We start from the raw sequence: 247,323 nt of genomic DNA, 5'->3' as shown, positions 1-247,323 counted from the left end.
GACATTTCACTGCCTCCCATAAGGACCTATAAAATGCATGCAACTTCTGTGGGATAGTTGCTTGTTTGGGAAGTTTATGGTGCCAAGTACTACAGGATCCTGATTCGTGTTTCTGGATTCCATGGTTATGAGAAAAAAACATGTAGGTTCAGCTTTTGACACAGTCTTTTGTTTCAATGCCCTCTTCAGACTAAATAAAACATTTACAAAGATAAATCTGAGACAGAGAAGAGACAGAACTAATCTAAAAAGCCACCTAAGTACAACGGTGATAGGGTGCAATATGAAAATTTGCAATAAAATTAAATTGTCTAAGTAATGTTGTTTATCTGCAACACTAGTATTGCATATTTTCCTACAGTTTGATAATGCAAACTTCTACTGCTAATTCACAGGCTTTGATTTGCTCCTTTAAGGTCTTTTTGCCACCTACTTCTAGGTTTAATGACACCTTCTGCCTGAAAAATTCCAAATTAGTGTCAGGTTTAAATAGATAAAGATTTTTTCAAAGAAACTTTTTTTTTTTAACATTCTTCGTAATATGCTAAATTATTGAAGCAGGAGCCTTTCTAAAAGGTAATTCACACCTCCTTAACCACCTTATCTCTTGAGGGGGTTTTGTTCTGTCTGTTCTCTGTTAATGAAAAGAGATTCATCAGTACCACTGTTCCCTGCAGCCTTTTTCAAACTAAATCTATTCTTTGGCTTTCAGAGCAGCAGACAGAATTGCAAACATAGCAGTGAAAGCTTACAATTTTATTTAAAGATCTCCCAGTAGATAATGGGCCATGGTTATGACTAATACGGTCATGTGGACACGACCTAAAGAAGGAAGGATAACAGCCCATGCAACACTGAAATGAGACTCAGATCCCCTCTCACATCTGACACAGATCCTGGACAAGTCAATAAATGCTGCTGTGCTTCTCTTTCCATATTCATAAAAGGGAATAATAATTTTTCACTTCATCAAGAGATCAAGTAGGAGACATTGCCAACTACAGGGTATTTAGAGACACACCAGTGATGCTTCAGAACATGAGAATTTCTAAGTCTCTTTCATGTAACAAAGGCAGAGGCTGTCCCAAAGTCCTGTTAAACATACGTTTTCCGCCCCCAAAATGGAAATAATCACATTTCTGTGGGGCACAAATGAACAAGCTCTTTTTCTGTTGACTTTCCAGTTATTTCATTGGTTCATGATACTACTATTGATACAGAAGGTTTTCTTAAGGGAAAAAGGTGCCACAGAGTGCAGTAGAATTATGACAGCCTCTCCTGTTAGCATTTTGCCTCCAAGAGCTACAGCTATGAGTCAGTGAGCTGATAGGAAGATTTTACATAGCTTTCAGAATTAGTCTTGGAGGATACACGAAATTACAATTCTTTCCTGTCTGTGCTGTGTTGGTCACTAAAATAAAAATAACTTCAAATTAACAATGGTTAACAATTTGGAGCTGAGAATACAGCCTTAGATGAATGTTTTTGTAGCATGAGAACTCTCTTCATCTGGAGTTAAAAAAGCGACTGTTTAAGAATGATGCAATTTTTAAGGGAAACAGAAAGCCATGCTGCTGCCTGATAAAAAGCTGTGTTGCAAGAACTGCTTATATGATCTGCTCTTCCCTTAATGACCCCCAGCACTTTTCCAGAAGATTTCTCCCAAAGCAGTTTCTTAAAAAGTTATTGTCCCCTTTGCAAAATACAATGTTTTTGGGAGCATTTCCGCTTTCTCCCATCTTGTGGTCTGTGGGTCGCACCAATAACACCTTCTTCTCATGCTCTGTGAATTCAGTGTCTGTTCAGAGCTACTGAGGGAGTTTCTTCACCCTCCGTTTCTGCCTTAGGAATATCCTGCTGTGCTGTGGCTTCCTCCTTTAGCTGTTATGCACTGGGAAAGAGGCATGGCAATGGACAGACCTCTCATGATTTCTTATGGACACTCATCCTAACAGCAATATGCACATCAGACATCCTGGGATAAGAAAGTTTAGAATTATACTGTGACAGGGAGTTATAAATTAGTTAGCCAGGAGTTTTGTGACTCTTTAAAAATTTTGTAGTCAACTATGTTTAATTAGTTAAAGAAAGTTTGACCATGATTTGATCTGGTTTTGATTTAAGTCTGTGTTGGCTGAGTGTCAGAAAACCTGGAGAAATTACCTCACTGCACCTGCAGAAAGGAATTCCATAGATTCATAGCCCTTAGTGAACTTAATCAATACCTGAATAACAAAATTCAATAAAGAATTGTTTAATGGTTATCATATAACTAGACATGAATTAGATGTCATTGAACAAGAAAGATACCTTGAGAAAGTTCAGGAGTCAAAGGCCTATACACCCCAGAAAACTTGATTAATACATTGCAGGTGCAATAAGGGATCCACTTCATAGGCTTGTACACCTTAGAAAACTCAATCAATGGCAATGGTCCAACCAGGACAGCAAATTTAATAAAGCATTGTTAGCTAGATAAAACTTGGGTTATTCATTAAACAAAGATACATGAGATATTCTGGCAGTTAAAAGAAATTAAACACATATACCGTAATGCAATAAATTGGGCAGACTTTTGGGAATGTCTATTAAAATATCTTGGGTTTTACAGTGTATATAGATGCCTGAAAATTGTTATTTCTTTGAACATGTCTATGGTGAATTCCCAATATGTTCCAAATTCTGACTCAAAATTGTTATTATGAATTTTTTGTTTGCTGTTAGATTTAAAACTTTTTGTTTCAACAGACAGATGAAGCAGTTTGGGTTAGTTGAGTTTGCCTCTTCTGCATATCCAAAAGGAAGTATAAAACCTAATGGAAGAACAGGTCCTGAAACACATATGCATTCATCAACCACATGATTTCATTCAACATTTTTGACAAGGACTATCCCAACTTCCTTCACTAGGTCTTGCCATGCAGGCCACAAGGACCATACAGGTCATCCAATATACATAACTGAGTCTCAAGGACATGTATTGGTGTGAGGAGAAATGGACACTTTGATTTATGGACTCCAAACCTCAGACTAGTTTGGCACACAACTTCCTGTAAACAAAGAGACGTTCCTACAAACTGTCAGTTTCATGGGACATCCACTTTAACACAAAACCCACCTCCAGAAGTTCCTGTTTGCCCTTGTCTACAAACTGGAAGCTGATTTGGGAAAGAAAAAAAGAAAAAAAGAAAAAAAGAAAAAAAGAAAAAAAGAAAAAAAGAAAAAAAGAAAAAAAGAAAAAAAGAAAAAAAGAAAAAAAGAAAAAAAGAAAAAAGAAAAAAAGAAAAAAGAAAAAAAGAAAAAAATAAAAAGAAAAAGAAAAAAAAAGTGCATTTTTATTGGATCATTTCACTTAAGGTATTCCACTTACACAACAGGAAATTATCTCACAGGAATTAAGGGGTGTTGCCCTGGGAAGGTGACACAGCTGGCAGCCCAGCTGAGGTGCCTTTACACCGGTACACACAGCCTGGGCAACCAAAAGGAGGAGGTGGAAGCCCGTGTGGTGTTAAAAAACTATGACCTTGTTGCATTACCGAAACTTGGTGGGACAAATCCCATGACTGGAGTGCAACTAAGGATGGCTACAGACTGTTCAGAATGGACAGGGCAGGAAAGAGAGGCAGGAGGGTTGCCCTCTGCATCAAGAGGTGGATTGAGCGTGAAGAGCTGTCTTTGAAGAACAGTCATGAGCAAGTTGAAAGCCTGTGGGTAAGAATCAGGGACCAAGGAAACAAAGGGAACCTTGTGGTTGGTACTTACTACAGGCCCTGATCAAGGGAAGCCTGTTGCCAAAGCCTTTTTGCTCCAGGTACAGGAGGCATCTTACTTGTAGGCTTTAGTCATGCTGGGGGACTTCAACCTCCCCAGCATCTGCTGGGAAAGTCGCACAGGGAGCTGTAGGCAATCCAGGAAATTCCTGGAATGAACGATAATTTCTTGAGCCAGGTAATAGACAGCCCTACCAGAGGGGATGTTATACTGGATATGTTGGTCTCCAATGCAAAAAAAGATAATTGGATACATCAAGACTGGAGGCAGCCTGGGCCACAGTGGCCATGCATTGATGGAGTTTTAGTCCTGAGGGATGTGGTTAGGTGAAAATGGCCGAGGGGTCTGTGTTCCTACCCGGAATGCTGCGATCTTCCCAGAGAGAGAGGTCTCCCTAGACACAGCCTTCCGCGGGTCTCAGGCAGTCTCTGGTGGCCGGGCAGCCTCAGCAAGGCACAGCCCGTGGCTGCAAGGGATCAGCTCTCAGCAGGGCTCTCAGCTCTCCTTGCCAGGTGATCCCTGGGACAGGGACGGGAGAGGCGCGTGGCAGCTCCACATGGTGGCCTTCATTGTCCAGCACTCTGCGAGGGGTGGACAGGGACAACAGCTCCCTGCAGAACAGGGGTACAGCTGGGGTGTTTGTGGGGGAAGGCAGGGGTGGTACCAAAGGGGAAGAACCAATGGGTTAGAAATAATCTACATAGGTATATCAGAGCATTGTGGGTACTCGCTGTGACCAGACAACAGCCTCATCTAAGGGTTACCTCTCCCAGGGAGGTTGAGATGAGCTTATCACATTCCATTCAAGGATCATTCCTCCAGGGCAGAGGTCTGGCAGGCCCTCCACAGCTACCTAAGGAGTAAAGTTAGGCTCCTGAACTTTAGGAAATCAGAGTTCCAGGTTTCCAGGGAGATCCCCTGGGACACTGCCCACACAGACAAGGGATTGGAACAGAGCTGTCAGAGCTTTAAGGACATCTCCCATAAAGCACAAGAGCTAGCAATTGCCAGGAGCATGAAGTCAGGCAAGGAAGGCAAGAGACCAGCATGGCTGAGTAGAGAACTGCAGGTCACATGAAAGGGAAACCAAAGGCACAGGCAGTAGAAGCAAGGGCAGTGAGCTGGTAAGAGTATGGAGACAAAGTACAGTTTTGCACCTATGGGGTAAGGAAGGCCAAGGCAAGGCTGGATCTGAACATGGCAAGACATACATAGAAAAGCAGGAAGGCTTCTACAGGTATGTTAACCAGAAAAGGAAGGTCAAAGAAGGTGCAACCCCCATGATGTCCCATGTCCTCCCTTGACCTAGACAAGCTTGAAGGTTGTGTCCATGGGAACATCATAAGGTTTAATAAAACCAAGTCCAAGGCCCTGCAGCAGGGTCAGGGTAATCCCCAGGATCAGCCCAGGCTGGGCATGAACAGACCCAGAGCAGCCCTGCCCAGAAGGACTTGGGGGTGCTGCTGGGTGAGGGGCTGGACATGCCCCGGCCATGGCACTCACAGCCCAGAGAGCCAAACGTGTCCTGGGCTGCATCCAGAGCCCCGTGGGCAGCAGGGGAGGGAGGGGATTCTGCTCCTCTGCTCTGCTCTGCTGAGACCCAGCTGGAGCTCTGCATCCAGAGCTGGGGTCCCAGCATGGGAAGGACAGAGACCTGCTGGAGAGAGCCCAGAGGAGGCCACCAAGATGATCAGAGGGATGGAGCACCTTTGCTGTGAAGGCAGGGCCAGAGAGTGGGGGTTGTTCAGCCTGGAAAAAAGGCTTCAGGGTGACCTAATTGTGGCCTTCCACTACCTGAAGGGAGCCTACAAGGAAGATGGAGAGACTTTCTGTGGGGCATACAGTAACAAGAGGAACAAGGGAGAAAGAAAGTAGGCTTATATTAGATATTAGAAGAAATTCTTTACTGGGAGGGTGGTGAGGCACTGGTGCAGGTTGTGCAGAGATGCTGTGGATGCCCATCCCTGGAAGTGTCCCAGACTAGGCTGGATGGGGCTCCGAGCAACCTAATCTAGTTTAAGGTGTTCCTGCCTTAAACGCAGGAGAATTGGAACAGGATGATCTTTAAGATCTCTTTCAACGCAAACCATTCTATGAATCTATGATCTGACTCACTGGCATTAAAGCAATGTCTGCACAATGTAGTGACAACTGGTGAGCTCTGGCCATGCCTGCTTGAAATTATTGCCAGACAAATCAGATACAAAGGCTTTCAGATTTTCTTTTTTTTTTTTTTTTTTTTTTTTTTTTTTTTTTTTTTTGAATACATCTTTTCAGCCACTGAGTTCAAAACAGGGTCTCACAAAGGCTTGCACTGTCACAATCCACATCAGATAAACTGTGGTGCTGAGGTTAGGCAGAGGTTAACTTCTTAAACCAGCATTATGACTGAAACCAATGTGTCATGGTAGTGTGTCTTCACATGTCAGAAATAAAAGCAATGGAAATCTCCCAGTGGTGCGTACAACATGGGCCAGAGAGTGGACGCTACTGAAATAAGGGAAGAACAAAATATCTGCTGGTGAATATTCAGCCTAACCATTTACTGAGAACGATATTCTATGAAGAATATTTGCAATAAGGCAGCATTAACTTGCCTTCAAAGACATGACTTAAATCTCTGGAGGGAACTCCCATGTATATTCAGGACAGCTACCCAAACTCACTTGCAGAATTTAGAAGTCTCCTACTGAGAAATATGCCAGCAGATGCTTCCTGACATTTAATGCTAAACATGTTATAATGGGGCTATAAACAGCCTTTCACTCTGAAACATATGAAGGAATAGCAGAAGACCCCAGGGAGGGACAGCTCTGTAGAAATGGGTTAGTTGTTCCTGATTAGGATTCAGACAGCTCTCCCTGGTGTTGTTAGTATTGGTCTGATTTTTTCTAAGGCATGTCGGATGTTTGTTGCACAAACAGACTCCCTGATGTGTTCATCATGATGGAAAATTAAAAATAAGAGGTGTTAAGTAAAGAACCAGTACCACAGTCTGAGTCTAAAAGCAGCACATGGTCATGTAGTCACTACAACCCACTGCTGTCATGAGAACTTCTGACCAAGGTTTCCATTTTAACTTTTGCTGTAGTGTGGTTGTCACCTTCCTGTGAATTTCGAGAAGATTCATGTTCCTACTTCCCTTTGGCTGATGTGAAAAATCTTCATTTCCCAGCAGTTTGTGAGAGTATCAGTGACATAACCTTCAAAGCAACAATTTCTAAGGCTTCTGGGAAAACTGAGATTTTTCAGTCATGGCTGAATAGAAAAGAGAAACCTTTTGGATCTCTGATCAGCAGTTAAATGTAGAGAATATTACAAGAAAAGTCACGATAGGCATCAGGATAAAATAGCAGCTAGAGAACAGTAACAGAATAAAATCTGGCCCAAATAAAGGTGAAACTCAAGCTCAGATAGGGGTCAATGGCCTGTTCAGAGCTGATTTTGTTAGAGGTAAGTCAAGTGTTGTACAAGATTTCTGCTCAGGTTCATCTCACTTTTTCTTTGATTGAAATTAACATCATTAACATCATCAATGTGGTTCATAGGTAACATCATTAATGTGACAGGACTTTGAATTTACAACAGGATCATAAATTAGAATTTGACCCCATATGCCTAACAGTGCAAACAAGCAAAAGATCACAACACCTGTTAAGCTTGAAATTGTTTAACACACATGAAGTTCTACAATGAAAACATTTAAAATATTATTGCAAGTGATGGCTGACATATGTCTGCCTGGCATCATCCACCCTGAATTGGTCAGGAAACTCTAAAACATCACAAAATACTTTTATTTAACACATCCAATATGCAATCACAACAGTGTTCATAAAGAAAACATAGCCCATACAATTTTAATCCCCGACAAAAGCAGACTCAGAAATACCAATACCTATTATGGCAGAGCAGAAATTTTGGGGAAGAACTTCTAGAAGCTTAATGGCTAACATGTTTATAATAAAACATAAGTTAAAGTGCTCCCTCAGCATGACAGCAAAGTACATGAGATTCAATTTCCCTTTGTGGAACGAGTTACTAAGGGCCATTTTCTGTCCCAGCTTAGGCCAGAAATGAAGCTAACATACTATGTGCTAACTGAGGACTGGCCAAAGGCTTTGTATTTTTCAGGCCAGTTGACTGTTTCAAATCTTCAGTATTAGGCAGTCAGTGCCAAGGGCCCTCAATGAAACTGACCTGCAGCATCCACCATATGAGAATACATCCCACTGCTCAAATTTCCCAGATTTGCTTTACTGAAAACCTGATGTAGATTTTGGCTTTTCATTATTTGATGTGTCCCAAGAGGTGCTTGAAGATGCCAAGACTCTGGAATAGGTATGGGGAGGAAAAACTAGGCAGGGATTGTATTTTTCTAAGACTTTCCACATATTCCCATGTTCTGAGCAGGTGAAGAACTTTCCATCTCCTCGCAGGACAATTTGAGTTAAGGCAGTATCATAGACATACCTAAAAGCTTCTGTTTAACCCAGCAATATTATTTAGGCCTTTGAAAAATGTCATCTGACAAATGAAAACATGAGAAATAATTGCAACATTGATAAACCCAAGTAGAGTTTAAACTGTCAGGCGAGTAAGTTAAACAATGATGTTACCTTTTTACCATCATTTCCCCTTTCCCTACATGTTTTTGAAGTGCCTGAGTATGTTCCTTGCATGCTGGGAGTGTTAAATGTTGAGAGATGCAAATTCAAAACTGCTGTGAAGATGTCTCTGATATCCCCTAGCTACAGAAATAATCTTTTGGTTTAGGTTTGCAAAATCATCAAACTTCCTGCTCTCTCCCATCTCCTCTCAAGAAAAGATAAATGCTCGTTATAATAGGTGCCCTACTTACCTAAGGCTTTGATCTCTCTCAACTCTCTGCTTGCAGATTTGTGGAGGAGCCCTGGTGTACGTGAATTTACAATGCAGCGAGCTGCTGTGCTTTCCAAGAGAGCTGGTTTCAGCACCGTGTCTGCAAGACTTCAAAGGAGAGGGGAAAGTTATTTTTCCACTTACTGCTCCAATTTCCCTCTCCACTGCCTCTGGACACTGTCAGTCCTAGGAGATCATAGAATGGCTTGGGTTGGATGTGACGTTTTTCAGGATAGGCTCTCTGATGAACTTCAATGAGGCATATCCAAGGAGAAATACACACATGAGATGCTTTGGGGTATTTTTTGTTTCCTTGCAGGGTCAGAGTGTGACATACTACCACTAGATATACTGCCCTTTGCTTCAGACACACAAACAGACATTTATATATTATCTTTCACTTTGAAACAGCTACCTGAACCAGTAGGCAAGCCTGTGACTAAGCCAGCACTCTGCTGCAATCTCATGGGAAAGTTTAAACCTTGGCAAAGTATGGACAGTATTTTGAGGGCTTGGATTCCTGCCCCTTTATTAACTGCTGTGACCAGTTCACAAAGATTATGTCAGTTGGTCACCTGGGAGCCTTTCCAGGTCTCCAGGCATAAATCACGGCTGCATACCAGCTCCTGCACTCCTGGGTATTGCCCTTACCTGTAATCTCTCACCACCCTGAGAAACTGTGAATAGTTCATCCTTGGAAATGTTCAAGGCTATGTTGGATGGGGCTCTGAGCAACCTGGTCTAGTGTCCCTGGAAGGTGTCCCTGGCCATGGCAGGGCCCTGGAACAAGATGGTCTTTAAAGCCTCTTCCAAACCAAACCATGCTAAGATTCTCTGATGACAGAGCTGTCCTTCCAGTTATTCCTTCAGTTTTGGTGGCTGATTTCATGCCCAGCACTAAACACAGAAATACATGCCTTGATTGCACAGCCTTTGGCACCACTACAGGCTGTCATGGTGAGCCAGAAAGGTCAGCTTGCCTGACAGCATGAAAATTACCCAAAGTTTGTGTTATTCTTCCATTAAAATAGCCCTTAATGCTATTTTAACAATTATTATTTTACCAATTTTTAGATATATGTAGCAACACTCTATCATTTTATTTTTCCCAGACAATCATGATTTCTCATGATTTTCGTCATGTCTCACAAGCCTTTGTTCCAAGTTCTTTATTAATTAACTCATTGTGGTGTACTGGAGCAATACCCCTGCCAGACCTAGGTCCCAAGAAAAGCAGTACAATTAACATGGCAGAGAGAAGCCTGTGGCTGGAGTGGCAGTGGGCCAGCAAAACCACAGCATTTACAGGATTTCACCCCTGCAGAGCCCTGGATTGTGCAGTATCAGCCTGCCCAGGGTAGCATCCCAAGAGAGGAGGACCTTACCTAGTAATGAAGGATGTGTTAGTCCTGGCTGAAGTCCCACCAGCAGGCCAGGACTCAGGCATGCTGGAGTAGCAGGTATGTGGGAATTCTACTTATGCTGTCACACCGTAGAGAAAACAAGGTTTGCTCTAATGACACTGGACAAAAAAAAAAATTATCCTCACCAAATACCCAGCGTCAGTGTTTCTAGTTCTGCAGAGTGGTCCATTACATAATTGCAAAACACCTGCTCCATGGAAATTACAAACCTGGGAGGCTATGGGAACCCCAAAGGCTTCCCAGAGACCTGTGTTGTGTGGGTGAGAAATCCACCCAAATCAAATCCATTCTCCAAAAGTAACAAGAATGGAAGAAATGAAAGCAAAATTTCTGTCGTAGGAAGTTTTGCTTCCCAGATTTGTAGACCAGTAACCCTTTTTTTTTGTTGTTTCTGTTTGGGAACACTTGAATAAAAGGGGAAATGAAAGAATTTCTGCCTGGGTTTCCTATTCTGCAGAACTCTCTAGTCAGATCAGAGGCTCTGAGGAACAGGCTGGGTGTAGAACCCAAACCACTAATTGACAAAAATACCTCAGTTCTTAGAGGGCTGACCTGATCATTACAGGCAGCAGGAATGAGAGGCCTCCCACAGTCAAGGCTTTGTCATGAGAAAAGGGACAGGGTTGTCAAAGGAGCTTGGAATTTTACTTGAAGACAAGCGGGGTGGAAACCCCCTGCATCTCCAGTCAACATGACCAGAAAGAATATTTCTGCTTGATCAAAATCCATTTACCAGTATGATCCTGGGAATTTGAGTGAGATGCCCGGGCCTGGCTCCAGCCAGCATCAGAGGGAGGGAGCATGGCCAAGACATTGTGGAATTCAATACCTCCTCATGTCATTGCAAGGGGCGGGGGAAAGGGACACTCACTTCCAGGAAAAAGGATGTTCCTCTCCAGTAGGGAGGAAGCCTTGGGTGGTGGGGAAGACATGGTCAGGAATTTGCCATAGGCCTTCCACGTAAATTGTTTATTTTTCTCATACCTTTTGTTATTATTGTCACTGTTACTGTTAATTTTATCTCATTGCTGTTTCCAGTAAATTGTTCTCTCTCTGTGTTTTGTGTTTTCAGCTGGACAGAGAGTGGAAGTGAGCGGTAGTGGGCTTTTTGTTGTGTGAGGGGTTTTTTGGGTGTCTTTGTTGTTAGGTTTTTTTGTTGTTGTTGGTTTTGGTTTGGTTTGTTTTTTGCTTCGTTTGGCTTTTTTTGGTTGTGCTTTTTGTTGCTTTTTTGGGGGTTTTGTTTGTTTGCTTTTTGGGGGAGTTTTGTGGTTATGTTTGTTTGTATGTATGTATGTATCTATGCATGTATGTATGTATGTATGTTTGAGCAGGACTACTAAATTGTGGAATACCGTTCCTAAACCATGACAGGCAGCAACCAAATGTTTCAGAAAAGGGAAGCTTTGAGGTGCCTATAAACCATGGAGGAGTGCATAAGATCAGCTCTGGTACTTCACAGGAAAGGTAGGAGAAGGAAACCTGCATTTAGTTTAGCGTTTTTCTAACCAGCAGTTTAGTGAGATGGAGAAGGGTGGGATACTTCCTGATCCTTCCAGGAGGCCTCTGAAATACCAAAATACATGACCTGGTAATGGTGTGTTATCTCATGGCATTTCTTTCTATGTTCTGCACCAATTGGGTCCATTAGGGTTCATTTCAGCAACTAATGCTGCTCTGGTAAACTTGCAGATAGACAATACCAGTTAAACTCCCCCACTTATTTGTTCTGAACAGCTGATCTGTCATGGATATATAATAAAGAAGTGTCTCAAAGTCTCAAACTAACTAAATGAGTATTAGAAAACTAAAAACTCCCAAACCATTAACCAACAGGGCAAAACACCAAGAGCTGATCTCCATTTCTTAGGAGTTTTACAGAATCATATCACCATTACATTGGACCATCAGGTCCAACCCAACCCTAACCTCAGCTAAACCATGCCACCGAGTGCCACAGCCAGTCTTTTCTTAAACACATCCAGAGATGGTGAATCCACCACCTCCCCAGGTAGACCATTCCAATACTTTATCACCCTTTCTGTAAAAGACTTTTTCCTAATATCCAGCCTGTATTTCCCTTGGCTCAGCTTCAGACTGTGTCCTCTCATTCTGTCAGTTCCTGGCTGGAGAAAGAGACCAACCCCCACCTGAGCACAGCCACCTTTCAGGGAGTTGTAGAGAGTGATGAGGTCACCTCTGAGTCTTCTCCTCTCCAGGCTTAACAACCCCAGCTCCCTCAGTTATTCCTTGAGCTCCAAGCCCCTCACCACCCTCACTGCCCTCCTGGACGTCTCAAGTGTCTCAACGTCCTTCCCAAACTGAGGGGCCCAGAACTGGACACAGCTCTCAAGGTGTGGCCTCAGCAGTGCCGAGTACGAGGGAAGAATGACCTCCCTGCTCCTGCTGGCCACACCATTCCTGACCCAGGCCAGGATGCCTTGGCCTTCTTGGCCACCAGGGCACACTGCTGGCTCCTGTTCAGTCAGTTATCGACCAGAACACCCAGGTCCCTTTCTGCCTGGGCACTGTCCAGCCACACCATCCCCAGCCTATAGCACTGCAGGGGTTATTGTGGCCAAAATGCAGGACTCAGTACTTGGACTCATTAAAATTCATCCTATTGGACTCTGACCATCCATCCAACCATTCCAGGTCTCTCTGCAGCGCCCTTCTACCTTCCAACAGGTTGACACACACTCCTGGCTTAGTGTCATCTGTAAATTTACTACTTTTAGCAGCAAGATAAAGAATATTTTTCTGGTAGAACTGACAAATGGATCCAAAGCCACTGAGCTCAATACAGAGCTCACTGGTGATGCCCTATGGCCTGGGCAGTGCAGTAGATGAGGTGAAATGACCTGCTGGTCTTTCCCTTGCTCTAATTTATGGGTGTTGTACACAGAATCATAGAATCACAGAATGGTTTGGGTTGGGAGAGACCTTAAAGATCATCTCGTTCAAATTCCCCTGCTGTGGACAGGGATGTCACACACAAGGCCAGGCCCTAAACATCTCCAGGGATGGGACATCCTGCAGTTATCCTGCTTTGGTGAATATAAGGAAAGTCTGCAGTGAGTTGGGCAGATGGTGGCACGGTAAATGATGAGAGAAGTGGTGGGCTCTTCTCTCACAGAAGTTGATTGCCTTTATTAAAACTGATGCTAGCAACACTTTCTGCAAAGTCTCACTTCTCTGTCAGTGTTCTCAAACCCATAGCATGGGCAAAATTGGCTGCAGCATCATTAACTCTTGATTTACTGGTGCTTGTAAAGGTGGTGCTCTGCAGTGCAGATGTGAGCTCTCACCAAGGGTGAGCTGTTACTGCTTTGGCACCAGGGTGGCAGCGGACACTGGAGACTGAGATGTATCAATGCCAAGAAGTAAACCACCTTTCTTTATATCCCATTTCACCATCCCACACCATGCAGGGAAAAGTAAAGGTGGATATCCTCAAGTCACATTACCTTCTCACACCTATTTCCTCTTAGTTCAAATCTCATATGTATTAGATTAAAAGTTTGAAATTTCAGCAAAATGACTGATTGTTACTGTTAGTCTAGATGGCACAGAATAATCCTGATGACTTTTTTGATGTTAAAATCAAAAGATTGAACACAGGTTCAATTCACCTTGGCAATCTGGTGATATTTGGCTATCTTGCATTTTCTACAAGAAAAAAATGTTGTGACGTACAAATAAAGCCAGTAAATGACTAGTCAAGGGCAGAGAGGAAGAAGACTTCCAAAGAAAAATCTATCACTCTTTATATTGTTTATTGCTATTTTTAGTGGAAAGGCATTTGTTGGCATCACTGTAATTATGAAATTTAAGGGTTGTATATTGCTTAAAGAGGTATCTTTTTATTGGGATAGAGACCAAATCAAACCAGGGAAGGGTGATCACCAAGTGCCATCATGCCAATTATCAGATGGCTGCTGGGAAGTGTGGCTTGTACCTGCTGGCTTATGGGAATCTGTGCTTTTACTAGCACAGAAATTTAGGAACCATTTAAAGCCATTTAGGAACCATATGAGGTTGTGAGCTGACCCAGTGGGAGGGGATTGGTTTGTTATGCTGGGGTTGACACACTCATGTTTTTCCTTTTCAAGAGCACTCCTCCCCCAAAAAAGCCATTGGAGCTACAAATCTGTGAAACAAAACTTCCTCTGACAGAGATTTTGCTTTGATTTCTTTCATAACTTGTCTCTTTCAGATCTGATAGTGTGCAGCACTCTGCTGGTGACTGAAGCCTTCACAACCTCCTTCAGTTGGGGAATAATGGCAGTTTAGTTCATTTCGGCTCCAGTTGAAAGAACAAGATATTATTTTTCCTGCTCCCAGTGTCAAGGCTGGAGTACAAACTCCCCTCTGCAGAAAAATGTGCAAAGGCTCTGCAGTGCTAGTTGTTAGGAAAGGGTGGCATGCAGGAATCAGCTGTAATACACTAGTGCTTCATATCCAGCACTGGCCACAGTCTTCCACTTCTGCTCCTGGCTTTTTTGCTACTTCCAGTGAGGAGAAGAAAGGCGAGGAAGAAAATGCTCCCAAAACTTCACATCTGTAGCATCTGGGAATTGAGGGTATTTGTAAAAGGCTGCATGGGTTTGTTGGAAAATGTTTCAAAAGTGAGCAAGGAACTTTCCTGAAACACAGAGGATATTTATGTCTTCAAACCACACACACACACACACAGGGCAGTAAGCTATTGCTGCTGTCAAGCTTTGAGACAAAACCCTGGTTTCTATTGTTTTTTTATTGTATCTGTGATGGTCATCCTCAGAAACTTCCTCCTTTGATGAAACTGTTGACCTAGGCTTGACTCTGGGCACACGAAAATAATTCCAAATAAGGACCTGCAGCCTGACAAGCTGCTGTGTTCCAGAGAAGGATAAACTGACCAGGTTTATCAGGAACTTAAATTAAAGGAGGCTTTTTGACTTCATCACCCCTTCCAGCTGCCAAAGACATACACCTCTATGCACCTCTAACTGTGATTAGGAAGGTGGGAAATCACTGTAAATTGTATTTTCTGCTTCTGGAGATACTGAGAGACAAGGCTTATGTTCCTTAATTTGCTGAACACCAGTGGGTCATGAGGGAGCCTTGAGAAAGAGTATCTGAAGGGTGGAGGGCAGGAGCAGGAAGAGAAAAAAGATTCCCACGAGGCAGTAAGAGCTCTTCTTTCTTTGCAGAATTCAGTTAATTCAGATGCACCTCCCCCATAGGTTCATTCACAGGGTTGGTGTTCTCACATTATCAGAATTATGGAAAATAGATGAAAATCTTTTTGGCTGACAGTTGTCATTACACGAAAACAACATCTCAGCAATTGGTGAATAGCTTCTATTAATCATGGCACTACCAGCTGTGACAGCTGACAGGTTTTGTCACTACACAGTCACAGAGATGATAAAAGGAGGTGTTATTCTGCATTTAATTCCAATAAGAAGCAAAAATGCTAGAAAGAGTAACTTATAAAAGCATTATTGTCCAGTGAAGAGTTATCTGTAGTTGATACATAAGGATAAGTAAAGGGTTTTTGATTTCTGAAACAACAAAAGACTTCACAAAGCAAAATAAAGTAACGATAAATAAGAACAAATTAAAGTCCATCTGAGTTAATTTTGCCAAGGAAACAGAGGAAAATGTAAAGGTTCTTTGAGGTGCATTGATTGAGAGTAGTGAGTATTATGTACTTTGTCATGGCAGAACTTGGAGCTAATGCCTTTGTTTCAAAGTGAAATGATTACTGGACTGGAAGAAATTTGTGATGAGTACTGCAGGCCTGTGGACATTCTGAGTGCTTGGAGGTCCAAATTTTATGTGATATTCATTGAACTTTCGATATGCTTATAATGTATGTCATGTAATAGTTTATATTGTACTGAAATAATCAACGTTACACTTCCAGATTTCTCCTTGCCTCCTGCTGGCTGCCAAAAAGCATTGCTCTTCTTTCCCAGAGCACAACTGCTCTGATTCTCAATGTCTTTTACAATACACAAAATGTGCAAAGGAATCAGCTCAAGCACCTCACAAACTTGCTGTTGCTCAGGGTTGTGCAGGATTGTGGTAATAGGGGTCCCCAGGTGAGACTGACAGATGTCACCAGAGTCTGGATTAGAGAGACACAGTTCACCTGCCTGCTCTTCTACCCTCTCTGACTTGGACACATTTAGGAGAGAGGAATTTGCAAAGATGGTTGCAGTGCTGTGGTTCTGGTTTCCTCTCTCCTCATAAGTCATCACGGTTTTTTGAGATTTTGAGGTTGCTAGTGTGGTGCTGGAGGCTTTCCTTGGTGTTCTGGTGTGAGGCAGTTCCTGGGGACTCTGCTGAGTCTAAAGCCTGTTTCGTGGTCAAGGTGACTGAGGCACAGGTTTCAAAGGGAACCTGGTGTCCTTTCTGTCACATGCTCTTGGTCAGCAAGAAGGTGGGCAAGGACAGGCAGATGAAAGAAGTCTTACAAAAGGACTTGGCCTCAGACATCACTCACAGAGAAGGAAACGGCCTGGAAATAGAATATACTATGCTATTGTCACTAGCAGTTTAGAGGGCTCAAATTCCCCTGATCCACAGGAAAAGATCACTTCCATGCTACACTTCTGATAATATTGACACATGGAACTGAAGGCAGAGACGGTCTATTCATCTGTGAAGGTGGAGCACTTGTTCAAAATATTTGCCATATCCAAGTCACTTCTGACTCTTGCAGCTGACTTGAGCAGAATTCAAGGCTTTAGATGTCTTCAAGAACAGTAAAACGAAGGATGGAAAGAGAAAGGAGATGCAACATGGATTTAACAGAGCTAGAATGTGCAGAACCAACTTAATCCTGGCTCTGATCAGTGATTTCTCAACTGTAATGTGTTCAAAGTGTACATTTCTGAAAATTGCCTCCGTATTTCTGAGATGATGTGGGAGCAGAGGCTGCTTGCAGGAATAAATACATGATAATAAGAGGCATTCAGTGTCATTGGTGAGCCAGGTGAATCTTCCTATACATTGTGGGTGAGCAAACCTAATTTCTAGGTACGTATCTGAAAGCTCAAATGTAGATGCACTCAAAAAACTCCATTGAATACCACGTGAGATGGGAATTCCTGATGAAAGGACTGCAGTGTGACAAAACAGAAATGGGCACAGAAATACTAGAAGTCCACAAAGGAAGTGACTGATAATGCAAAGCACTTCTTAAAGCTAGGGGAAGGTGATGCTAGAGAGGCTGTACATTAGAGAAACAAAAAGAAGTTAGGCACATGGGACTGGAAATGGAGAGGACTACTTATGAGCAAAAACCTAGCTCTTGTCTGGTGTAGCAGAACAAAGTTTAGTGAAAATGACAATGTTATGCAAGCATCAGGAGACTTTACTGTGATAAAAAACACCGGTGCAAGAACTCATATTTCTACTTTGGACATAATCTCAGGCAACAAGTGAAAAGGTAAAATACCAGAGAAATGAGATCCTGAAAAAAATCCTCCAGCATCCACACTCCTAGTTCAAAAGAGGAGTCTGAGGGATTATATACCACCACCCCCAGGAAGGGCTCAGACCCACAGTGAATGCTCCAGCAAGCTCCAGGGAATACTGCTAGCCTTGTTAGGCTATTCCAAATGTTCACAGAGCCACGTCCAGAGATTTCTCTAGAAGGGAGGAAATGACTGCATAAGAGCAGAAAAGGAGGAAGATGACATGTCTGAAGGAAATCCCACAAACAGCCTGACCTATCCACTGCCACTCCATTGCCTACTCACTCCCTGGTGCCATCCAGAAACTGAATCCCACATTTCAAGTGCCGTCTGCCTTCTCAGTGTCTGTGCTAGTCACTCCAGCCTTCTTATCGCCATCAATCATCTTGCTAATCTCTTCCAGGAAAGCTGACACACCACCCTTCCCACTCCTGCCCTTGGGTCTCTGCTCTCATCCATCACACACCCAGAAACACAACATCCTTTCCCATATGGACCTTTTATCCTCACCATGTGCACACAGGCACACATCATCCCTTTGAGTCCAGTTATCTCACTCCTCCAGCAAAGTTTTCTGATTATGTCACAGATCCAAGTTAGCCACAGCTTTGAAGATGATTTCCCAAAGATCAAAAAGTCTCTGAAATCCAAAAAACAGGCTTATTTTCTTTCTCTCTACTCCTACAAGATTATTTAATATTTTAAAATATTGGAAGTCTAGAAGTGAAAGGACTGTCAAAAGATTTCAACCAATTCTCATCAGGGTGACTTCTTTCTCTCTCAGGCTGACTTCCCAAGTTGCACCAACCTCATGAACTTCCTATTTCAAGATCCTACAAAAAGTCTCTGTGTCACTGGGAAGGTCAGGCACCATCTCTGCTCCTCCCAGCAACCTGACAGCATCCTCTGATGAAAAACAGAAGTGTTTTTTGAACTACTGACCATTGCTCTTAAGATCTGGAACAAACTCTTATCCTCAAAAGGCTTCCTGCTGGAAGCTGGACCACATTTTGCATGCTGGGTGCAGTTCTGGTCCTCATATTCCTGATCCTCACAGCTCAAAAACAATCCATTTAAATGGGAAAGGTTCGGAGAAGGACAAAGACTGTCAAAAGTTTGGGGAAAAAGAAACCAGGACACTGCCACCCCAAAGAGCAATGACTAGGGTGGGATAAGACAGAGATCGACAATGTCTCCATTGCCAGAAGGATAAGCACTTTAGCATCTCTTAAAAACATAATGGAGGATGTCAAATTGATTAGCTGGAATCACATGCACAAAAAAAGAAGATAAGTCATGTTCTAGAAGAACTTGCAAATCCATGGAACTCCACAAAGAGGGATAGGAAACAGATTTTAGCCTTTATAAGAGAGGAATGATGGAGTCAGGAACAGCCCTCTTGTTAAAGATCACTAGCAGCACAAAGAGCATCAGAAGGAAACATCATTAAGTTTACCTTGTTCTTACTCTTCTCTCAACAACTGCTCTGGACAGTAACCCATCTTGGAGGCAAGGTTCGTGGTCTGAAACCACTCACAGGCCTCACAGAAAGTTCCTGGGCAAGAACTGTGAGAACATCAGCAGAATTCACCCACCTGCTCCCAGCATGCGTCTCCCACCTCCCTCCTGTGCTATAAGCTGGTGTCACTGCATTCTGCAAATGATTCCTGGATGGGACAGCGGGCCACTTACCACTCCCTGTCATCTTTGTTACACTGTTCTTGGAACAGTCTTTTCCAACTCAAGGCAGCCATTTCCACCCCAGGTACACCAGCATATTCATAAAATAAGTACTCTGTTCATTTATTATTACATATATGATATTTACAGTGTATGTCCTATATCCAGCTGTTATTTTGAGGAAAGCTCACAGTAGACATTCATGTGCACACCACAGCATTGTTGCCATAGGTAGCAGCAGAAGCCTGAGTGTTTGTAGCTTGGATCTATAAGATTTTTCAGGCAGAAAAGAAAATTTCAAAGCATCACAGTTACTGTAAACACAAGAAATGAAGCAAGATGGCCTAACAATTTTAGGCAAACATGTTACAAAGCATCACCTGTGGAAACTGATGCTATGGTTAAAAATCTCTCTAAAAATCTTGCTTGGATGGCAAGAGAAGTGCTAAACTAGCAATTTCTTCAGCAGACTTGGGTCCTGGGCTCTGTTGTAAAAGCCAGATCTCTTGCCCTGTTCAGGCCTCTTCTCCATGGTTACAGGCAGCACTTTTTTCCTTTGAATTGCTCTGTATCATTCTCTCTCCACTGCAGCAATTGTTGAAGCGATGACAAGCAGGAATTCTGATGAGTGAAAAACCTGTGAACCACCTGACCAGTTATTGAATTGGGGCTTTAAAGTCATGCTTTAAACTACACACCTTCCAGGATATGCCATCAACTTCAGCAACTTACCCAAGACAAAGCCAGGACTTTGAGGTGTACTTGAGTTAGCTGAGTTACTCACATAAGAATTGTAGAAGCATAGAATCATTTAACTTGGAAAATACCTCTAAGATCATCATGTCCAACCATTAACCCAGCTTTGCCAACTCCAATATTAAACCACATCTTGAAAGGCCAAATCTACACATCTTTTAAATATCTTCAGGAATGTTCACTCCACCATGTCCCTGGACAGCCTGTTCCAGTGCTTGACATCCCTTTCCATAAATTTTTTCTTAATATCAAACCTAAACCTTCCCTGGGGCAATTTGACGCCATTCCCTTGTTACTTGTTACCTGGGAGAAGAGACTGATCCCCACCTGTCTACACCCTCCTTTGCAGAGAGGGTCATTGTAGGTCATGGTAGAGAGGCATAAGGTACAATGACTTTGTAGATCATTGTAGAGAGGCATTATGTCCTCCCCAAGCCTCCTTTTCTCCAGGCTAAACACCCTCAGCTCCCTCAGCCACATCTCACAGGACCTGTACTCTAGATCCTTCCCCAGCTCCACTGCCCTTCTCTGGACTCACTCCAGTACCTCAGTGTCTTTCCTGTAATAAGTGGCCCAAAACTGAACCCAGGATTTGAGGTGTGGCCTCACCAGTGCCCAGTACAGAGGGGCACTCACTGCCCTGGTCCTGGGCCACACCATTGCTGATACATTCAGGATGTCCTTGGCCTTCTTGGCCACCTGGGCACACTCCAGCTGTTGTTCAGCCACTGTTGACCAGCACGCCCACGTCCTTGTCCACTCAGCAGCTTTCCAGCCATTCTGTCCCAGCCTGGAGCTGAGGGGTTGTTGTCACCCTGGGATGGGACCCAGAACTTGGCCTTGTTGAACCTCACAAAACTGGCCTCAGCCCATGGATCCAGCCCGTCCAGATCCCTCTGTGGATCTCCTGCCCTCAGCAGATCAACACCTCCCACCCAGCTTGGTGCCATCTGGGAACTGGCTGAGGGTGCTCTCGATTCCCTCATCCATATTATCAATAAAAGCACTGGGCCCGACACTGACCTGTGGGGGACACCTCTGGCCACCAGCTGGATGCAGCACCATTCACCACCACTCCCTGGGCTTGGCCATCAGCCGGTTTTCACCCAGTGAACAGTGCACCCATGAGCAGCCAGTTTTTTGCAGGAGATGCTGTGGGAAATGGTGTCAAAGGCTTTGCTGAAGTCCAAGCAGCCGCATTCCCAACCCTTCCCTCACCCCCGTGGGTCACCTTGTCACAGAAGGACGCCCGGTGGGTCAAGCAGGACCTGCCTTTCACACCCCCGTGCTGGCTGATCCTGGGTCCCTGTCTGTCCGTGGTGGCACTCAGGATGATCGGCTCCGCCTCCTCAGCGCTGAGGCCCAGCTGCCAGGGCTGCAGTTCCTGGCTCTTCTTTGGGCCCTGCCTGGTAGATGGGCACTGTTTCTGCCAGCCTCCAGTCAGCTGGTGAGGTGGCCTGCAGCCGGCCTGGAGGCCTCACAATTATAAATAATTCCAACTCCATAACTGAAATGGGATTGATTATGTAATTACCTTGATGATGTAACTCGGCCTTAGAGAGCAGGCCCAGGCTGTCGGGGACTCAGGCTGTGATTGGCTGGTTGGCCGGGTGGCAACTAGCTCGACCAATGAGGATTGACTGCACGTGCCCTCTGACCTATAAAAGGAGCGGTGTCTCGGGTGTGGGTGTCACTGCCCTGCCTCCCACACGTCCTGGCCACAAGCTGGAGCCTCCCTGGTGAGCACCGCCACCGGCTCCCTCAGTGCCCTTGCGTGGATCCCACCTGGCCCACAGCCCTGCGGGCAGCAGGTCACTGACCACTGCCCTTTGGGTCACGGGGGCTCCATTCTGCTCCCATCCCTCTCTTCCAGCTCACTGTGTACCCCGAGAACAACCGGTGTTACTATTACAGACTGAGGCAAAGAAGGCATAAAGCACCTCAGCCTTTCTTACCCTTTGTTGCTGTTTCCCACCACACCCAATATAGGATGGAGCTTGTCCTTAGCCCTCCTTTTGTTGTTGCTGTATTTACAGAAATTGTTTTTTCTGGCCGTAGCCAGATTAAATTCTAGTTGGGCTCTGGCCCCTTTCAATGTTCTCCCTGCATAATCCCACAATTACAAGTCCTTGTCATTCCAAGTTGCCCCTTCTTCCAGAGGTCAGAAACTTCCCTTTCTTCTCCAAGTTCCAGCTCAAGCTCTGTTCAGGCAGGCTGAGTCTTCTTCCCTGCAGGCTCATCTTCGGGCGCATGGAGATGCCCTACTCCTGCACCTTGTGCCTAAAGATTTACTTCTTGAAGAATATTCAATGTTCCCCAATTCCTTTGCTCTTCAGGACTGCCTCCCAAGTGACTGTTACTAAGCATATGCTAACCAAGGAAAAAATGGCATTTCAGATCACAGAAATTCAGACACCCATGTTATCGTGAAATATGAGTCTCTAAGTTATCTGACCTTGTCTGCTGGAAATTGGCAGAACCCCCAAAAAATGAGGAGGGGGAGTAGCTCACTTGTCATCAAGAAGGCTTATTCTTTCATCTCTTGTGCATACCATCTACAGAGTATTAATGTTCATAAGAGCCTGAAAGTTATGAATCAAGTTTGGTATATAATTATTTTTCTTCATCTGTTATCTGCAAAATATCCAACTGCCTTGTCTGAGTCTTTCCATTCAGCACCTTCAGGAGACTACCCTGAGCACAAAGGAAATGTGACTTAAAGGCCAGATGGGAGAAAAAAAAGTAAGTAAGCTATTTTTTATGCTTTTCCGTGATGTCTCAGAGTATTATCAGAAGCCAAGGACTTCAAGAAAAGATGTCCCAGACAGAGGCACCATGGAGGAGGAGCAAACTGTCTGACTCATACTCCTTTCTAGGCATCTAAAGCACTAAAGAAATCTAAGTACTAAACCTGATTAATTTCCAAAGATGCAGCAGTGGTTCTGCCCTCCGTGGTTTAGGAAACCCAATCACAGTTATACTCCAACAGGCAAGTCCAAATGCTGCTAAAAGAGTTTATTAAAGACCATACTAACAGTTCTCATAACAATGGCACATACAATGATTCAAAATCATGACAAATAGCGTGGGGTTTTGAAGAGCGTTATAACACACCATGGACAAGAAAAAAGCAGATGTGCTGTCTCAGAACTCTACAAGCAGGCCCATGAAATACAGGAGTCACATCATACAGCTACACAAGTGTCAAAGAAAATAGGAAAAAAAAAAGTCATTCAATATGCAGTCCTTGAATTTATTGACAGTATTACAGTACTTTATGGGCAAGGACTGGCTTGTTCCAGCTGCACTTTCCAGAGCACAAGGGCAGCTGGAAAAGCAAAAATATCCCCAATAAAAACCCTCCAACAAACATGCCTCAGTTGCAATCACCACTCCAGACCTTTCTGCTTAGGAATTTTCAGTCAGAAATTCTGACCTCCCTGCAATTACTTTGCTCAGGACACTGTTTTGTTTTTTAAGAAAACAAAAGCAGGATGCTTCTTTAAGACAGTGCAAAAATATTTCAATGGTATTGTCAATGGTATTGTAAGATTATTGACAATCAGCATGGATCAACCACAGCACGGCCAACAGCATCTCCAACATCAGAAGCAAATGCACGTGCTGCCCCTTGACCAGCACTCCAGACTGAGGGCTTGCAGAGGGGAGGTATGTTCCTCTCTCCCAGGCAAGCCATCATTTCTGGGTTCATAGTGAGGAATGGTCTTAGCTACTCCAGGGTAATAAAATGCTACAGAAAGCCTGCAATAATTAGTTATCCAATCCTCTGTCAAACACTAACAAAAGAATATGGAAGTGGAAAAAGCACATAGCAGCCATGTGATTTGTAATGGCTCTAACTCTACGATTCTAACGCTGATCCCTTGCCAATCGTGTCAGTCACAGCAGCCCGAGCGTGCTGTACGGAGCTGAGCAGCTTACAGCACCCCCACGGCTATCAGGGACTCCCAGCAGCATGTGGGGATTTGTATTCTCCGAGACACACCAGCTAATTACAACTGCAGCCTGCTCCTGGTGCGCTGCCTTTGCAGCTTTTGGCTATGAGATCTCAGGCCCCTCTCCAGGCTTGTGGCCCTGGACTCGTCCGTGATCACAGCAGCACATCCGTGGACATACATTCATTCGGTGTGCATCTTCAGAGCCATCTGCAACCTCTTCTTTAAGCAGATGTTGAGGTGTCTGTATATCACGTTGGCATAATCTGTGTCAGAAGATCCCCAGGCAGCTCCACAGTATGTGAATTCAATGAGAGATAACTGTGCTTTGTCAACCCCCCCTAAATCATCTCCTCCCAATTTCCACACAGTTGTTTGCATCGTAGTGTGATTACGCAGAACCTTTTTAATGCCTGCCAAATTCAGAGGATAAAATCACAGTGCTGCATATCAACAAAACCCAGCAATTCCAGCCTCCAATATAAAATAATTTATATACACAAAGCAGAATTTACATGTTAAATAAGAAGAGATTGTCTCATTCTCTATGGTGTCTTACCCAACTACTAAAAAATAAATAATTCACATCAGATTGATGGATTTGTTTCCTATACAGCACAGGTGCGCTATTGGAGCTGACAAAGACAACATGAAAAAAACCTTTTGCAATTAATAAAAGAATTGTTGAACACTTGCACATATTGGCACAAGGCAGAAGAGGAGAGGGAACATTACATAGCTCAGCTCAGGTGCCTTCCTCCGTGGAGCGGGACTCAGATTTCAGCTTCACAAATTCCTTGGCAACTTCATCATTGGTTCTCTGAGAGAGAATCCTCAGGATTGTGAGTCCGGTCTCATCCATGTGAATCCTGCGCCCGAGGGGGCACCAGCAAGCACAGCTTCCTTTGTCTGCTATGTCTCTGAGCTGCATCACTGCTATCCCCAGAACCCGGTCCTCCCGGGCAAAGCAGTAATCCTTCACACAAACTTGGAGCTCGTAGGCATCAGGGCCATCTTCATTCCCCAGGATGCTGAAAAACACAGACAAGTTCATTTACAGTGTCTGGACTGCAAAAACAAAGGTACCAGCAGCTAACTGGAGGACTCTGATAAGTCACAGAAAACGCCTTTCTACAGAAAACCCTGGTCAGAAAGTGAGAAGTAAAACCTGCAACATGTGAGCATTTTTGCTGATTTATACCAGATAAAGAAAACCTGGTTACTGAAGGAAAAAAACCCAAGCAACCCGTTTCAAGCTGCCTTTGCAACTTATGTGTGTGTTAAACTGTGAAATGAGAGGAACGGGAAACATTAAAGCCATGCTAATAGATTTTCAACTCAGATGACTTCAAACATTTCTGCTTCTGCTAAGGGTGGCTTCATTTTAGAATTACTATTTTAATTAGATGAAGTCTTTATTAAAGATTCAGGATCTTCCATTAATGTGAAAGCTAATAAAAATAAATCTCCAACCCTTGTGATGTTTCTAAAATTAAAAGAATAAAAGGAATAAAATCTCTTCACTTAGAGGAAGCCTGCCTTTCCTCAGAGAACAGAACAATTATATGAACGCTCCCTTCTCTCTGAGATGTTTACAGCCTTTTGTTGGTCAGTCCTCCTCATCTCATTTTTATATGTACAGCTGAGGGGGCTCAAGCCTGCAGGTCCCTCTGTTAAGCCTCCCAAGAAGGAATATATCCTTGTAATAATGAAAGAAAATGAAATAAGAAGAGATCAATACTTGATCTGAGAAACACAGCAATTTCAGCAGTGCAACTTGCTACCTATTCCAAGGGCTGTATCCTTGGAAACGAGTTCCGAACGCAGGTCCCACAGGTCAAGTTGGGATAAAAACACACATTAAGATTAAGGAATAAATAAAAATGAACTTCTAGCCTCAACTCTACCAATAAAAAAACTAAGTTCATTAAAATGACAGAGCACAGTGAGATGTGTTCATAGGACACACAGAGCATTTCAGAAGGTAGCCAAAGGACACTGCTGGTATAGGACAAACCTCCATGTCCCACATGCAGCAAAAACTTCCATAATCCAGCTTTTCTGCCAAGACACCAAAGACAGGACCAAGCTACTGGTTCATGTACTCCTCTTGGCCCCCAGCAGGCTGTCTGGGGACACCAGAATCTGGGGACACACCCTCTGCATTTGCACTTGCCACGCCAGATCCTCAGGATATTTTTCACACTTACAAATGAAAGGTTTCATTGTATTTTGGAGCCCAGTTGTTGCTCTTTGACTTGGTTGTGAACTTCCTCTTCTTGTCACTCTGGTGGGGCCCAATCATGGTGATTTCAACAAATGGACGGAACATGCCAGATGTCTGCCACTTCAGGTCATTGGCTGCCACAACTGGAAAAGAGAGTCACAACCTGGTTTACAGCAAATACTCATTTGTACTCATTGCTCTGGACATCCTTCAGCTCTGCCCTGCTTTCAGTTTCTCATTTCTAACTCAAAACACAACAGTATCACAACACACTTGGGCAGGACTTCTTTGAAATTCAAGGATATGCTTTTTTGATTTAAGTTCTGTGAAAGGAATTTCATATTTGAAACAGAAGTATGTAACTTCTGCTGTACAGACTGTCAAGAAATAAGCCCAAGAAAACAGGCATTCCTGCAGCTCTGGGCAGGCTGCCCTGACAGTTCCATGCTTACATCACCATTATGTGTGGGATAAGAAAAAAAAGGGGCCTTTTGGAGGCCAAATATTAAGGTCTCTGTTGAAATGGAAAATGGGACTGCAGGTAAGATAAACCCCATGAGCTGCAGGTGGTTCCAGGATCTAGAATTATTAGCTTTTAATTCTCAGGTCACTGCAGGGAACAGACTGAAGCAGAGGAAGTAGCTCTGAAAATCAGCTTTTGCACTTCAGTGTAGATTTAACCAGAAGAGAGGCCTGAAGAACAGTTTATATAAATCTTCAGAGGAAATTGAAGTAGTTAAGTATGCTGTATTCAAGCAAAGGGGATGAAGGAGAAAAAGGAACCCTGGGATGAATCACTGCTTTGGTTATTTCCAGAGTGGCTGTTCAGGGACCTGCATGGCCTCCCGGATGGGGGAGAGGAGCCCCTGAACTCTGACTGGCTCTGTGATCTCTGAGTGTACACTGAGCAGTTTCGCAAGATCAGCCTGCCCCGCTCTCTGCAGCACAGACTAAACTGTGGCGCCTGGCGAGAGCCATCATCTGATTTTTGTTTACTTGCGTACGACGCTGCCAATAAACAACCTGTGACATGGCTGTGCACTGCCATGTCACTGGCTGGACAAGCTCATTTGCTGTTTCTCTGTGTGTTCCTGATGTGAAACAGAGAAAATAACTCTGGCCTGAGATCCCACAAGCTAACACAGAAATATCCTGACTGCCAGCTGGAGATTTGTCCCGGCGAGCCTGAGCAGCAGCACGTGCTTTGCCATACCTTTCACCGTGACCTTGTGCTCCCCGGTTCCTGGGTGGGTGTACAGGTCAATCTGGATGGACACTTCTCCCACGGGATCATCCACACCAGAGCCTGTTGGAAGAAAATGGATACGTGGATTACTGGTCATTGGCACAAGTCTTTATGGCCTCAGGAAGAACATGTGGTGTTTTCACAGCACACCTCCCAGAGCCAGTTGGTGTTCAGTCAGCACCAAGAATGTCACAGTAGTGCAAAATAACATCAGGCTCACATGCCCAACACACAAACACCACTAACTCTTCCCCTTCACCAAAGATTGCATTCTATTGAGAACACCAGGAAGATTTTTAAAGAATTTAAAAGATCTAGTGCTCAACAGTGGACCTTCACAGGGAGCAAGGATTTTTCAGAGGTTCCTGCCAAGCTACTGTGTATACATGCAGGCATTCCAGCGGTGCGTATTAGCATTCCTGTCTACTCAGGGAAGAAGGGAGGACAAAAAAACTCAACAACAGAAGAAAAAGAAGGAGAGGACATTGCACAACAGAGGAAATACAGGCAAAAAATTAGATATTAGTGATTTGCACAGAGCCATAGTGCAGTCTCACCCTCCAAGAATCTTTCTGCGTGTTGTACATCACCTAAATGTTTCATCCTGACTGTTTATCTGCTTCCCTTTGGAGGATGATGAGAACTCCTTCTTTGTTGTGCATCAAAAATGATGAGAGAGAAGTACTCACAATTTGCATACTTACTTCTCTTTATCAATTAGCCAGAGGAAAAACAAGATGTAGCTTCAGAAGGAAAAGATAACATGTTCATAAAAGAGGGAGGACTCATGAACCTTACAATGAATATATTATGATTTGTTCAGCTTTTTAACTTTTAATCATAATTATCATCATGTAATATGTGGAAATGACATTTTTCTGGGTAATAAAATTAAGATGTCATGTAAATTACAGAAAATGACTGCTTTGCAAAATGAAAATCAAGATTCAATAAGAGAGTGAGATTGATTTGACTTTCTCTTTGATAACTGCCTGACCTCAGTTTGACAATTAGCAATGCTGTTGTAATCGAGATACCTAGAGGGTAATTGAGTACCTATGAATAGCTGTTATTTTGTCAAATTTGAGGGTAAGATATATTACTAAGTGAAAAACTGGTCTGTTTGAAATTCTCGATAAGGAGACTGAAGGAAATCATTACATAAACATTATGGTTAGACGGATCTAACAAGTTAACTTTCACAAGAATGGTCTGCAAGCAGCAAAAACATTCATTTAAAAACCAAAAGGTTGAGCACCAACCTGTGCAATTCCCTGAGGAAAATTACGTGCCACAGAACAGTAGGCAGTGAAAGTCACATTAATATACCAGTAAAAGTATCTGAGCAACCAAAACAGTACCTCAAATTATTACCTCAGGGTAGGTTCTCATTTTGACCTGAGTACATTAAACCATCTTTAGGCTGTAAGAAATATGGTCTTGAATGTACAGTGTACTGTTTCCTTCCCGCTAAGAAGGGCAATACTGGTTTTTTTTCTGTATATAAGCACAGAGCTTTAAAATTGGTAGGCTTAATTACTGACTTGATCTATCTGATGGTGTGGGTCTGTCACTTACACTGTTGGCATTTTCCACAGGAACAGGCTGAATTACCAAGAGAATGTAATGGCCACATCCACAGAAACATCAGCCACCAAACATTCAAATCTTTATTATCTTTAGTGTAACTAGTACATTATAAAGGAGATGCTGATGCCTCAGAAGAATGAGAGCAGAATCATCCCATTGCCTTTGAAGAAGACAAAACTCCTATTACAATTTTTTTCTACCTTCATTCTGGTCTTTTCATATAAAAACCTTGTTCTATGAACTGAAATTTTCAGAGACAAAATACTGCTCTGAAGATGGCCAACAAAAATATTCTGAGCATGTACAACTGTGTGCATACACATACATTTAGTGACAAGCAGATCTAATTCTTGACATGAAAGCCTCATTAGTATTGCAGTGCTGAAAGGTGAAACTGCAGAACTGAGCTTGTGCAATGGGTTATAGATGTGTTTCACCTCAGATAATAAAAAGACTTTGGACAGCAAAAAATAGATTAGGAGATGAAACACTGCAAGACTTAGTATTTAGGGGTCTCCTGGGCATCCAGACCTCTGGATAACCCCCCATCAAGCCAGATGGTTCAAGCTTGGCCATAACCATGAGTGCATATCCAACATTCCCATGTATTACAGTAGCCCTTCTCAGCAGATCACACGCATGCAAGCCCAAGACTTCAAACACACACCCCACGGAAAAGGGTAGGGGAACAAGTCTGCAGCATCCTCCAAAAATCAGTCCATTTTCAAGACAGCTTTCACATCCCATGAATAAATCTCAAGCTTGGGAACAGGCTTTCAGGCAAGGTACAGACTTCTAAACCACACAATCTGTGGCTCAGTCTGTGGGATGCAAGCATTCAGTGGAAGTTCACTTCTACAAGGGAACTACAGGGAACAGGACTCTGGAAAAGGTTTCTGAGCATGGGAAGGATGAATTCAAAAGCAAGGCAGTTGGGTAATGTTGTTATGGTAACAACATTAATCTTGAACATACCCTTATCAGGAAGAATGTCCTCATTAGCGGTAAACCTTATACCTTTCCCATCATGCACTGAGACATGAATTCAAAAGGCAAGAAAGCAAGCAGGATAAAGAGAGAAGAGTATGAATTACAACACAATTAGCAATGTCACTTAAACATAAGGCAAATATTCTAGCTCTCAACAGAGAAAATATCCTCCTAGATCTTCTGCACCAGGATTTGGAGAGCCAGGCTGTCTGCAAGTAAGGCATAGTCTGGGTTAAAACAGAACAGAATATGTGCTGGCATAAACCTTGATCCAAATCTGCAGAACAAACATTTAGCAGCATAGTGTCATAGAAGCCTACTAATGAAATGAAAGCAGTAGGTACCTCACAAACTGGAAGGTGCAACCACTGAGCAGAGAAGTAAGAGAAGCAAACAGCATTTAAATGATACTGCATGAGGCCATGTCCTCCCATGAGCTCGTGGCACTTAGCAAAGGGAAACCTCAGTCATGGAGCTCTGGTAAGCAGATGTCAGCTGTAAACAGTGGTGCTGTCCCTTCTGTCCTCCAACCTGAGTGCAGCTCTCTAAACCCATCTACCAGCCACGGTTAATGAGAAGAATAAGCAAGCAATATCCTTCTTTAGCCCAATCCTGGCAAGGAGTCACAGAATCACAGAATATGCAGAGCTTGAAGTGACCCACAAGCAATTGTTGTGACCCCCAAAGGGTCATTGAGTCCAGCTCCTGGCCCTGCACAGGACCATCCTAAGAGTCACACCTTCTACCTGAGAGCATTGTCCAAACATTTCTTGGCCTCTGTCAGGCTGGTGCTGTGACCATTTCCCTGAGGACCCTGTTCCAGTGCCCAACCACCCTCTGGGTAAGAACCTTTTCCTGATACCAAACCTAAACATCTCCTGACACAACTTCAGGCCATTCTCTCAAGTCCTGTCACTGGTCAGCACAGAGAAGAGATCAGAGTCATGACTTTCTCAGAATCCCAGCAGTGATTCTGCAGATATTAGGTGGCATAATTCAAATCTTTTATTCCCCAAACAGGGCCCAAAATTCTCAAGCCTACTAATGTACAAGATACAGATTTGGACCAGTGCCCTAGCATGCCCAGCACTTGTTCCCTACAGTGGCTTAGACTAAATCACAAAGAAATGTCATCAGTCAGCTTTGAGATTTAATTCATGACCTTGTAATGTGTGCATATGATGCCCCAAAGCCAGAGCTTCACTCTTTCTAAGCGTCTTAAAAAATATATAATTACCCATGTACCTACTTCTGTGACAGCCCTGTATATTCCTGCTTCTGAGAGGTAATGATAATATTCCATTATCTTTGTGTTTCTGCCAAATACCTGCCCCCCAGTGAAGTTTTACAGTCAAATCATCCATTGCATGAAGCCTCTTTCTCATATCAGCTTTGAATTTGTCAATTTTGTGACTTCAATGGAGCACTTTTCTTCCTCTTATTTTAAGTACTCTTGACTATAGTATAGACTGCTGCACACTTTCTTATATCTTAGCTCAGCATGACAGCTTAAGAGTATCCACATAAAAAACCTGCTTCAATTAATTCATAGTTTGGATATATAATGGGAAATACGTGCACAGAACAGCGAAGATTGTAAGCACTCAAGTGTGCACTCAAGTTTCCCATTAAAACATGGTCTGTGTAAGTAAGTCATGGCAACAGCCAGGTTCCTGGAGTCCCCAGTGGAGGGAGCAGTCTTTGACCTGTGCGGCCACTGGATGTCATCGTTGCTCTGCTGGGACACAGCTATAGGACCATATTTTCACAGGTACTGATTTTTAAATTTCATTTCAGTGTTTTAATGCAGTATGTTTCAACATAAGGAAGGCTAGATTGTTCTGCTATAGGCAGGGATGACAGAATCACAGAATCATCAGCAAGAGACCTGCAAGGTCATCTAGTCCAACTGTTAATCCAGCATCAGCAAAATCATCCCTAAACTATGTTCCCAAATGCCACATTCAGACACCTCTTGTACACTCCTAGAGATTGTAAACTTCTCCACCACCACCGTGGGCAACTTACTACAATGTCTAGCCACCTTTTCAATGAAAAAATAAATTCTAATATCTAACCTGAACATCCCCTGGTATAACTTCAGGCCATTTCCTCTCATCCTTTCACTTGAGACATGGAAAAAAGACCAACTTGCACCTCACAATCTCCTTTCAGGTAGTTTCAGGTCCTCACTGAACCTCCTCTTCTGATGATTCAACCCACCAAAATGAAACCAAACTTTCCTCTTTAGAAATAAACCCTGTTTTACTCACAGAATCTCTGAACTCTCTACATTGCTAGGGAATGCCAGTATCAAGCAGCCTCATTTGCACACAAGGGAAAGTACATGAGGTAGGGATCCTGGGGCTCGATGGATGACATGCTGGAGTTAGTACAGTCTGTGGGGTTGCCAGCTCTCTTAGGCTTGGAAGGATTGAAAGAAAAAGGATCCCATGCAAAAAGATTGCAGAAGGACATGCCATGGAGTAGTATGACTTTGCTGTTGGGATGAAGGAGCTTAATGCAAGGCTTTTAATTAAACAGCCTGAAAACACAAAAATACCAGGTTTTGTTTAGACCCAACCTTTAGTAGCATCTGTCTCCTCTTACTGAGAATAGTGATATTCACAGTCGTGTGTGAAGGTCCTTGACTAGAGACCAAATTATTCTGTACAATAATATGGAAATGTTCACATGAAAGCAATGAAATTAACTGTTTATCCCTCCAAATTCAATGGAACAGCACCACTAAGCCATAAGGCTTCTCAGAGAGTCATCAAACAGTTTGGTGACCCATCCCAGCAGCTTAATAATATGTTGTGGTGATCTGTAATTATCTAGCTCCCACATACCCTGTACTGGCTGCAGACAAAACAGTGCATTTGTTGCTCTCCTGAGAGACTTCTCCCTTTACAGGCAGCCTGTAGCTCTGTGACTCAGCACACTGCTGTCACTCAGCCTTAGTCAGGGCCACACGGGCGCTGTGCCAGCAGCTGGCCTGAGACACAGGCCCTGACTGGTTTCTGCAGTGGTGTCTTGCTGAAATGGTGCCTCACACCACCGCACAAGCCTCAGTACACTAACTTCAAATTTCGCTTAAGCCACCCACCCACATTAATTCATGAAACGTGACTGTTAAGTGAGGATTGCAGAGAAAAAACAGACCACAAACACTCCAGGCCTTATGTTTCACATATTTCTGCTCTCTCCAAATGTAGTCATAGAGTGACAAATAACCCCCTTTCCCTCTTTCCCAGTTTCAAAAGCTCTGAACTGTCTCACTTTTAGAAATGTTATCGACAAAAGCATTCTACAAACTGGTAGTACAAGGGAGAGAAATTATGAGCAGAGCCAAGAGCTCCATTGAACTCTGCCAACAAAAGAGTCTTACCCTGAGCTGTCTGAGACTGGACAAACGTTTTGATTAGAGTGTCCGTGGTCTGAGTGTAGAGGGAGAGAGCATATCGAAGTGACTGTAGGTCTGGACTCTTCTCCAAGAAGGTTTTCTTCAGACCATTCCCACCAGCATGGAAATATTGCTAGGAGTAAAAAGAAACGGGAAAGGTACTGAGCAAGAATTGCAACCAGCAACCAATATGTATGTGCAGTTGTGCGTATGGATAGGAAACAGCCAAAAAAATTCACAATACAGCTTCTGTACCAGAAACCCAGCTCTTAGACCAGCTGATACCAACTGCTCATGGCATTCCTCTTCCAAAGCTTACAAACATAACAAACTTAAATATGAATATGCTGAGTCCCAGCATGCCAGTTCGCTGAACCTTTTCAGGGGCACACAAACATGGCAGTATTCACTTTATCACTGTGATAGCAAGGACAAACTCCTGCCATCTTCTGAACCAGGGCAAGCACTGTCCTCCCAGAGAGGATTTGGAGATGGAGTTAGGGAACAGCAAAGACAGAAATGGAACCACTTACTTTGATTGTATCCAGTGCCAAGTCCAGAACAGCACATTGCTTTGGAGTGAGGCTCCTGGTTTCTTCTCTCACCATATGATCCTGCAAACAACCATTGCATTTCACATGAGTGTGCTGTTGGAGGCTAAACGAAAAGGAGTCCCTACTATCACCACTTTGTCTGGATTCATGCTGTATCTATGTGGCAGCAGCATCAATTCAGCTGTTCAAGGAATGTTTGGTGGAGTCTCTCAGAACTCCTTGAAAATACTTAACTTGGAAATAAGCTAATTTTCTCTCTTTTTTGCAGGCACAGAAGACATAAATCAGTAAAGAACTGGACAAAGGTAAGTGACAATTTAAAATCACAATTTGTCTTTCAAGAAAACCCAAACAGAAGTCTGCCTGCCACCACTGTCATTCTAGAAAAGCCATAACAAAACTCTCCAAACACCACATAAATCAAGGAATTCTGGGAACCAGGCAGTAGTAAAAGTTGTCATATCTGTAGTTTGTGGATTTTTTTAACTCTTCCAACTACAAAGGTCACTAATTCATTCCATCATTTGGGTATAAGAAGAAAAACAGAAGAAAATAGGTTTGCTAAAAGAAGACATTGTTCCCATTAAGACCCACCGACTCTAACAGCAAAAAGCCAGTAGTCACTTGGGAAAGAATTCCCTTTTCTGCAGTGGAAGCACATTCCTGTTAGACTCCTGGCTCACTACAAGGATGTGCCATCCTTTGGCATTTCAGTAAAGTGTTTCTCTCTGATACTTAGTCTAGGTCTTAGGGGAAAACAGCATATTTTAGGAAGTCAAAGCTTTGCACAAACCCATATTCTAACTGAGTAGCTGGAGGGTCAGGCCAGTTGACTTCAGGTTGGGTTCCAAAGCATTCATAAAAAAGATGCATACAAATCAGGTAAAGGCTCTTTATCCCTACTTTAAAGATGTCATAGACCCCCTAGACACTTTCCTGGAGACACATCTGCAAAACTGCCTCTGTTTAAAGCACACCTAGTGTGTGGCATCATGTGTGTGTTTCACAGGGAAAGACTTGCTGGCTATCTTGCAGCTTGCTGATTCTCCACACTGCCTAGTGCTATCTCCATTCATTACCCACTGCAATCCATCTCCTGCCTGATGGAGACAGGGCTCTCTGCAGTCTAGGGGCAGCCACAAGGCATTTGCCACACTTCTCACAGACTTCTAGCTATCAACTTTACTCAGTTAAGCCTGGAACTGCAGAGAAGATGCCTCTCAAGTTGTCAGTTTCTCAGACAAGTTCACAACCTGCTTTCTTGAGTAGCAGATGTGCCTCAATGTGCCTTTTCCCCCACATAGGATGTCCCTGGTCTGGGGACTGTTTGCAGGGGCACAGTACTTGGTGAGCTGCATGTTCTGTTGTGATATGCTGTCCTGAGGGGAGCAATAGCTCTCCTCCTTCATGAATTGGGGGTAATTCAATTGAAGATGATGTGGCTTCACACTTCAGTACACAGAGACTTCAGTACACAGAGGGTAAAGCGTTCTTTTCTCTGTCTGACAGTCAGATTAAATGCAGAATCAGCCAGAGCCCAAGGCAACATTCATGGAAGAGGTCAGTTTAGTCAGGGTAGCTGTGTTCCCAAGGCAGAACTACTTTCACGTCTCCTGAAATGACTTTCTAGGCCTGCCTGCCAGATTGCCCCGACTGCCACAGAAACCAGGTGGTCAAGACTTTTCTCTCAAACACCTAGCTTATTCAGCCCCACTGAGAGGCCACTCCACCCGTGCCAATGCTGTCAATGCACAGCAACACATCACTGCTGCTTTCTCTGAGTTTCCCAGTGTCATTTTCTTCAACACATTATGTAAAAATAACCCAGAGACTGGACTGGTAATATTTGCACCTACTCAGAGAAGAGCCCACGACTGTCATTCCTGCACATACCTGCCCTCTGCAAATCCCACACTGTTCCTATAAAGAACTGTGCACAGTGCTACCTTGCATTTCCCAGACTGCCAGTCAGGAGCAAGAAACAAATATTTACATCAAATAATTATGCAAGTTGAAGCATAAGAAGTAAAAAAAACCCAACAAACTTTTCTTGATCTCTTGGACTCATCCTTGTATTCTCCACAGGTATTTGCAGAAGAAACTCTGCAGTCAGAGCCTGGCTGCTTACACTGGGCACAGCACAAGGGAGAGGAGGCAGCTGCTCCCTGCTCCAGTTGCTGGCTATTAAGCAAACTGAGCAGAAAGAGTTTGATAATAAGTGGGAAGCAGATATGTGGCACCCAGGAGCCAGGTTTATGGTTGGCTTTCTGAGCATTTTAAAACACACTGTGAAATTGATTTGTCAACAGGACAAGAGCCTGTGCTTGTCAGGTCTGTCAATCTCATTTTTCAGCTGAGTTATGTGATTCACTAGGGCTCTGTTCTCCCTGTTCTATTTAAGACCAATAAAGCTTAAAATCCATCCCATAATTTTCCCAGGCTTTTAGTGGAATTGAAAAATGAAGAAGAGAGGGGGTCTGAAGAACCATGCCTTCCCTGTTAGCTTGTATGTGCCTGCAAAAACAAAAGGACAAAAGATATAACATCCAAGAGCCTTATATGGACTGAAACAATCTTTACTCTTATAGCACTCCTATTCTACTGGAAATTCCTGGACACAATGTCCTTTCCCTTATGGTCTCCAAAATTCAGGTGCTTTCACACTTGAGCATGACTCTCTTGCCACATTTGGAGTCCTGTGTACCTGTACTGCTGCAGTTCTATATGCAGATATACAAATAAAGGCTTGAACACACATCAGGGCTTGCCTGATTTGCATGATTACATGCATTTCTAAAAATGCAATCCAGAGTCACTAAATTAGATGAACTGAAGACAGGCTGCTGCTGAGGGACAGCCTTCACCTGTCCACTGCAAATGGAAACCAGCAAAGCTTCCAAACCATTCTTGGCAAAAGGCACCCTGTGTGTGCTTAGAAATTCTAGTATTGACAAAATACAGAACAAGTAAAAGATAACAGCGAATTTCAGTGGCCATGCCCAACAATGCAAGCAAACCACAGGAACTCACAGACTGTCCTTGTGACCTGGGGAAGAAACAGCAAATTAGGAACTCTGCCCTCAGACACCAGGAGTACATGTAAAAGGCAGGGATGGTTTCTTTGCCTCCATGTGATGAGTCCCTGCTGATGCTTTTGCAAGAGAAAGGGGAAACTCACAGGAAACAGGAGTCACACTTGGATGCTGTTGTTCAGCTGCTACTCTCCCAGGCTGGCTACAAAGCTCCTTTCTCCCCATTTTTCCCACGGAAGCAACACATAGCATTGCAAGCACAGAAAGCAGGGAAGGAAACACAATCTTCACCAGCCACCATGTCACCAGGGACAACAGCCTGACCGTGGGAGTGCACAAGGCCATTACTCAGCACAAGTGACAGCTATTCCCCTGGGGAGCCACACTTGGAGGTTTATGCTAGGTGACTATAAGTGCTGTGTAGCAGCCTCACAATGTAGCTGGAGAACAGGTGCACTTCTTATGACACACCTGCATGCCCTGATCACTTTCTAGGACCACTCATAAGCACTGCCTTAAATGAGCTGTGTACTGGCCACATAAACGTGTATGGAAAATGTATCTGATAGGCAAGGGACATAGGTGTATAAAGACAGCTGTGTTAATGTACAAGACAAATGCCTTTTGAAACTGCAATAATCACTTAGGAGAATGTCCTTTGCACTGGGAAGATTTCCCTAATCATGCTCTGACAGAGTTCAGGTCTAGCTCCATCTCCCTCGCAGCAGACTGTGCACTGTGATGCTTTAGATTTAGACTTCTTCCTCTTGCACAATACTGGTATTGTAGCACAACTGCAACCACAGCACAGTGCAAGCCGAGCGCTGTAAGGTGTCACTATTTTCATACCATTCCTGTCGTGATCAGTGAATTAGTGCTTGATTCGCTTATGATGAGGTGGCGTGCACTTCATAATGCTCATGTCATGCACTCTCACGTCATGCACTGTCAAAACACATCAACAGAGCCTTCATGCTAAATGCCAGCTTGCCTGTGAAGGGAGCCCACACAGAAGGAATTTACAGACACAGGCTCTCTTCCATAAGCAACAGTTATTTTTGTAACAGTCCATGTAATTCATCTACAGCTAACACTAGTATCTTATTAGGAACTCCCTTTTATAAATGGGGATATGGAAGAGCTGGCCAGATACTGAGAAATCTACTTTTTTTTTCATTTTATATCAATGCACCAGACTTATCACCGTGTATACAGAAGAGAAAAACTACTTTTATGATTAAATGCACATTAAGATTTAATGTTAAGGACTATGCCAATGTTAGTAGAATGAATTTAAAAGCACATTTAATGCATTTAAAGGCATTTCTCTACAACTGCATTCAGTGACAAACCACTGGAAGCACAAGACATGCTATGCACTACCACACTTCCACACTTCCACACAGGGACATTAACACAAGCCATGCAGGACAATACCTTCAACTTTGACAAGTGTCCCAGTTCCTTAGCAGCACTGAAAATCAACTGTGTGCCCTATGGTTGCAAAAGTTAGAAAAGAAAGGAGGGGAAAAAAGGGTTATAAACAAGCTTCGCATATTTTTCCTTTGGGCAAATCAGGTAAGTTCACAGTAACTTTACATAACAACCCCAAGGCCAGGCGCAACAATTGGACTCCCTGCCAGTTTATTAGCTAGTGAAAACCCTGGAATTACTGCAGATACCACATCAAGAGCTATTTCAGAGCACAATGCCTTGCTAACCAGCTCACTTTTGCTTACAGCAGCAACTCACTTCTACATGATGAACCTTCAAATGGATTGCACAGGGTTGGGGTGAAGGCCATCTCCAAACACTCCTTTAGATTTCACATCTAAATACACATAAAGGCCACAAAGACTGGCCACAGCAAAAGATCACACAACCCCAAGATGATGAGAATCCATCTACTGATGTAAGGCCCAGTCATCACGGTGGAGGCAAACACAGATCAGATCATAAACAAAACTGGACCTCAGCTGTTCAGGGGTGAGAGAGATTGCTGAAGTCCAGTGAATACCACAGCATCACCTTCAAATGTCCCAGAGCTTGGACAATGGCTCTTCTTCCCCCTCTATACCTTACTGAAGCTATATAACCAATGAAGAAACATAAAGGGAAGATGAACCCCAGGGATAGGAAATCTTGTTTCAAGGCACTTAACCACTCTTACTGTAAAAAATGTCTTCCTCTTATCTAGCCTAAATCTACCCTCTTCTAGTTTAAAAGCATGCTAGCTACATCATACCTATGTACCAACTGGTTATTTAGGCATTTGGAAAATAAATGTTAACACATAAAATGTGTTTCAACTAGGTCAGATTGCTCAGAGCCCCATCTAACCTGGCCTTGAATGTTTCTATGGAATGTTTGTATGAGGACTACTGGTTGCACAAACTAAATGTTTCCAGTATATCCAATTCTTCTTCCCTCTGCATTGCTTTCTTAACAGTTTTTAACCCTCCCACTTAACTACGACAGCCTTGACCACACCCCACCCCAAAATATCTCAAACTGTAATTAAGCAAGATGTAAAGTGAGAATTATTATACTGAATTTTGTGCCTGCCAATGTCACTCAGCTTTGCTTTGCTGCTTTCCCTGGTATTTGTTCATCGCCCTTTAGGTCAGTACTCTATGGAACAAGAACTATCTCACACATGGATTTGCAGAGAAGACCTGGGAAGTGGCTATTACTGCAAAGATCACTGCTGTTTTTTGGGGTTTTTTTAAGTTCATTAAAATGAACATCAGCCCCTCTAAGAATTTCCCCTCAGCAAAAAGTCTCTATACCTGTTGACTGGGGTAGTGGTAGAAAATCAGCCAGCTTATAGATATAACACTGGAAAAGCCAAGACTTGCTCTAGGGGAACTGGACACCCTCTGCCCATTAAAACAGCAGCCCAGAACTGAATTTTTAAGGTGAAGAGGCCTTTTCTTTCATTTTTGTGGCTTTGGAAATTCCTTCAAGCTGAAAGACTCTATGACGTGATACCCCAGATCACCTCTTGATTTGCTCTACTTGTAACCACCAGCTAACCCTCACTGTTCCTCAGCCTTTTATATTTGTCGAATACAAACTGACGCAGAATGAACATTATTGATTTTGTAGCTAAACAGAAGCTCTTGATAAATGATTAAATTCACAACTTTTGGCAGGGGTGGAGGGGAAAGTGCAAGCAAGCACAATGAATCTACAAAGGAAAGCTCCTGGAATGAGACCGAGAGCTTGTCTTGCTGTCAGTATCCAATGGGTAGTGTTGAAGAGTACAGCTTTCTAATCTGAAAGAGCACGAATTTCCATGTATTTCCAGCAAGGAGGGTTGAACATGACTGCACTCCAGCAGCAACAGAGAGATTTCACTGTGGGCTGTGCCAAAAAACTGACCAGAATATAGGGTTTCACCAGCCTCTGCTACCCTACCGATGTGCCTGCTGTTCTGTACGATTTGCCATGAAATTCTGTTGACTTATGGGTCTTAAAATTTTAATGGATTTTTGAGTCCATTGATGAAGCAGAAAACAAAAACCAAAACATTTTTATATCTGGAATTTTGAAAAAGGGAGTAGTCTCAAAACACAGTAACATCAACTTTTCTTAATTCAGTGTTTTCAGCATTCACGGTACACTTTTTTTTATATACATTTGAATATTAACCAGCCCAGGCACGTAGTCTTGCTGCCTCAGGCTTCTGAGGAGGGCAGGTCAGTAACACTGAGCCAATAGCCAGTGACTGGATACACTTCATGGAACAAAGCTGCTCAGATAACTCCCAGTTCTTGCACGCTAAGAAAATCCTCGTCAATCAGTGACAATCTCTGTCAATGCGTCTGCAAGGAGAAATTACTTTGCTGTTACACTGAGTTTGTCACCAATGCTGGTAACATCTAATGAAAATCTGGACAGCTCCTTCCTCTGCCAAATGGCATTCTTGTAAACAAGATGCCATACTCCTCAGAAAAGTTATTTATATATGGAAAACCTATCAGAAAGCTCTACAGATAGCACTTATTCCAGTTGTGCCGGAGAGTGAGAACAACTGAACTTAAATTACCAGGTAGTTTGAAGACAAGCTGCCCACAATGGAATTTGTTAAAATGTCAAGGACAGAATATGAAAACAAGTTAAAACCTTGTATTATGAATCATGCCTAGCTCTGCAGCAGTCACAGCTGGAAAGGAGGTGGGCCTTCATGCTGATTTTTCTGGCTCTTCCTTAATGTTAGTTGAACTTTCCTAAACGCTTCAGAAACAGGAAACACACCCATAGTCCACAACAGAGAGATTTTAAATTCCTTGTTAATGGTCTGATGCCTTTTTGTCCCTTCAGTGAAAGCATGTAGAGAAGGATCATAAGCTGACTCAAGTCTAATTGTTGGAAGCCAACAGAACTGCACTGATTTATACTTCAAGTGACTCAAATCCTTAAAGCTTAACTGTCCTACTGCTCAGCTGACAAAGTTAGAAAACAAAAGCCTACTGCAAGTTTTTCGGATTCCAATCCATTTTTTGGAAACCGTATTATATGCGATGCTTATTTTTCTGAGACATAAGAGTGAAAGGAAGTTTCATCATGTATTGTACATTTATTTTCCAAATTTTTAAATTCCTATGTTCAACATCAGTGAGATCTGATAATTCAACAGCATTTAAGTTCATTTAAAAAACTCTATTGTATCTGGCAATGTTTGTTAGCACATTAAGATAAAACTATTTTTTAGCTGTTGTAGTGTATTAAATGACAAAAATCGACAAAATAAGCTTAAAGGTGGGGATGAAGAGAGGAAAATAATTAACTGTCAATACAGAGAATTAGGCACATATGCAGTTCACAGATCACAATTTTATTCAAGGCTAAGAAAGCTTTTTCTCCTCATCAAAGTGGCAGCCTTGAATCTTTCTGCTCCAAGCTAGCACAAGGGAGAGGATTCATTTAAACTAACAGAAGTTAAGAAAGGTTTCAGAAAATCTCTTAAAGCCACACTCTCCTCCACCACAGAATAGCTCTGGAGCGGCTCAGGAGATGAGCCTGAAAAACAGACAGTCTGGAAGTCAAATGCAAATTCTGTCCTCAGCTTAAAGAAAATTTAGTTCTTATCCTGGACCATGTTCTCATTTAGTGAAGAGAAGTCTGACAAGTAGAAAAAAGCACAGCAGAAACAAGCACAAACAGAGCCTCACGTGAATGGCTGCAGTGCACTGTGTGAAATAAATAAAGGAGAGGCTCCAGAGGAATCACCTGGGTATAAACTAAGTGCTTCTTTTCTTACCTGACTAGTCACTGATGGCATGGTACAGTTTCATCCTACGCAAATGAGAAAGAAACGTCTAACTAATCCGTTAATATCACCAAACAATGTGCACTGAACCCCAAAATACAGATTCACAGAGTATATATCCACTCAACCAAGACAGAAGGTGTTTAATTACATGCTGGATCTTAAAACTAGTGAGGTGTGAATTACTTGGTGAGTTACTGGGGATCATATTGCTGCTAATCTCACAAGCCACAGGCAGACAGTGCTCAGAGAAATTGAAGTCACCCATCTGTAAGTCATGAAGGAGCCACAGATCATGTCATCAGAGTGGGAGGTTGTAAAACTGCCCTGTCCCTGTTGGATTCCTCACAGTACTAACACTTTCTCACCTGAGCTCCACACAGCAAAATCTTCCTAAAGCTAATTTAAGTGGAATTTTTAAGTCTGGAGAGAGGTATTTAAGCACTGTGCAGTGGCAGGATCACGCAAGTGACAGGCAAGGCAAATTGCAGGGTGACAGGAACCTTTTACCTGAGCGTGCTTTGAATGATCTCCATCAAAAAGACCTCTGCACCTCCAGCAGAGGTCTTTTTCAGAAAGAAGAGAAAATATTCCATAAAAGAGATTATTTTCTACCATGAATATCTCCTACTTCTTAAGGGCTGCACATCAGTTTTAGGATGGAAATCCCCATCAGTGGTCCTTCAAACACAGAGGCAACACTAGGGCATTCTGTTGCTGAGGGCTGGGAGGAAAGTGTGTTACAGTGCCCAAGGCTATTTGTGTCTGATGTACTTTCAAAAGAAGAAGAAAAAAAACCATGAAAAAATGCAAGGCAAATTAGATAAGAGTGGTTTGGCACAGAAGTAGAATAGCAAAGAGAAAGTACTGCTTCTGCCCATGCTGGCAGCCCCAAATTTTGCCTTGCCTGGCCCTGCTAGCCTTGACTGCTGGGAATGATGAAAATCTGGGTGGTAACAGAATAAATTGCTATGCCCCAGAGAAGAGTGGAAGCAGCTCTTTGTCCTTGTAGCTCATCCAGCCTCACCACCAGTTCCCTGCTCAAGGACTGCAGACAAGGCTATTTTAATCATTGCATTGTTCATAACTGTCCTTCTGGAAGAGCAACTCATTTCCAGTTTAGACTACTTCAGCCTCCTTTCTAACATACAACTAATTAGACACCAAAAAATCAGCTTGAGCATTTTGCATTATCTCAGACAAGAGTGTATATGCTTCAATTTACTTCTCATTTTGAAACTGAAATGATGGCAACAAGCAGCTATGAAAAAACTTTAAGTGTCTTATAGCAACAACCTGCAGGTTGGAAGAATTGGCTGATCACAGTTGCTTCCTTCATGATACAAATACTGAACCACTCTCCTACTCTGCCTTTGAAATCCAAAACTAGCAAGTATAAAGCGCAAGCAGCTCCTCCCTAGTTCTCTCTGAGGCCCTTGATCTCACTGATTCCATTCCAGATGGATCATGTTAATGCTGCTCCTACATGATGATTTTAGTACCTGTGCCAAAGACTTCTTTTTAAAAGCAATTTGACCACGACAAAGAAATTTCATCTACCTAAATTTATTTTCATTATTACAGATCATAAAGGCAAGCAGAAATGATTACTCCAAATCTGAGCTCAGAGGAAGCAGTCTTGAGCAAATTACACCTCATGCCAATTTCACGATTGTAGGTATGGCAGTGCACTTCATCCCAACAGTTTTATTTAAAATCGTCATCATCAAGGCCAGGGACAAAGACCTTCCCTCTCAGAGCAAGAAACATCTATAGCAAAAGGCAGGTTTGCATCACTTCCCTGGATACTGCAACCCAAGAAGTCCAGGCTAAATATGTGAGGGAACTGCTGAATAGTGAAAACCAATATTGTTCTACCCACCATTGAGAAAAAAAGTAACGGATGCATAACTGAGCTACAGACTGCAAGTTCACTCTAACAGCAAAATGAAAGGAAGTTCTGGATCATCTGTAAATAATGAGGTTATAGCCCAAACTTCACACTGCCTCCAACTGAGTGTCAACCCCCAGAGCAGCTGGGCATGCATGACTGACATTTAATCAGTTTCTCTGGCTTCTCAGAACTGGGGAAGAGTTAATCTTCCATTGTTAAAAGCATCACTACATTCACGACACACATTCATCCAGCATGTCCACACAGCTGAACAATTATTCAAAAGACTGCCTTTGAAGAAAAATTATCTGGACTGGCTTCCAGCTCCCCAGCATCACAGAGAAATCCTGCCAGCCAGTGATGGCCTTCTGTGGGGGGTAAAAAGGGGGATGGGTGATGAAAAATCAAGCTCATATCAACCACACGTATATAGAGAGACACTCTGGCTAGTAGATGATAGGGCAAAAGTGGCTACAGGTCATGACCTAAGGCCACGAAGACTAACGGTTCCATAATTCCCACATACACAGACAGCTCTCCTTAGAGGATTGCAAAACACTAATCGGTGCAACTGATATACTGGACAGAAACTCCTTTTGGATCATGGATTTTGAATTGTGTTTTTTTTCTAGAGCGTGCTCTGTATCTTGCAACCCTACCATAAATAGAGACACTCTCTTTCTTTACCAAGTTACAGACATGTTTTTCCATCCTCAGGCAGGCTACATGAAGACAAATTTACCTGGATGGATGACTCACTAGGTCAGGGGGATGAGTTACACAGGCAATGGCAACACTTTCTAGTATGAGTCAGGAAGGATAAAATGCTTTACCGTATGGTCTGTAAGAGGAGGCAGCACAATCAGCTTCTCCATGGTGTTCATTACCACCCTCCAGAGCTCTTTCAGCACCCGTTTCAACACTGTCTTTTCACACACAGTCGCAAACAGTGTTAGGCTGTAGGGAGAGAGCAAGAACTGAGTAAGTTCAAAGAGCACAATATGCAATGAAAAAGGAGCTGCATATGGAAGATTCAGTGCCCTATCCAAAGCAGTTTGTCATAACAATTGCTTTAAGGGTAAAAACCTTCCCTTTTCTATGCATAGCCTATGCTCACCCCTGAAGTTCTAGCACTAAAAACATTGGCCAAAATGGATGATTCACATTTCTGATCTCAGTAATTTCTGTTTATTGACCCGGGGATTACAGAAAGTGTCCATTGGTGATACACAGTTTGGAATAATACATATAATCCAAATAAGAGCTGGTACCATTGAACAGGATCTCTTTAAGAAGATGTATTTGGTTTACAGAGTATATAGAAAAAATTATAAATATAGGATAATAGGTTTTAAGCTTCAAGGGGTTACTATAATGGATTTTGATGAATATGTAAATTAATACTTCCCAGAGTGTTGTGCAGAAATTCCTGCACAGCTTCTGAAAGCTGCTGAAGTACCTAAATCTTCTCAGACAACTCCGTATTTTGTCTTGATTGCATTCACCAATCACCTGCCATGTGTTTATCTGCTCTAACAAAAGGAGTTTTATTTCCCTAGTTTTCTTCCTTTATTATTGTACAGGCTATAAGAAAGGCCAAGAAGTGCTAGAATCTTCTTTGAAACATTTGTTGAACTTCAGCCTGTACTAATCACACTGCGAGAGCTACAGAACAGGAACTCTGTGGCCAGTGGCACTCAGAGAGCTGACTCTTCTTCATTGTGTAACATCTTCTCCCAACTTCCCTTCTTACCACAGCTGGCTAGACAGTAAATGAACAAAACCAAACAGGACTAGGACTGACGTGGGTGGGATGCAGGAGGCATTAAAAAATACTCTCCTTCTCTAAAGGAGGGAAGATAATAATCCAAGCATGGATTATCATAATCAAAGTTACTTGCTCCACGGCTGGATGGCAAGCATACATTCCCGATGTAAAAAGGAGTATGGCTTTTCAGGATTCATGAACGCATGCATGGAAAACAATCATATGAGAAGGCTCCTAGACATAATGACTGCTGCAGAAAGTCACTTAGTACACAGTGACCCAAAAGAAAGATGGGATAACCAACAGTAAGAGCAACCAAGCCCCTATATTTTAAGCTTGTAAAGTTTAACATCTCTTGCAGTATTTATTATGAAAATTGCTGACCATCCCTTACTAAATGCAGAACTGATGTACATCAGCCTTAAGTATAACTTTAAAAAGATTAAAAAATTAAAAACTATTTCTCTTTGCAGTTCAAGACTTAGCTTGAACATTTAACTGTCCTTGTCCAACTGAATAATGCTGCATGTTATTAATGCAAAGTTAATTAATGCAATGGATCAGCCATGTGCACATCCTACGGTTCAGAAGCTTATTTGCTAGTCAGAACAGCAGCACGTAGGACTAAAACACACATTTGACAGGACTGTGATACTGTGTAGAATATGTATCAAGTACATAAGCACTGTTTGCAATATACTTGCTAATTGACTACAGTAAATCTCTATAGGAAAAACCCCAAAGCTAGAAAATTTAGAATTTCAGTCTTTTTCACTACTTGATCAGCAGTGTGTTTTGCTGATTCCTATAATTGCCAGAGGTAGAAAGAAGAACTGAGAGTGTGCTTTCGCACTGAATGAAGGCTGAAGAGCCCACATGGCTTGTGAGAGGCAGATATGGGAAGAAAAGCAATTAATTCTCCTTGAAAATTAGAGAGTGGAAATGTCAGTAACAATCCAAGAACATGGAGCTCTTTTCCTCTCTGCCTCAGTCTTGTTCTAATCCAATGAACTCTGTGTGTAGCATATATTTGAACACTCCCTTACTTTCCATCCAGGAAGTCCATCAGTGGCCTCAGGACATTATCTGCATCTTGTGCAACTGTGTTTCTGGCATTAGCAGCAGAATTTGCCGTCCCTTTCACTTGACAGAGGATATCAGACATTTGCTTGACACACTCATCAATCCGAGTCTGAAAGCTGCACAGATAGGGGAGAGGCAAAAACAATATTATCAATGGCAGAAATACAAGGCAAAAAATTTCAAGTTCACTCTGTTTCACACTTTTCTTTCACAAGACTTGCTGCTCTTTTCCTTGCTGTATTTGCTACCAAGGGGCATGCTCTTCAGTTCCTTATGCCCACCACCCACACACAGCTGACCACATCTGAACATGAGACACGAGCGTATTGAGAGGAGTTTGGTCATTCATCTTGCAGCAAGAAATGATCCTTTCCTGACTTCAAGAAACACTCTTTTTCTTAAGCCAAAGCACCCTGCTGTACCCTTTGTTTTCTCCACCACAGAGACTGGGATATTACACGGAGCAATGACACAGTGTATGCCCCACTCTGAGCACCCAGGAATCCATCAGCAGAAATCCAGTTATGACCCATCATAGCTTAAATCTTTAAAATAACAGAGACAGCCTGAAGGCAGGCACCAGCTTAAATCAGTCCACTGCCATACAGTCCTTGCCCAGTGTCAAACTGGGATACGAGGCTCAGCTGTGCAAAGTGCAGTCTCCCTGCAATGAAGTGACACACAAGGCATTAAAGCACAATTACTTTTCCACCTCTTCCTACTGAGATTCAAAATTAAATAATGCAGTGATTAAAAATTATGAATAGATCAGCAGAGCTGACAACTAATCAATCCAGCAAATAAGGGAAAATGCTTTGACATTTAAAAGAACAGTTAGTAACAACAGGAACTACAAGTGACATTTAACTATCCATTAATGGCACAGAAGTTTGAAACCAGGAAGACAAGTCAGTGTTAGTAGCTAGGGTAAAGATTTAAGAGGAGGTACAAAAGTTTGGAAGCCAGCTTTACATCTGCATAAACGACCTGAACTTCTATCTGTGAGCCACTGGGCCACCTGGGGGTTGGGTGTGAGTGTCTTATGGCTCTCACCTTCCTTCTCCACCTTTCCTGCTCTGCCACCTCTAGGCTCATGGTCCTTGCTCAATTTTAGCCTGCCTCTCACTGGAAAAATTCCAGACCTGCCCTACTTCTAGCAGAAAGAGTCCTGCAAGCACTCAGTTGTGGCTGCAATGTCAGCTTAACCAGAGACCTAAGCCACACCAAATAACGGAGCATAAAAAAGTTCCTGTGCCATTAACAGTCCCTGTTCTGTCACAGGGCAATCCCATCCCATCCCACAGTTCTCCCATCACTTCATCAGTTGCAGGACCTTGCTTCAACATGCTTTAAACCCCCTAGGTCAAGATGGAAAATAACAATGCCTTCAGGGAAAAAAGTAATATGAGTCAAAATAGTTGCCAATTTTATGAAAAATAATAGATCAGTTACTGTGGCAACAAGTTCACCTGAAAGTGAAGCTTGTGTAGATGTACAGCTTAACAGGAGGCCTTGGCAGTAGCAAACTAAAAAACAACTTCACCTATGCTGTCAGACAGGGCCTGCTGTTCCCTAATTCCTCCAGGAATTCCTTCCTTCACTCCTACAGCCTCCATGAACAAAACAGCAGCTAGTCTTGCATGAAGGATCAACCATTCCAAGATTTATCTTCTCTCAAACTAGAATACGCTTCCGTGTCCAGACAAAATCCTCCTTCAGCATAAGGGTAGTGAGGCTCGCTGGACATGTGCTGCCATCTCTTCAAATACAGTTAATCTCACACACATGAAGAAGAGTTAAGACCTGCAGTGTCAGCTATGCACAGAAGTGAAAGAGTAACTATTTACAGACTCTCCACAGAATATTGTGGATATCTGCCTTATCTCCTAAGTTTATATTCTTTACGAGATCATGCTTATATAGTAAACTGCAGCTCTGCTTTTCACTCTCTAAGACTGTTAAGAAATAAATGAAGCACCTGAGACATCTGACTGGCTGGATTTCTGGCTGGTCATCTCTCTAAAGACTCCTCAGTATGTATGCTGATACTGGTTAATCTCTTTAAATCATATTATCATATGTCAAGATTGTCCCCTAATTGTTTTGTAGCAATGACACCATGGAGACAACATACAGATAAAAAAATTCACCTCTCTAATCGTTATTTCTTAGTCACTCTCCGTCTAATTATGAACTTTACTGATTCCATTCAGTTACAGCCTGAGTCATTCAATTTCTTGCTGTAGCATCCATTACTGGCCATGGTACCTGCTCACTTATCTCCCTGGTTAGCTTTGTGTGCTGAAATCCAAACAGTCTTTGATAAATCCCACTGATTTTTTAGCCGTAAGAATTGCAAACCTGGGAGGCCAAGTTGGTACAATTTGCTCTGCATTGCCCCTGTTCAAGCAACACTACAGCTCATGCCTGCATTAATCCTCTCATGCAGCACAACACAAAATGAATGGAGTATGTAATGAGAAGTGGTTGTTTTCAAAGATCAGTCAGGAGTTCTGTATTTTTAGATTTCACTTAATTGACATGCTCTGTAGTTCACTACAAAAGTCTCATAAAGTTGAGCGCATTTTTATCCCCACGTAGATGATAACATGATTTGCAATAAAACCTAATTGCCATCAATTACTCTGGCAATACTTTAAAGAGCTCCTTGAAACACTAGATAACATTTGCAGCAGCTTTAGAGCAAGTCAGTCTCAAATTCTAAACTTGTTTCCTTCTTATTCCAGTATTCATTTAACAATCAGAAATCAGTCAGCTGTTTCATACTTTTAGAGCAGAATGTTTAAACAAGAATGTTGCTTCATAAACGCTAAATTGGAAATTGCTTTTGGAGCAGTAAAGGAGCAGGCAATTCTGTTACTGACAAGCACTACTAACTGAAGAAAAAAAAAAAAACCCAGTACGTGTAATTCAAACACATTTCACAGTTGAGAGATCTCCATGTTACATTTCCAAGCAGAGAAATACAGAAGAGAAAGACTTTAAAAATGTTTCTTACTTCTTTAGATGGTCTCTGTATTTGAAAGACCATGAATTTAGGACAAAAAGAAAAATATAATGCAGTTCACAGGAATTTCTTTTCTTTCACAACCTGACTAAATGAGATGAGACAAAAGAAAGGAATGCTTCAAGGACAAGGACCTTGTAGTACTGACCTGTTACCAAACACTGCACTGAGCTCATCCAAAACATTGTTGAGCTTCACCTGGAGCTCTTTGAGATGGTCACTTGCTTCTGCATCCAACTGTGGATTAAAAAGAGAGCATTTAGTTTGAACCCAGAGGGCAGTCCACTGTCCTTTACAGTGCTTCTCTTCACTGTCGAGGCTACACTTAATAAGCAGGTGAACTATCCCCGCTGGACTCTGCCAGGTAGGATGCTGTCATCCACTGCCTGCTGCTGCTGATACACAGACTGTGAAGTCATCAGCAGATACTTGCCTAAAAAGCAGCAAGTAATTTCCCCAGGCTCCTACACCTTTCAATATCCTTCCTGATGTTTGTAAAGTTGAGGAAGAAGGAGAATGTGAACTCCCTGTGGGCCAAGAGTGTATTTAGGCTGAGAACACATCAAGTACTCTGCTTTACCCTGGGCTCACAGGTCATTTCACCCCTCTGAGTCCAGAAGGACACAGGGCTTTTCAGACTGGTTGTTACTACTCGTGCATTTCTTCATGCATGATCTTGAAAGAAGCTATTTCACCTTCCACCCTGCTGTCAAGTATTTCAACTGAAGTTTGACCCAGTCACTGCTCTCAGAAGGTTGGGGCCCAGCTGGAGCTGTTGTGCACTTTTGTTGATCATTTTTGGAAAGTAAAATCTCAGCTACTGGTATTGAGCAAACGTAGCTCTACTCTCACATGGAACCAGACAGCTTTTTGTATACAAGTGCTCAGAGGAAAATAAAAAACAAGTTCCCCAAGCAGTACATGAATGTTTTTGACACCTTGGCAGGTTCTGTAAGGAAGTGCTTCCTCCATTCTTACCAGTCCAAAGCCACCTGTTTTAAATTAAACATAATTTACAGTATCTTGTGTTCCAGCTGCCGTCATCCCTTCAGCCTCAAAAGAGCTACTTCTGAGCAACATATCTGTGTGTACACATAGCCACACATGATGAATGCTTTGGGATAATTTGCTCATAAAAAGTAACTTGTAAAACAGATTTGCCTGTGTATGCAGACAGGTAAGACGTTTGTAAAACTTCCTCTAAGGCAGAGCACCTCTTTAGGAATGTAATGAGCCAGGTATCAGTACTGTGGTAAAAAATCAGTTTAGATTTTTATGGTATATCCATCTATACAGGATTTGAACACAACAGGAGTTCCCACCTCTAAAACCAGTGCTGAAGCCCTCTTCATATTGCTTCAGCATCTGTCAGAGAACACCAAGCCTTAGGGGATTTGGAATCTGATCAACTCATTTTTGTGTTGTAAGCTGGCATGGAAAATTGACTCTATTACGCATTTGAACCTGTGCTAATGAAACTTCTGGATCAGAATTTTAAAAGTAATTAAAGTAAGAACCAACAACCAAGCAAATGATGATTACCTAGGCCTTGTAACTTTAGGCATTGCTGCCTCCGATTATTTTCCCTTATTAAAGTAAATTTCTTTTCCTATTATCTTTGTAACACTCTTGCTCTGTGACGGCAGAAGGAAGCTAATGTCATGCCAGTCAACATTCATTCTAGCCAAGCTTGTGGGTAACAAAATAAAAACAGCATTTGGTGGTGGTGGTTTCTCTTGCCCCTACATTAATCCTTCCCTCCTACTGAGTAAAGGCACAATGAGTCACAAGCTGCCTGATTTGCTCTCTACTATTAATGGCACTAAATTGCCCTCTGATTTCAGCCATTTCTGACAGATTTGAGGTAGGACCAGTTCATGATTCATCAAAACATTTCAACCAACTGCTTTTCTAGACAGGAAAAAAAGAAACCAGAAGAATTTGGCACAAGACAATTATTCTTCACCATTTACTTCTACTTCATGATAAGCTATCAGATGCACAGCTTAGAGGATGTTTGAGGTCAGGATCAATGACTTGTTGCCCTGGTTCATGAACTGTGCAATCCATGATTTATTTTATTGTGAGACGGCCCGGAGAGCTCACTGGCTACGTCTAAGCTTTTCCTCACTGTTGTATTTTACTGCAAACTGATGTTCCTCATAGCAGATGCATTCCTGTCCCAGTACTGCAAGAAGAGACAGCTGACACAAGGCTTTGCCAAGGGGATGAGCTCCATTATCTGTGGTAAAGAACTCTCACTCCGTCAGAACATCAGCTCACATCTCTCTGGGTACAACTAGCAAGACAGATTTAACTCTGAGATGCCCAGCCTCATCCTCAGGAGGCCAAACCCTGGTGGTAAGCATTCTGGTTCAGCATCCACGAACTCCCCTCTCCTGGTAGAAGACCTTTTGTTTTCCGACCAACTGCTACTAGGGAACAAGGACTCCACATAAAACATTACTGATGGTTAATGCTTAGGCATTGGCCTGGTTTGGCTCAAAAGGAAAGTTTGGGGAATTATCTGAGTGTAATATAAGTTCAATAGGAAGGTGCTGGTAGGTGTGTGCTGCTGTTTCCCACACATAAATCACATGTCAGTTACAGAGTACTGCAGCATGTGGTATTAACTGCAAACTTGGCCAATGTGGTGAAGCACTGATAAGAGTGCTCTAATGAACCCACAATGGTGTTGCTGTTGCTGCTCAGTCAATGAATTTTAAGCACATCAGCTATCACTGATAGCAGGAAATGCTACTTGAAACTGCATGATGAATCTGGCTGGTATAGCAGAAAACAGGATTAGGCAGCTGGGTCACTGCCACATGTCACATCCACACCATTTCCCTCAGCAGGTTTATGATCTCCATTTGCTGGGTGTATGAGAGATAATTCAGAGGAAGAATGAAAAGTTCTCTGTGCAAAACACGGGACAGTAGCGACAGTGGCCTCTGATGTCTGAGCAAATGTTTCAATTCCAGTGGAAATAATGTCTAGAACAGCCGCAGTTCTGTGCCTGAGGCTAAATGTGTGATGCTGAAAACTGAGGTGCAAAGAGGGAAAAGTTAACCCTGTATTTAAATTTCAAGGGAGAAATCAAGTCTCTGTTAATTTTCTGAAAATATTCGGGACTTGGCTTTTGAGAGAATCTGGGCCTCAAAGTCTCATCTGAACCTCAGGGCTGGAACTTCAAGTCCTCTGCTAATCTGAATGGTGGTGTTTATACCGAAGTGCTATCAACTTGAATTTAGGATGATCTTCTCCTCCTTTCCTCATGCATGAAACAGAACCTCTGAGCCTAAGAATTGCAGTGACTGGGTTCCAAGTTTTCTAGGAGACGTAATTAGCTCTTCTTTGGTTTCCATACACACTGGTGAAGCGTGAGTGGCCAGAACTGGAAGGCTCCTCTGTAGGTGGTGTAGGTGGGGAGACATGACTCTTGCTTCCTAGAAAGCTGAAGATATTAATCAATTCTATAAAAGGCAGAGACTCTATGAAATCATCAGATTTCATCAACTGATTTGGCTTATGAGTCGCTAAAGAGTTATGCTCTGCTAACATATTTTAGCTTTAGCAAGTTATGGAGTTCATCTGACTCTCGCTTGAAGCTGCTGATTTTTGTTCTGCCTCCCTCCACCAGCCCCCGGGAGCTCTCAAGATCCAGCACCCCTTTAGGGATGTGCACTGAATTTTCAGGTATCTCCCGACTTTCCTATAGGGTTCAAGAGTAGGAAACATGGAGCCCTGAATCCAAACAATAGCTGCCAACTTCTCAAATACTAGGGTGGCCTTAGCTGTGGCATTTGGGATGCTAAAGAGGAGCAAACACTAGATATCACAAATCCTTTGAGAATATTCCTATTTAAGTCTTGGCTGTTTCTAGGCTGTCTTGAAATTTGTTATTCAGGTGGCCAACTTAGGATTTAAAATGTGGGCTAACCCTGGCTAAGCATTAAGAGGAGAGTTTCCCAAAGCTTTAATTGTGAAGATTAGCTTGAAACCAAAGGCATGAAAATGGTGTGATGACAATATGCTGCTACTCAGTAGCTAATTCCTTGGGATCCCTAGGCAGTGCTTGTCTCTGATAATCACCTCACAAGCTTCCCTTTTTGGGGGAAAAAAAGGTGTAGAAATGCTTTAAACTAGTCTGTCACACTATATCTAGACTCCAGCAGTTCGCAATGCAGTATAGCACCTTAATTTCATTGCCATGAGTTCACTACTCATGGAAAGCTAAGCAAAATAATGGACTGGAGGCTGAAGTCTGCTGGAAAACAACAGAGGTAGGTAGAAAATGCAAGTCACGTTAGGTTTTATTAGGGAAAATATGAATAATTAAATAAACGGGGCCAAGTTCAGACAAACACTAGCACTAAATGTGTGTAGCCCATTCCAGCAGAGAGCTAAATTATAATCTCTGCTCTGCTGGTGTATTGGAGATGATTCAGAGGAATCAAAGGTTTCAAAAGGTATTCACACACCCAGTTTTTATCCAGGACTCACCCCCCAATTTCACTGTTCATTATGCTTTTAATGCCATCTGCCACTTCATAAACACCACCTTCCCAAAACATGCTTTAAGGATGTCTGAGAATGCTCCTGATCGTGATGAAGCTGTTTTGATCACATGAGATCAATACAGCTCAGAAAGGAAATTATAATTCCCAGAATTTATTTAAGGTACTTCTCTCTGTGTATGCACGTGTGTTTATGTATTTGTGTGTGTGTGTTTATGCATATATATGTGTATATATATATATTTGCCTCAACCCAAGGGAATCCCTACAAACAGAGCTCTCTAAAGCTGTGCTGCTGTCCTTATTGTTTCTGACTGGTAATGTTCACAGACCACACAATGTTGACACATTAAACCCAGAGATGCTGGGCAATTTTTGCCCTGTTTGGAGTAATACAGTTCAGAAAAGAATAAGAAAAGTGAGGGGAAAAGGTACCATAACTCACTGGGGGCAGTGGGTGGAGGAGAGAATAACGAAAGACACTATATCCAGGAGCCAAATCTCAATAAATAGTATTGGGCAAGCAGTTCTGTTCCTTATCATGCCACTACACTGCAGAGTGACCACAGGTGAGCTCTGTCTCATCATTTCCCTTGCTGCAAAAGGGAGTAAGTGACCTAAATTTCCCTAGGGGATGTCTTCTGGCAAAGAACACCATGTAGCAGCAGTATTTCAGAACTTTCCACAATTGTGCAGTGCTACAGCTACAGCTGCAGATGGAGATGGATCTGGAATCAGAAGCAAATGAAGCCACAAGCACACCATAACTGAAACGAGCCCCCAGGGTCTGCCTGCACATATGGCACAAGTAATACACCTGCCACAGGAACAATGGAATATTTGGTACCTGGATCTCAAGAACACCTTTGAGAACACAAGTTTAACAGTTCAGGACCAGGGCATACCACTAGTTTCTTACTCAAGAAAGTTCTTTTTTGAATAGACTAGTCAGGATAATGCTTACTTTTTTGCAAGGTAATGTGTCACAGACAGATGACCATAGAATAAATCTGCCACAGAAAGTAAGAACTGTCCTTCCTGAAGGAGGACAGAACCCACAGATGCATTTCCAGTAAGTTCTGTTGTCTCACCTATTGCTACCCAATTGTCTTGTTCAATCTGCAGCCAAGAAACTATTCAAACTAGGACGAGACCTTGTTTACTCTAGCATAACAGAGAACCTGGCAGTTGTCGAGTCAAGAAGCAGTGAACTACACAGTCACCAAGCGGGAAACCCCTGGGGACAGCAGATAATGCAGGCACCTAACACAACACGATTTATTTCTGGTGATCAGTGGCAGCCCTATGAAGTGCAATAAGCAGAACTTGAAAAGAAAATGGAAAAAAAAATCACTTCCAAAACCAGCTTCCTAATGTGTTTGCCACATTTCTTCCTGTTTTACTCCTCACTGATTGGGCTTCCCTCCCCTTCCAGTCTTTTGATTCCACAGTACAGTGGAAATAGTGGGTTCGTTACCCCATTTTTACCTTACACTTCATGTGGAAGGTTTTAAAGGGCAGAATGCAGAGAAGAGATTTAGTCTAGTGAAGGTAGCCAAAAACCTCAAGAAACACCTTTTTTCTCCATATATTTAATAGAGTATCAGGGGATAATTTTAAATATAGGGAAACCCTATTTAATGGCTACCACTATGGGAAATAGCAGTGAACTGATTCCTTAAGGGAAATTAAATGCACAGGCAGTAAACTTTTATAGGCCACTTCACAAACATTTCATCACAAGTTTATTTTCTCCCAAAAATGAGTATTTAGCTACTGCTGCAGGAAGCATGGAATGCTAGTTCTTGATGCAGGATTTAGAAATTAGGATTATTGAGGTGACATGTGAAAGAATGACAGCAGTTTTCCTTGCCTCATGGGACAAATCTATTTGTTGAGATTTTTGCCACTTCATAGAATTCTGCCACTGAGCACATGCAAGATTTAGAAAAGCAATACAGGAAAAAACTGAGCTGTCCATCAGCAAAGCTGACTTTCCTCTTGGCATACAGGTCATAGCACAGATTCTATCACAACACAACCAAAGAAAATGCACTTGAAAATAATTTTTCCTAACATCAGCATCAGCAGGCTTTTCTTCATCTTCCTGAATCTTGAAAAGCAATGAAAAAAGAAGAGAAAAAAAAGATACATATATTACATCAGAACAAAAGCAGTGACCTGGAGGAGTAAAATATTATTTCTGTAAAAACTACCATCTTGTAACAAATGGACACATCTGGATATCCCTCAAAACACAATTAGAGAACTCATTTGCATATCTGTAATGTATTAGATATTGGACATTTCATGCTAAAGGCACTATCCCCCATTTATATGGCATATAGAATGATTCGATGTCCACAGTACTGAGCCCTCCACTAGCCACGCCCATGGGAGCACAATAGCCAATCTTTTCTTTCCTTTTCTGTGCTACTCTGTGCTTCAAAACATTTGCTCCTGCATTTGATGATAGATTCATTTGGGAAGCCTTCAGTCGTGGCTGTCTCCCCACACTTAAGAGTTCTAGGTGTCACAAGGCTCTCCTCACGACTGCAGTCTCAAGAAACAATACGATGCAAACAACACAGCAACAGCAGTGCAGGAGGAATGAGGAGTAACACCCAGTCCCTAAGCTCTCTTACCTCTTTACCACCCATGGCTTCAAACATCTTCTCCAGCTGCACTCGCAGTTGTTGGATGTTGTTCATTAGGATGCAGGGCTGAAGGGACAAAAGCAGGTGACTGTTACTGCTCAGCATGTCAATACACTGTCACCAGTGGGAGACCTTGTGCCTCAGCAACTTTCCCCAAGTACCATCAGATCTGAGGGTTACACAGGAGGCCGGGCATGCACAGATTTCAGCACTCAAATATGGTCAATCCCCAGCTGCAGAATACCCAGATGAACAGAGCTCTCTAAGTACCAGACCTACAGAACAATCTGGGCCCACTTTTATTTTTTCAAATCACATAACACAGGCAGTGTGGAAGTTAATTTCAAGGGGACCTGACAGCCTCCAAATCCTGCATATGATCTTCAGGACCTGTTTTTATTTTTGGTCCAAGCCAGAATTCAAACTTCAAAAGCATCCAAATGATGACAAAACCAACACTGAAAATATTTACCTCATTACCATAGTCAGGTGCAATGTGAGACTGGTTTCATCAGGACAATTACATGATTCTTTGGGAAAAAGAGAAGCTCAGCATAACTCACCAGTTTCTCCTTGGAACAGTAGGACTCAAAGCTCTTGGAGAGTATGTCAGCATACTGCATCAGCACTTTCCCAATAGTCTGTGAAGACAAGATGTGAGCACTGTTACTTGTCCTCTATCACTGCTGAAGAAGTCCAGGAAGCAGAACAAAAAAATCATACTGTCTTACACCCCATTAAAAAAATATAAACATCTAGATGCTGAGGGTATTACCTTAGCAAACCTCCGATTGTAGTGGGCAACAATGACAGGGTCTGGGCACTCCAACTTCTTAATAATCTCAAAACTCTGGTTGAGCTGGGTGAACACATCCACCACTGAGCAAGAGAATAGAGCGTGCTCGGATGTTTGCTGGAACTAAAACAGAAGTACAAATACTCATTGTCAAATGGAAATATACCCACCCATGGATGTTTCCATCATCTGTTGCATTGAAGGCAGGGTTACTTTACCAAAACCTACATCTTCCACAGAATTAGTCAAAAACTCTTCAAAAGGCCTAGAGGAGATAAATAGCCTTTTTTGGTTGGATTATAAATTTACTGTCCTTCACAAACTATGATCATGACAAGCACCAGGGAAATGGTGTACTCAACACTACCATGATGTTGAGATCCTTAGTGCAATGCATGGTTTGCCTATCAGTAAATGAGGAAAGAAGGAGAGAGTAAAGAGCTATTTTATTTTTTTTTTTAAGATATAGCTATTGAACAGAACGTTGTATGAGTGTCACAGACTACAGTGCCAACAGTCACTGAATAACAAGAAAGCTCTTCTCTCCACTGGCAATACTCAGCAAATTCAGAGTAAGATTGGTCTGTCGGTGGATTAAGGTCACATTCTCACTGCATGACTAAGTACATGCAAAGTGCCTCAATTTTCAATTTCAATTACTTCTTCCAAATGGAGAGTGCTGAGAGAGCACCAAGCCACTGGCTGACAGATTAACAGCAGCAGAACAGACAAAAATGAATGATATGCACCTTGCTATTAAAAAGTTTTCTGTGACCTAAAAAATACTAAAATAAATGAGTTTCCCAGTTGTTTAGCAAGCAAAAAGGACCACATCCTCCATTTATAAGACAGATGAATTTATAGTGTTTGGTTCTGTGCACTGAATAATGTAACACCAAGTCATGCACTCAGAGTGACTTACATACCCCATCTTTTTTATCTCTCTCCAGAGCACCATGCAGGAAATCTAAGGAAACATCTTCATTTTCATCCAGCCACTGCATCACAAACTGCTCAAACCACCTACAGGAGAGCAAAGACAGCAAGTTACAGCAGGAAGAAGAGAACGCCAACCCCAGCAAGCTTTGTGAAACCTGTCAGATGTCTGAATGCTGCTGTCCATGTGTGCAGTCCAAGTTCCCAAATACACCTGCACCTCTACAGAAGCTGGGGCTGTACCATCACTCGGGCTGGTCCGAGCTGTTTTTGTCCTTCCTGTCTTTTTTCTTCTTGGTACCTTCCCCTTTATCCCCCCTTGAGAGCCACCTTTAACTTTGCGTCACCTCAAAGCACTTTGTAAATTTTTCCCCTTCCATCTGTGTGCCAGAGAGCACAAGTAAGATCTCCACACCCACAGGCACCTGCCCTGCTGCCCACTTGGGTGTACCAAATAAGCAATGTGAAAACAGGCACACTGAGAAGCAGCTTCAGTGATGGGATCTGACAGCTGGTCCCTCTGTCCTCTGCTCAGAGGGACACACACAGTACAAAAGGGGGGTTGTGTATTTTTGTTGCCTGTGTTTAAGCAGTGACATAGCATTTACAGCCTTATTTAAATGTCTGTCTATAGTTTGTTGCATGCAAGTGCCAACACAGCACAGCTGAAGCAAATCTTAATTTCAAATATTACTAAACAGCATTCACAAACAAAAGAAAGAAATGTCCACGTGTAATTTAGTCCATACAAAAGATTATTATATGAGCTTTACAGAGTACAGCCTTCTCTACACAGGCAGCTGTGTTCATAGAGATTGTGCTAATTGTGGGCTGAGTTTGCAAAGAACATGAAAGCATGTGCCAGACATGAGAGGGAGATCAAGAGCAAATTCACAGGCAGAGCACACTAGATAGCCTTAAATAATCTCTACACTTTGAAATAGAAAGCACATCAATGCTAATATTGGAAATTGTAACTGACACAGTGTTAAAATGCCAACAGCAACCTGTCTATGCACCCTATTTATTATAGACAGCAACAGTGGAACACTGTCACAGACATATGGACTTCCTGTATTCTGGAAGAATTCCTTTTGAATGGCACTTCAGGCTCCTAAAAGTCAGCATATGTTGAAGTCTGCTGCAAGTTTCTCAAGCTTTCAACATTTTCTTTTAAACTGTAATAGTGTATTTTAAACAGCTCAAGCCTTAGAAAGGAACTCAGGCAGTTTACAAGGAAGCAACTATACATCTTCCACCTGTTTCACAGTTCCCAGGCTGTGAGTTGCTGACTGTTTCACATGTCACAGGTCAATGTGCAGGGAAGATTACTTGTTTGTGCCAGAAGCCACGGTTTTCACTCTGAGAAGGAGCACAACTTCCTGATTATCATTCATCCTTAGAGTTATTGCACCACAATCACAAGAAAGGGCCATTTGCTGTTGAGAACACTGCCCATTTTTATGGATACCATATGTTGCTACACAAAATCAAGTGCCTAGGTATACCTAACTGTCTTGCCAAATTGTCTAAGCAAAGGTGGCAGAGAAAACAGTACTGCTGGGTCGGTGTATTTGCTCCTCCTCTCATAAAAAAAAGCATTACCTTCAGGAGGAGGTTTACTATGAATGTTGAATGAACCACTTAGACCAGGAAATTCTGCAAGTACATCTGCAAAGCCAGCCTCAATTTTCTCCTTTGGCTGACAAAAAATCCTGAGAGATGCAAGTAGTTTATAAATACTTCCAGTCCTTGTGTACATTCAGGGCCAAACTATGCTTTGAGCTGTAACACAAACCTAGAACTATCTTAGGCCAAATAACTCTTATAATATTTTACTATTAGGTCTTGGGCTGCTGAGCAAGTCAGGGGGACTCCAAGGACTATGAAGGCAACATATCCGGAACAACATGCAAAAGTATCTAGCACAGAAATGAATGAAAACAATCTGATTTTGTGCACAAATAAGTTCAAAATGTTGTTATATGGCAAATGTCTTCTCTCTTATCTGCTTCAATTATTGATTGGTCAGGAAGCAAAATCTGTAATGACTCATACACCAGCGGCTCATGGTGCTGTTTCAGAGACATTCTGTGCTCACTGGGGTCAGCACAGCCTGGCTCCAGATAGCGCAGCCAAACTCTCCAAGCAGGGTCTGCACAGAATACACTTCAGTCCTGCCTGCTGGCAAAGGCAGCTGTGCTTCAGAACTAAATATAAGTTCACCTCTATTGGCTGCACAACAGTGAAGTAACACAAAAGGCTACCGTTTCAGCTTGGCCATGAGCCTGGCTCCCTCAGGGTCACACTGCAGGTAAATTAATCTTGCTCATTTGCTGTGGTTATCTAAGGAACAATCTCTGTGCCTTGGCAAAAGCTGAGGCAAGAAGGTAGGAAGGGTCCCAATGAGTAAAAGAATAAATATTGTGTTTGATGAAGAGAGCCAGAATAAGTTGACACAATCTCAAAGGAAGAAGTATCTTCCCCCACCAGAGAGAAGGTAGGCTCCAGTACAGCTACAATGCTACCTGCATGCTAAGATCAGTACTTAAACAAAGCATAGAAGACATATTTACACACCTAAAATGCTGGGGTTTTTCAGGAACTGACACTTCACAGCTTTTAGCTGGCAGGGAGGAAGTTTTGAAGATTCACTCCCAGTTACACAGCTACTTCCATTTCTGAAAATGCTTCTGAGTTTCAGAAACTAAAGGGAGTATAAAAACTTCAATACTCTGGACCCTGCACTTTGTTTAATCATATCTCAAGGCTACCAGGAACATGGTTTCTCAGAGTTTATAAACTGGAAAAGTGAATTTCTGCCTTTTGTCTGACAAGTAGACAGCCCAACCATTCTCTGGACAGCGGCACTTTAGTTTCATCTGAGGAGTTTACCAATGTGCACACCTGATGTGTTGACTCCTTTTTTAAGTAAGTTTTGGGGCTAAAAATACTTGTGATAAAACAAATCAAAGGACAATTTATATCAAGGAGATATTTTGTGACAGGTGAAGGTTACGGTTAAGATAAACATCACCCATGTCTGACAATGTGGCTAATGTACTGAAATACAAGGATGAAGTAATAAAGCCAGTGGCTGCAAATGCACATGAGCACTGAAGCTCTATCGTGAAGGCCAGCAGAGCATAACAGACTGCAGAACAAAAAAGAGCATCATTATCCTGATTACACAGGAGAAAAAGAGAGATTAAGAATATCTGATGGCCTGCATGAGACTGCCCTAACTCAGAGGCACAGCAAAGAAAATGGGGCTTCTGAGACTGTGACTCTAGCACCCTGCTCACTGAGTTTATGCCTCTTCCTGACCTGATTTCTTAATCAGGCCCATAGCCCACACTGAGCAATTACACCCAACTGTCTCATGTCTGATTAGTATGCAGCTAGCACCAGGCTTGAGGGACAGCATGCACAATAGCATGGCAAGACAATTCCAACTGCCAAACTAGAAACACAGTCCAGGAAAAATGTGCTTGTCAACAGGGGCAAAGTGCTGCATTTAGACAGCACGTTACAGTCATGTACAGGGTAGGAACAGCGGTGTGGTGGGACACAATGCCTGCACTGGCCCACTGGGAGCATCATCAGTCAGCAATATCTCTGAATAAAAGAAAAAAAAAAGCTTGCTGTCAATACAGCACATGGGAGCAGCAGTACTGCCTGCAAGGCAATGCATGGCAAGGTCTACATAAAACATCAATATTTAAGGCCAAGTGTTACGTTCAGACACAAATTGTCTGGAAAGAGGTGAGTAAACCTCACTTAGAAGGAAAGCGAGGAACAAACAAGAATCAGCAGAAGGCCATAAAGAAGCATGAGCAAAACATTTTACTCTCATAAAGCAGGAACAATTTATTCTCTGTGTGGAGCCTATAACAAGCTCAAACTGAAGCAAGAAAGATTTGGAGGGAGTGAAAAGAAGAGTGTGTGTTAAATCCCCAAAACCCAGTGGAGGAGTAACAGTGAAGCACAGGATAAAAGGAATTGTCGAGCAAACATCACTGAAAGTTTGTCAAAACCCTTTAAAGCACTGCTAAGACCCAGGATACCTGCTGTTGCATGAGGCAAGGGTGGGACTCTAGCTACAGCATTATTTCCAGGTTGCTCAGACAATCTTATGATCTCATACACCTTCTCACAATCTTTTGGAATCATACACCTTCTCCAGGTCTAAAACCTATTGTTGCTCTTTTTAAGTTAGAAGTTTCAAACAACTGCTTAGAGCTCAAGAGCAACAGCTTATCTGATGCTTCCAATAAGCCATCCAGTCTTACTACGAAAGAGAAAACATTATCTTTACTTACAAATTCTGTTGTGTGTGTGTACCTGTGACATCCATGTACATTATATATGCATAAAACATATCTGTAGGCACACATCTTCTGTTCAAGAAAACTGCCCACGCTGCAGGCACAGAGTAGCCTAGAGTCTCTCTACGCCATTGCTAAGCTTTGGAAATATTGGGAAATATTGTACAATAATGGACTGAGTTGGGTGAGGGGCAGTGGCACAGAAGACCACAGGGCACAAACATGCACGTAAGAAATGATGTATCTTGAAGGCAGCCACAGGGGAACCAAATGGCCATCCTACTGTCAAGGTAACAAAAGGAAGCTGGTAGTGGGGATTTATTGCAGGAGACATAAAACACTCACGCTGGATATTCAGGCACTTTTCCCTTGAAGGCAGGCAGATCACGAACGTATTCGTTGTACAGCCACTTCACTTTGAAGTGTAAATTCATATAGTCTGCACTTTTACACAGTCTGTGTTTCTCATGCTCTGTAAGGAAGGGAAAAAAAAGCAGTTAGATCTGAATTCACCATTGTCACCACACCAGGCATGGGAAGGACTTATGAGGCACATATGCAGAATGCAAGGGTGTTAAGGATGAAGTGTCTATAGAGCCACAAAATCTACACAACATAGGATTTTGGCAGCAGGCAGGAGTTCTTGGAGGTTGAGACCATTTGGGCTCTGGAGTTTTTTTCTGTAGCTCTAATTAATACTTCCATTTGTTGAACTTTCTTTGTTGTCAAAGCAATAAAAACAGAGCGATCTCTTATGGCTTTTTCATTTAACATATCACAGTGGAGACTCCATCTTTGCAGGGGAAAAATTATGGTGAGCAAATCTGTTCGTTCTTGGATATAAACAAAGGCAATATCAATATGTTACATTACATCCCCTATGAGAAAGGAGTAGAAAGCACCAAGAGTTTGACAGTGTGACTCAAGCAAGATCAAACGGGCTACACAGGAACTGGAGCCTTTTCTGCTCCCATCTGGAGAAGTTAGTATTTCTCTTCCACAAAGCAGGGTCTGCTGCTGAGCCTCTTCCTTCCTGCCAGGTTTCCTTATGTTTTTGTACCCAGGCAATGCTGGGAAAATGCAGTTTGTCCCTGTATAATGCTCATACCTCCACAACACAACCCTTCCCACACACCTACACCACTAAAGCACTGGCCATAATCAGAGCGACGTTTCTGCAGAGATCTCTGCAGACCACTCCTCCCCTTCCTTATCAGGAGAAATGTACAGTCCATGCCTTCACTTGCAAGGCCCTTCACAGCCTACCTCCACAGTACCATCTTTCAGCAATTGACTCCCACCCCTGATCAGCCCACAATTATGTATTTTAAATACTTGCTAAATTCTCTCAAAAGCAGCTCAACGCTTTCTCCCAAGCCACCCCTCATGTGCTTACACAGGCAGATCCTTCTACTGCACTGTATTTCTTCAAAATCTTCCTTGAAGAGATTAAAATTAATTCCTTTTTCGTGATATGAGGGCTCATCAGCTGGCTTTTGCCTGCACTGTTACCCTGCATCATCAGGTGATCAATTCTGCACTGCTGCTCCCCAGTGCCTCCTGTCTGTGTCCATCTCTCCTCTGCCAAGCTTCACAGCAGGAATACACTCTGTGCCAAGCTTCTTTGTTCACTCTAGCACCACAGCAAGGTGCTAGTCCATGACTACAATGTGAGATATTATACTAAAACTTACATGATTTTGGCTTAGACTCAGGTTTTTATCCCAGTATTTGACTTTAGACTCTTCTTTCTACCTTTAACGTGAAAACCTCATCACTGCTATAACCTTCCAAGGGCATCCTTGCTCATGTGCAGACAGGTTTCAGCTATGTTAAAAAGTAGGAGTATTTTTCTCAGCTTTGAATGGCTTATTAAGTGATAGGCATGCTTATCTTAAAACATTATCTATTTTCATGTAAATGTGAATTCTTGCAACTAATTCAAAACATTGAGAAACTTCCACATCTCTCCTGAACCTTCATCAACATGCACAAGAATAAAGTCCAAATCTAGTGTGAATTATCTAACTGAAAACAAATGCCAGAGTAATGTTCATGCAAAATTTTTCCATAAACCTTGTCAACTGTCAAGCAGTTGAATGTTCCAATGATTTGTTTGCAAGCTTTTGTAACAGTGTAATACACATTTCCTTCCAGTTCGCATCCCAGACCCACACAGATAAAATCTAAAAAAAAAAAAAAAAAAAAAAAAAAAGAGAGAAAAAGAATAAGAGAAAGAGAAACCAAATCTTTTTTAAAGAGATTAAAATACCCAATATCTGAGAGAAATAATCCTCAGAGGTGATGGTTCAATGGACAAATTACATATACTATGGTCCATTTCACTCCACAGGGAACTGTGTAAAGTCCATTCCTGTTTTACATTAATAACCTCATATCTTTCTCGAGCACTAAGAAAGCAGGAGTATACTCAGTGTCTGAACTGCTGACCCTCTGCTATCCCTCAAGCAATGGTAGAAGAAAATGAGAACTCCCTCTGCAGATCTAAAACTGGAAACAAACAGAGCAATAACTGTGCCTGCTCTGTTCCCTGTGAGTGAGGAAACCAATGGACAGTTATAACTTCATTAACTCGGATGTGAGTTGCTGCCAGCTGCTGCTCCTGCACATGGGAAGTGCTGTTCCTGCTGAGGAAAGGTCTGACTTGGATGTAAAAAGGACTTAAATCAGATTTAGTTCCTCAAAATTAAACAGTGCACAAAAAGCAAGCAATTCAAGCCTTTTCCTGTTTTCTAGGACATCTAAAATGCTTCTACATTGCTGAAGAAGAAGATGCAAAGCAGTCACAGAAGCATAAATCCAAGTACAGCTACTAGGACTACCTGGCCATCTAGGCACTAAGTGAGACACTTGACACTAAGGGATAAATCACAGGAAACTAAAAGTAACTAAACTTACCACCATAAAAAAGAACTTTACGTATTCGAAAGAAAGGAGGGGCTTGTGACAGAGAAAGACAAGAATGAACAGCTCAAACGTTCTGGAGAACAAAGAAAGCGAACAAAGACCCAAATCCCCTCATCCCCAGCTTGCATCATCTGCCCTTGCCCCTTCAGTGGACCCCACGCAGTTTTGATCAGTTGCTTTCTTTTTAAGTGGAAATGTTTAAAACCACCTGAAGTTAACATAAAAACACATCAGTCAGAGGCATACATTTAAAACCCATTTTAGAAAAAGTAAAATTAAGATCCTGGCAACCATCAGTCTTAGAACATTTCTGTTCTGCTTTATAACCTGCTGGCTTTTAAAGAGCTTAGCAGCAGCAGCAGAACAGCACACAGATACTGTGCAGCAACTGCTGTATTTTATCCTGAAAAGCCCATGGAGTTCTCTAAGTCTCCCACATTTCCTCACCAGATTTCAGCTGCAAACAGCCTCCTACTGAGAAAAGCTTTTGGAGTCACCAAGGCATTAATGGAGAACTGATGCCTAGCAGCACACTTTGTAGTATTATGTCCAGTTCGCCTTTTCAGGCAGAGAACAGGACCACACTCTTCAATCGCAGATTTTTTTTTTTTCTTGATTGTAAGCCCATTTTTCACAAGTTAACTTCCAACAAATAATGCCAAATTTCTGTAAAGAATCTTTACTAGGTACCAGGGCTGTTGAAGTGTCAACACTAGATAGCTGGCATCTGTGTGTGCCTCTGATCCCCTTTTCCTTATTAGAAGTGAGAAAATGGCAGAATGACTTATTTCAATCCTGCCTGCCAAGTCTACTCAGTCTCTTTGTCTATCAGAGATGTTTCCAATTTGCAGCTCTCCTAATACTGATGTGTCCAAACGAAGATGAAATGTTGTTGTCAAGGATAATGTTGATTTCTATTACTGTCTTTTAAGGTGTTCCTAGCAAAGGAAGAGCAGAAGCCTCTTTGCTCAGGGTGTTTGTGCTTTCTGGGCAACAAAGGTTTCAGGGAGGACAGTGAGAAAACTCACTGCAGTTAATGTGCTTAAAAGAGAGGCTATCCAGCTGCTTGAGCACCAGGCAGTGTCCCAGGGTGCAGCCAACCCAGGTGCAGAAGTATGGTTTGGAAAATCATCCTCTACCCTACAGTGACTCCAGGGTATATGAGCCTGCTGACCAAATCTGGGACATGTGTATCTGACCTGTTTTCCTCTTGGGCTGATGGAGAACAAGGGACTCTTCTCAAAGACCCAGCAAAAAAGGAAATGCTGGCTCTGCTGTGTATGATGCTTTTGAATAGTCACTGCTTTGGGGGAGACAGAAAACAAGTGGGGTAGATCCTGGAGCTTCTGCTGTGTCGCAGACACTGCATCTCAGACACTGGGTCTCCTTTGGACAGCCAAAGCTGTAAGATCCAACAAACACACTGCTGGCGTGACTACTGCCACCAGCTGCTGATTTGACTACTGCTACCTGCTGCACAGAGAATAGGTGTTTCATTTTTATGATTCAACATCGCACACAATAGCAATCTAGTTCTTCAGAAGGTGCCCAAAGGACACACTGCTGTGGCATCCAAAGGCTGGCACAAATTCTGGATCCAAAGCCCTTAACATTCTAGATATAAACTAGGATTTATGCATTGCACTGCACAAGCTGCATGGTGCTTATGGGGGTAAACTCCAGCTGGGAGAGGCACAAATGGGGAAAAAGAAAAACAACTCAGGCAGGCAGGCACTGCTTTCCAGCTCAGAGAAGCCATCTCCCACTTAAGCCTCCCAAGTCTCAGCTTGGGAGAGCAGTGTGGAAGCATCAGGCTGGAGGGTGGGAGGGAGCAGTTTCAAGCAGCCAGGTCTGAACTCTTTCTAGTCCAAAAGTCTCCTTACAACACATGCCCTCCATTTCTACAGCAGCACTTTGGTCTTTCAAGTCCTCTTTGCAGGTCTGTTTATTGCTGGCATAAAAACCGTAGAACACTAAAGCTAGTGTTAAACACTACAACCAAAGTGCTAAAACTATGGGTAACAGATGGAAGTCTTTGTCTACTCACAGCTATGAGCTCCATCAAGAAGCATGAACTTACCACTTGGTGAGGTGAATGAGCTCATGTTATCCAGAACTTAGGAAAAGAACATAGGGGAAAACACCAGGAAGAAAATTAGGAGCAAGTATTATACTCCGTGCTCAGGTGCACATATCTCCAAAAAATAGATCAGCTTTTGTTGCAGAGAACTCCTTATCTCAGAGCAGATAAGAAACATATGCAGAGCTTATGCCGCAAACTGAGAAAAGGAATATGAAACTCTTGGTGCAGGTTAACTGTAGGAAAACCAGCAACTGAACCTGAGAAATGACAGAGCCAAGAGCTGAGGCTGGCAAATCTAATTATCATCCTACTCATCATTTAATCAGTTTCTTTTAATCCCTTTTTCTCTAGTTTAAAAAAAAATGCAGTGAGCTAATGCAATCATCTGTATCTAAAACATATATGTAGTAAGGTCTGTAATTGAATTATTGTAGAGCTCGTTCTAAAGGTTATCTTCACAAGTTTCTGGAGAGCAAAGCACTGTGAGGAATCACACTTGCCTCAAATAGAATTCTGCACCCTAAGCATTTCTTGAACATATATTTGGAAGAGACACATCCTAACAGAGACTTTATCACTGGTCAACCCTTCTGCAGAACTTGAACAATTAGACTACAAATAAATTACCATGCAGTTTTAAAATTTTTGTTGAAAATGCAAAATCTCTGTCCACCAGCTACATTTGTATCAACTTTCGTCACCAATAAATATTTTCAAGAGGGATGCTCTTTTCAGTAAGTATTTACTATGCACTGAGCAACTCATGGGTCATACCAATGCTTGTCTTAAGAAGCTCACAAGTGACTAGAAGGATGCTAGGAAAAGGTAAAATAAGCTCAGAGTCATCAGTGGGGACATGGAATGAGACATGAACAGAGAAAACCTGGGAGACCAAACTAATCTGGGCACTGGCAACCAAATTAAAAAAAGAAAAGAAAAAAAATTTTAAAAATTCATGTCCCCTGTGACAGTCACGCAATCTGTAACCTTTTTACAGCTGCATTTTGGATGCAAAAGGGAAAGGGAGTCTTAGGAAGGTGAGCAACTAGACCTGGAGATGTGCAATTCTCACTGCTGCAGATAAAGGAGGAAGATAGGGTGCTTTTACAATATAGGAAAGAAAATTGGAGAGCACACAAGAGCAGAAAGAACCATCTTTGGCTTGGGTTGGAAGGGACTGTAAAGATCATCTCATTTCAACCCCCCTGCCACGGGCAGGGACACCTTCCACTAGACCAGGTTTCTGCAAGCCTCATGCAACCTGGCCTTGAACACTGCCAGGGATGGGGAAAAACCATCCTGTCTGGGCAACCTGTGCCAGTGCCTCACCACCCTCACAGGGAAGAATTTTTTCCTAGTATCTAATTTCAAACTATTCTCTTTCAGATTGAAGTCACTTCCCCTTGTCCTGTCACTATACACTCTTGTAAAAAGCCCCTTTCCATTGTTCCTGTAGGCTCCCTTCAGGTACCCCAGTTAGGTTACCCTGAAGGCTGAACAAACACAATTCTCTCAGTCTTTCTTCACAGGAGGTGCTCCATCCCTCCTACATAAATAAGGACAAAATTGAAAGGGGAGCTAAAATGGTTTGCAGGAGCAAACAGTTAATTTCCAGGGAAAGAATACATGAAATTATCACCACTGCCTTATTTCTAATACACGAGCAAGCAGTGACAGTCAATAGAAGAGACTCTTCAACATAGTTAGTAGGTCATAGTCCTTCTTCCCAGTGTCTGTTCTTACATGAGGCTGACCTCGTAAGACAAAGGCACTGTGGGGTACAAGCATATATAAAAAGCTCCTAACACAGAATTGAGAACATTTCATCCAGCACTGCAGCCTGTCAGATTCAAGCATATACCTGGCAAAGAGCCACCCCACAGCACACTCTCTACATCTGTTGCACTGACAGAGATTAATAAAATAAATGGAGTCAATCTTTTTCATCTACAGAGCAACCCCACAGATTATTTCCAAAGAAAATAAAATGCAGGCAGCTCTCTTACTGGCAACATTTTGTTTCTAGCAATCTGAAGAGTCTAACTGGCTGTCACTCCTGTAAGTGAGTTCAGATAAAAGTGAAGACAAGTGGACTGAGCAAAATTTTGTGAGTGGCTAAACGCAGTAGCTTGACTTGGGTTTGGAATATAAATACAGCTAGCATGCCACAGACAGCACTAGCATTTCTGTTTTATCACAGTCTCACCTTATGAATTACCATAAAGCCCAACCCTGCAGAGACTGTGGGAGCTGGATGCCCTCTAAAACTTGTGAAAAGTTGGTGAGATTGTGAAAATCAATAGAACTAAAATCAAGATCAGAAACCAACCATCAGAAAAATACTGCAGGCAGAAGAATTTCTTTCTGGACGTTTGCTGCGTTTTGCGTGTCTAACTCATTTTCAGAAACAGTAAAATTTCTTCCTTACTAGGAGGTGGAATTATGCAAAGACTAATTCAAAATGAAGATGTCTGCAACAGGAATTGTTCTAACAGCATCTTTCTGCAAACGGCTTAGACAACCTATGCTGTATTATCCAGGGAACTAGAGTCATGGCACAACCCAGAGACCACCAACTTTTCCAACCCTTTCTACCACAGTACAATGGAAGATGAAGCTGCTGCTAGCTGCTGATCCAAATCATTGTAACTTCTAGGCCAAAGGGAGCTTCTGATTTCAAACCAGCTGGGATATCAATAAACAGCTTGCAACACAGCCTGACATAGAGGTCTACAGCTCACGCAGATCTCAGCCTCAGTTCTGACCCATAAACCAGCTGTGCACAAACAAATGAACCACTAGAAACCCCTGCTCCAATCAGTGGTGCTCCTCAGGAGCTTAAGCCTCATTTTCACCAAATGGATGGAAAACAAAAGACCAGCAACAAGTCAGCTAACAGCAGTAAGACATTCTCTTACCTTCCATGGCATATTTCATATCCTGGGCAAAAAGACTCCACATCACCTCTGCGCTGATCTTCCCAACTGCAAGCTCCTGAGGAAACCTGAGGGGACATTTGGAAAAGGCTTTGGCATGTGTCAAAGCAAAGGGCTCTTCTTTATTTAGCTCTGAGCTATGCTACAAACTGAAAAGCTCAACATTACAGATGCTTCCTTCACCCTACATAGAGGACCAGGAGAAAATTAGAGATCATGGACTGGACTCTGTGGCACAGATTAAGTGAACCAAAAAAATTATTTTAATTCAAAAAGACAGGTTCTGCAGGTCTTTCCTAGAAGAGGTGCACAGAGTCATTCTGGGAATGTGATCTCATTGCCCTTGCACCTTTTCCCACTTCCTTGTCCATATTTTTTCTTTCTGCTTTTTGAGAGTTACTAGGCTGACAGGTGACTGCTAATCATGTTAGATCAATGATGATTAGAGCATAATACAGGTCTTTGTGTGTAATGCATTATAGGACCTCTGTCTCTTTCTGCCCTGTGGGACTGCAGGAGGGGTATCCACCAGCCAAACAGACCCATTTCAGGGTCCTTTCCATTTCTATGCAAACTCTACCCAATGCAATCTCCCAGTGCTGCACTGAACACCATGTTCCTAAACCACAGTGTAAGGCACCACAGTACTACTGTGTGCATTAATGTGCACCCCTGAACAGCTCAACATCAGAAAAAACCAAAAGAACTCTCACCCCAGTTTCAGGTGCCTCCCTGAGTTCAGGATTGTAATAATCAGGGTGTTTGTGCTCGAACGCCATCGTAACTGAACCTTTTGAAACTCTTCCATCCCAATCAAAAAGTTATTTATATAGACAGAGACAGATAAGACAGAAAGACAGACAGACAAGATAAGTACTTCTATAAATGCACAAGTGACAGAAGAGATAGAAAGCAGTTTAACAAATAAAGCAGAGCACACACAGACTAGCATTAGCCATACATGACACGGAGGATTCTTACTGATTCAGGACTGGGGTATAAGAATTCTTGTCCTCTTCTATGATGGAAACTATCAAAGTGATGAGCTTGGGCCAGAAATCAAGGTTTCTGATACTGGGGCCCTGTTCCTCGACAGGAAGGTCCTGAGTTTTGTTCTGAGAAGGAAACCATTGGAAAACCAGCATAAAATGTAAGGGCAAAGAAAAAGCTGGCAAATGCAGATCACCATGCAAACTCTAAGCACAGCTGTGGACCCTTTCTTCCAAAGAGCTTAAAATTATTAATGACTGCTGGCAACTTGTCTCATCTAATGCAAAACACAGTAACATGTCAAACCATGCTGCCAACTGGTGGCCTCAAACCCAACTAATCCCTGTTTTGTCACCTACCACAGCAGGAGCAGGCCAGGCTCCAGAAGACCTGCTGAGACATTACTTGCCCTAAGCCAATTCCAAATACTTTCTCTTTAGGCACCTGGTTGGTGATTATACCCGTTGACATGTTGTGTGTCAACTACAGAGAGGCCAGTGGAGCTCTCACGCATTTGAGAAGAGTTTGTGTCTAGAGTCACCTCCTAAACCCAGTGCAGGATACTGGGTGCCTGGAAACAAGGCAAAATCTCACTGCTTGAGGTTTACATATGCTAATAAAAGTTTCCTTCATCAGCCTACATTTGCTGTAATTGGCTTTTGCTCACTCAAAGCTACATGAAACCTTCCCTTCACAAATAACTGCTGAGGCTGGCAAAACACATCACAATTAGTTAGTGTAAAACAATTACCATACATCCCTTACTAATTAGTGCTCATTAATTGATTACAAATTTTGTGCATTTGGAAGATAACAAGTCACGCAATTTTGTTTGTGCTGGCTTTTTGTATCAATTAGTATTCTTGTTTTTATCTTAAGAAAATCAGAAAACTTGGATTTCTGCCTGCTTATCAGCTACTCACAGGATCTGTCTGGTACTCCCGACTGTACAGCTCATGACAGTTGTTGAAAATGTACTCATAGGTGGAGTTGAGGCAAGCTTTTACACAGTCTTTCACCACCTGGCTGGCTCGGGGTGGACTCTGCAGCTCTTGGACCTGGCAAGGGCAACAAAGGCAGTCAAACAGAGCATGGTTCATAAATCAGAGAAAGGACGCATCACCGTTTTGGAAAACACTCAGGGCTTGGTGGATCTGCTTTCAGCAACTTGTGACCTGAAACCACAAATGGGGCAGTCTCCCCTGGCATAAAAAAGCAGTGACAACATGTATCTCCCCACAGGACCATTTGAAGCTTAAAAGAGATTCTGATGTGCCTAGGAAGATTCCCCAGAACAGACAGATCATGTGGCTTGATATGTGTATAATCTGAGCCAAACACACAATTTCTTCTAATGCTGAATTTATAGGAATTTATTTTTGTTACAAAGCCTGCAGGCAATCTTCCCCAGCACTGGAAGAATGTGTAACAGACCAGCAGAGCAGTTTACATCTGATCTGGAAAGTCTTACTGAAGACCACTCCTCTGCCTTTAAATACAAAAGTATTTAAGTACACCTTTCATCACAAGTTTTATTGAACTTTAAAGCAACCAGAACCCTTAGGGGCATGCCAACCGATAGGCCTTCTCCTCTTGCAACAGCAGCTGTTTTCATTATTTCATTGTTACATTATTTTAGAAAAATGCTGCGGGAGGGTACTTTACACTAAACAGACAGGCAATCATCACCCTGCAAACGAAACTATAACCTGACAATTTTTATATTTTCAGTATCTCTAAACTTATTGGAATATTTCTATAAATCAAGCTTCCAACACAGACAGACTGGTTGAATGAATACTCTTAAATAAATCATCATTTACACTACGGTTTAGGAATAAAATTTTAAGCACTTCCTGAAGTAGCTCAAATTAAACTTGCTTTGTTTTTGGTAAGATAGAAATTTTTAAGTGACATACACTAACCAAAAATATTAGGTTGTAATCTTTTAAAAAAGTTTAGAAGCCTAAAATCAAGAATATAAAATAATCTCATTACACATTGCTAGGACAATAAACTTAACTACAAAACCAGCACATTAGTATTCGTAACAACTCTCCTGGATCTCTGCTGAGAGATATTATCCCATTTTAGTATCTCATCCTCCACAAGAGAAACTCTAAAATATTTACTAGATAGTGAAAAACCTTCCTAATGTTATTAAAAAAGCAAATTATCTTCCTAAAACTAGACAATTTCCTTTATTCTTCCTCCTCCTCTTTTTTCTTTTGTGGTTTTTTTTTGTGGGTTTTTTGTTTGTTTGTTTTTGTTTTTTGTTTATGGCTTTTTGGGTTTTTTTTTTTTGCAAGAGGGTGGGAGAGGGTTGTGCCATCTTTATGACTGAAGATGACTGAAGAATAATAGGGGAAAAGCAATTTATATCTTCATAATGCAAAATACAGGGAAATAAAGACAAAATATGGATGTTTATAAATGGTCAGCAGATGATTTCCATTTCCATTAAGGTCTAAAGCATAACAACATGAAATAATGGTTTGAAAATGGGAAATCAACTTCTGAGGGAAAAAAAACTCCAGAGATGCCATTTCCATCTTCACCCATATCCCTACCTTCATCCTGAAAAACGTGATGCTGGTCAGCAAATCCACTGTAGACTTCAGGTCCTGCAGCCGTTCACGGCTGCTGGCTGGAAAGTTATTCTGTTGACAGAAAAGGGAAATCCTGTTGGAAAGCACAGTCAGATCCATGCAAGGCTTCAAGCATGTGCTAAATAAGGAAACTGTCTTGGAAACATTTCCTGCTCAAGAAGCTTGTACCAGTCAAAACAATGCTCAATAAATAAGGCCTTTTTGCTGCAGAAGCTTATCTGTTTGCTTAATTAAATAGCTTCTCATATAAATGTGAAGTCTGTGGATGCCAGGAGACTGACAGCCCTCAGTGGCAGGAACCGTCTCCTTGGCTGGGAACAGCCTCACCACTGGCAGCCCTGGCCTTTTGCCTGAGGTTATGTGAGCTCTTTCCTTTCTGCACTCAATGCTCAGTTATTTTGGCTTCTCTTCTGAGATGCCAAGAGGTGTGGTGTATTCAACACCACTCCAGAGAAATAAACAAGACCAAGAAGGAAAAATTAGCACTGTTCCCATAAGATGGTACTGGAACAAGCCAGAGCCCTGTGAGATGCCATATGTAAATATATATGCTGAATGCAGCTAGCTTTGCTTTTTGCACAAAAGTCTTCCCTTTCTGACCTCAGGCCCTTTCCTACATTCCCACTGTCTGCTGTGGACTTGTGTCCTTTAACAGCATTCATGTTCCTCAGCATGTTCTTACATTCAAGCTGATGTGATTGGTTTTGCTGCAACTAAAACAGCAGGGGAAACCTTCTCTTCACATACTCTCTTCACATCTGCATGTTCTAAAATTATTAGATATGAAGGTGGAAAGGTCAGAGGGGAACAGTTTTCACTTTTTACTGAGGACTTGCAGAAAAATATGCTGTCTCTTGACAGTAGTAATTGAGTATTACTGCAGTTCAGGTAACCCCTGCAGGCAATTTGATGCTCTTTGCACTCCTTTGTACATGGTCCTTCTGTGATTACTCTCTTTTTAGAGTTAAGCTGTCCACACATGGACTCTGTGGAACTCAGGGTATTTATCAAAATCAAAGACTTCTATGGGTCAAGATCTAAATACAAACCATTTGATGAATATTAACTGCCATCTCCTGTCTCGATAGCTGCAAACTAACACCTTTTCTTTCAGACGTTAACCTGCCCTTCAGGGGTCTTAAAATAATTACTAAAAGCTCCCATAATGCTTCAGCCATTTCTCTAACTATAATGGCAATTAGATTACACCTAAATTATTTAAACTATACAAATCTTTCCTGGTCCTTTATGTAAGATTTTACTTGTTTGTGCACATTTCAGTTACACTAGCCACCAAAAAGCAGTTTTTACTGAACAGCAAGCAAACAAAAAAGGCAGCACTGCTACAGATTCCTATTGTCATGAGGTCATAATTTTCCCTCTGCTCCTCTGTGGATCAGTTTGCTCTATTTAGATCTTCTCTTTCTAATAATGTAGCTTTAGAATAGCTCTTCAAACAATATTCCTTTTATCTTCTTTTACACCTCACCCCTTTTCCTTTTTGTTTTATCTTCCTAATGCACTTCTCTTAATCTCCTCATGTTTTTCTCTTCTATATGTTTTCCTATGTTTCAAGTAAATGCTAAAATCAGAAGTGGATAACTAAACAAAATCAAAGCTCACATTTTGCCACCATTTTCAAAATTTCGATGAATTAGTCACTGATATATAGCATTATATTATATTATATTATTCATTAGTCACTGAATATAGCAAGGAATTTAAGGGAAAGAAATTAGCCAAGTCACATGATAAGACAATATTGACTAAGGAGTAGCAAAGAAAGAAAGTGGAGGGTTTATGAAGCCTTTTGGACTAATGCCAACAACTGAAACTCATCTCTTCACAATCTGCTGAAGTGGGGAATATCCAACCTGACCATACATCATGATTTGTTTGTCAAACCTAAAATAAGTGACAACATGGTGCTCTAAAATATTTCTGTCATAGTAGGGGAGAACAAGTCTATTCTCCCTTTTATATGATATCTGATAAGTAGCTGATAAGAGTAATTAAAATTATTTAATCCAATCCGATTTGGATTGGAAACTTCTGGGAAAGTATCAGAGATGAGCACAGTTCACAATGCTCAAATTATTTCAGAACTCTTGAGGAAAGTGAAATGCAAGAAAAAAACAAGGTCTAAGTTCTATCCATGAGGAAAAAAACAGAACAGTACAGTACATTTGAGCAACAAGCTTGTCATGACAATTCCTTAAGACGCAAACTATGCAAGAAGTTAGAAATGTAAGATAAATCGAAATAGTGTGTGTCCCCTCTGCTCACCAGAATACCTGAAAGGATTCTGTTTATTTCCACTCACCCTGTACATTGAGAGATCAATCCGAAGCGAATTATGAAGCTGATCCAGAAGTTTCACAAACCGTTCTTTCTGTTGAGCACAAAACACCAATAAACATTCATATATCAGCACTGTCCAAGCCATGTTCAGAGTAAGCAGCAAGGTATCAGCTAATCAGTATTAGATCTCATGAGAGCAGGAGAAGGTAGTATGGATACATGGCATTCTGCAAACACTATTTTCTTTCAATTCTCGGATTTACTTTTAAACTGCAATTGTTTCTGAAGTCTGTGAAACATCAGAATCACAAGAAAAAACACTCCATTATCACTCTGAAGTAGAAGCAGAAGAGAAACCATTCTGACTTTCTATCTGCAATTTACACCAAACATGTATTTGAGAGAAAATACTTACTCAGAGGTGAATAAATTACAGGCAGAAAAGGGTCTAATTCAGAGCAATGATACAGCTCTGTGATCTTATCTAGATGAGGAACAAATACTACAGGGTTCTTGTGACATAACTTCTTGAGGTCAGGTCTCTCCACTGAATTCTGATTCGGCATTGTGAACACTTGCTCCATCTATTAATGAATTCTCAATCTGATAGGAAGCATGAGCTTTTCCAAATACTTTTCCAGCATGCTCAACTCCACCACAAGCTATATACAAACATTTTCACCATTAAGGGGATAGACTTCTTTTGTGGTGGTGCTTTTTTTTCTTAAAGCAGTTGCTGCTTTTAAAAACGAGGTTCTGAAATTACCAGATCACACAGTATATTTCACCAAAAGCACTAACATGCAGGGTTAGTATTGTTTGCTCATTCCATACCATCTGTGCTCCACTGCAATGTGAACACAAAGAATAAACATCATGATGCATGACATTGATTGATATCTGAAATGTGTGATGATGAAGGCAATAAACCCATGCTCTTTGGTGTAAAAGAGTTCCCCTGCTTCCAACTCCTCATAAATTTAATGTTCCTTAAACAGAACAAGTTACTTACTGAAGGGTGGAAGCACTGCAGGCAAATTAAAGAAGTCCAATTGCAACATGACCAAACACACAAACCTACCCCAAAATTGGAGGCTGCAAAGCGGTCCGAAGCAGATACATTTGTGGAGGCAGTGGTGTGTGCATAATAAGCATTGATATTGGCAAGTAAGGTGCTCATCACAGCTGGCACGCCTGGGCACATGTATTTAGAGGAGAGACATGCAAAATGCCTGCAAAAGGACAGTGATGTAAGTCATTCTGGTCTCTTTTGTGCAGCAGGACTTGACTTTATCCCTTTAACAGACCCCTTCTGCTGGCGGGCACCATGAACAGATGGAAGTTACATTTCATCTCTTTACAGAACTCCAGCATCTCAGAGTTTTTATTCAGAAAGATGCCATCTAGACAACAGCTGAAAACAAAGAGAAATCCCTTCACTGCAGCCATTTCCAGACCATAAAACAGCTTCTCAACCATTTATCGCCAACAGTACGTGACTTAGTGATACCCTGGGTCCTGATGCCAGTTCCTAGAACCAAGCCTGACACAAGGAAATGGACACAATTTGCTGCTGTTTGAGGCAGACACAGCTTCTGAGGTGTCATGAGGCGGCAGCAGCTGGAAAGCATTAATGTCCAGAGAGAGTACACACTAGGTACTTCTGTGCTGCACTGATATGTGATTCCTTATGGCTAACCCATTCAGCTTTCAAGAAGTGTACACACTCATTTGCATCTTCTCATTCTCTCATTAAATGCAAGGAACCCTTCTCCAGGAAATCTCAAAACTATGCTAGGAGCATCCAGGCTTGTGAAATTATTAAAAAAAAATTTAAAATCTCTTGGATCTAAAAAAAGTAAAAATCAGCACTTAAGAGGTCTTGTATCATGGGAGATGGCAAGTAAAGTTCATTCAAGAGGTAGAAGACATGGGTCATTTTTACACAGAAATACTCCCTGAGTTCCAGATTAGATCTGGGAACTACTTTCCAAATGTAACTTTTTCCCTGAGAGACTCATAGAATCACAAAATAGTTTGGATTGGAGGGGAACTTCGAAGGTTGTCTAGTCCAGCCTCTGTGGTGATCAGGGATCCCTTCAACCATACCAGGTTGCTCAAAATTCCATTCAACACGACCTTGAACACTTCCAGGGACAGGACAGCTACCACCTCTCTGGGATGCCTAGCCTGGCCAGCAGCCACTGTTTCACCACTCTCACTGTGAAAGATTTCACCCTTTTATCTGTCCCAAAGCTAACCTCTTCAAGTTTAAAACCATGCTTGTTACATGACACTTATGTACCAATTGGTCATTTAGGCACTGGGTAAATGTAAGCACATGAAATGACTTTGTTTAGCTTTAAGAAGAGAAGTTGTGAGGAGTAGGGATCTAATCAGAGAGGCCGTAGACCTTCATCCTTGGAAATTTTTCACATCCCTGAGCAGCTGAGTGCAACTTTTAAGTTAGCTCTGCTATAAGCTATAAGACTCCAGAGAAACCTGGCAATTCTTTTACATTTTGGCTTAAATCAATAAAAAGCTGCTTGGAAGGTGACATAAGTACAGCTCATAACTCATCTAAGGACCCATAACCCAAAACTTTCAGCTCCTAATGTAAGAAAGTTTGCTTTTGTCTGCTACATTTTATATTACATGTGAAATAAGGAATGAGCTAAGCATAGCAATACTAGTCTTTAAGAGGAAGAATAACTAATCCCAAATCCAAATAAAGTATAGTGACAAAGAAATGGTTTTTTGAAGATACAGAACTGCATTAGCCTAGCGCCAAAGAGGACAAATCAGTGGCCCATTACTCAAACTTTCTCTAAGTGCTTTCAGCAGCACCTGGGAAATTAGTCACTTCAAAGGACTGTAACACTTGGCCAGAACAGACATATAGGACAAACGCTTCCACAAAACCTCATCCCTTCTCATATTATCAGAAATCTTCATTGGGAACCTTGAGCAACACCTTTTTAACAAAAGAGCTCTTAAACAGAGATTCAAGAGTCTCAAAACAGAAATGGCAGACAATAATTTCTAGACTTTGAGGACACCACTGATTCAAAGACAGGAAATCTCTTCACGTTCACAGTAAACCCATAAGGAGCAGCTGCCACTGTCAAGCTTTCCATTACCAATACACTTCATCTGTTATACAGTGAGAGTTACATCAATTAGTTACACCAATTAGCTGCACTAAGGAACACAGGAAATGCATCTTACGTCATGGCCTGGTATATTGACTCAATGCCATAACGCATTGCAAACTCATCCACGATCTCTTGGGCTGTTTCATCAAAATACACTTTCCATGCATCATCTCCTTTGGCATCAGGGATCTTCACCACCCCATTCCCTTGTACATCTGTGAGATGGTGAAAGAGGTTCTGAAAAAAAAAAAACAGGAACAAGTTTGTACGTGAGGCTGCTTGAAGCTGCTAAGTAAGATTCATGAAGAGCATGGAACAGCTGAGGTAGTGGCACTAACATAAATTGCTTTGTTCTCCTCCTTTTTCCTCCTGCCCACTCTGTATTTTCTGCTTTTACCTTCTCTTCTTCAAAAAATCTCATAGCTGAACTCTTCATAGGCATACCTACAACTTTACCCAGCAGACAATGTGAATGATGTAGAAGAGTGCTTCAGCGCACTGAAACCATACACTAATTAGTTTTCCTGAAACCCACACAATTTCTGTCCTCAGAATGAAAATGCCTTCATATGGACAAGCTATTTAAACTAGCTGACATTATAGTTCTGTATCAGCATTGTAATTATTATTATACACAAAAGTCCAAACAGATTTCTTTTTCTGAAAAGGATACCTTTAAGATCACCCCTAACAACTAGACACTTGCATTATTATTCAACATAACGTTTCACTTTATCTAGCCCTGCAAAAGTTTTCAGCTATCATTGCTATGCAGAAATTGCACATTCAGCTCAGTGGGTTTCTCAGTAATCCTAAAATTCATGTCACTTACAGATTCATCAGCCTTTCAGACAGCTGGTTCCCTACATAAGCAATGCAAAAGTCTAATGATCTCATTAGTAGTTAGAGGACTCTGCTCTACAGTACTACTTTTCTTGATTATATTATTCTTGCTGCAAATCATCTTCATTTTAGAATACACAAAAGAAAAAAGGTGATAGTTAAAAGATATCTATTTGCAAAAAAAAGAGTAGCAAATGATCACGCATGTTCAAAGGACAAAACCAAAACAGATTACTGAATAGTAGCCATCACTGAAATAAAAACAATAAACATGTACTGAAGGACACAACACAGCCTACTAAAAGAAGCCTATTTTCTGAGCTTCATATTTATCTTGGAGAGATCTCCTTGGTAAGGCCAGAAGACACCAGAGAGTTCATTCAGCTCAGTGTCTAGGCAAACATGCCGTTCCTGCAGATGAACACTCCTTTCTGTGATACAACTGTCCTTCTCTGTGTAAGATGAATTTGCTTAACTGTCACCGACCTCAGGATATTCTTGTATACAGGACTCTGACTACTCTTCCTTATTCAGGCACTTTTGAGACTGACTCTGCTGCCTGCCTTTTCTTTGACACAGATAGACCGGGCATCTCTCCAAGACAGAGTTTTCCCTTTAGTACTTCTCATAAATCATCTTTGGATTTCTCCCAACTTCTACAGCACTGCCTGTCCAGCTCAGTACATCCTGAGACAGGTCAGTATCCAGAAACCTCAGCTTCATCTTCTCTTCCCCAGCAGTTGTTCATTACTGTTACCACTGCAGCAGCATAACAGAATTTATACCACCAATACCTGCATTACTCAACAGTCCAAGACAGAGACTCCCTCCTCAATCAGAATTTACTCATAATGCATTTTAGTATGCTTCCTCTAAGGAAAGACAAAGGTACAGTTCACTTTGCGAATATCAGTCAAGGAAATTCAGAGGTTTTTCCACCTTAAACTCATCATCGGCTCTGAGTGCAACCAAAGCCTGATCTCTGCTTGACAGCTGCAGCAGTGGGACAGACTGAGCCAGCCAGTCCCCAGTGTGGGGGAGACAGCTTAAAGCTGCCATTGCCTCCTTGACGAATGTGGGTTTGATGATTCAGTGTGTTACCAGCCCTGCACGGCAGGGAAAAGAAAGCTCACCTAGGGCAGGGAGGGAAATTTCAAGGAAATAAAGGTCAAAAAATTGCTTTTCCAACAGTGAGAATGAACAGATATTCCCACGTCTTACCTCATGAAGGCAAGTGTACTGAACATGATATGGAGCCACTTTCTCCTCGCCTTTGATCTCCACACTGATTTGCAGGCGAATAGCCCCGGACACTGCAGACTTATCTGTTCGCTTCTCTAGAAGGCAAAACCGTCAGTAGTTATATGCATTGTTCATGTTCAGAGCAGGGCTATCTCAGGGTGACAACACTGGCAAAAGAAACTGCTGGAAGCTCGGGCTGAGTCACCACAGAGAAAACTTTCTCTTTTCTTTCAAAACATTGAATAGTATTAAGCAGACATCAGCAAAACAACTGCCATGATACACCCTCAATATGACACATCTTATTAGAACTATGTACATTTTTAGACATAAGACAGCCTTTCTGCCAGCAAATGTGCTAGAGGGTCTTGGATTCAGTCATCTGAACTAGAACCACCAAGGACAGATTTCTTTTCTGAGAACAGGGCTGACTGATGTGGAATTTGTCCCTAACTTCACCATAGCCCTGAACTCCTAGGAACTGCAGGAAAAAGATTTTGGCTCTCCTAGGAGATAAAAGGTCCACAGTGCCTGTCAACTCAGCACCATCTAAGGTATACCAGAAGTTCGTACCTTCTACAACAGTCACTGAAAAAGGTCTCAACAACTTGCCAGCCCAGTGCAGTGCACCTGATGTTCTTACAGACAGGTAAAATGCTTGTGTTGATATCAAAAGAAAGAAAACAGGACCGCATGTCTCCAGCAGAGGTGGAATAGAGTCTTGCTCCAAGCATTTCTCCCATTGTACTGTTCACTGGCTGACAGACAAAACATCAACCTTCTGACATGTTACACCCCATTTTAACTGGGATCAGCTTTGCAGCTGCTCTGTGGCAGCATCATATGCCCTTGAAACCATGTAAACCTTTTCTCCCTTTCTTGCAAATTGTCTACATGCATCCAAGTGCTCTCAAACATTCCCAAACCAACACGTCACACATTTCCAGTCCCAAGGCCCTGCTCACCAAGGTTGTACCACACATCCATTTCTCCGCTCAGAGTGCGAACTTCAATGATTGTTTGCCCCAGGAAATCATCTGACTCGCGTTTCAGCCTCTGCTTGACACGAGACTTGATGTCATCATCTTCATCCCACACTCGCACCTTGATCCGGTCAGAGGAATTATGGCACTCACTGCAAACAAGAGAAAATGTAATATTAAGAGTGTGCAATGCAGCCAACATTTATTTGCTACATGTTCTGTAGTCCTCCTGACCTGCTACTCCAACATCAGAAAGATGTATTAGCAAAGTGTCAACAATGTGCATTTATTCAAAAGCGGAGTGTCTGATACGAACCACAAAACAACTTGTTGGTGCACTCTAAATGCTCCTGTGACATGGCAGATACTGCACTCTAAAGGCATGCTTAACAACCACCCTACCCCAGCCTCAGCCACCAACTTCTGACTTCCCAGAAGGCTCTGACTCTGCTGCTTGTCCTCACTCTCAGCAGCAGCTCACAGAACCTGAGAATTCTCTTCACAGCTGTCGGTTTTGCTGTGAATCCCACAGAAACCTGAGGATAGCTAGGCTGGTTAATGCCAGCATACACCCCGCCAAAAATGACAATCAGCATCTAACTAGTTTCAACAGCTCTCTCCATCAATGACCTCCTGTTCAGCTGTAGGCTGTAAGGGCTACCTGTCTTTATGCAGTTTCTAGGTTAGCACAGTGAAGACCTGTGATGAACACCCTTTGTGCTGGTTTCTAACAAAGGATAAATAGCTCTGGTGGATCTCTTACCTCAAGCCAGTCACAAAGCAGTAGTGTATCAATGCATAAGACTTTACAATCAGATAATACACCACACTGCCTGAGGGGAATGGGTGTGATACAGTAGTCACAGCACTGGTATTTAATTACTAGAATTGATTCTGCCTATTATTCACAGCTTAGACTGATACTTTGTGCTCTGGGCAGATCAATAAAGACATTTCCATCAAAAGAAGCAGTTTACTGTTTGATGAATTAGCACCCTCCAGTTTAATGCACAGACAGGATTTACAGGATCTCCCTCTTTTTCAGGTGTTTCAGACACCTTTTGTACATCCAAACAGGCTCTTGGATGCCAGAAGTGGGTATCACAACAGCTCTGCTCATTTACAGGGCATGCAATAAAGCAATTTGAATGCTCATATGAGACCATGACAAGGGTGATTACTCACCATAACCACTACAAATGTCTACCCTCAAGCAAATAAAACCTATGAAAACAGGCAACTGCTGCTGAAGGCCTGCTTTCCAGCCTTTTTAACATTAACATGCTGCATCTGTTGCTAAGCAACAGGGAGAAAGAAGAAATGGGTCAGAAGAGCTCTGCTAAGCCTGGTCAATAGGATGTGGCAGTGGCTGGTTATGAGCATGCTCTTTGCCAAGAAACCATTTGGGCACTTACTGCCACCATTGTGATTTAGGACATTCAACAGACATCCATGTAGCTCCTACTGATTTTTCCAGTAGAGAGGGATAGCTGGGAATTATATGGACAAGGTTAGAGGCAATTCCATGCAGCTCAGATCACAGGCAGAGCACATCATTGCTCCCTGCCTTTGCTGTGCAATCCAATCTGTATTTAGAGTTCAGAATGAAAGAGGTTCAATGTTTGTCTCCCATCTTCACTCTCCTCTTCCTCTTCCTTTACTTCAAGAATGTCTTCCCAACAAAACCATGCAGACAAGTATTCACAAGCAGGGAATGGTTGGAATTGCTGCTCTTTGTAGCTCTCAAATTTATCCGAGTGCTTTGCCATGTCTGCCAGCAATATGGCCTAAGCAGAAGAAATCCTCTTGTTCCTGACACGGTGCACTAGTGTACAGCGTGGCAGTATTGTAGAGGCTCAAATGTTCAGAAATGCACAAGGGCCTGAAAACACAACTGGCACACAGACATTTACCAAGCATGAGTAAGTTAACTCCTGACTTCTGCAGACATCACCTTCTGGCTGACAGCTCTTTGGCTAGGACCATTTTTGGTCTTCTTTCTTTGCTTCCAGTGGTCTTTCCTTAAGGAAAACATTCACTGTCCAAACCTAAATCTAACTGAAGCAGTCCCACCCGCATCATCCCCCACTCCTGAGGTGGCTGGCTATCATCCTTCACTCAAAGGCAGCAGCATAACTCACTGCAACATTCTACAGGAAACCTTCCAATAGCATTTACTGAGCTACTAAAGCTTCAATTTACCACACCTTTCTTTGTTGTCTTTAAGAGACTGCTCAACTTGCTTTCTTTGTGATGGTCCCATGCCAGAGAGTGAGCTTTATCACTTGCTCACTTAAACTGAAAGCCTTGAGCTGGTGGCTTACCATCAAATATCTAAGTGTGTAGAACCACAGCCCTCAATTTGGTGAAGCAACACGGTTGTGTCAAACCCAACTCACTTTTGTGAGCACCCCAAAACAGAATCATGAACCCTGGAAGACTTGGGCTTGCTGATGGGTAAGAATTTTCTAACTAACAAGAAACAGCTTCCAATTTGTGACAGTGGCACGACTCTACAAGACTGTGGCTAACAAGCTCTGCTGCTAGAGGCTCTCCCGCTTATTAATACAGGAGCTGGCACATTTCTCAAGGTGCCTGCCCCACTTCTTGCTATGTTTTTATGAAGCTTGATTTCACTGTGTGCACACATATGTCTGTCCACCCTCCTACAGCTGAGCTCTCACAGCTGCTCCCAAGACGATGCAGAGAAAAGAAACACTCTGTGATCCCACCAAAAGGAAGAAATTACCAAATACTTTCAGGTCAGTTTCAGAGAGCAGGAGACAGGAAACCAGGTTTGCTATGTACATGGCTCAAATCTTTTTTATCCATATTGTCTCAGTGTTTGGAGTGGTGCCATTTTTATAAAAGAACTTACTTTTACACTTCAAGCTACCAAATGAAGTAAAATTTTCCAAAAACAGCATACAAAATCTAAAAGAAAAATTAAGATCAGATTTTTTTTTCCATTAAGATTTTCTGCCTGAAGCCAGTCGTTGCTGCACTGGAAGCAGCTAAGCCTGCTTCTGCTGACTTGCTTGTTATCCCACTCTCTACCTCCATCTATTTTGCCACGTTCCCCTTTAGTCTTACACAGCACCAAAGCCCCAGCACCCACATACGTCCCCTGCACTGTCAATATTTGGGTCTCTTCCCATGCCCAGCTGAGGGGAAGCACGAGAGCACACGAAGCTGTGGTTAATTCTGGTCTGCTCACACAGTGACATGCCCACACACACACAGTAATTAGTACACTGGTGGCTAAACAGAACAAGCAACTGTTGAATTTACACTGTAGTTCCTCCCACAATGAAGTTAGCAATTTGTATCCTTCTAATCTAGCTCTAACTACTGAAAAAAATTGTAGGAAGTGATTCTTAGTTCTGAGATCTTTGCCCATCTGTAAAGGCTGGGCCAGATGGGCTTGGATGATGCCAGGGGTCTGGGACAGGTCCTGTGCCTCATCTCCTTCAAAATGTGGACAGAAAGAAAAAGAAGTGGTGTCCAAAAATGGCCAGAACAATACTTCTGAACCAGTGACTCATTCTTCAAAACAAAAACCCCAACAACATTTGTGCTGAATTTGCTAATTTTACCCTGACAGGCTAATAAAGACAAAACACAACACATAGATTTAAGCAAGAACAGACAAGAAAAAGTAAAGGACCAGAGAAAGCAACAATTTGCAAATTTTAACATAGGCCAGTCAAGCCCAGAACTGAGTGGTTTTATTGTAATTTTTGTATTGAAACAAAAATATTTATCATTCAAAGAGTCTAGTGAACGCCCGTGTGTCCATATTCTGTGAGCAGTTTCCTTTCTGCTGACCTTTCTCAAGAAGGGCCTGTAAAATTCCACAGTCCAGCACAGGGGACATTTCATACAATGGCAGAGAAAATGAGAGAGAGAGAGAGAAAGGAAGAAAGAGAGAGGGAAGGAGGGAGGGAGGGAGGAAGGAAGGCGTGGAAGGAAGGAAGGCGTGGAAGGAAGGAAGGCGCAGAAGGCAGGAAGGCAGGAAGGCAGGAAGGCAGGAAGGCAGGAAGGCAGGAAGGAAGGCAGGCAGGAAGGCAGGCAGGAAGGCAGGCAGGAAGGCAGGAAGGAAGGCAGGAAGGAAGGAAGGCAGGAAGGAAGGAAGGCAGGAAGGAAGGCAGGCAGGAAGGAAGGCAGGAAGGAAGGCAGGAAGGCAGGAAGGCAGGAAGGCAGGAAGGCAGGAAGGAAGGCAGGCAGGAAGGCAGGAAGGCAGGAAGGAAGGAAGGAAGGAAGGAAGGAAGGAAGGAAGGAAGGAAGGAAGGAAGGAAGGAAGGAAGGAAGGAAGGAAGGAAGGAAGGCAGGAAGGCAGGAAGGAAGGCAGGAAGGCATGCAGGAAGAAAGGCAGGAAGGCAGGAAGGCAGGCAGGAAGGAAGGAAGGAAGGCAGGAAGGAAGGAAGGCAGGAAGGAAGGAAGGCAGGCAGGAAGGAAGGCAGGCAGGAAGGCAGGCAGGAAGGCAGGCAGGAAGGCAGGAAGGCAGGAAGGCAGGCAGGAAGGCAGGCAGGAAGGCAGGAAGGAAGGAAGGCAGGAAGGAAGGCAGGAAGGCAGGAAGGCAGGAAGGCAGGAAGGCAGGAAGGAAGGCAGGAAGGCAGGAAGGAAGGCAGGAAGGAAGGCAGGAAGGAAGGCAGGAAGGCAGGAAGGCAGGAAGGCAGGAAGGCAGGCAGGAAGGAAGGCAGGAAGGCAGGAAGGCAGGAAGGCAGGAAGGCAGGAAGGCAGGAAGGCAGGAAGGAAGGCAGGAAGGAAGGAAGGAAGGAAGGAAGGAAGGAAGGAAGGAAGGAAGGAAGGAAGGCAGGAAGGAAGGCAGGAAGGAAGGCAGGAAGGAAGGAAGGAAGGCAGGAAGGAAGGCAGGCAGGAAGGAAGGAAGGAAGGCAGGCAGGAAGGCAGGCAGGAAGGCAGGCAGGAAGGCAGGCAGGAAGGAAGGCAGGCAGGAAGGCAGGAAGGAAGGAAGGCAGGAAGGAAGGCAGGAAGGCAGGAAGGCAGGAAGGCAGGAAGGCAGGAAGGAAGGCAGGAAGGCAGGAAGGAAGGCAGGAAGGAAGGCAGGAAGGAAGGCAGGAAGGCAGGAAGGCAGGAAGGCAGGAAGGCAGGCAGGAAGGAAGGCAGGAAGGCAGGAAGGCAGGAAGGCAGGAAGGCAGGAAGGCAGGAAGGCAGGAAGGAAGGCAGGAAGGAAGGAAGGAAGGAAGGAAGGAAGGAAGGAAGGAAGGAAGGAAGGAAGGAAGGAAGGAAGGAAGGAAGGAAGGAAGGAAGGAAGGAAGGAAGGAAGGAAAAGAAAGTGCAGAGCTCCTTACAGAAATAATGGATAAGAGTTCAGGAGGTAGGAAAATATAAAGGAAAGAACAGATCAGCAAGATTTTAGGACCTGTGATCATTTGAGGAGTACAGTTCTGCTTCTGAGGAGCAAAGCCTAAAAAAAAAAGAAGTGATTTTATGGAACATGAGAAGGGAAGGAGTAGTTGTAGCAGCCAGTATGAGAAATAGCAGTAAGAAGGTGCAACAGCATACAGAATGGGAGCAGAAAAAGAGTTGTTTTGGGAAATGGTGCAGCTTAAAAACCAAGAGGACTTAAATGTGTTTCAAATGAAGTGTCAAAATATTGCAGGGTCCAACTGGCAGCTCAGTTATGGCCAACTGCAGCAGCAATGGAAGGCAATAAACTTCTCAGAAGAGGCTAGTTTTTAAACAATGACAAGACTCCTCTTTTAGGGAGAAAAAAGGACAGTGTTGAAAACACTGAAGGCAAAATCAGTGGAAAACGAACAAAGGAAAATCCTCAGTACTTTGTAAGTTAAGCATGACAGCACAATAATATGCCCTGAGAGCCCATTGTTGCTGTCTAAGAACAAAGAAATGTGTTTTCAGTTCTTACATGAAGCTCTTTTCTTAGGAGAAAAGTACAATCATTTGCGGTTACCCGGAGTTACAATATCAACTAACAATGTAATGGTGCAGTTCTTTTAACTGCAAAGACCAGATAAAGAGATTCTGCATTTTACATCACTAGCCACATTAACTCAGCTTTCCAGCTGGTGCTTGCCACAAGGCATCAGGTCTGTGTTCAGGTTTAAGTATCATGTTGGTAACTGAGCAGTGAAACAAGTGAGATTTTATCAGAGTGCCAGTTTCAGTATCTGCAGTACCTGGAGATTAAAGAAAGCAAGACAAACTGGATGGTCTCTGCCACACAGTGAAGGGAGTTTGAGGGGGAGAGTTACAATGCTTATAAACAGTGATCTCAGAAAAGGAAGTCAAAATTACAGCTCTGGAACAGCACATATAATCAGAGAGATAACTGAAAGATGTTGAGCTTGACAACATGCTCAGCAGCTAAAAGGAAAATTGTGGAACCAAACAGAAGCTAGGGTAACTAGCCAGTGGTTAGTTGAGCAATAACACCATTCCCAAAAGATTAACAGGTATGTATATCATGTGGGCTCTGCACATGCTAGAAAAATACTGGCTGTCTGCTAGCACGAGGCCCTGCATTCGTTTTAAATCAGTTATTCTTCTGCAGTGAGAAAGAATAAACATGCCTCTTGCAACCTGTTCAGAGACAATGTAATCTGTTCCAGGCAATGACTTCACACCCACCATTCAAAGCTTCAGACACAGCTGTACTCAGACCATACAACTTCAAGGGAATATTACTGTAAAATGAACAAGTAATTTTGCACCTGTGCCAGGCAGAACAGTAACATTTAATGTTCATAGTCTTTAAAGACTATGGCATTCCCTGAACAAAAGGTATGGACAGGCAGCCTTCAAACAATCTCAGAACTCTCCCTTTAAAACTGAAATTGCTTTGTAGTCAGGTTTATTCTCCTAAGCACTGTCTGCTATTGTAACCCATGCAAATGGATGCTCGGTTTCAGCCTTTACAGAAAAAAAAAAAAATCCAGGAACCCTGTAATTTCCACTGACACTCTAAAACATGTCTAAATGCAGAATTGCTGTCTTGTTCTAATTGCACTGAATATGGCAAAAATAGCTTCCTTCTAATACTACTGGACTGCTTCATAAGGAAATGAGAGTTATGCAGATTTATTATGAAAGCTTCTACGTTCCAACAGGTTTTGTGAAAAACCAACAGCTAGATGGAGAAGAGAAACCCATACCAGCTGCTGTCCCTGGAAAGCCTGCAGCCAGCTGGCTCTCATGCACCAACCACTACAGACAACTCAGAATGCAGCTGCAGGCAGGACACATGCTGCCTTCTGTCCAGCCAGAGCTAAGGGCACGGGAAGAGAGCTGAGGGCTCTCAGGGGAGAAAAGTATACATACAGCAATTGGAGGAAGACATCTGTAAGCCTGCTCATCACAACTAGAAGAAAGAAATTGGGAAATTTTACGGTGGGAGCAAAGGGGCTGTAAACCCAAGGGAAGCTGGGTATCCTTAGTGCATGTTCACAGAGCATTGTGCTGCAGCAGTGGCTGGAGTCCCCAAACAAGCCTCCTACGGCCAAGAACCATGTATAGAGTCTGCATCAAGCCTGCAACACTTTGATTAGAGCAGAAAAACCAACACCTTATGTTTTCAAAGGTCTTCAAACGCTGATGAAATATACAAAAATCTCTCCATAACAATCTACTTCCTAAAGCTATCGATGTAAATATACAAAGGGATAATTTTCAGAAAGAAACAGCCTGCAAATCACTTGCTCAGGCAATATGAATACACCGCAAGAACTGGTGATTTATCTAAGCAGATGCCTACAGTTACACAGGCTAGTAATGACCTAAAAAACACTTAAAATAGAAACCCAAAGCATTTTCAACCTTGCCTTTTCTAAAATATGTTTCTAAATCTGAACTTTAGAATTGGGTCAAACCTACCACATTTTTTTTTCTGAAAATATAAAGAAAACAAAAAAAGGAAGAGATATTTAAGTTTGCATACTTTTTTATCAATCACCATAAATAAGGACAAAATCCCCTATTTACAGTAGGCTACAAGAGACATAAAATTTTTCCAACTTATTTAAGCTGCTTTTAATTGACTTTACTGAACTTGTAGAAAGACTTGTATCACTCATCTGTACAATGTGTGCCTTCATTTATGCCATGGGTATAATAACAGTGCTATAATTCTAATGACTGATGTGCACAGATTTCTGGCTCTACATACAGCCTTTGAAAAACACATTGGAATTGTGATCACATGGCAGGCACTAGGTACCTAATGAACATCATCTACAAACAAGCCCACCAAGCCAGCACTGCTGACACACACATTAGTAGCTGACCTGATCTCTCTACTTACACATCTTGCTCTTTTTGTATTGTTTAACCATTTTGAACACCAAAGCTTTCATATGTCTACCGCAAAGCTTTCAGTAACTACCAGCACACCTTTCTACAAGAAATTAACCTTATTCTAAGAATAAAAGACATCTCCCCATCCAACCCTTTAAAATTTGACAATCTCTTGATTGACCTGACAATCTCTTCTAAAAAATCCTGGTATGTAATGGGTATTTTGGGCCTGAATGTGTTCATATAAATTTCCATTTGATTATAGGTTAGAAAATTTTAGAACTGTTTTAGGCTGTTAGCTGCAAAAAGATCCACAAATGCAAAATAGGAACATGGGTGTGTAGAAAACCAGTGCTGCACAAGCTTCTAAATAACACTCTCCTCATCCAGCAGAAGGTAAACTTTGACATCTATTAATGGAACAACACACTGATTGCAGTATTAAATGCTCTTCAGACATCAGTGTGGACACTGTGCTCATTCCTTTCATCTCCTCCTGCTATTCCAAGGCAAGGAAGGCAATCACCACAGGCAAGACAGAAAGCAGCATCAACTCTAATGCCCAAGAGCATGTTATCTGCTGAATCATGGACATGGCAATTAAGTCTGAACAGTGTCACCATTAAAACAGTGACATTTATCACACTCAGCTGTCTATCTTTAAACAGAGTATCTGCTGAAGCTCCTAAAATTAGAAGGGAGCACACTGCAAATACCATGGTAACTACTCGGCATTGTAAATCAAGGTCCTTAAGGCTCCCACACAGACTTGCTGCTATTGTGACTAGAGTTAACCAAATGGCACCTAGCCACTCTTCCTACTTACCAAGCAGAAATGTTACCTTGGATTAAACTAAGAATAAAGCCAGGGGTTTATTCATTCAAAATAGCAGTAGGGTTTTTCTGACGTTAATGAGTAGCCCAAAACTGTTTAAAAATCATCTTGTTTCTACTGTACACTGTAAAGCTGGACAGATATGAAACTGATTTTAAAACACAAATTGCACTTTGCAGAGAGAGCTCCCCCCAAGCAGTTTAGGAAAGAACAGGGAGGAAAAGAAAGGAAGGAGAGAGATGGTACAATGGAAGACCTTACACATTAAAAGAAATAAAGACTGTCAATGCTGAATGAAATCACCCAGAATCTTCAGAAAACAATTGTTGGATTTCATGTCTCCATTTTGGTTTATTAACATCTTCAATGACAAACTGACAGTTCTGATTACTTATTCAATAAAAGCAGGATGGAACATTATATATTGAGTGTAGCTGTTATCTAAAGAATTGTGCCTTCAGTCTTTGCTTTCAATTCAGCTCTCAATACATTGATCATCTTGGAAGTTCTCTCTTGCAACAATAACTCCTTTGAGTTATTGTTACATTGACGCTCCAAAACTGAAAGAATAGGCTGCTGGTGTCACAGATAACAGAAAACTAATTACCTTTAAATTTGGTTGCCAAACACCAGTAGTAGATCCCAGAAATAGGTCACAGAAGTTTCCTTAGCCTTTTACACAGATTTTACTCTCACACGGCAAGGATTTTTTTAGCCAGTAACAATAGCTGTTAATTTAAATATTTTCGTTTTCCTTTAGCATTCTCTAGGAACATCAGTATAGATGTGTTCATAAAGCAGACCATTTGTATATAAACAAGGAAGACAGATGAGATAAATAGGTGTGCACTACCTACATTGTTAAAGATGTCAACCCTCCACACACACACAATGCTGAGCAAAAATAGAACCATCCCAGATTACAGGGGATGTGGGAATGCATACTGAGAGAGAAGACACAGCTGTCAAAGCACAGATCATACTAACAGGTGACATGGGGCTGAGAGTCCTTGTCAGAGCACTTACAAGTAAAACTTTTCTTCCCATACAGGGTTCAGGTTCCCAAAGATCGTTTTTGTCCTCTTCTTTGTTTTACCCACTTGAACAGTTACATATGGATCACTGGACCCAGTCTTGTCTTTGGCCTGCAGACCCTGAGCACACACCACTGAAAGAAAAAAAGAAGGGTTACCACCACTGTGCAACAAGACAAAGTGTCCAATCACCATGTGAAGAAGCAGCTCATAACGGCCAGAGAACCAGGAATATCCCTCGTGAGAGCATTTCTGATGAGTCTCAGCTCATGGTGCACTACAGTGCCTGCAGTAGGGGTATCTGCATCTGCTCCCTGTATGTGTACCCAGCAGCAAAACACAGAGGTCAGAGAAGCCCTTCCTCTCTGCTCTAATTTCACACTAACTCTCTTCCTTGAGGCTCCCAAGTGAGACCAAGAGAACCGTGACTCTCCCACTCACCGGTGATTGTGATCTTTGCTGACCATTTTGAGGTACCATCAAGCACGCTCTGTTTCACGGTCTTCATCTGCTGAGCATGTGTCATTTTGCTCTCACAAAACACATCTCTGATCAAGTCGAAGATCTCAGGCTTGTTCCGCTCCCGTATTTTCATGCGATCCTTCATGGCCATGATGAAATTCTGGGTCCGGTCCTCAGCTCCATGCTTCGAGCTCTTCTCTGCTGCTCCTGTGCACCAGAAAATACACAATGCTCATCAGGAACAAACACACCTAAAATCATGTCTCATTGCATCTGGACAGGGGGATCAAAGCTACAAGTTACCCTTCGCATGATGGCTCCTGATACTGACATTTACACTCCCTCCCCCCTGTTCAACATACACAGAGAACTTGGACCATCTGGAGGCAGAGGAAGCAATTCCTCTATAATCTGGGATCTGATTGCCCTCCTAACAACAGGTTGATTTAATATCCTTACAGCTGAGGAACACCCAGGAATGAGGTTCTTAAATTAACAGCAGGTATCAGCACAGCCTCTACTCTCATTATCTCGCTGTGAACAAATAACTCCTTGCTTAGGTAAGTGCTGAGAAGAGGACATAGGACCTGCATTACAAATACTACCTATGAGCTTGTCTCAGTGCTGCACTTCAGCACGATAGAATAGAAGTTCAGATGGGTCCAAACTGTCACCATTTTCCACCTATGTGTGTCAGTCACAAAGCTCCCTGCTGAGCTCAGACTCACTGCAAATCTGTCTCCTTCTGCCTGGAACCAGTCTGTTTGAATCAGCCATCAAGCTGCAGAAACACAGACTGCCTCTCTGGATGCCATTCTGTTTTATCAGTTTGCACAGAGACAACTCAAACAATCAGTTTCTAGAACTGCACAGGTATATTAACTATAACAAATAAGATAGCAAACTCAAAACTTGGGCTATTATAAGCATGCAGTGCTACTACAGTGTCCAGCAGCTGGAAACATAAGGGCCAGGCACAAAGTCTGTAATTGCACAGGTAGTCAACTCCATCTGACAAAAGAGAAGCCTCTGGTTGCTTGCATACCTCTTAAAAAATTTCAAAGGTCATATAATTATGCGATAAGGCTACTCCCACCACTAAATACTTCCTACTTAATTCTGACAGTCATTTTTACTGTCAAAATTTAGAAATTGGCTACTGTGTCAGATGTGAGACATGCATCAATAAAAGCATCAATGTGAGCTAACAGGGCAGGTAACTCAGGTGTGAAATGAAAAGCAGGATCTCAGGATTGCACAGTCTCTCTATATACTGTCTGCAGCAATTTCAAATTATGATCTTAAGTCAGATTAAGTTAAACCAGTACAAAAGTCCTGTGAACACACTCAATCATAACCTTTCTGTTTAATGTAATATACTTTTGTTTGTTTTTCTTCTCCGGGACAGTTTAATTAAAGTAAGCTTAGTCTTAGGAAAAATGTCCTCACTCAGGTATTCACTAAATATTAAATTATCTTAAAAATATGTATTAAAGCAGGTGCAACGTGTGTGCAATGGGATTCATCAATCACAAAGATACATGAAACTGTTTTCTTCCAGAAGTGGTCAAATATGATATCTGAAGGGCCCTTGCTATAAGGAACTACAGTTTTGCATACAAAACTGTTTCAGCAAGTAGTGCCTAAATATGAAAAAAAAGTCCTATGAATGTATACACACACAGAAGGGAGGCCAGCAGTACATAACCAAAGAGAATAAAACCAGTTTGCAATAGACTATAACCACTGAAGTGTCAGAAGTTCATTAAGGACACTGCATACCAAGGCATGTTATTAAGGACCTGGGTGTGGAACAAGCCATAATTTTACATTACCTGAGTACTTTTTCATTTTTCTCGCTAGAGGCTTGATGTTCAGTATTTCTTTTAGTACAATAAAAAGTACATGCCCCAGAGTTTCCTGTTGTTGGCTTAAGATGAAATTAAATAAAAAATACTGGAATTAATTACACAGTCCCTCCTGTTTCTACTCACCAGCGATGCACCTAACATTTATTAAAGGAATATAAAACTGAAATGATACCAGGGGCTATGCTTTGAACTTCAGATAAGAAGTGCTATTCAGCTTTTACAGAACTAGGTCTCCTGAGGATGGAGATGGACTCTAAGTTATATATGCAGAACTACAGAAAATTATTGAGAAAGGCCAAACTGAACAATGTGCCTTTCCTAGCTGGAATTCTAAGATCTGTCATGATCCAAAGAAATCAGCTCTGACCTTTCTGACTTCAAGGAAATTAAGAGCAAATTAAAACTCGCCTTAATGCAAGCATTGCAGGAGCATCAAATGAGGCTTTAGAATGCAAATCTGGACAAATGGAGGAGTTCTAATTAAAAATGTTTAACATCCTCACAACCTCCAGGGACCTTGCATAGTGGATTTATCCTGGGTTGCAGGATGTTCAAGACGTGACACACAGACCCCTACAGCCCACTGGTCACCTCCAAGACTTGGATCTGCCTTGTGACTCCAGAGGAAATCCCCCACCTCCATCCACACTGCTTCCCTACTATGCCCAGATAATTTGCCCAGGCAGTTCCATTATTCCTTCCCTGGAAAAGGTCGGTCTCTGCCTGCAGATACTGTCAGACAGACACCTTACTTAATCATACAGACTAACAAAGAACACACAATGTCTGTTCTGCTGTCTCAACAACACACTCTCTTAATTTCGATACCTCCTTCTTGGTACAAAACCAAGAAGGCTTCTAAACCAACCATTGGGGACTAATTAACTATGATGTGTGTGTTTTAAAGGCAAAACATGTTGTTATACTGAATGGCAGAGGGTGTTTTTCCTCCACCCTCTTTTGGATTGGGATTGTGTTTCTTCAAGCTGCAAAGAGGTTTTTGGTCAGTGGATCAGCTTTTCAAATCCTGTGAATAGCAATAGAAAGGCATTGGAGTATACAAGTAATGTGTACAGGTTCTGGGCTTTCCTTCTTCCTCTCCAGGACTGAATTATTAGTCAATTTATGACTGAAAACAGAACGCAAATATATCTACATTGGAAATTGTATTGATATAGCTATTAGTAAACCACCAGTGCTGTTATTCTATGCTTTAAGAAGAATTCAAGAAAGCAACACTGTTAGGATAGAAGGCAGCTGTTCAGTAGGCGGATAATGCTTAGAAATTATATATTCCTGAAACTTAAAATAGATATTCAAGTTTCAAATAAAGGTATCCTTCTTCCTTCTGTGCAAATATTTTCCTCCATAGGACTCGGGGAGCAAACAACTGTTCATCACCATGGTGCCTAACCATCATTCAACTCAGAAGCCAAGATGATTAGCACATAACTTAATTCTCGGTCTCAGAACTGCAGCCTCTGAACTCAGGGTACAACACACACAAGTTTCTCATCCAAAAAGCAACAGTTATACCTGCCTTGCAATCCTGAGTCAAAATGCATCCAAACAAAATGCATCCCTGAACTGTACAGGCCTCTCACCAGGCTCTCGCTCACATCATGTCCTTCCCTTCCACCCTCTTGGTAATTACTCCTCTGCACTTGTTCTTTGGTTTCCTACACATCCAGCCCCGGATTTACTCTTGATTTGGCACCAGAATTGCCCAACCCACTGTAATTCAGTTAGTACTACAGCAATGCTCAAGGCAAGAGATAAAAGCTCAGTTTCCAAAAGCTTTGCATGCCATGGGAATGTTAAAGAACATCCCTTTATCCACTCTCAGCCAAGTAAGAAAGGAAAGGCACCCATTCAGCAGAGATTTCTACTACCAAGAATAACAGATAGCTAAAAAAAGAGCACTGTCCCTTGAGCAGGTATTTATGAGCTTATGATGAAAAGGTACGTGTCCTATCATCAGAATAATAACTCCTAAGTACCTACAACTATGAACCAGGAGGCTGCAGTACACATACTACAACTGATTCCAGGTTATTGCACCTCAAGCACCACCAATTCATTGAATAGCCCTGCTGAAGTAGTGCAAATGGGTTTTGATTCAAATTGCAACAAAGCATTGCTGAATTTTTCACCAGTGCAGTCCCACACTGATGATAAATTTGTTGAGTGTATCAGATTCTTTAAAACAGAGACAAAGAAAAATGCCCTCAGAAGAGATAACCAAACTTAATTCCAAAAGACTTGGAGAATTATCTTCCCCAGAAAGGTATGAAGGATGGAAAATGGATAAACAGCACATTCTAAATCTAAGGAACAAAACCCCAGGTGTCTAGCCAAAATTTTAAGCCATAAACAAGGGAAAAGTATTTGTGACCAACCTGAACATTCATTTTACTCCAATGCAACATTTTCTGGAAGACTTACACAGATTGAAGTGAATATATATCCTGAGGCTTCAAGGTATAATCAATAGAATTGTATTTGTTGCGAGTCTGAAATTTTATTTTACTCCACTGTAACATTTTCTGTAAGCCCTAAATAGACATAAGTGAAGATATGTCCTGAGAATGTTTTGGTTTTTTTGCCGACAGCAATAATAAAGCTTCTCTTAGGAAAAAATCCCTCCTGAGTTCAGTATACAAGAAAGTTCAGTCTTGAATTTATGGGATCTTCAAACTGTTGTTTGTCCCCCATGACACTCTGTTTCTCATTCCTCAAGCACAGACTAAGTTCCTCAAACATATGTATAAAAAGAAATTAAATTTCTCCATTTTCCTCTGGCTTGTTGGGTTCCAGTTAGAAGAATTCTAGCATGAACACACTGAAGCTAAGAACACAGTTGCCTGAAATTGCCTTTTAATACATTTCTAGTATTGAGAACAATTGTTTTCCCATTCCAGAGGCACATTCACGCCCTTCTCCAACTCCCACCAGTATCTTCTGTTTTTTCAGTCTTTTCATTACATAATTACCATCTCCAAATTCCTCTACATCTCTACCTCAGCTAATGATACCTTCCATATGCCCAGTGGGTAACCCTGCTCACAGTTTCTCTTCCTTGATTCTGGACACCTTACAAGTAACTCAGTAAGTAAAATTTTTGTTTGGTTGAGTTTTATCTTTCTACACGCTTCACACATTTTAAGCCTGGTGTACTCTCAGTTCTTTCCTCTCTGTTTTTGTAACTCTGCATGATGAAGTATCCTGAGTTTACTTTTGAAAGAAAATGTGAAAACATCTGCAACCCCCTAAATAAAATAACAAGTTCTTACTTAATGCTTTGCCATATATGAAAAGTAATTTCCAGTTGTTTCTTCTATTCTATGGAAAAACACACAGTATTGCCATCATCACATCCCACAACCTATTGCATAAGATTATGTAATTACAACTGGAGATAAGAAAACCTTCCCCCATGGTTATTCTTCAGTCTCAGCTCCAGAGACTCCCTGTTCTCAGGGAGTCTGAATCACTGAGTTGTCTTCTACCTTTAATTTCTCACAGCAAATTCAGCCCTTTTTTTCTTTCATAAACAATAGGCTTAAAAAGATCATCCTTCTCCCTGTAGCTTATCTCCCTCTTTTCCAACATGGTGAAAGCATAAACAGATTCAAACAAGGATTAAGCCAATTCACACAGCCACTGCTCCCAGCTATGAAACAGTATCCACTGCCCAGAAAGGCTTTAAGATAGGGATAACTGTAAACTCTAAGACGAAATCAGAGTCCTAGCAAGTGCACTACCTGCAGATGTTCTACGCCTCTGCCCTGGGCTCCACAACATCCCTTTAGAAACATTCCATTAGGACAGATAGTATAGCTAGTATAGCTGTTTTTATTTTTTTTTTGCAACAGCATCATTCCTTGTCCCAGACTGCCAAGCCTCTCTCTTGAAAGATTAATAACCTTATACCATCCTCTCTCGAGACATTCTCATATTTCTCCTACTACTATTGAACCCTCTCCAGTACCCATTCCCACCTGAAGTCTTCCTTCTTGAACATGGATCGCCACAACCTTCCTCTGCAGGAACATACTTCTTACTCATTAGCTATTTCTTTAATACAGAGGTTTTTCCCTGTTGTTTTTAACTCCAGGACCACTGCTCTGTACAACAGCTTTGTGCCTGTTTCCTCTCTGCTGCTGGTGCAAACCTAATCCTCCTCTCTCCTTCACAGATTTCTCCCTTGCTGAGACAGCACAACTCCCTTGCAACATAACAACATCATGGGTATGCATCTGAATCAAGTCTGGATGCCTCGAGCTTTTCACCTCAAATACTGAAAATTACCAGTTAGCAGAGAGTTCTGGTGAACTCCAAAAATAAAAAAGTTATTCTCAGGAACTGACCCTGTGCATCAGACTGTGACAGAAAACTAGAGCTGTGACCAAACTACATTTTCCTGGACCAAATGCAACACCACAGCTATTTGCTTAGTCATAGAAACGTCTCAACAAAGCCAAGGTGTCAATGATGCAACCATTCAAATGCTACAAACTCACCTCTCAACCCTCAAAGACAAATCTAGAACCACTAAGCAACTGGGAGACAGAGGTGTTTGGCCAGGATCAGTTGTGTCTTACAAATAAGCCATTGCAAATAGACGTGACCTATCAATGACAAATTTAAGACTCTGCACACATCAATAATACAAGTATAAACTATATCCATTTGGGGTGTTAAGAAGAGTCATAAGAAAAAACAAATGACCTATGATTCACTGGTATCCTTTGCTGAATCACTCAGCCTGGCTTTCCCAAACAACTACAGCCTAAGGCAGACACAAGACCTGACTTTTCATATTCCTAGAGCTGCTGACAGGAATTTGCAATAAGTCCCTTCATACTTCATAAACTTTTGTGATTCCTTTGACTTAGTCCATCAAGCTACAATGATGAGAAAAGTAAGAGTGAACAGAAAGAGCTACACCTTCCTACTTAACATTTAACACACATGGAAGAAATTTCTATTCCATTTGGACTGAGATATCTTGCTCTCAATCAGGAATATAAATTTGAGATTGGATTAAAAATGGTATTTAAATCAAATAAAAACAACTGGACCAAGGCAGATGCTTAAATGAATACTTTTTTCTCCTGTTTTTCCCCCTTTAATCAAATTCCTTTTAAACTTCTCCATTGTTTGGGCAAGGTGTTATTTATTCTGCAAAATTAGAGTTCCTTTAAGAGATGACTTAGTTTTTTACTTAGTTTTACTTTGTTTTTTACACCAACAAAATAACCAGAAACGCTAGTAGGAAGATGAAATACTGCCTATATACTCAAAGAACACCTTTGTATCTGACCCATCATCTCTATTAATTCAGCCCTAGGTCTCTGAAGTGGTTCAGCCAAGTAGGTCTACTGTTGAAAAGACAAAATGCCTTCCCAGGCTGTTGCTGGTATAGATAATCCAAGGTCCAGGGACTCGATATCCTAAGCAGGAACACAGTGCTGCTCTAAAAAGTGTAAAACAGTAACACAGACTGATGGTTGGAACAAGCAACCTGACTGCAATACCAGGGCAGGGAGGATAGAACAAATGTCAGAATATTCAGCCCCATACCCTGTTCATCCAACCCACATTTCAGTGCAGGATATGCTGACAAATACACAACCTGAGCTGTCACAAAGAGAGCAAACAATACAAAAAACCAAACCAACAATCAAAAAATCAACCAAAACCAACAAACAGATGTGAAAGAGTAAAGAATTAAACCCTCTTTTAAAGGACATAAAGCACAATGTTGCTGCAAAGTCCTTCTGCATCAGTGGAGCTGTCTGTGCACCCCAGAGGTAGGTTTAGCCCAATGGCACCTCTCCAGAAAACACACAGTCACTTCAATCACTGCAGCTTCGCTGATCCGTGAGATATCAAGGATATTTAGGAAGGCCCTGGCAACAATTTCTGGAACAGCCAGACTCCACTGGCCACTACTCACTCTGCAGGCAGTCAGCGTTGAGCAAGTCTTGGCACTTCTCGTGGCACTTGACCCCGCACTCCCCGCAGCGCATCCCCTGCCGTGCGATGCCCCACAGCAGCCCCTCACACTCATAGCAGTACGTAGGAGTTGTGGCTGTCCACACTTCGAAGTTGTGTGGGGTTGTGCAAGAGATGGGGTAAATTAAGGCTTGCAAGGTCTTCTTATAGACGTGAGATTTCTGAAAGGCAAGAGCACATGAAATCAAAATCCAGGAAGGTGACTGAGCCTATTTTTGCTGGTTAACACAAGATTTTCACAGGAAAAGGCATGACCAATGGGATAAAGTTACACATTATTGCACTACACAGTGCAATAAAGCTACAAACGCATCAAATTTTTACATGCAGTAAAAAATCTGTCAGAGGACACCCCTCACCTTCCAAAAATGTCTCCCTGGGCATTAAAAAACTTGGAAGACAACAATTCATGTTTGTGAATGGGAAATATCTTGAATAAAGCAAGTTTCACACACCATCTCTTATGGCAGACAGCACAGAAGGAAATGGTAAGATTACTGAGATCAAGAAGTGTTTGGACAACAACCATCAAGGCAGATGATGTCTCCTGGGGTGTCCTATCCAGGATCGGGAGTTTAACTCAATGATCCTGATGGGTGCTTTTCCAACTCAGCATATTCTGTGATTCTGTGTTTCTACAATTTCCAGGATTATACTGACACATTAAATAGTATTTTTACATGTTTGGTTTCTTTAAACAAATGATACAGGAAGCTTTGCATCTCTATTTCTAGACATCTGTGAAGCTGGTTCTGAATCTTAGAGAGCCAAATCCCTTTAATTTGCTCTACCGAGAATTAAGAGAAGTGAAGCAACCCTCCTACTTACCAGCTCTTCATCTTTGAGAGATGTTCTAGTAGCCATGGCTGAGGTAATTCCAGCTTTTCGGGATTGAACCAGTGACTAGGGAGGAAAAAAGTTTGTTATTCACCACTGACATTTAGAATTGCAATGGCATTACATGCCCAGAGATGTGAGCAAGGGGACTCTGTCATGCCAGACATCAAACCAGCAATATACTGCTTTTAAGTTGGTTTATTAAATGACTGTTCACATCTCAGGGGAGTCAAATGCATACTCTGAAAGACCTCCAACTTGTTTCCATCTGTCCATAATCAGTCTCACTCTAGCAAATTTCTATTTGTTTCTATGAAAGAATTGCCAATGAAACCTGGGTTCCCATCTCCATTTATACATTCTGTTAGCAACAGTAGCCCTTCTACTGTCTGAGGTCACTACAACCGACTCACTTTTCTACATCAACTTCATCCACATCCAAAATGAAATTATTTTATCAGCTTTACAAAACGTACAACACTCCAAAATGTGACAGTAAAGAGGTTGCAAGTAAAAACAATAAAAGAAAGGGAGTGAGGTGGGAGCAGAGATTTGAATGTGATGGTATATCACATTCATCAGCCATCACTGAACACAATGAACTGCATTTTTCCCTCAAAGAACTGCCTTTCAATCATGCCAACATTGCTTTGCAGCTGTGGACAGTACAGGGCATCATCTTTGCAGCACCTTACAGTGGCATACAAGGGATTTCTGCAGCCACTCCAGTGATATGAAGGTAGAGCAGGATATTTAAAGATAGCAGCATTTGCTTTGAAATCATCCAACTTTTATCAGTTTTGTACCATTTATGTTCCGCTTTATTCTGTTTCAAGAGAAACTGAAAAAGTTCATTCTAACAGTGATGGAGCAGGACAGAGTGTTGGATACGCATTCACTGCAATACTGCAGGTTCAAAACAAAAAGCAAAGAAGAAGAGGAGGAAATCACATAAAGTAAGGGAAGTTTTTTCTGGTGAAGACTTGATGGATAGTCTTCACCTCCACTTACCATGGCCTGTGAAGAGAGAGAATGAGTGCATTCAAGGGAATTAACACAAGTTAATGCCATTATTGCAAAGATTTAAGATACAAGCAGTTAGCTAGACACATACCAAGCTGCCCATGGATAAGCTGGCAGACAAAATTGAATGCATCTTTTCACATGAATTACAGGATATAGAAACTTTGATCTTTCAGTTGTTACAGCATTTCCCTCAAGCATGAAATTGCTACGTGTACTGAATACAGCCAACAGAAAACCATTTGTCCTGCAGAAGCCTTATTTCACCATATCATACAAGCATATGAAAGTTGTCCTCATTACTCACTTGGTTCTCATGCTTCCTCAGTGCAGAAGTCTACTGGCAATATTGCAAATAGCTTTTAAAATCCAAGCACATATGCTCGTTTATCTATCCTCTAAAATTCCAGCCTTCTGGTAAGCTGCCAAACCTCATATGGACATGGTAACTTTCTCTAAGGTATGTGATTTTTAGCAAAACATTTAAAAATTATGCAAGCCTAAAAACAATCAAATATTTTGTGTAAAATAAAAAGGACTAAGAACCTGAGAAATACCCTAATTCTGTCAAATGAATGAAATTGTCTACAAAACCACTGCCCATTCTCACTGAGATTTTTCAAGCAGTACTCCTAACCCTTTAGTATAAGAATTAATTTAACAAAACACTTGAGCTTCTTGAAGTGACAACGAATATGCCCATATATCAAGAAAGTAAAGCCAGCTGTGTAAATGTTGTGTGGCAGAAGAGAAACAAACAAATCTCTTACCAGATCACTGACAAGTGGAATTGGCTTTTTTTTGCGTAGATCAGGCATGCTATCAATGCCATAGAGACCACCTGCAGGCCTGGAAATTCAGGAGGGAAAAAATCAAAAAAACTAATTAATTTAGGGTTAGGAGGGATGAAGAGGTAGATGCTTTACTGAAGGAAAAAAAAAAAACAACACGAAGATTATACTTAAGAAAGTGTAAAGTTAATGCTGAAGACGATTAAGTGTTTATCTTCTTCACACTCAGCAATCCAGACATTCCTGCTTGGTTGTTAGGAGGGAGCACAGGGGCAGGATGCTGCTACCCATCTTCTGATTCTAGTCTAGAACACACTTAATACTGGCCCTTGAGGGCCATATAATTATTAGGAAAGACCTGACATGGTAGGAGAAAAGACATTATTTTTATTTCTGTAAAAGAGATCATTCATGGTGCTCATCATTTCAAGGCAACCAGACCTGTGCACACAGGAGATGGCATTTGTTGGCAGAAGTGACAATGGAGTAAAAGGGCAATTATCCCAGCAACAGTCAGAGCCTGATGAAATAAAACACTCTAACCTACTCGTCTCCTGATGAGACCAGCCTGGATAATTATCCCTGTATCCTGCCACTTACTGGTAACACAACATGGATGTAACCCTGTATTTGAAGATGATCTGTTAATCCATGTTAAAGGTCCCCAGCAAATGCATCTCTAAGGACTTTAGATAATGCTTTTTCCAAATGCAGGAAACTGAGCACGCACCTCTCTGCTGTGGCTTCCTCCCTGCAATGAACACCCAGCCCAGCAATCAAAATTTGCAGCACCTCTCAGTGTCTCTCTCTCATCCTCGCCATCTCCACTCTGCTCTCAGGCCTTGCTAACATTAAGAATATGGTTGTGAGCTCTTCTTCTTGAGACTGCAAAGGAACCTTCTGCCCCTCCATCTTTATCCATTTGTCTTCACTCCCTGCCATTCTGGCTTACATGTTTTGGTATTTGTGTGATGAACTGGCTGGCAATTTCAGCCTGGTTATTTTGTTGATTTGGTACAACATACCCAGTTAAAACGCTCTGCAGGAAATTCACAGGTAAAAGGAGTATGGGACAAATTGTTCGTACAGCCATAAAAGGTACCTTTGAAAACTGTCACTACAAATTCATGCCATGAAAATTGTGAGGTTGATAAATGACACGAGGCCACCGGCAGCAATTAGAGAGCAGGGCCTACTCAAGCCCGCTTAAATACAGCCAAAAGCAAAAAAAAAAAACCCAAACAACAGAAACATCCAGCATGACCAAACTTATAGTATAGCCAGAGGATGGACAAGGATGTCACAACACAGCCTAGCATGAGACTGTGACAAAGAGGAAAACAGTCCATTATTACAGAAACATGTGACAGAATTGTAATAGTACAATGGGCTTTTTTGATAGGGTGTAGGAGGGTGACGTGTCCAAGCCATGGCTGAGCTGACAGCTGCTGCTGGCTGAACAGCCCTGGTGGGAAGGTGAGTAGTCACGTGTAACTGCAAGAGCTGTGCCAACTCTGCGGTTTTCCAACAGCGTGGTTTTCCAGCACTGGAAATCCTCACAGCGAGGCCACACTGTGTTTTTTACCAGAGGCTATCAGCATTTTCAATAGAGAATTCCAGAAGAACTTTTTGACCAAGTTATGCTGCAAAAATCCCTTCTGACTTATTATAGAAAAATCTCACCCACATCAAGAAGTAAGAAATATGTTTATATTGCCACATTTGTCTGTTTTATGTTACAAAACCTTACCGATACTGGTGATACTGTTTCGGGGTAAAATAGGTGTCATGGCAGTCTACTCAAACGATGCAAAGACTGCCAGGATTACTTAAACCACATCACAGCTCATTGATAAACTTTGTGTCAAGCATTTGTGTAAATCCCTTGAATTATGAAAGCATTATATAAAATCGAAAAGGAGAGTGTATAACCTGAAAAGATGCAACAAAATGATCACAAGTAAAACTCCAGAGTTAGCAGAGTTAATTTTCCTGGCTAACAGTTTTTTCCTACATGATTTTAATTTTTTTTTCTAATTTAATTGAAAGGAAACTGTGACACTCTGACATTTCCCAGGAAAGAAGAACATTAAAATTGCATGCTTTATAAATTCAAGATGAGTCTATATAAATTATTGTGCTTGAGAAACATGTCTCGTTACAAGTTGGTTCATTGAAAAATACTTTTGATAGATTGAGGCTTATGAGAGAACCAGTGGTAAACCAGGATGACAAATGTATTTAAAAGGTGCTCTTATTTGTCAATGAAGAGAGGTGTCCTAGTACCTACATAGCTATACACCCAGATGACCTGCTTTTAGCTTGTTAATATTAATTTAAAAAATCAATTCCCAATTTTCAAAAGTGTGCTTTCAGCTACCTCCGTCCCTTCATTCAAGCACAACTGCTACCTCACTTAATAAAATCACAGTGTTTGTACAGACAGAAGATTTGACAGTGCCTCAAATATACCCAGTGTAGTTTTACATGTAATAGGGTAACTCTCCTCTGCAATGGATGTAATATTTATAGCATTATTATGAAGAGTTGTATTGAGGAGTGAATAGCATTTCTGTATGAGAATATAATATGCACTAATAAATAAAAGATATATGTATGAGATACTACATCCAGAGACTGATCCTTAATACCAATTGTACTTTTTTTTTTTAGAAGTTATATCTCCAAACGCAGTGATTACAGCAAGGGAGCTCCTGTTGCATTATACTATAAATGAAAATTGCTTGAAGCATGTTTTCATCTTTTAATACAAGTTGTATCACATGGAGGCTTCCATTAAATCTTGACAATCTAAGCAAGTTAAGATGGTTTGCAAAGACAGAGGATGACTACTTCTTTCAAAGGACACGCCAACTCTAATCTTCCCATTGAAAGAATAACTCAAAACATAAATGTTTTAATATACTTCAAAGCTAATATACCAAAATGTGCCTAAGGGTGGAATTAAAGGTTTACTACCCACAACCACCTTCTTTGGGAACCCCTTGAATGGGATGAGAGAGTATGACCAACTTTTGTCAAAACTACAATAGCCAGACTGTTTAGATGTATCTTGCATAGAAAAGAAAAAAAAAATACAGATTAGAGTAAACAATGCCTTGAATTGACAACACATGTTTAAATAATTCAGGACTTGCAGGTGTATCCACCTTTCAGGCTAGGAAATAATTTGGTGTGCATGAACCAATAAACCAAGTACATAGTCTCCTTGTTAAAGCAGGAGAAGGTGCTGTTTATAGTTACAATAAATCACTGCCTCCTGCTCCTGCAAATTGCCAATTCTCCAGCAGCCAGCTCACTAAGTCCCAGGTTCCTTAGGAAAGCAAGGGTTGCTAGGCAGCTCCAGGCACCTGCAGGTGACGCTTTGTGGGAATACCAACATCACAGAACAATGACTTCAAAAGCAGAAAGCCATATAATGAAGGCTTCAATTTAACTTCGTGTTTTATTAGGGAAGCTTCCTTCAGTAATGAGAATTAACTTAAGTGTGTAGCAAGCCAATGTCTGGCTGAGATTTTAGGGCAAATCTTGCTGCTGCTGACTGATAGCTCCTAATGGGTGCCCCACCACCAACCTGAATCACCCTGATCATGTACTAGGCACATAACCTTTAAAATGTGTCACTGTCTTTTTCCTGCCAGAGGATCCCAGGGATGCTGCCATGCTGGCACCTATTACCAGAGTGTCATATTGAAATTACAATCAGAATTTGTCTGCTTCATTTGCCACAAGTAGTGTGTTGTGGAGAGAATGCACGACCTGCTCACTCTCATCTGTGCAAAACAGGCATGATCAGCAACGCATTAAAAATAAAAATTGCAATAATTTCTGAAGTTAGTGCAGTTTTAACTACTACAAGGAATCATTGCAGAAGACTTTCCCAAACCTATCTTCTTCTTTTAACAGCAGAAGACACAGCACTCTTTCAGAGCTACTCTTTCCCCCCTCTGCTGCCACCAATGACTGGAGAAAGGATTTCAACTGGACCACTCTGAGGTGCTCAGTAGCAATTATTTAATACTGCTGCCATAAGCACTTGCCACCAACACATTATAGATTATACATTATATAGCAACTATAGCCTTGTTCTTAACCACAGGTTTATTAGAGCTGCACAATCCCACCCCCAGCTGCTTAAGAAAAGACTAAAATACAGCAGCAGCTTTGGCCACTTTATTATTTCATCACAAACATAAATGCTATTTTTTACATAGACTGAACAGCAGACCTCTAAAGTACACTCTAATTATAAATATAGGGATAAAAGGTCTCAAAATACCACTTACCCTCCTTTGAGCCAGGGCGGTTTTGATGGATCAGCCTCATCTTGGGCCTGAAGAAGAAGAAGAGGAAAAAAACCCCATGAAATTAGTTTCCAGAAACACCAGAAAAAGTATTTGTATTGTATTCTGCAGAAGGGATAACAGACCACACTGCATGCAGGTAAATGCATACAGAAACTCTTTCAAACACCTCCAGTAACCAAGATGCCAGGGTAAGTCATACAGACACAGACAGACTATGCAATTTCATTGAAAAGCTAAGACTGGAACCTGAAGAGCCTGTTCAGTGCAACTCCTCATTCAAAAGGCAGTCTTGAAAACAATTTTTTTTATTTTTTTCCAACACCAACGAGTTACTGGAGAGCTCCTGTTACTACAGGTCATCATTTAACATGAATGTGGTCATAATGAAGATGTTATAAATTAAAAGCCGTTGTACTAAATGCACAAATGATAGACTAACATGAACCACTGTATGAAAACTTGTGAGCTTTGCTCATGCCCAAATGCAAAGATTCTTTAGTCTCCTAAGCAGAGGTCCCGTTAGAGCTTCACTCATTTCTTTGAAAATATTTCATTTCTAACAGGCATGAAACAAGGGCTACCACCTGCAGCTCCACTGGGATCCCATACTGTGATGGAAAACACCACAGACTGCAAATGTGAGGATTCATGTTTATGAATTCAAACCATGTTTTTATCTTCATATTAAGACTAAATTTATAGAGTGATGCTCTGTTTCTCTGCAGATCTTGAGTGGACTAATTAGAAGTGATAAGTATCTAAACACTTGCAAAGTACCTGGAAGAAACAATAGGTTCTGCAGAAGGGGAAAATGGTTACCCGGAACAGGAAACCTCTTTGTTTCATTTCATAGGTCATCCTGCACTGAAAGAAATGCTGCATTCACACAGGACTAAGCAGGTCACGATGCTAATGGCTAGAACTCCAACCTCAGATAATCACATCTGCCAAGACAAAAAGGAGGCTGCAACTTGCACACAGTGAAAAAAAGTATTTCCAGCCATGGAACTCACAACCTGAGAGTCAAAAAGCAAAGGAGCTTGAGTCAGGAAATAAGATCCAACTTTATAGTTGGATAAAAGAACACAGCCCCAAAAGAGAGTTCTTTTTTCTTTCCTTTTTTTTGTAACCTGTGCTCTATGTGAGCTGTGCAACCCCACATTGTTCACAGGTGACAGACAAAGACTCCCAAGAACAGAAATAACCAAGGAAGAGGAGTTGTCTTTGAGGTATCAGCTTGAACAGAAGCAAATATCCAAACTTTGGATTTTTGAGTCCTACAAATTAGAGAATTGGTAGATTTAAAGACTACATATTAGTAATGTTTATTATTTTATATTGAAACAGATTGAACAGTATGGTGTTATCCATAATGGAATGGACACGATCAGACAGGCCTGCAGAGCAGGAAGGGGCCCAGACCCACAGCCCAGTACCACACAGGTCTCCCCACAGCTGCAGCAGCACACAAGGCTCCACTAAGCTTCACTTTCAAGACACCTCAGCCTGAAATCTGCATTTTCTCCAGAGGGATCTGACCAAGGGTCAAGAGAGATTTCATAAAGTAAACGCAAACAGATCCTTCTAAGCACACAAAGGAGGAGATCTCTACCTTTGCATCTGACACTTGGAAGAGCTGTGGTTAGAAAGCAACACTAAAATGGACAAAGGTTTCATACCAGACTGAGCTTGACACCAGTGGCTCAGGTGTGCTGAATGACAGAGAATGACAAATACAAACGTGACAACATTGACTGGCAGAAGGAGTCGGTAATAAAGCTTTCAATCATTTTACATGAGAAATGAAATATAAGCGACTGATATTTAAACATGATCAGACCGCAAAACAGCGTGTTCACTGCAGACTGGAGACCACAAGATCAAGAATCTGGGAAAAAGGGGGAAGGAAAGATATAGGAAATTGCTAGTTAAGCAATTTCCTACAGGCAACCATGAGTCAACAGAGAACAGCCAGGAATGTGAACAGGGAGGGCAGAAAGTATGATCAGGAAACAAACCTACATCATGTCCCAGATTCATGATGTGAGAAGTAAAATTTGACAGGAGTTCCAGATAATTAAACTAAATGAGCAAAAATATAACTTATTTTTACCAAGCCTTTCAGACATGCAAATAAAAACAAAAGGCAGAGCTTCTCTAGGGTCAAGATTGAAAATCATCTGGGCATAACAGAACAGAACAAAAGAAGGAGCTTTCAGTAAGTGGCAATATTGATGCAGGGCCAAAGCAGCTGATGGCTGTGTGAAAGCAGGAGTTATCACCTGCAGAAAGCAAAGTAAAGAGCTAATTTGCTCTGGGCAGCCTTCTCCCTGAGAAAATGCCAAGAGAACCAGCTCCTGACATCCATCAAATGAGGGCTGATGCCTTGAGACTGTTGAAGAGCCAATGCAGTATCCACAGTTAAAGTGTGTGTGTGGAGGAGGGAAATGTGACCCAGATTAATGCAGGACCATTACTGGCTTCAAAAGCTTGAAAGGGTTCTGAGCAAACATGAAGGAAAGAATTAACATGGAGGCTATTGAAAAATAGGAAAAAATGTAACAGAGGCACAAGCAATTTTATAAACATTCTGGTTTTGTTCCACAAAGCAGCTATTTTTCTCTAACCACAAAATGAATTATGAACTGAATTTTCATTTCAAAAAATACCTTTTGATGCAGTGCCTTGTGACGTTAATGAAGACCGGATAAGCTGAGGAGGAGGAAGGAGCTTTCAGGTGGATAAACAAGTAACTGTAACTGAGCCAGCCATGGACAACGCAATAAGGAAGCTAGTGGGAGTAAGTAGGATCTGCTGATAAAATCTGGAAATGTCAAACCCTGGAGAATTATTGACACTGAATTCATAGAGTGGTCCAGTAGAAAGAACTGAAATATTTTTATTCTGTATCAAAGTAAAAAAAAAAAGAAATCACAAAGGAAAACGGCAAAAGCAACTGGAGTGTGTAAATACAATCCTATAAGGAAAAGAACAAATCTTTCTTACTCTAGCAAAAAGAACTTTTTCCTGTGTTTGTTCAACAAGCAGGTGAATGGGAGAACTACAGCTAAACAGAGGATGAAAATTCAAAGGTGTCTCACAATGACAGCCCTGTAGAAGCCTTTCAAAAGCAGAAGCAGACACCAAACCCTAACAGTTCTAGAGAATGAAACTGGGAGGCTTATATAAAAGGAACTGTCATAATATCACACAGTGGCAATCACCAAGAAGTCCTCTTCAGTCCCTTCTTGCACCAACACGTGTAGTCAAAGAATCAGAGGCTATATTAGCTACATGTGCTGGCATGAGACTTTGTGACATCTCCAGCAATACCAGCTAAACAAAGTAATCAACAGCTTGCACCCCTCTTGGGGGTTAAGAACTCTTCACATATTCCTCCAAATAAGGAAAGCAAACACCAATATTGCCCATCCAGATGGATTTGCTGCAGTAACTCTCCAAAGGCAGTACTCGTGCCAGGACACAGCAGGGCTCCAGCAGCTGCCCTGGGACTTGTCACCAGCCACGGGGCTCCTCAAGTTCAGCCCATGGCAGCAGCCTGAGCTGGTCAGAGCCTGGGCAAGCAGCAGAAACAACAGGCAGGTGGAGAAGAGCACTGCAACAACTGTGAGAGTAGTTAGCACTGTCCTTCCCAAAGACAAATGGGAAGAAAAAGGGAAAGCAGACACATTTAACACCCTGTCATTCACATGCTGCATGTCACAGAAAGTGTTTTGCTGGCTTATGGTCTTCTCTGCACAGCTCTGTCAGTTGATCTTTCCTTGAAAGCAGCCACACCAGACTGAATGTGAAATTTGTTTTTTTTTAATCTCCAGTAAGCACATATGAGAGCACTGAAACAATGGTGAAACAAACATGTAAATAAAATAGACCATCACATCCTTATTTGATTTTTTAAAATTTCTGATTCCAGTGGATGACATTTTAATATCTACTGTCCTACAAATACTTTCAAATGGGGAAGCGCTTGTCACCCCTAGTATTGCATTATATTCACTCACAGTAAAGCATACCATAACCAGCTGCTGAAAGGTCTTCTCCAGGTAACTGAAGTTTCTTATCAACCAAGAACCAGTTAGAAAAAATATGTCAGTGACAGAGCAAAAAATAAAATAAAATTAAAGACCTGGATTAAACAAGGCAACCGACATGGTCACTTAAGGCAAAGTATTCAGTCATAGGGAAGGCAATGTCTAGTGAAGCCTAAAAAGGAAACAATGGGAGTTTTGCTTACTCATGAAAAGCAGCAGCTGGGCTTACAAGTAACTTGAGAAGTTACTTAACAAAGCTGCAATTTTAAAATTTTGCAAATTCTCTCATACATAAGAAGATACTTTAATGAACAGAACAAACACTTATGCACTTCTGTAGAAGCGAAAGCCCATCAAATGGACAGAGAGGCAAAAAAAGAAATAAGAAATCACAAAGTCTGGAGTGGTACAAGGGAAAGAAAGAACATCCACAGATCTGTTAGCCTTCCATATTAATCTAGCTCTCCGCATAAAAGGCTTCCTAACAATGTAATTTACCATCACATTTAAGTACTGTGTCTAGCACATTATCCTCTTAAAATATAAAACAGATGTAAAACATGTAAAGCTGCTTTATGCTGCTTTACTTAAACAGATAAAAAAATCAATAATAACTTCTTATTTGTTTTGAAAATCATTCTAACTTGTTTTCAAATACCATGTTTTATTATTAAATCTCAAACCCCTCAGTTAGATATAGGTTAATCTGAATCAGGCTAAAACAAGGAGCAACTGTTTCAATGACTAAATTTAACTTCTGGTCACGCCTAATTAGAGCATTTCTTCAGTGGCATTAACAAAGTCAGACTGAACTAAATCTTCCCAATTAAACAAGTCAGTCTTGTGGTTCAGTGTTTTCATTCACTCAAGTATGCTGCATTCTATGTGGAATCTAAAGCTTCAACAAGTCAAGGGATTATTTTAAATTCATTCTGTATTCTGCAACAGCATCCATTTAAGGACTGAAGAGTCCCAAAGGAAGCTCCTTCCAAGTGATGTAACATCCAGTACCACTTTTCCAGCTGCCAGATGAAGAGTTTGAAGAAGGTTACAGTGGTTTTGCACTGAAGCCAAAAGGGGACTGAATTTAACACCAATATTTGACACCAGGTATTTCTGCATTCCTGGAAAAGCATTAATTGACATATATTTACCAGTAAGAAGGAAACAAAACTGCTAATATATGAGCCAATAAAGCTTAAAACCGCAAATTCATCAGACTCAAGGGATGACATTTGCATGGAGGCCCGAAATCCGTGCAAGGTTCAGCTTCTCCTGGAAGCCAGTTTTGCCTCATTTATACAACTACGGGAGAGGGGGAAGCACAGCAGGCACTGAATGCACATAGGACAGAGTCATGAAAATAAAACGGCTGAGAATCCAAAAGCTAGTAATTTCTCTACGTGAAATAGAGTTGCTAACACAATTGTTGACAAAGCACACAGCAGTCAACAAAACAATTCTGCAGATCCTCCTAGGAGGAAAGAGTTACCTGTTGCCCACAGGATAATGGGCAGAGAGGTAGCCAGTCCATGACTAGAAAGACAATAACTGTATGTATTATAGAAAAGGTTCTGCCACTCCCAGGGGGCATAGGGTCCTGCTTAAAGCAAAGTGACTAAAAAGGCATGGGACCTGCAGCAGACATCTTTCAGCATCCAGGTTTGATTAATCTCATTACTACAGCCCACAGACGAACTTTTGACTTTAATTGATGAATGTGGACGAGCCAGAGATGAGATGAGATGAGATGAGATGAAATTAAATAATATATCTGAAGAAAAATTAGGAAATACTTGGTTTAAACAAGACTCATAAAGAGGAAGACTGGAAAAGACAAGATAAACAACTTGTCCTCTCCTAACATGGTGCCTGTGCACATCACACACACGCTCCAGAGCACTAAAGGGAAGAGATCACTCCAAGCATTCATGTTTTCCTCTTTGTACAAGGTCATAGGCACTGAACAGACTCTTAACTCATACACAGTGTTAACAACGCCTCAGACAAGCATGACATGCTAAACTGAATCTCAGTGCCTCAGCAGGAACAATTGGCTACAGGAAGTCGAGTCATGCACACACAGGGATTTCAGAAAGAGATGCCAGTTACAAGGGACAACATGTACCACCTGGAGCTCTCCTCTACCTCCTTCTGCAGAGAAAGAAATAAAATAAAATAAAATAAAATAAAAAGAGAAGGAGAGGAACAAAAGTTAGTAGACCAGATTTCTGCCATGAGTTCTGTAAAGTGATTTTTACAGAAACTGGGGTAAAGGTTTGCCACAAGCTGATAACATGTTTGTGCAGCAGAGGGTTTTGCCACGTGCTTCGTGGGACATGCATCAGACAATTAATCTTTGACAAACAACCTCGAGTTAAATTCCTCAAATTTCATCCATACCACACATGCATTAAAACATATGCTTTCAAGAGCTCTTTTTAGAGTTACCATTTCATTAACTGAAGAATTTTAAGTAATCTTAACACAGAACTGGAGCCACTGTTTATCATACAGGAAAAAAACCTTGTATTCATTATAAGGAGGAATAAATTTGTTCCCCTCTCCCCCAGACTGCATCCACTGCCTGCATCCCTGCATCTGAAACATCTCCCCTGCTCCCTTCCTCACTCCCTGTACATTTTGCCCGGTATGAGGAAACTGGCAGCTCCCACAGAACACATTTTGCTTTTGCAAATATAATGCAGAGATATTTTCTGGGTTTATACATTTAGGCAATTTTCCTCTGAGGAAAAAAAAAAAAAATCCAGAAGCCTCCTACACTAAATCTCATGTTTATGGATAGGCAATTTCAAGGCTAGTAAAGTTACATGAGAGTCATACTCAAAACTTCCGGTACAGACATGATATTTTTTTAAGTCTTCCAATCAGATAATTCTCTGTCTGCACAGAAGAATCTTATTATGTATTTGTGTATGAAAGATGGAGGGGAAGGAATATCTTCATGGCAACAGAAGACACTCGAATTGGTTTAAAAGCAAAAATAGTTTTTGAAGTTACTGTCTACACGGGTGTAATTACAGACATGCAATCACTAAGACAGGAAAATAGAGAAGCTATTTTAACTTAATCGCTACGGAGAAGTCAAATTACTTTAGCAAACGAAGTGTTGGATTGTAGCTAAAATAAAAATTCTATTTTCCACCTAAAGATACGCCTGCACTGATGCTCATTAGGGAAGAAAGCCTCTGGACCACCCTGCAGGCTTCTCCTTTGGAGCTAATGGAGGAGAAATCACAACCAACAGGATGATTCAACCACAGTGTGGCACAAGTGCTATGCTTTGGCAGTCTGCTCTGCACAGACCAGCTGACATGGTCCAGGTCTCCTGACCTGGAGAAACTGAGGAAACCTGAGGTCCCTTCCAGACTCAGATGGGAACATGTTTTGTTGGGCATGGACCTTCTGACTGTTCTCTTCTGAAGTAATTTTCTGTACCTTCTTCCTGCCTATCCTGTTGAATTAAGCAAAATCTTCTCACCTAAACAGACACAATTCCACATGAAGTCCTTCAGTTTTGTCCTTCTTTTTAAACAGTCACCCCAAGCCCTTCCAACCCAAGCCAAATCTCTCCTGACTTGGTCCCTGAGGTGGTTTCAGTGTGTCTCAGGCAGATCCAGGCATCCCTCGTTCATGGGTTTTTAACTCATTGGAATTTGAACTCTATTCCTTCCTGGCCTCTCCTGTGGAGTCTTGAAGTGCAGAAGATGTGGGAGACCTGGGCTCATGTCCCCTCTCCCATCTCTGCTGTGGCTCTCAGTCACGTCGAGCTGGGAAACCCAGCTTTTAGCCCCCAGCTGGAAAACACTGAGGACAGATGGAGTCTCTGGCAATGAAACAGCTCAACAGTAGCAAGCTACCAATGAGCATATGCAAACTACATATTTTTCAAAAGTGTATTCACTCCGCTCATTTGGGGTTGATTTTCCACAGAAAATTCCTTGACATAGGCTAGCACTGCCAAATTTTAAGACCTCAAGGCACTAGAGCTTCTCAAATATAGGTCAAACTTATTTTTATGCAACCACAAAGCAATAGATCTTTCATTCAACTAATTTTTGGATAATTAAAAAAAAAACAAAACACAAAAAAATCCATTTTGGCTTAAAATCCATATTCATCTTTCATTTCTGAGCCCTATCAGTTTAAAGCTATTAGGGACAGTTTCAGGACAAATGTAATATTTGGCAAAGCTCTGAGTAACTACAGACACAGTTTAAAATCTTGTGCTCACTACAGCACGTGCACTCACAGCTTCTTCATCAATGGTGACTAACTTGGCTAAACCCTGATCACAGAATTCTTTCACCATTTCACTTTTGAGCAGTCACCTTAAATCTCATAAAATCTCTAGCATTTCAGGGCTTTACTTCAAACAAATTCAAACTATCGTCATCTTCACTTACACTTTTTTTTTTTTTGCTTTTTCTCAAATTCAAACTTTAAAAGCTTCCTCACATTTTCAGGGGATATTTTTTCTTTTGACTTCCAGTTAAACACAATTATTTATATGCATCTGCCAAGTTCCAAGTTCTTCTGATGATTTGCATCTGTGTTCAACTATAAATAATTTAAACCTTTATGCCACTGCATCATCTCTGATTCACCAAAATGCATATTTACCAACACCTTCAAACTTATCTTCCACTCCTTTGCTGGAGGCTGCTGCCAAACACATTTAAGAAAATACCTTGAAGTGAACTTTCGAGCAAATGTGAGGTTCAGGTTCAGAACCATAAAACTGGCTGCAGAACTGGGTTTTCAGTGGACCTTATCCGGGAATTGAAAAGGCTATTAATGACAAATTACATTTTTAAAGACACAAACATTCATCTACAGCTGGGGAAAAAAGCAAACCAACAACATTCCACTGCATTCCAGGTATGATGCTTTCTCTAAAGAAAGAAAATAAAAGCTTGGCTCAAACTTCAGTACATTGAAACAGGACATAAAACTGCAGCTTCTCTTTCTTGAAAAGTGCATGCCAGAATACTACTTCAGAGAGTCACAGGATCACAGAATGTTTTGTGTTGGAAGAGACATTAAAGATGATCTAGTTCCAACTCTTTGCCTGTCTAGTTGTCAGGGTCTGGGCTGCTTTGCTTCCTGGCATCTCCAAGATTTTTTCCCCAAGGTTTCGCTTTTCTTATTCTTCATCCACTTTTTTCCACTACCTTTGACTCCTTTCTCTCAAAGTGCACTTCCTACATTGCGACTTCATCACACACTTATTTTTATTGCTTAAACTGCCAAATCCACCTTATAGATCTACCTTTATGAGAGTGGCACACAATTACCACCAACTTTCTGTCACATCACTGGATGATGTTCAAGAGAACTGGACCAGGGAGGGTGAAAAATCCTAATTCACCCTGGAGCCAGATCTAAGGTACAAAGCACAGCTCTGTTCCTCCTCCTCAATTGTTTTGGCTACTTCTTGCCTTGTGAACATGCCTGTGCTGCTCAAACACTGCTGAGATGAGCAGCCTACTCTCACATTCAGAAACAGACTATTTCAGTACTTCTGCTGTACTGTGGCACATGCTAATCCAAACCACTGTCTTCCCTCAGATTCTAAAATTAGGACGTATGTCCAGGACTTAAGCACCACACAAACACTACCAAAAAGAAAGAAAAAATCTGTGCCAAGCCCACTAACTAAACCCAGCATTTCCATCATTAAAAACTTACTGTTTGAGCCAATTCTATACTAAAAACTTTGTATAAAATAAGAAAGCAGAGAGATGATTACCAGCTTTATGATCTACAGAACTGAGAGGATGACTAGTACAGAAACATGGGTTGACAGATTGTTTCTCCACAATGAAAGCAGAGTCACTGGAAAAGCACTTGGCATAAAGGAGATGACTCCTTTAGTGGGGAGAGGAGCCCCCTGATCGTTCTGACCAGCTTACATGATTGCAAGAAAAGCAAACACAGTATTTGATACAAGAAACTCACAACAACTACGTGAAGATTTCAAGATGTAGTTAAAGTAACTTCCACTCTTGAAACAAAGCCTCTTTCCTTAAATGTGTAGTGACTTGTAGAGATGACAGTGAGGAAGCCTTCTCACTGCCTGGAGAGGAAGGAGGAAGATGGACCTACACTTCAGGTTCTGTTTTACCAAATCAAGGCTGTCAAAACATGTCCCATCAAAAGATGCCAGTCAGCTCTATCTCCCACAGCCTCAGGAAACGCTTTAGCAACACTGCTCCACCACTGTATCAGCTCACATCTACTGTGGTCACACATTTCAAAATCTGTGCTGGAAATGAGGGATGTAGTTCCCCAGAAACAAAAAAAAAATCCACCATGGACAAGTTATGGAAGTCTCAATTTTTCAATTTTTTAACTATTATTATTATTATTATTACTACTGCTACTACTATTTATTATTTTTAAAGGTTTTTGCTAGGACAACATCTAGGAGTGACTAAAGACTGAGAACTCCCACTTTGTGATAGAGTCACTTTAAGTCTAGATCTACTCAACTCACAAACTGCAAATCTGGCTACTTATAGCTCAAATGCACACTTTGTTATCACATGTCTTAGCTATTATATTTAACAAGAAACCAAGTCACGAATTATGACGAAAAACCTTAACACCTGCTATTTTGAAGAAGCACTGCAAATCTCCCTCTCTCAAAGAAAAAAAAAAAAGGTGAAGCTTGCTAACTGGCATTTTAGTGTGTTACACAGTAAATTTTAGGTTTTGTCAGTACTGTGGTACAGCGCACGTATTTGTCCATGTAACTATTTGCTCACAACTTTTAATGAACTCACAGGATGTTCACAGTTCACCCACAGAATGTTGGCCGCTGGCTGCACAAATACCAGATTTTGACATCTCCTTAAAAACATTTTTTTTTCATTTTACCTGAGTTTGTCTCCTCAGCAGAAATCCAGTTTCCCTCCTGTGCTAATTCTTTTAAGAGTCTCCTACGCATTTGTCTCTTTTCCCTCAGCACATTTTTGAAATTGTTGATGCATTTGTTCAGGTAGATGGTCTCTGCGCACACCTTGTCAAGGCTCATGGGCCTGCACTCCTTTGCTGGCTCAGGTGGACAGTTCCCATCTTCTCCAAGCTCCTCAGGAGGTAACTGCTGCCCTGTAGGGATTTCACAGTCAGGTGGTGGCAGCACACTGGAAACAGGAGGCTCATGCGAAACAGAGGAAAGACTGGAAGGAGCAGATTGCATCTGAGCAGATGCTTCACTGTTGACATTTGCATTTGCCTGGCTCTCAGAGGACTGACTAGGAGGGGTTTCTGCAAAGTAGTCAGAGCTGCCACCCATACCTGAACTGGTCAGCATAAGAGTGTTGTCATCATCCATCTGTAAGCCACTATCATTTTCCAAAAGGATTTCAGAATCACTTGTCTCCAGTTTATGGAATACCACTTGCAGAGCAGACCTGAAGTGGTGAATAGCCTTCCCAAGCTTATTAGTGTAAAACTTCATGTCTACAAGATCAATGTTGTCCCGGGAGTGGTCAAGGAAATACTGGGAATTTTCCAGGACATCTCTAAACACCTGATCAGTTGGATCTTGATCATTCAGGTCCATTTGGATCATATCTTTCAAGCTGTCACTGCTATCAGCCATTTCATCTGTGGTATGATCATAGCTAATGGTTGTCACCCCACTAGAAATATCTTCTCTTTGAACATCACCTTTCTCTGCACTGGTAAATTTGCAAGAGTTATCATAGTCTGTTTCAATTTCTTCTGTGGTTATCCCCTCATCTTTTTCTAGAAGAGAAGAAGAATTCTCAGTGATGCTTTTAATGTCAAGCCTCTGCTCACTACCATTACTTGAAGCACACATCTGGCTTGCATGGCCTGAAGAGTCAGATGAGCAGCAGTGATTTCCATCACTTGATTTAGGTGAATTGGCCCCCTGTGGAGGTTCAGCAAGGGCCTGGCAAATGTCCCTGTCATCTGAAGGCTGCTCACTGCAGCTTACTGTTTGTGCTTCCTTTCCAGTTTCAGGTATCAAGGCGTCCTTCTCGGTCAAGGCTGACTTCTGCACAGAATCAAGTCTCTCCCCTGCACACTGTGCTTTCCTGCTCATGCTTTTATACTTAACCTGGCACGAGTCCGTCTGAAGGTGTCCAATTGCATCAGTTCTCTGAGCTCCATCAGGATTAAATGAGTTCTGATTATTTTTCTTGAAGCCAGACTGCGAAGAGATTGAATCTGTTTTTTGGCCCCTCTGGCCATTCTGCCGCTTTTGCTCCTCACTGGTAGCAACCCGTACCCCTGAGCTCTGCAGAAGGATAGATTTCTGTAAAATGAAGTCTCTCTGTTCACAACTCACAAGTTTTACGACTGCTGGTCTTGGCATTAATGGCTTGCCTGTACAAATATCTGACCTATAAGCATCTTTTATATACTTACTGCACTGAATACCATTGAAACAGTGATATTCAGACAAAAAGCTGCAGATAAGCTCTACTGTGTTTTCGCCATCTTTCTCTGGGATGCCATAAAAATATAACACTGGTTCCTCCTTTTGTACCTCCCTTCTTGGCTCTTGAGCATGCGTAACCTGGGTTTTGCCACTGGAACCACACTGCAGGCCTTCTATCTCACTCAAGACTGTGTCCACACAGCTAGAGACTTCATCCACAGAGCCTTTTATCAAGGTGAGGTGCTGACGGAGCTCTGCAATCTCTGTCTGGATTCGACTTATTCCCTGTAGCTCTTTAACAATGTAATCCACCACATCAGCTGAGCGGTCTCTTGACTGCCTTCTTCGACTCTTGTAGGCAATAGTCTTTTCCTGGGGAAAGCAACCTTGCCTTTCAGCTGCATCCCTCCAGCTCATGGTAATGCTCAGGGAAGAAAGGTCCTGCCCCTCAGACACTCTGCCCTTTACTTCAGGAGAAGCCTGTGTGATACCATCAGAAGAACTCCCCTGCAAGTCCTTTTTATTCTGCTGAACTGAACATGGTATTTTTACGTAGCCACCCCAGTTCAGTTCCACCTCACCAACACACACTTCACTCACTCCCTTGGAATCATGTCCTCCAACCTGATGAAAGTCCCCTCCAGCTGTGGAAAATTCAGTGCTTGGAGAGCTCCTCTGGATTCCACAAACAAACATGTCTGATTCAATCTCCACCGGGGAGAGCTGGCAGCGATGCGTGTGGTTCGAATTATCATCTACCTGGCCTTGGAGAAGCCTCTTCATTTTGTCCCGCAGAAACAAATGGAGTTTTTGCTTCCGGAATTGCTTCCTGCCCTGCAGTTTTACAACAGGTTTTCTGTGCAGAAGTGAAATTTCATTTTCTTGCTTTTTCAATCTACTTCTAGCAAACATCATCAGCTGCACCTGTGTTTCTCATAGTGCTACAAGCTGCACAAGCACACATCAATCACTTCCCAATGCACAACTTGCATCCAGTTTTTATTCTGTCATGAGGCAGCTACCGAAAGAGGGGAAAAAAAATTACAGTTTGGTTCAGAGAGAAATATCCGAGGTAACTTAAGCAGAAGAATAAAAAGAACCCAAAACCCTAAAACCAGCATACACATAAAATCAGACAGAAAGAGGATGTGCTATTTAAAGTGTACAGACACTGTCTTGGTTTTGGCCACCTCCCCTGACCAGGTTTTTGTTGGAATAAGTATTCCTCACTCCCTCTTCTATTCCAGAGAGTGGGGAAAAAAAAAGAGGTCAAATTGAAAAAGCAATTCTGTGGTCATTTTTCTACCAGATTTGCAAATTACTCTCAAGCTTGAGCTCCTGGCAGTTGTGCACTGTTTGATTTAATTACACTCCCAAATACAGAATTTGGACATTAGAAATTCTATCCTTGCACATTTCGTCTCCTTTCAATTTCACAATCTTCATCCTTTCTTTCTTCAAACCAAAGCAGAAATCAAATTTAACTTGGTGCAGTACCAGCTAGTCCACAGGAACTGCACAAAGTGATGTAATGGCAAGAAGAATAGATGGCAGATTTTAGGAGTAAAACCTTTCTGCTATTTTAGTATTTTCATCTTAATATTTTGCAACAAAGCAGTAAAAAAAAAATCCAAAAAATGAATGAAACAACAAAAAACAAACTGCAATGGTTACAAGCTCCCAAGCTAACCTGCAGTTAAATATGACACACTCAGCATATGCACAAACAGGCTGAGCTGACAGCATGAAGTTTCTCCATGTCACTTCTGCTCCAGCTCTGGAGATTTTGCAGTTGATTATTTTCCCCAGTTTAAATCCCCTCCATAACGAGCAAAATAAAAACAAAAACCCCCACAATGTTAAGTACTTTAAACTTTCATGTCCTTTTACTGGCATACTTACTAAGCAACATACAATCAATTTTTTCCTCCAGAGAGTAGGGCACAAAAGAGACCCACACAGGATCCTCCTGGAGGCAAGGTGACTGAAGAAAACAAGTGTATTTGATGATTCAGTTGGGACTTGCTGCCTGAAGCACATCATCTTTCTCATATTCTTGTTTTATTTAAGACCTATAGTAACTGTCTTTCATTTTTATTGTTTCACTTTGTGGGCAGGAAGGGAGAGAGTGTGTTTTGGTCTGGAGGAAGCAGCATTGCAAATACTGATCTCTATAATAAGAGCTTAATTAATACGCTATAAAAGAGGTTGCATCTGTGCTTCAGGTTTAAGTCTCATCATCAAGCATCTCAGCTGAACTTCCATGCCTTCCCACAAAAGGCAATACCTCCCCTTTTGTAAGCTAAACAAATTCTCTGTGAGATTGATTGTCAGCTTCTTTAAAGAAAGTTTTAATTTTCTAGAATTTTCAGGCAATTGGTCCAGAAAAATCAGTTGGGATTTTTGGGGTTTTTTTTTCTCTATTTCCTCATAAAACAAGACTGACATAAGGAATATTTTCTCAGACTCTTTTCTTCTACCCACTTACACAGTTTAGCCACTTTCACTTGAGTGGGTAACTGATGTTTAACATCAAAAGATCACTTCTGTACCAGTCACAGGAAGTGAACCCTTGGAGTGTAAGCAATTGGATTCAGTGGCAGCCAAGAAAAAGAGCTCCACAGTTGTGGCTCTTGAGGGTAGCATAAAGAAATGCTCATTTCAAATATTGTCCAGCATATTTAACTCCAAGTGATAAGAGAAAAGCCTACACATGCTTGTGCAAGGTTTGGTTACACCCAGAAAGCTCAGTCTTCATCAGGTTTCCTTCTGTATGCAGCTTTAAAGGCACCAGAGAGGTATAATGATCACTTTAGTTAAAAAAACAATAAAAAAAAGAAAATCAAGGCAGAGCTCACCCTCACTTCCTTTGTCTGCTACAACACTCAAGAGTAGCAGTTTTTTACAGAAATCACTTTTTTCTGCTGAACACTTATTTGCAAGATTGCAGTAAGTTCCAAAGCTGGCAGCTCAGGGCAAACAGCACAATGCTGTCATTTTTATTTATATATAGTATTTGTGGCATATATACATGTATATATAGGTGTGTGTGTGTATTTATGTATGCACAGATATGTGTGTATGTATATGTGTGTGTGTGTATATATATAAAAGAAGAATATCTACTTCGTTGGAGATTTTCAAAGGCACATCTTTACATCTTTGATTTCATTAAATACCAGCAGTACCTTTCCTTTTTTCCCCAAGGAGGATAGAAACTGTTTCCTTCAAAGCTGGAAACAAGACCAGGGCAGAACACATAGACAGCAGCTCTGGCTCAGAGGGAAGCCTTTCTACTTCTCTCTACAGTGTGTGGAAATGAACAGAAATCCCTGTTTACCACCAAAGATCAAATCACTGCCCACTGAGTGGAATGCCAAGTATCAAGCAAGAGAATCACCCTCTTTGTCCCTCTCCTGCAGGCTTCCTCCCTCCATTCCCCACCCCAAGCTCACACTCAGACCCGCAGCTCTGAGCATTCACTCATTCTGTGGGCTGGTCTCAAAGTTTCTCTGCATCTCCTGCCCCATTCCTTCCTTCTCCTCTCCACCCAGGGCTGTGTGCGTGCTCCTGTCCCTTTCCACGCTCCAGACTAGGTGCTCTGCAACTTGTTCCCTATAAAGATCTCTTATTTCTCTCATGTTGTCTGTGTTAGAGCCCTGCTTTTTTGTAGCACAGACATGCAAAGTGACAAAGTTAATGCAGGTTCACCCAGGAAAAAACTAATCTAGATGCAAATCCCTGTGAAGTTTTTTTCTCTTCCAGGATCACTCCAGGAGTTACATTAACACATAACAAGAAATCAAATCTTTCAGGAACGAATATTTGGATCCTATTGTTCTGCCAGATGCTGCAAGCTTTCACTGACTACACAAGGTTTGTTCTGACTGCCTTGTTAGCAGGCATTTCCTTCCAGGAGAACTCCATGCTCAGTTCAGTGCAACTGTCTCTGGATGTGCAGGAGAGCAGCATGCACAGGCACCATCATTTCTATGTTCTCCAACTTCCCAAAACAGAGGGATACACTGCTGCTTTACCTGGGGATGTTCGGGTTATTTTGCTATTCTCATGAAGACAAAGCTGACATACTAGCATTTTAGAGAGGGGAAACAGGTGAGCTAGCACAAACACTGCACATCTCATTACCTTGTCACTGGACACACTTCTGAAATAGCCCTGTCATACGTGAACCACAGATATGTTTCTTCCTGACATACAGATTTGCCATGACAACAGGAGTTAAAGCATGTCATGCCAGCATCCATGAATGAGAAAAAAAAGAATATGAGAAATCCCATGAAGGAATAAAATGCAATTACATTATCTCTGCTCATCAGCTGGGAATCAGCCATGCTTTATGCTTACAGCATAAAACAGAACTGAGAACCAGACTCTCACCAAGGAGAGGGGATTTGACTGCAATGCCCTCTGATCAGCTTCTTCAGTTCTCTGAGACACTGGACCAGCATGGTTCAAAACAAAAGCAGCACTGTGTGCCTTCAGCACTGCCCCACACCACAGTGGGCTTGGCTGCAGTCTGGTGGAAGAAAAAAGGGGTGAGAGCACAAAAACTCTGCTAAAATGAGGTATGTTTATCTTATGGAATCACAGAATTGTTTAGGTTGGAAAATATCTTTAAGACCAAATCCAACAATTAATCCAGAATTACCAGGGCCACCACTAAACCATATACCTGAGTGCCACACCTATATATCTTTGAAATATCTCCAGGGATAGTGACTTCACCACTCCCATGGGCAGTTCATTCTGATATCTGACACCCCTTGTTAATGGCTATCTGGTTTTCGTCACACTAAGGTTAATACTGAGACACCTTTAGCCCACAACATCATGTTAGAAGCTACCTTAGGGTAGATGTGATGTTCAAGGAACCCAGGAAAGAGATACAAAAACAATTAACTATGATCAGAAAAACATTTCACCGCAGCTTCTCTGGCTATTGACTCATGCTATTGAGTGAAATCTTTTTGATTAGATTATATTTGCAGTATCGTCCACACAAAGTGGTATTGCATTGCCTATACTAGAAATTACACCAGGAAAAGCAATAATAAAAATAAAATGCTTGATAAATGGTCTTACTACTTTATAAAGTGCGATTTAAACATGAAGCATACCAATAACTAAAATACAGGACATTGTGGGGAAAAAGATTCTGGTATTTAAAAGAGAAAGAAATCATGGTTAAGGCTGCCATAGCAACATCGCCCCAGCACTCAGCATGCTGAAACACTGACTCTTCCTGAGAATATGATAGCATTTTTAAACACAATAATTGCTGAAAGAATCTTAACAAGGCTTGACAGAGATATGAACGGTTATCATCAGTTTTGCTGTTGACTTCTGGAGATGAGCCTGCAATTTTCTAATTAATATCATTAGATTTAATTTTGGGTTGGATCATGCCTGAACATGGCATTATTGCTTTGCTGCTGAGAATGTGTCTTTCTTCAAACCTTCTTCTGATAATTAACAAAAATTCTAACTTTTGAGTCCTAGCATGGGTGATTAGAACAAGGAACTGAGCTGAGCAATCCTGGGCAAAAAGCAGCAGAGCTGGAGAACAAAATATACTGTTCAGAAACACCTCCACCTCAGGACAGCTAGGCAGAAAGTCAGGTGCACAAGAGACACATGGAACTCCACAGTGCATTGAATAGGGAATACATTCATGCCATTGAAAATACAGTAGTTACAAAAGGATGACAATAATTTTACATTAAAGAATGTGAGGGGAAGATCTATTACTCAGTCCCTTGGTAACCCGTTCACAGTCCCTCTGCTGCCAAGCCTCAGTACTTCCTGTTTAGGAATGACTGCACTAGCTGCAAAACCACATCCCAGCCCTATCTGTAGAACTTTCTTAAGTTTTTAAACACTTCCAAATACATTTTCCAGGTTCTATCTGTAGCTGCAACATTTGTTTCAATACAGCTAAGCAAAAACTATGACAAAACACTTCAATAAAGGTATCAAAGACAGCCAGCCCTCATACCTGACCCATTTCAGGAAAAATAAACACAGTTAAAAACTTTCCAGAGCATTTTGACAGAAGTGACAAAAGGTCGGGTGAGGTTAATCAGTCCCCCTTAGGGTGGAAAACTGATCCAGGGAACACTGCATATAACATAGTTCTGCACCTCCCACATCACAGTCATTTCTCACCTTTTACACAAGGCCAGCTGACCAAGGGAAGTGTGACCCAAACACACATGAATAATACTTCGCCATACCAGCAAGTTATCTGGGTAGCTACTAAGTAAAGGAACAGTAAAAATCATGAACTATGAGGGTAAAACACCCACTGAAGTGTTTCGGGTTCATGGCATTCACCAGCATAAAAACTTCTGTTGCAAAACAGAATAAAATTAAACTAATGTAATGGAAGAGTACCACTGTGTAGTAGAACACGGAGATAGCACTTCCTGCCTTAACTCCTGAATGTCCTCTACAAACTTGGGGGACACGCCAGCAGTTAGTTGTGTGTCTCAGCGTTCTGTAAAATGGGGACTGATGTCTGCCATCCAGACAGCGTCCCTTCTGTGAGCACAGATGGAGAGGGACTGAGATGTCCAGGTTTTAAGTCCGGCTGCCTTGGGAACCCTGGAGGGCACCTCAGCACCAGGCAGCCCTTCCACTCTACAGTGCCTCAATGTGCTCATTTACTCAGCATCCTTCAATCCCAGCTCTTCCTGCAGGCTGGAGGCAGCAGTGCCTGGCACAGCGATGCATCCCCTGCAGTAACAAATGAGGTCTGCCACCACCTGGCAGCCAGGAAAAGGCGGCATCCAGAGATAGAAATAGGGGTTGTCCCCAAGCGCAGAGGGAGGCACAGGCTGCAAGCTGCAAAGGCTCATGCCTGGTGAGCAGCAAGCTAACTCTGAGGCACCTATTTAGTTCTGAGACAACCCTGTGCTGAGGAAAAGGCAAAAGGGATAACTGACTACTGAAAATAGACATCACAGCTGCTTCTGTCTATCTTATGTAAAAGTTACTTCACTCCTTTCCAGCAAATACAAAACTTGAGAGCAGCTATCAGGAGTTTAAGAGCAAACAAGGAAATAATTAGACTCAGCAGTACCCTGAAGTGAGTATTTCCAAAGCATGGGGGTTTTGTACACAGCTCAATCAATCAGTTGATGGCTTGCCCATGACAACCTAAAGCATTACTTGTTCCTTAAAAGAGATTTATCCCAAATCAGGATCTAAGAACAAAGCATTATATTGAGCACATGGGCCAGGATCAAGGAGCACTTCTTGTTTAAAGGAAACAGCTCCAAGAACTGAAAAAAAATTATCATGGTATCCTGACAAGTTGGCTGGCCATGGGATGAAAACTCTAGAAATGTGTGCCAGACTTTGGGGAAAGGTCTCTGATTATTCAGCTACCTCTAACCAGAAAGAAAAACAGACAGCACTGGCAGTATAAACACAGTACCTCTGGCTTAAATAAGGTTTGCATGCACTGTTACGAAAATGCTGAATGATGCTAAGAGCTCTGCCTAGACTAACAGAAACAGAACATACTGTGCCTCTCCTCTACTTGCAATCCAACTTACAGCCCTGTGCTGAACTACTGCTGGACCAATAGAATGGACTCTCCAAGTCCTGCATCAGTTCTGATAAGAACTATCATGAACCACTCATCAGTAAGGATTTTCTCAAAACTCTGATGACTCACTGAGGATGTTTGGAGCCGGTTTTTTAAGTGACAATGCCTCAGCTCACAGGGACATTCAGGCAGGGGAGGGACAGGCAGCACTCACCAGTACAGGGTGATAAATTAGGAGACTCAACTTCTATCATCAGGGCACAGAGAGCACAGCCCTGGTACAGACTGGTTCTACACAATCTTTCTCACTGATTCTGACCTGTTCTGCACTTCCTTAGGACAGACACTTGGCAGTATTCAGCCAGGCTGGGTGAAGGTACCATATGCAGCAAATAGAATAATTAGGGTTTTACAGCCCATGATATTAAAAAACAGCACGTGGCAACTAAAATCCTCCTGGGCTAAAACTGCAGCTTTACTTCTATAAGCTCTCTCCTTTTCATCTCAGGGACTGAGGACCTTAGCATTCTGTATTAAGTCTTTAGGTTTATCCCTGAAAGGCTTGTCCATTACCAAAAGAAAACTACCCATATAAATGGAACAAGAACTGAAAAGATATCTGAAAACAGTCACACCATCTGCTCTGATTCACGAGCTTGTGCAGCATCCTCATCGCTCCTGCATGCCAGTCATTCTATCTCACCAACTCACAAGCTTCTCAGTGCAAGAAATCAGGCCAATGACAAATACTCTGTGTTAAAAAAAATAAAACACCTTCCTGACATTTAAGGAAGAATCAAACTAGTAATTTAATTACTTCAAGTTATTTGCTTCTCAAATGATCAAATTTAAAATATCCCCAAGCTCTTTTCCCTTTAACTCTTCTTCCCATAGTGATTTTGATGTCAAATTCCAACTGAGATACAAACCCTCCTAACAGAGAAAATAAGAAGTAAACAGACACAACCTCAATAATACCAGTCATAAGAAATCTACAATTAGTGTCTAATGGGTGAAAACAGAAACTAAGAAATAGAGCATACAAATGAACATACTAAGTGTAAATTGTTTTTACAAAGCACATTTTTAAATCCAGTCAGCTTCCAATGGAGCTATTGTATTGCTAAAGTAAACACACACAGGCACACACAGAGCCCACTTGAAAAATAAAGAGCAATTCTCCTTGGTTCTACTTGCAGTTTATATCCAGGCACTTCATTTTTTCCAATCTTTCACTTACCTTGCTGCTTCAAAACAAAACAAAAGGTTAAAATGTAAAGGAAATATATAGAATTAATAGAAAACTACAGAATACAACAGCTTGTTCTCATAGAAAATACAAGTCCTGAAGGATTCCTAATGATGTTAAAGGTTCACCGGATAATGAACTTTCACTATGGAGATTATCAACGTATTGTTGGTGTCCCATCTGAGGTATTAGGGAAAGCAACGTTAAAGGCACCGAGAGTTTTCCGTTCCACAGCAGCACTAGCATGAAAAATCATGTAAAGTTGAAGGCATGTTGAAGGGAATAAAAAATGCAAACAGCTATTAAAAATCCAAAAAGCAAAAACCAGCAGAAGCTAATGACTGCAAAATCTAAAAATGCAGAAATCCTTTTGGTTTCCAGCAGCATCCCTTAACAGAAATGCTTCAGTTCCCCACCACAGTGCATCTTTTCCCTTTCTCAGGCTGTACCAAGTACAGTTAAAACTTCAACCTTCTCTTCAGATGTGACTCAACAGAAAATATTGTACTTCAGAGCAGAGAGAAAGCTGTGCAGCTACTTTACTCCTCCTCGTCAGCTGCCTACTGCCTAGCTCCTCACACACGCAGCCTCCCCGCTTCACTCCTCGCCTCAAAATGATTTTCCACTTTATTATCCATTCAGAAGGAAATACGAACTGATGGAGCCAATCTGACTAAAGACAAAACACACTCCTTTGGCATTACGAGAGCAGGCAGTGCAGCGCAGCAAGCGGATCTCTGCTGGAAAAGCGCTCTGGCATCCTGCGGGACTGTGGAGAAGGAGGGCTGGGGAAAAAAGCCCAGGACTCAACATAATTAACCAGCTCCAAGAAGATTTTTTGCCCAGCTCTGAAATGGAGGTTTATTTTTATCTCTCCTGTTCACCCCCCGACTAACACACAAGATTCAGTTATGCCCTTGCTGAAATGAACCCAGTTTCCAAGGAAGACTAGTACCAGCTCTGCTACAAGTGTGGGGGATTGAACACTCGTTGATCTCTCATTTCCCAAAAATAAAAGTCACATTGTTACATAAAAGAATGACTGCAGAAGTGCTGTGCACAGAATCAGATCCACTCACGTTGTACTGACACTTCTCTCCTGGGAGTGAGCAGCAGCAGGCACTCATCCTGGAAGAAGTGCCTGAATTAAAGGCACTATTTATCTGCCCCACAACCTGCTCCAGAGGCATCCAACAAACTGCCACTAAGAAAACCATGCTGGCCAGTTGATCCACGTTCACATCCCCCTTCCCACAAATGACCCCTTTATTCTGTCCCCTCTCTTCATGCACCAAACACAAACACCCACCTCCTTCCCAAATACTGTTTCTCTGCCTCTAGCATCAAAGGCACTGTGTGAGTGCTGGTGTTGCTCAAGAACAACTCATTGCATTTTTCAAAACAGTCTTTTCACAGTAGGGTGGGATTTTGAAGAGGCCTATATGACTTAGCTGTGGAAATGCCACTATCCTCCCATCTGTTCAAATACCTCCTACCTCCTCCTGAGCCAGCCTTGCTGTGAACGATACTTCCCCTTCAATATCTTACCCACACCAATACCAACTTTAATTCACCACTTCTTCCACAAGCATCACAGTACTCCCCATCCTGCCCTCACCGCAGTGGATATTCTCCCGGCACCTTCAACCCTCTGCTCCCACAGCTCCATGCCAGCATCTTCCTGCAGTGCCAGCTACTAACAGCCAGGCTGTGTCCTGGTTCATTTGTTTGTTTTGGGTAACAAGTTTCACATACAGACTAATGTGACAGTTCACAATGCTTTGTCTCAGCAGCACCACTGATGAACTGTATCCCTATTCTTTCCATGTGCAGCCACAGCACTGTCCCTTTCAGGCAGGCACAGAAATCATGCCATGAAACCTCCTTTTCAGATCCTCTGTAAGGTTAACTTCCTTGTGGTATCTCACAGCCTCCATCGCCCAGAACGTTCTCTCATTTTTGCTCTTTCCCTTGCTGCAGAGCAGGGAGCATAGGTCAGATTTTGAGGAGTGATTCAGCTTTCAAAGGATTTTAAGAGTCTGACCCTGAGTACTTATTTATATGTTTGCATTCTGCCAGGAAAGCAGGGTCCCTGCCCAACTGAGAGCACTGAGTCCAACCGCAACAGGAATGATTCTACTAAACACAGCAATTACAGCCCTTGAGCTCAGAGTCAAACCTCTGCATCAAATTCATGCACATAAGGATGAAGACTGCCCAGCCAAGAAAATAAAATGCAATCCAGGATTTGAAGGCATTTAGAATCTTCAAATCTCTGCCTATGAATAAGATGAGGAAGATCTTGAGAGAGATCTCTTACATAGCAATAGTTTAAAAAGAAAATAGTAGATATCCATCAGACACTTTTTTATTTACATTAACAATCTACAGCACCCGAAGTATCCATTGGACAGCCTCACAGGCTTTTAAATGCCTTACTCTTTCCAAAGATCCTACTACAAGTGGAGCCAAGTCATCTTGCCATCACTGCCTCTGTCCCTCCCATCTTTTCCTTCCTTGGTCTTTGCCCATCCCTGCAGCCATCAGTACCAGACAGTAACACATCAAAGCCAAAAATGTAACGCAGCCAAACACAACACTCCAGCCACAGTTCCTGAGATGCAAAGAGCCCATGCAATTTTCCTAACACTGCCACATAAAATCCCAGTACTCCTGTGGCTGTATTACAGGAACAGGAGAGAAAAACGCATGGAAAAAGTGAGCAAGTCTCATTAGACAGAGCCAGGGGACAATACTAAAGGAGGTCACGAGCAAGGAAGTGCTGGGAAATGTCACTGCCCTTACCACAGCTCACAATGTGGCTGAAAAAGATAAAAAAACAGGTGCCTTCAGAAGAAAGGAAGATGGCACCTTTCAAATATTTAGAATCCCTTACCTAATGCACAGGATAGTGAGACAGGCTGTTTTTCAAAGGGTTTTTTCTGCAATAATGACAATAATTTCGTAAGTAAAATAGGCATGACTTGCACATAAAAAAGTCTGTGAGAAAGTGTATGCTTTACCTTAAGGCTCAGAGCACTGAGTTATTTGCTTTCTACTAGAGAAATAAACTTCCACTTAAAAATTTAAATACTTCTTACTGCAATTTTTTAATTCACCAATAGATTTTAATTTTAGGTTGAGCCAGCAGGGAATTATTAGAGCTGATAAAGCCTGGCTCAGCTATATAGGCCAAATGCTTTGATGTCTACGAGGTATACGTTACCCTTTCTTCTTTTTTAATCCTCATTATCTACTTCATTCCAACTTCCCGTAAAGTACTGAATTACTGATAAAATTGTAAAAAGTAAGCAATTCCTTCATGAGCACGGATGGATTAACCAAAAGAAAATGAGCACTCCTCAAGCACAGGTCCTCCTCCTCCCTCTCGCACACTTACTCCCCTTCTCCCTGAAGGAAGACAAGCAAGAACATTTCAACTTCATCTGGGGCAGGTAAAAAATTAAGTGGCTATGGAAATTAGAGGATAAAAGTGTTACACAGAGAGATGAAACAAAGAAACAAGCTAAGGGGAAGCAAAGAGAGAAAAGTCAATGGAGAAATGCTTGTCTAGAACTGCAGGGAAAAATGCTCAACCCACTCTCAGGTTTAATTCATCTCACAAATGGCCTTGGACATCTCTGAGCCACGAGCATTCTAAAACAATTTTTTTATTTCACTGGAAAAAATATAAGAACCATCTGTCCCAGGTGAAACTGCCTGCTGCGTATCCCTAAAGACAGTTCTCGGTAGGCAGCTTGAGTTCAGTGCTTCACCAGACCTCACAAGCTCAAATACACAGTGTAAAGTTTATCAATTTATTCAGCAGCAAAAACAGGCTATTTATTACCTTCTTCAAAGCCACAAGAAGATGAAATCAATCAGCAGTCTAAAGACGAAGTGTTAATGAAAAAGCAGTGACCTCCTGCTGTTTGGCAGCTGTCCTCAACGAATACCAGCTCTGAGGAGCTGTGCGTCACACAACCAGCGATGCTGAGATAGAGCCTGAAGAGATGAGACTGTATATTCTCAGGCATTTTAAACTGCCCTGTCAAAGATGCTGTGTCGTTACAGTAGCTCCAGAATACATTCATGAAACATATACTTAAGATGTTGCAGTCAGATGAAAGAAAAAACTTAAGAAATTGCCATTCAAAGCACTGACGGCTTTATTTTCCCTCTAGGGCTAAGGCAAGGGTAACATACACATTTGGAAGGGAAGAAAGGGACAGGTACATCTGACAGCACCTTGAGCACCATGTAAACATAATGGCCTGAAATTACATGGAAAGACTTTAAGAAAACAAAGGAGATAATCTTCTCCAAAGTTATCACCCTTTGAAAGGTTTATTTTTTCCTCTCATACAACTTGAATTATTTTCTTTATAAAAAGACAATGAGAATGTCACTAGGTTATTGAAAAAAATGCTACAGATTGGAGGTATTAGGACTTTTTATGTTCAATAGACAGGCAACTGCAGTTCATTTGTTGTGAATGGCTGAGACCAAACCACTGGCTGACTCATCTCTATAGGAAATGTGATTATACTCCATAGCTTGACATCATCCGACTGTAAGGACATCTGCTGAACCCTGAGATATCAACATATCTGAACAAATAGAAGGAAAGACCTTCACATACTTGAGAATTAAGAGTATTTCCAAGGCCAAGAACGTAATAAGATTTAAAGAGTAGGATTTTTGTGAGGTTAATGAAAAAAAAGAATTAACATTGCACTAATATTTTTTACGAGTCACAAACTTTACACTTTCACAGTTTAGGCCAATCTTTATCAGGCAGGGAGTAACCAGAGATCTTGGAGTTGCCTGCAATGTGTTCTCCCATCTCTGTCCCTCTGAGGCTGCTGCTACCACACCAGACAAAAAACTCCTCCAGAGGCTGAACAGATCTAGTCTCACATGGGAAGTCTTAAGGTGCAAAGTCCTTATGGGAGTATTGTTCATAAAGTTAGAAACCCTCATAATGTCATCCTCTATTTAATTTGTTTATAGCAATCATTGTTACAAGGGCCATGCCTTTCTTCAGAGATGTGAGGCAGCCTGTAAGTGCAGGTGCTAAGCCTGCTCGTCCCTCTCTGTCTTGATGAGGATGTTTGCACTTTTGATTTTGGGATACTAAAAAATCACACGTTATGAGCACTGCACACTTCACAGAAAAGGCTATTTTATTCCTCATTCAGTAGGCTCCAACCACTCTGGGGCAGAAACAAGCCTTGGGTCCCAGACACCACGCTCCCTTCAGAAGCCTGTGCCGAGACAATGCCAACCCCACTCGTCACAGCCCACGCCAGCCTTCAAAATCTGGGTGATGAGACTTTAAAAGCAGAGCTGTGTCAGGTGACAGGCTGTGGGAAGCATGCTGTCTCCTTGTGCCCAGGCAACAACAGACATAAAACCTTCTTTAATGTACTCCTGAAAACATCAGCATAACCCCAGAGCTCTTGGCCTGGGTTTTGGTGCCTAGCATGGAACCCATTCTCTAGCTGAATGGTCATTATCTACTTCTAATTATGAAGTACAGTTAGAAGACTGAAAAAATGATGGTGCCTTCTGCCACTCAGATGACTTGAAAATTTTAACCAGCTGGATGCCCCCATTCTGGAAACAGCTATTACTAACTATTATGCTGGTTTTTAGACTGGCGTCGGCTTGAGTACCTTAAGTCAACAGACAGCAAGGAAGCATTTACAGCAGAGAAAACTCTCCCTCTGCTGCCTCCTCCTTCAAATTACATGTCTCTCCCTCCTAACAGCATCAAAAACATAAGGACTTGAAATCCTACAAAATTGGAAAATTACAATCAATGCGTTAATTGCACATCTAATTAAATAATCAGCATCCCTAAAATGCAAAAGCATCTGGGCACAGACATGTGCTGTGGGTAGAAAAACCTGTAATTATACTCTCTGTTGGAGCTGTAATTGCTTTTTTGATCAAGAAACCTGGGAAGGAAAAGTTGCAGACTATATGAAACGTAGACCTCAAGTAGACATAACAGCTTTCCAATGTGAAATGGTTGAGGCAAGCACAAGGGAAAACTATTCAGCATTTCTACTGTAAATACAGATAAAGAAATAACGGACTTAATTTGCAGCAGTGGAAAGCTAGGTTAGACACCTGGAAAAGCTTTTAATCAGCAGTGAGCATAAATTATTAAGGGAAGCTAAAAAATCTCTATCCCAGAAGGTTTTAACAAGAGGAAGTGCACACATTTCTAAGGTATGCTTTTGAAGAAGACAGATGGTCTAGTTAATCTCATCACATCTCAGTTTAACTGCTCTTTATCCTTCAAAGGATATCCTTCATGTCAGGTAGGAAATTACTTTGTAACACATATAGCTGGCTAAAAGGCGTGAGGGTACATTACTCCCTGCGGATGGTCTGCAGGACAACCTTGCTTCCCACCACACATCAGCTTAGTCCAGACACTGCAGAGCCCATTTTTCCTACCTGGGCTTGACAATGAGAACGTGGAAACTGTCTCTCGCAGAACTGTCCATACATTCTGCAAAGTCAGTCCCACGCAAAGGGATTTGGCTGAAGGAAGTAAGTGCCTAGATCCTACAAGGTAGCATTCTATATGAACTTCCACAATTCTTTCTCTAGTTGAAGGTAAACCCCTTTCTCAGCTGGAAGAGAGTGTCCTTCTGCTCACTGAACAAGAAACTATTTAATACTGTTTCCTTGGTGTTACTCAAAGCATGGTGGCATGCTTTATTCATTATATCACAGCCAGGCCCTTCCATTACATGCAGTGAGCTAAGGGGCACTCCTCATCATATTATTAAAGTAATTCAAGCTTAATTGGTGTTTTGACAGCATACCTGGGAAGTTAAGAAGTCCCCATTACAACTGAAGAACAAGGGCAGTATCAGGTCAAGAGCTTCTTCTCTGAACACTCATCTCAGGACAACAAACCCCAGATTTCTCAAAGTAATTAAGTTGGGAGCATATCAAGCACTAGGAAGTCTGGTTTTCCAGCTACTTCACTTACTGCTCTGATAACTCATTTCCAGAATCTTAAATCAAATAACCAGAAATCAATTCATGGATCTGAAAGAGAGGAAATGGAAAAACCCTTTCAAAAGCCACAGTGGCTTGTCTAGCATCATGTAATAACATGGCAGGGGAATAATAACTAAAAATCCTACAAAGCAATGCCCTGCTACCTCTGCTAACAGGTTGTGTCCTCTACCAGAGATTTCCTTCTCATTGCTACATATGCCTCAACTTTCAAAAAGTAGGGAGAAAACATTTTTACTATCCTACCTTCACCTTTATGTCTCCTGGCTTACGTAACATGCTTTTCTCTTGGTGGGAATAATTTTGTGTATTTATATTCCCTGCAGAAGGCAGCAGTTGATTAATGAGCCCAAATGTCCCCAAATACTTGCTATGAACCCCATACAAGCCTCTGCCAGTCTCTGAGAACACTATTAACACAGACACTGAACAAGAAAAAAAGAACTGCCACATCAGGGATCTGACAAAGCCACGTCCAGCAAGCACCCCCATATTAATAAACTTAGACTTTTCACACCTCTAGTAAAGGCACTTGACAGGCTCACATTGGGCCTGAATTAAGGGGCTCTGGAAATCCAGTCAGCCTGCTCTGCTAATTGGGAGGGGCAGAGGCAGAAATCTAATGCAAAAAATTAAAAATGTCTAGACTAAGAAAGCCTCTGCAAGAGGATGAAAATTGCACTACAAACCAGGCTATGATAAGACAACTGACCTTTGGCAAAAGTCTGTGATGGGAGGGCAGGCACAGCTGGACCAAAACACACTCAAACACCGAGCAGGGATGGTGGGGTTATTCCAATAGCTGCTGCCACTGTTCAGGGCTCCCAGGTCACAGAAATCATTCCACCCTCCCAGAGAAATGGTTGCAATGGCAAGATTAAAAAGGAATTATTCTGGCAGCTGTAAACAGTTTTATATTAACAAGCTATTACTACTGCAAACTAAAAATAGAGTGATATCATTTGGATGAGTAACATGTATCCATGTCACAAAATATAAAGGAGAGTTGTACTTGCTTTAAAATGAGTTTCTTAAATTAGGCATAACAAAATTCAGAGTGAATACACCAGCCAATCCATAGGTATTTGTGTAGACAAAACTGGATCCCTCAAGTACTCGTTACATGAGATACCACAAAAAAAACTTGCATGAATTTCAATCTTCTGCACTAACATAATACACTGAATAAAAATAGAAAAATATAAATAAATTGCATTGAAATTTAGCACTCTCAGTTTCTCAATAACAGTTTCTCAAGAATGTGTTTGCTGTCTTAAAATACAAGGTGAATATTGACTCATTAACAAAAATAAAACACAGATGGAGACATGGCTAAAATAAACTGATCTTTCACATAAAGCAATTTCTATTTGTATTTCAAATATTCTGGTATGCAACAACCTAAAATATTAACCAAAATGAGGCTAAATGAATTGAGTCTTGAACTGATTTATCTAAATTCACTCCTAAATGGACAGCTCTATTATATCCTTTTTAGTGCAGATCCCTGATTTTGTCTCTATTGCTTTTTAAGGTCTCCTATAAAACAATTTTCAAGTGCTAGCTTTTAAAAAACTTTTAATGACTACGAGTTCAATTGCAATTTACTGCCTAAATAAGAAATTCAAATCCCATGGGGGATTTTTAAAATCTGATTTAAGAACAAACCCGTTTAAAAACTATACTGGATTTTCTGAACTATTACCACTTGAACATTCATCAGAAAACAAAATCGTATCTATGACAGGTTCATTACCAGCCATGAGTCACTAAGAACACTCATTCTTCAAGAAACCCCTCATGCAGTCTAGCATCCTTAATATCTGCAGTGCAACTGTATGGAAAAGCCACCACCCAAGAAGGGCTGCAACATGATTTTCGCAATTTCACTTCAGTGAGAGCTTCTAAGTAGCAAATACCTCTCCTACACACCTCTGGATGTGTTTGGAAACCCACAAGGTCCTGCAATGTGGCAGCTTGACAGCAAAGGCAGGCAGGTGGGCAGAATGAACACAGGGAGGCCATGCTATGAGGAACACTGACGGAGGCTGTGGTTCCATGGACATTTCTGACAGCCTACTTAGAGGCTGTCTGGACGATGAAGTCCTTATTCTTTGTTCCCACAGGCAACTGTCATATAATAGCATTCATAAAAAGGCCTGTTTTTAGATTAATTAGAAAGGGCAAAGAAACCAATTTAGAAGCTGTTCAGTACCAATTAGAAAAATCACTTTCTGATTTCTAGCCTGGGTTTGTTCTTATGCCCTTCTGTTCTTGTGCTAACATTAACCTTTCACTTAAACATCTGTACACTTGCCAATATTTACTCCCATACTGTATTAGTACATGGCAGCAATGCTGGTTCTCAGTTTCCAGTCTACTAAGCTGAGCCATACTTGTTTGGTCTCATCTCACACAACCTCAGCACCTTCCTTCCCTGGGCCGCCTTGTTGTCTCCTCTACAACTTGTATTCTCTGATGTTTGCAATACTCCCCATTTTCTCCAAATCATTTGCTGGTTTCTTACATGACATATTAGAAATATTATAGAAATACAGGCAGAGGAGATGAGACGTATTGCCTACCTGGTTTGCCACAGTGTAGCATGGAGCATAAAGCAACTAATTTTACTAATTTTCCATCTGCGAGGTAGTAAGGGTTTCTTTTTGTAACTATTTCTAGAGCCCTACTAGTGAGGGCAGATTAAATGAGTTTATAGTTAGCTAGAACAACCCTTTCTTCTCTGATTCAATGCATAAACACAACTTAAACAGAATCCTCCTGTTTTGAGCACGAATTCCCATAGTCCAGAGGGTAGCACCACTGCTCACATGGTACTACACCATCCTGCAAACCTGAAGGCAAAAGCCACCCAGTCAGCAAAAGACTTCCTGCCTAAAGCACCCCAGTAAACTGGCACTCAGATTACCTCAGCCCTTCCAGAGTCTGGTAACTGCACATGAGCAACAGATGAGAATCTCATGCTACATTTGGGATTTCACCCCAGCTTTATGCCTAAATTGTCTTTAGTTTTACAGCACAGAAAGGATAGAGCTGTCAACAACCTCAGCAAATTCCTCCGGCAGAACAGATATTGATACACTGATGTTCTCAAGTGCCTTTCAGCAGAGGAGGTGTGTTACAAACCCAGCTCAGACTGCCAGGAAAGGCTGCAGGCCTTTTCTTACAGATTCAAAAGCTGAGGAGAGGAAGAACTGGTCCCACCTTTACCACCTCCAGATTTCAAATTAAACCAATGGGGAACCACTGAAAAGTCCTTTTGAAAGTGTCAGTCATTAACCATCAAAGCAATAGAAATGAACCCACAGTTTGACCCAAATCTGGTTCATCTGATAGGTCCTTCACAATGTCACAAAACTGTCCAGATTCTAAATATGAGAGACAGCAGACACTATATGTGTGTCTATCACATGGCCATCCCATCTGAATGCCAAGAAATGAGTCTGGATGCAAAGAAAGTTCTTGTTAACTTTGTAGGAGTTCACTCAGTAAGAACTACATCCTAATAAGCAGCATTCATTTCCTGCATCACAAGACCTGCCTGACTTCTATGCAGAAAATAGTAATGCTACTTTGTTTCCAGGTAACACACCTGAACAATGGGATGCCACCCAGAGGGACCTGGACAAGCTCGAGGAGTGGCCCATGGCAACATCATGAGGTTTAACAAGGCCAAGTGCTGGTGCTGCACCTGGGTTGGGACAGCCCCAGGATCAGCACAGGCTGGGCATGAACAGACCCAGAGCAGCCCTGCCCACAAGGACTTGGGGGTGCTGCTGGGTGAGGGGCTGGACATGCCCCGGCCATGGCACTCACAGCCCAGAGAGCCAAACGTGTCCTGGGCTGCATCCAGAGCCCCGTGGGCAGCAGGGGAGGGAGGGGATTCTGCCCCTCTGCTCTGCTCTGCTGAGACCCAGCTGGAGCTCTGCATCCAGAGCTGGGGTCCCAGCATGGGAAGGACAGGGACCTGCTGGAGAGAGCCCAGAGGAGGGCACTGAAAATGATCAGAGGGATGGAGCATGGCTGACAGAATTGGGATTCTGTCCCAGATTCTGTTCAGCCTGGAAAAGAGAAAATTTCAGGATGACCCGTTTTTTGGCCTTCCAGTACCTGAAGGGAGCCCACAAGGAAGATGGAGAAGGACTATTCACAAATGACAGAACAAAGAAAAATGGTTTCAAACTGAAAGAGAGTAGGTTTAGATTTGATATTAGGAAGAAATTCTTTACTGTGAGGATGGTGAGGCACTGGCACAGGTTGCCCAGAGAAGTTGTGGATGCCCCATTGTTGGCAGTGTTCAAGGTCAGATTGGACAGGGCTTTGAGCAGCTGGTCTAGTGGAAGGTGTCCCTGGCCATGGCAGAGGGGTTGGAATTAGATCATCTTCAAGGTCCCTTCCAGCGCAAGCCATCTTATGATTCTATGATTTGATTTTACATACTATGTAGCACCATGCAAAACTGGAGTACTGATGTCTTCAGCCATTGTATAATGCAGTATTAACAGCTTTTTGACTTATGAATACCACTTTTACAATGGAGGGGGGGAACAAAGCAATCACCTTACTTCAATCTGGATGCACGGCACTAGAAGACTTCAGTTACACAACCATGACTCCAAAAATTGGCTCAGAAGCATCTAAGACAACCTTGCCCTACCTCTAAACAAGTTATGTAATGACACAGCTTGGGAAACAAGAAACAACTGAAAGAAAAGCAATACTAAAAAAAAAAAATGTAAGGTCCCAGCCTCTTTTTTCTGATCTTCTGGCTTTTCCTATGAAGTTAAGTTATTATTCAAGGAATTTGCGAACATTGCACAAATAGTTATTCCTTTGTTTATGATGGTATCAGCCAGTGCTGGTTAGCTCATCTTTTCTTCAACTCTTGTGCTTTGTAAGCTGAAGCCCACTGCTATCTCTCTTGTGCAGCATTTCTTGTGCAGATTGCTTCAGTAATACACAGAACTGGGAAATATCCCCTCCTCCCACACAGATCCTTAAAAATAAGAGTGTGAAGTCTGGCTCTCCCAACAGCCAATGCTATTTTTAAGGGCTGCGTATGTGGCAGGTAGGAGTCCCCCCACCCACCTCTCCCATTGCACCCCTATTTTGAGCAGAAGCAACTGGCTTACTCCAGTGTCATATGAAACTCTCACAATTTTTTATGATAAGCACCACGCATGAGTGTCGTGTTAAGGTGATCAGGAAATCACAGGTTTCTGTGCCCCATTCCAAATCAGATACAACCTCTACCACCAGAACACACTGCTGCAATTCTGTTTGCTATTATATCCCCAAAACAAGGTGCAAAGAGGGAAGTTTTGCATAAGGTGGAAATGATCGTCTCTGGTGATCTCAGCACCATTTCTACTGTTCTTCTATGGCCTTTAGTATATACTAATTGGAGGACTTGCTCCCCTCTTTATACAAATCTGGGTTTCATTTTTACTGAAAGTTTCACCACTGCAGCAGGTCCTGAGAAAAGACAATCACTTGGTCAAGAAGGTTTTTGGAGGAGTCTTGGTACAAATGTCAGTGCAAGCTGGTCAGCATCTGACAAGTGAAAAGAGCCTACTGTAGTTTACCCCAGTTCAGAGGGATTAGCTATGTGCACACAAGATAGTTCCTTCAGTCTGCCACACTCAGGTCACTACTGGACATAACCACCACAGAAATTGCTTTGACCTGATAGCCTGTGAGAAATGTAGCCAGAGAAAAAAGGCAGAAATCATGGATATACAGTCTTACCAAGAACCTAGCTGTACAAGACAAAGGTCATCTATCCACATCACCAGCACATTCCTGCCACCCACATCTTGCTCTCTGATCAGTAGAGGTACACTTGCACGGAGAGGAAGAAAGGTGACCCAAGATACCTTTTCCTTCAGAAAACACAAACTTGTCACAATCAGAATTTGCTTTACTGCACCATGACCAATTTGAATGAGAATATTTCTCTGGTCCAAGATGTCCAAACAGTTGAGGGAGTGCAGAGAAGAGTCATTCCCTGAAGGAGAGTTACATTTCAGCAGTCAATGCACTTTTCTAAACCATGGAAAATCTAGGTTAAAATCTCAGTGTCACTCAGTATTTAGATTAGGAACAAGAGTTCTACTCCTCCCTTATTCTAGACATATCTGCCTTAAAAAATTAATAGGTATAATGACAGCCTTTTAGCAACCATTGCTGTCATTATGATCGTATAGAAGCACGGAGTTCAGCCAAATTGGATTACCTGAACATAATGTGCAACTGGCACAAAGAAAGAGATGCACCTGATTGTGGAATACACCATGTTTGTAAACTATATCCCAGATGAACCTTCTCTTTCTTTTTAATGAAATAAATGGAATGAACTTTGGAAGAAAAGCAAACTAATCTTGGATTCCCATTTAAAGACTTCAAAAAAATTTTGACTTATAGATATGTACAGTTCACAACACAAGTCTAGAGAAGGAAAACCCCCTGAATTTGTTTGGGTTTTTTTTTAACCAGCAAGAAGAAGATACGGAGAAAATTGAAGAGGACTGATGCCCAGTGTGCCAGAGAATACAGATCATCAACACCAAAACTGGCTTTTAGCAGAAATGAGTGTCAACATATTGATATGTTCAGAGAAGGCTGCGAAAGTCCTGCTAGCAACTGAGCAGGCTGCAAGCTGCTGTGGTCAGCATGGGAAACATTGCACATTGTTTCACTAGAGAGCATTTCTCTTAACTTCCTTGAAGGGGGAAAGGCTGACGATCTTTTTAACTGAAGGCAAGGTTATCAAACAGCTGCTCAAAAATCACAATAGCAGCTAATGACAGCACAACACTATTTTCTGGTGTGTACATACAATAATTATTGCTTTGCTCTAACATAACATTCATTGTAAAGCACATTAAAAATTATAGGGGTCTCAGGGAAACTCAGAAAGGATAAATAAAAATGGCTTCTATCCCAAACAGGTGTGACTCTGCAGGTATTTTATATAAGACACTCGGAGAAGAAATAAGCTTTCCTTTGTTTGAGTACAGCCTGTCAGCTGAACCATTCCTGACAGAGAGGCAACAACATATATAAGTTGCTCAAGCACCAGGGAATCACTCCACACTAAAAGCTGCCTTGGGAAAGGCACAAAGGGCTTTGGAGAGTCTCACAAGACTTGCCAGCCTGCAAACTCAGATGCAACTGAGAGAACCAACATTATGGTTTGGGAGACAGTCTCCACTATTTTGTGTTTGAATGCTTTCTAAGTAACTATTGTTGCGCAATCCCCAAGAGATCTAAAAGCTGCATTTGCAGAAAAGATCTGACTGCCATAGCCGCCTAACACCAGATGGTCTGCAGTACTGCTGCAGCAACCCGTGGATCACACCTGACCAACAGGATCTCCACCTGAGGGTCAGAACAGCAAATTCATGACCACAAGAACGTTCTACAGATCCCCACCAACATGGATCCCTAGGACACTTGATCAGAAATGTTGGTATTTTGGTGGAGGTTAAGATAACCTCCACAGATCATTAAAGAAGGAAGATATTTAACTGGAGACGTACTTTTTCTGCATGAAGAGAAGTTTCTAGTAACTCTCTATTACAGTCACAATGCTTCAGTTTGCTTCTTTGCTACTGTGTGGGAGGCTTTCAAAATGCAGAGCTTACTCATCTTCACGGGACTCATAAAGAGACACCTAGGCAACAAAGCTTAAGGGAAGTAAAATGCCGAAAGTAAATTATTGCATGGACTGCAAAATCTGTGAGAGGTGGAAAGGGACAGCTTCCAGTCTTTTGCTGACTGGCTTAAAGCAGTTTGTTCTCCACTAACCAAATGGGCTGAGGCACAGTACCTGGTTTTACTGACCAGAGGACTTGGGTTTACATGTGGGGATTGATTTTCATCACACAGGGATAGGCAAGTAACTTACAATCAAAGTTGCAACAAAAACTAGCACCAGACCCTGTTGGGCTCTTCAACATGTGTTTAAGTCCAGCAAGAACTCCTTAGGGCATCCCACCGTTGCTTATGAAGGGAATAGTGGTGCTTTGCACCAGCAGCTTGCTTCCTCAAAATCAAAATAGGGCTTCACACTACAAAATCAGTAACACAGCACCCTCCCAGGACCAGGGCTTCTAAAACTGAGACCCTCATGGTTCTTAAATATTTGCAGGTGCTTGATCAGAGGTGAAGCTATAGAGCATGGGAAAATCAGACTAAGGATATGACTGAGTACCTGTAACAGTAAAGGAAAACCCCCTTTAGTCCCCACTATTGCAGGTGATCATCATATTCTAGAAAACTACTGTCGTGGACTACATCTGCCATCTCAGTATGTGATCTGATTATGTATCAGTCCAAAAGAACGGATTACTGACATTTAATGGGGAAAGACAAAAGCTAAATCAAAATAATTGGTATAAAATGACACCATTAAAAAAAGGAGGAAACACTGCTCCAGTTACTTTGGTTTTGAAACAAAAAAAGTCAGCTGATGTATTTAATAGATTGACTTAAAAGAGGAAAATTATGCGTAGGACATTTCTCCCCCTCAACAAATTCAATGTAAACGGAGAAAATCCCAGATCAAATACCCTCTTCTAGTATTTAAATACACTTGAAAGAGGTGGTAAGAGAGGTAATTTGATGATTTGACTGAATGTTTGCTCTTCTCCAGTCTGCCAATTCTTCTGTTATACAAACACCAGATTAAAATTTGTGTAACTTTAGAAGTCACCTCTGTCCCTAGCTGGGGGCTATTTCAGTTATTGAGGGCTGCAAGTTGAAGATGCAATAGCTACGTGTTTGTTCTTCTTCTAGAAAAGAGTTCCCACTGAGGGACTGCAGCAGATGAGCTATCAATTAATCCCCCTTTGTAGTTGAAGTTCTAACTGTGAAGGTGAGTATTACTGAGTCATTCCTTGCAGGACTGAAATCCCTAGTTGATTCTGGTATATTAATTAAGTTTCCTCTTCACAGAGAAAGAGAACAAGAAAAACAGCAGAAGTGAAGAACAAAACATACGTGCATGCTACAACAAAGCTTTTTTAACATGTACAGTTACAAATTCCTGTGCCATTTTGTAACTGTCAAGTCTTAATTAAAATACTACATTTCTCTGACTCATGGTCAGAATGTAGGATGCATGTACATTATTCACACAAATATTAATCCTTTCCCAGGTAGGAGGCTGAATTGCTCAGGGGATTTATAATCACATCACATATGGAAACTTCTTGGGTGCCTTTTTCTTTTTTGGACTTTTTCTTTATTCTTTCAAATTTCAGCCAGATTATTAACAATTAAGTGTTGCAAGAATCATTTCAATAGTCTCTGTAATAGGAGTCCAGCCCCTCAGACTGTGAGGTGAAGCTCTGTGTGTACTGATGAAATGTTATGGCTCATGGAGAAAGAGAACCACAGAAATGTGCTGGAGATACCTCTTTGAACGCTAAGGAGATAAGCACCTGCTCTGAAGTGCTGGAACAAACAAGGACAGTCCTCTTTAAAGCTCCTAGGTAATGACAGAAGATGGAAAGACATTAATACAGTGACCAGAGAAATGAGACATGATCTTTTCTAGCAACCAAGAGATTCACCTGCTTAGACTATCACCACAGAGACCCTTAAAATCCTGATCCCCATCTGAAAGTCTGTCCTTGTATCACTGACTTTCAAACAAAATCTGTGAACAAGCTGATGACTCAATTTGCGCGGAAGGCAACTAGCAGAGATGATCTTCTAGATTTGAGCATAAGTGCAGAGAGAAATGAGAATGCAAATGCGTCTGAGGAAACTTGATACCTTAGAAGGAAAGGGACTAGACAAGCCTGAAAAAATTATGTGATTCAAGAACACAAACTAATAAAAATTCAAAAAGTCAGTCTCTAGAGCTCAAGAGAAAGAGGCTTCTTAAAGGATTCAGGGAGTTCAGGAAGCTGTTAACAGCTAATGAAATAGCATTAGAAGACAAAAATCAGAACCTACCCCAGAGAAGAAACCTCCTGCCCTCTAGGAGGGCTTGAACTCTCCTCCTGAGGAAGTTTTTAAGGACAACAAATGATTGCACAGGAAAGAAATCAAACTGAAGCACAAACTTAAACATCTAGCAATGAACAAACAATAGAGGACAGATGCCATTCATAGGAAGACAGAGGTATCATCAGGCAGCATTAAAAAGGCTGGAAATTTGATGTCGTAATTGCTTCAGGTCTTCAGTGAAATGGACAAGTGCAGTCAGGCAGCTGACAAAATTAATACTGGATTGTTGGAGGGTTTTTAAAGGAAAAAGGTTTAGGAAGTTATAAAAAAAGAGGCTGCAAAAAAGAAAAAAAATTGAAAGAAATCACCATCTTATCTGTCTGTTAAGTCAGATGGCTCTGATAAATATTTATCCTCAGGCTGTAGGTTGCAACACTGATAATCACTAAGCACTAAGAACCTGAGAGACAGGCAATGTGCTTGAAGATTTGAAAAAGGCAAAGAAAGTATTTATGCTTAAAAATAGAAGAGAAAGCCTTGGATAATTATAAAAGCACTAACTTGATACACATACACACACTCCCCAGATCCCTGAGGACTGAAGACTGGAACAAATAATCAAATTATTTGCAAATCTTCTAGAACATGAAAAGGAGATAAATAACTTTAAGTACAGTTTCATCAAGAGTAGAACTGTGTCAAATGCATTTAACTTCCTTCTATGACAAGCTAAATTGTTCTAAGGGGTAGAGAGAGAATAATTGAAGTTTTATACCCTGTGATGTGGATGAAGCTGTTAAAACAGATGTAAACATACTGGTAAAAAAATTACAATTATAGTAGCCAAATTCAAATAATGTATCAAGCAAGATCCCTCAGGCAACTGTGGTAGCATACAGGCAATCAGCTTTGGTACCATAGAGTTTTGTAACAGACAACTTGAATTGTTTGTTCACGTAAAAGGTAAAGGAACAGACAGACAACAAAGCACTTACAAACTGAAAAAAAACCCCAAATTCTGTAAGAACAAGTGCAAAGCCATATTCAACTATAATCCAACACAAAGACAGGCTATGCAACCTCTGACAAAACCCTTTTTCAGAAGGAACCTCAGCTCTGGAAAGTGTAAAAGGCTACCTATGCATCAGTGACAGCGTGTGATACAAAGGCACTGTCGCAGCAGGACTGCCAGTCCTGGGATATCAGGACCACAGGCAGGAGAACAAAGTCATGGTTACTCTATAGTGCACATGAACAGGCTCTCAGCTGGATTTCTCCATTTAGCTTTGGACACTGCACTTCAGGGAAAACAAAGAAATGAGTAGGAGAGAGAAAAAAAAGAAAAAAAGAAAAAAAGAAAAAAAAAAAAAAAAAAAAAAAAAAAAAAAAAAAAAAAAAAGCCAGGCTGATGGAAGAGTTCCTAAAAATCCTGGCAAGAAAAGACCAAAAGAAAAAGGGTCATCTAGTTAACACAAGAAGAACAAGTGGGGCTTTGTCCTGTTTTTGCAGTAGCCCTCTACTATTCCAGCATTCCTTGTCCTAATCATGAGACATGAATTTATAAGGAACAAGAGAGACCTAGAGCAGAGGTAAGGAAAAGTTTTTTGATAGAAAAGGCAGCTAAGCCCCAGAGCAGGCTCTTGGAAAGTTCCAAAAAAATTTTTTGGTTTAAGGGAATTTTTGATCAATAGTTGTCAGCAGTGGTCAAGGTAAAGCAAATAATGACATTTTGCTATCAAAACTAAACTACTGTTTCAGTAACAATCATCTCAAAGCATGTCATCCTTCCAATTCAGCAGAATCACTAAACAATGCTGAGCCATCTCAAGGACTTTCTACCCTCTCAGAGAGAGATCTATAGATAGGTGTTGTTGAATCTCTTGTCCCTTGTTTGTGCACTCGTTTTCCATAAGGCACAGAATTAAACTGTTTTGTTTGAATACTCTACAAAATCATAGCAGAAGCTAATTTCATCTTAAATACTAGTGGTGCTCTTCACTTTCCATGTCATACTGAGAGTTTTGATCCAAATCCTCTCAGCTCAGAAGTGAAGCTGTTGTCAAATGGAAAAGTATTTACAATCCATATAAGACAAGAGGAAAACTATTTTGCCTTCCCAGATGCAAACAACAACAATCAGTTCTTGAAAATTTGCAGAAATCCCCAAGAGAAAGTCCTGATTGTGACAGACACTGTAAAATCTCTTATAAAAACAAAACAAGTCACCTCTAGAAGAAAATAGTATTTCTAAGTGAAATATATTAACTCAGCACTTAGGGTAGCAGGCAAAATCTAGGGAACATGAACACCATATGTTATCTTTCTGTGGGCATATAGATGGATAAAACCATAAGAATTTTTTTTTAAATCCAACTTTTTGGTTTTTAAACACTGTTTCCTAAAACAAGAGAGTTTATACAGTTATAGAAAATGTCACAACCTTTTCCTTTTGACTTCCCAAATCAAGACTATTTATTTTTAAATCTTACTTTCATGAGATGGAAATACCAAGACTTACTATACACCCACTTTCAATAAGTATATATAAAAATATTTAATGCAAAGTTTCCCAAGGAACATTTTCACACGACAAATAATATTGACAACTCCTACTAAACTAACAAGTTATCCTCAATTTGCCTTGAGAAAAAGTTTTCATTTCAAACAATTTAGAATAAACCATATAGGTCCTAGACACCATTTTTATCGTTATTTACAAATTCAGAGCTAATTTCTCAGCTTTTGCATTTTTTCTGATATTCACCTCTAGTTCCCTACAATGACGTTAAAAACGTCTGGTAGAATCAGAGAGCTCTACAACCATCACAACATGCTGCAGTCCTACACAATACATTTGATAAAACTTTTGTCTGCAAAACATCAAAACTGTCAGAGGTGCCTTACAATGAAGAAGCGAAACCTTGAGCCACAGCAGCTCAGAAAAGGAGCAAAGCAATACTCTGTCCTACCTGTTGAAGCTGCAGTCGGACTTTGCTTATGGCTCTAATCCAGTGGGCTCTTGCTGGGGGAAACGGAGGTGGCTCAATGTCACCCTGGTAGCTTGAAAGCAAGAAACAGGAAATCACTATATGAAAGACACCTGTAGCATTAAGGATTCAACCACAGTGCAATTACAGCTTCAGCTTCAGCTTCAGCTCTGAAGCAGCTCCAATTAGCACAGCTAATTAGCACAGTTCATATGCTCTGGGAAGTGAGAGGCTAAAACCAGAGGTTTCCTTAAACTCAGGAGCCACCTTGGAAACTGATGAGCTGAAAGACATAAGCTGTACACAATCCAAACCCAGGAGGAAGATGATGCTTGTGTGAACAGCAGGAAAGCAGTCTACACCACCAGACCAAGCCAACGCAAGACATCGGTATAGTAATTACAGACACAAAGAGGCGGATAGAAGATTTTATATCTCCATGCCTGTTGTAGTTCCCTTCTAGCCACTGCCCCTTCCTATTCCTCCTGCTACAAAATTTACAGCCTCTCTTTGGAAACACTGGCAATGGGATTCAGCCCTGAATTTCCCGTCTGCATTGAACTCTTTCGTACAGCTTTTCAAGGAGACAGGCAGATCTGTCAGTAACACTCCACCTCAGTGCCCCATAGCACATCTTGCAATCCCTAACCTTGTGATATCTTGGGCTTTTTGTTGCATTCCTGCTTTTGTATGTTGCTGAAGTGTAAGTCACAAAAACAAACACTTTTTCCTGCCTGCAAAGCACCCACCCCACACTGCTGACTGTATCAAACAACCCCATAGAGGAGACTACCACACATCCATGCTACAGGTCTAGCTCAAGTGCGGCTCTAGAGATCAACACTAAGATCTCAATTACATGCCTACTCCATGGAGACAGGAGAGCACTGCCAGAGAGTGGAGAGAAAGGGAGCCAGTGAGGCAGGAGCATCCAAGTTAGATGCCTAAATTAGCCTGAAATAGACTATGTGAATAACCTTTCCTGTGAACAAATATAGGCCAGCCATTCTGGGACAAGACTCCTGCTGCTCTGTAAGGAAAAGAGGAAAGTGAATCACAGTTTAAAAACAGTTTAACAGTTTTCTTGTCTTGTTTTCCTCTTTTCATCTTTTGTGTAAGCCTTGCCTACACATGAACTCTTGTAGTTAATTCTATCATCTAAGCACAGTGACATCAGCTGTACCCTCCAAAGGGTACAGACAAGCAGACATCTTCCCATGGGTCTAACTGAACCAGATTAATAAAAAAACTCCTCATACTTATGAAAGCGAAACCATGTCCATGGGCTGCAATGACTGGATTACCTCAAGGAAAAATGTCACTCCCAAATTTAAGTAGTGAAATTTGAAATTTCTGTAAAACCTGTGCAAAATCCAGTACTCTACTCCCCCAAACTTAGATGACATTTTAAAGCCTGTTTACTTTTGAAGCTTGTTTTCAATATTGTTGACAGCTTGGAAAACCAAAGTAGAAGGACAAGAAAAGCTGTCACAGGAAGTCAGAGCAACATGTCTATTCACGCTGTAATTCTCTACAGCCTACAACTACATAAACGCTAATGGTGGTAGTCTACTACGTAAGAATGGAACTAGTGAAGCTCTAACCATGAAAACATGTAATTCTTGGTTGCTCAAGCATAAACTTGATCCCACATGAGCAATGGAAGCAGCTATTTTGGGGTCAGAGTGTGTTCCTCAAACCAGAAACAGAAAATCCAGCAAACGAGCTCCAAGGCAGTGCTCCCTCTTTACACACATACAAACCCCACAGCTTTAGCAAGCATTCTTCTTTGCACAAAAGGCAAACATAGCTTCAGCTTAGCCAATGCCCCGTAAGTAACTGGTTGTCTACAACAGAAGTTTTGCCGATCAGCAACATCAACTCATTTTTCAGAAAAGGCTGCAAGAACAATGTATATAATGCACCCTGGGAAATAGCAAATAAAAGAATCCTCTCTGAACTAGCTGAAAATAAATTGCTCATACTTTCACCTACCTCATTTGGACTCCTGCAGCAATGTCTCTGGGCTTCTCAAGTTCCAGGGGTAACTTAGCTGCAGAATGGTCTGCAGGTTTTTCCTCAGTTTTGCAGACCTTTTCCTCCTCTCCTTTGCCATGAGGCTCCTCCTGCTCCTTGAGCCACGCCTGACCATCCTTCTGGTAGCTGCTCGAACTGTGGTAAGAGTGATTCGACTGCCTTTCCTGGTGATCATCTTCCTGCTCAGAGCCATGGGCACTTTCATGGGAATGTTCCAGCTCACTGAGGTGAGAGCTTTCCTGGCTGACATTGCAAGAGGAGCCATATCTACTACTGCCAGCAGGACTATGAGGGAATAAGAAAGTCCATCAGAAAAAACAATGGCTTGGAAAAACACAAAACAACCTGCACGTCTAAAAAACTGAGCAGGACACTAAGTATTACTGAAAAGGCATGCTATGAAGTTATACTTAACTATTACACTCTTATGATTATTATGTAAAAATAGACTTGTGAACCTCAAAAGTTTGGTAGGCAGTAAAAACACTTTATACACAATCTACCAGCATATAGACCATATAAACTTTTGTGTATATATAAATATATATATACACACACACACACACTCATGTATGCTCTATACATTGGTCTTTCTTGCACCAACTACTTCACTTTATATCAAAGAAAGTGCAGTGAAGATATTCTAATAGGCAGATAGGAATAAGAATGGAAACAAAGCAATTCAGAGTGAAAGTGTTTGTCTTCTGCAGTGTTGTTGCAGCTGGGGTCTTTATTAGATGACCATTTAAGATATCTATCTAAGTTAAGATCATTTAAGATGACTATTGTTAAAAAATAAAGTTAATTTTACTTTTATATATTACAAGTTTATGATATAATATGTTGCAGTCAAGATTAAGACTGTCAAGGCCTTCAACTTGCTACCTTTTACAAAAGTGGAACAATTTTTCACATGAAAGCTACATGTCTCATTCCAGTAAAGTTTTCTCAATAATTTATTTTATATAAAACCCCCAGCATCACAGGGGCATGACCTCTGTGATTCAAGACCCCACTTTCAGGACTGAATTCCTAGAGTCCTCAAACAAAACACAGCAGATGGAAATTTGTCATGCAGTCAGGAAAACTATGGCCAAGAATTATGCAACACTCATATTTTTCTCTCGCAGTCTTAGAAGAATTTGGAGGCAGGAAGTTCTGTGAGTGCAGAATTGCAACTTTATGACAGAGAATCAAGTTTCACTTACATTACACAGAATTGTATATATACTTAAATATAAGTTTAGAAGGTCACTGTTTTGATTTTTAAGGGCAATTGTGACATAGCACAAGCACAGGACTGAATACATTCATGAAATACTGATTCCTTCCTCCAGGGACTTTTGAAACTGCATGAAATAAATTTTGCACCAATTTTAGGAATACCAAGCATTAGAATACCTTCACTGATATTTCCAAAAGTGTTTCAATATATTCAACAGTGTGAAGTGAATCTAAGTAGTTCTATAATGTATCATCAGTAAGTCAAATTTCTCTGTAAAATTTAAAACCTTTACCTTGCATTTTGCAAACAAAATGTTCCTCCCTATCAATACATTCTACCTGTTACTTTTTTCTTAGCAAATGCAATATTATTATCATCACTAAATAAGAAAGCAAAGTGAATTGTATGCAGCAGAATTAACACACAAAGACTATAACTTCTTAAAGGCTAATGAAATCAGCACTAAAAACATCTCATTCAGTGGGACACATAAGAACACAGGAAATTAAATTACAATTACAGAAAAGTGAGTGGAAAAAGGTGGGAAATGGTCTAAAGGCTTGTACATAACTATTGACTAGTTTGCCATATTGTCTGTGACAGCCACCAGTGACATCACAAACACTGACAACAGGAAGGGGACTTGGACTCAGCTACAAACATCAGACACCAAGGCCACTCTCTACTGCTGCAGCATTGCATTATAAATGGTAAAATCCCATTTATTATGCCTCATTTGTAACTAGCCTTTTCTCATTCAGTTGTTCCATGCTATGCAGATCTGCGGCCAGTGTGTCAGGATGCAGTTCTGCTCCACCAGGAGCAGAATCAAGCCCAGTTTCTTTCTCCTCAGGCTTGTCTGGCACATGCTCCTCTGCCTTATCTTCTTTCTGTAGTTCACCTGAAATTACATTCTGCTGATCTTCTGACTCTTTGTCAAGCTTCTCTCCCAGCTCTTTGCTGGATGTAGCATCAACAGTGCTTGCACCAGATGGCTCTTCAGAACATTCATTGTCTACAGCATCAGGCTGCTTTGAAGACAACTTCACTTCTATATTTGCATCAGTCACTTGATCCGAGACTGCAGATTTTGAGTTTTCTTCTGAACTGACTGTTCCTAACACCTTGTCATCTGGTTTTGACAAAGCCTGTGGTGGTACATGTGGTTCCTTTTTGGCAGAGGTCTCCTTGATGTCTTTTTGCCAGGGAAAGGAGAAATCTAGCTTTTTCCCAAATACCGCTCCCTGGGCACTCTCTGGCTTACTCACCTTTTCTTCACCACCTCCTTCAAATAGAGACATAGAGAGTTTCTTGAAACTGGACACAAGGCCCTCATCTGTTCCTGCTTTATTAGCAGAAGGTGGTTGCTGAGAGAAGAATGATCCAAAGGGTTTTCCACTATCAGAAGACGACATAAAGCCGAATTTTGGCAAACTAGGTATGTTTGGTATTTCAAAGACAGGTTTACTAGTGCTTGAATCTGCAGCAACATTATTAGCTTTACCCTGTTTCTTCAAGTCAGATTTGAAAGCAATCCCTTCTGCAGGCACCTCATCAATTGTTACACGCTTTTCCTGTTCAGCAGTTTGCTTTTCTACCTCACTTGTCTTCTCTTCATTCAGCTCAGACAGATGAACACGAGGCTCATCAGCTGGAGCTGTGGGTTTGCTGTCATTACTACTGATCAAGTCCTGCTGATCAACACCAGCATTGGCCTGATCCCCTGGACCAACAGGCTCTGATTTAAGCGTAGCTCTCTCATCTAACTGGGAAAGGTTTGTGCCTGCCCTGTTAGTTTGGGCTTCCATTTCCTGTGCAAGCTCATCAGTAGAGCCAGTGTCAACGAGGTCAGTGGCTGCCTTCTCTGCAGGAGCAGCTTCTTCTTCTATACCTGAAGGCCCCACATCTGGTTGCAAAGTACTTACATCAGTCTGGTCAGTGGCCTCAGCCTGCCCTGTATCAACTGCACCACTGAGATCAGACTGGCATGGCTGAGTATCTACCACCTCAGAAGGCTGTGCTTCACTCTCCTGCTGCAGCACCTCAAGGGCTTCATTCTCACTAGAGACTCCTGTTTCTGGAGTGGCACTCAAAGGTTCCTCTTCAGAGGTTTCCAAGCTCTTTTTCTGCTCAGTTTCTGTTTTTTCAGGAGACTCTTTTGTGGAGTTCTCTTCTACTGAAACAGGTACTACATCCTTCTTCACAGAGGCAGAGACATCTCTTTTAGATTCTCTGGCTGCAGCTGTATTTTCTGGCTCCCTAGAGTTTTTTGCTGGAACAGACCCAGTGATATCTTTCACACCGGTGCTTTGAGGTTTAGAGGTGGATTTTGGAGGCATCTCTTTTGGAGATTCTTTTGGACCTTTGAAAATGCCAAATATATCATTTGTGAAAGCTGGTGCTGGGCCACTTGGGAGGGATGAGAAACCAAAGAAAGAGGAACTCCTCTTCTGTGCAGGTGGAGGTGCAGTAGCTTGAGGTTGAGAAAAGAAACCAGAAAATGTTTTAGGTGGTTTCATTTTTGTCATGAAACTTGAAAACATTTCAACTGAAGAATCCAGAACTGATTTATCACTCTCAGGTTCCTTTGGTTTGCTTTGCAAATTAGGTGCCTCTAGCTTTTTAGGGGGAATGTGTGGCTCTTGTGCCCTTTGTAATCCGTCAGTTTGTTCAGGCACTTCTTGTTCTGGCAACTCATTCTGTACACGTACTTCTTCAGAGGCCACTTCATTTTTCATGTCATTAATACTATTTAAGTCATTTAGACCCTGGGAATCCATTTTATCACCTGAGGCCATGCTATGATCAACTTTTTCAGAAGTTTGCTCTTTGGAAGAATAAGGCTCTTCGTCAGTAGGAAATGTAACACTCTCCATTTTCTCCCTATTACCCAATGCATCTTCTTCTACCCTTGGAGAAATACTCTGCTGGTCCTGAGAACCTTCCTGCACAGTGGAAGTCTGAAGGCAAGGACCAGGACCAGACAAACTGGTTACTGCAGTGTCCTTGGTCTGTGGAAGCTGCTCTGAACCACTCTGTTCATTGGTCTGTGGAAGCACTCCTAAGCCACTCTCTCCATTGGCCAGTGGAAGCTTTCCTAAGCCAGTCTCTTCACTGGCCTGTGGAAGCTTTTCTAAGCCACTCTCTTCAACTACTGCAGCAATACTTTCTACATTTTCCACTGCCAGCTTTTCTGATTTATTTTCTGGGATCATGAGGTCATTAGACATTTGTTTGCCAGTCACTGCTGCAAGAATATCATCAACTTCTTTTTTATTGTCTGCATCTTGTTGCCTGGTAGAACTGCTGGTTTTGACACCAGAGTCAGTGGAAACACTTTGCTTCATATGTGGTTTAGCGTTCACTGTTTTAACTGGTTTTGTATTACTCTCCTGTTTAGGAGCAGTTGGTGCCTTAGAATTCACTGGTTTAGCTAGTTTTTCCTGTCCTGGAGCAGTTTGTGGCTTTTCATCCAAAAAAGATGTCAAATTGAAGAAGCTAAAACTAGTACTTCTTTGAGGTACACTCTTCTCAGGAGCTGGACCACTGGAGAAGAAGGAAGGCAGATGAAACAGCCCCTCTGTTTCTTGTTGCTTCCCACTAGCAGGAGCAGCAGCAGGTGCTGAAGGCTTTGGTTCATCTGATCCGGTAAAGATGGAAAATATGCTCTTACTGGTTGTCTGGGATTTTGGAGCAGTGATATCAGAGAAGCTGAATGGCAGACTGAAACCCGACTCTTTGGGCGTCTGGTCTGGCTTTGGTTTTGCCTGACTAGATGTGTCTCCTACACGACCTCCCTGTTGCTTTGGTGTGACCTTGGGTGTGCTGCTTTGATGCCCAGCTGGCTGGCCCAGCTGACTTCCTTTGGGACCTACACTCACTGGCTTCTGTGAAGTATTTCTAGGAGGCACTTTTTTACTCTCAAGAGACTCCTCCACAGCTTTTTTGCTTTGCTGTTCCTGTTCTACCCTGGGGCTAAGAGAGACCTGCTTGTCCATGCCTTCTATTTTCACCTCTTCCTTGGGGGTGGAGGACAGACATGGCATACTGGCACTCTGAAGACCTCCAGACTTCTCAGGTTTCTGCCTTGGCTCAGCCACAGTTCTGCTATTGGGTTTTGGCAGAGTCGTAGTACTTGAGGCTGGTTGAGAAGACACAGGCTCCACTTTGAAAAGCTCTCCAAGGGATCCAAATAAAGATGAAATGCCTGAGGTTTCCTTCTGTTCTGCCTGTTTCACCTCTTCAGGTTTATTATTTTGCCTTTTCTCCAGTTCTGGTGATGGCTGTGGCGCTTTGCTTACTTGTGTTTTAAAGAAATCAAAAAATCCAGAAGATTGTGGTTTGTTGGCACTTGAGGTTGCAGGAGAATCTTCTCCAAGACTGAACAATTTTAGAGCACTTTTAAATAATGTCTCCTCAGGCTCAGTGGCTGGTTGGTTTTGAGTTGGCTGTGGCTGACTTGGTTCATTAATGGTTGCATGCCTTTCAAGACGCCTGGAAGCTGGTATTGCTTTAGCAGGTCTCTCTTCACGTATAGGCCTGCTATCCATAGCAGTTTGGCTCAGTATAGAAGGAGATCTTGTTAATCCTGGTTTTTTAACACGGATGTTTTCAGTCTGGTGTAATTCTGGCTTTTCATTTCTAGCAGCCTCCAAATTAAGTTCTGATGAAACATTTCTTCTCAGTTCTGATGTAACAGGAAACTTCTGCCCTGCTTGTTCTTCACTCAATTTTTTATTTGGTGTAAGTGATAAAACATCAGTCTTATTTTCAGATGATGTTGACTGTGTGTCTGTTCTCTTCAAGGTAGACTCTTCAGATGTTTCAGAGCCAGGGCTTGTAGACTTTCCAATTAGTCCACCCAAAGCAGAAAATAAGGAGCTAACTTTGTTCACTGGTGTTTTCTTATCTTCCTCAGTCTTTTTTGCTTCTACTACTCTTTCAGTAGATGCAGCAGTTTCTTCAGCTTTAGAAGTAGACTGAAACAGCTGGAATCCAAAGAATCCTGATGACCCACTCCCAGAAGTTGTCACTGGGACAGCCTTATCAACTTCCTTGGTGTGAACTTCCTTACTCAGAGATTTATTAAAAGCTGCCCTGGAATGTGTTCTGAGATCCAGGGTTAGTGGAGGCTCCTCTGAATGATTTGGGGTTTCCTTCTCAGGTCTGAAATCTACTTTGAGTTTTTGAAGTTTATAACCTGAGAAATCTAATGGCTGCTCTCTCTGATAATAAATAGACTCCTCAAACATTTGTGAAAAAGTTTCCAAATTCATGTTCATTAGCTGGTCACTCCTCTGCAAAGCTACTGACAAATCCAGGGGTTTATTTGTTGTATAATCATCTAGACACTCTTCTTCAGCAAACCAAAACAGCTCATCTTCATTGCCAAGAGGGACTTTGAAACCACAAACAGCAATTGTGTTGTCTTCCAGCACAGCTCTTGGAATGGAATCCATCTGGAAATTGTAATCCCAACAGTCAATGTAGGAGTAAGTTTCAGGAGCACACACATAGACGTACTGTCCAGTGGGATCAGTGAGCAGAGAATACACATACTGGTTGTCACTGTACATGTAGTATCCACAATCACCATCTTCAGATGGCCACCACACACCCTGCTCAAGCATCATTATCCACTCCTGATATTCCCGGCTATAGGATGAGTACATTAAGCCTTCATCCATACTTAATGTCTCTTGGTCAATTAGTGTCCACATTGTTCCATCACAGCCAGAGGAGTAGCTCAAATCCATGGGCAACTCTTCAAATGAGTAACTGCTATCTCTTTCAAAGGGTGGAAAGTTACTGTAATTTTCACTGAGAGAATCAGCAGTCCATGCATCGTTTTCTTCCACACAAATGTCTTGAAACATTAACTGGTCAAATGACTCATATGACATCACACTTAAATCCAGACTCTGTCCATCAAAATTGGCATTAGTCTGCCAATCCATCACATTTGCATTCCCATCCTTTTTACAAAGATTCACTACCACATCATTTTCATGCCAGTCCAAGAACTGAGGGGGCAGAACGGGGTTCTGGTTTAACACATAGTAAACTGGTACTGCTACTCCATGAGTGTCAGCCAGTCCTCCTACTTCATATTCCCATTCAAAGCTAGAATGGCTCCTTGTCTCCTGATAAGCTGAGTACTGCTCTGTAGGGTTATAGCTCTTATTAGTCATATTCAGAGATTCATTTGATCCTTTGTTCAGAGGAGTTCGAAGAACTTTAGATTCTGCATCCTGGTGAGGAATATGCCTACTATTTACAGACCTTCCAGACAAGTCCTGTACCTTGGCTTGCAGATTTAGGGCCTCAGGGAGCACAGAATGCCCACTGTGGGGAACATGAGGCTCAGTTGTTTCATTTACTCTTGGACTGGACAAGTGATCAGTAGTGGAAAATTCCACTGTTTTCACATTATTCTGCTTCTCCTTTGTTTTTGGCAGCAGATTTTTTAAGAAGCTGGAAGCTTCTTGCTTTTCTCCAGTGTTGCTTTGACTGTCAGAAGCCATTCCTGAATCACTGGGTTTTGTCTCCAAGCTAGAATCCTCACCTCTATCAAAAAGCTTCATGAAGCCTAGAGAATTTGGTTTTGCCTTCTCTTGCTTACATTCAGACAAGTTTTCACTTGAGGCAAACCTAAATAAGCCAGAAAATAATCCAGAAGTGCCTTTCTGGCTATCACTCTCACTTTTAGCAGTCGAGTCTTGATTATTGGCTGTGTTTTCATTTGAAGATACGTGAAGAAAGCCAGAAAGAAAACCTGGTGTGTGCTTTTTCTGAGTATCATCTGCACTTGGAGCTTCTGACCCTTTGGCTGAAGAGGTGGATTCAACTGAACCTCTGCTTACATCTGCTGTATTTACTACTTCTTTCATCAGTCCTCCTTTTACATTTTTAAGTTCTCCTTGACTGCTCTTATCTTTCTGCTGCTCTTCTTTGGCCTTAAGGGTAGCAGAGGCACCATCCTGGTGTTTTTCTCTGTTTACCTGGACAGTAGATAGGTTCTCTTTATTCATGTTTCTCCTTTGTAAAAGTTCTTCCGTATTGTTCGATAAATTTGGAACTGAGCTAGATTTTATTGAAACAGCATTTCCTGAATTACTGTTTCTGCCTTCATGCAAAGAACTGCCACTAGAACCCTGATGATTTTTTTGGTCCTGTGTAGGTGCTAGATTTTCTGCAGAAGAAAATTTAAATAACGATGACATAAAGCCTCCCTTCTCATTCCTCTGTTCCTGCTTTGCTGAAGAACTCAGCCCACTGATAAAAGGAATTTTTCCAGTGAAAGGAAATGACTGCTCTTCCTTTGATGAACTATTTTGTCTTATAGCCTCCTCAGACTTACGGTCTTTAAAATGTTCAGATGTACTTTCTTTCTTCCCTTGTTCAGCAGAAGGAAGCAACAACTGACTGAAAGACTTTTTGAGTGGGCTAAAAAAGCTTTCGGATGCTGTACCCTGATCGTGAGGCTGTGACTTAGGTTCCACATTACCTCTGTTTTGCTTGTTTGCAAGTCCATGGCCTGCAGGATGCTGATCCTCTGAGTGATTTGCAGGAGGCTGCTTCCTGGCAGCAGGCAGACCCTCTGCCAAAGTAGCACCTGGCTGACTTGTAATAGGATGCAAATCTGGTTGCTTCTGGGGCACATCCGGCTGCTTGGGAGCCAAGAGACCATCAAGATTGGCTTTCAGACTGAAGGAACTGACTGAGTTTGTGAGCCTGCCAAAGATGGAAGACACAGAAGTGCTACTTGCATTTACCTCTGCCTCACTTCTAGTCTCACTTTTCTGTGCCTCTGGGACAGTACTGCTGGTCCTGGATGATGGTGTTTCACTCCTTTTTGTCTCCTCAGCTTTCACACCATGGCTGTCCTTGGTGTGCTCCTCTTTTGTGACTTCTTGTTTTGGCACTTCCTTCTCAGAGAAGATCTTTAAAGGATTAAACATGCCTAGAACTGAATTCACAACTGAATGCTGGTTCTGCTGGCTGTTGGCAGAATTTCCTTGTGTTTGCTGGGGAGGATGTGGTGCAGAAGCCTTACAGTCTGTCTCAGTGGTTTCTGACTTGTTGGAGTTTGTGTTCTGGGCTCTTTTATCCACATTCACCTGGGATGGTAGCAAAGACTGAACGGAGAACTTGGGGTCAGATTTACTATCTGCAGCCCCTCCAGAAGAACTCTCACTTTTAGCCTTACTGGTAAATACATTCAGGATTCCCCCTTCTGATGAGTTTTTGTTTTCTGTATTCTCTGGAGTGGAAGACACAAGTTTTTCAACAGAGGCTGTGAGCTGCTTTGTGCTTGAACCTACCTTCTCTGTGAAAGAGCTGAACAGGGAATTCACTGTATTTTTCACCCCTGACAAGTCCGGAAGAGATTCAGTTTTGCCTTTGGTACTCTCCTCTGCAGCAAGATGTTTGGTCTGCTCAGACTTTTTCACTTCTGCTGTATTATCAGCATTATCCCGCTTCAGTGGCACATGCTCAACATTTTTTTTTGTTTCAGGCAGTGTACCAAATTTGCTGATTTCTTCCTCCTTTTCAGCCAAGTATTCAGAGACTGATTCTACCAGACACTGAAGTTCATCCATTGTGTCAATGTACTCCTCACTGGGTTCTTCAACAGGAGACAGTGTTAAGTCTTGCACAGGATGACCACACTTGGTTTCTTTAGTTTTATGTTTTTTATCAGAGCTAGCTTTTAACTGGGAGCCCATATTTGCAGGGAAATTACCAGTTATGTTTCTCAAATGGCTGATGTCAGAATCATACCATCTTTTTGAAAATGTAGCCAGCTCCCCCATTTCATCATCTGAAACAGGCGAGTACTGGAACTCATCAGAAGCACTGCTGTCAAATTCCTCAAGGACATCGACAGGCACAAAAGTGTTCTCTAGCATCCTCATGTGTTTCATGTCCTCAGTGTTACTCAGGTGAAGTGAGTCCTCATGGTTCATCCCCTGCTTGTTGGGAAACTTGCCACTTTTAACCATTAACCCATTTTTGTATGGACGCAGGACTGGATAAGCAGGCAAGCCCTTACTTTCAGAGTTACTGGCATATTTTCCAACTCTATCATATACTGGGAAATCATCAATGGGTTCAGAACTTGGTGCCACGCCATTGAAATAAACCATTTTCTCCCCAGGAAACTGCAGACCTCCATTACTTATTCGTTTTGTCTCTTCAAAATTGTATCGCAGCTTCTTTTTCCTTCTTCTATCAATTGTATCATATTCCTGAGGATATCTAGGGACATCTACAGACCCCGACTCCAGACACACGTTTTGGCAGCACCTTGATTTTTCACAGTGATTTAAATTTTCTCTTTTTGAGAGAGTTTGCATCTTTCTCATGTTTTTCTCATGCCAACTTCTAGTTTTATGATTTTTTTCTAAAAAATCCTCTATTAACAGTTTTCCTAGCTCTTCATAGTTACTATCCTGTTCTTCTTCTCCATCTTCAGTGTCAAATGGAATGATCCTGACTCTCTCATTTCTACCTAGAGATTCTTGTCTAAGATGAGAAATAAAGGGAGTGGGAGGGAAAGGAAGAGGCAGCAAAAAAAATAGGAAGGGAAAAACAACAGTTTTAAAAAAAGCTGTTTTAGGAAGGACAGCAAAAATAGTAATGGAAAAACATGCATTAAATAAACGAAAATTAAAATCAGAAACATTCAGAAATAACAAAATTGAAAACCTGCCAATCTACCACCATTACACTTCAATCAAATAGTTAAAAAAAGCAGCATGGATTGTGAGATTCCATCAGTTATGTCTGCACAAAATTTAGAAATGCCTTTTTGAGGGAGAACAGCTTTTTGTGATCAAGTGAGGGCACACAGCCTTGGCTGTACCAGTACTCTGCTGTTGCTTTTTTAGGCATGCTGAAAAGAAGTCACTTATTGCAGCAACAGGACTACTTTGGGATGCAGTGCCCACGCACACCATTTCACTATGCTGTGCCTGCATTTCGGTCGCTTTGGGCTGCAGACTTTGTTTTAGCAGTATTCATAAAGTACACAGGGACCCTGTATCTCCCAGGGGTGGCAACAGAGAGAGATTCCATCTGGAGACTTAGGAGTCACTGGCCTCCTTAGGAGTCACAGGCAAGTGGGGACAGGGGCCAAACACAAACTGTGGGCACAAGCAACAAGAGTAGTTCCAGCTATTTCACCATTCCTCTTTGCTGAGAGAGCTCTTGCAGCAGCTAAGAGCCTCAAGGTGCCCCTACCAACACAAAATTAAGATTCTCAGAGCTATTACTGGACCAGAAGGCAAAATAAAACAAGGGTGCTGGATATTAGCCTATCATAAGATCTATACAGATGCTTTTCAGGATCTATATGCGTCCCATTTATAATGCATCTGAACACATCCAACAATCTATACTTGTCCATTACGGGAGAATGGATTAAGCTGTGAAACAATCTGATGCTTCCTAGAAACCCAAGAAAATGACCCTTGGGGATTTTGGAATTAATTCTTATCCCCTGGTCAGTAGGATTATCTCAATTGTTCAACAGCCCCAAGGAAACTTCTTCTTGGTCTAAACCTCCCAAGGACAGCTTCTGACAATCTACATACAAACAAACAGGTAGAAAGTGGATGTAAAAGCATCAAAGTGATCATCTGAAATATGCAGCTCTGCCTCACATCACGCATTGCTGAGAACTAAGGAGAATGAGAGCCTGTGTGTCCCTGATCCCGTAGTGCCAGAGAAGGGAAAAGACAGAGGGCACACAGGCATTTTATCAATGCTGCTAATCCAAGAGTCTTCACCATGAGAGCTGCACAGAGCACACCAACATAGAATGCAGACAGCCCTGAAAGCGAGATGGGTCATTGCATTTTCTACTGCTGCTTTAGTGTTGCATTTCCAATAATATTAGCTAACTTACACTAATTGGAAAGATGCTCATTACTTTAAATGAGTTCCTGTTATACACAGTTTAGAACACTTACTACACTTTTGGCTCACTATCTTAAGCTGTCAGTTGAAATAATTTACTTTTAAAAGATTCCCAGGACCACCATAGTTACTGGATCAAGCCCTTTAAAAACTCAGCTGAAGGCAATGGGAGCTACATGAGAATGAGAATGTCTGAAGAGCCATTATCTGTAAATGTGGAACCAAAAAAATTTACTAATTTAGGCATAAAGAAAATTACTGTTCTTTCTAATTGAGCTTCCTTCCCTGTATGTGTTTTCTCTGCTCTTTTACAAAGCATCCCTTTTACTAGAAATAATGATGAGAAACCCAACACGTGAGAGGAGAAAAGGACACCAGCCCCACATTTAACTACTACAGAACCAAAAAACAGCTGAGGCAAACGGCGAGTATCAGCTGAAATGTATCTCAGAACACTTCAAAGCAGCAACAGTGGAGAGACAGGCAGAGAGAGGTGCAGGGAGGGTAACCCACTCGTGTGACAGATCTAGAAACTCAGATGTGTGCTTTAGGTCAGTGTGGCCTCTCACAGTGGAATCTATGCTATCATATTGTGCAAGACTAGGGAGGCATGGAGAACAAACAGTTAAAGAAAATGAGCATTGCAAAGAAAAGTTAGTGCTTAAACAAAAATAAAAACAACAACCCAAAACTGAGGGAAAGATGTTGCTCTTCTGAAGCCAAACTGATTGCTGGCAGCAAAACACACTCCAAGGACAAATAACAATATTGCTCGTCATCCTTAGGAAAGGTTGGAAGAAAATACATTACTTTTATCAAAGGAATATGATCACATGTAACAGCTAATAAAGAGAAGCAGAACCTTTTCATCCAAACTCAAATATTGTCAAAAAAACACAAAAAACCAAAAAACCAATAAAACCGCCCCCCAAAAAAAAAGTGTTAGAACAGACAGTTTCAACTGAGGCATCTTGCCACTGACAACCTTTCGCCAAGTTCAAGACAAGTTTTACCAGGTTCTTGTCTGCTTCTTCTGGGTCTGACCAGGAGAGCCTCCTACAAGCCCTCATTTTCACAGCAACCACCAGCAGCAGTCTGCCAGGAACACTGATCTCCTCAGGTGACTGCCTGGTACACAGCACTGAGAGCTGCTAGGAACAAAAGTCAAATACAATTTGTTCCTGCAATACTCAGCTACAACTTTGTTTTGAAAATATTCAAGATCTACCCACGTGCTTCTTTTCAGCAAGCTTGTTAGAAATACCTTTCTGGTAAGTAAGAGAATCCCACGTAGCTTCTTTAGAAAGCTTATTTGCATATTTTATGTTTTAAGATTAAATATGTGGCAAAGAATCTTGCTGGGCATGTGGAAAACGCACATGGGAACAGGAATGCTCAGATCACCATCAGGGATTTGCATTTCTGGACTGAAAGTAATTTTAGACCATAGTAAACTACAAAGCTCACGATTTTTAAGCAAATTTTATCAGTCCAGATCCTTTTACATCAATACCTTAAGGAAATTGGGGGAAAAGAAAAGAAATATACTCCAGCTTGGTATTCTCTAACAATTCAAACCAGCAGTGGTTCTTTGGAAGGTCTTTCAAACACAGTTATCTTTTAGATACAGATATAAATTCACATATACACTGACTACAGGCAAAGTGAGCCATGAAAAACTGCCTGTATTGTCAACACCACTCCAAGAAATCACACAACCCCAAAAATATGCCGCCACCATTGGCTTCCCCTGACTGGGGGTCCAACACCCCTGTTCAGCTCAGCTCTTCCAAAAAGAAAAAGCCTCAGCTCATCTCCTCAGTCAGATCTTCAGCAATTTTACCACTGCAAGCCAGCAGCACAGATTCATATGGAAAAGGGAATAACTTGTTTATATACAAGACATTTAATGAACTGGGACTAGAGCACCAGGAATGACATATCACACTGCAGTAAATGCATTTTGTTGGCACATTTGCTTCTATTCTTGAAACCCCAGTAACACTAAAAACATTAGATGCTACTATTAAACTTCACCCCTTACCATTAATGATCATACATCAAGAAGGCAAAACGTAGCCTCAGCCGCTCAAGAAAATAGTTGAATTTAGATACAGGCTTCAGAAAACAAGAATTTTTGCACCAAGGGAGATGAGGTAGAACAAATCAGTTATAATACAAATAAAACTCTGCACCTCTAAGTGTGATAGTGCTGAAGTAGCTGCTTCTTCCTTCCTCACCAAAGGCAGAAGCAGCAGTTTAGCCTGCTCTACAGAACCACTCTTACCAAGCTGACCAGCAGTGTCCAAAATCTTCTGCTTTCACCTTGCACAATTAGCCCTAGCTCACAGCCATTGATCCTGGTGAGTTAGTGCTGCAATGCTCAATACTTCAACAAGTTAAAAACACTTGTGAAAGTCCTGATTTATGGTAAAAAAAAAAAAGATCAGAGCAAACAAACTATCTTTCACACAGCTGAAAGTAAATGTAAAGAGAAAGCACACCATTCAACAGTGTTACAGGATAATAGGAAAAAACCCCAACAACTAATCTGTTACAGACTTTCTTCTTGAATATATTGTTTTGGCAGGTCTAATAGAACTAGAGCTAATCCAGAAGAGAAAATAAATCTCTACCAAGAAAGAAGCTCCCAATAGGATAACTCTGCTAGGACGTGTTTCACTGGCTTTGGAGGCACACCTATGCCAGAACAAGCAACTACCCACTCTAGCCTTCAGAGAGTAAGGGGAAAATACAACCAAGAGTAAATGACCTAAAGTTCAGCACATCTTTTAAAGGTAACTGCCTAAACTGCCAGATCTGGTGTAACATATACCCTCATGGGTTCTTCCTGGTTCACAGCAGAGTCCCAGTGTCAACAACACACACACACCTTCCCACCAGAAGACTTACAGAGCCCTTGATCTGCCCACCCCTGACAGCTTGGTATCTTCATGGTCTGCATTGGAAAAAATGGGGAAAGGAGAGCTACACATAAAACAGCACTCACCTGACAGCCACATGCTCCCGATAATCCAGATCATAACTCTGGAGGGAGTTGGCACAGGAGTCCCTCAGAACTCCCTGCTGCTGCAGGCGAGCCGGGCCCGTGAACTGGTGCACAGAGGCGTTGGGCTGCATGGTGGTGTGGTAGGGAGGGGGCACGCTGCTGCTCGTCTCGCTGCGGTAGTCACTGTCCCGGTCATCCACAGCACTGTCAGCATCTTCAAAGGCTAAGAGACAAAAGCAGTTTAAGGGCACAGCTCTCTCAATTTGCCTTGCTGGGACAGCGGAGTACCTTTTGTTTTGGAAGAATGACAAAAAAACACCGTTTATGCTGTGGCTGTATCTCCATCTGGGAGCTGGCTATAACCTCCAGTTCTCTCAAGTGTGCACCAGGGAACTGCACAGATCAGGTCCATACCCTCCTTTCCCCTTTCCTATGACAGGAGTTTGTTTTTCTTTAGTCATTACTAATAAGCAGATAAAGACATCTTTATTTAAAACACAAGAAACACCTCCCTCCCAAAAAATAAACAAACAACGACAACAAAAAACCCTAGCACTTCAAATTTCAGGTACTTTGCTGCTGCTAAAATGAGCCTTTAGATAAAGGAAAAGAAAAAAAAAAACCACAAACCCTAAAACAATTCTTTCTGAAAAGGAGCTCTTTCTGAAAAATTTTCAACTTTTAAGCTGGCATACTGTCCTTTCTTCTCAGCATTCCTATCCAGAACTTTGTGGTTCTGGATTTTTTAATGCTTTTTTTATTTTTTTTTTTAAGTATTAGTTTAAGGTAGGAGAAATTAATGGAAAGTACTCAGTAGGAAAATCGGAAGAATTGGGAGAGCAGTTCTGCTTATAAACAATTATACTACTTCTTACAGGGGGAAATTGCTACATTTAACACATATAGGTACATTAGCTTAAGCATAGTACTTAACACTAATAATAACCTTCACAAAAGGAAAAAGCTCCTTTCCAGTGAGTTCCTATGCCTGCAGAAACTCTTCTGCTTGATAAACTCCTCAGGAAGGGAGAACGCCAAATTATAGTGAGGAAAGGTATCAAAAGTATATGGCTGTGTATGGCTGTGCAGGATGCAAGGTTATCTTCGCAAGCTTACAGTGAAATACACACACTATAAGGCAGAGGAGTGCACCATTAACATGCTTGAAACAAAAGAAAATAGTAATCAGCCATTATTCATTCTCTCTGCCACCAAGTCTGTCTAAAAAGGACAATCAAATTAAAGCCCTCTCTGGTAGGTTATCCAATAGTGTCCTACACAGTCATTCATCATGAGTCTGAACAACAAAGTGAAAGTGCTCTTTACATTCCAGATCCTTAAAGAACTCTGCATTTAAGTGCTCAAATTCCAAAAAGATGGAATGCAGCATCAGGAAACCCCTTTTTCTTCCATGAGTGCTTCCCAGATCTCTAACTCAATTTCCATTTTTTAAATCTGAAGTTCTTGCTATTCAAGCAATTTGTTCTTGCTAATCTTTTTGGTTCCTTCACAACATAGTAAGATTAGTGCTCTAAAGTAGATGGAAGAGAACAAAAGAACAGCAGCAGTAAACATCTGCAAAATACAGGCCACTTGAAAAAGCCCTGCTCTACACTCTTCAGTGGAACCAATTCAATTTGATTGTCCACACCGAAAATGGATTAAGCCTCCTGCTTTTTTTTGTAGTTTAAATGCTGCAGGGTTCTTGTCAGTCTCTAGTCAATTGAATAGAAATGAATAGCAATCATATGCTGCTGTATTCAGCTTTATTAAAAGAACAGTGTCCATCAATTTTATCACAGTTCAGTGCTTAGGAAAAACATTCAAAATTTACTACACAGAAATGATTTCATATGCCAAACTCCACTGAGGAGCAGCAAACTTCCAGCCTATGGAGCAAGGGCAAATTTATTTGTCAATCATGAGGCTCACACTGACTTCACAAGAATAACAAGCTATTACTCAGGTGGGCAATGTCATTCTTATCGCTCAACAGTTGAGCCATACAATAATTACAATAATTACTTCTACTGGGACAGAAGACACATTGCTGCAAAGAGCTTTTTAATGCCTCACTTTGCTGCTCAACTAATTTCTTCGTCCCATCAAATGTTACTGTCATTTAAGGGGAAGCCTAAGTAACTCTTGTATGATGGGAAGTTCTTCAGCTGTGGCTCCAGCTAATCATCACAGCAGTTGTAGAGGCTGAAAGCAGCCTAACTGAGATACAGGTTTAGGATCTGGTAAAAGTCACCAGACCAACAGCTTTAGGGATGAACTATTTAGCTACCTTCAAATGTATAACAAAAAATACAAATCAGTAGTACAATTATGTGGGTGAAAAAAACCTGAATCCAGTGACTCACTCATACTGGGAGTGCAAAGACTTACACAGTTAAGTTTATTAGGAAGCAGAACGCTGCTTCTATGGGCCAGCAACTCTGACCAGCTGACAGGCTCAGAGAATTCTAAATGAATCAGACTGTTGTAGAAGCACTATCTGAATTTGTTAACCAGCCATCACATCTCACCTCTGCACTACCAAATGAACATTTCCCACATAAACCACAGTATCTCTAAGAAACATCCAAAAAAGCTGATTAGCATAAATGTTAAACAAACATTTAGAGCACATACGTTTATGAAAGCTGACACAAGAATTTCTCAGAGTTCTTACTGGTTTTCTGCAGGAGGAAGTCTCTTTGAGGTCATGACATAAAATGCCTCCCTGAGGCATATTTAAAGGATGCAAGGCTTCACGAGGCAGGAACATGTTTTTTTCTCTGATGTATGCCCCATGAACCTAACAGCATCCACAGATGTTAATACCAGTCAGAAATCATCAACTGACTCATAACTAAGAGCCAACTCAAAAACTTCTTAGTCATGCTGAACTGCAACTACCCTATGAGCAATCTCACTTTATTTAACACAAGTGTTCTCAAATGAAGACATTGCTCAGCCTGATAAAAAGCATCAAAACCTGGCCCATATGTGGCTTATAGCACACATTTCTTTTGCAAGAAAGTGTTTTCTGAAATGCCAACATATAATGATGATCCCATTCATTAACATATTGATGCTTAAATTTTAATTAAGAGACTGACAAGAACTTGCAGAAGTGGCTTTGGGGATGCAGCGCCTCTTCAAGTGGAGGCATTACAGCCTGTGTTTCAGCAAAAAATGCCTCACAACACACATGGTGTAATAAATTCAAGCACTGTTTTCTTCAAACAGGTGATAAAACAAATCTTTTATAAGTAAAGTTGGAGTTTAGCCTCAGTCTCAGAAGATCAGTTAACTGGTAACAAGACACATAACAATAAACATAAAAAGACAGTAATTTTTTTTACCCCAGTTTGAGAAATTTCACATATACCAAAGAGTTGTCAAGGGATGAAAACGGTTTCTTTGTCACTGGACCCATTGCATAGAGAGCTGTGGGTAAGGCTGAAGGGCAAGGCAGAATCATGCTGTTCATGTTTCATTACTGAATATTCATGCATATAGGCAGCAAAACAAGAAAACCCATTGGGGCAGTCACACCACACAGTAGGATTTCACAGAGTGGGGAAAATCAAGGAAGGAGATACTTTCTGTGACTGTTATTCTTTCCCCTAATCCCCACCCCCAAAAGTTATAATAGGACTACTGCAGGGTAGAACACATTTTTTAATATCTTGACCTCAAAACCACTTTGACAGCCCTGCTATGCCAGCTCAACCAGTCCTTTAGCCTCTGGCAACATTCCTTAAATCAAACTTCAGGACAGGAAGGAAAGCTAGCAACAAAATTATTACAGGTGGCTGGAAGAACACACTTGAAGAAGTGGTTTTGCTGGTTTAAGGTCCCAAGGGACAGCAGGAGCTCTTCTCAAAACACTGTATTCAGTTCAAATTGCCTCCCACTTTTCCAGCACAGTGTGTCATCAGCCCCTGGGAGCTGAATTCCAGTCCTCCAAGCCTTAGTTATCTTCTATAAACTTGAGAAAAATCTTGGACAAAAACAAAACTCTCATTAGTTCTCCAAAACAAGCACTGAGCTTTTCACAGCTTTTGTCTATTTTAATAATGGTAGAAGAAAATAAAGTGTACTAACTGGAGCAATAACTTCCAGGTCAGCAAAAGTCTCTGTCAGCTCCACAACAAGAGCATTGCAATTAATTCACCTTCCCCATCTGTCATCCACTTAAACTTCTTTTCATCATAGCTGCCAACAGCTTCTTTCCTTAAGCCTCAGATCCCACTGTGCCATCATCTACTGAACCACTGGTCACTTATGACAAATATACTTTGTAAAATCTTATAACCAAAATGTATACTTAAAGAGGACTACTGAAATAAGAAGGAAGGAAAAAGACCTCAAAAGGACACAAGTATGTTTTCTGAGTCTATTCCATGTCTTTTTTATTATAAAATCACCTAGGTTTTGAGAAATTATTTAAATGCAACTTTTTGCACTTTTAAATGCAGGTCATTAGCTCATCGTATTGCCCTCATGGCTTAAAAAAACATTAGAAATTTGCATATTTTTAAAGACAGCATGTTTGCCATATTAAGTCTTCAGTTTAAGAGCTTTCATAATCCTGTTTTCCTCACTTGAAAATATTCTGCTCCTGAAACACTCAACAGCCAAGAACAGAACTGACAGGCTGAAGTGCAAAGACTCCCTTGAACATCTACCCTACTTCTTCAAGTCTTTTCCTTTCCTAAAGTGAAACTAGGTCAACAGTACAAGATGCCTCTTCCTAAAACACCCTCTGCCCAACTAACAAGGGTCTGGGCTACAGTATTCCTATTGCACGAAGCTCTCACCAGGAAAAGGTATTCCAGCTATCAACATACTGTTTCTGCTGCTTCCTTCTCAGCTGCTGTTTAAGTGTTACAATTAGAAGTGCATTTTTCATTGTATTGTCAGCCTAATGGAAACACCAATAACACTGGCCCAAGCCTGACTGTAAGGATGCTAAAATTATTTCAAAGAGGACAGCACAGCAAGGAAGAAGGGAAAGGGAGGGAGGCTCATGAATACAACTGTCTTTTAAAGCAAAACCACCACACACTGACTATCTGGATAAACAGGAGAAATACACGTACACAACCTTTCTAGACTTCTCATTGACTAGGGCTTAAACACCCCATTTCCCTCCCAAACACCCAAAAATGGAAAATAAAGCTGCTTAGGACTCTAGTGTAAAAATTTAATTAGTTACCTCTCAGTTATCCTACCACACCTCTAAGAATAAACAATAGAGACATCCAGCACTGACAGCACAAATGAGTTGGCTAACACTGGCAATGCACAAAGAACTTGCATTTGATCAAAGACAGGAGAACAAAGAGGACAAAAAATGTTGTGGGAGAAGAAGTGGGGAAGTCACTAGTGGAAGACTTGTAAAATGCAGAACAGGTCCACATATGAAATGCACTGTAACATTAGCTGGACATTAGACTCAGAAGCAGTAAGAGCATCCTCTCCAAATTCCGTTACATCAAAAATGGAAAAGCACGAGGCAGAATCTCCACCCTGCTGGATGCAGTCACTGATCTTCCTTTGCATGCTCCCCTAAGCAACACTCTCATTCTTGACTTTTACACAGGGAAAAAACACCTTTGTTTCAAGACTGATGGATCAACCCATAGACTGTTCTATAGACTGTGGAAGCCACACACTGTATCTGGAGCAGAGGCCTTGCCTGTTGGCATCTGTAGCACTTTGACAAAGTAAAGATGTTTCAGTCACATTTTCTAGAAAAAAGAACAAAAATTTTGCAGCCTAACCAGAAGTTAACACACCACTCTCCAGGTGTGGCATCAGCTCTATATATCACAGAGAGCTGCAGTACCCGAGTTTTAACTGTCCAAGACTGGTCAGCACTAGTGAAAGCAAAGCCCTGCCACTTTTGCCATGATACTGTCTCACTGAGGTTGAACATAATACAGTCTATAAAACCCCACTGGTCTGCAACAATCATTTAGTTTTTCAGATTTACTCCTATTCGTAGCATTTGGAATATATTTCCACCATACCTTCTTCTCTTAGTAAGACAATGACTACAGATTCCCTTGTGTTTTTCCATTACTTCAAACACTGATTTGAGCTTACATAGGTATGAAGAACAACACAAGACACACACAAGCAACAAACTAGAATCACCTTTATAGGAAAAGAGTAATAGTCCAATTCTGCCATCACGTCCTCAAATTCCAGTAGAAGGTATAAGCAACTCATTTAAAACATGACCAAAACAAAGCTAAAACAAGAAAAAATGAACAGCCATCCATCCACACAAATATGAAGACTAAGTGAAAGTGAAAGAAAATATAACAGAACATATTTTCTATATGCATGAATATTTCCACTTTTCCTTGTACTGGAGCATGCTGCATCACTATACGACCAGAAAGCTTGCAAGAAATCAAACTGTTACGTACTCAGCTGCTCTCCCCATCCGAAATAACTCCAGTTGCCTGCATGTAACACAAATGGCAGAAAAGAATAGGAATGGAAAAAGAAAGCTTAGAAAAAACAAACCACAAGCAAACTTTTCATGTATTTAAAAAGCCTTATAGATTGCAAACTTGAAAATGTAAGGGATTTTTTTTCTTTATAAATACAACATTAAGTTTATGTTGGGGCTTACTCCTCATGTCCAGTTTGTTTATAAGACATTCTGAAAACTAGATCATTATAAACTCTTGGAATTGATAAGCAATCATGCATTTTTATTAACAAAGGTAGACAAAATACTTATCAGTCAACCTAGCAAGAGCAGTTAAACACTATTATTCCCTAGTATATGTCTCAGAAACCAGGGTCCAGTTGAGAGCAGTATCTGATTCCAGGCTAAAGTCTGCAAATCAAGTGGCAAAAGTCACTTCACATTTCCATTTCTGCCCCTTTCCAGAAAAAAGTTAACCCAGCGGTGACAGCATCACTTCAATAATAACAGCATGAAAACCTGTCTGCATGTAAACAATGTGAAGTGAAGAGTACTTTGTTAGGCAGATATATACGCTTTAAAAGCTTAAAGCTTAAGGTTAAAAGCTTAAGGGCTCTCACGACATTCTAAGGCAAACACTCATGAATTAATTCTGCAACAGTAAGCAAACCTTTCCATGCTAAAATAGAAGGTAAAAATAAATTCATACTAAAGCTGCACAGCAAATTTGTAAGGCATTGAAGTTTTTACTCATCAATACCCATGTTATCACTCCAAGGTCATATTTAGTACCATGGACACAACAAACCAGTACATATAGCCCTCAAAGCACTTCAAGAACCATGCACACAACTTACAACTCCAAGAAATGCTTCAGAACCAACACATCTAGAAGGCAGTGTAAAATACACTTTAAAAAGTTACATTTACAGGAGCGTTGATGTGTCAAGTGCAGCAGACAATAAACAAATTCATCACATGTAGAGAGAGAACACGGAAGACCTTCCTGCCCTGGCTACCATCTCTAGCTACCAGCCAGGAACACAGATGCATCAAGCTCCAACCAGACTGCTCCTTTCTTTTTAGAAACAAAGGGTCTACAAAGCAACACAGTCCCTCATATATGCATCAGTACTTCAAGGTCCCTGGATTAGGCTCTCACAAACATACGTGTGGTGCTTTGCACAGGCATAGGCACTGCTCAGGTTCAAGTTTATATCTGGTAGAATTTCAAAGGTGGGCCATTACCATCTGGTTCCTAGAGCAGTAGTTAGAAGGAAAAAAAAGTAACACATGTATGTTTGTTTTGGTCATTAAAGGAAGCAGCCCTGCCTAAGTAGAACAAATGGAATGACAATTTTTATGATGCTGATTCAGAAAGAATCACTTGTATAATGCTGAACACATGCAGTTATCATAGAGCACAAAAGGTTTATTCCTCTGCTGTGTACAGAAGTTCTTGTTTACTGAATTTAACAATGGAAGAAAACTGAAGTTCATCAAGTCAAGCGTCAACAATCTACAGCCTGAGATAAAACAAATGCCACTCAGTAGCAAGAGTGACAATGCACCTGTGCCAGGTGTGCTGGCAAGATGAAGATGTATCCAAATACATCAGATACCTGCCAGGATCCACTCAATCCACTTTGCATGACCCTGACCACAGGGCTATCACCTCAGGCTTGTTTTTCACAACAACAAAAAACCCAAATGCCAGGTTTGACAGAGGTCTGAGTGTTATTTCAGGGGGCAAGGAGAGGAAAAAGAGGAATGCACAACTAAGCTGGCAAAGAAAACAAAAGTAAAGGACATGGCAAAGAAATTAAAATGGGAGACAACCAGGAAAAAGGGTATGGAAACTGGAGGCAAGGAGAGAGAGACAAAAGAGAGGAACACAGGAAGAGGGACTAAGGAAAAGGAGTGAGATATTGACAGAGCTCTGCACTGAGCTTTGATTTGCTGTAACCAAGAGCTTCTGTTAAACACAATTTTCTATTATAATGTAAAAGTTGAACAACAGCTTACACGTATCTCATTCCTGAAAATCTCAAGATACTAACACATAAAATAGCATGTACTAGCATCCCAAGCACATCCTTCCATCAAAATGCCTGTATCTCAGGTGAACAGTAAGAGGCAATAGAAGGAAAATATTCAAATATTTGCAGCTTATATTACAGTCAAAGATCCAGAAAAACTCTGCAGTGACACAGCATTTTTGCAATCAGGCTACATGCTAGTGAAATGCATGTCATTATTCACAAATGAATGCACACGTAAAACCCCAGAGAAACTGGGGAAGAAACACCAGAAGATAACTATAAATTTCCAAAGCTGATATGCAGACCAGAAAAACCACAGAGGAAATGGAACTTATCTGTCCTACAGGTTTCACAAAGATAAGAATCCCAGACTGCCAGCATCTGCGCAAACCACTGTACTCAGCCTGCATGAAGGGAATGAGTGACTTATGAAAGCAGCTGAGAATGTTCCTAACCACTATTTCCTTGACAGAAAAAGGCCTGATGGTTGGCACAACACTACTCATCATTTGAAACTGCAACAAGGAGACAATCACCAAGTGCTACGACAACCCATCATGGATACAAGGTCTGTCCTTGGAGGAGAAGCCTTACCACCTTCCACAGATAAAGAAGTCCTCAAAATGACAGTGATGACATTGTGTCAGCTATTTACCTGTCCACCTCACTGCTACCAAGTTCCTTACGAACAGCATGAAAATCCCACAGACTTTCCACTCCCAAGGCAAACAGCAGTCAATGCCAAGCAGGGCAGGGTGAGGAGAGAAACAGCTGCTCTTAGGCAGCAGCTCCTTACCCTGCACGTTTTCTCACACTGAGCTGCATGTTTTCTCACACTGAGAAGCTGGGTTTGGCTGACAAGGTTATGCTACAGCTATAGACTGGGGAAAGCAATGCTGCAAGAGCAAAGAGAAAGAGATGCAGTAACAGAGAGTAGGAGATTTTCAGCCAGAAGCTCAAAACTCCGCTTTTGTTTGTTTTTACTAACACCCACTTCACTTTAGTGTCTAACATTTTGGAAAAAAACGAATTTATTAAAGATTCTACACATATGCTGCTTCATTTAAGATTCAGGAGCTAACAGTATATATCTCAGTCCTTCAGCATAATCACAGAAGACCTGGGCTGACAGTCTTGATATTTTGAAGGTTAATGAAAACAGAATTTCTTTTTAGCCTTTTCAAGTTGTTTTTCTGCTTCATAAAAGTAATATGCATAAGCATGATTTGTTAAGAAAAAATTCTTGCAGATCACCTTTGGGAACAAATTCAAACCTGTACAAACTCAAACTAGAACAATAAAGTCCAGACAGACAGAAAATGGAAAGTTTTAACTCCAAAACCATACAACAAAATACAGCAACAGTGGAACACATGATACAGACAAATCAGACTAGTCACTCCATGTGTTCCTAAATACCAACAGTGTGTGTCTTGGTTATCACATTATTTTGTATTTGTAAGTTTCAGTTTCAAAAAATTAAGTTTCATATAAACCTCCAATTAAGGACTAAGCAATGCCAGCAGCCTGGTGCCTTGGAAGCTAAAACATTTTTGTCATTAACACATTTTATAAAGCACATCTAAGTTCCCACTGTTAGCTGAATATAACATATGTTTGTTCTGTGCCTCAGTTATGCAACTATTCAAGGAGGAACTCCTCCTCCCCAATTCACACTGTCAAGCCTGGGTCAGCAAGGACACTGTAAAAAAGCAGAATATTCCAAGTTTTTTATGCCATCTAATTTGACTGTCTGTGTGCCATTTTGTTTCATTTCTGTTTACAAGCCTCTGAGATTGGTTGGGACCTACTATCCCTGCCAGAACATTATCATTCGCTGCTGACCACTATTTATAGTCATGTTCATGAATTACTTAATCCTCCTATTACATCTTATGCTTAGCACAAATGAAAATCATGTAACTAAGTTTACAAAAGCAAATCAAACTCCAGATAGTATATTTGGTTCTGATAAAGTATCATTGGCAGAATGTTCTGGTCAGCCCTTTTTGCTACATTTAAGTAATCTCCTTTTCCCATGGCTAACACCCTCAACACAGTGTGAACAGATCTCAGATTCTATAAAAATCTACATTCTTCCACAGTGTCCAATGTACTTCTGAAAACTGAACAGGTGATATTTTAGTGGAATAAGTTTCTAAAATAGAAAACATACATTGAATAACTTTTTAGCATGAAGTCAAGTTTTAAGTAAGCACGACACCAAAGAAGGTTTTGTAACAAGTACCACCATTTTCAGCTCAGTTTTGGAGCACTCCAGATGAGGAATAAAGCCTCTGCATAAAAGGAGATAAGAAAGCTCAAGAGACAAATGAGCTAAAGGGATCTGACAGACACAAGGCCAGGTACTGGAGTGTGACATTGGAGTGTTCTCCTTGTTCTTCAGCTCACCATATTCAGCTTATGCCGAAATTTTTGAGTATTTTATTTCACTAAATGAAATGGCACTTCTGGCCACCTTTACTTTGGCTAAACAAAATCAGATTGAGATCTGAGAATTTAAGCAGAGCTTGGATCACCATCAAATCATTTAGAGTACTCAGTTATTACAAGCTTGTGCAACTCATCAGTAACCATAGTAAAAAGGCTCAGGCAGAGTGCCACCTAATTTTATCTTCAACAGAAAACTGAAAAATTTCTACCACTGCACTGATGCCTAACGTGGCTGTCTTGTCTTACAAATTTCCAGGCTACAAAGTCACACAGACTATTTGGCTAAGAGATTTAAACAGAGTCACAGACAAGACATTTATATATCCCTTCCTGAGATACAATTTTGCACTACAGTTGATCACGTAACATGATCAACTATATATGATAGATGCATAATAGCAAAGAGGAATATAATATTCTACAGCAGCAGAGATAAAAGATTTAGTGCCTTTTTTTCTTCTAATTTTTGACCTTGGATTTTAAATACAAGTCTCACTGCTGGAGGACACATATTCATGGCTTGTGCATAAAGTTGGGGAATCATTTTTCTATCAATTTAAAATCTTTAATTTTTAAAAAGTTTATATTCCACTGTCATAACAAAATCCAAATGGATTTGCTCCTATTGCTATGATATTAAATGATGACTAATAAAGTTTAAAGTCCTTAAAAAACTGCACTAGAAAAAAAAAAAGACGCTTTCATGAAGAGCACTAGACAAATTATGAAAGCTGGAGTGTTTAAATGAACATTTGCTTTGTCTGATCACTGCTTATAAAGACACTTGTCAGTATTGGCAGCGTTCAGCATTTCCATAATAACTTTACATTTCGGGTTTATTTAAAAGTAAAAGCTTTATTTCCTTGTCACCACCTTTCAGAATGCAGCCCATATTCTAGGAAAACCACAACTAAAACCCCATATTTAGAGCATCAGCAGCAAAATCAAAGCCCTAAAGTTCTCTAAAGTTCAGCAGCACATCAAACTTGGTTACTGTATAATCTCCCAATATAGCCAGCATTTTTATTTTTAAATTCCATATGCTGAGTACTCTCCCTTAGACATATCCAGTCCTGAAGTAGCAGCTTTATCCTAAAATTGCAGACAGATATTTTAGGGTAAAATCTTGAATCTGTGTTCCTTTTGGCAGACCTATGAGGCCTTCAGCCAGCCCAGACAATGAGTGCCACAAAGTCACAAGAAAACAAGTATCCCAGAGGGGATTTATCCTAAACAAAGAGAAACAGGAGCAGCTGCCAGTCATCCAGGAGCAGAGAGGCCAAGGACCTAGCTTTCCCAGCCCACCAGCAAACTGCCACAAAAAAGTTCATACAATGGTTCCCCTTGTACGGACTAAAGCAGTTTTTCCTTGGCCTAGCTTGCTTGCATGCATGCATGCATGCATGCAGAAAGAAAGAAAGAAAGAAAGAAAGCCATTCATGTGTGCTGCTTTGAATTACACTGAACAGTCTTTTGAGTTGAAACTGCACTGTAGCCAGAAGTTCTACTCTTACTACAGCACAGCTATACAATGACTGCAGCACAGTCTTCAGTGCCATCTACCATTGAGAAGGGTAAAATTATCACTGACTTCTTCCTTACCCTTCCCAAACTGGTGTGGACTAGAGATGTTGTAGGTGGCTGCTGATCTCTGTTGTTTAGGTGCAGAATCAGACTGGTACCCAGAAAAAACAGCAAGAATCCTGATGTATAGCACACAACTTTACAACAAGGAGGGCAGTGTCACCTCCTAGCATTCTCCAGACAACTACACTGCCTGACCCTCCACTACCACAGATCATGCACCTTTACGAACAGTTAGGAGTGGCATGTTCTGGCCTGTTTAAGTGTTTTGATGCTGCCTGGCCTTGAGAGATTGGTAAAGCAGATCACTTTCTTATATACTATTACCAAAGAAGAAAAGAAGCAAATTCTCTGCCAATTGCTGCCACAGGGTCAGTTCACCGCACAGCCCAGTGGCACATTAAATGGCAGCAGAAAATAATGCATCCATGGTACACCACAATTACAAAATCAGTGTTTGGGGGCATGCTGGGGAGTAAGGGGTAGGGAAGGCAATCATCTGGCTATTAAGCAGACAGAACTCATCAGTGTCATGGAAAGCATCATCATCTCAGCATTAGAATCAGTCTATTCAGGGGAATGAACAAGCCTTCCCAATGTACCCATGGAATTCGAGCCCACCCCCCAAAAATACCAGTGACCATCAGGAATGAAACCTCTCAAAGCCAGCCCTTGTGGTACCTTTGAAATAGCACTGCATGCGTAGGTATTAGAACAATTCTGCAAAAACAGGTTTCTTCAAATATCAGTGGCAAAGAAGGGTCACCACAACAAATTGATCTGGCATCAAATGACATCCATTCCTATAATGTGTATAAAACATTTTGCCAGATATTAAGTAGATAAAAAGCTGCTTATGTTTCTAAAACAACTGTAGCATTTTTTCCTGCATACATGTGCACACACACATTCCAAAGAGCATTAAGAGATGTAATCTTGGTTTTTCTCTCTCATCTTATGAGATACCAAGCACAGGCTGGCTTTGGTTCTTGCTACTAGTAAAACAGTATACAAGAAGCTATTGTTTCTTTTGCTGCTAGTACCAACCTACATTCAGAGCAAAGCAAAAAATTTATCTTCTTATTATTATCTTAGATAAGAAGCACAACAAAACCTACAGTAAAATAAAACACACACATACACAAAAAGAACCCCCACACACACAAAACCCCTACCAAAATAAAAAAAAGTCAAACCAAAACAAACAAATGAACAAACAAAAAACCCAAACCAACCAACCAACCCAAAAAACAAACAAGCAAGTAAACAAAAAAAAATAGGTCAACACCACAGTTCTGATAACCTGACAACCCAGTTCGGTGGGATTCCACGGAACAAAGGACCAAAGGAAATGGAACAAAAACACTGACGCAGAAAAGGGACAATAAAAATTCTCAGAAAGATTATCAGTTAATGCTAAGAGGACAGACATAACTGCTTGATTCAGTGGCACTTAGGTTATCTTTACTGAGAATAACACTGAACAAACCTGGTCTCTTCCAGATTTGCAAACTCCCTGACAAATGGTGTAGGGCAGTATTTACAGCAGCAGATATTAACCAAGTCTGCCAGATTGATTCTGCAAAGATACAGAGTATCTTTATCATCCCAGTTTGCACTGTAACTGATCCAAGTCAGAGCTGCATTTAAAATACTCACAGTGTGACTCACTTGTGGATTATAATGGACTTCTATGTGTCCAGAAATTATCTTGAGCATACAAGGAAAACATATCTGTAACTCCTCACAATAAATAACTTAGAACTTATTGACTCAATACCAAAGTAATCAAATAATGTGTTTTCAATCTGCATAATTTAAAGTGGATTTCCAGACAACAAAACCTGGCTTTCTTTTCAATTTACTTTTAATTTCAGGCTGTGGGTAAAAGCCAATATGGAGATATTGCAGTTTTCTAACAATGACATATCAAAACATTAATAATTATGAATACATTTAATAGAAAGGCAAACAAACTGGAGCCACGGACACTTTAGTGCTTTGCTCATTGTTTGGGATCGTTTGAGAAAGTTAAATCAACTGTAATCATGTGATCTTTCTGGGGCAGGAGGAATATATAGGGAAGCACAACAGCTGGGAGTTAAAATTTAAATGGCTAAGTATAATGAAGAAAAGAGGCAGAAACTACCAAAATCAGCAGGGCTTAGAAAAGATTGTATATGCAACAGAATCACCTGCCTCATTTAAGAATAGGTAGGATGTCCAAATCTCACATTACCTCAGAAATTATGGGTCAGAGTCTTCTAAGAACAAAACAGCATTTGAGACTGTGAAAGAGGGCTGAATAATCTCTGGAAAAATCAGAGCCCTCAGTGTGGGCTGAGATTTCCCATGGCACCATGCCAAGGCAGCAGCCTATACATGCCCAGGGACAAAAACCCACCCTCAGATCAGAAGCTGGCTTTCAGACGTGGCTACCTCTCTTCTCTCACATCCTGCTCCATGCTTCTCCCCCTGTCGACTCAGGGGAGATAACAGAACAAGCTGCATCACTGCAGGAAGTGGGAAACTACCAGAAGAAAAGCTAGTTTGGAAAAGATAAAAAGATGTGTGGAAAGTACAGAAGAGGGCAGAAGTGTAACCTAAATGTAACATACAAGGACATGTATTTTCCTAATTAATGAACTTGATCCTGCATGGTGGAGTAGGATTTTCTCTAGCTGGAACAAGGATGTCAGAATGGTCTTCTGAGAGCTACCAGAGTGGCTAAGCAGGACACCAGTGGCATGTGCAGTTATGTACAATTATTTTTTAAGTGCAAGCTACATGAAATGTTTTGCACAAGTTTTGCTCTATAGTGCATCAGGTTTTAAGAAAATTTTGTATTTTTTGAAGAATTGGGAAAACATTCTCATAGAGTAAAACCTACTCACACTGAACATGTTTTTTTTCTCCTTCTAAATAAATACTTAGTCCACTGTCCAGCAGACTGTGTCCTACTCCCAACAGTGACCATAACTCATCTGGCACATCTAGATTATGAAATGGAAAAATCATGTGATAGAAAATTGGATGAGTCTTAGAAGTGTTCTTGAAGATATTTTTATTAGATCTAAAAATATACCTATCAATGATTTACCCACATGATAAGAAAGAGTATTCAATACCCATTTTAGTGTGGTGAAGGACACCCACCCTGCTCTTGTGTAAAAGGGGTTGAGTTCCTGTGTCCCATGCAAAGGTCAGGTCAGCTTTCAATAGAGATACAATCTGTGCATGTTCTGTGTTAAACTCTTGTGTCTCAAAGGACTGTGCTGTACTGAGGCAAGCTGACAGCTCTTAGCACAAGTTGATGCAGGCAGAGTTCATTTTTCAAAAGTACCTCTATATTAAAGGTCTATTTTGTGGTTTTTTCCATGTGAATAGATATTCATAGATATCAGATACTTTCAGGCAGTAAACAAGCCAAAGTACATGCAGTGCCATCAGCTTTATTGAAAATTCTTAAATACATTAACAACAGACTGCTATGAAATGTTTAACATCCATTCTAATGAGTGTTTTAATCCCATGAATGATTATATTAATTCTTTTGTGACATTAATTGTTCAAACCACAGGGCCTTCAACTGAATATTGCAAAAGCTCACTTTCCAGCAAGATGCAGGCTGCTAACAGGCAGCACAACAAGGGTGGCTGTAGTCTACTTCTCATTGTGTCTGTCTGCAAGAGTCCAGTTGGTTCTCCAGGGGAGAAAACAGCTACAGGGGGATGTAAACGCACCCTGCTGTGGGAACAGGTGCAGCTATTTTCACCACACAGAAGCATTCCCTCTAATTTACTCATACATCTCAATACTTAGGAGATTCAATCAAACCAGCCTCCCTCAAACAAAAGCAAAGCCCAGGGCACAGAGCCAGGAAAATAATTTCAGCAAATAACACATTCATTTCTTGGACACTTCATACAGCAGACAGTTTTTCTTTGACTTTTTGACATTATGGGTTCTGCATATTATGTTAATATGATTTTATCAAATATTAGTTTCTTATTTATAGGCTTAACAATTCAATTGTGCCCTTTGACCATTTAAAAAACAAAGCAAAACACACACAAAAAACCCCTCAAAAACAGAACAACAGCAACAACAAAAAGCAAATAAACAAACAAACAAAAGGAAAAAAACCCACCCCAAACCACCAAACAAACAAAAAGCCCCAGCTTTATTCTTTACAGACACCCTTCCAACCCACCACCCACCAACCCCCCCCCCCCCCCCCAAAAAAAAAAAAAAAGGGAGAACACATTCAGTGTTAACTAGAATTAACTAGAAGGAAAGTATTATGGGAATACTTTGATATAATACTTAGATATAGAGCTGTACATGTTCCAGCTACACAGAACAATCAGACTTCCTAGGCAATTGGTTAACATCTAGAGTTGGTTGAAGATACTTTTAAGATAACATAACAATAGTACACAGAGAAAATAATTCTACTCAAAAAAGGTAAACAGTAGCTAGCACTCCCTAATGTTACCAGTTTTGACGAGATCCGATAATCAGCCTAATGGATAAACAGCCTTAGCTTATGCACATCTTAAAGGATTTGAAGTAGAGGATAAAAGATTTGTTTAAATTATGAGACTTGAATTTTATTAATGTTGTTGCCAAAAGTAGATAACACATTCACAAGAGACATCACTGAGCTTTCATCTATTGTATGCTAAAAGCAGTGTTTCAGAAATCTAATTTTGCAGATCATCAGATACATTAAGTGCTATGTTATTTTCCATCCATGTTTTCAGAAGCATAAGAAATGCAAGACAAGATAAGCAGAAATTAGTAAAAATATTTTTCCATCCATCAACGCAGCATTGAAAAGTAATATTGAAGAAATTAGACATCAAGTACACAAACCTCTGGTGCATTTTAAAAGGCTACCAGTAGTACTTGTCTCCATCTATTTTCTCCCTCTTAAAATTTCATTAAACAGTAATAAAAATTATATTTAACACAGGAAGTTTTAGCAGAATATAGCCTAATACAATCACATGAAAAAACACAGCATTTTCCTACTGGGATAAATATGACAAAGTCTGACAATCTTGGTGACTTTGAACACATTTTCTGATCCTATTGCACACAAGCACAACAGCAAGTGCAAGACTCAATGCCTGATTTCACTTCCTGGCATCAGAAGCTGCAGAGCAGTATTTTGAGGAGCACAGCTTTTTATAACTGCACAGAAATTTAATTTTCTAATAAGAAAATGTTGTTCAGATGTACGTTCACTTCACATTTAATCACAAAAGGAAATCAAGCACATTGGAAGAGGAAAAAATATTGAAAAGAAATAAATCTAACTTACAACACTGGGAGGCAGCACTGGGTAATGGCTTCTTCTGGACTTCCTCCTGAAAGGAATACTAAAGGGAGGAAAAAAAATAGGAAGGAATATAGACAGGTAAGAAAGCAAATGGTAACTTTATGACAGCATGCTGCACATGAGAGAAAATATCCCTGGTATTACCAAAGTACAATATCTGTAACATAATATCTGTATTATACTCTCCATTATGTCTGTACTTAAACACACTCACAGAAGTGTCCTCTTTTTTCACGCCAAAATCATGTTACAAAGAGCACTTCTGTTTAAGGTCTGCTTTAGAACAAGCACAGGCCATATTATCAATTCTACGACCTCCAATTAGCCATTGAAAAGACCTGATTCTCCACACCACAATGTCAGTCTGACAGGGAGCTCCAACCCGGGAATAAGCCTGTTTACATTTAGACACTCCAGCACAGCTTCAAACAGCTCAAAACTCATGTGGGCTCACAGCAACTCTGGAATAAGAGATGGCAGCAGGAAGGTAATTAATGTGCCTGGCAAGGCAAGAACACAATGTTTTCCCAGCCAACACTTGCAAACTCTCCTGTGATCCACTTTACACCCAAAGTGAAGAATTTTTCATCTCATTTAATACTAAATTAGAGAACACAGAGGTATATCAATTAGCCAGCTTTGACTTTTTACAAAGCTGTTTGTTACAGCATCAAAGTGCTCCCTAGGGGAATGTCAGTGGTTTTATTTTGTTATTCTCTTCTATCTTGTATTACATAGAGATATGAGAAAATTAGGACAATTGACCAAAATAATGAGAACAGTCTTTGCTAGGAAAAAAGATCTGACAACAAAGGAAGTGGCAAACTTAGCAAGCTGGTGCTGCAGCCTGTGCAAAACACAGCCACTAGACAGTCTCTCCTTGGATTTGGTAGGGATTAATGACCAGTTCTGTGCATGGAAGGTGAGAGCCCGCAGACTTATGCTGTAGCTATCTTCCTATCTGTGCTATTTAAAATGCACAAGGGATCCTGAAAGGTGGTTAGTCTTATCATCAGCAAACTGCCAACCCACTGAGTTAATCAGGACTGTGAAAACAAGAACTGCTGGATCTCACAGCACTGACTGGTTGACAAAGTGGTGAAAGGAAGTCTGCTGATGAGCAATCTCAGCAACACAGGACAGCAGCGAGTTCTGAATTATTATCCTCAGAGATGCCAGAATGTCAGCAGTTTGTTCTTTTTAAGGCATCAGGAGTTCCAAAATGAAAATGGAATATTAAGTGTTTGTAGGAAGAGAGGCTGGAAAGCATTTCTATGACACCATTATGAACTTCAAATGAACCTGCTTCCTCAATACTCCTGTGCAGCTTTAGTCTGTTCATTCACCATCTCAAACAGAGTTAGCTGAATTTAAAACAAAGAAGACAAAGGTACAAAGTTGATTGCTAAAAAACACTGTGCAGACCAGGATTCTGCAGTCCAAAAGATGAATTCTGTAAAGCTCAGTAGCAGGGACTGGATGCATGAGCATCAGTCATTTAACTTCTCCAAACAAACCTGCCTCCAAACACTCTGTTTGTTTGCTCAGAGCAACCAGGATATTTCTTTAGGCAATGCACAATTAAGGTGCTAAATTCCTTTGCAAAAACATAACTGACCTGGGTGCATTTAAAGGGCAACTGGCATCCACAAAAGAGAAATCCATTGAGTGCTGTTCAACACAAGGAGACTGCCTCTGGCTCTGGAAGTTCCTGAGCTACAAGTCAATTAGGGGAATATGCAAGAAAGATCTCATCCCCATTCTGGGTGGCTGGCAAATGTAGAGAACTTCAGGAGAACCACCCGAGGTCAGGTCCTGCACAGGTCTTTTTCTCCCTGGTCACAGGGAACATCCATAATAAATCTGAGATCATTAGGTCACAAATATGGAGATAGTTGTTACTATCTTACATTGTTACTGGTATTTGATAAGAGCCTGCAGGTAGCAAGCAGATGTATGGCACTGCAGGGAAAGGGGAGACTCAGAAATCTCAGGGTATCTTTCAGCAAGTACCAGCTCAGTGAGGCACTAGAGGGCACCTGTGCCTCGCTGAAGTACCTGAACTCCTGCTCCAGCCCACGGGAGCAGGAGGCACCACAGAAGTATTACTGACAGGACAAGTCATAGACTGAGCTTTTCATCAGTTCTTAGAGCCTCTCAAACTTCTAGGAAGGCAGGAGAGGCTGCCCTAAGTTCAGATTTTTCCACCTGACTATTTGTCTTTCCTCAGTTAAAAATAAAATCCCACCTTATATTCCTTCATTTGCACAGTAAACCAAATCATTCATATAAGGAACAGCAAAAGAATAGATGAAGGATCCCGGAACAAAAATCTCCTAAATTCATTGCATAAGCAGAGTATTTTGCAAGTTATCTTGCTATGGAAACTCTTGCTATGGAAAGAAACCTGTCAAAGAGGTTTCACCAGCACCATGTTCTTACTCAATGATGCTCAAATCAACACATGAGTATTAGGATTTTCTAAATATTTCATTTCTGGTACAGGCATTAACATGTTAAATCTTACTCTGCAAACAGTATGAACTGTAAACAAAATTTTAGTCATGCAACAATCTCTCTTAGAAATAAAAAAGCAACCTGTATTTTATAGCTGCTTAGCCAAGTACACACTGGAGCCAGGAAACCAAAGCCATAGCTACCACATATTCTAATACAAGATTCATGTAAATTGAGCCATTAACAACTGCATAAGGACAAAAGCCAACACCTTCAACAGACCTCGGTTCAAATAAAGATTTGGTATCTTGCTTTGTCTTCTTTAAAGAAACTGTCAACTGCAAAGAAAGTACTTTTTGACTTGATTTCAAGAAAGAACCTAACACCGCCTGTCAAAAATGCTTTCACTCTCTGCTCAAGTAAAGCATGGTGTTGCTTTTCCTTTGAACATATTCACATCAACAAAACATTATTCGAGCACTTCCAGCACACAGAGAGTATTCCTCTCCTTAACACTAAACAGTATACTTGAGAAAAGAGTTCTGCAAACAGTTCATGAAAGACTTGTAAATGATCAACATTTAGTAGTAACCCTAATCACAGGGATCTAATACAAAGGAAAAAAGCTAGTTATAAGACATTCAGGGCTACATTATTCTTTCAATTTAGATATTTACCTCATCATCTCCCAGTGAATTTATTTGTTCTAATTTTCTGGTCCAGTATCTGGCCTCTTCTTCAGGGATATCTAAGTCAAAAGAGTAAGTCACACCACCTTATTAACCAGGCAACTTTGCATTCATCACCATTAGTATTAAAGATCACACACAAAAACCCCACATGTGATTTTGAAGAAATAGGCCTGTCTTATGTTAGCACTCAGATGGAAAATAAACATTGTAAATAGTAGCACAGTTCAAGGACTTACACTGCTTTCTTGTTTAAAGCTGATTAACCAAATGCACACTTACACAAAGGTAGGAAAGAGAAACAGAGACTAGTTCACATTTAATGAAAGTATTAGTTTGATGAAGAGCCATTTCACAACAGTATTTTAATACACTTGCTTATGTTTGATAACACATAACAAGAGCCTCTTCTGGAGGCTTTTTATAATCCCAGCAGAACAAGGGCTGCCTTTGAATAGCACACCTCCTGGTGTAACACAAATTAGATACCAAAAAATAAATGGTCTCTTATTTCTTTGCCAGCAATGAGCCAAACATTTTGAAGGAATAAACAGTGTTATAGGCAGTCATATTCACATAAAAGCACATTCTTCCTTTTATGCCACACTGCAGCTTCATTGTGAAATGAATCACAACATTTTTATCATGTAGAAGAGCTACCAAGCTGACAGTAAGTAGCAAGCATTACCACTTTTATTGTGGTAACTATTTTCAATTTCACACTTTGAAGTAATATAGTATCCTAATGGAACACTGACTTCTACTGCTCAAAATTTTGCCTTTCAAAGGACATGCTCAGAGATGCCGATAACTTGCTGTGAAAAGCTTAACACAGTATTATTTAGGGATGGAGTGGTCTGAAAACATTGGAAAAGGAAAAAAAAAAGGATTCGGATTTGGTTTGTTTGGGTTTTTTTCTAGACTCTCAACATCCCTGAATGTAGCAACTTCTGAAATCTGGCTATTTATGGACTGAAACTGCACCATTGCAGAAACTTCAAAGCTCAGAGAGGAAGGAAATGGAGGGAGTGCTCCAGCTAAAAACACTACCAGCCCTGCAAGCTGACAGGAAGATAGTGCTATACCACTTCAGCTGGTTTTCTCATCTCCTGTAGCTCTTTACACTTTGAGGTGGCCTCAAAAGGAGCCAAGAAGTCTGTTTCCCTGCAATGAACTGTACTTCATGGACACCACCACAGTGATATGTTAAGTTATGCATTGGCAAGAATGGGAAAAGCAGGACAAGATGGCCTCCTGATGGAAAGGTGATTCTGAAAGTTACTTCTACTCCCACTCCTCACAGAAAAAAAGAACAAGATTTATTAGTGAGCATTCCACTGGAATCCATAATGCTTTCAGAAAGGACCAAGAACTGCTGTCTTCTTGTACATCTCAGAGAATGTCTGTTCTACATGTGTCCTCTCTCAGCCACACAAACCACCATCTTATGAAGGCAACAAGCCCAAATCACTGCAGATAACAGAAGGCAAACCACTGTTAAAGGTACATGCCAGATCTAGTGGAATTTCAGGTTTCAGCAGTAGATATTTCCTTTGACTATGAACTCATGAAATAACAGAAATACCACTGAATTTTTATGCAACTAGCCTCACCCACACAAGGTGTTAAAATACTCCCCACTTGATTAAGTTTTATGGAAGCTTAGTATCTGACTTCAAAAACCTGCACTAACTAGAAAAAAAGACAACCCATTTTTCCTTGCTTGGAGGGAGACCAGAGTAATTTATTTTAACCAAAACACACGAAGTCAGCTGCCCTTTCTGATGTACAATACATTACTTCATTGTTAAAACCTGTCAGAAAACAAGGTAAGAGAAACATGAGAGACTCTAAGAGGTGAAGAAAAATTCATGAACGAGAACTAAAAGTCAGAGCCCAACTCAAATCTGGAGCCTGAAATCAAGACTAAAGACACTGAGGAGGGGTGAAGCAATGACTACCATCAGCACTGCAGAAACAGAGGATGTCTCAGGGTAGACCTTAATGCTTTCCCATATACCATGGTGTAGTGGCATGCTCAGGCATCAAGGAGCAGCCTTTGGAGTTACTGTTCCTATCTTACAGCCCAGATGCCATTTCATAAACAGAGCTGTCAGATTTTTAGTGCAGGATTGCTTCTTCTATTGAAACAGCTTCTAATGCTAGTCACAGATAAAAATCAGCTCCAATTCAGCTAACAGCTGTAAGGACATCCTCCTGATCTCAGAGAGACTCTTGTCATCAATACTAATATCAGTAAAATTATTGTACAGCAAACTTTAAACTTGAAGCAACTGGCCTATGATCTCGAATCAAGTTACCTGCTCAAAAGAAATCCCAATAAGATATGATTTTTGATTTTTTGAAGAAGCTTCTCTTGTGTTCTGCCTCAGTTAGCAGTTCCGTTGAAAACGCTTCTCTGGAATGCACAGAGTGGAAATCCCTAGCACAGAGATCACAGACTGCTTGCAAGGCCACATCCACTGGCCAGCCCCAGCATCACTGCTCAGCCTTTGACTACAATGGAAATTACTGCACTACATTGACTTTTGCTTAAAAGATAAAAAGATTAACTAGTCCAAAGAGAGACCACCTGATGCCATTGCAGGACTCCACTGATATCACGCTTGGTGAACACAAGGAGCAAGGCCATATGTCAGTGAAACAAAATTACTGATAAACAACGGAGAGGAGATGGGTAAGTAGATTCAACAGCTTTTGGTGCTTATTAATTTGAAACCAACACAGAAACACTACAAGCTTTACTGTTCTTGCTCTTACTGCCATCCTCAGCTGGAAGCTGAACCCCATTTTCTCTGAGCTCGTGGTTTTCTGGGCCTGAATCCGCAGAGTCCATAAGCAGGCACGGACATGGCAATGGCTGGTGTGGGGGACAAGCAACTCCCACAGCATCACTCAAGATTGAAGGCTCCAAGTTGAGCTGATGTGGGATTCCTGGGCACATGAGCAGGGGTGTGGAGCTCCCAGGTGAGGGTGCTCAGAGCAAGCAAGTGCCCTAACACCTGGGTAAACAGCAGTACAGTGACTTGTCAGAGAGAGGAAGGACGTAAGAAGAGAATTTGGTGCATCCATACAGACCACTTCACTGAGTTAAACCCCTCAGGAAGTGAAATACAACAGCATTCCTGCTTAGACATCTCTAGCTTGGCAAAAACCAGGCACTTTTGCCCTAAAGCTTTTCTTCTCTTCAGGTTTGCCCGTCCTTGCTCTGAATCTTGCACATCACCTTGTTCCTTCTGAGTTTTGCCAAGGTAGCAAGTCCTGGACTGGGGCAAAACCCAGCTTGGAAGGAGTGAGAACAAGTGCTGAAAGCAAAAGTGATTCTCTCTCTCCACTTTCCTACAAGTGTTGACCTGGCTTCCCCTCCTCCCAGCCCAAATTTCTTCCTTTTCCAATGTATGGGAATCTTCGTAAGTTCTCACTGAAATGACTTTGTTGACTTGAGTTTTTCTTTCTGTTTGGTTCCCAAGACACTAAAATAACAAAACACACCCCACCTCATGGTTAGATGCAGATCAGCATGCTCCCACCCTGGGAGTGTTGAGAACACTAAAAGCATTTTCACTCCAATTATGAACTAGAAACTGCTTGGCACAGAATCAAACTGCTATAGCTTGGGAGCCAAAAGCATTTTTGAGTACTGCATCCTGTGAGGGATTTGCACAGTCATTGCACTTCTAAAAAAGAGGGACAGAGTAAAACTGCTATCAAGCAGAACAATTTTACACTTGAAAAACAGCATCCTGCAAAGTCTGTGCCAACACACACTCACTGCATCAAAACAGTAATAGCAAGATTGTCTTCTCCCTACCAGAAAATGTTCTAAAATAACCAAGGAAAGCTGTGTCCCTGCCTTGTCTGTCTTGTTCCAAAGAGGAAACAGATATGATCAGAGGAGAAAGTGGCTCCAGCCTGTCTCGGCTAACAACCACTTCTTGCCATGAAGAAGGCAGTTTATTGCCATTTTTAGTAGACTATCAAACTTCTCAGCCTACAGGTTAATGTAACACCTCACATTTCCCATCCTCACTCTTTGTTGCATCTTCATAGCAGAGGATTTGCAGTTGTTCTGTTTCTGTGAGACTGAATATTCAAGAACATGGGGCTGGCACAGAGCATCATATGACAGCCTGGTCCCCAACACTGCAGTCCATCATGCAGAGATATGCAACACAGAAGGGCCCACAGAGCTGCCCTCCCTGTACAGCACGCGCTGATGTCACACAATCTGACCACAAGGCAACAGCTGCATCTGGAACATACACAGGGGACATATGAAGGCCACCATCAGTGTTATTTGTCCCATTACAAATTTGGCCATTGACGAACTCCTGGATGATCTCAAAAAAGCTTATCTTCTATCACCCAAAAGCAGAGACTAAACTCCCACCAGCCTTTGTTAGGAGATGACTGCTTCCCAACTCCAAGCCTGGTAAATATTTGAAAATAGCATTATATGAAAAAAAAAAAATCTCTAAGTTGCCTTCTTCATGTACTATCACTATCAGCATCAGCACGTTTTGCAGTTATTTCAGCTTTAGCAGCTGCCAATCTCCAGAATACCAGCAGAAGAGGTAACAAGAAGGAAGAATCTTGAATGTATCAGGTGGAAGCAGAAACAGAAAACTAGTCTGAGATAAATATAGTGCAAACAACAAACCAGTTTCTAAACCTTTTTGCATATGCAATCATGTTTTACATCAAGGACTTCAGCTTTTCTGGTTTTCAAATTCATTTATTCTCTTTTACAAACCCTTAAAAAACCTCTCAAGCTCCACCTAAATAAAATTAAATACTTTAAATATATTGAATAACCTTGGGTACTGCATCTGTGTGCATCTAAATGAAACAGCAGCCAGAAATGATAGAAAAAGCACAGAAGCACAGCCAAACAGGAGAACAGACAGAGTTTTTTAAAGTTGCTATCCCAAGCAGCAGTGTTTTACCCAGCTTGAAAAGCAGCACAAGCTGTACATGAGCCCACACATCACTCTGGTTCTCATGCATCTACAACAGCCACGAGATCTTCACCTGGGAAACAAAACATGATATACAATGTTCTTAAGCGTCACTCCAAACTGGCTGTTATTAAAATCTTGCCTCTATGGCCCAGCTGCTGACTTAAGAACTTCCACAGCCCATCAGTTATACATTTACTTCCCTGTGTAGGGATAAAGCAGCAGCTCACAACTCGTATGACAAAGAATCTTAACGTGAAGGGCACTAAGAATCCATATTGCTGCCATCCAGCTAAAGACAAACTGATCTGCAAATCCACTGGGAGAGATGCAGAGGCAGTGCTGAGAGCTCCATGCACCCCTCCAAGTGTCAGACTACCTGGGATTAGAGACAGAGCCTAATCCATGGTGCAGAGTCCTTTTCTGTCCCAAAGGTGATGGAGAAGATGGTCATGGTGTGAGGGGAAGCACCTCTGCAGTGGGTGAGGTGGGTAGATGACACTTTCTAGCAGAGTATAACACACCCTTAGTGTCTCCTGCTTTTCAACCTGCTTCTAACCTTGCCATGGCACCTCAGACTGAAAATGGAAATCATACCAAAAACTGCAGCACTCTTCTAGGGAAGAGCAGCCTTTGAAGAGCTAACTCATGCACCGATTTTTTCCTGGACATTATGAAATCCTGGACAGGTAGACAACTTTTCACACCCTAGAACAAAAATCATTCAACACAACAGTGAGAAATCCCTGTTATTTCGATATTTGGCATGGTAAGCAAAGAAATAAGTAACAGGTGTGCTTTAAATGATCAATTTTGTCAAAAACAGAAGAATCGCAAAAATCTTTTAACTTATTTGCTGCTCTGTATGAAATTCTATTTCTCCAAATGTAAAAATTTAGAATAGTGTAAATTACCCCAAAAGAAATAAAGAAAAACTCTTCTGTGTACAGTACTAGGGAGAAAACACATTATTACTTGATACTTTGATTTTTAAAATTCAGATGTTCTAACATATCTACATGGAGTCTGTTTTCTTATACTTGAAAAAAATACCTCAAAATGCAATGCAGTCCATAACATGAATGGCAGAAGAAAGCAAGTCCCCTTTGAACACTCTCAATACAAAGGGAGACATCAGAACCTCATTTTCTTTTAAAGCAGTGACAGTTTACAAGCAAGTGTGTCAGAATCAATTCAGATGAGAAGGTAGTGGCTACAAGCCTTGCCTTCAGCTCTGTGTGCTTTTTCTGTCCCTCCCAGAAGCCTCAACACTTGTACCAAAGAACCAAGACTTTTGGTGAGGTGAAACAGGCTTGTTTCCTCCTCTTGCACAAAAAAAGTAACTTCAATAATAAACTTCCCACAGACAGAGCAGTGGAATACCAGGATATTTCCATGGGGAAGAGGGATGGCTCCTGACCAACATCAGACAGCTGTCAGGACAGCTGAGGTGTCAGGTACCTCTTCCCCTTTGCACACTGGACTGTAGTTAAAGAGCAGTGCCACTGTATCTACAGAACACTGTGCTCTCCCAGAAGTGCAACCATCCAGGGGACTGTGCACTCACAACAGTGCACCCACAGCACAAATTACAGCTTGTATTGACTGTCCAGATGCAGGGCCAAGGCCTGCATCCTCCCTCGCACCAGGAAACAGAGTATGTGACCCACAGATGTCCTAATTTCTTCCCACAACAGATGAAAAATCCTGCAAGGTGCTGACCAAACGCCAGTGGTTGCACAAATGCTCTAGCCCTGCTTAGAGCACGATACTAATTGCTCACACTGACTAGGGCTTTGCAGCAAAGAGGATGCAACAGGCAGAGGGGAGGGATGAGCCTTGCAATGACAGAACACTTTGAAACATCCCAATGCTCAGTGCATGAAAAAAATAGCACAAACCCCAAAAACATAATCTCTGTTCTTGATACCAAGCATTAGGAAAGTGCCAGAAAAAGAAGTTATGTTAGAAGTTAAGCCTGGGATGCATTCTGGCTAAGGCCTTACTTTTGGCACTTACTTGGTTTGGGGTTTGTTTTTGTTTCCTTAAGTAAAATAAAATTTAATAATTACAACCTTACTTGAGATCCATTTGATCCAATTAGCTGCTTTTCCATATTCTGTATTTTTCAACCATAAGTAATTTCTAGAAAGGCAGTTCTTAAAATGTTAAGTTATTTATATACTCTGCTAATGATAATGTTCAGGACACTAAGCATTAATGTTTCACTAATTGAACTGCACACATCTAAGAGGTCTACATGTGTTCACCACAGAACAGTGCTAACAACACACTTGATCTCTTCTAGAGCCGTATTTGTTTAGATTCAAAGAAGCAAATGCTCTCTGCTCAGGAGAAAAATGCATGACTACACAATCCCGAAACACTATTAGAAGAAAAAACTGCTGCCAGTCTAAATATTCCAGCACCCAGGGACATTCAAATATTTCATACTTACTCGGGTCTTGTTAGAAAGATGCCAAACAAAAAAATTAACACCAGCCTCATGACCTCCACTGACTGAACTGAGAATGAACACAAGTTGATTATAAAACTTAAGGTGTTCTCACTGTCAACACCCTGGGTAAGTTATGGAAATGCACTCACCAAAAGGTAATTCAAATCTTGTGTCCAGCAAAATTTTATGAGGAGTTGGGTTTTTGGTTCCACAGATTTCATCATGTTTCATTACAACTTCTGCCTCCAGCGTAGACCACTCCCCAGGACCCTCCTGTGAATCAAAGACCTTAAGTGAACAAACATTCGAGTCTGAAGAACTTTATCCACCGACTCTCACACTTTTGCTAAAACCAAAAAAAGAGCTTTAAGACATTATCAATCCTATTTTAACATCAAATTACACCCATTTAGCATGCACTGGCTTTTTCTTCCAAATCTCAGAGGCATCTACCAGGGCAAGCAGCAAGAACAAGTGCTGCATTTTCAGTGGAACTGCAAAAGTAAATCCTCGAAGGCAGGACTGAGGACTGCCTGGACAGCGAGAAGAATTGAGCACCAGCCAGACCTCATGGCCACACTGCAGGGCATCCCCACTCTTTTCTTTTTATGGAAAATGTAATCTATCTCTTCCTGCTCAAATCCAATAATGTTCTAAGTACATACCCTAAAATTTCAGTTAAAAATGCTTAGTTGCAACAACTGCCAAACCCAGTAGTTAGTAGTTATAGACATTGGCACATTCTACTTCCTACTTTTGTCCATATATATTAGCACAAGGTACACCTAATGCTACAACCAGATGCCCTAAGAAGACTCTGCAGATACGCTCTGGGCCTGCCTTGTCAGCTAGACAAGACAGAGGTCTTTGGCAGTAAGTCATAGGAATTTGATCATCAGACTAGGCAGTCAGTCCTTAAGACTTCAGACATTTGTCTGTTTTCCTTAACAGATTAGGCCCTAGTTCTTGAGTCCACACGAGTGAAATGAGACCAAAGAGCCCTATGTAAGCTCAGTTGTGATCTCACTACAAAATCAAAATCAATGTGATGAGCCAGCCCTCTCTGCTCACTCAGCCTTCCTGACTTTGCAAGTGGAAGTTTGGCTTAGTTCAGTCTGGGCTGCACCAGGCCAGATCTGTAATGCATTAATTATCAATACTGGAGCAAATAAAGGTTCTCTGTGAGCTTAACCTCATCAGATTGGTGAATGGCCTTCAGAGCAATCCACACAGTCCCAACCAGGGTGTCCCATATCAGTCCTTTGTTCCATACTTCCACAATTAGGCCCAGGTCCAGCCGACTGATTTCACTGAAAAAAAGCAAAGACAGCACAGATGAGAAAAAAGCAGAATATAATCTAATTTTGTTTCACGTTCTGCATTACCACCATGACTATACCAGTGAACTATTTCCACAGAGCTGTGTCAAGCTACAGAGAGCTCCTGGAAGTGTCTGGCTGAGGTAGCTCATACTCACAGGGAACACCAGTTTCTAGCAACTCACAGTTTAATACTAATTACACAAAGAGTGCAAACTAAAGCCCTGAACTATGTCATGCATGAACTGCCAGTAGGGAACTCATCTCTGCAGCTATGTACACAGGAGGAGGAAGTGTACCTTGGACCAAAACCTAGAGGTGAGCTGTTCTTTGTCATCAGGCACCCCATTTCTAACTAAGTGTCTCCCTTGGCAGCACAGCAACATAAGTGTACTCTGGCAGGTGTAAACATGCCAATACTTACCTGGGAGTGGAGCCACTCCTAGCCAAAAGTAACAGTTCCAAATCCAGCATAGCTGCATGAGCAGCACTACCTATTGCTCATAGCTGTGTGGCACCACTTTCACTCCAGCACCAGCTACTTTCACATGGCCAATGAGTGACAATGAGGAAATACTGATCTGAAGGTTTTCACAAACATCTCTCCTCTCATTAACAAAAGAATGCATCTCAAATTTGTTTCTTCTCAAAGTTTTATAGCATTTATGCCTCACTTCTGCATGCTGGTTTATAACTATGCCTACTTACATGCCTACTTCAGAACAGCTTTACACAGCAGACAGTGGTAAAAACAGTAAAATAGGGAAGAATCTTGAGCTGTCTGTTGATATCACAGCTGTCTCACATTTATCCTGAAGAAAGACTACAACCCGTAATTTTCAAGCCAGGGCTTCCCTTTATTGCAACTATTGATCCCCAAAAGTAGGCATCTTGGACAGTCAGGGCTTCTGCCCTCTCTCCAAATATGTCCATGTTACAGCTATCAAGGAAATCTAAAAGCATGTTACTGTCTTATTTCTATAGATGGCCGTCATGGCCAAAATAAGAAAGAACTGCTGCAAATTCAAGCATCCACTTGAACTCTGCCTCCTTCTTGCAACTAAAAGAGAACATCACATCTACAAGGTTCAAGACAAACCCTACAGTTACACTAATGCATATAAATATCTGTTTTATATCCAAGTGCTTCTGTTCTTGTTTGAGACATAGGAATTGAAGTTAGGAACATCCAGTACTTGAGTGGCTCAGTCTACAACAGTCAAAATCAAGCAATTACACAACTTTCTATAGTTTACTGCTAGCATCTTGTAATTGAGTCTCCAGCATCCTCTGTCCTGATAGGGTTAACTCAGTATGGCCAACAGCTGTACCAGCACTGCTCTGCCCTCACCCTGCTTGATATTCATCTGATTGCAGGCTTATAAAGACTGGCTGACTGGTGGCTGGAACAGTGTGAGGCCAGAAAGGGAAGGAAAGGAAGAAATACTCTGTTTTCAGTCACAGTGTAAAATCATGTACTTTGTTTCAACATACACTCTCAGAGCAGGACACTGGTAATGATACACCCAGTGAGCTCCTTTGCAGATCTCCAAAGGACAGGTCACCAGGTAAGAATAATAAATAAAAAAAATTTCTGTATAGTAGCTTTGATTGCCTTTGTGTCTCCCTTTCTCCACCTTCTGGTTAGATGCAGAACAGCTTCTAAGAACAAAAGAGCTGAGACTGAAATGTGGTGTCCCTCCCTTTCCACACACACATAAGATTTAAATAAAGGCATTTCTCACAACTTCAACACCAATTTAATTACTCTGTTCTAAACATCAGTGGGCACTTTCACTCAAGGTGTTTCCTGCAAATATGCATCAAATACACAGTTCTTTTAAAGCTCCTTCAAAATTCGAAGATGTCCCCAAGGAATACATTGAAGTGCTCCACTGGTCTGGTAAACAGCCAAATCTCACACAATCCCAGAGCCCCAAATTCTGCAGTATTATGTCTCACAAGCAGCTTGGCAGCAAAACCAACAAACACAGACAGGAAGTATTTTTTTGTTTGTGGTCTGTTCTTTTACTATGCCTCATGAAAAAGGTAAACACAGTGCAGATAGTAAAAGCATCCTTCCCTTGAGGGGAAAAACTGCTCTGCTCAAAATCCTTTTCCAACTCCAGAAAGAAAAAGAGCAAACTAGAGCACAGCAGTATTGGAATACCACCACTGTTTCCCCTAGGACAACTTAATGTACACAGGATCATGCAAAACACATTAATTCGCACATGTAATATTTCTGTTATGAGCAGACACCTGAACTACTGTAGAGTTGCCTGGCTAAAGCAGGGACAATAATGGCAAGGTAGTCCAGCTAATATTCTGCTTCCATACTCCCTAGCAACTAATTATGGAGAGTCTTACAGCATGCTAGCTAAGCTCCCAGCTGATACCAGAGTGCAGCTCCAGGAGCTGCTTGAGGGGAGGGAGGAGAAGCAACCACAGGAGCCTTCATCCAACACATTCAAGTGCTTTCTCAAATCACTGAGAAGTCTCCTCTGTAGCTGGCTCGGGCCCTCAGCACGAGCACAAATCACAGGCACAAAGAGTTAGTGGTTTGAGTATGGGCATGTGACTCCAAGGATAGGTTCAGTTCCTTGTCCCAGCCTTACCCAGTTTTACATCAGTGACAGCCATGGCCTTTGTCTGACCAGGAGCTTCAGAGCTGAGCAGATGGTGGTGTTCAGGAGAATGTGTGCTTCACCAGATGCCAAAGGACAGGCTCCAGACTCTCCACGCAGGAGCACACGCCTCTTGTGCTGCTCCAAAAGCAGAGTACCACCAAACAAGGTTGGTGAGAGCACAGCTATGATTAAAACACTGTACTGACCCAGGTGACCTCCTTAACCTGAGGCAACAACCTGCCACTTTCAGCTGAGGAGAAGCAAACTGCTGGTGGATTAGGAAACATATTCACAGAATTCCATGGGACTCTCTTACTACAGATAGTATGTAAACACATCAAACCCACTCAGAAGCAGCAGCACTAGCTTTGACCCCACAAGATGAGTACAACATTGTTCCCCTCCATTTAGTAAATTTAGTTCAATTTACCTCACTAAGCTTTAGAAACAGAAGCAGATGCAGTATAATCAATAAATCATTTATCCACCAGAAAGAAAAGCCACACTATTGTAAAAGATACTGGGAAATCCTTGGCTACATGTCACATCTATGAGAACCAAGCCAACTCAGAAGTGCCAACTGCGCCAGAAGCCCTGGAAAAGCTGGAATGAACTGGTTCTGCTGTGCATGGAGCAGCTCCCAGCTGAGGTTAACAGGATCACCTCCTAGAGGCCCCGAGGGCACTAACACTTAATTGCCCTGACCAGCCTCTGCTGCCACGGACATCCACACCCTCTTCCCACGCCCAGGAGCTCCATTTAAGCTCAGCTAAGGGCCTTTAGTCCTTGGCTAAGCTCTGTTGTAGGTGTGTGTGTGTATGGAGCTTACCGGCACAGCTGTGCACATACTGGCCAAGGACATCATCAATCCAGACCCAACCCACACAGTAACTTCCAGACTCAACCTCAGGCTTGGCTTCTCTCTACAGACCTGACTGGCAATTGCTAGTCCATGGCACCAGCAGAGACAATCTCCCAACATACATCCTCCACCACAGACCAATGCATAGAACGGTAAAGAAAATTATTTAGGTTGTCACCAAGCTTGTGCATTTTACCTACCCAAACATTCTGATTCTTACACGCACTAGCAGCTCTGTACGAACACCGGAGCTGTGGAAGGACTCAACCATGAGCACTTCATGCTGTGCATCACCATACTTACAACATAAAATCCTGTTCCCAGCAGGGCTGGTCACCTCGCACAGCCACTGTCGTGCTCTTCACATTTTGCACTTTCAAGGTCACATAGGTATTGAATTTATCTAAAGAATGAGACAAAAAAAATGTTATCTCCATGGTCATACCCTTTCATCACATCACCTGCAACACTGTAACATTTTCAGTTCATACAGTGACCCAGAGTGACCTCAGATGAAAAGCCCATATGGGAAGGTATCACTGGGTTTAAGAAGCCAAATGTTCAAGATGTTTTCCACTTGCATCCAATTTTCAATCATAGCTTTTTTAGACATGCAAACACAAATGAAAAAACCACACAACTGTTCACTTGCAGTAAGACAGGGACAAACAACTGTAAAATCCTAAAGAACAGTTAGTATGATGCTGCTCCTGAAACACAGATAAGAGCAAGAAGAGACAGTCTGAAGGCACAGGACCCATCATAAATACCAAGCAGTATGAAAAACAAACTTGTAAACCATACAAGCAAGAGATTCAGTTGGTCATATCATCTCTTCCTTTCTGACCCAACTGCTCTCCTAGTCCCAACTCAGTTTTCCACTCATGAGTTCACAAAGAACTTTACAAGCCAATCAGGGGCAGAAGAAAAATATAGATTTACTGGTAAGTGTGCTGAAACCTACCTGGCCTAGGAAAACCACATCACACTCACATCTAGACAAGATAGCCCCTGTTTAGATGTTTCGCTTTTTATTTTAAATCTGAAGAAAAAATCTAGAAGAACTGCGGCTGATACTGTTCGTTGTATTTGTCAGTCACAGGGACAATGGGATCAAGGGCACCCTCAGCAAGTTGACTGATGACACCAAGCTGTGTGGTACAGTCGTGTTCTGGAGGGAAGGGATGCCATCCAGAGGGACCTGGACAGGCTGGAGAAGTGGGACTGTGGTAATCTCACGAAGCTAGTTGGTGAGTAACTCCACATAAGCCAGCAATGTGTCCTCACAACCCAGAAAGCCAAGTGTATCCTGAGATGCAACCAAAGGAGCATGAGCAGCAGCTCAAGAAAGACAATTTATGCCCTCTACTCTTGTGACATCCCACCTGGATTACTGCATACAGTTCTGGCATCTCCGACATAAGAAGGACATGCAAGTGCTGGAGCAAGTGCAGAGGAGAAACAAAGCTGGTAAGAAGAGTGGAGCACCTCCCCTATGAACACAGACTCAGAAGGCTGGGGCTGTTCAGCCTGGCAAAGAGAACATTGTGGGGAGATCTCACAGCAATCTTCTAATATCTGAAGGGAATCCAGAAAGGGACTGTCTATCAGAGACCACAGTGATTGGACAGGGAATACTAAGTACAAATTGAAAGGGGGGAAATTTAGTTAGGTATTAGGAAAAATTCTTTACTGTGAAGGCGTTGAGACACTGGCACAGGTTGCCCAAGTAAGCTGTGGATGCCCAATCCTAGTAGTGTTTTGGGTTCGTTGGACAAGGCATTGGGCAACCTGGTCTAGTGGGAGGTGTCCTAGCCCATGGCATGGAACTAGATGCTTCTTTAGGTCCCTTCCAAATCCTGAACATTCTATGACTGTATGACTGTGTAATTTTAATGCATCATTGCTGTGGGTTACCATAGCAAACCTCAGCACCTAGCTTCCAATGTCCTTACATGAAGAAAGAAAACAAATTGCATCAAGCTGAGGAAGGAGTCAGAGTTATTGTATTGTGATTCCTACATACTCAATTATTCATTACTACATTACCCCTCCCTATTTTACTCCTGCATCCTCCTGGGACACTGAGCTTGTCAATGAAAACACATACCTTGCCTGAGTTAAACCTAGACTAGAGGACAAATCTTTTGTGCTTGTGAGCAGGCTTGATTAGGGAAAAGATAAAGTACACACTGTCTTCCTTCCAGTCTGGGCACTCAGTTTTCCTTCCCTGGAAATTCAAGGTTAATGCACAGACAGATCTTGATCTGCTGTAGAATATGGATGACTCCTGGAAAGTTTTCTTCCATAATCGGAGGATGGCTATATCCAAAGAATTAAGCTGAACAAGTAAGTTATGAATACAGCTGTGCAACTGTTTCAGATCTAAACACCTGAATAGGTGTTATTACCGAAGTTTTATTTATAAGCATTTTATATAAGTGCTTATTCTTTCGTAAACTGCACATCAAATTCCACTGATAAATCTATTTGCTTGCTAAGTGATTCCTTGCTAGCTTCTAAACCACAGTGAAAAGAAGTTGCCTGGACTTTAAATTCTAGGCATCACCAGCTGTTTGTTTTTGTTTTATTATGTAGACAGAAAACGTAGTGGATGGGATTCTAATTCCAAGCACAGCCATTATGGATTGCAACATAAGAGAATGATTCACTTCTGCAGTTCTATTCAGCAACCCCAGTCAGGACTGAGAAGGCACTGAATCCATAGATGCACACCAGTTCTGCTTAGTGGACGTTTCCAGACCCTGTTTTGAACATGGACAGAGACAGGATGAGATGAAAGGGCCGGGTGGGTGTGGAAGGGTGACAGTAAAGGAACACATTTCCTCATTCATCACCTGTTCAGGTCAGGTTGAGCAGATAGAGGTTTCTTACCACTGTGACACCAGGTCACAGCCTCAAGATTTCTACTAACTTAAACTGCCTGGATTCTCAAGGTGGATTAGATCACTCCTAAGGAGAACATGAAGAAGCTGAGATAAGGTGGAGGAAAACTGAAGGGAGCACAAACAGCAGTGAAAGAGCAGAGACACCCTTTGCTGCAAACAAGCAGTAGAGCATGACTTACCTGGTGGTCCATGGAGTTTAGCTTTCTTTACTGTAAAGAGAAAAAAGCAAAAGAACAAAATAAGAGACTATCAGTGATTTTGTCCTGCTACAAAAACAATAGTTTCCTTTGAATTAAAGCATCACAGTGCATCATATTAACTGGACAACATCCCCAGCACAGTCCTGGCAGTTGGAAATTCACACGCAGGTAAACAGATCTGGAGACAAAAACCCCTTCTGCATCCCATGGCACCCCTCTATAGTGATGCATTTAAGAAAATAATCGCAGGCTTAATATTTGTAAAGCAAGGTGATATGTCTAATGAAAAGCAATCTCAGCATCAGTCCTTTGCAAGCAGCAGTTAGTGCTGCTTAGCAAGATGTCATTTCCTCACTTACAAAGTTACTTACAAACACTCTAGAAGAAATAAACATTTCTTTATAAACAAAGAAATTCTCCTAACACTGCACAGATTGAAAATAATCAAGCCTGAATAGCAGCTCCATAAGTAGCTCTACACTGTGACATTGTCAATTAAATTAAATAAGCCAAACAAACAGCAGTGTAAACTGTCATTTTTACAAGCTCTACTCTGTTAATTTAATTCCAGGACAGTATTTCTATATAAAAATAGAATTGTTAAAACATACACCAGTATTGGCTCTTATCTCACCAGATGGAGAAGGTCCATGTCTACCTAGGGGAGATTTTGTTTACATTTCCCTTTTGCAAGCTCATATCCTCACTAGAATTGCTAAGTGTAAGCACTAAGAGAAGACATCTCTAGGCTCCAGCTAGTTTTCCCAATGGAAAAGTAACACGAAGAAGAAAACATATATAAAGCTAGGAAGCAAGATATACCTTGAGCAAAGATACACCAATAGCAAAAATATTTAAAAGCTGGTGCAATGAAATTTCCTCCAGAAAACAGAGCTGCCAATACTTATTAGAGGCTCACAGCGTCCCACTTTTATCTTGAAAGTTCTAGAAACAAATGTTAAAAAATTAAAACAAATTTTAAAAATGCCCTCACACCTTCATACTCAGAGCTGCAACAAAGTGTGATAACAGCATTGCTATTTGAGAAATTCTCCTTTGCGAGCATTTACAGTCCAGGCAGACGCCTTCATGAAGGAAGATGCTGCACCAGGTACATTACAAACTGCTGCTGTCAAAAGGGCTGAAGCTTCCACCTAGACTGATAAGGCCCACAAGCATTTAGGTCCATAATAAATTAATTTTCTCCTAGATTCAGGGCCGGAAGCATTCCTGATGTTGAACCTAATGGTGCGAGCAAAACATACAATAGTATGTGTTCTTGACTGAAAATACCGATGCCTTCAAATCTCCAAATCCGTTTGTTTAACCACTGAGAAATATGTGGGACAATGCACCCACTTTCTAGGTTCCTTTGCATACCACATGAAAGCAGACATTTCATTTAATACTGCCCTGGAGTGGTCAGGCACCACCTTATCTCCGAACCCCCCTGCTCCCCTCCTTTAGAAGAGGCAGGAGACAAAGAAACAAGTGCCTGTGCTTGGGGAAAAAAAGGCAAAGGAAGGCAGGGGACACATGGGAAGCTCCACAAGCTCCACTACTGCTAGCATGGAAGCTGAAGAAAACCCAGTGTAGAACTATGGTATTATTTGCTAAGACCGATGCCGTTTGTACATTGCAGTCACAGCCTCCAAATATTCAGAGGTTCCTTTGATGAAAGGCAGCAAACCCTGCACTGCCTTGGCAGCTGAAAGGGGTGCCTGTGTAGGGCTTCAGAAAAGCTGTCCCAGGGATATCCCAGGGAAACAATCAGACTAAGATCACTAGCATGCTACAGACCCACATGGCAAAAATGGAATCCTTAACAACTCCCAGGAATGAGCAACATGCCTCTAGACAAAGTGCATGTAATAAATTACATCTTTAGCTGCAGAAATAGAACTTATAAGTAAGAGCTGAATCACAAACCTGGAGGTCTCATCTCACCAGCCATTCTTTTGCTCTATCTGCAAGCCTGTACAGCATGTCCAAAAAGTTCCCATGAAAAGTGACATGGATGTGTTTTTATTTTGTTAGCCCCATGGGAAAGCAGTTCTTAGGGGTCTGCATAAAGCATTTCAAAGGTACAGCTCCCAGTACATCTCCCAGGACTGGCTGGGACATTGCAGGATTCCCCACACAAGAGCTTGAATTTCTGGGAGTTCACAGCTGGAACGGGCTGCTAGGCACTGCTAAGGCCCAGCCTGTTTGTCAGCCCATGGAATTTGCAGATCAGATGCATTGCACAGAGCACCAACGCATTATGCCATGAAGGACTCCAGCTTTCCAAAGGAACACTACTAAGAAAACTTTTGTACCCACACCTGCTTCTTCTCCCTGGTTAGAGCTCCTCTATGCCAAGCTCTCAAGGAAGGACTTAAAGTTGAGTTCTGAAGCTCTACAGAAACCTGATGCATTAGTTACTCAGTGTTACAGCAAAGGCTGAAAAGTCATTGCTACATGATGCAGCATGAAAGTACTTTAAAATCAAGCCATGTGTAACAGTACAGTTTTATAATGTAAAATCTAGTTTTTATAATAGAAAATCTTATTTTTATAACATAAAATTTGTACCACAAAATGAAACTATTCTCTAGAGCACCCAGCAACACCAGGTTTTACAAGTACAGTTGCTCCTGCATTGCCACAAAGAAAGAACTTAAACATAATGTAAGTTAATGGTCTAAAACAAGTATTTCCTGACTCACTCCCAGTTATCCTACCTTACTCCTGGTGTCTCAGGAAGAAGCATTTTTAAACCAGCTGAAGATGTCAAATTCTGTTCAGTTTCAAATGGCTTCTCTCAGCAAAGGAAGAACATCCATTCAGACGCAAACATCGAACTATGCTAATCCTATGCCACTGCACACCAACAGCAGAACACCAGGGAGGGAATGAAAACGATAGAAAACTAGAAAGGAAGGCAGGACCTAGTGCTTTGCACTGCCATGTGCAAGCACTTAGTGAAAGAGATACACAGAGATGCATCTGCATTCCCTGCACACAAAGGTTCATTTAATCTCCAAAAAAGACTTGAGCATATCAGAGACAGAGCTATTCCACTGAGTTATTAGAAAGCAGACAAAACTTGATGTAAACATTAAATTCATCCAGAGACGTTTTCTTCCTTCTGAGCATCTCTCACCATTTTAGCATTACTCTAATATAGACACAAAAAAGAAATTAACTTGGAAATCTTGCCTGCAACTTACAAAACAAAATGAAACTAAACTAAAGTTTTTAAAAAGCCCCAGCAGATTCCAAATGCTCTACAGCCGTCACTTACAAAGGACTGGAGGGTCAGACAAACTCCTAAAGACCAGGAAAGGAAAACACAAGCCAGAAATTGCAAAAAATGTCTAGAATCATTGTGGGAGGATGAAAAAACAATGGCAGAGCATACTCCAGAGTATTTTTAAACTCAGTTCTAAGGAGAAAGCTTTGTTATCCACATATTTTTCCAACAGTCTGAATGATATTTTTTTTCTGAGCAGATGCTACATATACCACTGAGATAACTAAAATTAAGCATGCCAAATTACTCAGGCAAGGCTCAGAAGATACTCTGCTCAAACCTCCTAAGCAGACACATGGTCATATTCAGTTAAAGGGAACCAGAGTCCTCTGAACACCTGCATTTCCCAGATCACCTTTAACACTTGCTTGCAAATGAGAGGAATGCGACACAGGGAGTGCCCGAGCAGATGGCCAAAAGATTACATTCTAACTAAATCCAGCACATGACTTACAACCCGGTGACTCCCCACACCAGAACAAAACCTACATCCCTTTGCAGGGGACAATAAAGTGCCATGGACGGGCTGTGGGAGAAATTTAGAAGAATGGAAGGGTGCAGTTTCAATTATCACTTTTAAAAAGAAATGCAATGCTGAAAGCAGAGCATTCAAAATGCATTTTCCTGACCTTGATAAATAGCTTCCTCGTCCCTGTGAAACACAAATGCAGCATTAATGTGTTTTCAAGCACACTCCAACTTCTACAGTAACTTTCCCCAGCTAAACAGCAGAATCAATACATATTTCCATTTCACTCTGCTTTTCTCACCTTTTCCATGGGCTCAGACTTCAGTGTACAGTGACATGCAGCACTAGGTGCAAAGGTTGCTTAAACAACAGAAATAAGAGACCACAGCAAGCTGCTGATACTACCCAAGACTAAGTCAACACACCAAATTCACACCCATGCGCCCTTCAGCAGGCAAGCAGAAGGGAGAGGAACCCTCCTGTGAGGGATGCAGTGGTTAGGTAGTGTTCCAGCCCTTCACTTTCTACAACTCAGCCTTTGGAGACCATTTTGCTGCCTGAATCCTGCACCACCAGCTGTAGTGCATGTACCCCATTGCAGAGCCAGAAACTCGACACCTCCTACTCACTTCTTGAAAGTTATTGATAAAACACACGACAGGCTGTCAAGTGGCTCAAGACTGGCACTTTTAAACAAGGACTGCTCTGTCCCTGGAGATCTCACCCTGACACACAAAGACCTTTCATAGAATGGGTCAGGATGGAAGGGAACACAGTCGGTCATCTGGTCCAACCTCCCTGCTCAAGCAGGGTTATCCCAGAGCACACAGCACATGATTGCATCCAGAGGGTTTTTAAACAGCTCCAAGGGGGGAGACTCTACAACCGCTTTCCCTCCCCTAGAGATCAAAACATGCACAGCCTCTGCACACTCATCTTCCACCTGAGGATGAGGAAGCCTTTTCTTTCCCACTGCTCGAACCCAAAAGGTGCTCCAGCCTGGAAGAGGCAGAGGCCATGAAGTGATCTCACCTGTGATTTTAACTCAGTCACTGTTTTGTTTCAGACAAAGCCCAGCAGCATCAGTTATGCCATTAAATGCAATTCCAAGTGCCATAACAGAACAGCAGTACTGACTGAGCCATGAAACTCTTCTCTTTGTAATTCCTAAGAAAGGAAAAGCTGGATAAAACACCAGTTTAGTGGTTTTCCAAGTCTGCTACAAAGATTCAATGTGACACAGCCACCTTGATATTCCCAGCCTGAGACAGGCTATGAAAGGGTCCACTGCATGCTCATATATTTAGAGATAAATTATGTTCAGAAGGAGGAGATTTCCCTGAACTAGCTCAGAGGAAGGATAATTGCACAGGAGGCCCCAGGGACCCACCAGCACTCAGCAGCACAACAGCTTCTGCTTTAACTGCAGAGCCCAGAGCAGGGTCTCCGATCTCTCCCAGCAGAGCCTGGCAGAGTTGGGGTGGTTACTGCAGACAAGGCTCCTACAGCCTCAGGGGCCACTGAGAGACAAAGGACTTAAGGTACATTCATTACTTCATACTTTGTTTTTCTGCCAGGCAAAACAAACCACTGGTTTACATATACTGTTCCACTCAAGCAGGAAGAGAGTACTTTATGCCCCAGTATTCTCTTTGAGAATGGTGATGGAAACACAGTGGTCCTTCATGGACCAACAGTCCTAAAAGCTGAGATTGAATTAGCAGTACACGAGGGATATTATTCTGTTATTGCTTAATGTGAAAGGAGGGCTGGGCTGAAGAGGACTGCTCTGTTGCCAGAAGGAAGAGCCACTGCAAAATGCCACTCTGCCTGATAACCAGCAGAGAGCAGGAAAATAGTGTGGATTTTCAACACTGCCCAAAGAACTAAGGTTGCTTCTAAGGACAGAATTTTCTGACTTAGTACTTGAAACAGTCCTTCAAAAATCCATTACCTCTTTGATTGAGATAACTGTAGGGGAATCCAGACAGCCAAGTTTACCTCAACTGAACTGAGGGATCGATCTGCTTTAATAAGTAGTCCAGAATAAATGGAATAGACGTGATATGAGTTCATTAATTTTTAATAGTTCGTAGAAATGAAAAAAAAAATAAGCCAAACATACCACAAAGCACTTACATATTGCAATTTCCAATCATGTAGCAAAGAGCTTTCTTCAATTTGACCACTCTGAATGCCCACAGGACATACTGACTTGCCCTTCCCAAGGCCTTGGGAACCACATCAAACAAAGGGAAGATATATTCTTTTCAGCAAACAGCCATTACTGACATTACTCAAGGATTCTTCTCAGGAAGGGGGTGGGCAAAAGAGAGTTTTTAATCTGTAGTCTGCGATAGCAAATTGATTTACCCAAGAGATTTCTGTATTGCCAGATGTCTTGAAAATGAATTAGAATCCTTCCTAATTCACATGAATTAGCATCTTCCTGCTCAGATGATCTGCAAATTCATTACCCTGTCCAGAGGCACACAAAGCTACTAAGTTTATTTGATTTACAATACAATTTCCAACAAACAGCTTTCTGCCAGCCACTCCACCCTTCCTGCCCACTGGACAGTGACTGATAGCAGCTGGGACATGTGACTGTTCGCAGGGTTCTCCAAATCTCTGTGCTAAGGAGACATATATTCAGTATTGCCATTCAAGGTTCACCACCATTTCATAGAGGATTTCCAGGAAAGCACTACATAATGTACCCATCCCAGTGACTCCTCTACACTGTCAAACCTCACTAGATGCTTCCCTGCTCCTCTGTAAATTCTCTGGTCAGTTAAGTTCCAGGCCTTGCATGCACACTAGAGTCATAACCTGCTGCGGACAGTACCCCACTCACTCCCCTCCCTAGTCCAGACACTCCACAACTTGGGGCTCACAGCTAAGTCCCAAAGGGATATTGTTCTCTGTTTCTGGTTACTAAACCTGACCCCAATATTTGTTTCTTGCCAGAATTTTCACTTGTATGGGATGAACTTTGGTGAGCAAAGTATTGAAACCTAAGCAGAAAATGCCTAGCTTTTATATATAAAAGCTATATATTATAGTCTTGTCTAAATCTCTATTACTGCCATAGCCCATGAACATCAGAGCAACACAGCACAGTGACTGCACATCTGGGCTATTCCCCAGTATTGCATGCACATAAACTTGGGTGTGCTTGTAGGACAATATGATGGCAAATCTACACAAACCTGAGCAAACACAGTTAATACACTGTGCTGATCCAGCTATAAAATGAAAGATACATACAACTGTTTTGCTCAGCTATCCAGTCTGATCCCCTCAGTGAGGGAGGTAATTTCATACCTCCTGCAAATATTGTCACTTTTCAACTCAACTTTTGCATAATACTCCGTAAATGTGTACAGCACAGCTCAGCTTGCATCATAGCTTCATAGCATTCCACTTCTTCCATCCCTACCAAAGTTACTAGATAATGTAAACACAACGAATTTTAAAACAGTGTAGGAAACTCTTTCTGGCATTTGAACACACTCCCCACATTCTCACAGTATACCTGGAGGAGCAGATAAACTTTGCAAATCCTTTGTCAAGAACTGTATAATTGTGGGGTTTATTTTATAATGAAAGTCAGTCCTCATCAGCAAAAGAAGCCTTCTTTTAAAAGGTTCTACTTCTCTAGAAGGTATTTCATGCGACAGAAGGGGCGACAATTTACTTTCTACTCTGGTTTAATGTACTAGGCAGTTAATGCAAGTAGACTTCTAAACACTTTCAATGACAAAATAGATTAAGACAGTTAAGAGACACATCTGGGTCTTGTTTACAGGTTAATCTGTTACCAGATCTGATTTGACACACTGACTTAACATCACACAGATTTTCCACTTCCTGAAGGGTTTCATATCTATTCTTTTTGTTGCTCAAGAACTCACCTGCCTGAAATACCCCTTGAACTATTTCACAAAACGAAAATCACAGGTGAAGAAAACACTACTGAAATGTAAAAAAAAAAAAAAAAAAAATGCTGCAGAAGATATGGGGAATGCAGTTGTGAACAGTTTTGGACAGAAAAATTACTTGTAACTCAAACACAAACTGAATTTTACTAGGGAACTAGAGAAGAGGAAAAATGGAACTTAAACTATATATGCAACTTGTAGAAGGCCACTGTGACAGGGGACTAAATGCAAAAGGAGAACTAAAGAGGTCTGCAACTGATTCCTCCCTTTACACAGACATCAGATTGCTCTTCCAAATTCTTACAGCAGCATTTCTCAGTAAAGTAGTATCAGGCTGCAAGGTCAGGCTGTTGTTTGTTGGTTTGAAAACAATATTTGAAGTACAGCAACTAGGACAGGGTTCACAGAGAGGAAGTGAGGGAGGAGATTCACAAAACAACAGGTCCCAAAACCCAGAAGTACCCTCATTGCTGAACTTTAAAGTAAATACATTGATTTTACTAAAAAGCTAGCACAGAACCACATCTACACTGCCAAAATATGTACAACACACCATGACCATTCATCACTGCAAGAGAAATCCAGCATTTTAAAACATGCAGATCATTTTATCCAAAAAAGCCTCAGGAGATTGTAACAATAAAATGCTTAAAACATTGATAAGCTGTTTGGTAAACCACAGCTCAAATCTTTATTACATTAAACATTAGCACTTAGTGGAAGTTCTGCTTTGCAACAGAAGCTGCAAGAAGTTTACTTACAGCTGATCCCAGAAAAAGCTTCCTGAAAGGCAGTAGGAAGTATTCAATTGATTTCAGATAAAGAGCAGCTGAAATAAGCTTGACATTATTGTTTTTTCTGTCCGGGAGGGAAAAAAAAGTGTATTCATGAGCCATACAGCCAAGAAAGCTAGAATCAGATGCTGGACGCAGTAAAGAACCTAGGAACATGTGGGTCTTGAACTTTACAACCTCGTAAAACACATCTGCACCGTCAGTGAATCCAGAGCACCAACAGCCCATTAAATATTTTCTAGTTTTTACATCATATATACGTGGAACCAGAAGAAGTGCAGAAGCTTCTACATCCAAGCAACTTGTGTGGTGAAATGCTGTGCAGGAGACAGAAGGAGGAGGTGGCAGTTGGGGAGTGGAATTCCCAAAACCAGAACATTCTTCCAGAAATTCCCATCACTGCAGATGCTCTTCCAGGCTCTGAGTGTATTTAATCCCTTTTCTCCTGCTTGCATGGTCCCCCAGTTCAGCTGGCAGGCAGGTAGTCTCAGGACACTTCTCCAGCCAGCACAAAAGAGACCAGCCTCCTGAGTTCAAGTCATCTTTCAGGTAATTACAACAATGATTGGGAATCATAAGCCACCTTCCGTCCGCTTTGGGACTTGCTGAAATTACAGTCTCCCAGACAAAAATCTTTCCTCTACACAATGCATCTCATTATCGTCCTTAAAGGCTGAGCAGAAAGTGTTTGCTCCAGCTCTCAAGAGCCCCACAACCAGTGCTGGAGTACAAGGTGCATGCAGCCTGCATGCTGATCTGCAGAGAGCCCTGAACCTCATTACCCACCTTTTCAACTTCTATGGCAACAATCACGATCTTAGTGCAAACTGACAAGTTAATTCTAGCAAGGCAAGTCAGCATCCTCAGATGCTGATTCAGAATTGTGCTTTGCTCCTTCATAATGTTCCCACAGACACGTTAATATCTACCTGAAAGCTCACTCTGCTCCTAGCTGTCACCTCAACAGCCACTTGCCTGAGCCAAAGGCCCACACTCTGAGACATAGTATTCAGACTATCTTCAGATGGTTTTCTTCACCGAGAAAAGGCTCTGAACTGTCCATCCTATTTCTCCACAAAGAACTACAACCAAGTAACACGAACATTCACAAGCAAGATGCCACAGAGACCCTTTTTGCTGTCTCAGAGATGTTCACCTTCTGGTTACTGCCTCTCCCCCTACCAGCACCATGACAATGCCAGTCAGATTAGTAATTCATTGCTCCCAAAACAGTTGCTTCAGTAAGTCTGACAGTCTCACTGCTCAGATTAGATGTTGGAGGTCCCAAAAACCCCTTTGACATCAATGACACCTTGCACTTGGGTCCCAAACCCAAGTCTTGCAGACCCTGCAGACCAAGGGGCTCCTTCCATACCTTCAGCAGGAGTTCATACTAAGAGAAACCATATCATGAGAGTGAGGGCTGCAGAACAAGCCCATTAGCCTGTACCTTATCCATACAAACATCTAGACAATTACCAGAAAAGAGCATGGCATGATGATACAGCACTACCTAGTCAACAAATTAATATGCCCCTAAGCTTAGGACCCTGAGGTGACATTTTTGAAGGTAGTTTCATACAGTCCGATCTTCCATCCAACCTCTCCCATCACCAACATAATCAATGCTGAAGGGTGCCAGCAATTTCAGGTGAATTCCACTTCAGTATTTCTTCAAAAGCAAGGGGAAATATATGCTTCAGACACCTTATTTCATAGTTTAACCTTTTTGCTATACATACTTGCTATCACTTGACAGCAGTACCGAGTGTTTTAAAGTAGACAACACAAGAAAAACCATATTGCTCTGCATCAAGAAGAAAGGGACTATCAGACTGAAGCAAGATGCTTTCCTACCTGTTTGACACAGCAAATAGAGTCTGGCTTTTTTAAAACTTGAGAGCCTCCCCCACAACCACAATACACAAAAGAAAATCCTTCAAATTTTGTGGGGCTCTAAGCAGAGAGCTAAGTACCTTATTACTACCACCACCAGTGCTCAAGGGCATACACCTCAGCTGACTGAGTAATCCCTCCTAGCTTTGGCCTGACCTAGCACAGGCAGGTGAGCATCACCTCCAACTGATTGGTCTGGATCAGTTATACTTCTCTTGAGAAGTGGGAAAACAAACACAGACTGAAGTTTTGTTATGATGTGCTTACAAGAATCTGCCTTTGTCCAAAGTTTGCTCTCCAAGGGACTGGGGAAGCAGAGCGTGATTTGATACTATTTGTGTAACAGAACACCATGCAAACAAAAAGGAAACAGAGGATTTAGCCAACTTCCCTGATTCCAGAGAACAGCTAAAGCCACCTATATACATCTACCATACAAACAAGTAAATCAGTTGCTAAAAAGCACAGCTAGGAGAAACCCTTGCAACATCTATTTATTCCTCTTTTGCTGATGAATACAGACACATTTCTGAAGATACACCGAAGTTTCACTCAGCAGCTGCTTTGAACTGAGCAGTGAGGACAGGAACAAAATCTCTTATTCAAATCACAGAGATTATAAGAGGTTAATCCTCTTGACGCTGGCAACACAGACAGCTCTGTCAGGCGACCTGGTTCCCCAACCAAGAGGTGAACTAAACAGTAATCCAAGCTGCCACGCCTCTCCAATATTCTCCTGCAGCCTTAATATTATTAGTCAAAAAGCAGCTTGGGTGCAGCGTACTAGAACGAGTTATTGTGTGTCCGACTCTCTCAGAAGATGCATTCTGTTACATTGTGCTTTGGTCACTTTGCCGTAAGGAGTTCCCTACAGGTTACAGATTTCTCCTGAACTTTTAACTGCTTTATGATCAGGAAAGACAGCACCCTACTCCTGAATCCGTGCCTCATCATGGAAAAAAAAAAACATCCACCAAATCTTACAGAATTTAATTTTAAACATATAAGATACACAGTAGTGGACAGAGCACTACAGGAGGCTTCCAATTTTCAGTGGCCCTTCTTTGAAATTCTGCAAGGTTCAGAAATACATTGTTTTACATTAGTGGCAGAAATATATTATTTTAAGTTACTGGAAATGCCTTAATTGATTAAGGGAACAAAACCCACACTACTTAATTTTACACAAAACAGACTGCAACTCACATATGCTTCCAGCTGCCAAAGACTAAGGAAATATGCATAATGAAAGCCATATCCTTGCACCAGAAGGCAGGAAAAGAGACAGACTGATAATGTATCAAGTCTGCTAGGAGCCAGTCTGAGCTGGTAAACTGACTTCGATGACAAAACAACAGCTCAACTAGTTTATAATAAAAGCATCAGTGGGGAGGAAAAAAAGAAATACAAAGAGCAAATATAAAAATTAATTTGAAACTCCACACATAAAAGCCCTTAATAGTAATTCAGAAACCAGATGAATGGAGAAATTGGTTTTTTCAGGTTTGAGGGGGGTGGGTAGGTGTATTTATTTTGAAAAAAGATATATCTTTCTGCAGATTTCTTCCAAGACACAGAGCACGTGCAGCTTCTGCTCAGATGTTGTACACAGAGGTAAAGGCCACTTAAATTACTAGAATCTTGCCAGAGTTATTAGGTCAAATCACACAGTCTGGTCACAGCCAAGGTAACAGCTGCTAGAAGACACAAATACTGTGGTACCAAAGAGGAAAGAGCAGAAATGACAGAACAAAACCACCTGTGTGCTTGTCCTTTGGCGTGTGCTTTTCTCCTGTCAACAAAAGTCACCTGAACAGTCTCCCCAGTGACTCAGGTTTCTACACTCCCTGTTCAGACTTAGTGTAAACAAGATGCACTGTAGAAAAAGAGTTGCTGACCAACCACACCAGTAGTGATTGCCTCCTAATCACAGCCTTGGTCTATTTTCTGGTAGTTTCGCTTTAAGTTACAGGATTGCAAGCACTCAGTGAACTGGAACACAGCTACTTGTCAAGCAGGACTGAGCACAAGCCTGTCCTGAAAGGCACCAAGATAAAAAAGTGATACTAACAAATACCACTGTTCAACTTTGGAGGTCTAGCACATTCACCAAAGAGAAACTCAAAAATAAAACAACAGCACATTTTTTTGGATTCAGTAAATTTTTATATTTCTTTTTTTAAGCAAAAACATCCCACCACACTACAGTAAATTATAAGCTTCCAGGAAAAACAGCACATGAAGGATGATTGGTCTAGCATGAAAAATATTTTAAACTAAAATTCTAATAAAATTTTGTTATCATGTTACTTAATATTTACCTGTTCAGCTTCACAAACCAGAGAAAATATTAATATCTAGGAGACAGAAATAAGTTTGACTGCGAGAATTAAGAGAAAGTAAAAGATGAGTTATGGTGTAACTGAATGAGAGTCTAGGCAGGAACAGGAGACCTAATCACAAAACACTGCTGGCAAACCATACCTTTGGCAGTGTGATTTTAATCTTCACATCACAAACTGCTCAGACAGTATTGGCTCCTGGAGGACACCCACAAATTGCAGAAATAGGACAGTCTGATTGCCATCTAAAGAGCCACGCCTCACAAACACATTAGCAGTCACCTGCCAATACTTTTGTTTTGTAACAGCATGTATACAAAGAACTCAATCATAAGAAGGTCTGACTACTGGCAAGGAGTGTACCCACTGCTTGCTTACATTTGGACCTCCATAAAATGTAAAGTGAAAATCCACCAGGTTAAATAAGCATCAAAACCATGAACCAAAATAAACAGCTTTAGGTAAAAAAATGAGTATGAGCAAGTTCTTTCACATGTAGGTTCTTTTCCTTATTATTAACATTTATAAATAAGGAAGATGCTACATCTAATTTTTACCTTAATATAGAGTTTGTCTATAGCAATTACTTGTCAGAACAGTAACTCACATCACAATAAAGTTAGTGCAGCCAAGATGACAAGACTGGAAGGGTTCTTTGGGATCACCACCTCCAATGCTGCTTCTCCCAACACCTGGACAACTTACACCATTCAAAATTATTCCTACCTTCCACTTAATTAATGGCATGTGTATACCTTCTATATCTTATGTCAACACTGTTGTCCCTGTCCATGTTTTTCCTCACTCCATGTTTAATTTCCTGATACTTTTAATAGACACAAGTCACAGATCCCATCAGCTTCTGTTTACAAGCATGGTGCAGAGACACAAGGACTCCCCAACATCTCTACTTTCACTAAGTTTCACATTTCTCAACAATGCTTGTCATTTTCCTCTAAGTGTATAGTTTTTTTTACAGAACATCAACTCATTTTCATGCTCACTCTCCTCAGGAGTCACCGAGTCCCTCTTGCATTGTATTTATCTGCTTCCAAATTTACTATGTAATTAGAACTTTTCTTAAGAATGGCTTTCACACATGCATTTGTATTTCTTCTTGCAATGACACAAGGGGAAGACACATATCTGCTTCTCCCACTAGTCTTAGCAACATTACTAGCTTCTGCTACAGCCAGCTCCTTATACTCTTTACAAGTCTTTTGCCAATTCCAATTTTCTTTAAAAAGAAGTCTGCTGTAGGATTTGAGAGACGTTTCAAAAGTACAAATAGATGCATGCTTTCATCTGGAAACAAGAAGCTAGTCCAGAACAATCTTCCTCTCACAAACTCGTGTCCCATTTCATACAATACCTTTCCACATTGCTTCCACCTGTCTATAAAGTTTTTATTATTCTCTCCTAACAATCTATTTTAAACAGTCCATATTGTCACAGTCCTGCCTACTTTTGAAGTCAAGATCCATATTTACCCACATTTATCAATCATCTCCTTAATCTTCCTGCCTATCCACAGAAACCATGTCTATTCCCCTCCAATTAGGCAATGTCACTGCATGTTTGCAGCCATAGTTAAACTCCTGCTGGCAGAGTTCAGATCGTAAGTGTTGTATGTTTCAGCACTGTGGGATACAGACTAGCAGACTCAAATGCATAAGTTTGGATAAATGGATATTAAAATTTTTCGTCCCACCCTCACGCATCATTTTCAGTTTCATAAGAAGCAATTCTTATAGTCCAGGGACCATACCCAGCCCATCTTTACACAACTCCCTGTCCCTATGCACAGAAGTCTGATTCCTCCCCCTGTGGAGGCTGGCTGTTTCTCCTTTTCGTGTGACCAAAGCGCCTTCTGTTACCTGTTTTATTACCATTTTCAAGATGCCACCTTGTCTCCTGAGGTGGAAGGCTCTGCCTTAGCCTTGGATTTCCTGACCTCAAAATACACCTTCCTTTACGAAGTGTTTTTTTGCCCACACCTCTCAGAGGTTCTCTGTTTGCTCAGCATATCCTGACGTAATTAACAGGTGAATCATCAGCTCTGGGGTAATTTCCTAGGTGGAGCCTTTTCTGTTATTTGAGATGCTAATATTTACCCCTGTAGCTTCCCTGAATTTCATGCCCTCCTCTGTATCCAACCTTCTTGCTTCACCAAAAAGCTTCTTCAGCTTCCCTGGAGGCTTGACAATTGCTAACCTACATGTTCATCTGTTCACCTTAACTTAATTTCAGCTGTGATCATTCAAACCAAGTTCACTTCCACGTCCAACTTCCCTGAAGCATCTTCTGTGCCTCTCAAAATCACATCTACAATTCACTCCATCAATTTTATGGCTTTAGTCACTGTCTGACAGTGAAACTGTCAGATAACACAGCTCCCTGTACTCCAGCCACAACCAACAGCTTATATTCTCCGGTGTGGGGAGTCAGTCCTTCACAGTGAGAATACCCAGAAATACTTTACTCTAATCATGTTACAAGATTTTTACCCACTTTTAAATCCTGGACTACGTGCGCTAGATCTCTTGTGCTATCACAGCAAAATCTCCTATCAGCTCTTCCCAAAGCAATTTCAGCCCAGCTGGCTCTCTTTTATCCACACTAATGCTGCTTTACAATTTTGCATCACCAAATCACAGTGGAAATTTCCCAGTCACCTCCATTCCTCTCTTTCTAGAGTAGGACAGCCCTTCCAACATCTGTTTCCTTCATAACCCCCACTCATTGTGACTCCTGCTAAACTTTTGGGGGCTAGTTCTGAGTCCGAGACTAGCACTTTAGGTCTGAGTCCTAAACTAACCCCCTTCCCACCACTTTAGCCACAAGCTTCCCGTTTTGCTTTATAACATGAATGTGTCTGCACCCTCCAGGAAAACTAACTCAACACTACTAATTCAAAATTTTTACATTGTTTATTTCATATAGCTGCAGCACTTGTCATTTCTGGATCGGGTAACCCCCATTTCATCTGCAGCACTAGCTCTTCCCTGACATTCTATAAGGAAAAACAAATATACAATGCAGGGCCCCAGAAGTGTGCACAGGGTTAACTCATATGTATTCAAACTTCTGTCACGTGCTATTCTCCTCCAATACAGCCTGAACGCATTTATACATCTTTGACTAAAGTGTCAGGTTTATACAGAATGGTAACTTCAAACTCAAGTTTACAACAGAAGTAAAAGGTCTGTCAGTCAAGCTCCGCTAAACCACACTCCTCCCACCTAGCAAAAGTGTAACAATATGTGTAACAACAACAACAAAAAAAGTAACAAAAACAGTGATTTAACACTGAGATCTAATAAGTCATGGCAGGTCTTGATCTCCTTTTAACCATGGGAAAATATGTAAGCACTTGTCATTGTTATATACTCATAATATAACATCCACTAGCCTCTACTCAAGTAATAGACATTAACAAACTCCATTTTCCACAATCCTTAAAAGGGCAAGGAGTACAACTTTCATAATAGCTTCTCCAATATAAGGAAAGGCACACCAACCTCTGCTGTTCTGATGCTGAAGCTAGTAAACCACTTCAGCATAAAAAGCAGAAATACATCACATATGATAATCAACAAAGCTGCCAAGAACAGCGAAAATCCTAGTTCAGAATCTGATCTTTTTCTGTTAGACTCTAGGTTGTTATATAAACACTAAAAAATACTATGTACTACAAAGGATCATATTAGATGACTACAAAAATCCATTCTGGCCTGATAGGTATGGAGTTTCTAAGCAATTAATCTCAAAAAAATCTCCTACTAAAATGGAGCATACACAGACTCCACTTACTTAATTTGCTAGGTCAAAATCTAATAAAATTCTGCACATGCAGCAAGTTATACCAGGTAGAAAAGGCTGAGATAAAACTACTGTTTCATTTTTCCCTCCCTACCAATCCATATCCACGTTGCTCACCAAATTCAAGTCACACACTACAAGTTTAGGTTCAGATCAGGAGCTCAAGGTTGGGGAACTTCTTATTGAGAAATTAATTCTCAATGAGAATTAATTAATTTAATTAATTCTCATTGAGAATTTAATTTAAAACCATTACTTTATTAATCTATGAAATGGCGATTTTGGTAAGGTTAGATATCCCAAATCCAAAACCAAAGGCAGTCTCAGCTCTCTTGTAATTTATGACCTCTCTGACTCTCAAAAATGAGCCACATGAAGCGTGAAGAGGCCAAACAATCTCCTGAAGAACACCACCTGCTCACCTTTAAAGAAATCTTGACGAAGGGTAACACATGAAATTTGGAAGGGGAACAAATGAGGAACAACGATTTTCTACAACGTGTGTAATAATTTACTCAGCACTCAAATTCTTTACTCACACAAAGCTGACAAACTACCTTGGTGCAACATGTGTCTGGTACTCCTGGGCCTATAGGAAGAAACAATTACTGAAGACTTCCACAGCAAGGGTTTGTAGCTCTCCAGTGTGTAATTGCAGCCGTAACACTCCACAAGGACTTTGTTTGCAAAGGACTGAGGTTGTTGGAACAGAAGAGCGTGTGATAACTTCAAATGAACAATCACAGGTACTGAAAATCTGAAGTCTCTGGACATTTTCTGAAAACCTGTTCTGAAGTTTATACAAGTCTTTAGGAAAGGAAAATGTCTCTAATTTTCTGTCTAGAAATTCAGTATTTACACATTCATCAGCTTTCTGTTAATTATTGTATGTGATGAATTTTTGCTTTTTACGCTGAAGTGGTTTATTAACTTAAGCATCAGAACAGCAGAAGTTGGTGTGTCTTTCCTTATATTGGAGAAGCTATTATGAAAGTTGTACTCCTTGCCCTTCCAGTACTTAAGGATTGGGAAAAATGGGGTTTGGTAGTGACGCTGGACAAAAGCCCAACATATCCTTCAGAACAGGTTCCAAATGATGCAGTTCCTTCACAGCTCCCTTCACCTTATCCAAGCACGCCTGAATCCCTGGCAAATGGACTGCAGCATTGTGCTGCCACAACAGCTCAGAAAAGTGAAGGCTTTCATGGGCTACCACACTTAGCTCCAGATCCAAAATCCTTTCAGCTGATGCCAACAAAGACAACAGCAGATTAGTTATATGGTGCAGATTTTTGTCTGAACAGAGCAGCAACCCAAAAGTGAAGGGAAAAAGTATGTTATTTTTATTTTTTAATGATTTTTTTAAGCTGAGTATTACTACATTGGCTTAAGCAGAGAAAAAAAAAAGTGTGCCAATACTCAGAAGCATAATTCTGCATTTTATACCTAATAATTAGGTGTCCATGGTAGAAACATTGGAGTCTGTTTAGCAGAGCATTTAGGTTGTAAAGATTTAAGAGAGTTAACTCACAAGAGCTTTAAGTAATAAGGTTAAAACCAGTATTCCTTAAAGGGACACGGTCAAGGCTTGAAGCCAAATTTCTTTTCAAACTCGCCATCAGTTTTAGGCTAGAGATTATCTTGAACAAGACACCTCCTCTTATCCTTATCCTTCATCAGACAAGACATCCCAGTCCAATTCACTTTCCATTTATACAGTATGTTCCACTGCAAGGAAAAGCATCAAGAAACTGAGGTCAGCACCAAACTGTTGAAACACTATACCTTCCTTATATTTTTTAATGCTCCAGCTCCCCAGATGCAGGCAAACCAAAAGAGAACAAAATCAGGATTTTTAATTCCTTTAACATAGTTCTTACCCCATGCATCCTGATTTTTACAAATTTAAGAGTGACCAGCAAAAGTAAATCTGCAAACAAAGCAGGCAACATTTATTCATACCTGACACTGCCCCAACTTAATTTTCTCTCAGCACACGGTTTCCATGAACTGAACATCTCTCAGCATATGCTTCCATGTTGAATGCATGGACCCATCTCCCATACAGTTCTGTCCAAATCCCAGCCCAACTTGTCTGACAAAAGGATGAACACGCACTTGAGAGTAGTATGCCAGAGGGAACATAAGCTAAGTCACAGCCATTAGTTGGCAGCATTCCCTTTCATTTTCAGGATACCCACATCTAGCTATAAGAGAGGCAGTATACCTCCCAGTACTGTGCTCCAATTCCATGCCACTTTCCCTAACAGAAGGACATGAATCCAGGACATAATATGAGGCTTAGTAAGTTCAGCCAGCATTAGTCAAAAAGATTCCATGCTCAGGGCTTCTCATCATCTAACCCGATCCTCTAGCCACAGCTGGTCTCTTGCACCCCACGCTACACAAGAAGGGAAATGCTGCTAAGATCTGTAGGTACTCAACCTTCTGTTATTTTGAAGTGTAATTATTCAATTATTCAAAGTTCATAATGGGAAAATAATTTTAAAGGACAGTAAGAAATCTGTTTTCAAAGCCTGCTGAAAGAGTTAGATGTCTCAGTTGTTTATGATGCATCTTTTCCTGAAATTATCAACTAGGGATTTCTTAGTTTAACTTTTTTTTTCTTTTAATCCCTGGATTAGACTTGAAGCTTTATTCCCAGCTGAAACAGACATATAGATGCACATAATGTATTTCATAATGTATTTAGCTGAAATCTGCTCATCACAGAAGACAGCATTACTCATATGAAGACAGTTAAACAGAGAAATGCTGAAGAGCTCATATGCCTGCCAGTACTTCTTCAGTTCTTTCAAAACTTGCAAACAGCATTCCAACTCAATAACTGTTAAGCAGCAGAACAACTGTTCTAGATCACCGCTCCAATTTTCTTTTACAAAACAATTATTTAATTGTTACCTGCAGTAGCTGTGATCAAATCAAATATTACACGAGCTGTCCAAAAACAAACTCTAGCAATACATGAGGGATGCTTCAGAGAGAGTTAATTTCATAAAGTTGGGAGTAATTGCTACCAATTGACTAAGAATAAAAATGAACCAAAACTGTCATAATTAGATTCAGGAACCATTTATTAGGTGTTTTCCAGGGGATCAAAAAGCGACTTCTCCTCAAGCAAGAAGGACAGCTAAATTCCACTCCACCTCAAAGAGCTATAAAGCCATGGTAAAATACAAGAAATAAACTGTATTGACACAGATTGTGTGGCCCAAGATGTTGGAAGCTAAATCCAGGGAAAAGCAAGAGAGTTAAAAAATCTGAATAGAGACAAAACACCAACAAGGATATTGCCGTCCCAACTCATCAGATTTAACTGCTAATTGTGAAAAAGCATTAAGTATTCCATAAACATTTACCCCATGCTCAGGAAGAAGTAAGCGCCTGTGAGATCAGGTATTTTTCAGCCCATGGCAAGTGAACATAATGTTAAATATTCAATGTGCAAGTAATAAAAATCAGAAGGTCTAGAAAACTGCAATTTGCATGTCATTGAAGAAATCTGTAGTCCAGTGACCTTTGTTTTTAATTAATCCAGAGAAATTAGAAAAGAGGCTCCAAGAAGAGCAGAGTATGACAGCCAAGGTGATGCTCAGAGCACACCTGTAGGAGGTCAGGTACCTACAGATCACTGAGCACTCCGGACAAATGTCTGAAATGTCTAAGGAGTCAAAGCCCTGGAAAAGAAAGATACCTACTATTCAGCACTAGCTTGCAAAGCCTGATTCAAACTATATACACGCAATTTTTTGAGACACATAATTTACTTAGGGTAGGACAGCGTCTCAATAAAGTGTAAAATGACACAGTATGATGGGTATCCAGTGAAACAGTAATAGACAGCCACTTGAGAGACTGGCCATGATCAGTGGTGTTTCCTGTTCCAAATGCCTGCCATATCTCACTCCTTCTCAACTGAGCATTTGCCATTTATGCAAAACCAAGCAGGACACAGAAGCCTGTCAAAAGGCAAATAATAAAAGCAGAATTATGCAGGCAGAATTAGCCTGGTCAAGTATAAGGAGGGCCTAAGAGAAAAGAAAATCCATCTGAAATCCTGATAAATGCAAAGAGAGCTGATCCAAACGTCCAGGATATACCTATGGAATAGGAATCCGTATCACAGAAAGCATCTGCCAAATTTTACAGGTGACAGTACACAAGCAAAATATCACTTCAGCAAAGCTCTTGGCAAACATGGTTAAAGCAGGCACAGATAAGCACACACCAACAATACACGTAAAGCAGATTTTAGTTCTCTATTTAACAATGATGAGATCAACACAATATTAAATACAATTTTCGCTACTATACAAACTTTAGAAATAAGGTCAGAAAATAAAGGCAGTAAAGAAAAGCAAGTTCAAGTGCTAATGAGAAATCTTTTAAACTCCTGACTCCAGAAACCATTCTATCAAACAAGAGACAAGATCAGCAAGCTGCTTACATACACTTCCACACCAAGAAAATGCCACAAATTAACCGGTTACCTCTAACGTAAGAAAGAGGGAGAGTCAGTAAAGACCCTGCAGACTTTCAAAACAGCTCCAAATCTGTTTGTAAGATCTCATAGGGAATTATCAGAATGAAAAAGCAACAGAGAGTGAGTTATTAGACACATCTTTCCAGTTCAAGATCTCTTGAAGAGCAGCAAGTACAGCATTTATTGAGTGACTAAAGTATTTTTCAAAACACCCGGTAAAATTTGACCACAAGGCACAAAGAAAACATGCAGGAAGAAATTTCAAATGAGATTTATAGGAAGATGATCTGCCATTAGACATACACATTTCACGTGCATTCAAGTATTTGAAATAAGGTCCTGTATTTTAAAAAGCAGTTTAATTTGCTTGGACTTTCAATGCTGCTGTGTAAGCTGCAACTAGATCTTGGACTGTTAAGAGTTTAAAATTAGGTTCTTTCATCATTTAGATTAAATGCAGCACTTTACTGCATGTTAAAAGAGTATGCTAATATCAACTTTAACAAGTTAGGCCTGGCAGATCCCAGACTGAAGGAGTTAGCTAAGCCTACACCATGAGAGCAAGGAAGCACACGCTATTCAAATTCAGGAAGCATCTCTGCACCTTTCCTTCACCCCACTGAGAAATACAGGGAGGTTTCAAGTAGTTCATAGTCCCCTAAATACCTAAAAGGTACATTACACACTGTTTGTTGAAACTTGCAGTAACAGTGCCCAAAGCTGAAAGAGTGAGGATTTTAAACAGAAAATTAAATCATCAGCCGTGCATCAAAAGTTAACATAGTTTGCGGGTTTTACTGAACAACAGAAAAAGCTAGAATTCTTAAAACTTCTCCCCAGTTACAGTTTTATAAACCTCAAACTTAACTCTCAACACAAAAATGCTATTTTAGTAGAGAACACTTCTATCTTACTACGCAAATTTCTAATGCACTTTTTTTTGATCCAACACTACCAGCTACACTGGTAAGTTCTTGACTAAGAACAACTAGAGAAATGGAGCTCATAATAGTCACACAGCAAATTCTAAATTAATCATTATGTTATTTTAATATCCTATTGTTATAACCTTGCATTTCTGCTACTACTTTTAGTGTCCAATTCTCTTCTTCATCATTTTAACATACAAAAAGGTGGGTAGGAGGGGTTTTTTTCAATTCTACAACCATTTTAGAATACTGTCACAACACTAAGCTGGAGGCACTGCATTCAGTCTTACACAGAACACAGAGGTAAGTTGAGGCCATTACATCAAGGTGGGGAAAAATTCTTTAAAGAGAAGTTCCTGACACTTGACCACCTCTAGGTATAGGTATTTCTAAGTACTCCACAATATTGAATATGTTTTAATTTCTGTTATCATTAACATCCATTTCTATTTCCCTCCTTTTCTTCTTTCACTTGGATGTCAACAGAGTTCAGTCGTGGAACTCAGATTTTGCTGGCAATACAGGGATGGACAGTTAAGTTCTCTGAATGGTATTCCAACACTCCAGCCATTTTGGCAAAAATGTCACAAGCACTTCTAGTTCTTCAGAGCACCCACAAGATAAACATTAGGCAAAGAAAAAAATATCATTCCTAACCTCCTGATGGTGTAATTTCACACAGCAGCCAACTTGAAATTCTAAAGTGCAAGAGCTCACCCAAGTCATTCTCTCTCGTAACTCTGGCAGCCAAATCTCACACAGATTCTGTGGATCAGGCCGCAGGATAAAACCACATTACACAAAAGCACTATGCCCTCATGGGACTAAGTCAGGTACTGTGCACAGGGAGGAGGGAAGAATCTCGCTGCCAACAACCTTGGCATTGTAATTTTCAGGTGGACCATGTAGGTCAAGAAATCTGGAATACAGTGACAGAAGACATAGCTTAAGCTGCTATGAAGCAGAGACGAAAAAAACTAGAACAGAAACATAGGTCTTGAGACAGCAAGGGCTGGCAACAAAGTAGGATACAATAAAAGTGAGCAAGTGAAAAGGCATGAAGTATGTGCCAGGACAATGACAAACAAAAGAGCAAGTGATCGGGTGATCCAGCTTCAGCAGGGTCTCCTTTGCTATGACCCCTGCAAGCTGTGCTGAGACAGCAGTTATTTCCATCTCCAAGTCCAGAGACAGAAAAGAGCAGAAAAAGAAATTTTATCTAGTTGAGATGTGAGGTAAAATCAACAGCTACCAAAGAAAGCCAAGAAAGTTAACAATGCAAGACTGATGTGAAATAATAGACTGCTTCCCTGGGATTAGTTTTATTTAATATGTGCTATTTTCACAAATACAACACTAAATGCAAACTAATAAAGCAAACTATGCCAAGAGAAGATTATCAGACATAATCCAGACACAGCTGCTCTGAACAGGAGTGTATGCAACCTCTCTTGCATTTAAGCAGTGGAATCAAAATACAAAGAAGTCTCCTAAAAGCCTCAATCATGTAATATTCAAGATATCTTTTCTCCTTGACTTCACTTACACTCACTGCATATTTTTCTGCTTCAAAAGAGTCCCCTAATTTGCTCCTACAACAGCCCGTTACCACTGGCTTACTTCACATGTCCCCTGAACAGCTGCAGACAAGCCCAGACTCACAATTCCTCTGAGCTTAGATTTTCTGTTAGGTGCTTCCTATTTAGATGGCAAATATAGCTCAATAATTCTAAAAAAAAAAAAAACCACCACACAACCACCCAAAAACCAAACACAAAAAAAAAACCAAAACACACAAACCAAACCAAATAAAATACACCAAAGAAACAAACAAAAAAGTCATATAACAAAACAATGACAAAAAAACAATCAACAAATCAAAACAAATAAACATGGGAGTGAGAAAAAAAAAAACACACAAAAAACCTATTTGTTCTCCAAGAAGGTAAAAGAAATGTAGAACTCAACATGACATCAAGAAGCTATGTAGGCTGGCTGGTCTTTCAGGAACAAAGGCAGCACTCAGACATGTTTGGTCACAAACACTGAGCACTGTTTTAGATTAGCAATTCATTAAAATACTATTAATGTGCATAATTCAAGGGGGGTGGAAAATAAATCAATAAATTAAAACACTATCCTTCTGACTGTCAGGCTTTTTGTGACGCTGACATTTAAGGCTTTTTCCACATTTCCTTCATCTGTAAAACTGCAATCCAGATGCAATTAACAGTGTCCCAATCACCTACATTTATTCCATGGGGGTTCTCTTTCTTTGTTAGTCTCAGCTCTACACCTTCTAACTCCACACTACTATTACATGTGTAACATTTTGAACTGAAAAAAATCCATGCTTTTTCACCTTTCTTACTAACAGCTCACTGCTGTCCCAATAAGATTAGATCATTTCAGTGAAAAGGTAAAAGAATCAAGAAAAGTGTCATTTTTGGGGCTTTTTTAAAAAGTGATAATTAATAGAGCTGCCTCCTTCCTGCCCTGGCTGGTTTATCTCAGCTCCTGTTACCTGTTTTGTTCTTCAGACTTCTCTACCTCAACATACTCCCATTGCATGTTAGTTGGTTGCTACTTGTGATCTCATCAGCTCATCCTTCCAGTCATGCCTATTTTAGAAAACATGTTTCTTGACGTTTAGTAAATTAACTACATTCTGCAATCTTATAATAAAGTTGCTCAGTATCATCTATTTAAATGAATGCTGGTGTCTTCTACTGTCTTCACACAGCAGATGGAAATGGAAGATACAATTTTCACAGTAATTCTTCACACACAGTCACCAGCCACCTCAAGTTTCTTCTTTAGCTCTTCACACAACCAAAGAATAAATCAAACAGAAGAGCGCACCATTCCAGGCTCCTGAAATGCTTTTGTCCCAAAAACTCTACAGATCAAGAATAAACACCTTGAAAAGAGAAGACACTTTCAACAACTCAATTTTTCATGTTCTTTCACTATTCCCCATGAACGGTGTGTAAATACACTTTTAAGACAATCAGCTTCGAGTGGTATCAAACCCACATTTCTTTAAAGGACACTCTGAAAACATTTTCAGGATGAACCACCAAAAAGAATAAAAAAACACCTGTAACACATTATAAGCACCCTTTGGCTTGTAAGACTCAGCTTCAATGAAATGATTTTAGCAAAACCTTCAAAATGGGCTAGATAAGCCCGAGCTTCAGAGTTTCCACAGAAATGTACGAAAAGCCTATTTAAGGTAAACTTTGCACTTATGCACTTCTCCTAAGCTCATAAACACGCCTTTAATAAAAGGGTTGAAATTTAATTCAGAAACACTCCCCAAAAACAGGGCTCTCCCCAAAATAACACACCTCAAGATGTTCTGCTGGCCATCTTACACCATCACCAGCACTGGGATTTTGACTCAAATGGGTGACAAACAGCTGGATAAGGAGCTGTTATCAATAAACTCCTGTGCATGAAAGACGATCTAAACTGCCAGCACTGCCAGTTTTTTTATCATTCCTGGCAAAGGAGCTGAGAACATTAAAACTACACTTTTAAGCCGCAGGGCACGGCTGCGCTCGGGGACGCCCTGTGACCACGACGTTCAGTGCTGGGAGACACGTCCCAGTAGCGTGAGCCCTGGCAGATGGTTTCCCCCAGGGATTTCTTTATCATTATTTTTCAGCACAAGGCAGTAAGAAATGGGAAACCGGAGACAGCACTATAATCCACTGCGCAGAGAAAGTGCCGGCTTCCCGCAACCTGTTCAGCAAGGGGACGAGGCTCGATGGCAGGATGAGGAGGTAATTAGGAATGTGTGCGAAATAACAATGCACGCTCTAAGGCGAGTATACGGAGTGACAGCAGCCTGCTTCCTGCCCGCGCCGTTCACCAGGCGATTCAACTCGTGTCCGAGCCAACTCCCAAAGTCAGCCGCGGCTCTTCACGGCTCCTCACGGCTCCCGGGGCTCCGGACCTCCCCGGCCGGGACCGCCGCTCCCGGACCCGCACCTGCTCCCTCGCCATGCGGCACCTCCCGCCCAGGGGTGCAGGTGGCGGCCCGGGCCGCGGCCGCCCGCGGCTCAGCCGGGAGGCACCGGCACGCCCTTCACCGCTCCGGGGAGGCTGAAACCCACTTCACCCAGGACAAAGCCAAACCCTGCCCAGGCGCGTCCCCCCGCTCCGCCGCCCCGCTCACCTCGCACGCAGAGCAGCGACATGGCGGCCCCGGCAGCCGCCCCCGGCTCTCCTCATGCCGCCCCGCGGACACCGGGCGGCGGCGGCGCCTCAGCCGGGGCGGGGCCGTCCCGCCGGGGCAGGGCCGAGTGACGACGGACGCGTCAGGGGAGCCCGCGGCCGGGCGGGCGCGGGGCTTTGCTGCTTAGGCGCTCTCGTTTTCAGGCTTTTGTTTCACGCCCGAAAGGTGAGGGAGCTCGAGGGAGGAGGAACGCCCTGGATGTGTCTTCGCTGGAGGGTTTCACACCTGTCCTGTGCTGGGCAGGTTCTGTTGTGCAAGCGTAAGAACTATGAAATGTGTTGAGTTGAAAGGGACCCTCAACCCAAAAATTCCACCATGTGCCTGGGAGCATTGTTCAAAGGATTTTTGAACTCTGTCAGGCTGGTGCTGTGACCACTTCCCTGGGGAGCCTGTTCCAGTGCCCTACTACCCTCTGGCTGAAGAACTTTATCCCAAAATCCAACTGAAACCTGCCCTGACGCAACTTCAGGCCATTCCCTCAGGTTCTGTCACTGGTCACCAGAGAGCTCAGTGCCTGTCCTTCTGCTTCCCTTCCAGAGGAAGACGTAAACTGCTGTGAGGTCTCCGCTCAGTCCCCAGGATAAACAAGCCAAGTGACCTCAGCCACTCCTCATACGGCTTCTCTTCAAGGCCCTTCCCCAGCTCCACTGCTGATGAAGGAGCTCAGCTGATGCACAGCAACAGCCATCTGTATCCCCCACGTGCAAAAAGCCATAAGACAACACCTAGGGAAAAGCAGGACAAGCAGACAAGTGATTACTGTGTCCTAAAGCTCTCCTCAGTACCCTTCCAGCTACAATGGCCAGCCAGCTCCGAGGGTTTCCGGAACCTGATATGTTTGTGTGGTTGGAAATATCCAGTCCATCTCTCTGCTTATCTAGTCTATCTCAGACCGCTCCAAAGTTTGCATCCTCATCTCCTGATTGAGCAACTCACAGGTCAGCTGCCTGTTGCAGAAAGAATCTCCTGAGGTGGTTTCCCTTGAGCCCAGTTCCAGCAGTTTTCTCTGATTGCCTCTAATGCTTTTAGTGCTGCTTCATCCCAAACTACAAATAGCCATAACACTGCAGAATGTGCTTCTAGTTCCAAACAGAAGATCCAGCAAATAATTTCTGAAATCAAAACTCAACAGCAAAATGTCACATAATGTGATTGCTATTCTGTTAATATTTAGAACAATTCCAAAGTCAGCACAGAGTGTGAAGGACAGAAACTCCTAGTTGGGTGTTTCAAAGACCAACCTTCCTAAAGTTCACACCTAGACAAGGGGGATTTAATTTCTGCACAGCAGATTTTTCTGCCTTTATGTTTGATGCCCAGAAGTGCATCAATGAAGGGAACGTGTCAAAAACATACCTATCTCTGAGATACCAAGAAGAACCACTGGTAAAAATAGACCATTATATTTCTGCAAACAATCAACCACACTGTGTGCTAAGGGTATTACCAAAGGCAGACTCAAGGGACTGGGAACACTTCCATTTAGCAGTGTGAATGGCAACTGTCAGTGCAGGGAGCTGCAAGTGCCGGCACTGAGGCAACCAGGGAAGAAATCTCCTCTTCTTGCCCCTGAAGTGGCTTCAGTGCTGCTGAAATGCTGCTAGACTTCTCAAAATCTCTGTGTTGCTGCTCTGTGTGTTCATCCCAAGTAGCAGCAGCAGCAGACTGTAAGAGCTCCAGCACACCAAACTGCATTTCAGGAGTATGTCGTCCAAGCCTGCCCCACCTGTGAGCTGGGCACCCCACTGACTTTCCAGTTAACTTGAAGGGAAGTTAGTGTTTCGCTCTGTAAAGTCTGTAATTATTTATCTCTCATGTGTCTCAGGGTAGAGTGCCAGATCCCTGACCTTGTCAGATCTCTGTTGCTCCTTTTCATATTTTCAGAGCCTCAAAGCTTTTCATCAGCAAAAGGTGTGCTCAGGGATCCCTGAGCTGTCCTGATGCCTTTCCTTTCCTGTCTTCTTTGCAGCCTTGTGGCAAACAAAATCCTTTGAATTGTGCATAAGCTAATTTCTGCCACAACCACACAATATCATCATGACTACTCTCCTCCCTTTACTGGGCCCCATTGCTCTGCCTGTCCTAATTTAAAAATTAAAACATTCGAGGCCATAATTGTCACAGACTGCGTCACACTGGCACCTGGTACAGCAAGTCCTTATCTTACCCACAGCTTGTAAATGCTACTAGAATAGCAAAATTATCTCATCAAGGGCAGATGATGACATATGCATTTTAAAATTGTAGTAATGTGTTACTAGCAAGCATGGCAATTGAGTAAGTATTTTGTAGCTAGGATGAGATCTCTTACCACCAACAGTAACAGTGAATGCTGGGATTATCACAGATGTCACGATTTCCCCACGGTTCTGAGGTCTAATTAGACGCAAGTGTTTTACCAGACTTTGTCTAATCAAAAGAAATAATTTATACTTGTATGTCTGTCCATCCCTCCTCTCCTTTCCATCTCAGGCTGGAAGAAGGATGAAGTAATTGTTGCAAAACTTTTGCAAGGTAGAGTTACCTTCTTCTAAGTTATGCTTGCTCTTTGAAATCAACTTCCTTATGTTTTCCCAACTGAAGTGACACTCTCCAATGGATCTTGCTCTGTTATTGTTTCTAGTTCTTCCTCTGGACACTGTTGTCATAAATAAAAAAAAAATAGCTTAGAAATAGAAAAGCTGCAATAGAAAGAAGGGGGGAAAAAACCCCACCAAGTTCTGTGCTGTTCTCAAGCTATTGAACATGACTGATCTTTCCAAATTTGTTTCTAAAAATCCACAAAAGGTAATTACAGGTTCACAAACGCTTAACTAGAAGCAAAGCCCTAAAACCTGTTGCAGCAGACCAGATCTAAATTGTGCAGCTGGCAGTGTGTTCTGGTAGCACAGGCAGGCAGCACACTCCATCAGCAGTGTACTTTTTTAATTGTAGAGTTCTGCGGAATTAAGGAGGAAAAACACAGTGCAGCGAGCACACTACAGTAACTTCCATATACACTGAGATTATCTGCCTTCCTGAACAACAAAAGGTGTTCTGCAAACACAAAACAGAGGCATTACTGTCAACTCCAAAGTGCCACCTGATGTTTTTACTTCCTGCAGAACAAGAGTTAATTTTCTCTGGCTACTCAGACCCCAGCCATTGGTCTCAGTTCACCTGCTGTTGAATAGGAAGGTAATAAATGGGTGATACTCCAGTCACTGCAGCTTGCCAGCTGTTTTGTACCTGCCTATTTGCTGTAGTTTCCCTGTTCAGAGAGCAATACTATAGCTATATTTGCAGTCTACGTAAACTGTATTTGCTTCTTCTCTTTCTGCTCTGCATTTTTTGAGTTTTGTATTTATTGCTAGAGAAAGGGTCAAGCTGAAACCCACATGGGCTTTATTTTAAATGAAAGGGTTTAGATCTGTTAAATCATTTTTACTGTTATGCAACTGACAAAAAAAAAATCATCTCAGACCTGATTTTTGGGGCTAAGCTCTAAAGATAAGAAAAAAAGCTTTTAATTTACCCTATGACATTTGGCAGGAATTCAGTGCTGAATACAGACTAAGCAGTTGATTGATATTCTGATATTGGGAGGCAGCCCTCAAGTTTATTTTGCTGTAAAATAACAGGCTACTGAAATGGCGTTCACTGGTATTTGTGGTCACTGTAAATGTGATATTTGCACAACCACTAGGGGACAACATTATCTTTTTCATAACTCTGTGTGGTGTTTTACTTGTGTGCAGGACACATCTTGAAGTGCACCATTCTCTGGAATGGATTGCAGCCTATAGTCAGTGCACTAGCTAAAAAACACGACAGACATGCACTGAAATGTACAGGGAAGCAGCCTGCCATCCTCTCAATTATACGTGAACTGTAATGCTGCTTTTCACACTTAAAAATGTTCAAAAGAATTTAAAGGTTGGGGAATGAATAGGACTTCTGCACCTGTAGGACAGCAAGCAGCACCCTCCACCAAACAAGCAGCCAAACTTTAGGCTCCAGCTTGGAACATCCTCTTTCCAGTGCCCCAGTCTTGTCCTTTCCTACAGATTGATGACATCTGGAAGTGACAGTGGTCTGGCAATTTGAGGCATTAATCAGTGGCTGAATTTTAACTGCCTCTTGAAGCAGAGCCCCTCCAGCTATCCTGTTCAACCCACCACTGAAGTCCCCATACTGAACCTTTCCTTTCAGCATGCTCAGGAGCTCTCCGCAGCTATTTAGCTTTCCTCTCTGCACAGCATGACCACTTGGGTAGGCTTCAGTTTTTGTGCCTTAATTCTCCACCCGCAAAATGGAGGTGGTGATAACTCTTTAGGGAAGGAGGTATCAAAGGGTGTCCTGATTATAAATACATTAGGGATGATGAGATGCATGGACACTGTCATGGCATAACCATTTAAAACAGCACAAAGGGATCCGCCAGCTTTTAGATTACAAATGCGTGTTCAAAAGGCTGGAGAGGCAAGAGGGGTCCTTTCATCTCAGGGAATAAACCCTCTACATGAGAGCAGCTTCCATGGGAACTGATCTTTCAATTACGGCTGCTCTACAGAAAAATCTTTCAACTGTTCATGGCAGAGTTGACAGAACTGAACTTATTTCTTATACAATTATCCCAAGCATCCCAAACATGGCATTTCCTGTTCATGTTGAGGCAGTTTGTCCTTGAGCAACACAGTAGGATTATACTGCAGACTATACCCAGAGCTACATGCATGTGGTGTGGGTCTTTGTCTAAGTAGTGAGCAGCAAAGCCAGCAACACAGGGGCTATGTAGAGACCCCAAAAGGGATAATTTCCTGGGATCTAATCAAGCCTGCTAGGACTGATGCTGTCTGCCAGTGATCCCTCACCTAGCCAGCATGCACAGTGGCATTATTGCTGCTTTCCCAAAAGCAAGTATCACAGAATAATGAAATCAATTAAGTTGGAAAAGACCTCTGAGATCAAGTCCAGCCTATGGCCTAAGACCACCATGTCAGCCAGACCATGGCACGAAGGGCTTTGTCTAGTTTTCCCTTAAACACCTCCAATGGGACTCCACCACCTCCCTGGGGAGCCCGTTCCAGTGTTTAATCTCCTTTTCTGTGAAGAAATTCCTCCAAATGTCCAACCTAAACCTCTCCTCAAAGAGTTTGAGACTGTCCTCTCATCCTGTCCCTGGTTGTAGGGAGAAGAGATTGCCCTCCACCTGGCTACACCCCCTTTCAGGTCACTTTCAGAGCAATATCACTCTTATGAGAGAGATAAGGTGCCCGTGACCCTCCTTTTTTCTAGGCTAAATACCCCCAGCTCCCTCATCCACTCCTCCTCAGGCTCCAGACCCTTTTCCAGCTCCAGCTGGACTCACTCCAGCACCTCAGTGTTCCTCCTGAATTGAGGGACCCAGAACTGGACATAGGACAGGAGGTGTGGTCTCACCTGTGCCAAATACAGAGGCACAATCACTTCCCTGATCTTGGTGGACACACTATTTCTGTCCTAGCATATCCATGAGCTGAAGGATGCTCAAGTGCCCTGAAAGCCTCTGTGTTAGGCTGAAAGGATCATTCTGATCAGCAGAAATACAGTACTTTGAGCAATATTTATTATTGGCTGCATTTAGCTTAACTATCCCCTCCTCACCACATGCCTGCAGTCTGGCAGTCTGATAAGAAGTATGGGACACAGGACTAAGGAGACCCCTGGGATCAGAACCCCTATTCCTACAGTCAAGCTGCCCCTTTCCCCCAGCTCTGTCTCTTTTACAAACAGTTTGGGTATTTACTATGGCACTTTACAGGAACTGTTCCAACATCCTAACAGACTCACGTTGTTCAGCATTCTGTCAGCTTCACCTTCCAGTTAAAATAGTGTTTCTGTCTTTCTAATATTTAGACATGAGACAGCAACTCCATCTTCTAATTTTGCTTCTTCAGATTTAAAAAAACCCACATTTTTTCCAAGAAGTCTAGAGATCCCTGTTTCTGACTGTATTACTTGTGGTTTGCACCTTTTCAGTTTGAGTTAGCACTTCTCAAGTGTAAGTGGCATGTACTGTGCATGGCTGGTCACATCAGGATAAAAACAGTATCGCCTGGTTTTGGTGCCACAGATCAGCTATGCAGCACTGTGGAGTCCTGTGAGATGGTCACCTTCTGATTCTACAGGAATAAACTACACACTTTCTGCTGTTCTGTACTCCTCTTTGACTGGATTCATGTCTAAACTGAGCCATGCCTTCCCTCTTAAAAGGGAGTCAGTAAATATTTTATTATAAGTAAATCAGATAATTTCCAAGATAATAATTTCCAGATAATCCAAGAGGAGCCACTGGTAAATTGGAAAGGTGAAAACCCCCTTACCCCACCTAGACTTGTTTCCTGCCTTACAGCTGTGTCTCCAGTTATTGTTCTGTTCACATTAGCAGATATTTGAGCAGTGCAGAAGGTTATTCTTCAATAGAGGAGCCTAGGGGAGTAGCTTTTCTCTTGCTTTTGTAGTTTTTATTCTTTGAAGATGAACATTTGTCAGACATAAAAGAGGAGCTATTTGTCAAAGTTGAAATTCTTGGCAAACACAGCAGAAGCAATCGGCTCTGAGGAAGAAGCACCCTTTGTGAGACCACAAAGGGTTCTTCTGCCTGCTTGACTGGCATTGCCATCCCAACACGGCTGTCAAAAGCCACCAAGTCAGTCAATCTTTAGGAAAGAGTATCACAGGCATAAAAGTTACTCCTCAGGAATACTGGATATCTTTCTCTTTGCAGTGAGGCAGCTGACATAGTTTCTCCTTCTGTTGTGATTTTTTACCATAGTGTACCTGCTACCTGAGAGCAGCAGTGGCAGAAGAGAGGTTTCTACATTAAAATAAAAAATGCCTTGGTAAGACCCATGAAAAATATGGGAAAGTATTTAACTGTATTTATGTGTAACATGTTTTTTGTCAGGGAGTTTTTATAATGCTCTTGTAAAGTTACTTTCTGGGGAAATAAAGTACATAGCAGGGAAAGGCCAACCTCACACAGCTCAGGAGAGCCACCAGCCCTCTAGAAAAGGCCAAGTGATTGGCACTTCCTATGTAAACAGGCTGTTTAACCTTCCAGCTAAACTTTTCCATAGGGCTGGAATTCAAGCCATGTGCGTGTGTACCATGCCTTCCTGCTACCTGAAGAAAAAGGGGAAAGCTGGCAGGCAGGCAAGCAAGCTGGCCCTCCCTCTTCCAAGCTTCTGGAGTTGCAATAATGGAGTAAAAGCCCTGTTGTGACGTTTTTCGCCACCAGCTTCCTCAAAAGGGTGTGCAGAAAGCAAGCATTTTGCACTTCTGTTCTCCCCAGTTCACCAGGAGTCTCTCTAGTTCACATTTTCACCCCCTTTTTTGTCCCTGTTTCCAAAGGAGTTGGAAAAATCCTTTTCAAAAGAGTTTTAAATGCAAAGAGAAGCTTATCCATTTCATTAAATGCTCGTGCAATGTCTAGCAGTGTCCTGCTGATTGCTGCAGTGTGAGACAAGCAATAGCAAGTAATTAAGAAATATCTCACTGTCCGTATTGTAATTTTTCCCCATTACTCTCTCAAAGCTCTTTTTTTAAACAACAAAACAAAAAAAAATTTTTTTTTTTATTTTTTAAACAAAAAATAAAAATTAAAGGCTCTTCAGATTTTACATACCTGTGTCCACAATATAGTGTGCCTGGCAGCTATGGGGCATGGTTCCCTTAATAATAGAGCAAACTGCAGGTGAAGATAAGTCACAAAACCTGCAGCATTACAGCCTGAAAGTTGTTTTATGGACCATAACTCTTTATTATCATGTTCCTGAACTTCATCTTCTATCTCTGATGGCAGGTCTCAGAGTGAGTCTTAAATGAATAACTAGAATAGAGGATCCTCTTGAAAACTTCCCTTCAGAAAAACCATGAACAGGATGGGTATCATTTGGGAACTATTTCACATCTTTGAATGAAATAAGTTGATAAAATGCAAATACAAAAGCAAAATTCAAAACTGTAGCTAACAATCCCAAATTTCTTGTGTTTCTTGGGCTGGATATTATCATTTTATGATGAAATAAGAACAGACATCATCCATTAATTCTTTGAGCCTCTTCTGAGAGGTGAGGATAAAAATAAAGAAAATGTAATTTAGAAAAAAAAAAAAAGGAAGAAAATACTGCTCTTCCAACTTTCTTTTCTATCATAAAACAACAAACAAGGTCAATAAGCCTTTGCTCTATACTCATGGAAATCCAGCCCAGCTGGTTACATAAAGTTGCTTAGGAAAATCAGCAAAGGTTGGAGGGAAACAGCCTGGGACAGATAGGGTGTTTAAACATTGGCACTGTGATAAGGGGTCTGCAAGGATCCTGCCACGGTTGTCGTTTGCCTTGGCAGGAAGTTCTGAAAGCTGAAGGGTGAACAGTCCCTGGTCACTGGATTGTAACTTGGGGTGATAGGGCAGCCCTGAGCCTCACTGCAATGCCTCTGCAGTACTACGTGACTCCACAGCCATCCCTCAGCAGACCTGGGAGACTTGTCCGAATCTGAATCCACTCAAAGGGAAGGAGCAGGGGCCACTGCCACCCTCAACCCCCATCTCCACTCTGAAAAGCACCTGCTTGATTCCAGGGCTGTAATTTCCCTCCGTGGATCTCTTCTTCCTCATCTCTCCCCATCTGCCTGAGAAGGGCTCAGCTGAAGCTTCTCTCAGAGCCTACAGTCAGAGCATGGATGCAAGAAATGCCTTTAGCTGGCTTGAGTTTGACATGTCTTTCCTCGTGCAAGAAACTAGTAATACTCACTGAGGAAAGGGACACACACAAAAGTAAAACAATCATGGAGGAAAAGGCAGCAACACAGTAATGCCATAGAGATAAGGTCAGGTGCCAAAGTGGAAAGCAGAGTGGTGTAGGAGGGATTGGAGAGCTGCTCAGGTCCAGCCTCCCATCACCTATGGGAAAATAACTTCCCCAGTCTGCTGAGATGCCATTCCCTCTCCCCATCTGTGAAGTTTCTCAAATCTGGGCACTGAAACCACACAGTCTGTAGTGACATCCATCAATATAATTTCATAGGATCATGACAGGGATACCCAGCAGGAGGTTAAGCCAGGGTCCACCATCTAAACCAAAAGCTGTCCCTGCCAGTTAATTGTTGGGGTGTCTGAGAGTTGCCGGAAGGCAGAGGTGGCTAGCTTCTACAAGTATGAGGCTGTGATGAAGTAACCTGCCTGCAATATCATTTGCTTAGCTCAGAGTGTTTTTTTGGCAGTACCAGGCATGCTCTCTGCCCCTCTACAATTTCTGCTAAGTGTACAGAGCCAAGATCCCAAGAGTGTGCACTCACTAGAGACCCTAGAACCCTTTCTTTAGGGTACTGCTCTTAGTCTCAGCATCCTGGCCAAATTCCAGTTGGCTAATTAGACAGTGATTAAGTAACCGTTTGCATATGCCATTACCCTTTCTCTAGGGAGCCTGTCTCTAAATTATTAGATTTTATATTATTTGGTTTTAGGATTTTTAGTCATTATCAAGGCTGTTTCCATTGCCAATGGGAGACTTAATGCTGCCAGAGCTTGAGGAATCAGCACAGACTGTGGAATGAACAGAGCAGCCCTGCCCAGAAGGACTTGGGGGTGTTCTGGGTGAGGGGCTGGACATGCCCCGGCCATGGCACTCACAGCCCAGAGAGCCAAACGTGTCCTGGGCTGCATCCAGAGCCCCGTGGGCAGCAGGGGAGGGAGGGGATTCTGCCCCTCTGCTCTGCTCTGCTGAGACCCAGCTGGAGCTCTGCATCGAGAGCTGGGGTCCCAGCATGGGAAGGACAGGGACCTGCTGGAGAGAGCCCAGAGGAGGGCACTAAAAATGATCAGAGGGATGGAGCATCTCTCCTGTGAGAACAGACTGAGGGAGATGGGACCGTTCCACCTGGAAAAGAAAAGGCTTAGGGGTGGCCTTATTGAGGCCTTCAAGTACCTTAAGGCAGCCAGCGAGAACAATGGAGAGGTATTTTTTTGCAAGAGCAGGCAGTGACAGGACAAAGGAGAATGGCTTCAAACTGAAAGAGGATGACTTTAGATTAGGTGTTAAAAAGAAATTCTTTACTATGAGGGTGGTGAGGCCCTGGCACAGAGTGCCTAGAGAGATTATGGATGTCCCATTCCTGGAAGTGTTTCAAGGCCAGGTTGGATGGAGCTCTGAGCAACCTGGTCTGGTGGAAGGTGTTCCTGCCCATAGCAGTGGGGTTGCCTGGATTCTGTGGTTCTATGAATGGCTTCACTTTACACAGGTTTCCTTTAGTATGGTATTGCCTGTGTGGCCTGGGTACTGCCTGTGGTTGAGGGAGTCCTCCTGCCATCTCTCCGTTAGGGAGATGCTGATCTGAGCCTGCTTATAAAGCCGAGGTAAGCAGCAAGACCCCCAACCAGGAAAAGAAACATAGTGTCATTGTCACGCTTAGGGGATAGGAAAGAAACAGATTGGCAGAGTCATTTACGTGTGCTAGGGATCATTTTGTGGTTTCCAGATTGAAATTCTTAGTGGCACTTGTTACAAGTAGTTTGCTTCCAAATGCTGTTTGCTTTCGTGTTTAGAGCTACATGCATTAACACAGAAAATTCTGCTTGGGAAAATGGTGACTTGCAACTACACAATTTTAAGAAAAGTCAGCATCCAAAATGCAGGAAATTTTTGTCAGATACCATAATTTTTCCCTGCCTTTTTATCCTTAATTGCCAGCCATTTATCTACCTTGGAATGTTTGTGTCATACAAAAATGCTGATGTCTCATAAAGATGTCAGGTAAAGCAATTTTTGCTTCTATTATAGGATTTTTATCCTTTGTCTGCCTTTCTCCATACCTAGCAGTTCCCCTCTAGTTTACAACTCTCATCCAGCCAGCTCTCACCTCATGTTCCCATACGGTTACACTGGTGCTGTATTCTGCATCCAGAAGCTCCTTAAAGCCAAGCCTTGGCTGCCACATCCATAGGGGAAAACCCAGTTCCTCAGGCTGATGGCAGCAGGCAGTATCCATGACAAGCCCGACTGCAAAACAAACACTGATATTCTGGCACTAGGATACTCTACGGAGACAACACAGATGTAGAAGGAAAGCACCCCTATCTAAATACACTTTCCCATAAGGCAGACAAGTTTCTCTAGAGGTCTCCCATCAAACTACCAAGCAGCCCAAGTTCTGCTTTTTTGTTCAAAGATTTGCTAAGACGACACCAAGCAGCAATAAAAGGCATGTTCCCCTGTAGGATCTGGAGGTTTGAGCAGCTGGAGGTATCCAGGAGCCTTGTAGGTTGCACCTAATTTGTTTCTCGGGGTTGCTTGTAATTTGAGGATTTACCAGAAAACTGTCCAGTTCTGGTGTCATTTAGTGGAAGTTTCTCCCTATGGCCACACCAATCCCATGCTGGCAGAATGAGTTTTCACAGACCAAAACATATAACTGCAGGATGTTCTGAAGACAACCCCATAGGCACTAAGCTTCAGTACTAATTACATCTGAATGTGGGTATGGGGGAGCTGCTATCTGTACCATGTTTTATCTTTCTGGGAGCTGCTATCTGTACCATGTCTTATCTTTCTGTAAAGAGACACAGAGCTTTTCTCAGGGCTTTAGGTGTGTGTTGGGCCATCAGGCAAGCCAGGAGCCCCTTCCAGCAGCAAGGAAAGCAGGGCTGCCATGCACTGGGAAGTCTTGGCCAGAAGCCAAGCAAGCAGCACAGCTGGGAGCTGGCAGCTCTCCCACAGAGTCAAACAAAGACAAAGGACTTCCCCTTTGCACACAGGGGTTTCTCAAAAGTTGTCCTTGCACATTATTCCAAAGCCATCAGCTTTGGATGCTCTCAGCCTCCTAATTTGTATGTTTTTGAGTGCTTACAGCACCACTCAGGAGGCTTTTGCTGTTTAGCTGGTGTGGGGTATGCCAGTGCCTTGGCCATAGAGCAAAAGCAGGAGAGCTGGCCTTATCCTGACACTGAGGTTGTTCAAACCTGTACAATTTTGGGCAATGCTCTCAGGCATATGGTATGACTCTTGGGGTGTCCTTTGCAGGGTTAAGTGTTGGACTCAATGATCCTTGTGGGTCCCTTCTAAGTCAGCATATTCTGCAATTCTGTGATTTTGTGAACTGCTCTGTTCCTTGGCAAAGGTCCTGAGAACATTTTCTATCCCTATCTTTGTCCTCCTGCAGTTCTGCTGCAGTGTTATAGGGTGAGCAGATGCTTTGTCCTCTCTGATTTGTCACTTCTGGGTCATTGACCACATTTTTCTCCTGGAGACCCTGTTTTCCTTCAGATTCAGTGTTTTGTGTCCTCATTGCTCATTCCCTCAGTGTCCACTGGAGCAGCAATGCCCCTAGGCTTCTGTGAAATGCCCTCTCAGTCAGGGTTTAGCTTTGCAAATGCAGGTGTCTGCAGTCTGGTTGTCTGTCTCTGAGCTCTTCCCATTGTCTCCCTCTTTTTAATCTGTGCAAATATTTTTGGATAACAGTTCTCTTTACCTTAAAAAGAATATTCACAGTAGGTTAGATGCCATGAAAATACCTCCTTTTCTTCACTGACCATTAGGGAAGCCCAGGGACCTTAGCTCAGAGTAGGGCAAATGTCAGATGAGATGAATTTAATGCTTTACCTCTGAATATAGGCACCACCTCATACAGCATCACGATTTCTTTTTGTTCCAGACCAAAATTTCTTTGTCAAAAACAAACCCTGATGTCCTAAAACTTTTTCCTCATAGGTGACCTATGCATGCTATGACCTCAAGTTCAACTCAGCTAGAGCAGAGCTCTTCATATCTGTGAAGTCCTTCCATGGTGAAGAACAGAATTATTATCCTGCCAGTTTTTCAGACCATAACCAATATGTTGACTTCAAGCCTTGTCCTCCTGACCAAGGTCTTGCAGAGCCTTCCTGCAGAACACCACTACTATTTCTCCCTTCCCTCACATGAATAAGTCTGTTCAAAATTCCCATCTGAGCTATTCTGAACTCCGTGGCAAAGGATCTTCTCCCTGCCAAATGTTGGATCCATCTGGCTGACACAGTCCTAAAGAGAAACCACATTAATCTCCTGTGTTTTTCATCCAGCTCTCCCAGTTCTCCACTGCCTGTCTGTTATCTTTGAGGTTTCCAGCATCCCTCCACACTCCTCTTGCATCACTCCCAAAATGTAACCTGACTGGTTAGCTCAGCTACCAGGCACAGATCCATGTCGAGTGCTGACATTTTTCTCAATGCCCCCTGGTGTTGTCTCTACCTGTTGCTGTGTTTCAGATCACAACCTCTCAAAACCATTTTTCCTTTCATTGTGAGCTGGAACAACAGCTGCTGAGGCACAGCCCCTCTGGAGTGGGCTGTTGCTGCAATAGCTCAGACCATGAGGACTCTTTTCTGATTAAATCTGAATGGGGATTAGTGGCAGAGGAGGAAAGGGCTGTAATTTTAATTCATGAACATTATCCTCTTTCCTTCCCTCACCCATTCAGTATCAAAGTGGATATGAGGCCACTGAACAACATCCTTATGAGAGATACATGCACCCCTCTGCTCCCCTGTGGGTTTACACCAGCTGCAGTGAGCAGAGATGAAAAAGTGCCAGCCCTACTGGGGCAAAAAGCCAGCTTCTGGAAAGCTTGTTCCTGTGGAGCATGTTTAGAGAGCACAGCCTGGGGATGGGTACCCCAAAAGTAGCCAAGTGTCTCCCACTGCAGTGCAGCCACCTGTACCTCGAACAAGAGAGCTGTGATCTCCTCCTCCTCTGCCCGTTTGGCATTCACACTAGAAAGCTTTGCTGATGAGAACTATGCTGTATGTGCCTTTAGGCCTCCACAGCTTGAAATGGTAAACAAAGGACACACTTAATGGCATAAGGTGACCTGATCTGTCACTTGAGTGATGATCATCCTGTGGCAACCAGTGACAGGATCCAAAGGAATGGCCTTAAGTTGTGTTAGGAGAGGTTTACACTGGATATTAGGAAAAGGTTCCTCACACACAGGGTGGTTGGGCCCTGGAACAGGCTCCTCAGGGAAGTGGTCACAGCACCAAACCTGTCTGAGTTCAAGAAGCATTTGGACAATACTTCCAGGCGCACAGTATGACTCTTAGATTTGTCCTGTGCAGGGCAAAGATTACTTTGATGATCCTTGTGGGTCCTTGTGGTTCCCAACTCAGTTTATTCTGTGATTCTATATTTTATAAGCACTACATCACATATGGGGTGTAATATTTTTTTCTCTGTGAAATAAAATCAAACCAGCTCTGCTGGGGGAGCTTTTTTTCCCCTGGGTTTTTACTTTTACAGGTAAGTATGAAAGGTAGGTCCTCCAGTCTGAAAATTTCTTCAGAGAAAACACTAAAAACACTTCCCAAGCATTGCTGTCACTGCCAGTACTGCTGCAGCATCCTCCAATAGTGTAATGCAAAGCCCATGGGTGCGAGGGCTTTAGTCAATCCTCGGGCCCCCTTGTGCCTCTCCAGCACAGTGCCAGGGATCTGCACCCTGGCAGGTGTTCCTGGGATGGGGGCAGCCATGGTGCTTGGAGCCGGGGGCCACGGCTTCTGCCTCCCCCGTGGCCATGACCTCGTTTCTTGTGCACCCGCCCGCGCTGAGCCGGTGAGACTCATCCGAGAGCCCCATGTGGGCAGCTGGCAGGGATTTTTGCATCGTTTAATTCTCAATCCTCCCAGGAGCCTGGTGAGGGATTGAGTGCATTCACTGAAATGAAGGACAGGCGTGAGGGGCAGAGCCAGGCACTGGGAGCTGAAAAGACCCAGTTTAGGAGCAGTTTGTTCCCAAACGTCCCTTTGGGTAAGAAAAGCTAAGGCAGACATAATAGCTGGTGTGGGCATTTCTCTGTCCAGTAAACCAGCTGAAGCCAGCAGCTCCCATCCTGCCTAAATGCAGCACGCTGAAACCTTAGGGAGGGTCCCAGCCCAGTGCAGCAGAGGTGACAGGCCATGAGCAGTAATTTGGGGAAGGGATGTTTGTCCTCTCTGCTATGTGGTGCCCCCCGAGTGCAGCAATGCCCACGCTGTGGTGCTGGGTGTGTTTGCACATCTGAGCACAGTGAGCAGTTGTCTGCAGGTAGATGCTCAGACAGGATTTTTCTGGATGTTCACAGGCACTCTGGAAGTCCAGTAGCTTGCTGGTGCTGCCCAGTCAACCCTGATAATGCTGAGAGCCCCTCCCTCATAAAATCACAGAATGGATTGAGTCAGAAGGGACCTGAAAGATCATCTCATTCCAATCCCTCTGCCACAGTCAATATCACCTTTCACTGGACCAGGTTACTCAGATCTGACCCACGGCTCTATGGGCTCTTTCTGACCTGATTTCCTCTATAAATGTAGATGCAGATGAGCTTAAGATGCGCAGAAGGGAAGATCAACTGCTCAGAGAGGCATATTTCTGCCATAGTTTTCTACAGAAGCTAGAGGCAGCTGCTATGAAAAAGAAATAATTAAGATAAAGGTGTGGCATCTGGAAAGTGGAACCCCTCGGAAGACAGGAAATGTTAGGGGTGCTCAGCTCTTGGCCTTAGGAAGTTGAGGCTCAGGTGATGATGAAAACAAGGCATAAACAGGTCTGGGAAGAGATTTGACTGTAAACCCAAAGGAAATGTAAGTGGATCTCTGAGAAGGCCTTTAACAAGATCTGTCGCATCAACAGTGTTCTCATGTGTCCCCATTACAGATGAGCAAACAAAAAGGTGAAAGGATGCACATCAAAACACAGTCAGTCTAGCAGTGCATGCACAAACAACATCTTTGGCTGCTCCAGAGACTTGCATAAACCCCAAAACTGAGCCAAACACCATCAAGGAGATCCCCTGAACAATATCATGTCAGAAACTTCACAGCTCTTCTTGTTTTTACAAAAATGCCCCTGCAGGGCAAGCATGGATGGAGGGAAGAAATGGGAACCTGCCATACCTCCTCATAGCTGTTATTATGGAACATATTCACTGGGAATTTCAGGCACAAACTAGCCTCCAACCTGCCATATTCAAAGGGAAGCAATAGGATATGGAAATATAGTGGACACCAAGAGGTGAGAAGTGGTGGCAAAACAATGGAGTCCCCACAGCATCCAGACTTTGTAAGAAGTCTCTCTATCCCTTTACTGGAGGTGCATGGGCTCATCAGGGTGAGAAGTCCATGAACACTCTAAATGCATTGTAATATGCTCACCTTGGATTAGTTATCACAAACTCCAGGGTGTCCCTGCTCTTGCACAAGGGCAGAGAAGAACCCGTTATTGGCTTTTGTTGTGCTGGCTAATTTTCCCCATGTTGACATTGCTCCTTCTTGCTCAGAAAACCCCTGAAGGAAGATTCTGGTAGCAACTGTGTACCTGGTGTGGCCTCACCCAAGCCCTCTCTAGTCCAGGAGCTGATGGACTGTTGCCCAGCAGCATGTCCCTTGTTCCCACATCCCCTCACAGAAAGAAGGTGCGGGAGAGCAGGACAGCCAGAATGCAACCCCTGTGTGCCCATGGGCAGGGCTGCCCGCGCAGCAGGACTTGTCCCTCCTGTAATTCTGACCCCTGCAGGGTGAGGGCAGCACCCCGTGGGGGACACGCACCCCAGACTAGGGGGACAGGGGCAGGTCATGGCAGGGCCCACGTTCCCCCTCGAAAGTGCTGCTGAAAATAAGCTGGGCTGGGCTGCCACCTTGTGCCAACAGGCAGCATCCACTGACCAAGCCTGGCATGGGACGTTTCCGTACGGATATCCGAAGATTTTCCATTATCCCACATTTTCAGTGATCTAAACGGGATATGCCGTAACTATGAATACTGGAATATCCTAGATTCCAGATGAAGCCCATTGAGCTCAGCAGCTCCCTGCTGAGCCGGCAAGGGACTTTGTTGTCCCTGCATGAAGTAATCTTCAACCACACCTAGGGGTTCAAAATGCCCGTATCTGAGCAGATCTGCAGATCTTAGTCCCGTCGTCCAGCAGCCCAGTCCTCGGGGAAACACCTGGGAGCTGGAAGAGAGGGCGCAGCCCCCCAGGGTGCTGGCACTGTGTGGGGGACAGGATTCCTGCGAGTGCTTCTAGTCACAGATCTCAGCAGAAAGGCTCTGCCCCAAATGCCGAGCACGGCCGGGGACAAATGCCAACATTCCAAAACGTAGGTGCAAGCAATGAACGAGCAGCCTCGGGTGCCTGTGCAGTCTGCAGTACTGAGAGGCAGTGCTGGGTGGCCCCAGGCTCTGCCACGGCTCCAAGGTGACGCCAAGGAGACCTTTGCCTTCTGCTATCAGCCCTGGTTTGCACACTCGGCACCGGCGAAGGCTGACGGGGCAGTCGGGGGCAGCAGAAAGGCTGAGACGTCACTGCCCCGCTCGGGCAGCCCTGGCACGCACCTGAGCTGGCACAGCCCAC

At 41.8% G+C, this 247,323-nt stretch overlaps 1 protein-coding gene across 3 annotated transcripts; it reads right to left on the bottom strand.

Moving 5' to 3' along the window:
* Nucleotides 1–22,975: 22,975 nt before the first annotated feature.
* On the bottom strand, nucleotides 22,976–229,993 carry UNC13B (unc-13 homolog B). Of its 3 annotated transcripts, XM_063421947.1 has the most exons (39): nucleotides 229,882–229,993; nucleotides 203,683–203,712; nucleotides 200,898–200,997; nucleotides 196,976–197,093; nucleotides 195,933–196,056; nucleotides 188,335–188,405; nucleotides 185,183–185,240; nucleotides 167,332–167,554; nucleotides 152,132–152,458; nucleotides 150,119–150,209; nucleotides 108,793–108,839; nucleotides 104,465–104,543; nucleotides 102,663–102,737; nucleotides 101,776–101,995; nucleotides 93,922–94,149; nucleotides 93,473–93,614; nucleotides 83,320–83,489; nucleotides 82,334–82,449; nucleotides 80,343–80,506; nucleotides 78,196–78,346; nucleotides 77,137–77,205; nucleotides 74,775–74,864; nucleotides 73,128–73,262; nucleotides 72,196–72,329; nucleotides 71,197–71,282; nucleotides 63,613–63,739; nucleotides 58,930–59,026; nucleotides 57,983–58,126; nucleotides 57,771–57,848; nucleotides 57,196–57,273; nucleotides 50,179–50,267; nucleotides 46,966–47,118; nucleotides 44,985–45,108; nucleotides 38,420–38,476; nucleotides 33,930–34,010; nucleotides 33,382–33,529; nucleotides 27,378–27,470; nucleotides 26,148–26,307; nucleotides 22,976–24,968 (listed from the first exon to the last, which is right to left on the bottom strand). In XM_063421947.1, the coding sequence occupies exons 1-39, from the start codon at nucleotides 229,901–229,903 to the stop codon at nucleotides 24,683–24,685; spliced, it is 4,785 nt and encodes a 1,594-aa protein (XP_063278017.1). In that variant the 5' UTR covers nucleotides 229,904–229,993; the 3' UTR covers nucleotides 22,976–24,682. The 3 variants fall into 3 exon arrangements, with proteins under 3 accessions (XP_063278017.1, XP_063278018.1, XP_063278019.1); XM_063421948.1 differs by lacking the exon at nucleotides 38,420–38,476; XM_063421949.1 differs by lacking the exons at nucleotides 185,183–185,240; nucleotides 188,335–188,405.
* Nucleotides 229,994–247,323: the final 17,330 nt, after the last annotated feature.

Source organism: Prinia subflava, chromosome Z (assembly GCF_021018805.1).
Source record: "Prinia subflava isolate CZ2003 ecotype Zambia chromosome Z, Cam_Psub_1.2, whole genome shotgun sequence".
Classification (NCBI taxonomy): Eukaryota; Metazoa; Chordata; class Aves; order Passeriformes; family Cisticolidae; genus Prinia; species Prinia subflava.
This window is presented reverse-complemented; position numbering and strand designations above follow the sequence as displayed.

Excerpts from the sequence above, each read along its gene's own strand:
- UNC13B (XM_063421947.1), bottom strand. The coding sequence starts at position 229,903 with ATGTCGCTGCTCTGCGTGCGAG. Across the intron at positions 78,347-80,342 it reads TCAATATACCAGGCCATGAC|GCATTTTGCATGTCTCTCCT; the intron begins GTAAGATGCATT and ends GTCCTTTTGCAG. Across the intron at positions 73,263-74,774 it reads TCACGTTTTTCAGGATGAAG|GTCCAAGAGCTGCAGAGTCC; the intron begins GTAGGGATATGG and ends TGCCCTTGCCAG.